This window comes from Emydura macquarii, unplaced genomic scaffold (assembly GCF_026122565.2).
Source record: "Emydura macquarii macquarii isolate MOO-44397 ecotype Brisbane River unplaced genomic scaffold, CSIRO-AGI_Emac_v2 contig_1390, whole genome shotgun sequence".
NCBI lineage: Eukaryota > Metazoa > Chordata > Testudines > Chelidae > Emydura > Emydura macquarii.
The window spans coordinates 23,265,162-23,483,299 of NW_027131527.1; the positions used below are offsets into that span (position 1 = coordinate 23,265,162).

The 218,138-nt window shown below is 41.2% G+C and overlaps 3 protein-coding genes across 4 annotated transcripts; 1 reads left to right on the forward strand and 2 right to left on the reverse strand.

Moving 5' to 3' along the window:
- Positions 1 to 4,516: 4,516 nt before the first annotated feature.
- On the reverse strand, positions 4,517 to 42,542 carry LOC137156163 (uncharacterized). Of its 2 annotated transcripts, XM_067552885.1 has the most exons (12): positions 42,438 to 42,542; positions 41,475 to 41,551; positions 23,093 to 23,168; positions 21,787 to 21,918; positions 20,695 to 20,818; positions 18,662 to 18,722; positions 18,511 to 18,557; positions 18,004 to 18,079; positions 16,641 to 16,742; positions 14,912 to 15,832; positions 13,947 to 14,057; positions 4,517 to 5,275 (listed from the first exon to the last, which is right to left on the reverse strand). In XM_067552885.1, the coding sequence occupies exons 2-12, from the start codon at positions 41,501 to 41,503 to the stop codon at positions 4,960 to 4,962; spliced, it is 1,995 nt and encodes a 664-aa protein (XP_067408986.1). In that variant the 5' UTR covers positions 41,504 to 41,551; positions 42,438 to 42,542; the 3' UTR covers positions 4,517 to 4,959. The 2 variants fall into 2 exon arrangements, with proteins under 2 accessions (XP_067408986.1, XP_067408987.1); XM_067552886.1 differs by lacking the exons at positions 41,475 to 41,551; positions 42,438 to 42,542 and adding an exon at positions 28,976 to 29,022.
- A 31-nt stretch (positions 42,543 to 42,573) lies between these two features.
- CC2D2B (coiled-coil and C2 domain containing 2B) lies at positions 42,574 to 154,774 on the forward strand. Its single transcript, XM_067552887.1, is given in 34 exon segments — positions 42,574 to 43,552; positions 48,151 to 51,138; positions 57,091 to 57,161; positions 57,430 to 57,510; positions 62,952 to 63,044; positions 66,216 to 66,396; positions 68,737 to 68,873; positions 69,009 to 69,134; positions 71,573 to 71,782; positions 72,667 to 72,764; positions 74,572 to 74,712; positions 76,336 to 76,471; positions 76,810 to 76,931; positions 77,459 to 77,636; positions 84,431 to 84,581; positions 94,769 to 94,916; positions 95,297 to 95,435; positions 98,028 to 98,231; positions 100,373 to 100,465; positions 101,876 to 101,970; positions 116,533 to 116,635; positions 123,526 to 123,635; positions 128,145 to 128,241; positions 131,334 to 131,432; positions 132,972 to 133,154; positions 133,329 to 133,380; positions 133,383 to 133,531; positions 133,844 to 133,933; positions 134,663 to 134,776; positions 135,713 to 135,847; positions 144,880 to 145,002; positions 145,915 to 145,973; positions 146,302 to 146,479; positions 153,474 to 154,774. Coding segments are annotated over 31 exon segments (3,966 nt in total). The 5' UTR covers positions 42,574 to 43,552; positions 48,151 to 51,138; positions 57,091 to 57,161; positions 57,430 to 57,477; the 3' UTR covers positions 153,663 to 154,774.
- Positions 154,775 to 157,942: 3,168 nt separating this feature from the next.
- CCNJ (cyclin J) lies at positions 157,943 to 168,175 on the reverse strand. Its single transcript, XM_067552888.1, has 6 exons — positions 167,918 to 168,175; positions 167,089 to 167,224; positions 164,819 to 165,029; positions 162,958 to 163,257; positions 162,713 to 162,872; positions 157,943 to 160,863 (listed from the first exon to the last, which is right to left on the reverse strand). The coding sequence occupies exons 2-6, from the start codon at positions 167,155 to 167,157 to the stop codon at positions 160,455 to 160,457; spliced, it is 1,149 nt and encodes a 382-aa protein (XP_067408989.1). The 5' UTR covers positions 167,158 to 167,224; positions 167,918 to 168,175; the 3' UTR covers positions 157,943 to 160,454.
- Between the last annotated feature and the right edge of the window lie 49,963 nt (positions 168,176 to 218,138).

The window sequence follows — 218,138 nt, forward strand, 5'->3', positions numbered from 1 at the left end:
CTTGCGGCCTGGGAATCAGGCACTCGGTCACTGATTTGCTGAGACCTTGAGGAAATTCACTTAATTTCTCACTGTGTAGCTGCAAAATTGATATAAATATTACATCTCTACCTCCCAGAGATGTTGCAAGACTTAATTAAATAATGTAAGTAAAGCAGTTTGAGACCCTTTGGTGGATGTTTCTATTTAATTTTAGAATATTAAATATAAAAATGATGTAGAAGCAGTTTATCACAAACTAATCAAAATATTTGTGTTTCTATCATCCAGAAAGTGCTAATAGGATGTTTTCAGCAAACTTCACCATGAGCGTAATGGTGACGAACTGAACACGTGAGGAAAAAGAGAACATTCAATATTTAAAAAAATGAACTGAGTCATGAATTAAGTCTAACAGCCTTTTTTTTGTTGTTTTCACCTAACATTCTTCCATACAGTAGCAATGCAGGCTATAGCTGTAATATGTTTTGAAGGAGATCCAGCAGGTTTAACATTACAAGGCTACAAAGAGATTTGTGGAAGACATTAGTTATTGTACACTACCAATGTTATTGTGCAATTATCAAAAATAAATATGCACATCTTGCCAGGTTTCCTTTGGAGAAATTTGGGTAGATTTTTAAAAACCCTTTAAACAAATTTAAATTTTATTTTTACTTAGAAACATCTTTCCAATTAAGGTGCAAAGGGGTCTTATAGTCAACAGATGATTGCCTTTGAGTAGGGAAAACCCACTTGGTGCAGACCCATCCCTCCTGTATCTGGTATAGAGGGAATGGCCAGGAAGACAGTCAGCACTATACAAGAGAAATCTTTAAGGGGCTCAAAAATACACGCAGCCCAGTTGAAGTTCAGGGCTGCAAAGATGTCCAAAATCAACCTTTGCTTCCCTTCCTTTCCTGTCTTGTTCTGGAGAATCTGGCCCATACTTAAATATCCAGGGAGAAAACCTGGCACCACTTGTCAATAGGAATTTTGCTATTGATTCAACAGGACCAATATTTCACCCCCACTTGTGTCCCTTTTGCATATATTTGCTGCATTTAAATTACTCATATTGTTTTGTCACAGCTTCAGCAATTTGTCAATGTTTGTAACAGCACTATGAATGACAACAAAATCAAGCCAGAAAAGTTTGAAGTCATACCTTTATGTGACATATGGTATCCCACCACCAAACTCCAGGATGTCTGCATCACCACATAGTTCCAGATTTCATACTCAGCACAGTGGGAAACCAGTGGTTTTTCCCAAGCTGATATGCAGGATACTACATATACTTCTAATAGTGTTGAGAATTCGCATGAAATAGGTCAGAACCATATAACATTTTCAAAAGTTATGGAGGAAATAGGAAAAAATCTGACATTTATTTTGACAGTTGCATTGATCTGCAGTATGAAGACAAGCGATATTTTAATTAATTTGATTTCATGTTCCACCATTTGGCTAACTTATAATACTATAGATACTAATGTGCAGTGATGATTCAGCTGCAGAAACATTTCAAGACAAGTCAAGAACTGTTTTAATGCATTGTGTGGGCTTACCCTTCCATACTTCTATTCTGAATAGAACATTTTTTAAAAAAGAAACTACATTCTGGAAAAAAAATACAAGCACAGAACATTTCAAAGCCAGTGTGTAGGAAATGCCTTATCTAGTAATTTTGTTTCAACCATAACTGCAAAATTAAAGCATGTTTTGTCATATTGAAAACATCTGGCTCTTGGAAGACTGTATCTAGAGTTGAGTGTTTGTCTCTAGATACCTTTGAATCTGGGAAGGGGGCTGTATTTCCCTATTCAAACTATGGTCTAATTTTGAATCTAAAGGCATACTTCAAAGCACTTCCTCCTTTATGTGCCAGTATTACGCTCTACTTTTTTATATATATAGCGAGTATCTAAACATTGCAAAAACAAAGCTAAGTTATTTATGTTTGCAATACTACCTCCTCTTTTCCCTCTCTCTGGAGGATATCAGCAAGTTCTTTAGAAGACTTGACTGTAAAAAATCCATAGCCTGAGCTGCACATTTCCCATATCCCAGATAAAAGGATGTGAATGCTGATGCCTAGACTAAGCCCTTGTTAAAATAATTTAATATAAAAGAGCACCCAAGTGAAGGAAAATTTGCTTCATTAATATTCATGGTCTCAAAGTTACTTCCATCTTTTGAGATCCTTGTTGATGTAATACTCATGAATAAGACTGTATTATTCTCATGATCACAGCTTTAATGGAGAAAGTTAACTGTTGTAAAAATGAGAAATTTCAGCTTTGTACAATAAGCAAAAATTGGCAAATTCAGAGATAATCTTGAGAGGGGAATATTATTGATTTATCACTCTCATTGAGGTAGAGTGCAGGAGAAAAGTGGACAACTGCTGTTGTGCTCTCTCAGGTTGTCTGTAAAGGAGCAGGGAAGAAGGGAAAAAAAGCAGAGGATCTTAGGAGAAAGAAGATATAAATCTTCACCCTCCGAACAGTGCTGTTTACTCATTAAGTCTTGGAATCTTGTGCATTTTCTTTACATCTCTCTGCCATTAGTGGTCTAGTGCCTGATTTTCAAAAGAGCTCAACACCCATAACTGGGTCCAGATTTTCAAAAGAAGCTCCCATTCAGAACTTAGATTCTGTGTTGTGCTTTTCCTGGGATATTATCCTTCAAGGCTAGAAATCTGGAAGAAGTCCAACCCATCTTGAAAGTGATCTTTTAGCAATACAGACACATACTTATGGAGGAACAGAGCTGTTCCAGATTTTTAGTGTTGGAGGACAATATCCCAACAATACCATAATTTAGAATCAGTTGGACTGACTGAAAAAAATCATTTGGTGTGACAGATGTGTGCAGAACATTTCCCAGATTTGACAGATAATCCAATTAGTTGTCTGTGTACAAGTGTTCAGAGTAGAGCTGGTTAGGAATTTTTGTAATGAATTTTTTTTTTGTCAAAGACTATTTGTCAAAATTGAAACTGTTTTGACAAATCTCCAGACTTGAAAAAGTATCGAAAAAAGTTGTTGAACAGAAAAATTGACATTTTCTCAATGACAAATTCCAATTCTGCAGTTTAAAATGACTTTTTGTTTAGAAATTTAAGCTAATTAGATTGAAAAAAGTTTAAAAAAATGCTTGACATTGAAACAAAATGTTTCAACATTAATAAAAAACAAAATTTTTTGATTGACCCTAACTGAAATTTTGTTAGGTTTCCAGTTCATGAAAATTTGAGATTTTGACTGTGTCCCTCAATTTGAGATTGGACAAATTTTCAACTCTCAAAAGTATTCAAATGATGGGAAAACCATTTCCTACCCCGCTCTAGTTAAAAAAATTGTCAAGCTATGCATAAATTTTCAAGCATAAACATAGGAGCATAAAGCCAGAAAATGTGCATCCGCAGCAGAATAATCAAATGTTCAACCATTTTCTTACAGTAGAAATTCCAAGATGTTTGAGTAGATTTTGTAGAGATTTGTTGTGCTTTTGAATTTATAAAAAATTTAGCCTTAAATTTTTGAAATTTTTATAATAAATTTCCAGGTCAATGAGACCTGTTAGCTGCTCAGCACTTTTGAAAATCTGAACACTTGTTTAGGTACCTCAATTTTGGTTTAGGAATCTAACTTTAAGCTTTATTTTTTTAAATGTTGGCCTGAAAGTGCTGGGCAAAAGCACTGGTGTTTGAGAACCTCCCCTTGCACTAAACTGCATGGTGTGTATATAAGCGCTTCTGCAGTGGGTTTACACCTATGCCACTTTTGAGGCACTTTCCCCCCTTAATACTGGCTTTTAACTGCAGAATTATAGGCATTGAATATTCACCAAAACTCTAAGGCTGGTGACAAGAGTTAGTCAGTCACTCCCTGCTGCATTACTCTCTGGAGAGCTGCCAGCATGTGGCAGCTGACCAGGTCCCCGCTGGCAGAAGCTAGTGGAAGATAATGATAAAATGCTCCTGGCACTGGACTACTAACACATGCATCATCTGTGCGAACAGGAAGGAATGTAGATTCAGCATGAGCCTCAGGCTACCCTAAGAGCAAGGTCAACAGGTTCCTATTACTGAAAATCCAATTAATTTGAAGTGCTCAGCAATCCATGAGAGAAAATTCTCACACCTAAAGTTCTCTGTTGTGGACAAGAGTCATCCTAAACCTGCTCCCTTGGATGGCAGTACAGAAAACTGAAGTTAGAATGCAGCAGTCCAACAGAGTAGACTGAATTCAACTGTGGAAGAAAGGGGAGGAAAAAGCTCAAACTTCTTTCATTGTGGCAGAATGAGCTCATCAGACACATAACACATAAGTCATGCCCAGATCATTGTATGTCTATGCATGAAAAATTCCTACTAAAATTAATAGATACATGATATTACTAAAAAAATAGGTATTTAAGATTATAATTAATTCAAATAATTGGTGAAAGGCTTCATTGTGACACTGAGACTCTTCCATTTTTTTTTGTTAGCAGTTAGCATTAAGAAATCCAAGGTACCACCAAACAATTGAATCAATTTGACATTACTTTCTGCTTTATTAATTTTCATAGTAGGTTTTCTATAATTTCAAATGCTAGTCTAGTTTATGTGCAGGTTTTTAGCTTTTATTACAAGTTTTGCATCCTGAAATTATTTGCATTTAAAGGAAGTTAAACAAAAACACAACCACTATCAGTCAGGTGTTTGCTTTAGGATATAGGCTTCCAATTTCACTAAAAACAAGGACTATTTTAATTTCACATGTATTGAGGATTTGTCTCCAAATATACTTAAACACACACTATTTCATAAATGTAAAGAATCACACATCAGTAGAAACTAGTCTTATAGTAGAGACAAGTTCTCTTAACATTGAAACTTGAATTTTCTAATTCGTAAAAAAGTTTGGTCCACATACAAAGTAAAATGGGTAAATACAGGTTTAATCAGAGCAAATGCTTTCTTTTTATTCAGTTCCAACTGTAGCGCTCTCTTGGAGGTAAATCATAATGTGTTCTCTCTTCCTCTTCTGGTCTGTAATCTAATGGCAAACCATAATTGTAATCAACTGTTACAATGGGTAATCTTTTGCCTTGCTCCATATCTCTTGAAAATTCACCTTGGAAAGGTTTTCTTTCATAATCACTTGAATCATCTTCCTGGTGTATGGATGAGGACAAATGCATTGTACGTGAAGAATATGGCGCAAATCTGTTTTTCCCCCCTCTGTTAAATTCATCTGAAGAACGTATTCTCCTATTATCTTCAGGACAGTTAGGCCGATTACTATAATAAAAACAAATATTAACTATACAATTCTTAGATATACGTTTCATTAATGATGATTGGCTGGCATTAAACTCTAAAATGGTGTACCTTCAAGGAGGAATTATAGGTAAGAAATTTACCCGTAATACACTGGAAATGGAAAGTCATCCAGTCCAAAATTCTTACCTTTTTATGCTTCATCTTAATTCTATGTTCCAACTTCATCATTACTCCCCTCAATAGCCTTCTTTTTTCTTAGAGACAAATTTACCTAGGTTTTGCTAATTTATTTGTATTTGTAATATTTACCTTCTTATAAATTAAGTTTACTACCTTTTCAGTAAGGTAGTTCTACCAGGAGTTCCCTATTTATTAGTAGTTTATTCGTGTCTGGATTATGTTTCTAGTTTTAAGCCCTTAAATAATGCGAAGAAATCATCAAATCAACTTTATCTTTCATCTGCAATAAATAACAATAGCATTATACTCCATGTTCCCTAAGGTACTAATATTGTTCCTATGATATGAGTTAGGATCTAACAAGTGCCTTATGTATAAGTGGTAAGGGTATATATACATTTTTTGTTTTGTATGCCATCTCTCTTCACATAATCAAGTTTTGTTTCCCTTCCTGCCTGCCTGCAGTTGCTCTGCATTGGACTTACGCTTTAATTCACTTTTCTACAATAACTCCAAATCTTTTCTTTTACCAACAGGCAGTTGATAAATAAGGAGTACATTTTTAACGATGAGAATAATTAACCATTAGGACAATTTACCAAGAATTGTGATGTAGTTTCCATTACTGAACTTTTAAATCAAGATAACAGGGTTACTTACCAGTAACTGTTGTTCTTCGAGATGTGTGTGCGCCCTGTGCACTGGTTCCCGGAACTTTTTTTGCCCTTAGCAAGCCCCGTAGGGCCGGCTCCGGCGCCCCTGGAGTGCTGCGCTCATGCCGCGGTATATCAGGCGCCACTGGCCGAGGGCCCTCAGTCCCTTCTTTCTGCCGACTCCGACAGCGGGGACGGAGGGTGGGTGTAGAATGGATATGAGCAACACATCTCGAAGAACAACAGTTACTGGTAAGTAACCCTGTTTTCTACTTTGAGTGATTGCTCACATCCATTCCAATATAGGTGATTAAATAGCCATACCTTGGAGGTGGGTAGGAGTCAGCATCGAGCTTCTCTCATGAGGACGGCCCTGCCGAAACCCATGTCCTCTCTCGCCTGCTGCACGATGGCATAGCGGGACGTAAAGGTGTGGACCAACAACCAGGTCACTGCCCTGCAGATGTCCTGCAGGGGCACTCTCTCCAGGAAGGCCGCCAAGGAGGCCTGGGCTCTGGTTGGGTGCGCTGACACAGGTCCTGGAAGCGGCACCCTTGCCTGCTCATAGCAGGTCCCAATGCAGGCAGTGATCCGGTCCGCTGCTGCCACGAACAGCTGCATTGACTTCCGGAATGGCCTCGTCCACTCGATGTAGTAGGCCAGGGCCTGTCTCACGTCCAGCGAGTGCCATCTCCGCTACTCCTCCGACCCGTGCAGTTTGGGAAACAACACAGGGAGGAAAATATTTTGGTTATAATGGAATTGAGACACCACCTTAGGCAGGAAGGCTGGGTGGGGTCTCAGTCGCACCTTGTCTTTATAAAAGACCGTGTAGGGGGCTCCAAGGTCAAAGCTCTCAACTCAGAGACCCTCCTAGCTGATGTAATGGCCACCAGGAAGGCTACCTTCCAGGAGGGGACAAGCAGCGGGCATATAGCCATGGGCTCGAATGGGGGTTCCGTCAGTCTGGTGAGGACCAAGCTCAAATCCCAGGGAGGCACTGGGTCACGGACCTGCGGATACAGCCTCTCCACCCCCTTGAGGAACCTGAGAGAGATAGGGTGCGAGAACAGGTCATAACGCCTTCGGAGTGGCATCGGCGTGGCGATGGACCGGTCCAGCAGCATGCTGAACCAATGCTGTCTCAGCCAGGCCTGGGCGACCAGAATGATGTCCACTTTGTCCCTCCTGATCTTCAATAGGACCTTGTGCAGCTGCAGAATGCGGGGAGAGGCATACATGAGGGTCCATGTCCAGTCTATAAGGAATGCGTCGGAAATGGAGCCTGGCTCGCAACCCCGGAGCGAGCAGAACCTCGGGCACTTCCTATTCCAGGACGACGCAAACAGGTCCAGTTGGGGAACATCCCACTTACGGAAAATGGAAGTCACCACCTCCGGGTGCAGTGACCAGTCGTGGCGGGGTAGAAACGACCTGCTGAGGCGGTCCGCCTCGTCGTTCCTGACCCCCGAGAAGTGAGAGGCAGATATGTGGAAGTCGTGCCTCACTGCAAGGTCCCAAAGTTGAATGGCCTCCTGGCAAAGGGCAGAGGAGTGCACCCCCTCCCCCCCCTGCTGTTCATATAGAACATGGCTGCCGTGATGACCTGCACCATCCTCCCCCTCAGGAATCTGAGGAACACCTTGCAGGCCAAACGGACTGCCCTGAGCTCCCGGACGTTGATATGGAGACACCTCTTCTGTGCTGACCAGAGCCCCTGGGTGCTGAGGTCGCTGCTGATGTGGGTCCCCCATCCCACATCCAAGACATCTGTGATCAGAGTTATTGAAAGTGCCAAGTCTCTGAAGGGAACACCCCTCTGTACCTCCCCTGGGTCCCTCCACCAATCCAGGGAGGTCAGTACCTGAGTGGGAACCATGACCACTCTGTTCAACGAGTGTCTGGCTTGGGCATTCACTGAGGCCAGCCACACCTGGAAAGGCCTGAGCTTGAGGCAAGCCAGCCTCACCACATACATGCATGCCGCCATATATCCCAACAGCTGAAGGCAGTGCCTGGCTGCCGTCGTGGGGGACCTGTAGAGATTGTTGATTACGGCGGCCATTGCCTCGAAGCTAGGCTGTGGTAGGAAGGCTCTGGCCTGGATGGTGTCCAGGGTGGCCCCGATAAAGTCTATGCACTGCACCGGGATGAGTATGGACTTCTGCTTGTTGATGAGCAGCCCCAGTCTGGTGCATGTCACGCAGGTGAGTGCCAGGCTGTTCCTCACGTGGGCCCCGGACCTGCCCCGGACCCGCCAGTCGTCCAGGTAGGGGAACATCTGAACCCCTCTGTGGTGGAGGTGTGCCACCACCACTGCCATACACTTTTTGAATACCCTGGGGGCCGACGAGAGGCCGAAGGGTAGGGCTGAGAACTGGTAATGGCAGCCAACTACCACAAACTGGAGGAACCTTCTGTGACCAGGGAGGATAGCAATATAAAAATAAGCGTCCTTTAGGTCGAGGGCAGCATACCAGTCCCCTGGATCTAGAGCAGGAATGATGGAGGCCAGAGAAACCATACGGAACTTGATGCGCCTGATGAATTTGTTCAGATGGCGAAGGTCCAAAGTGGGCCTCAGGCCCCCCTTTGCCTTGGGAATGAGAAAATAACGGGAGTAGAACCCCTTTCCCGAGGAGGAACCTCTTCCACCGCCCCTAGGAGGAGGAGAGAATTCACGTGTTGGATGAGGAGATGCTCGTGACAGGGGTCCCTGAAGAGGGACGGGATAAGGGGAGAGTCCGAGGGGAAGGCCGAGAGTTGCAGGGCATAGCCTCTGCGAACTACACCGAGGACCCAACGGTCTGAGGTAATGCTCTGCCACACGGTGTAGTATGGCCGTCTGTGAGCAAATGGGAGGGTCAGATCCAGGGGGATGGGGAAGGTGCCACCTTCGGGCGCACCATCAAAATTGTCGTTTGTTACTGTGCTCCCTGGGCGGCCCTTGTTGGGGACCCGCCGAGGGGCCTTGGCGGTCCCGGCAATTTGGTGGCCTGTATCTCTCCCGACCTCTCCTGGGTTGAGCGGGTCGGGGAGGTGGTCTAGGGGCAGGCTGGGACTGACGCTGGGGACGCGGCCGAGCCTGACGCCTCGAGGCCTGCAGCGTGTACAGCCCTAAGGACTTGAGCATAGCCTGAGAGTCTTTCAGGGCATGCAGCTAGTCGTCCGTCCGGTCCGAGAAGAGGCTGGCACCCTCGAATGGTCCTGGATCGACTGCTGGACCTCTTGCGACAGCCCTGACGCCTGCAGCCAGGAGCACCGTCGTATTACGATGCCCGACGCCATCGCCCTGCTAGCGGTGTCCGCCGCGTCACTGGCTGACTGTAGGGCAGCCCCCGCCACTGTAGCACCCTCCTCAATGACCATGGCAAAATCTGCTGCCTGGTCTTGAGGCAAACCCCGCACGAACCTCTGTAGGGAGGACCAGAGGTTCAGGTTGTACTTGCCGAGGAGTACCTGGTGATTAGCGATCCTCAGCTGCAGGGCCCCCTCGAGTAGACCTTGCAGCCGAAAAGGTCCAATTTTTTGTTTTCCTTATTTTTGGAGGTATTTGCCTGGGCCCCCTGCCTGTCCTGCTAGTTGGCGGCGTCCACCATGCGTGTCCCGGGAGCGGGGTGATTATAAAGGAACTCAAACCCCTCTGCAGGCATGTAATACATCTTCTCGGCACCCTTGGACGTAGGGACAACCGAGGCGGGGGTCTGCCAGAGGGCCTTGGCGAGTTTTAAGACCCTCTCGTGCACCGGAGGGCAACCATGGATGGCCCTGCCGACCCCGATACTCCAAAGAGGGGGTCCTCCTCAGAGAGCTCTTTGAGCTCAAGGTTCAGGTTGCTCACCACCCTCTTAAGTAGCTCTTGGTGAGCTTTAAAATCAGGCAGGGGTGCCCTCTGGTCCTTAGCAGACGCATCATCAGAGGAGGACGAGGAGGACTGTGGGAGGGGCCCCGTGGAGGGACCTTCCTGAGGGTCCGAATCCCCATCAGAGGGAATGGTCCCTGTCTGGCTGGCTCAGAAGGGGGGGTGCCGGCTGAGCCACCGGGGATCGAACCGACACCGTACCCTGGGCTGTCTGTGTTCCCCAGGGCCCCCAGTAGAGCCATTGCCATGGTCCCTGAGGCCACGCCGGGACTGGGACCGGTGCCAACTGGGAGGTGCCCCAATGAGTATGGGGCCCGGAGCCACTGAAATGGTGCCGCCTCAACTTGCGGTCCCGTCCGACCCTCACCGATGATCTACTCCGAGAAGATGAGGAGCGGTCGCAGCGATGTCCGTGGTGCCAGCGGGGGGGGGCGAGCGGCTGGAGGAGCTGGACGACCTCCTCCTAGGCGCTGAGGTCTTATAATGGTGCTTGCCCCTGGGAGACCTGCAGCGGTGCCGACCATGACGACTCCACACCGGCTCCAACTCCGAAGACACCGAATGGTGACGCGGTGCCGAAGGCTCCCTCGGTGCTGAGCCCCGCGCCAGGCTGCGGTCCAGAGATCGGATTGGTGCCGGTGTTTTCCTTCCCCGGATTGAGAACGGCAACGTCTGTGGTCATCATCGGACACCGGGATCCGCTCCGGGCTATGTGCCGGGGATCTGGACCGGTGCCAAGCCCATTTCGAGTCCTCAGGTGGGCTGTGGGTCCGGAACCAGGACCGGTGCCGGGCACGCCGGGTGTCAGTGGGAACTGGGATCTGTACTGTGCTGCGGGCCAGGGATCTAGACCGGTGCTGGGAGAGCTGGGTCCCTTTGGCCACTGGGATCCGCGCCAGGCTGCGCACCAGAAATCGGGATCAGCGTCACCGGGTCTGGTCGGCTGCCGGGCTGCGTGCTGGGGATCGGGACCTGCGGCGAGTGTGCCGGGTCACTTCAGCTGCCGGGATCTGTGCTGGGCTGCGTGCCGGGGACTGGAACCAGCGTCGAGCGCGCTCTGAATCGTCAGCCACCGGGATCTACGCTGAGCTGTGTGCCGGGGATCGAGACGGGTGCTGAGCTTCTCTAGCTGTTGGACTACGCGCAGGTGAGCGGGACCAGTGCCAGGTATGCCGGCTCCAGTTGAGCGCCTGTGTCCTCGCCGGGCTACGCGCCGAGGATTGGGACCGGTGCAGAGTGTGTCGAGTCTCGTCGGCTGCCCGGATCCGCACCGGACTTTGAGCTTGGCATCGGGACCTGTGCCGTGCGACTTAGCCTAGCGCTGGAGCCTCAAGACCGCCCTCGGTGCCACAGTGTCGAGGAGCTCGATGACTCAGTGTTGGAGCCCTGAGGGGAGCCCACACTCTCCACCCTCTGCGACCATCTGGGGGGAAACTTGGATTCCTGCCTCGACCACCCACCGGGGCAACCCGGCACGAGTTTACCCAGAGACACCATACCCGTCGCCCTCAGCTGGGGGGGGAAGGAGGCGTGGGCAGGCCCATCAGGGCATGTGCCGCGGTGAACGTCTCTGGCCCTTACAGGGGCACTCCCATACCCCCAAGAGTCGGGGGAGGCTCCCTGCAAGAAGATACTGGTGCCGGAGCAGCCTCCACGGCACGTGGCTGGGGCATCTCCTGGCTAACCCCTGGCTCTACCGGTGGCGCGGGGGAGCCCTTGTGAGCAGCCTCCTGCTGCTTCTTCTTTTTCAGTACCACGGACTGCTGTCGGTACGGTGCCGGCAGTGTGCACCGCACCGAGGATACACTCAGTGCCGCAGGGGATCGAGTCGGTTCAGAGTCCAGCCGGAGCGCGGACTCCATTAGCATGGCCTTCAAGCGGGCTTCCCTCTCTTTCTGAGTGCGGGCTCGAAGGCCTTGCAAATCCGGCACTTCTCCTTGCGGTGCTGCTCCCAGAGACAGCGGAGGCAGCGGTCGTGAGGATTGGTCACTGGGAAAGCCCTGCTGCAGGTGGCACAGGCCTTAAAACCAGTTGAGCCAACCTGAAGCCCCTAAGGGCTAACTATCTATTGTCCTAACTGTAATGACTAACTAATTAACTGCTATACTTAACACTATGTAAACTCGAACAACAACAACTAGAAACAGGGATTGCTACTTGCTGAAGAGCAAGGGGCAGACGTTCCAGCAACTGTCAATGGGCGGAAAGTAGTAACTGAGGGCCCTCAGGGCCGGCGGCGCCTGATATATCGCAACATGAGCACGGCACTCCAGGGGGTGCCGGAGCCAGCCCTACGGGGCTTGCTAAGAGCAAAAAAAGTTCCGGGAACCAGTGCACAGGGCGCACACTCATCTATATTGGAATGGATATGAACAATCACTCAAAGTAGAATCAATGTTTTTCTAAAGGATATGCCCTAGAAATTATTTTAGGGAAGTTCTATTGCCTGTACTATAAAGGTCAGACTGGATGATCACAATGGTCCCTTTTGGCTTTAGAATCTGTGAATTTAGCATATATACACCATATCTTGGCTCTTTGCTCCCAGAGTAAGTTATAGTATTTTGTATTTACCTCCTTTGTACTGCATTTGCCACCTGTTGACCCAATTACCTACATCAGAGGTTCTCAAACTGTTTCATAGAGTGGACTACATTTATATCTAGAGAAATTGCCTTCTGAAGCATCTCCCCTCACATTCCCACAGAACACCCCACCCCCATTCATGATTACATCATCCAAGATGTTCACATGGGAAAAAATGGCAAAAATAAATTTACCTTTTAAATGCTGTAATTTTTGTATCATTTAATCCAATGTTGCAGCTAGAAACAGAGGATGGTCAGCACTCCAAGGATCACATTTAGGAACCACTGATCTAACCAATCCAAATCTTTTTGAATCTGGTTTAATTGTTCCTCATAATTTGCTCAGTTTTCAGGCTCAGTATCACCTGCAAACTTTGAGAATTTGGTTTCTAATTCTGTAAAACGCTTAAGCAAATAAGTAATTCTATTAAATGATGTGTTCGAGGATTAGAACTGAGCAAATTATGATGGATAATGAAACCAGCTCCATAAGATTTGGATTGTTTAGGTCAGGGCAGACATGTCTTAATTGTGGTCCTTGGAATGCTGGTGTTCTCTGTTTGTTGCTAGCTAGTTTGCAGGTTTGGGACTTTGGTCTCAATACCATTCAAATCACATACACAAATGAAAAAGGGTCTTCTGTCAGATTCTAAACAACTTTCATGATCCAACTCCAAGAAAGGCAATTGAAAAACCCCTACTGATTTTTCTGGTATTTGGATTGTGCCCTCAAGTGCCAGTGATTTGAGCTGTGGGTTACATGACAGCAGGATGGAAGAAATTCAAAGAAGAATATATCCCAAGTTTTTATTCTGCTTTAAGAATGTGTTCACCATGTAGGGAGTGTTAAATAATTTCTAGTAAAAATATGATTGCATTAATGAGTGTCAGTGTTATGAAACATATAATTTGCTGTACAGTAAACTCAGGATTTTCTTTTTTTGCCAATGAATTTGATGCCTGTAATAAAAAAATAAAATAAAACCAGACATCTGGCATAAGACCACATATATATAAACTTTTGTTCCTTTAAGAGGGAATGATTTGTGAAAACTTTGGTACCTGGAATAAGGAATTCCCAGTGATAGCCACTAATGGAAGCAGCAATAACATGCTTGAAAATCCTGATTCTCAGACCCATGTGCAACTTTATTGTCTCTAGTATCTAAAATTCTGGTAATAAGCATTGTGTATTATAACAACTCAGCTATCATCAGATACACACATGCATGAACTTCATAATACATTTCCATTATAAATTGACTGTATTGCAGATAAGCAAGAACAGATATCTAGTTTGACAACCACACATCCAATTTAAATTTTTATGGTCATGGTGGTAGCAGGATAGTAATGTGTAGAGGGGCATGTAGATTGGTATGCAATATATGAACGCTGATATTTACCTGTAACTTCTACTGAAATCATCATTATCAGATCCGTAATCTCTGTGACGTGAAGGAGAAGAAGAAAAGTGAGGTTCTGGTAAATTTTCATGTGAGGAAAATGACTGACTTCTGAAAGAAACAAAAAATTACATATTAAAAGAAGACTAGTGTGTTCAATAATTCACTAATTCTAGTGAAAGTTCTTTTAGATTTAATAAAAAAGTAACCCAAACTAGTTAGCATGGGAGGAATGTCTTAGTTATATAAGAGAGAATACAATTATATTAGCTTAGCAGTATCAAAATTATAAAGTCTCAGAAGAATGATCTAATATCCCTACTTATTTAAATTGTCTAACAAAAGTGAAAGATATGAAATAAATCTTTAAAATTCTAGCACTCCCAAATACTTGAAAATAAATTTTACCGGGTAAATTTGTTGCAAATTTTATGTCAAAGGTTTTACTTTTGAATCAAACAGCTGTATTAACAAGGTGCATGTTTGTTTTAGAGAGTCTTCAAGGATTTACAGTTCTTAAATGAGAGGTTCACTAGCAAAATATTACTTATGAAATAAGCAGCTGAAATCCAACACTTCCTCACTGCTTTGCTGATCACCTAAACTGGGTTAAAGAGATTAACATAATAGCACATTATCTTCAATCCTGAGGACAGATTTTAAGATGCAAACCTCCTCACTATAAAATGAAGTGAGATGAAGCATTTTATCTCAAGTTGATTTTGAACAGTTACTGGGAATGTGCTTTAATGTAAAGTAATTCAGCCCTCTAATTTAGGAAAGTACAGAAATACTATGGAGACCATGGTTTACCACCTTAGGGCCTGATCCTGAAACCCTTACATGAGTAAAAGGGGGGGGAAATCCTAACTAATTGCTCATTATCCTAAAAATGTCAAATAATAATATGTTGAGAAACACTCTCTACTCACTAAATCTGCTGTAACAGCAAAACGATACTTCACCTGTCTGAACACCATTCACGTGGCAAGTCGTCATGGTCATGAAAGGATTGCAGCCTTTGTCCATGCCCCTTATTAACAAAATCAAAATCTTTCAACTGTGTCTGTTCCTGTAAGTCATCATAAGATTGATGGTCATGAAAAGATCTGCGCCTTTGTCCAGACCCCCTATTATCAAAATCTTTCAACTGCATTTCTCTTTGTAAATCATTGTGAGGCTGGTGGTCATGGAAAGGTCTCAGCCTCTGTCCACGGCCCCTATTGACAAAGTCAAAATCTCCCAACTGCATCTGTGGTTGTAAGTCATCATGTGTTTGGTAGTCATGAAAAGGTCTCAACCTTTGCCCAGGCCCCTTGTTGATGAAATCTAAATCCTTCAACTGCATCTGTGCCTGAAATTCATCATGGGATTGGTGGTCATGGAAAAGCCTTCGCCTTTGCCCACGGCCTCTGTTAACAAAATCAAAATCTTTCACCTGCATGTCATCCTGTAAGTCACTATGAGATCGGTGGTCAGGAAAGGATCTCTGCCGTTGTCCACGGCCTCTGTTAACATATTCAAAGTCTCTTGACTGCATGTCTCCCGGTAAGTCATCATGAAATTGGTGGCCATGAAAAGGTCTCAATCTTTGTCCAGGCCCCTTGTTACTGAAATCTAGATCCTTCAGTTGCATGTCTTCTTGATAGTCATCATAAAACTGGTGGTCAGGAAAAGGTCTTCGCCTTTGTCCAGGTCCCCTGTTATAGTCCCAATCTCTCATTTGCATTGGCGCTTCTAATTCATCCTGAGATTGGTGGTCATGAAATGGTCTTCGTCTTTGTCCAGGTCCCTTGTTAATGAAATCAAAATCTCTCAACTGTATCTGTCCTTGTAAATCACTGTGAGAGTGGTCATCATCATAAATCCTTAATCTTTTCCCAGGCCTGTGAAGAAAATTAGTGTTTTTAAACAGCATATTAGCATTTATTTTATAACTATTTCAAGTTAGCCATCCAAACAAAGTAGCATTTTTAAACTATTCAGGATTAGGAATGAAGGACACTATCACTCAAAAATATAAAGGAACTAAGGAATTAACAGTCTAAACTGTCTAACTTTAGTGTATATTATATACATTATATAAGTTTCACCAACAGAAGTTGACCCAATAAAAGATAATATCTCACCCACCTTGTCTCTCTAATTATAAAACATGCTCTACTGTCAAGACTATGACAATCATATCATTATAAATCAATATAACTTTTTTAAGAGACAGCAAACCCAAAATGGCCTTACAGAAAACTAACAAGAAAATTCACACACAAACTACTGTACAAGAATGTTATCGAGGAATAGGAGATACATGTACGTCTCCTCCAAAACCAAAGCATAAAATCTTTTACCACATAAAAATTGCCATGGTGAACCCAATGTACTTATCTCCTTGTAATGGAAGGCATAGCATTCCCTTGCTTCATCTTTTTATCACAACCTTAATTTTTGTAAATATACTTTATGTGACTAGCCTGTAATTATAAAACTCCTTTGGCAGGATTATTATGAGTTATGGTATTTCCAGTGCATTAAAACAACATTCTTACTCAGTTAAGCTGGACCACTATTAAATTACATAGACATACTGAATTACTAGAACTGAAAATAGAACACGATACCAGTTTAACTATTCCAATAGTTATCTTTCATGCTATATTTTTTGTTTTTAAAAAATGTCGTATTTTTGCCAATTACCCAGGAAAATCTTCATTTGAGAACCTATCTACAGGTCCTTCTATCACATTTGGTGCGGGTATAATATCTTCATCAGCATCCCATACATCCATTCCAAGATTACTAGAGGAAAAAAAACATTTAATATAAAATTTCCTTTATTAAAAATTCTGTTGAAAGAAAGTATGTAAATTTTTTTCCAGTTGTGGAAATAAACTGGCATTATGGGAGTGCTGGAAAGCCTATAGAATCATAGAAGTGTATGACTGGAAGAGACCTCAAGAGGTTATCTAGTCCAGTCCCCTGCACTCAAGGCAGGTCAATGTGTACATTTGGGTGAATTGCAGTTTATTTTTTTTCTTAGGAGATTGAGAGAAAAAAGCAAAGAAAATACCTTAAACTTCACTTACATACAATATGACTCTTTGGCAGTTGGGGCAAAGCCCCATGCTTATTTGCAAAGTTGTCCCTCAACTATTTCACCCTTTCCCATATGGAAATATACATGATAGCAAATGGTACAGAAAAGGTGAATCAAGTGTTCCTATTTACACTCTCATAATATAGTAACAAGGGACATTCAGTGCAACTGAAAGGCCAAAAAAACTAAATTCACCTCTCTCTCTCTCTCTCTCTCTCACACACACACACACACACACAAACACCCCTCCCCCCCCAGCTTACAACTTCATTGCTACAATGATATAGAAGCAAAAGATATATGGGTTAGAATGATACCCATGGTTACATTTTTTTAAAAAAACATTAAGGAATATAAATCATGCTTCAAGGCATAAGTCTGCAACTGACAGACGGGCTAGAAAGGATCTTCCCTTCTGGGCTTGATACTTTTCACAATTATCTGCTACGGGTCTGTTGCATCTTCCTCTGAAATATCTGGTGTGGGCCACTGTCAGAAACAAGGTAGCAAGCTAGATGGACCACAGGTCTGATGTGGAATGCCAATCCCTATTGCAGCATATCTGGAAAGGTTAACAGGTCCAGAGTCTGGCAGGCCAGGAGAGAATGAATTCCAGAATTAAGGGGCGCTCACTAATAATTTTTGTCAGCTGTTCCCTCCCATTTATAACTTTGATGAATGCAGAAGTATGACACAACAGAAGAATTTAATAAGAAAAATCAACTGGAAAAGAAAACCCTTTGCATAATGTATGTTTAGAAGACAAACCTAAGAGGAAAACTGCATTTCAGACTATTCATATCATAGGTCTTCAAAGAAAAGCACTGATGGTGTAAAGCGTAATAAGAGGGGTCAATATGGGCTTAACAAGACAAGAGGCAACATTTAATATATTCCAAACATTATAAATTCAAGGAACTGCACCTGACAACTTCAATTATGTAATTAAAAGCCTTTTCCTACCTTCTCATTGGTTGAGTTCTGAGATCTGTTAGATATACAAGACCATCCATACGATGACCTCTAGCATCACCAAAAGCTGAAGAAAATGTACAAAGCTTAATGTGCAGTTAAATATGCTTGGAACATAGCTGCATAAAATATGGTCAGTCAGGGCTCCATGTAAACCAGGGCATAGTGAACTTAAAATAAGACCTCTTGAATCCTGCAACACAATTACAGCAGACTGACATTTTTGCAGCAAACTATTTTCCAACTGTAACTAGTACAGTTGGTACTTATGACTGCACTAGTACACGGAAACCTTTAAAACTTATAATGGGACTGGAGGGAGGGAACTGTCCTCTTGATGTGGTTCAGATCTGATGGTGCTCAAATACTGTCAGGTATGGAAGCAGCAGCAGGATGAATTTACCTGTGAGAACCTGTGCAGGAGTTAAATATGAGGTAGCTGTCACAGAACTACTGTAGACACACAGTCTCATGTTTTGTTCAAATTCTATGAAATACCTTGAATTGCTGTCTCTGGATCCCAACCTTCAACATCAATAAGGTATCTGACAAAAAACATGGTTAAATTATTATACAGGTGTAGATTATGATTGATTTAAACATACTATTCTAATGAAAACAATTATCGGAATTTTCATGTAATACTTGCCTACATATAAGGTAGCCAGTTCTATTAATTCCATTAGTACAATGAACTCCAATGAGTTTATCTATTAAAAAGGAAAAAAGTGTGAAAAAAATGAAAATACCATACAATAACTAGTGCAAAGCAGAAAGAAACCATTTATTGTTTACACTAAAGCAGTTTCAGTTAACATGTTTGCTGTTACTATTTAGCCTGTAAAATAGAGACACAAGGGTGTATGTCCAGAATTCATGCTCTTCCTGCTGGCTTTCTAGCAGCAGTTAACTCAAAGCTTCCCATTTCCCAACCTCTGGGAACTAGACTAGTCCAGGCAGGGCACAAAAAAAGGAGGAAGAAAAGTGGTGATAAAAGCAGCATGACTAGATAACCATCAACCACACTGGGATAAGGAAACTGAATCAGGTAACTAGAACAAAATGTGACTGACTTTGGGGGCAAATTTAAACAGCCACCAAACCCATGTCCACAAAGAGTTCACTTACATATTCTCCTGAACCCTTCCTTACAAAAGCAAAAACACTGAAGCCAGCCTGGCGCTGACTGGTAAAGAAATACACTACTAGAGGGATCCAAGTACAAGAGTCTAAATTTGGTCCATTACTCTTGGAATGGCAGATGTCTGAAGCACTGTGGAGGCAATGCATTTAGCTTCTTGCAAGGGGAAACGAAGCACTTTATGCTACTTTGTAGTGCCATCACCAGTCGACTCAAGCGTGGCACTTATGAACTCTGGAGAAAACTGTCTCTCATGATCCAGTGGCAAGCTAGGAAGCTGGGGTTCTGACCAACATTCAGATCAAAAGGACACCTGAAGGAATGTCTTCGTCACATCCAAATCATTAGATTATGCAGGAAGGAAACTCCCTAAACTTGAGCTCATAAGCCAAAAACAGCAATGAAGGAGCTTGAACATTAACTATTGGGATGAGAAAGGTATTATGAGATGGTTCTTTCTTCTTTTCCAACACTTCAAATTTGGGCCCCAGTACCTGAGCTTTAGATCCATCTGCAAGACTGGCCATCCACAACAGAACCATAATACTTCTCATCTGAGGCAGAGCTGTGCAACTTTGGCAATGGAAATCTCTGTTTTCTGACACATACCATTACAGAGCTATCATAGGAAGAAACGAGGAGAAGATCAACAGAGCAGTCAGCTGAATGACTCTCAGCTGCCAGTAAAGATTTGTTCCAAAAGATGTTGAACTGAGTTGTGCAAGAGACTCCAATATTAAGGGAAAGGTAAAAAGAGATACACATGGAGGTTGTAGCAGGATGTGTGCAGAGTTCTTCCATGTACAGAGTTGTCATGCCAGCCTGGGAAGAACTGTGCAGCAGCTTGACATAAACACTGTATAATCTCCCAACTACCTCTATAACTGTATCATGCTCTTAAAGAGTTACCAGTTAGGACATGAGAGCAAAGGAGTATCCAGCTGTCATCAAAATATCTTGACAGGATGCCCTGTAAGCTACTAAACTGTATAACCAACTAGCTAAATTACATCTTCATGCTCTTGATCTATGTCCTTGGTGGAGAGCAGACAGGATGCTATCACGTCACATCCATTCAACAGGGAAATGCTACCTCATGGATCACAATGAAATTAAAAAAAAGAGCATGCTCAGAAAATCCTTGATTTTTGTCCAACTACAAAAATACAGAAAATGTTCTGAGAAGTCTTACTTATTATACACAGAACTATGCCAGTGGCTCCCAAGCTGTGGTGTGTGGACCAGCCTGCTGGTCACAGTTTTCAGCTGGTACATCACATTAAATACAGCTAAAGATATATCTCTATTAGGAAGGCTGTCCGCGTAATCAATGCTGCAGCTGACACGAGCATTTCGTAATGGCAAAAGGGACAGGAGATGGTCCCTGAGATTATGAAGTTACAAAACTGGATCACACTATGAAAAGGTCTGAGAACCTGACCTGTAGAACTGAACATCTATTGTGATTAATTAATAAGTCATACATTTAAGATTTAAATAACATTTTGGTCTTTTATAGCATTAAATATGCTGTTAATTACCATTTTCTGCATTTTCCCATAGGAACTTTCTGACCCATTTTTTGAATTGTAGAATAGTAGCATTATCAGGGACTTCAAGTCCAACAGTATAGAGTTTCTTATACTGAACACTTTTAGGTAAATCCTAGCAACAAGGAGAAAAAAATTTCAGCAAGCATTAGTCATTTAATCTTATACCAGCATGAAACTTATAAACAATATATAAAAAAAGCTTAGATGTAAGTCACAGGCTCAAACTATATCAGTAGTGATTGAAAATGATCATTACAGAGTTATATAAAAAAGCTGTACTCACAAAAACTGCCATAGCAAATAGTCCTCCTGTTGGGAAGAGTTGATCTCAAGCAAAGAGATCAAGGTTTGCAATGGAGACTGAACTACTCCTTTCAGTACCTCCTAGTCAGAGCAGATGCATACTGATGGAACTAACTAGGGAAGTTTATACTGCCATTCAGGTCCTCTTCATGAAAAGTATCAAGCTTCACCTCCTCCCCCTTACTTATTTTAACCTATTATAGTGTGTATGTATGTATATATTTTCAAGGATTTACTTTTAGTAACACATGCTCCTATTTACACTCTCACACAGTACATTAAGAGGATACTCCAAATTACAATGCAAAGAATTTAAAAAACAAAATTTAAATCGGTGTAGAGTTAACTTGTGGAATCCACTCACACAGTATAATAGTGAAAGAAATATTACATTTATAAAAAGGTTTAGATATCTATAAGAATAGCATCTGTCCTCAGGGTAGGAACCTGCGTGTTTATGCAATGCATAGCACAGTAGTCTATCAGTGATTCTGGGGGCTACAATACTATAAATAAATAAATACAATATGTACACTAGCTAGGATCAAATGCTAGAAAAGTTCCTGCATCAAGCCACAAGTGAATGCTAGCTGAGGTTAAGATGATATTTCCTGCAAGATATAATACTACGTACGTTTCTGCTGCAAAAAGGATACCAGATTAGATGGTTCACTTGTCTGTTCCAACATCACAATTTCTAGACTGGCATTAAACAACACAAGATAAAAAGTAGCAGTAACTGTGCATTTAATTCTTCTCTTGCTCCTTTACTATTACCTTAACTTCATAATATCGTGTGGTGTATGTTAAGTCAATAATTAATCCAAGCTCCACATTTAGGGCTTTCATTGCAGCAATCAGGTCTTTTGGTGTAAATTTCTGGGTTGGAGTAAGTCTCTGGTTAATTGCCTGTGATGAAAAAGGAAAATGAAGATTGTGTTTTACGAATTCCAATAAAAATAGAAACATCTGCCTGTTATAAAATGCATCAAGAACAAGAGAAAACAAAAGCATTCAACGTATTATATAGCAGAACCAGATCAATGTATTATGGGGATTCAAAAATTACATTGAGATGGAACTAATGACCCAAAATAAGTTAATGGCTTTATTGTATGATATTATGATAACAGATAACACTGATAAGGCAGGCTATCAGGTGGGAGCAGGCCCAGCGCAATAAACACTAATTTCATACTAAGAAAAAAGTCCTGCACAATGAAGAATGAATATAACAATTTAAAGTAATTCCTGGAACACAGACACATCTAACATTGACGTCAATAAGCAAATCAAAACCTTACCCACTTGCTCTGCAAAAATTCCCAGACAATCAGTCTTATTCTACATAAAAGCTAGGGAGCGCTGACAGAACGGCTTACTGGCTCACCTCTCTTCCCACAAATGTTGGGCATACTTATTTTTCCCTGCCTGTTTCCTTCTTTTCTCCTCTATCACTCATGTTATTGGATGCTACATAAATTTGTCATTTAGCATAAGATAAGAAGCATAAGATATACTTCTTTTGTCCATTTCTGTGAAATTTACAGGAACAGGATACAGACACACATTTACAATCACCGTTTCAAAAGTGGTCAGTGACTATTACCCTTTAATAGGTTACTGTCATGTATGTGAAATTATTTTCTGGTTTATGTCAAGTCGACAGTTATCCACATCACAAAAATCACCACCATGACACAACTAGGACTCTTGTTACAGAAGTCTCAGAAGGTGCAAGAACTGACTCACTCCAGAAGCACTACATTCTATAATTTAAAATGTTGCTGATTAGCTGGTGAGAAAGTCATGAGGTATAAAAGATAATAAGTAAACGTACTCAGTAACACCAAGTACCAGTCTACATCAAGAAAGGCAAACATCATCTTTAGCTTATAGAATACTGCATGGAAAGCTCATTGAAAAAGGACTGAATGTGCTAAATATTAATTCATTTTAATAGAAAAATAATTTAATTTTTCACTTCATATCTGTTTTGCAGCTTGCATGAATGTGAATGCTATTTTCCATAATTCTTCGCACTGCAATTAGGATAGACTGTCTGAAACAGATATATACATACCCCTTTTAAAGGCACTTTGAAAGCAATGAATCTCGTTCCTGGTATAGGCTGTCCAACTGGTGTCAAAGTCCGCCATCTTTTAAGAAAAAAAAATTTGTATATTTTTCTGAATGCTTAAATGATAAAATACTTTTCAAACTATACTGATTTGATACAAGACACCTGAAGTTTCATGTAAAATGGCTACTTCTGTAATAAAGTTCCTTCTTTTTGGAGTAAACTTTCCCCAACAAAAGCACAAAATGCTACTGATCTTTTTGGTCTCGAGATAAATTTAAAGCTACATTAAATGTCTTATAAACATCAGACTCTACTGCGTCCACATTAACCCAAACTGAAGGATGCAAATAGCATCCTGGTCTCCCTGATTGATCTTACAGCTGCTTGCTTGACATGTCAAGGGCCAGATTGCCAAAAAACTTCAGAACCAAGATGATATTTGGGCATCTAAGGCTATGGCTACACTAACTTTCGCCAGTTTAAAGTATGTTGCTCAGGGGTGTGAAAAAACAGCCCCATAGCAACATAAGTTACACTGACAGAAGCACTGGTGTGGACAGCACTATGACAGTGGGAAAGCATCTCCCGCTAACATAGTTACAGCCACTCATTGGGGTGGTTTAATTATGTTGACGTGAGAGCTCTCTCCAGTCAGCATAGAGAGGCTACATAAGAGATCTTACAGTAGTGGCACAGCTGCATCAGAATTGCAGTGCTGCTGTAAGCTCTCAGTGTAGTTACACTGTAAGTGAAGTGATCAGGTTTTCATCAGTGCTTAGCTAGCTACTTTAATAAAGTGCCTAAATAGTAACTGAGATCTTTTGAAAATCTGCCTTGATAAATAATCTGCTTTCTTATTGCACCAGAGAGACAGACATATTTCAATTTAAATAAATCCAAAATAAATACTATTAGCTAGCAGAACTATTAAAACATTTTGTTTCAATATTATACATTGGAACAATATTAATAAATTATTATTTTTGGGGGTTGGGGAATTCATAGATTTCAAGGTCTGAAGGGACCACTGTCATCATCTAGTCCACAGGTCTTCAATCTGTGAAGCGGAACATCTGGGGGCGTGGGGAGAGGCACAGCCAGGCCCGCCCTCACAGGCGGTGGGGATGAGGCACCACCCAGTTCCACTCTGCCCTGGACCCAGCTGTGCTCTCCATCCCACCATCCCTGGCTGCAGTACCCAGCCTCAGGCCCTGCCCCAGCCTCAGTGCCTAGCCCCCACCTCGGCCCACGGACTCAGCGGTGGCTCCCAGCTACCACGGTCCCTGGGGCAGCCTCGACCCCTGGCCCCAACCACAGCCCTCCCAACCATGGGCCTGCTTCCAGCCACAGCTAGGGGGCTTAGACAGGGGTAAGGGGAGATGCGGGGGTCTGAGGACCACTGATGTAGCTTAACATCCTATATAACAGACCACATAACTTCCCCCATTTAATTCCTAGTATATATATTTTAGAAAAAGATTCAATCATGACGTAAAAGTTGCCAATGATGAAGAATCCACCATGAGCCCTAGTAATGGGGAGGGGTGCCTAAGTTGCTGAAAGAACATTAAGTACAGTATTATTTAGGTGAGTCAGAATACAGAATTAGCATCTCTCAGAGCACAAAGATTCTTCCATTATTCAGCACAGCTACACAAATTATATGGAGACAGTTGGCTTTCCATAAATAACTCTGCAACCAGGTTTCCATTATAAGACCGATCTTCACCCTTCTTCTAATAAACCGCAAGAAAACTATTTTCTAATGATTGTTTTTGTGATCACTGTTAGTATAGAATGGCATTTGTCCTTACATTTCAAGTAATTAAATCAAATGGTCGTGAAGTTACAAGTGAAATATTACTCCTTTGCACATTATATAAAAAAACTTGTCTAGTATTTCCTCCCCCCACAAACTATCTTCAAAATGGAATGGTTACACTTAAAATTTTGTATATTGCTGTAATTTTGTATATTGCTATGTATTGCAGTTGTCCTGAGATGAGCTGTATTAGAAAGATGAATTTTGGGAGGGAAAGAGCCCATAGGTAAAAGATGTGTCTGTCAGTACCTTGGTAAAAATATTTTAATTTGGCTGAGTTATAAGCTTTTGAAGATCAACCATTGTGCATGCACAGTAGATTCAGAATCAGCTGTTGGCAAGTTACCAAAATGCTAACTGTCTACTGCATATGTTCCTGCGTCTAAGGGTTGGTCTACACTGGCAGCAGCAGTCGACAGGAGATACGCAAACTATGTAACATTGCTTCTGTATCTTGTCGACGTACTTACATTCATGTAGCGTGGCATCTTCATGCCGATGCCCTCCCATCGATGCAGCCTTACTCCTTTTGGGAAGGTGGACTAATTCAGTCAACTGGAGAGCGCTCTCTGATTGATTGAGCAGGTCTCTGCAGACACACTCGATCAGTGCTGCTTCATCAATGCCTGCCGCTGCAGCAGTGAAGACTTACCCTCAAGTGACCTATAAACTCAGCTGAATCCCCTGAACTCATCAAGGAGCAATTCTAAATGATTCTGCTAACATGGATGCTCATGACTTGTTAAAATTTACATAGGAAGTTTGGGGCAGGAAACAGAACTTATTTATCAAAGGTGGCAAATCTACTACACCACAGATCTCTGTATCTGATACTTATTATCTATACAATGGGGGCACTCAAGTTTACCTAGCTTTGTCAATTGTTTTGAAATCTACAGAGGAAAAGTCAGGTATAAGTGTAGGCAGAAAATGCTCTGGGGTGGACTTTGTCTGGGCCAGCAGAGAAAAGAAAAACCTTGGTTCTCTTTAAGGATTTCTGCACTGTGCCCCTGTGGGCTTGAGGACAGGAGATATAGGGGCTCTGTGGCTAATTGGCTGGGCAGCAGCATATAATGTAAGTTTACTGGCTCCCATCTACTCAAGAAAAGGTTTACAAACTCTTCCCAGTGGATACCACCCCCCCTTGGACAAGGAGAAGAAAAATTTACTGATTTACCTGGATTGCACTGTGGTGCCTAGGACATGGCCTGTAAGCCCAGATCTGTTGTGTGAAACTGGACAAGTCAGTTATTTTTCTCAAACAATCTGTAACATGGTACCCACCTTTGCAAAGAGCTTTGTGAGCTACAGATACAAATACACTATGTAACTGCAAAGCATTTTTATTAGACATTTTCATGTCTAGAGCAGAGGTTGAAGGCGGGTTCCAAAGAGGATGGAGCTAGGCTGTTCTCAGTGGTGGCAGATGACAGAAAAAGAAGCAATGGTCTCAAGTTGTAGTGGGAGAGGTCCAGGTTGGATATAGGAAAAACCTTTTCATTAGGAGGGTGGTGAAACACTGGAATGGGTTACCTGGGGAGGTGGTGGACTCTCCATCCTTAAAAATCTTTAAGGCCCATCTTGACAAAGCCCTAGCTGGGATGAGTTAGTTGGGGGTTGTTCCTGCTTTGAGCAGGGGGTTGGACTAGATGACCTTCTGAGATCCCTTCCAACCCTAATTTTCTATGATTCTATGTAAGTTGAGGGACTTAGCTGGGAGGCAAGTTTTATCTAGAGCACTATGCATGAGACCCAGAGGACAACCCCAGTTCTAACACTAATTTTCCATGTGATCTTGATCAGTGGAGGGCTTTTATCAATTAAGGAAACTTGCTAATTATACTGGTGCAAACTTCCCTCATCTAGACAACTCCATAATCTTTCTGAGCAATGTTTTACAATCTGTAAATGAGTATTGTAATATTTACCTACTTCCTAAGAGTGTTATGAAGCCCACTCGAATGTCTGTAAATGCTAAGAGTAAAGTATTAGAGATATACTGTCACTTTATTCTTATTATTTAACATTTATATTGCAGTAACACTTAGAGGCCAAAGAGGTTGGGGCTCCATTGTACTACTTAAAAACTTGGTCAGTTTCTGAAATATGATCAGTTTCAAAACAAGTTACCTTTCAATTACCAAACCTGTCCCTGCGTATCCCATTAATTTTTGATGGTTTTAATATGTTCCTATTTTTACAAATGTTTTCCTCCCCATTGCTATTCTAAAAACCCACACAAACAAAAGGAGAAACAAACTATCCAAAACATGCATTTGACAGCACTATCTCATCCCCCAAAATAAGTGGTTATTTGTAATTGCAGTTTAAGTTGGTATCCTCTTAAGTTTTGTAGTGGCAGAGCTGGGAATAGACTAAAGATCAGCCTTGCAACACTGTACTTGTTACATTAATTTATGTGGTCTCCAGGGTCTCACAGCCACTCTGGAAAATTCTGAAAGTGCTTGTAATGTTTGCTGGACTTTAAAAGTTTAAATTACACTAAAGTGCTCCCAATATTCAAAGTCAATAGAGATGGAGCAGAAAAAAGGCCAAACAAAGTCTACTGTTCATATACGTCCTTATATTCTAGACAACAGATCAAGCACCAAAACTTAAAAATATCCTACTTTTTTTGTATGTGAAAACGCTTTCAATGACCATAACTTTAAAAATGACTGAACCGATTTCCTTCAAACTTGGTTTGTTCCTTAGACCTCCGTAACAGCCACATCTTGGAGGAAACTGATTCAGTCACTGTTGAATTACATATGTGCAAAATCTCTGCTCAGAACATGCAGGAAAAATATTTATTTTACACTGCAGAACTAATAAATATCTGAATGAATTCTGCTGAAAATTTCCAAAACACTTCCTTCCAGGTAAAGATCAAGTACAGAGAATTTTTCAGTCCACAATTAATTGGTTTGAGAAAGTTATAAGCAACTTAGAGTAGGGGGTATAAAGAAAGTTGCATTTCAACCTTAACTATAGTCATTGATACCACTCTCACTACAGTAAAATGTTTGAAAAAAATATAGATTCTATCTAAAGTTCTAATAAATGAATAATAATAATGAATAATAAATGATGCACTAAAAAAGTTGAGATGTATCTGACTAGTATAATTTATTTTGGAAGAGGAAAAAAAAAAGACAGTGTGACACCCAAAATCAAATTATGCCAACTATATGGAAAAGTTGCTAGATCATAGAAGTCACAAGAATCTGGTTGTCATCATAAATTTGGAAACAACAAAAGATAATATCCTTTGCAGGAAGTCACAGGGATTTTTTTTTTAACTTTTGAGTATAGTAAACATTTCAGAGGTAAAGGACTAGTTTAAACAAAGAATATTTATAGAGAATTAAAAGGTGATTTGGGTAATTTCTTTTCACATTTTAATGTAACCAACCCTGATCTCAGCATTAGAAAAGTTGGATTTCATCTGCTATTTTCATTTTGTTTATAAACAAGAAAGAGCTGGCAAAAACTATTTATATAATGCAAATCAGAATGCTGAAAAAAGAGGGTATTTGTATGTTAAAAGGGTATATTGGTTAGTGGTACTGAAAAAACCAAAATATACTTTAAAATTGTTTGAAAACTGGAGAGTTTGTTGGTGGAATTGGTGGAGATGTACAACAGTATATATTTTGAACTGGACTAATTGCCTAACCTACACCAATTATTTTCATAGAAGTATTCTACTGCATGTTCATCTGTGCACTATTTAAAAATTTAACCTTCAGCCTCCTGCTGCACTGAATTTATCAGTTATTTACAGAGATATGTTTATTGACAACAGTAGATTTCATCTATATTTTTAATTAAGCAAGAGCAAATATTAGACTTTTGCATCACTAAATGGATCAGGCAGGAATTGCAGTCTGACTACAAGAGAAAATGTTATTTACACACAACTATATCAATAAATAAATTAAAAAAGGTAATTTACTGAGATTTTGGTCATAGATGTTCAAAAACTTGCTGATGGACTCCATTGTAGATGATAACATCCTGTTTACTGTTACCTCTGCACACATTTCTAAAGCACCCACCAAAGTAACAACCAAGAAGGGCTGAATATGAGTATTTCTGCATCCACCTATGTGAAAAAGGGGACAATGAGGGACATGCTTTACCCTATTCATGTTGAGATAGTATTATAGTGGCTAAATTAAAAACAAATAAATAACTCAGATCCCTGTCTACTGGAAATGGGGTGGTCATGGGAAGGAAAAATATGAAAACCCAAGACTAGGACTCCTAGGCACTACAGTAATATAAGTAATACTAATAAATAGAATGACACGGCAATTTCTATGAGACACCAATACTGACAGATAGTTCATATACACCAGTTTATTATAAGATTCAAAACAGCTTCAGCTTCCTCCAAGCCCACATTTGTCAAGTAATCCTTCTTTCAATTATTTTGGAAAACCAAACTACATTAAACAAGTTACACATTACATATGTAACTATTACTGGCACAACGATCAATAGGTGGCCTACCAAACTAAGAACCACCCATTCACTTTTCCATCATTAAAAAAATGTTGTGGCATAAGGAGTGGGCTCTAACCTGAAATGGGTTCAAGCCCACATTTTGTTTTTTTTTAAAGTTATTTATATAGATATACATAAGTACTTACACCTTGAACATTAGTGTGTGCGCGCCTGTGTGCATAATCCATTGAAAACCAGTTTCTTAGATAACCGCACATAAAACATGCCTTGTACATAGTCCAATTGCATTTACTATTTCTATAGCATTACTCCAAAAAGCTTATATAGCACATGACATGCAACGATTCCATACCAGAATAGACGCAGAGTGGTAACCTTTCTTTTGTGTGTGTGTGTGTGTGTGTGTGTGTGTGTGTGTGTGTGTGTGTGTGTAAAAATGTGTTTAGATTAAGAATAGTTATCTTGTAATTCAAATACAATACACGGTCCTTCTAATTACATATGTTCTCATAAGGGATTAAAATGCATTTTAAAAGCTTTAATTTTTCAGTTTCTGTGTAACAGGCCACACGTTTTCAAGGGTGGGAGGAAAAGATTAAAGTATCATTGCCAAACAGCCACTGTTTCCACTCTTCTTAGCCAACTTGAAAACTGTCACAAAATTCAACAGCCCAAGCAGAAAAATCTATTCAGCTGCTCTATTGCAGGATGACTGATAAAAATAAAAAGTTTGATAGTTTACTTTCACATTTTTTTTTAAATTACTTGCTCTGGACAAATGGAATTTTGCAGAATTTTTTAGTTTACAGTTAAATTCTTACTCAAAGCATTCTTTATTGAACCTACTCCTGGCACCTTCAAAGCTGTAAGAAGTTAATCTTCAAAACAAATTAATACTTTTTAGCACTGCACAGATGTGTTATAATATGGAAAAGTTTTACAAAACAGGCACAGAACAGGTGTGCGCCAATTCAATACATGTGCTGTGGAAAAGCTCAGTGTCTACATCTGAATCCAGATTTTCTAATTAAAAAACTGTAAAAGCTTTGCTGGCAAAGCAAATTTCATAGATTTCTGGGGATTTAAAATTGAAAAATGTTTATTTGGAGGGGTGAACAAGTCAATTAGTAGCACTGTAATCGGACCCCAGCATGGTACCAAAAATGTATTACACTAAAGACAGAGCTTCAAGTTCTTAAACCACCTGGGGACAGAGCATCTCCCAGACATCACAACATGTAACTTGATGACATGACAGCTACTTGAGTTCTTGGAGGCTTTCATTCAGTATCTCAACTGTTAGGATTGTTAAAATTTCTTAATAGAGCTCCATATATGCTGGGGCTTCTTACCCTATGATTTTCCAAGTTAAGGTTTAAATGAATCTTTGTCCTTGAAAGGAAAACTTACTGCTAGCATAGAATTCTTCCTGCTTAATACATAGAACAGGTTTAGTCTATACTGTTCTAAAAACATGTTGTCCACTAATCCTTAATTTACTCTCTCGTGAATGAAGCAATGGTGCGTGAGTAGGGGCATTTCTCAATGAAACCACTTAAATGATAAAATGAGGGTGAAGTTATTTTACAACATATGACTGACACTTCACAAGAAGTAGAACACACTAGCTGGCCTCAGGAGCTCATATTCTAAGTTAGAGGTAACATAAGAGTTACTACAACAGATGATGGGGAGAGGAAGAACAAGAATTCCAAAAAAGGGATGTTATGTAGGGCTCATTAGATCCAAGATTTTTCTCCTTATATTTGTTTTCATTATTTGGGAGAACAGGAACAAGAGTATATATAAGCAGAGGAAGGGCTAGTCCTAACAGGAAAAACTTCGTTTTGAGGCAGAAATTAAAGGAAAAGTTGGTTCACAGCTAGGAAGGTTGTTCCAGACACAGAAAGAAGCCCAAAAGAAGGCACAAGGGTAACAGGATACAGGGATAGGCCAAAGGTGGCATCAAGGAGAGGTATTTCCTGCAAAAGCTAATACTACCTTTACATTGCAGTAGCAGCCTTATAATTCGGCAGGTATGTGGAGGGGCAAGGATTCTGGCCTGCTCAATGCCATTTGCTTAGGATGGCTGCAGGGACCAGATTTGGACCTTAATGTAGAACACATTTTTTGACTGATATCATCACTTTAAAAAGAGTATATTCCAGATGTTCATGGCTTAGTAACCATCCCCCAAAGAACTGTGTGTAGTCTATTACTGAAGGAAAAAAATGCTCTAACTTCAAGTCATCGCTGCAAATCTTCTAACAGTGTAAATATTGTGGCACTGATAACTGATTGAACACCTGCATAGTAGTAAAACATGAAAGCAGGTAGCCATTGAGAGACTTGGGTAATACAAGTATGATTCCACATTCCATTTTACCTTAGATTAAAAAAAATCAAATATATAAGAATTAGTTAAGACTCAGTACAAATGAGGAAAAAAGGCCCACCAAAGTAAAATCTTCTGCCTTTTTTTCTGGTTTGAAAAGTAGATGAACAAAGAACCTATAATGGAAGAACAATGTATGGATAGATAACAACTGTTTAAGTTCCTTGGGTTTAAGCGAACATTTGCCCTTGTTGGCGTTAGCTTGACATTAAAGTTTATCCCCTTCACTTCTTTCCAGAGTGGTATTAAGAATGCAAAGTTGGTACTGATCATATTTAGATGGACAGTCAACTTGAAATCTAGTAAATTTAAAAGTTAGTTAAAAGTAGTTAAGTTATATCTCTGCTCCTCTTGTCAATTTTATGGTTGACAAATCATATTTCCTTATTTTTTAAAAAAGGGTTTTTTCCCTGCTTTTGTAGTTTAAAAAGATCCATACAGGATTAATGAATTTAATATGCAGGGATTAACACAACTGGATTACATGCATTTGATAGCACTATCTTTAAAGTGAAATTATTTTATAATTTCTCTTCTTTAACTTCTTTCAGTTATTGTGCTCTTACAGGTTATCTAATGAAGGGGTCTAAATTAGCTACTATCACTGAGGAAAGAGATCTTGGTGCCATCATGGACAGCTTTCGAAAACATCTGTTCAATATATGGCGGAAGTAAAAAAAAATGCAAAAAACTAATAGAATGTTAGGAACCATTAGGAAACGGATAGATAATAAAACAGAAAATATCATGTCACTATATAAATCCATGATGTGCCCACATCTTGAATACTGTGTGCAGTTCGTCACCCCATCTCAAAAAAGATGTATTAGAATTTGAAAAGGTGTGAAGAAGGGAAACAAAAATGATTGGAGCATGGAACAGTTTCCATACACAAGGAGAGGTTAAAAAGACTTGGACTGTTCAGCTTAGAAAAGAGAAAACTAACGGGGGATATGATAGAGGTAATTAAAATCATGATTGGTGTGCAGAAAGTGAATGGGGAAGTACTATTTTTGCCTTCACATAACGAAGAAACTATTAAATTAATAGGCAGCAGGTTTAAAACAAACAGCACTTTATACAATGCACAATACAATGGGGAGACTTGTTCCCATGGGATGTCATGAAGGCTAAAAGTACAACTGGGTTCAAAAAAGAATTCATGGAGGATCAATCCATCAATGGCTATTAGCCAAGATGGCCAAAGATGCAAACACATGCCTTGAGTATCCCTAAAACTTCTGACTGCCAGAAACAAGGACTGTATGATGGGACAGATTATTAGATATTGCCCTTTTATGTTCATTCCCTCTGAAGCATCTGGCACTGGTCACTGTTGGAAGATAGGATACTGAATTAGATGGACAATGGCAAATTTTCTACACCCGCTTCTCTCAATTAAGCGTTTGAAAAAATCTCCACCCCAGTTCCCAGAATCCTCCAAGGAAACCTCACCAAAACCAAGCAGTGTCTTAATATTCTGAAATTTCTAAAAAGTATAAAATACACAGAAGGAAGACAACCAACTTTCAGGTATTCTTTATCTGATGCAACAAAGATAACCTGTAAAGTCGGAGTTGTAATCTTTAAGAGCAGTGAGAAGAAGGAAAAGATAAAAGATCCATAGAGAACAAGAGGGGGGTTAGGAGAGAATAAAGTATAGGATAGTGCAGAGCTGTGAAGGGGGAAAAATTGAACTTGTTCTGGAATCCAGTGAAAGAACAGGGGATGGAGAAGGAGGAAATGAAGATATAGTTAGAGCAGGGCTCGACAAACCCTGGGTGCCAGGTCGCCTAGGAATTTAATTCTGGTGCCTAGTATTTTTCCCAGTGAAGGACTGGGTCCCGGGGGGAGCGGTTGCCATGCTCCGACCAGGGCGCCACTGCATCCATGTGGCGGGACCAGGAGGGGAGAGCAGCTGCTGCGCTCCGGCCAGGGCATCCTGCCACTGGGCCCACGTTGTTTGGCTCCTTAATTTTTGGGCTGGCTCCTAGCTACAAAGCAAATTTGTTGAGCCTTGGGTTAGAGCTATCAAAGAGGAAGGTTTTAATAGTAGAATTTTGGATAAACGTGGAGAGAGGTAAGAAGCAAGTTGTGGGAGGTCAGACAGAAGTTAGTTACAACAGTAGAGACATGAATAAATATTTTAATAACAGGGATGAAAGGGAAGTTGCCTCAGAGGAAGTCTGTCAGCCTAGATGTCGGGCAGGTGTTAGAAGTAAAAGAGACATCAAGATTTTAGACACTGGTTGACAGAAAAATGGTGGTGCTGTCAAACAACAATAGAAATAAACACTTGAATGAAAAAGTTAATTGTTGGAGAACCTGAGCTGGAAGAAGCTGATAATCTAAGAGGAGATATCAGAAAAATGTAGCAATGCTGACTGGAGAAATAATGAAAAGTTAGGGGCACAAAAGTGTATTTAGAAATCAGCAGCACAGAAGTAATAGCTGTATCTATGGGACTGACTGAGAGCGTGCAGAAAGAAGCTATGGAGACAGATGATAAGGAATCAAGGATAAAACCATATAGACTCAAAGTAACACTGAAGAATTCCCTAAGTATTACTCAGAAGGTAAGCAGAAGAATCAAAAGTGTTAAAGAAATTCAGCAGCAAGTGCAAAAGAAGGAGCAACTGACTATCAAGAGATAGTCCAAGTACAATTTATTAAACTACAGTATCACAGCACATGTAATTTTCCAACCTATGGAAGGAAGAGAATACATGCTCATCTGCTCCCAGAATCATAAATAGGTGTGTGTGTGAGGAGTACAAGCCAAATCTCACCTTTAAATTTACATCAGAATGGCTAAACAGTTTTGCTAGCCTCTTATGGCCTCACAGTCTAAATTCCAATTTCCTGGATTTTATAGTGTCCACAAGTTTATTGTTCTAACAGGAAAGCCTCTGAGATTATACACTTGTGCACACCTAAATCAGTAAGTGACATATTGTGCATACACAGTACTTTTTCAGTAATTATCTTTATTTCTCTAGTTTTTCAGACTTGCAGACATTCCATTTAACTACATACATAAAGATTTTATGTCTTAAAAAGAAAGCAATTTGCATAACTCAAATATTTAAATAAAAGTCAAAGTTTTTTCATGCATGGAAACATTGTCCCCATTCCCTCCCCAAAATGCACTACCACCTCAAAACACATGAAATTTTACCTGCTTTTCTAAACAAAAGGCAAGAGTCTCATTTCTGGGACAAGTACAAGCATAAAAACTTTAAGCTCAGACTAATTTATTCCTGAAAGTTATCTGGGCCTAAAAAAAGGAGCTTCAAATAAAAACAGCATCTTAACTATATTATTGCTATACTAGTACTCTAGCTAGTGGCTTTAGAAAAGGTATATGAAGAGTATTCTTAAGTCTCATTATGTGAAAACTTATCCCTCTTTCATCCTTTTAAAATTAACCTTTATACATTTAAAGAGTTTCAGAGAACTGACACAACAGATAGAAACCCTCTTGAAAACAAAGAAAGCTCCCATCACATTTAGTTACATGTATCCTGGTAATAAGTATAAAGGAACAAGGCTGACCCGAGGTCAATGGCTATGTTTAATAGTGGCTGTGGTCTCTTGTACCAGGATAGAGAAAATGAGGAAGAAACAGGAAACTTAGGGAAGCGCTTGTTTGAGAAACCATGTCTGAGTGATTGAGGACCAGTGACAGGCTCTAAATGGAAGTGTCTAATCTGATGTACGTGTGTGAGGGAGCAATTCCAGAAAGGGATGGATACAGAAAGATGAGTTTACCCTAAGTTAATAAGGTGTTTATGAATAAATTACAGACCCTGAAACATTTTCAGTTAGGCTCTGAGACAAATGTCTGACAGCAAGGAAATTTACTTAAAACAAACTATGTTACAAATGTTGTTTTGGATGGAAAACTCGCAGACCAGTCTTATAAAAACAAGTTAAATTTACTAAGAATGGCTTAGTGCTTTGATTTTTAACAGACTGCATGTCTTTACATTAAGAAACTAAATATCATTAAAATAGAACCACTAATTTAATACGCACTTCGAATAGTCATAAAATAGAGGTCAAACAGAGGTGCAAATATTAGCAGATACTGGTAGTTATGTCTGTTCAATGCAATGTTGGGAACACCAGAACAGCAAGTCATATTTTAACAATAAAGGGAGCAGTTGCTTTCACCTATGTGAACAGTCAATCTAAATGATAACATATAAAATATGTTGGGAAGGACTGCAGTGAATAAATTCAGTTTTTGGCTGCTACAGTAGATCCCACTGTGTATCAATTCTTGGAAAAAGCCTAATTGCATCTTTTCAAGAGATAAGTAAAATTATATTAGAACAGGTTGCAGATAAAGTATGCCATGAGTTACCTTCATTGTTCTCATTTTGTATATTTCACGCTCAATTTAGACAGACACATGCTTTGTTTACTTTTTATTTTCAAGCACCAAATCTACTTGCCCACCTTTAGAAAACTGGGCAAGTAGAATGTTAGGTGACTAATTTACATGAGTAAATGACAGAACTGTTGAATTGTACAACTGGATTTCTCAGTATCATAACCAACTTGAAAGGATAAAAGCCTTTTATCTTTGGCTTGGCAGTTCTCACGGGCATTATTAAGTAATAATGCATAGAAGAATTAATAGCGCAATGGGGTATGTCCAAGATTGTTTGTGACACAGCAGATACAATAGATTGATGTTCACTAGTCTGTGTGAAGTGAATTGGTAGTCTCCGTTTACTTCCTAGAGAACTCATGACTACACTAGCATGTTGGCCAGAGACACCATTAACTGAACAAGGGAGACTCAGCCATCCTCATGCACAGAAGTGGCACCCAACCAAAAAATTAAAGCACAATGGGAGTGAACTATGGGATGCCTGCTCTGCCTCTGCTCTAGCCCCTGCCTGTTCTGTTTTATACATAAATGGAACATTCCAGTTTCCAATACTATGTTTAATGGACAATAGATTTACTTCTTAAAATAAAAAAGCAAAATTTCATTTATATAGTACTTTCCAGAACATAATAGCTCAGAAAAGTCCATTGTTGAAGTACATCAGGATTCCAGATTCAGCAAAGAAATTAAAATATTGGGATTTGTGTGTTAGGAAAGGTTTTTGACTAACAGTGGAAAACTGGTAAAGACAGATGTAAATCCTTAAAAAGTTAACATGGAGGTGAAAAGTAACTTGAAAGGGGACTATCTGAAGCTAAACTTAACAATTCAGAGGTTTCTAAATGTACAGTTTTTTGTGAATATGCATGATTAGAGAGTGATTTTCAGAGTTTAGTACTTACCTTAAAAAAAATTCCAAACCAGATACTATACACATCAAATAACTAAACTGTATTGTATAGAAACAGAGAAAAACTGAAATACTGCAAATTAAGTTCATCTCTAGAATAGTATACTTGAGCTGTGTGTTGCAGCTAAAGATCTGACCCTAAGTGCTGTACAGAAATGTACAATTATCACGTAAATACAATTCTAACAGAGATCTCACATGACGTAGTTTGTCCTATTTTCCTCCCTGTGTTTTTAAAGTGTGATTCTGGTCTGAGATGAGGCTTTGTGGGGTTACATAAGAGGTTTTGGGCATTGTCTCACTGACTTCCAGAGCAAATTTTTTCAGCTTATCTGTAAAACAATGTTTTGTTTTAGACTGCTAGCCTTCTGAACAACTTTGGATTCAAACTCTGATCTTTCCATCTCATGCAGCCTCACAAATAAGTGTTCGGTAGGCCAAATTAGGCCCTCAGGTACACCTATCCAAACCCCATAGTCTAAATCAAAGGTTGTCATGTGCAATCCCATTGCCTTTATTAAGGTCAGAACTAAGCAAACAATTCTGCTTATGGTGCTCAAGAATGAGCATAATTTAGCTTATTCTCTCTTAAATGTATTAATTCTGTAAAAAGTAGTAAAAATACATTTTTATCATTTAAGGCAACATATGCAACCCTGAACACGAGTAGATAGAGCTGTTGAATAAAGAGTGCCACTTCTTCAGTCACTTTCAGAGCAGAACAGCACTTTAATGGAAATGGTATTCACTGTTTTTATTTTGCATTATATTGCATAAATAAGTATAACTGTCATGGTTAGTGCCATAGCAGCTCTGGAGTAGTTCAGGTAACTTGAACTCCCTCTACTGGTTGGTTCAGCAAAACACCACATACACACTTTACATAAGGTGATTTTAAAAATGTATCTGCAATAGTCAAAAAAAAAAAAATAAAGTTCACCACCAAATTTTAAATAATTAAGGTTGATCAAACATTGATATACTTGGCAATATTCTTTTAAACAGCCACCAATAAGAGAAGAATTGTATTCCCTAATAATAATAATAAAGATATGGTCTTCTAATTATGTCACTGCACTTCTAATATATCACTGAATTACTAAGCTTTATAAACAACTTTTTAGAATTTCTAATTGAAGCAATACTGTTTTATTTGTTGAAAGCAGGTACTGATGAATTAATAATTATAGAAAGATATCTTAATGTCTGCAAGCAATTTAGCCATTCAGGTTCAATGTAATTTCAGAAAAATCTAAAAATAAGGTCTTGTGGTGCCGCACCACGGTAGCACTTAATGAAAACACAGCCTGTGCTAGGTACTCCACCCTCCCTGAGAGGCAATAGGTATGTCGATAGAAGCCCTCCTATCAACATACAGCTATCTACACTGGGGTATACTGGGCTGCACTGGGATTGGTATAACTACATCGCTCAGCATTGTAGATCACTCAGTGGTGAAGAATTTCCACATCCCTGCATGATGTAGTTATACCAACAGAAGCTGGTAGTGTAGATCAAGCCCAAAACACTGCTGTCCTTCAATACAGTACTTTATTCAGTGACTCTGTATAAGAAATGAAATACAGTTAAGTTAGTTAGTTAAGTTAGTGTTGACAGAACACTCTAGAATCTGATCTTAGGGGGACAATGTCAACTTAAAAAACTTAAAAAATATATATATACCAAACTTCTATATAAATTTTTTTTAAAACCTATTATTACAATTAATATGTAATATTAAAAATGAAAATCAGAGGCAAAAACTGGGAGAAAAAGTGGTGCTCTTGAAAGCACTCTATGTACTGCAGGCTTAGTCTATATAGTTTTTGTGCTGGTGTAACTATTTCAGCTAAAAGATATGATTTTTTTAAACCAAAATGGTTATACAAGTACAACCCCATATTGTGAATATAGTTATAACAGTATAAAGGTGCTTTATACCCATTATAGCTTATTTCCCTTCCTGTCTGAGAATAAGCTGTACCAGTATAAGCCCCTTTATGCAGGTATAACTGGATCCACACTCTGGGGTTTGTATTGTCTAATTATAATAGTACAAAAAGTGATACAGCTTGTGTGTGTATAGATAGACAAGCAGTGTTTCCTCTATATGTAGTCTCTCCTCCATTTGCACAGAACCCTCTCACAGCAACAAGAGATGGGAACAAATAAAAATTGACAAGTGATATGGTGGTTGTGGTACCTAAAATAAAACTCTTTTGTGTGTTTTAAATTAGATTTCAAATTGATGGTGTTACTTTGAGTTGCATAGTTCCTAACCTGCTTGAATTTGTCCTGTTTTAAATTTTCTGGTCATAAACTGAGTAAAGAAACTGAATGCTGAATGTTTCAGAGCAACTTGTGCAGAAAGTTTTCAGCAATTTAGTTAACATATTTTATTTTCACACAAGCAATTTCTTACCAGAAAACAATAACCAGAAAAAATCATATTAAAAATGTTAAAAGTGTACCAGAAAGAAATAGAAATCATTATCATGTGGACGTAATAAAAAAGGAGACATTTTAAAACAATTAGATAAATCAGTTCCTCTTTCACTTATCTGCAGGAGAAACTATTAACAATGCCACTAAAATCTAAATGTACCAGGGAGCTGCATACCTTACTCTACTTTATATTATTGAATCTATCAACCATACCAAGAAAATAAGTACCTGAATTTTGATCTTGGCAGGTCAAAAGCCTTTTGGGCTTCTATTCAAATATACTTTTAATTTTAAGTAAACACACATATATTCTGTTAAAGGCTGTTTCACTAGAAATTATTTAAATGTTTACATAAGAAATTAAGATTAAAAATAAAGTTGTTAAATAATTTGTAATGTCTTCTTCGACAAAAAAACATGACAGTCTTTCAGTAACAGCCTTTAAAAACACAGCTGCATAGTTAGGAAAGGTACAAAATAAACTAAATTTAAAAATTAGTCTTAATTCCTCAATCTCCTAAATGTTAACAACTGATGACTCTCCTACAGGAGAAAGTTTATTTCTCTTCTTGGGAATGTACACAGGTGTTAGTTCCTAATTATACAGGCTGGAAATAGAAACTAGGATAATTTCTATAATTAAAAAAGGAATGCAGGTAGTCTACGTGTCAAGGTCAGAGCTACTTCACTTCCTTCAAATTCATAGGATGAAGGAAGGGGCAATTCAATACTGAACACGCTCTCAGTTCTGTAATAATAATAATGATTTAAGCCATGAAAAAAATGAACACCACACTAATTCTTTCAAGTTTCCTTCATTCCTGTTTGATAAACCTAAGACCCTTTAAATAAAAATAAGTAAAACTTTGAATCTAACTTCCTTTAAAATTTTGGATACAGCATGAAAGGAGGAGGAAGACAAATTAAGTTAAAACTATTAAACAGCTATTGATATTTTAGAAAATTTGAATTCGACCACAGCCTGCTACAACCAAATTCACCTAAAATTCTTTGAACTTATTTTAAAAAAAATTCTGTAATTATTTTTGTTGCCCTGGTTTGGTTTTATAATACGAACATAAGGGATCTTTTTAACAGGGAATGGAAATCAGGACCCCTATGTACTGTTTTAACTTTGTCATTCATTCAAAGACCTTGGTAAAGCTACTTAACCTTCCAGGTAAAATGGGGATAATACCAACCTTTCTAAAACACTCTGAGATCGTCTGATGAAAGGCATAAGCCTCACTGACTATTAACCCTTAAGTTTATGTGCGCTCAACTAAGTCTGTTGGTAAACTGCCAGTAGTACAAAGGCTACACCTGTTATTAAAAAAAAATGGAGATCACAGCATTGTCATTTTTAATATGAAGCACAGCCAATGGTCCCAGAATGCCGTATTGCCAGGTCACTAGAATGCAGGGAGAATGCTGCATGCTGGGACTTATTGTCTGAGACGTCACCAGTAAACATTCTGATAGTTCATTTGAAGAGTACAAGTAGGAAAAAAAAAAAAGTGCTTTTGCACTTGCATCTGTAAGAATGTCCCTTGTGCATGCATGCAAGCATCTACCCCCCCCACTCCTCCCCATATCTTGGTAGTACTATAAACATCTGAACATCTGAGAAGTTGAAAGGATGTATTACTGTCCCTCTCCTTTCCCCCAGTTGTGAGTACGCATTTGGGGAGGGGAAGAAGGCTAGGAAGAAGATCTATGTGTGGTTGATGAAGAAGCGTTTACAGACAGGCTGGGATATTATACTCACCTGGAGGATGGTGAGCTGCGTCCTCCCTGTCTTGGCGCAGATACCTACCTTAACTGGCTGTAGGTGGCTGAGACGCTGTAGTGAGAGAGTGCATGGGGCAGTCAAAGCACCCCTCCCTGCAGGTGGGGCGGGGCCCGCTCCTGCCTCTCTGAGTGAGGGATACTTACCCATCGGGGATAGTATTCTTCTTTACCATGCTGAAAGCGGGAGCAGGTAGAGCAGGAGGCAACGGTGAAAGTGGGCACTGCAGCAAAGGAGAGAGAACCGCGCAGTTAACACGGTGCCAATCTCTTTCTCCATTAAGATGGGCCATCTCACAGGGCTGACCCTAAGTGCAAGCACAGCAAGCAGCCACTTGCGGCCCCACACTTGATGCCATCAAGTTCTGCAGCTTGCAGGCTGGCCCATTTTCCTCTGCTGCAGTAGGCCAGAAGGGGAAGACGGAAGCTCACCCCGCCGCCCCCCATCTTCCCCGACAACTGAACCAGAGAGAAAAGGCAACTGATCTCTCCCTCAATTCGACTCCAGCAGCAGGGCTGAAGGGGTTAGAAAGATCTTACTAGCAGATCTTTCCTCCCTCTGTAGCAGGATCTGCCCGCCCCTTGCGCTCTCAGGGCCTGATTCCTGCTCTCAATGACGGAAAGGACGATTAGCCCCGTAGCGAGGGAATAAGATTCCCCTGCCCGGCGCTAACCTAGCTGGGCCCGATCCTGCCAGGTGCTGAGCACCCTCAGCTCTCGCTGAGCTAGCGGCTCCAGGACGGCCCCAAAGACAGCCCGGTGCCGCCGCCGCTCCAAAAACGACTCTTTCGGTTGGCGCGAGGCCGCAAGCCCCAAGACGGCGCCCACCATCCCCTCTGGCCCCGGGAGCCCCCGGCAGCCCCACCCCCGCGGCCGGCTCCCAGAGAAGGGAGAGGGCGAGGCGAGCTGCGCCCAGACTCCGGGGGCTGCCGGGTGTCGGCGAAGCAGAGGGGCTCCGGGATGGGGCCGGGGCTCGGAGGGAAGCGCGGGGACAGGCCAGGCCTGCGGTCAGGTCTCCTTGGCGAGAGAGGCAGGGCTGGGAGCGCAAAGAGGGTGCGGTCGGGTCCCGGCGAGGCAGGGTGGGGGGCTGCGGCTGCAGGCGGCCCGTACCCTGAACGGATTTTCCTTGAAGAGAAAAGCGAGAGAGACAGAGACGACACAGAACCTTCCCGAAAGGGTCCGCACTGCGCAGGCTCAGCAGTCGCAACCGGCCGCCCGCGAGTGTTTCACATTGCGCATGCTCATCAGTTGCTGAGTAGGTCATGGGGATATCTTAGTGCGCATGCTCATCAGTTGCGGAGTAGGTCATGGAGATATCTTAGTGCGCATGCTCAACAGCTTGTGACGCGGCCGGTTTGTCCTAGGTAGGGGTAGGCTCGTAACGAGCGCTAGCGAGGCACGGGGTTATCGATGCGCATGCCGAGAGCCAGGACTGTCGCGGGAGGGCGGGAAATGTATCAATGCGCAGCCTCAGTAGCGGCTCCGGCTGGCGTAACTAAGTTCGCAATTGAGCGCGTCCGCTCTGCGATACGGGCCAGTAAACTTTCGGGAGCGCTCGCGAACTAGCGCAGGCTCCCGCTTCGCCCCGCGGTCGGGATTCTCTCCGCTGGGGGTGAGGGCTTTAGGGGCTTTTTAGACATGGGCCTTACGTTCCATGTCTTCCCCAATAGGAGCTGTGGCCCATGATCCCTTCTTCCCCTCAGGGGCACTACTGTTCCCGGCATGCAGTGCGGCATCTGCATGTGCTAGGACGGCGCCCCTCGTCCGTCCGTCCGTCCGTGGCGGGGGAGGGCTAGTAGCGGAGCTCTGCTGCGCTAGAGTCCCCCTCCCGGCTCTCGAGACAGCAGCGCACAGGCTCTTACTAGTCCGCTGTGCGCCCCCGAGCCTAGGCTCGCGGTGCCAGGGCTGAAGGGCTGCGACTCCCGCGCTCTGAGGTGAGGCGGGGCACCGGACACGCCCCTAGCCGCAGCGTGCTGCGTGCGCGCGTCAGGAGGCCGCAGCCGCGAGTAGTTTCAGAAGCCACCTTGAACAAGTCTTCGACACTCAAGTGTGACGGTACCTGCCATTTGCTCGCAGCCTGGTGCTGACTGAGTGGCTGACCAGGCTCCCTCGCGGGTGCTGTTTGTTTCATAACATTGCAGTTACTCTTAGCTGAGATCAGGCGAAGTTACCAGTATGAGAAGAAAGTGAGCGGGTCGGTTTCCCAAAGAAGTTGGGGTGTGAAGGTGATGAGAAAGCTGCTTGGATTCTGGGAGACTTAATGTGCGGGGAGAAAAAATAATCTAAAATCTGCCTAGAGCACGACTCCTCTTAGCGGGCCTCTGCCTATCTGAAAAACGTAGTTCCGTCTGTCTCCTACCCCAATGCTCCTCTTCTCTCCTGCTTCCGTCCCCCTTTATCTCAACCCCTATCACATGCAGGCTCCTCTTCTGCTGCCTGCAAGCTGCTGCCTCTTATCTCTCAGGAACACCTGGAGGGTTGGGTCATCTTGTTGATGAGAGAGGAGAAGCAGGCGTGAGGTAGAGGCAGGGACAGGACAGTTTCGCTACAGGTGAAGGGTAGCTCAGAGAAAAAAGGCTGCATATGCTGCTACATATTCGTGGCTGGGACACCAGTACCTGTGGATGATGTTTGAAAACCCTGGACTGTTAACAGCTGTGGCCTGGATGAATCAAGGGTGTGTTGGCCACATATGATGAAGTCTTGTAAAGTGCCACTTTTGTTCAATTTTGATACGTTACCATTTTTGTGTTTTAACAATCTGCTTATTTTCATTGTACATGTTTTTGTTTGAGAATTCATCTCTTTTAACTTTAAGAATTGGTTTTTCATCCCATAAATATTAGATGTATCATGCATAGTCCTGTTCCTCTTTCTGAGGAGAAGGCCACAACTACACTTTTAATTATGTTCTTTGTGCCAGGGCTACTAATTAAGATGCAGGGGCTCTTCCAATGGTAAAAGAAAGTTTGCACAAAATTGTGAGTTGTTTATGGCCACTAAACTTTAGATTAGTAAAATTATTCTTGCAATAAGTATGATTTGGCAGGGGAAAATGATGCAGGATGCTTTTAGGACCATGACTATTTCTGTCCTTTGATTATTTATTTATGCAATGAACCAGTTTGTGTGCACAGTTGCTGTACTTGTACATGCGGATGAGGCAGACAATGTATATCTGTTATTCCTGGGGGAATGCGCTTGCGCAGATTTCATGGCCCCTGCAGATTTCTTTGCTTCCCTGCAGAAAAATGTCTTTGTGACAGGGAAGCAAAGGGCCCAGCAGCACGTGTGTGTCATTTTGGGCAATTGGAGCAGCTGGTGGAAACATAAATCACTGTGGGGTGGGGAGCTGGCTGGTGACTCCTAATCTGTGCCGTGCTCAGCTGCTAGTCCTGGCTGTTCTTGGGGTGAGGCAGGATAGGGCCTCCTCTTCCCCTGCAAGGAGGGGCTGGGTCAGACCCATCCCCAGAAACCTCCCCTGGCTGCAGGAAGCTCCACATCCCCCCCAGCTTCCTGCCCCCATTGCTCCTTAGCCGCAGAGTCATGGGTACTATACAGGGAGCTGCTCGCCTGTCTGCCCAGCCCTAGTGCATCTGGACCCCCCCCATACTGATACCCCCCTATCAAGCCTCACCCCCCTGTACCTAGAACCCCTGCACTCAAACCTCCACCTCACTGAGCCCTATCCTCTGCATCTGGAGCCCCCCTTGCACCCAGACCCTCCTGCTGAAACCCACCCCCGTGCACTCTGACCCCACCCGGCTGAGTCCTATTCCCTGCACCCAGACCCTTTGCTGAGCCCCACCCCGCCTGCATCTGGACCCCTGACCTCTTCACCTAGAGCATCCCCCGCTAAAGCTCCTGCACACAAATCCCCACTCCCCTTGCACCTGGACCATACCAACGAGTCCCCTGACCCCCATCCCACTGAGCCCTAGCCATCTGCACCCAGACTCCCACCCCACCAAGTGCCAGTCCTCAGCACCCAGACCCTCCCATCCCCCCCGAGACCCACCTGCCAAACCCCATCCCTCCACATCCAGACCCCCTTTGCTGAGCCCCAACCACCTTCACCTTGATCATCCTGCAGAATTCCATTTCTCCTGCACCCAGAACCCCCCAACGAACCCTTGTGCAACCAGATTCCCCTGCACCCGAACCCCCACCAAGCCAATCCCACCCAGATTGCCCCACACGTGGATCTCCCCATACTAAGCCCCTCCACACTTGGAACCTGCCAGGCTGAGCCTGCTTACCCTCCATCTAGATCGGGGCCATGGCTGGGTATGCACGTGAGACTTCGTTCCTCTTGCTTGCTATCTTGGTGCACCTGGTGTGGAGGGGCGGGGCCCTGATGTGTTTCTGTGGCAGATCCAGCCATTGCACTGTTCCAGAGTCAGGTGCAGCTTCACCGCTGAGTCTGTGTCCCAGGGGGTGCTGCAGTGTGATCTCCCACCTCCGTGCAGCCAGTGGCCTGTGCTCCCCACTACCATGCAGGAGCCTCCACATTTATTTATTGACAAATAAAATGTGCAGAATTTTAAAATATTGTGTGCAGAATTTTTATTTTATTTTGATGCAGAATTCCCTCAGCAGTAATCTGTCTTTGAAAATTATTAGCCTTCATTAGGCTAAAAATAAGCATTCCACAGGAGGCAGTTCACACCTCTTTTACACCTGCTCTCTCAGCATTACATTGCTTCAGATTCTGTTTATCTATGCAACCATAAGGACGTAAGTATTCTTTCTTTGTTTCCATTCAGCAGAATCAGAATGTGTGTTGAAGTGAGGGGTGTGTGTAGCTGCACCTAGCTAATGATATTTGACTCTTATTGTAGTAACACTTGTGGACTATACCTCTCTGGTTGAGAGAGGATAGAATCAACAATATAGTAATGGTAGTAATCCCTGGAATTTATTGCTTCCTGTTCATGTTGTCTGAGGAACTAAAAATATGTTGATTTCTGCTTCTCCTTGTCTCAGTTTTATTGGCTTTTGCATACCATGCCAATTTCCAAAATAGGGTTATATGTCTCAAACAGTGTATGTACAAGTGTTTGGTGTGAAAGATGAATAGTAAAAGCACCATGTTTTGTACAGAAGAAAGAACATAAGAATGGCCATACTACGTCAGATCAGTAGTCCATCTAGCCACTATCCTGTCTTCCAGCAGTGGCCAATGCTAGGTGTTTCAGAGGGAATGAACAGAACAGGCAATCATTAAGTGATCATCCTGTTATTCACTCCCAGCTTCTGGCAAAAACCAAAAGAACCAGAAAAAAAGAAAGTTGTAATAGGATAAAATAAATGGCAAAATGTACATCTGTTCAGATATTTTTCCATTCTTGGAATAGTGAATAATTTTGCTTCTGAAAAATCTATTTTTCCATAGTATACATTTCGATTGGCAATTTCTAGTTAATAGAAATTGTCATTCTCCCATAGTTTATCTCGTAGTCTAAGTGCAATTAATTAGAAATTAAAAGATGCAGTTCTAAGCTTATTTTGGTTGATTGTGTCCTTGGGGAGGAGAGAGGGTTTAATTAAAACAACAAGAAAGTGGAGTATTACCTAGGTAGGAAAAATAAAAAGGTTATCGAAAACCAACAATAGACTCTGGATGGGACATGTAAGATTTGTATTATATTCACTCAGAAATGAACTAGATAATTGTATTTAAATGATAAAATTCATTTTTATTCTGTTGAAAGAGAGGAACTGTTCAATACTATATAAAATAATAAAGCCATATATGAGCGTCATGTCTAGAACACTACATTAGTTATGACCATGTTAGGGGATCCAGTTATTACACAGCTCCATTTTGTAGTATAAATACGACTTAGCAAGCCATCATTTCAGATCTTGCAGGTGATTTCTTTTGATCTGTCGAAGACGAGAGCACAAGTATAAATTTATGTATAAAAACAGATAATGTGATGGGGGGAGAGGGTCCTAAAGTTTGGAATCCATTTGGTTTAGTGTAATTCTGGTATGTTCATTTGTTGTAATTTTCAGGTTAGTAACCTGATCATTTGGAAACCCATGTCATAGAGTTAGAGTTTAAGACCAGAAGAGACGACCAGATCATCTAATCTGAGCTCCTGTATAGCGATCTATAAACCAATTGTCTTAAAAATCCACACAGTGATGAAATACTGGATGTTCAGCCTCGTTGACTGGTGTGGAAATGTGGCCATCTGCACAACCACCACATTGTTATTCCATATTGTTTACTGTTGACTATTTGAACTCAGGTTCTAAACAGATTTTAGTGTTTGTTTATATATTGTAGTATGATAATATAATACACCTGTTAAATATCAAAATAGAAATACTCTAATGTTTTAATAAAATGCTTGCTATTAAATTATGTAACTGGAATTTAATCTGAATTTATTGTGATGGCTAGCATTAGAAAAACATGAACCACAATGTACTGTGATTGTGAAGTAGAGGTATAACTAACTTTAAAATACGTAAGAATTTGGTGCATCATGTCTCTCGATGAAATTCTTTAAAATTTTAGTCATTGGAAATATAGTCTCTCTGTTTTTCTAGCTCTGCATTTTTAAGAATTTAAAATATTTTTCTCTTTCGTCTTATTTCTTCATTCTTAAACTGTTTAAATTATATGATTAAATAGATTTTAAAAAGCTGTATGACCATTGCTTTTGTGAGCCCACTGAATTGAAGAGAAGTTAAATATTTTAATTTTGGGCAGTGTAACTTGTAATTATCTGATAGTTGATAGTATTAGTAGTATCAAACACTGAAATGACAGTGTTTTACAGTTTACTTGCTATCTTGTGTGTTTTAGTTCGGACGCTTCAGAATTAATGGACCCTGATCAAAAAGAAGAAGAAATGTCAACAGATAAAACAACTAAGGGAAGTTGTGTTAGTTGAAAAATAAAAGTTTTATGTTCCTTTCCAGACAAAATGCAGATGACTGGATTCAGCATTCTTAATTCATGCTGGCCTAAGATAAATACTGATGTTAATCATGATAATCGAGAATAGAAATCTACTTATAAAAAACCTTGAGGATCTGTGAATTTTCTGTTCTGCACAGAATTCTATAACTTTTTTGTGGGGGAAGGAGGGAATATGTACAAGATTTGCTGAGAATCAGTAACAACAGGAGTGGGAAGTCATTGAGTAACGAAAACTCTGTACTTTAGAGTTGAGATTCTTAGCTGCTAACAAACAAAGTCTGTGATGTAAAGAATCGTCAATGTCCTGAGGCTATCAAAAATAATTTAGTTAGAGGCAAGATCATCTTAACCAGTAACAAGCAATTCAGTCTGTGTTCACACAGCAGATTTTCTCCTTTTACAACCATGTTTGCGAGTCTGCTCTTATGTGGTACCTAACCATGTTTGTACAGAACATTCTGAGAAAATCTGGGCAATTTATTCCATTGTGTTTCATAAGGGGATATGGTGCCCTGAGGATGTGCATAAAAAGAGTCATCAGCATCATGTGGTCCCATGTGTCATGGGGTACCCTTTGCAAGAAAGAGTTGGGAGGAAGGAGGTTTGGCCAAACAAGTACAGTTAGGCGGTCATATCTATACTGCATGTGCGCGCACAACATGCAGTGCTGAACTGGCTGTTGGATGAGCCCCTGGCAAAGGTGAAATGCAGTTATTGATGTTAATAGACTTTCAACCATGTGATGTGTGAACCCAAATCATGTTTGAGCTAGCCATACCAATTTTACCAAAGTTACTAATCTAGTTAAAAATTCTTTTTTTTTCTTTGTCCTTTTTCTCTTATTCTGTTTGATATTTATTGCCCACTGTTGATTCTCTGTCCACTTCTCCCGAATAGATTCCTCTCACTTGTTGCCTCCTTGATTGTTGCCGCTCCTTGGTTATCTTGTTTCTTTCCTTACATTGATTGCTTTTCTTTCTTGCCCTGCTTTCTCTTCCTTCACCTATTTGCTTCTGTTAGGTATTCCCATTGGCTTTCTCTCCTCAGCAACTTATTCCCTTCTTTCTTCCCCATATTCTGCCTCTTTCTTCTCCTTTTTTTTTTATCAGGATCATAGCCTCATTATGCAGGTGAAGCACAAACAGAGAGAAAGACATAGCCCATCGCAAAGAACTTATAGCAAAATGCAACAAGTGGATGTAACATATGGAGGAAATAGGGAATGGAGGATAATACCTGATAACATTTGGTTTCATAGATTGGCTATGTGGACTACTGATGGTTTCAAGTGTATATCTAAAAATTGTAGGATATAAACAAAAATGATAAATGTCAGCAGTTCCTATTGGATACCTACCTGTTCTCTGCTCTGCTTCTCTGTTTCCTTCTCTCCTTCCATTGCTGTGCTGTCTGTGCCAGCAGCATATGGTACAAGAAGTGGTGGTAGCAGAAGACCTTTGAGTGTTACCATTTGAGTATCCAGCCCTTGAGGTAGCATAAAATGACTCTTTTTGTGGTATCCTGTGTGTAACTATTTAAGGCCACAGAATGGTAGAACCCAGATTAGAACTTGGATTCTTTACAGGTTTGTAAAAGTTAGCATTAAGAAAGGTAATGCAGACTCTGCAGGGTGTTTTATGGGCCTTCTGACTTCAATGCAATACATGCAATAAAGCACTTGGCTGCAGTAATTATTAAAAATAGTTATATGCTATCCTTTTCAGTTATAGAGGAGAGAAAGAGAAAAAATCCAAGGGGATTTCAGAAAAAAAAATCATAATTAAAATTTAATCCTAAATACTTTTAGTTGATAGAAATTTAGGGACCATGGGCATTGCACTTTTCACCTGATTAGAGAGTTTGCTGTAGTCATGTAAGACATTTTTGTTTTCCAGGGATGATGAATTTTTTTTGCAGCTCTCGTAACACCTTACCTGTGAGGAAGAGGAGAATTTGGGTTTCCTACATGTCAATATAAAACACCAATATTAGGCCTCTCTTTGGACCAGCCTTTGAGAGAATCTTAAACTAATGAAGTTCTAACATTCCATTCTCCATCGTCTTTATATGGCAGATCCAGACCATGAGAATATATTCTTCCTCCTGGAAGACAGATGGGAATGGGCAGGACCGAAGATTTTGTCACACACCTAACCAGAGGCTCACTTGTTAAATGTGATAAACTGAACACTTGCAAAACAATTAAAAAGCAAAAGTTAAAAAAAAAATCTGCAAATTGCACACATTTAAACAGTTTTAAATAAAATAATTATTGGGTCCTCAACAGAACAGGAAGGGTGAGATATTTGGATAGGCATACCAAGGGACATAGAAAAAAAATTAATAAAGAAGACATTACCATTCTTTCCATATCGAGTCTCTCCATGTGCCAGTTCAGACGTTAGGAATTTCCACAGCAGTGCCCATCTTCAGATGAGACATAGATTAGATACCAAGGAAAAAAATGTGAGATTGATAGACCATGTGCAGGAGCTGCATATCAAACGTGGCATCCAAAAGCTGCCACACTTATGGGAGAAACCAATATTGGGAGTCAAAACAAAAACCCATCACTACTACAAAAAAAGCCCCCCCCCCACTGTCAAAGCAATTATCTGATTTTGTGTCTTTCAAGGTGTGCTGTTATGCACTATGGCAGCATGACAAATTGGTGCCTTGACTTTTAGTGTTTTATTTTTTTATTATTGAGATATATTTTACTACAAAGACATGCATCCTATAGATAAAATAATAATGTAGATAATAATAATGTAAGTTTTAAGATTCTATTTTTTAATTGTCCAGAGAGAGGAAGCTCAAGAAACAATTCTGAAGAAGATCTCTCTCAGAAGGGAAAGTGCTAGAAAAAAGGTAAATTAGTTAATGCAACTTTTTAATGTTCTATACTGCACTATCTCTTTATTATAACAGTTGTTCGAAAATACTTCATCTTGTAGAATCCAAGTATTTTGATGCCTTGAGCCTTGTATATAATGGTACATATATGCTGTTGTTGTGACCACCAGCTGTTGAATAGTGGTACAGATATTTTTTAGTAATACTCTTACCTAATGAATAAGGGTACGATTCTGTCATGGAGGTCAGGGCTAGAGCAGCTGCCGGAGGTCAGGGTGACCAAATGTCCTGATTTTATAGGGACAATCCTGATATTTGGGGCTTTGCCTTATATAGGTGCCTATTACCCCCCACCCACTGTCCCAATTTTTCACACTTATCTGGTCACCCTACTGGAGGTCAGCCCTCATCAGCGCTCTGACTTTTTGGTCACTCAGAGGATATTTTTAGTAAAAGTCAGGGATGGGTCGCGGGTTTTCTATGAGTTTTTGTTTATTGCTTGTGACATTGTCCTCTGGTCATGTGTCGTACAGCTCAAACAGTGACTGAAACTTATGGATAACAAAATCTGTTTTCTACGTCAGTAGTAATAATATTGAGCACTTACAGGCCCTCTTCCAAAATCTGTTGAAGTTAATGGAAAGACTCCCATTGGCTTCAGTGGGCTTTGGATCAGGTCCATATATTACTTTTCATCAGTATCTCTCAAAGGACTTTCTATAGGCCCAGGTCAGCTTATTGTCATCAGCCAACCAGCATTCCATATACAAACAGCCACAATTAACATTTTCCACTGGTGGGGACTGACTGCACTTTCAAAAAATGACCCATTCCTAAAGAGAATGATTGAAGAATCTACAATAAAGCTTTCCAGGTTGTCAAAACCACAGACATGTTTGTAGAGGGCAATGCCAGATAGTCTTTATTTTACTTCAGAACTGCTACAATGGCTAGTTTATAGTCATGGCCAGTTCCAGTTCCATAATTTCCAATGTGGTGTATTTCCAAACTGGATCATCTGCTTGTGCTGGAGTCTTTAATGACCACAAGAAGGGTTCAAAAGTTGTCTTCCACTAAAACCTGTAGGCTGATTTATCAGCAGTGTATTCATCTTCCCAAGACAAAGGTAGAACAAGTTGTTGGGGGTTTTCTAAGTTTGTTTCAGCAGATAGTAGCCAGAATGGTGCTCTCAGAATTGCCCTCTTAAAATAAAATCCATTGATTTAGAGTGAAACAACTATTGTAAAACTGGTTCTCATCATTTTCACACACATACACACACACACTTTAATCAATATTTCTTTGATAGCATATAATAACTTCATGTGTCATAGATTATATCTGAAATATTTTAAGCAAATATTTTGAGTTGCCTCTTCTTACCCTGTATCTTATTTTTTCAAGGGCATTCTTCATTCTTATCCTTCAGTGAGTGCTTTCCTTTGCATTGGATCTAAACCTAGTTTTGAAGCACATCATTTATAATATTTCAGTCACAAATATAGTTTTCATATGCTATTTTCTGAGGCTTTTCTCCCTAATTAGCTGTATTGTCTTTCAAATGATCATGGTGATTGAGACCAACCCAAATTTTCTTCTAAATGTAGACTTAAGACTCTTCTATAACCAATACATTTAATTTTCTATTTTTGAATCTGGAATCTTTCTCTCTTAATTAAACTAATGTTTTCCTGAAATCTTTTGTGCTATTAGTTCTTTACAGACCTGGGTCTCCAGGTGCTCCAATTTTTAAGCAGAGGAGAGCCTCTGGGGTCTGGAGTTTAAAAGTGTGAAATGTGCTTCCTAAACCAGATTTTGCGCAGTTATGATGGTGTAAATCTGTGATAATTCAACTTTCTTCAGATGAGCTATTCAGGATTTATGACAGTGTAACTGAAACAGAACCAAGTCATTTTCTGTAAAAAGAGGTACAACTTGCATGCAACAGTCTGAAGAAAGGTAGTTTAATATTCAGCCTGTATTTGGATTTTCCACAAAGGAGGTATTTCATCTTGGATGGATTAAAGAGTTCTTTGTATATAGTTAGCTAGAGTGTTGCTAAATATATTGTTGGATTAAAGCAGGTTTAAATATTAATTGGTGGGACGTGGTGTTAAACCAATGAAGTTTAATCGGTAACTTGAGAACATTTGGAACAAGAACAAGTTGAAAACAGCCTGCAGAGGAATAGCTTTATTATCTCTTATTTATAGTACAGTGTGATACTGTCTAACATTCCTTCCTGCTTTTAACATTGGAAAAAAGAGGTTGATTTGAATATGGCATTCTTTTTTCAGCAGCTTATTTGTTATTAACCTTTTTTCCTTTCCTGTATTTCAGTGTTGTTTCTATAAATCTAGATGTTTAAAATATGACACATGAATGTACTTATTATTTTACTTATTTATAGTATGTCTAGCACTATGAAATCTGGAACCATTACAGATTACCACAGGCATCAGTTTAAAAATGCAAAATTAAAGAAGCAGCAGCAAAAATGATGCTTAATATAGAACTATTTGGAAAGGCTTAGTTCAAAAGATGGACTTTTCACCATTCTCTGCAATTGAAGTGAGGCTTTGACAAACCACCTGATGGAGCAAATTCTCTGGTCAGGAACTCTGCACTCAGAATTGTCCGGCCTCTAGTCCTCATGAGTGCACAGGTATGGACTGTCAACAAAACCAGCCCAGTTAAAATTAACCATCCTGCTGTTGAATGGGGAGACTCAGTCCCAAGGTAGTAAGGCGCAAAATATATAGGGTTTTATAGATTAAATACCTCACGTGAATTACATTGGGAAGCAGATAGAAAGGTAGTTTAGTATACAGAGCACAAATGCAATGTGTTAATTTGTTCCCACTGCACTAATAATAATATAGGGCACTTCGGCAGCATTTCTTATTGAGCGAAGGCATTTTACAGAGGTTGGTAAAATCTATCATCATGTTACATAAAAAGAAGAAAATATGCCGAGGTCCTTTCCTCTTAACGTCTGAGAGGACACTAATTTTAACCAAGCCAGAGGACTGCTGCATTTTGCCTTAGCCCACTTTACAGGCCCTCCAGACAACTAGACTTATGTCATCAAACTTTAGAGGGTGAGATGGAATGTGTTAGAATGTTGGAAAGATAGCTGGTACCTGTCTGGTTCAGGGCTTTAAATGTTAAAACCAAAACCTCGAATTTAATGTGCATGCCAATAAGGAGCCAATGGAGACAGTAAATTTTCTTGTATACCTTAAATTACTGCCCTTCTGCATCAGCTATAGACTGTGTCAGTTTTTTAGGTGAAGTTGCTCAATAGTTCATTGCAGTGCTCAACCTCATTGTTACAATGGCATGCATTACCTATTGAATGTACAAAAGAAAGGAGTGCTGGCTGGCAACATTTGTGGAGGCTGTAATATTGCTCTAGCAGCTGTTTTTAAAAAAAAAATATTTTAATTGTTTAAATACTTCATAAAAATTGAAAGAAATCTACTAATAGTAAAACATGTTTAAATATAGTTTGACTGATAAAAACTAATTGCAAGGCTAATCAGATTTAACTCCGGTATTTCTTGTGCTAAATTCTGCTCTATCAGTGGAATTACAGTATAATGGATTTTTAGCAGTGTAAGTAATAGCAGAATTTGGCCCAATATATTTTTAATTTACTGTATCCTTTAAGGTCAGAAACATTGTATTTGGGAAATAAATATTTAGTCTATTAGATTAGTGGTTTTCAGCCTTTTTTCATTTGCAGGTCCCTAACATTTTCAAATGGAGGCGCAGACGCCTTTGGAAATCTTAGACATTGTCTGCAGACCCCCAGGAGTCCGTGGACCACAGATTGAAAACCACTATTAGACAATTACCGATAGCAAGTACTATAAAATATTACGCAGGCAGTGTAAAATGCAAGTTTAGAAAATATTAAATGTGGGATCTGCAGTTTAATTTTAAAACTTACTTTAAATCTTTCCTCCTGTAATTTGTTTTGAATAGTTTACTGAAGACAGAGAAAGTGTTAGTAAACACCAAACAGAAGAATTTGTAAATCAGAATCTCCAGGAAGGTAGCTCAATAAAAATACTTTTTTGCTCTTGATATTGTTTGGGGAAGATGCATTTGTTGACTGAGTTGGAACGATATTATACTTTTATTGGTCCAGATGGATAGCTATACTCACATTGAATAGTACCATATTCAATGGGACTTCTTATGGTATAAGGTATCATTCACCATGAGTAAGGGTATAACAATTTGGCTATTTGTGAATACGTACTTTTCTATATTTTTCAGGGTTGTCTGAAGGTGACTGCAAAATGTTGAGTGAGATTTTTAACAAAATGTAGTTGAAATATGTTGCAAATGTTTTCATCATAGGAGATACAACCTCCCCTCCAGCACAGATTTAAGTTTAAATTGAAATTAAGGCAGGGCTACATTTTTAAAATTAATATAGCATTCATCTAGTGTATGCTACAAAATGGTTTCAATTATTTTTTTATTACTTATTTCTTTTGATAATTTGGCCTAGAGTTTGAGACAGAAGCTAATTAATTAAAACAATTATATTTTATATATTAACTCTCCTGTGTTCACATACACCTTTTTTTTTTTTTTTTTTTTTTTTTTAAAGTCACCTTTTAAAATGAAATTTTTCTTTCCAAAGTTGAATTTATTTAGAAAGTTTGATCCCAGTTTCTCTAATTATTTGAGGTTGGCAAAGATGAAAAATATGCTTTTCCCATAAAAATATTAACCACATTTTGTCTGACAAGTTTGTGTCAAAAAAGCTGAATTTCAAAACTTGACACTATGTAAATAATTGTCACTTCCCTCTGAGGAGTAGTGCCTTTGTTAGGTTTGAATAAATGTTAGTTTTCCTATAACAAAGTATTACCTATTTGAAAATGGTATGCTATGCATGTATGGTCCAAATTTTAAATCTAGAGGTATGTGCTGTGGGCCAGATTCTGAAGTTGATTAGTCCAGTATAAACCACGAGTTAACCATGGAAACGGATGGAGTTACTTCTGATTTACACTAATCTTAGACCAGAACTTGGCCACTTCAGAGAGAATACTTCACATTAGGAAAGTATTCATTTTGATAAAGGTAGGACAACATTTTGCCCCTCCATTTACCTCTTAATCTATTACCTTCCACCAACTACCAAGCACTTCAGTTATTGTCTTCTCCTCTAGATAATGTATTTGTGAATGTGTGATGATTGGAATTATGATAATAAGGAACTATATACTAAAGTCCTACTGAGAAGGCTGGTTTTCATGGAACCCAGACAGAGAAGGCATGGCCTTGTTCATAGCAGTCAGTGCAAATCCATGCACTGAGCATAGGAGCCAGGAAGCAGCTGCTGAGTTTAAATTATTTGAACCTGTCTTATTTGAATGCATGGGGGCTAGACTGTTTCAGGGAGGTTTGGATGAATGATGTTTGTTCAGTATATTCAGTATAAAACTGTAAAGTTAACAGACATCAAATTTTCAAATTTGGCTCAAGAGGCCACATATTTTGCTTTTGTTCCTGTAGTTATACCTCAAACCACTATGTGTATGCATGAATGTGGTAGCCAGAAGTAAGGGTTTTGCTTGTCAATATTCTTTTTATGTAACTCTAGAAACCAATTTGAAAATTTGATCCTGGACGTCTGTTTTTTTCATACACCCAAGATTAAAAAAAAAAAAAAAAAAATCAATCCTACAAATTATACTTGTTACAAAATTCTAGTTTTGTCTTGGTGGATCTCTTTACATCTAGAAATCACTTACAGCTGATGATCACTATTTTAATTTGTATTGATAGCTAATACCCTTCATAAGAAGATCATTCTATTTGCTATAAATAACTATAATAGTAAATGGGCTATGCACTGCAGAATATACTTTTTTTTAAAAAGTAACATTTAGTACCACAAGAGGTGTGTTAAAAATTTGTGCTATGCTGTCTTTACACTAGATGGAGAACAACAAAAGATTGTAATTGAAGCATTACGCGGTAGAGTGAGAGAGAAACTGAAAACATATAAGGTAACTTATTTTTCTTGAACTTGTAATTTATTGTTTAACATAAACATGTAACAAGATACGTTTTTTATGTGTGTGAGAAAAGTTGAAAGTTTAGTCAATTTAGAAGACTTTTCTGCAGTGCCACAATGTTTGGAGCACTTAGGAAAGTCAAGTACAAAATCTGTAAAAGCCGCAAGTGAATTAAGTTCTTGACTTTCTGGGTGCTTTTTAGAACATAGTTATGTCAGTTGTTTCTGTAGAAAATAAGTATCTATCCCTCCTGTTTTAGATTGTACAAGAAGAAAAGTCCACAGACAAAAACCTCTCTGATACTAAAATGTATCAGAAAAACCTTGAAGCAAGGTCTGAGGTAATACATTTTGCAAATGTTGCAGATAGTAAACAAAATAAGCTATAATCATTATATTCAGTTCAATGCAAAAAACAATGGGTGGGCAATAATTAGGAAGTGATAGTAGGTGTTGAGATTCAAAAAGGTAAGACTTGATAACTATTAAAACACAAATAGTCAATATCATATATCAAAATATACAATCAAACTAGTAAGTTCTCAGGTAGCATTTTTCTTACTTTGCCTGTCTGTAAATTTTGATTATTATTGATGGAAATATTTGTTGTCAGTTTGTATGTGTGACAATGTGTATGTGTGATACAGTGATATCAACATCTTTCAAGATTTACAGATGAAAAAATCTAATCCTTCCAAGCCTACTAATGGGTGAAAAACTGGCCCCATTGAAGTAAATTGCAAAACTCATAGAGCTCAGTAGGGCCAAAAAAAGGGTAAAAAGTGATGGACAGGATAGGAATCACGGGGGAACACGGTCTTGCGTTAAATATAGTACTGTTATATGGCTGCCAGATTTCTCCTAAATAATAGCTAGAATGAGTGTAGATGCTGTTTGTGTACACACACCTAGTCAAGTGTGTGAGTAGATTCAAGCAGCTTTAAAGCTCTGCTAACCTTGGCTGTCTAAGTCTATTTTAAATCTTTGATTCATTTTTTCTTTGTTCCCCTTCCTCTGCTTTTTTATCTCTTTAAAAAACCAAGGAAGTTAAATACAAAAAACTGTTAATGCAATTTTCTGTCTTAGAAATATGTAGCTAAAGCACATTGTTTTCACAATGACTATTCTTACCTTCATCTCCTTAGATATGCCCTTTCTCCACCAAAACCACACACTTGATATTTTTTTAACTTGCACATTTGAAAGTAAGGAAGTGGGTACACATATGGCTTACAACCTACTGCTTCCTAGTGTGTAGCATTGTGCAGAGAACTTAGATGTACTTTTGCCCACAAATAGCCTTCACTTGAACATCTTTGCTGTGCACTGCACAAGGACTTGCTGAATCAAAGTAATAGTGCAATATTAATGTTACTTTAATACACTTTTTTTCATTTCACTTCCTTATCTTTAAAACATTAAAAAGGAGGGAAATAAAAATTTTAAAAAGATACAAAATAGACTTGCAAAGAGAAAACCAGAAGAGCTCTTATGTTCCTTGGACGAACGGATGTACAGGTAACTATATGTGTATGCACCTGTCCATTATATTTTCCCTGGAACACTCCCACACTAGCATCAACTTCCTAGACATCACAATCAGCTTCAACAATGAAACCCTCCAGACAACCATATACAAGAAACCCACGGATCACCATACCTACTTTCACAGATCCAGTAACTACTCAACACACTAAGAAATCTGTTCTGTACAGCCAGGGGCACAGATACCACAGAATATGCTCTGAGGAGAAAGTCCAGGATATAAATCTTAACACACTTAAAATGGCCTTCACCAAACAAGGGCACTCCTCCAGAGAAGTAGATTGCAACATCAATAGGCCACTCAAATACCCCGAAAGAACCTGTTTCAATACAGAAATAAAACCCGCTCTGACCACTCACCCTTAGTTTTCACCTATGAACCCATATGGGGTATCATCAAATAACTACAAGCCATACTCAATTAAAGAAATCTTTCCCCCACTTCTGGCCTTCAAACAACCTCCCCCAACCTCTCCAAGCTCATCACCAGATGCCCCTACAGACCAGAACACCCCAACTCAAAAGTGGCACCAGACCCTGCCAGAACAACAATGCCTGCAGACATATTTCCACTTCTTCAATGATCAACACTCGCCACTGCACACCTTTCAAGGAGCATGGATTCTACACATGCCTATCACAACATGTGATAACCTTATCCAGTGCACTAAATGCCTAAATAACGACTGTGAGTGAAACCAGACAATCACTACGCTCTCGAATGAAGTCTCACAGGAAAATGATAAAAGACAAAAACATCCGATGTGGGTGAATACTTTTCACAAAGCAGTCACTCTATATCTGACCTATCAGTCCTCATCCTCAAAGGAAGCCTGCACAGCACGTTCAAAATACAAGCCTAGGAGCACAAATTAATTATTCTGCTAGACATTAAACATTGTGGATTGAATAGACACTAGATTTCTGGCTTATTACAACAAAGGTGTTAATGGGCCACTCTGCTTTGAATGGTTCCTTACAATATATGCTAACTGCTTAAACTAAACAATCTGTTCCACCTTGCATTTTGCTGTGACACTGGGAATACCTTTCCCAGACCTGATGAAGAGCTTTGTATGGCTTGAAAGACTATCTCTCACCAACAGAAGTTGGTCCAATAAAAGATATTCTCTCACCCACTTTGAAGTGATGTAGCGAAGGGTTGCAGACAAAACTTGATGAGCAAGCATCTCAAACAGGTGATTAAGAGAAAGCAGAAAGCCTACAAGGAATGGAAGATGGGATGGATCAGCAAGGAAGACTACCTCCTGGAGGTCAGAAAGTGTAGGGATAAAGTGAGAACTGCCAAAAGCCAAGCAGAGTGAAGGAATTAAAACCAATAGTAGAAGATTCTATAGCCATATAAATAAGAAAATGAGGAAAGAAGCGGGGCCACTTGAGGATGAGGTGGAGATTAAAGATAATCTAGGCATGGCCCAACACCTGAACAAATACCTTGCCTCGGTTTTTAATAAGGCTATCGAAAAGCTTAATATAGTAGCAGGGTGGCTAATGGGAACAAGGATATGGAGATAGAAATTACCACATCCGAGGTGGAAGTCAAACTCAAACATCTTAATGGGACTAAATCGACGGGCCCAGATAATCTCCATCCAAGAATATTAAATGAACTGGCACATGAAATTGCAAGCCCAATAGCAAGGATTTTTAATTAATCTGTAAACATGGGGGTCATACTCTATAACTGGGGAATTGTTAATATAGTACCTATTTTTAAGAAAGTCGGGGGAAAGTGACCTGGGAAACTGCAAGCCTGTTCGTTTGACCTCAGTTGTATGCAAGGTTAGGGAACACATTTTGAAAGAGAAAGTAGTTAAGGACATAAAAGTTAATGGTAATTGGGATAATATACAACAGGGTTTTACGAAAGGTAGATCATGCCAGACCAACCTGATCTCCTTCTTTGAGAAGATAATTGATTTTTTTAGACAAAGGAAATGCAGTAGATGTAATCTACCTGGATTTTCAGTAATATTTGATACAGTTCCACATGGGAAATTATTAGTTAAATTAGAGAAGATGGAAATTAATATGAGAATTGAAAGATGGATAAGGAACTGGTTAAATGGGAGATTACAATGGGTCATACTGAAAGGTGAATTGTCAGGCTGGAGGGAGGTTACTAGTGTAGTTCCTTAGGGATCGGTCTTGGGACCAATCTTATTTAACATTTTTATTATTGACCTTGGCACAAAAAGTAGGAATGCGTTAATAAAGTCTGAGGATGACACAAAGGTATTGCTAATACAGAGGAGGACTGGACTATCGTACAAGAAGATCAGGATGATCTTGTAAACTGGAATAATAAAAATGGGATGAAATTTAATAGTGCAAAGTGCAAGATCATGCATTTAGGGTATGTTTATACTGTTGCTGCTGTCAGATTGACCTATCTGGATCGATTGAGCGGTCAGTGAAGACCCGCTCAATCGATCCAGAAATTGACACTGTTAATCCACCCCCTCAAGTGGCGCAGTGCAGTGAAGACGGCATGCTGAAGGGAAGCACCGCAGTTGACGGGAGTTATGCAAGCTACTTTGTGTAGCTTGCGTAACTCCTGTCGACTGCCGCCGAATTGCCAGGTAAATGTAGACCACTTCTTAGGGACTAACAACGAGAATTTTTGCTATAAGCTGGGGGCGTATCAGTGACAGAGGAGGAAAAAGCTGGGTGTATTGGTTGATCACAGGATGATTATGAACCACCAATGTGATGCAGCTGTGAAAAAGGCTAAAGCAGTCCTAGGGTGCATCAGGTGTGGAATTTCCAGTAGAGAGGGAAGTGTTAGTACCATTATACAAGGCACTTGGTGAGACCTCGTGGAATACTGTGTGCAGTTCTGGTCTCCCATGTTTAAAAAGAGATTAATTCAAAGTGGAAAAGGTGCAGAGAAGGGCTATAGGATGATCCAAAGAATGGAAAATCTACCTTATGAGAGGACACTCAATGAGCTTGGCTTGTTTAGCCTAACCAGAAGAAGGCTATGGAGAGATATGATTGCTCTCTAAATACATCAGAGTGATAAATACCAGAGAGGGAGAAGAGTTATTTAAGTTAACCACCAATGTGGATACAAGAACAAATGGATATATACTGGCCATCAACAAGTTTAGGCTTGAAATTAGATGAAGGTTTCTAACCATCAGAGGAGTGAAGTTCTGGAACAGCCTTCCAAGGAGAGCAGTGGGAGCAAAAAGCCTAACTAGCTTCAAGACTGAGCTTGATAAGTTTATATGAGAGAGAGAGAGAGTGTGTGTGTGTGTGTATTCACATTTTTGACAAAATTCCAAAATTATAACAGAAATCAATTAGATTACCTGCATAGCAAGGTCTTTTCTCACAGGTAAAGGCTGCAGGATCTGGCCCTAATAATTTTACTACTTTTGAAAGAAAATGTGTTTAATTTAACAAAGATTACGGTCATTTCAAAATTACAACCTCAGTATTAGAGAGGTTCATAGACTTTAAAGTCAGAAGGGACCATCATGATCATCTCCTGTACATTGCAGTCCACAGAACCTCACCCACCCACTCCTGTAATAGACCCCTAATCTCTGGCTGAGTTACTGAAGTCCTCAAATCATGATTTAAAGACTTCAGGTTACAGAGAATTCACCATTTACAATAGTTTAAATTTACAAGTGACCCGTGCCCCATGCTGCAGAGGAAGGCAAAAAATCCCCAGAGTCTCTGCCAAGCTGACTCAGGAAAACGCCTTCCTGATCCCAAATGTGGCAACCAGTAAGACCCTGAGCAAGTGGGCAGGCCCCACCAGACAGACTCCTGGGCAGGAATTCTCTGTAGTAACTCCCCGTTTAGTGTCCCATCACCAGCCATTGCAGATATTTGCTGCTAGTAGTCCCTGATCAGCTACATGCCATTGTAGACAGTCTCATCATACTATCCCCTCCATAAACTTATCTAATTTTATCTAACTTATCTAATTTATCTTAATTTTCAAAGTTTTCATTTAAAAATAGTGGGAAAAGCAACCATTACTGATGTGAGCAGTATAAATTTGAATCAGTCATAATATTGAATAATATCATTGCAGATGGTGTTGAATGAGTAACGTTAATTGTGGCCATCTGTAATAGGTGTTACCAAATGTCAAAATAGAAATAGTTCTAGATTTCTAAAACATGCAAGATTTTTTACCTAGCAACATAATAATAATGATTGCTAAAGACTACTGTTCTTGCTTGGTTTTCCTTAGATAGAAAACTTATCAGATGAAGGTTTTACATTTTTTATCATGACTGGTGAAGAAGGCTCAAAATTAAAAGATTTGGACAAAACTACTGACCAGGTTTAGTATTTTTTCTTCATGAAAGTTAACTGAATTCCTTAAAGAATTTTTATCTAGTCCTCCTTATGTATTCTTAATTTAACTAATGCCACTCTCCTTCAAGCATTTATCAGCTATTGTAAAGCACCTATCACTATATTACATAGGCACAGTTTTCTCTTTCACCTGTTTGTAATGGTGTGCCTTCTTTCATGTCACCCATAAAACTTCCTCTCCTAGGAATCCCCCCTCAAAACTTGCTTCAGTTAGCTAGCTTTCAGTCATTGATATCTGTTAAGGTGCCCCTATTGCTAGCCTTGCTCCTGAGCATGAAAGGGTTATTTATATATATATATATATATAAAAAGTTAACTTCACAACTCAAATATTTGCTACCCATAATTTATGCCCATAAAATAAAAAACAGTTAAAATGCCTTTCCAAGAACTTTGTCCCCTCTTGTTTTGTTTTATTAATCCTCCTAAAACATTATTGATCATGGCTTTACTCTTTGACACTTGGTTATAAGTTTATCAAGGAAGTTTATCTTCCTTTTTGTATAAATTATAAGGCACATCACTGGTACTGTTAAATAATATGAAATGTGGATTGTATAAAGGATAAACAACTATGAATCTTAGGACTATAAATAAGTTGGAGATTTAAAGCGATATAGTAAACTTAGTAAAGCTAAACAAAATAATAAGAAGACAAATCCTTCAGTAGTCCACTTTTTGTACAGCTTGAGCTTTTTTGTGTGTGTAGACTTTAAAGTAGACTAAGGCCCCAATCCTGCAAAGAGTTTTTATATTGTCACAGCTCCCCCTGTTGGACCGTCACCAGACTGCTGCATTTGGGTCTCAAAACGCTGGATCTATGTGGTTCAAGCTTCCCTGGGTTTGAATAGAATCTAGCACTCTCTCTTTCTTTAACCTCTTTGTCAAGCTTATGGAAAGACACTTTGTTATCCCTTCATGGAAGTGGGACCTCATGGTCCAGCTGCCATAGGTCCCCAGGACCCATTGTCACTCTCCCAAGACACCAGTTGCATAAGCAGAGTTCCGACTTTGTGGGTACTGTGGTTTACCATTTACCTCTCCATGGGCGTGTGATAATTGAAGCACATAATACACAGGCTTTGCAAAGGTTTCAAACACAATCACTCTTTAATTTAGATAGCACAAAAAATGGAGGGATCTGGATAGAACAATACAAATCCTGTACAAATTTCTCTGCTTCAGTTTCCTTACCACTTTTTAGCATTCTTTGTGGTCAGGTCAGAATCTTTTAAGGAATCCAGGATCCATTCATTCTTCCTCTCTTCCTTCCCTCTTGTACATGGCTTCTCTTTTGGAACGTGGAGTCTCCTCTCATTTTTACAGCCTGCTTCTGATTTCTTTTCCCTCTCCAAAATGGCTGGTGAGAGACCATTTCTTTTATAACCTCCTTTGTTAACACACTGGTTAATCTTGTCAGATGTTCAGTCTCCCACCAGTGATCCATTACTTAGTCACCCTTCCTCCCACATCAAATTCAAACATGAAAAACTGGTTTGTCTTGGGTGATAACCAACTCTTTGTCCAAGGGGTTTTCATGTATCTAAAGGACCATAACAGTTTAATGACCCTCCATTGTTGGCCCTGTGTCACCAGCTCTTGGAATATCAGTCCAGCATGGAGGTTCAAAGACAACAGTGAAAGCAGATGAGCCCCATGTTCAAAATGGAGTTTGTAATCTGACACAAATATATATAGAAAGTTACCAATATCAAACAAAATTCATAAGCTATACATAGATTCCCCAAATCGTCACTCGTGGTTAACTTTAGACAAAAGAATAGCCCCCATTGAACTTAAATTCCTTAGACTGTGAGCTTCTTAGAACACAGAATGTGTTTTATGAATGTTTGGAAATACCCTAATTCACAGTAGGTGTTATCATAATTAAATAATAATTGTTGTTTGTTTTTCAGAATAAAATGGTCATACATTAGTTTAAATCTGTTTCCTTTCTGAAATATAAAAAATATCACACAAAATAGCAAAACGTATACACTTACAAGTGTTACAGGTGTGTCTACATGTTACTCTGGTTTCTCTAGGACATAGTTTCTCAACTGTGGTACGCGTACTAGGGGTACGTGAGAGACAGGCAGGGGGTATGCAGTGAGAAACCCAGTGAAGGGAAGCGGGCAGCAGCCACTGACTTCTGAGGAAGCCAGGCGGTAGTGGCCGGCTTCCCGCCCGGTCCCACCTCAGAGCTTGGAGGTAGATGGCAACCGCCCCAGTCCTGGGAAGCTGGGCGTCAGCCACTGGCTTTTTGGGAAGCTGGGCAGCAGCTGCCCGCCTCCCGCCTGGTCCCAGCTCACAGGTGGGAGCCTGGCGGCAGCCTCCTGCGTCCTGCAAGCTGGGCTTGCACCTGGGTGGCTGCCACCCACACCCCAGCGTGACCCTACCGTCGGGCCATAGTGATTGGCTGGCGCTGACCTTTGCTCCTCTATGGAAGAAGGGGAGGAGGAAAGAGAGGAGAAACAGCAGGGGATTTTGTGATCTGCCACAGCCACACAGCATTGCAGAACTCAGAACTCTCCTGCTTTATGAGAATTACAGTCGTCCAGCGGTAAAGCAGGAAAAGATTGTGTTTATCAGAGTGGAAAACTGAGTGTTGGGATACTTGTTAAAATTTTCAGAAATTAGGGGGTACTTGCTACTTAAAGAGTTGAGAAACACTGCTCTAGGATATGAAGAAGGCTCATTTTCTCCTATTTGGAGAGCCAGCTTGAACCAGCTTGCCTTTTAAAAACCAAAAAAAAACCAAAAAAACTTTCCATGCAAAATGTTTTGTTCTCTTGGAGACAAGAAAAAAAGAGAATTCTGGACAATGGATTACTCTATAACTTATGTCACTCGAAAGTTCAGGGATTTTCTGTCTCTTCTATCATGGAAAGTACAACTAGACTTGAAAACTTGGACTATTTCCTTATTTGCACTTAGATACTATAGTTGATATGCATTATAGAAATACCATAGATAGACATGGGCAACAAAACAAAATTTGCTTTTTCTGAGGATAACTATGCATTTATTTAGATCCATTTATTTAGCAATTAGTTTATGTTAATATGAATATTTATATCTATCACACCATTCTGTTAATTTGCATGTAAATGGAATTAATTTTCTTGATGAATAGCGGAAATTAATACATGACAGTCATCAAAATCTTGCTGTCTTGAATGATGAAAGTAGTCCTCTGCTTGACAGTGTGGAAGAAGTTTTATTGCCAGGTGTGCTTGAAGTGAAACCTGCTGAATGCAATGAACTGCACATTAACAAGCAATGGGAACATCTTTTTGTGCCAAGTAGTTCTCCAGGTATTGTGCCTTTCAAATAAATTTAGGAAAATTATTAAGTGTATGATGAATGGCATTAGTGTGCAGTTCTGCTGAAGGTGAATTATGTAAAGATAAAGAATAAAGTAAACTGTGAGAGCTAATGTTGTATCCAGTCTACAGATATAAATGTAGGCAGATCTGTATTTGTGCTTTAGTCTGGTAGCTCTGGGCTGTGAGCTAAGCTCAATTTTACAAAAAAGCAAAAGTTGCACGACAAAAATATATAATTCTTCTTTGAGTGCTTGCTCATGTTGATTCTAGGTAGATGTGTGCATGCTGCATGCACAGTCCACCGGAAAGTTTTCCCCTAGTGGTACCCATAGGGTCAGCTTTGGAGCACCCTGGAGTCACGCCTTCATAACGTCCTATATAGGGCTCTGCCAACCCTCCGCCTCTTCAGTTCTTTCTTACAATCTTACTTCTTCACAAGTTCTTCCCCTTTACCTTGCCTTTGTTTTGTTAAATACCTGTAAATAGTTGAAAGTAGTAATAGTTAGTGAAGTTATAGGATAGAGTACTCCCACTTATGGGGTACTCCTTCCCCTTTCCCCATCCCAAGGATGGGACATGCCTGGTTTCAAGTCTTGTGGGTCCTGCAAGAAGCCTATGCCCAGGGAGGACCTGTACTCTTCCTGCCTGAAGTACCTAGGAGAGTCACATCTGTGGGACCATTGTAGCATCTGCAGAAGCTTCTGTCCCAAGACCCAAAAGTAATTTTATTTATACAGGGCCAAACATATGCTGGGTGCTTTAAAGATCAATAAGAGTATAAAGAACCAGTCCCCAAAATGTTACAATATATACACTCCTAATCTAAATTAGTTACTAAGCTATCTATTAATCTAAACTCTATATATTTAATAATGAGAAAAATGTTTTTTTAACTTTGAGGGTTTTTTTTTAAGTGTTCCCCATCCCTGAAATTGGAAAATGTAGGGGGGAAATATTTGATTTAAAAAAAATGTTTTTATTGGAAGTATAGAGTACAGTAACCCATGCTTCCTATGAAGTGAGTTCCAAAACTTCCATTAACTCCAGAGGGAGAAGGCATACTGATAGGTCCAAGCTTGTGTAGAATCTAAGAATAATACAAAGCCAGAAAACAGAAGTTTCTTTTAATAAAGCATGTGATCTCAACCAGGGCTAGATAACTAATTCATCTTCACTTGCTAGGGGAGGACAGTGAGGTGTATGCCCTGTCATAAATAGGGTTATGGTCATCTCGCAGCTGATCTAACGAAGGAACTAGAGTACAGAGATAATCAGGAAATTTTATGTAACTGAATGAAAGCTCTAAGTGCTCCCACCTGGAACAGTTGTAACTCGTTTCTAGTTGTTTTGATTCCAGTTTCCAGCTTCAAGAGCTATTGGCTGCTACATTTTTGTATTTTTATGTTGTTCAATTTAGAAGACTGGCTGATAATTGGAATAAATTAAGTGTTCAAAACCAAATCCTCATATTTTAGCTCAGGTTTAGGTTGAAGGGGTACCATGATTCTGAAAGATCATTCTGTATATATGGGCCACCTCATCCTCCAAAAGCATCGAAGGAGGAGGAAAAAGCAGTAAATATATGTACAAGCCCTTTGTAGCTTGAGTGTGTTCCACGTAACGCAGTTCATCTGAGCCCTCCAGGAGATTTGGTGGAGTGAGGGCTGCAGCTTTGCTAAAGGCCTTGAGTCCTACTCCTGATACTGCTACTGATTCATGATGGACTTGATCCAAAGCCTATTGATGTCAATAGAAACAGTTCCATTGACTTCAGTGGACTTTGATTCAGAATCTTTGTGGCCTTGGGCTAGTCACTAATCCTGTCTGTGCCTCAGTTTCCTCATCTGTAAAATAAGAATAATATTTATTTTTCTATAGCTTTTATAGGCTCAGAAGAAATGTGCTATATAAATGCAAAGTATAGTAGTAGTATTAATTCACAGATGTTGAATTCACAGCATGGGCAACAGCAGCAGTACACTTCCTCACACTGCACTGCCAAATCTTCCTTAACCCTCACCTGGTGGAATCACTCTTTGATTTGAGAGGGTAGTTCAATCTCTGTAACAGCTAACTCCTTGGTAGCCTTCTATTCCAGATTGGATTGGGAACAGTCTAAAGTTATCAGAAGTATTTATATGACTTATGTTCTTGTGTTAGAAATTGTTAGCAGCAAGAACAATATTTTCGATCACTCTTTTGCTTTATGTTTGCAAGTCTAAAGATTAGACAAGTAGAAATATCCTTGTTTTCTAAAAATTTTAGTTTAATGTTTCATTTGCTGATGTTTTAGCTGAAAATTTACGTGCAATAATTGTTGTTCTCAAGTGGTTCACAGCTGTAAACTACCAAAAGGCATGATGCCACGCATCCTAGAAGATGAAGGATTGTATATTCCAAGAAAACCAGAAATTTGTAGGAGAAGTTATAACAAAATGGAAAATCGCCTTCTGAAACAAGAAGGGGTAAATGTATTGTTCTATTAGAAGTTAAAAAATGTTATAAATAAAAATGTAAAATAAAATCAGAAAATGAAATGTATAGAACTTTTTAACATTTCGTATATACATATATTGAGCTTCTGAAATATTTCTAACAAGGGAAAAAGCTGGTTTGAAGAAAGTGGGGAAATAATTTCATTACCTTCTCCAATCAAACAATCACGAAACTTCAGAAAAATTTTTCCTGTTAAGACTGGTCCAGGATTAAAGACAATATACAAGAAGGTCAGCTATTATTCCTTTTTACAGCTATAGTTATTCAGGTAACCCTAAATAGACAATGCTACAAAAATCACCAGCTTGTATTTTTCACTGTAGAATATTTCCTTAGGCAATATTCAAAGTACCTTTTGTGCAGTGTCAGTCTCAAGAATGGGTCATGAAGGGATGATAATGCTGTTTAGATGGAAACATTTGGTATTGCACAGACTGTTTTATCACTTAATGGAAAAAAAAACTGTGTACTGAGGATTCTACAGTATTGTCACCCCTTTTGACCCGAGCAGGTAGCCAAAATTCTGGTTGTACCAGGCTGTTTCCACTAAGAGGAGAAATTAATGATGGAGTGAGGTATTTCTAAGATGCAATCATATTTATTTACCAAATATGTACATAAAGATCTGTTTCCTTGAACACAAATGGAATCGAACAGCAGGGCTTGTTTCTTTGTTCACACTTCAAAGACTCTTTCCGGCTAGCACATAGCCCAAAAGTCTTTCTCAGCTTTTTCTCAAAGTCATGCTACCATTGCTTCTGTGGCTATGTCTTTAGCTTTCAGCTGCCTTCTCTCTCAGTTTCTCTGGTGTTGCTGCTGCTTCTCTCATACACACATATAGAGTTCCACCAGTTAATGCCCTGAAGTCCTTGCAGTTGCCAGCTGCTAGGCAAACCTTTTGACCTTTTGTGTTCCCGCCGATTGGGGGCCCTTGACCCCCTTGTGCACACCCCTGCTCTTGGGCCACATGATTCAATTTTTACTCAAACCTTGTCATATACCTATAATTTGGGCAGTACTCCTATTGTTTCAGCTATGTGATCTTATATAGGAGCTCAATTGCTTTTTACACTTAACCTGAATGGAAGGTGGCTGTTACACTGACCAGTTTCAGTGAGGTTTAATGCAACCCATAATAGTATATAGTTTAAAGTCTGAAATTAATGTACTTCAGTATCTTCCATTTTTCTTGAATATTCATAAATTCAATTCTTTTAATTTAATCCCAGCATACAAGACCTGACATACTATTTAAGGCACACATTTGGCCTCTTTGAGCCTGTGGTATTCCCACCCAGCACCAGATAAAGTCTAAATACACTTTATTAGGTTAGATTTACCCTTTTCCTTGGATATGGCTTTTTGGTAACACAAATAATAACAGAATATAAACCTTGGTTTAAGCTTTCTCCCCAAGTCTGACTATTTCTAGAGTTCCTTGCAGGACCTCCCTGTCTCTTCCCCTCATTCCTTCTGACCACTTCATATCTTGCCACAGTGAGTCAGAAATACTTATTTACTGTTTTAAGCATGGTTCTGATAGTTACTAATAGAAGAGTTCTGTCTCACTCTTTGAGACTGTACATCTTGCTATCTGTTATTCTCTGAGTGGTGGGTGGAGCAGGTTATTGGGTAGAGCAGCTGTTCAGGGAAATCTCTGAACATCTTAGAGTGGGGGCTGGGTGTGGTCTCTTCACCATATCAAAAAGGATGGCATGGAAGGTCATGCTGGGTATGACTCAGGGGAGTGGGCTACTGACTACAATTATGCAGATCCAGTGGTCCTAATATGCCACTTACTTACTGCAAGGGGAGGTGTGGGAGTTATGGCATTGGCCACTATAGGAAGACAGGATACTGGACTAGATGGACCACTGGTTTGAGCCACTATGGCTGTTTTTATGGTTGCTATTCCAACTCATAAACTAGACTAGTAGCTATAGAGTTGCTGCAATGTAGCCCCACCTGCTCATTTAAGGGAGATTTGAATTTTGCCCCATAACCTCTGTGTACTTCACTTGCATAAAGCCCAATTGTTTGGGCTTTTTGTAGGTTAAGTGAATATGGAACTTCCTGCCTCCTGGGCTGAGGCACTACCTATAAATATATTCAGAGCTGGTAAATCATCTGACTTGGATAGCACAGTTGGTAGAGTATGGGGTGCTTAATTTCAGGGTAATTAGCTTTAGCCTTATGTTATGGATACAGGGCATAGAACTAGGTTTTATTTCTGGGTCTGTCACTGACTTACTATATGATCTTGAACAAGTCACTTAACTTTCCTCTGGCTCCATCTTTTAAAAAAATGGGTCCATGATACTTACCTATTTTTATAAAGTGCTTTGATACTTGAGTGATAATGTCATATTAATGCAAACTCTATTACATCAGTACATGATTATCTCCTTTCACATTTATTGTCTATATGAGGGGGAATCTGTATTATTTGTCTAAGACTGGTTTTAGTCAGAAAGTACTGTAGTTTAAGATTACTACCATTTTGTTCAGTACTACAGGCTGAAAACACAATGTATTTTGAGAATAGAGTTTTGGATTTGGAAAGAAGAAAACTTACAAGATACAGTTACTGTTAAGTAACACTGCCTTTCAAAGTGCTATTTATAAAGATACATGAAATAAAGGCATATTATTATTATTTTTAAAACAGGCAATGCAACCTGAATTGGAAAGCTGCATCATAACTAAATCAGGGGGTCAAAGAGAACTTTGTCAACTAGATCTCAATATATCAAGTTTATTGTTCAGCCACCATCCTCTTTTTAGTCGAGAACATGTGTTGGTTGCTAGGTTGCTCCAACTTAATGAATCCTTTCAGAACAGACAACAGCAAAATATAACTCTCATGCTATCTGAAAAAGTAAGAAAATGCTTCATTTTATTTAATGTGAGCAATTTCCAAATTAAAAGATGTGGGGTTGGAGAGGGGAGGGAAGTGTGTGTGTATATATGTACATATGAATTGTAAGTAGAGCTGTCAGTGAAGGCTATAAGTTAAGTTTGCCTAAAACTTTATATTATAAGATCCTGTTTTCAGTTCCTTGTAACTTTGCCAAATTTAAACTGTTTGAGCTAAAATATTCCATGTTGGGTATCTGCCTCAGGTTATTTATTTATTTATTTATTTATGGTGGAGGTGAGTGTTGAGAATTTCACAAAAATGGATCAGCCATTTCTGAGAACAAGGCTAGTGAAAAATATTTTTTCTAGTACTAAAATATTCTTATAACTGTTTCAATGAGAAACTAGCACTTCAAATTTTGGAGCAGGTGGACGTCACCTGGTCATCCTAGACTGCCTTTCACAGTCCCTTTGAAAATCTACCTAAATATAGCCAAATGTATAAGCCTGTGTAAATCACTGTGCTCATTAAAGTTTTGTTAGAGGCTGGCAGCTAAATTCTCAGAAGGTAATATCTGCACTGAATGTACTCCAGCCCAGGGATACAATGGCTGACGGATATTTTCCTGCAATTGCTTTTCCCAGCCACTGGGGACCACTGATGTCAGAGCCTGAGAGCTGGGAGACTGTTTTTTTATGTTCTCAGGCCTGGTCTACACTAGAGAGATTTGTCAAGAAAAGTCAGCTTTTGTCAACAAAACAGTGCTGGTGATTATGTTTGGTATTTGGCCAGCATTGTAAGTTAATTTTTTTATTTGTTTTGCTGAATGCAGTAGGAACTTACACAAATCTGCTGAAAAGATTTAAACTTTTTCAAAACAATGTATGGGATTTTTATTACAGCTTAAAGCGTTAATAAATGCTACAAAAATAGCAGAAAGTAGTATGGAAGTAAACCAGCTGAGCAGGAAAACTTTAGATGACTACCAGTGGCAAATAAGGTATTGTAATTATTGAAAAGAACCAAGCATATTACAACTACAATATGCAACTGTCAGTTCTGAGTTTTCTTTTGACAACTTATATCTCTATTCAATCTACTCCATAGAATTCCTTAATAAACACCCATTTTATAATACATAACTATTGTAATACTGCACTATTTTCTAAACACACAACTACTACATTTTTATGAGAACTGTACATAAGCTTCTGGATTTGTTTTTATTATTGGTGGTAAAAGGCTGCTGAAGAAGATTTGTGGAGTTATTTAGAATTGGTTTAATTTTAAATTAAAAAAAAATCTTCATACAGTTCTTGACCTTCACTTGACACACCCATATTTCCAATATTTTCCATTTTTCCCAATCCCAGCATCTATCATGCCTAATTTAAATTCTTTTCCCTTAGAGAAACAGAAATAAAAATACAAAATTGTGACTTTTCTGCAGTAGCTGATGGACAGTAGCAGTTACAGTAGTGAAAGTCTCATAGGATAGTATATTTTAATTTTTTTTATTATTTGGTGATAACAGCATGCTCAGTACTGTACAAACATAGAGAAATACACAGTCCTTACTCCAAGAAGCTTACATTTTAGACAAACAATATATTTTAAACATATACTATAAAGCACCAGATGGATTGTCTTTGAAACAATGTTGTTCTGTAGAACAGTCTCTTTCAAGTAACTGGAAAGTGTTCACTTACTGCAAGCAGGAAAGTTGTATGATATGCAAAATATAATATAAAGATTTTGTTAAGGTGAATGTGGAAAGTGGGTGTAACAGAGTTGTTTGATGTATTTTAGATGTGTTTAGATACAACATGCCACAGAAATATTATTTATATATCAGGTACTCCATTTCCTTATGCAAGTAATCCTATTGAAGTCTGTAGAACTGATCACGGTACCTGTGATCCTTCTCTGGTCTCTCTGAGTGCATCCACACAAATGCCAGGTCTTGTACCTTCACTTCTCTTGGTGGAATCCCACAATTCGCCTACTCTTACACTGTAGTTTAGCCCTTGGCCTGGTGTATGTGTACACTGCAATTAGACACCTGTGACTGGCCTGTGCCAGCTGATTCAGGCTCACAGGACTCAGGCTGCATAGCTGTTTAATTGCAGTGTTGAAGTTTGAGCTCGGGCTATAGGCTGAGCTCTAGAACTCTCCCACTTTACAGGGACCTAGAGCCTGCGCTCCAGGCTAAGTAACAACAAGACTCCAGAGGAGTCCCTATTGTTTGCATCTAATAATACAGGAATTTAGTTTCTTTTTAGATATTTTAATCTACAGTTTGTGTATTGAAAAGGGAATTACATGCCCACCAAATCATGACAAGCAATCCTCATCTCAGTAATTATGTCTTACTGACAGAATTTTAAGGAACAAATGTAGAAAATAAGATGTGGTTTCTCTTTTTACTCCCATATAAATTAGTCACCATGCCAGACCTTAGTTTCAGATTTGTAGAGTGAATCTTTTTGTATATCAGAAAACCTGCTTATTATACTTGCACACTTTTCTTCCCTTCTTCACTTAAAGCAGTCAGAGGAACAAATTCACATAGCTGTGTGCTATATCTGAAAAATATCTGCTAGTGTATGTGCAAAGAATTGATGGAAAATGAATATGCAGAGTTTAATAAACTAGGTTTGTGCCTGTGGAATAAAATATTTTAAATATAAATGTATTATTTAAAACTCGTAGTTTGGCAGTATGATTATAGACCCAGATAAAATCATTACTGTCTGATTTTATGATCAGAAAATTAGATTATCTTTTGTTGTATACCTTTACTGCAGAGATACCAAGAAATTGTATGACCTAGAACAGCAAAAAGATATTTCTTTAATACATAGTATGTTAAAAGTCTGGAAACAAATAAAATCTGTACGTAGACAGCAAGAATATACAAATACGTCTGTAAAGCTACAGTTTCAAAAGTAAGTTGATATATCCTGTCAGAGTGTCTTTGAAATGTCTTTAACTCTGTGTAAAGGAATTATATTCAAATGGCTATTTAAAGATACCATACATCTGTAGCTCTTATTACAGACAGTATATTTTGTATACTGTAAGAACTACAAATAATTAAAAAAAATATATATACATATAAGTATTAACATTAGTGGTAATGAAAAAAAGGAAAATTTTAGACTAGATATTACATATAAAAAATTTTAACTAGAAGAACAGTTGGATAGTGGAATAAGCTATTCAGTCAGCTGAGACTCTGCCTGTCTGCTTTCTGGGTGCTGGTCTGATTTATTCCAGACATAAGAAGTGGACCCCCTCCCAGCCAAAATGCAAAATTAGGAATTGTAAATTCTCAGTACAACTTTTCAAAGGTATTTTATAAAAATGTAATTGGATGCAGTGTCTCAAACACCTTCATAGCGCACACAGGGGCTATATACACCATTCCAGGGCTTAGGCTGGAATAGCTATTGCTAGGGACTGTTGCAGGGGTCTATGTTGGAGTGCATTGACTTTCCTGTGTTGGTTTGAGATTAGGCTAGTTCTCATGCTGTCATTCAAACAGCACAGAGGCTTCCAAATGCATTAGGTATGATGTTTTGTTCTGAGCCAAATCTGGCATGTTAAAGGGTAGGATGCCTATGAGGGACAGGTATCAGTTGATGCTGCCATTTTGTATTAGGTCATTGGGGAGAGCAGTGTCTTTTCCATCCTGCTTTCATTGAGTCAAAGTTGAAAATGATTCTCGTAGTGAAGTTGGTAGGCATTTGGAGTGGATGACCTATCTTCTTAGAGAGTGTTGGGTGACTGTTTGAGGTAGTGGGACGTGTTTAGTTAGAAAACAGATCTCTTAGGTTTGAGGGGTGGATTCTTTTAAGGTGGGAATTGCCCACACAGTCTGATTGCACTGGCATTGTGTTGGGTGGATGGCCCTTCACTCTAGATGCTCTTTTCTAGTGCATTTAATACTGTATTTACTGTGTTCTGACATTTCTTTAATTGAAATGGACTTTCCATTAAAAAATGTAGAAAACTGCAGTCAGTCAAAACTGCATATGTTCCATAACTAGGTTTTTATGGAATACAGTTTTGGAAAAGGAAATTTATTTGGTGAGTGTAATGTACTGATCGTGTTCTTCTTAGATCCATACTTTCTTAGCTCTCTTATAATTTAGGGTTGCAGTTAGTTGAGGTACTGTCTGAAATTTAGATTGATTAATCTCTGTCAATTCTTACAAATTTCCTATTGTAAATGTTGTAATTTTGTAATTATTTTATTGTAATGAAAATTGATTTTAAGAAGTTCAAATCCAGATATTGAGCATCAGTATCTTAAAAAGAAAGTAGCACAACTAAACAAAAACCATGGGTTTTGCACTTGATTTATACCTTCCGCCCCCAAACAAATAATGATTGTTTTTTAATTTATAATCTTGTTCATGTCTTCCACAAGCTTCAAAATCTGGTGTATTATGAGGTAACACTCTGAAGTATTTGTTCTACGTTGGAAGATTATACTGTGTGTTCTAACAACTATCACTACATTTTTCTAATTATAATGTTTAAATGTTTTCTGTCCATGTTTCAAGAAGGCTGACAAAGAAAAATTATGAGGATGTATATAAAACAGGATTAGCACAAGATGCAGAAGAAGAGAGAGGGCTGGAGAGAGAAGACAATATCGATCACCCTGACAATACTTCAGTCACCTGGGAAAAACAGAAGGTACTTAAATTATGAGACAGATTTTAAAATAATAAATACTGTGTGCCTGACCCTTCTCACTTGGGAGCTCATGGGAGTTTTGTCACTGAGTTTTATGAATACATTACACTGCTCCTTGTTTTGCTAGATAAAGCAATTGCTTTAGAATTGTGGAAATCAAGATGATGCTGGAAATGTCCCAGATCCAGTGAAAATTTAGGCTGGGATTTTCAAAGGGGCCTATGGGAATTAGCCTTATTTTATAGATATCTTATGATAACCAATTTGAATGCAGGAAATTAATGCTTGTGCTAAAAAGATATATTATATACAGTGAAAATACTGATGCTGATTTGTAGGAATGTTTGGATTCAGCTCCTCCATTGGCAAGTTCAGCACAACTTGCAGAGAAAAAGGAGCCTTTTTTCATACCACATCTCACTTTGACTGCAGAAATAACAGCAATGCCTAAGTGTCCCATGTAAGTTGTAATTATTAAATTGCAGCATATTTATTTCTCTGCTAAGGATAGAATAACGAGGATATATTTTGTTTTAATTTCTCATATCCTTAGAAATTAGTGTATAATAATTTGAAAGTAAATAGCTTCAAAATAATCTACTCAAATTAAAAAATTAGACAAATGGGTTTGGTTGTTTTTTAAAAAAGTAAAACTTATATTAAAATAAAATGTTACGATCCTTCAAGGACTTACACACATGCTTAATCTTATGCATTGTGAAGTCAATAGGACTGCTCGCAGTGTGTAACGTTGAGCACATACATAAGTCTTTCAGAAATGTAGGCTAAATATCTCTTTAATATGTACTCAGAATTAATCTTTGATAGCAAAAGTGCATGATTTGTATTCCCTTGAAATGAACCAATATGCTAAACTTTTGTGGTTTTGTGATGCTGCAGTAACTGTTGCAATTAGTCACCAGTTTGTTACACTGAGTTTGATTACCTAGAATTAATTAAATCTGTATTCTATTTGGTAATTTATAGGCATGAACAAAAGAGAAGAGCCAAAGTTCAGAGGCAACAGTATTTTATTAAAATATTTTACAATGAAAAACAAGTCTCTTGCACTTCAGTAGCTCCCCTACAACTGGATTTTAGAGTAATGTTTCAGCAAATTTTTAGTATTCAGTTATTAAATTGGCCTGAATCTCTTCGATTAGAGGTATGGTAATGTAATTTACCTTTGTACTTCATTTCTGTGCCATGTTTGAGGTCTGATCCCCAACGCTCATTAAAGTCCGTGGGAAGACTCCTATTGATGGGTAGCTATATGTCAGTTAGCCTAAATAATGGCAAAGCTGATAACTGGTTTCAGTCACTAAAGAATTAAAGGATGGGAATATAATTAATGCCAGTCATCATGGTTTTATGGAAAATAGGTCCTGTCAAACAAACCTAATCTTCTTCTTCAAGTGCTTGCTTATGTTGATTTCATGCTAGGTGTGTGTGCACCCACATGTACGGCTACAGGAAAAATTTTTCCTTAGCAGTATCTGTAGGGCTGGCTCTGGTGCCCTCTGGAGCTCCACCTTCATGTGCTGGTATATGAGGCACTGCCAGCCCTGTGCCCTTAGTTCCTTGTTCCTGCCCGTGACGGGTATTGGAATGCTCTACTTCTCTTGAGTTTGCAAGCACTTCATAGTTCTCGTGGTTGTTGTATTATAGTTTTATTATAGCTTTTTTATTATTATTCTGTATATTATAAGAAATTAGGTATAACATTCCTGGTAGGGACATCGCCATGGGATGGGGCATGCTCTATTCCCCGGGCTTTAAACCCTGTTCTACCTGCCAAAAGCCCTTTCCACTCAACTTACCCCCATGATGATTGGCTGAAGTGCTTAGGGGAAACACACAGACAAGACAAGTTTAGGATCTGCAAGGGCTTCAGAATGAGAACCAAAAAGGACAGGGACATGCATCTAAAAGCCTGTTAATGGAGGCGGCACTGAGACTGGCCTCAAAATCACCCCTGCGCCAACTTGATGCCTAATACATAAGCGTCAGTGTGGAGCGCACCACTGGCACTGGAACCTTCTCAGCGCTGGTTGGCTTTGCCTGCACCAAAGAAGCAGGAGAAAAAGTAGTGCTTAGAAAGGGGCCAGTCGCTGGCCACAAAGGCAGTCCCTGGAGGGACATTATTGATCCCGGTCGCCCAGTTATCAGTCGTTGTTCTCCTGTTGCCAGTGGTGTGGCACCGGACACAGGAATCCTGGCACTGTTCCCCGGTCCCCGTCGCCACATTATTTGCTATGCTATTGGCATTCCCCACCAGAGTAGCACCACTCCTGTGCAAACCAGCACCAACCTCGCTGCCCATGGCTCCATTCTCCGGGTCCGCACAGCAGCCAAGTGGAGGCACCGACCATTCTGCCGTGGCCCCTGAGTGAAGAACAATGATCCTTAGGGAGGGGAACCTAGTATTCATCCTCATTGGCACTGAATATCAGGAGCGCAGTTGGTAGGTGCAGGCCCTACAATAGCAGGTTGGCCCTAAGGTCACTGACCGGTCTAGTGGCCATATGCGGGGAATTCCCATAGCCCCAGGACCCTACTCATCAGTTTTCAGAGAGGCGGTCCACAGCACAGGTGGCCCCAGCAGAGGGCCAGGACTCGGCCTTTGACCCTGCACCAAGCCACAAGATCAAGCAACAGCAACAGCCCTCTCACAGGAGGAGGAAATGCCACCCCCTCCCCTGGCACTACAGTCATCCTCATCTCCTGATGAGGCGGTAGCTGGCACAGTCCCCTCAATCCCATTGGATGACTTTTGGGTCCACCAGGAACTTCTCAAAAGGCTGGCCTCCAGTTTGGGCTCGGAGGCTGAGGAGTTCGAAGAGCTCACGGGCAACCTCTTTCATGTACTGGCAAGGCCCATCAAAGAGGGCCAGAAAGAAATATTATGTCCTGGCCAAGGGATTTGAATACCTCTTCTCTCACCCTCCTTGGTGGTAGCGGCCCCTAATGGACAGGATAGGCAAGGTTAGACAAGCTCAAATCCAAAGAATAAGGACTCAGAGAAACTGGACTTGTTTGAAAGAAAAGTTTATTCCACAACCAGCCTTCAATTCAGGATCTCCAACCAGCAACCATTGTTAGGGAGATATCATTGTAACATCTGGGACTCCCTATCAAAATTTAAGGAACTGTTGCCGCACAAGTCCGGTCAGGAGTTTACCTACATCTTAGAAGAGGGCAAGGTCATAGCCCTGCAGAAGGCACTAGATGCAGCAGATTCAGCGGCAAGGTTGATGGCCCCTGCAGTGTCCATGCACAGATGTTCATGGCTGCAATCTTCAGGTCTGTCCCAGGAGGTGCAGCAGTCCTTCCAGGACCTTCCTTTTGAGGGCAACACCCTCTTCTCTGAACAGACTGACGTGAAGCTCCATGGCCTTAAAGATTCTAGGGCCACACTGCGCTCACTAGACCTTTATACATCACAGACCTCTAGGAGACAATTCTGACCTCCACCACAGCAGCATAGATTTCCAGGACCGCTATGGCTCCTATAGGAGAGAGACAGAGGCTTTCAGCGTCATTGTCTTGCTCCAACCTCCTCCGCAGCCCAGCCAGGCCCTTCGTGCCACCCAAGTGGGCAGTGACAGCCATTTTGAGGATGCACCCGAGAATGGTGCCCCAACCCCACTGCAGGATCCACCCCATCGTGTGACCTTTGAACCACGTGTCACCTTTCCTTCCTGCTTGGACCCAGATCACTTTGGACCATATGGTCCTCAATACCATAGTGTTTGACTACACTTGCAGTTTTCCTCGCTCACCCCCCGCCTCCCTTCCCTGTCCTCCTTCAAAGACCCTTCTCACAAGTAATTTCTCGTTTAGGAGGTTCATATCCTCCTGTGGGAGGGGGCTGTAGAGGTGGCCCCTCAGGATATGAAAGGAAATGTGTTTTACTCCCGGTATTTCCTTATTCCCAAAGCAAAGGGGGGGCCTCAGACATATCCGAGATCTGTGCCACCTCAACAAGTATCTCCAGAGGTTGAAGTTCTGCATGTTCTCCCTAGCCCCCATCATCTCTTCCTTGGATCCAGGGGACTGATATGCTGCCCTTGACTTAAAAGATGCATATTTCCTTATCTCAGTTTTTCCTGTCCACAGGAGATTCCTCCGGTTCATGGTGAACCAGTGCCATTATCAATTCATGGCTGTGCTCTTTGGACTTTCATCCTCCCCAAGGGTTTTCACAAAGTGCGGGATGATAGGAGCCGCTTATGAGAGGTCAAGGGGTTCAGATCTACCTTTACCTAGATAACTGGCTCGTCAAGGGCATGTTGCAAATGCAAGTCCAGTGCAGACTTGATCTAGTAATGGCCACCTGGCAACACCTAGGCCTGCTCATAAACGAGCAGAAGTCAACCTTATCCCCAGTCCAGCGGATAGAGTTTATAGGGACAGTCCTTGACTCCACACAAGTTAGGGCCTTCCTCCTGGAATCTCAGTTACAAGCCATATTAGAACTTATCAGGTACATTCGAGCCTACCCTTTCATGACTGCACAGACTTGTCTCAGACAGTTGGAGTATATGACAGCCTACATTTATGTGGTGCATCATACATGTCTAAGTCTCAGGCCTACAATCATGGCTGATCTCCGTATACGTCCCGAGCAGCCTGGACAGCGTACTCATAATTCCGCCACACGTCCTGTTATCCCTGAGCTGTTGGATGAACCCACACTACATGATGGAAAGCATACCCTTTGATGGGCTGTCCCCCTCATTGACACTGGTTTCTGATGCCTCAGACTTGGGATGGGGAGCACACATCAACAATCTCAGGACACACAGGATTTGGTCACCGGAAGACCGTGACCTCCACATAAATGTCAGAGAACTCAAGGCTATACACTGCCTGCCAACTGTTCCTTCCCTACATAGTGGGCAGGGTGGTCCAGATTCTAACGAACAACATCTCTGTGATGTTCTAAATCAACAAGCAAGGTAGAGCTCGTTTGTCAGCCCTGTGTCAGGAGGCTCCCCGCTTGTGGAACTTCGCCGTACAGAACAACTTTCATATCGTGACTTCTTGTCTCCCGGGCACCAAGAACACACTGGCAGATCTGCCCAGCAGGTCCTTCTTGTCTTGCCATGAGTGGTCACTCCACCCAAAGATTGCCAATATGATCTTCTGGAAGTGGGGAACTCCCAAGTGGACCTCTTCACATCCAGGTGAAACAAGAAGTGCCAACAGTTCTGCTCCATCTGCAGTTTCGATAAGGACTCTCTGTCTGACACCTTCCTTCTCCCGTGGACTGGAGCACTCATGTATGTCTTCCTGCCAATACCTCTGCTCCACAAGGTCCTGTTAAAGATCAAACACAACAAGGCAAATGTGATCCTAATAGCTCCTGTGTGGTCATGACAACACTGGTTCAGCATGCTACTGGAACTATTGACTTCACCCCCGCTGGAACTGCCACAATGGCCCAACTTCCTGTCCCAGAACCATGATTGTCTTCTGCACCCAGGTGTAGTGTCCTTACACCTGACGGCATGGCGGCTCAGTGGCTGAATTCTGACGAGCGGGCCTGCTCATCTCAGCTCCAGCATGTTCTAATGAGCAGCAGAAAGCCCTTCACCAGAGCAATTTATCTGGCCAAATGGAAGAGATTTTCCTGTTGGGCTCTGAGCCAGAAAATCTCACTTTACTTGGCTCCTATCCAGTCTATATTAGATTGTTTGTTGCACCTTAAACACCAAGGGCTAGCCCTCACATCGTCAAAGGTTCACCTGGTGGCAATTTTGGCCTTTCACCCACCAGTCCAAGGTAGATCAGTCTTTTCCCACGATATTATGATCAGATTCATTAAAGGCCTGGAGAGGCTTTATCCTCAAGTTAAGGATCCTATACTGACATGGGACCTAAACCTAGTTCTGTCAAGACTCACAAGTCTCCCCCCCCTCCCCCTTAGCTACCTGCTCCCTACTGCTCCTGTCCTGGAAGGTGGCCTTCCTAGTGGCAATTTCCTCAGCTCAAAGGGTCTCTCAGATCAGACCGCTCACTTTGGAACCACAATTCACGGTGTTTTACAAGGACAAGGTCAACTGTGACCTCACCCAGCTTTCTTACTGAAGATGGCGTCACAGTTTCACAATAACCAGGACATAATCCTTCCAGTGTTCTTCCTTAAACTGCACAGATCTAACGAGGAATGTAGATGGCATACCCTTGATGTTAGATGAGCCTGTGCCTTCTGTATTGAAAGGACTAAACCCTTCCACAAGACCACACAGCTTTTTTTTGCAGTGGCAGAAAGGATGAAAGGTCTGCTGGTTTCCTCCCAAAGGATCTCCTCTTGGTTAACTTCCTATATCAAGTTCTGTTACAAGCAGGCAAAGATGCCTCCGCCTGTTATCATTACTGCCCATTCTACCAGGGCGCAAGCTTCACTGGCAGCTTTCCTGGCACAGGTACCAATCCAAGACATCTGTAGAGCTGCTGCCTGGTCCTTGGACCATACCTTCATGTCCCATTACGCCATCATCCAGCAGTCCCGGGATGACACCAGCTTCAATAGGGCCATGCCTCAGACAGCACATCCATGAACTCTGGAACCACCTCCAAGGTATTGCTTGTCAGTCACCTAGCATGGAATTGACATGAACAAGCACTCGAAGAAAAGACAGTTACTGACCTTTTGTAACTTGTTCTTTGAGATATGTTGCTCATATCCATTCCATGACCTGCCCTCCATCCCCACTGTCGGAGTTGACGGCAAGAAGAACTTGAGAGGGTGCAGGGCTGGTGGCACTTCATACACCAGCACATGAGTGCAGGGCTCCAGAGGGTGCCAAAGCCGGCCCTACGGATACTGCTAAGGCAAAATGTTTCTGGTAGCTATGTACGGAGGCGCGCACACACCTACAATGGAATGGACATGAGCAACACATCTCGAAGAACAACAGTTACAAAAGGTCAGTAACTGGTTTTTTTTTAAAATGAGATTGCAACTTTGTCTGATAAAAGTAGCTGTGAAGAAGTATAATGCTTTGCAAAAGTCTAAGAACATTAAACTATATCAGTAAGGCCCATGTTAAATGGAAACAGAACTGGGTAACTAACAGATTTTTAAAAGGGCCAATACGAGGCTTGGTGTTATAAATAGATTAGTGAGTAAGAGGAATGAGATGATTTTATCTCTGTACACCATATTGGTGAGACTTATACTAGAATATTGCATTCAGTTCTGGAGTCTACATTTTTTAAAAGAAGTTGAAAAATTGGAGAGGGTTCAGGAAAGATCCACAAAAGTGATTTGAGGGCTGGGGAAAAAAAAGCTTTATAGTGAGATTCTTAAGGGCTCAATGTCTAAGTGCCTTCATGTGGAGAAAACACTGCATACTAAAGAGCTCTAATCTAAGCAGAGAAAGCCATAACAAGAACCAACAGCTGAAAGCTGAAGCCAGATGGAAATACAGATACAAAAACACTGGACCAAATTTTTTTAAATAGTTGTCCAAGTTACAAATACAAAATATGTGTACGTATATACAAACAGGCTATTGTTTGACAGGAACAATGGCCCAGTAGTTAAGGTGTTTGGGATTTGTGAGATCCAGGTTCAGTTCGCTCTGTTGCTATAGACTTACTGTGTGACCTTAGGTATGAGACAATTAATCTCTCTGTGCCTTTAGTTCTTACAGATGGGCATAATAGTACTTCACTATCTCACAGGATGTTAAGAGAACATCTATATTAAAAATTGTGAGATGCTTAAATACTGTAGAAATGGGGTCCAGATAAGTAATTAAGAAAGATGTTGCAAACAGATCCACTTTTTCATTACCAGTACATATTTTGTCTTTCTAAAATTATATTTATCCTCTATTTTGGGGTTTCTTCCCCCCTCCCTCCCTGCTTCTTTCAGAACCTCTTTACTGGAACTTGTTCTTTTTTGGCACATCTTTTTAACTGAAGCACAAATTGTTTTATTTTTAGATTTATGAATCAGCTAAAAGGACAAACTTATTGGCCAAAATATATTTACCTATTCCTGACAATACTATACTGCAAAGCAAAGGTGTATTGGAACAGGCAGAGTTTAGCTGTGACCAGCAAGTTAAACCCACAAATGGAGAAGTGGGAAGCAGTAAGTTATTTATATGTTTAACAAGATTTGAGGCTGGCTCAGTGGTCTGTTGGCAGCATAGTGCACTGCCAGACAAAGGTCTTAAGTACAAATTCTTTGAATGATGATTGAAGAAGAGTTGATAGTCTCCTCAAGGAGCAGTGTTTGGCCTCTTTACTCATGATATCTTAGACCAAACCCATGGTAGTATTTAGTATTTCTCAGAGCTATGTTAGAGTGAAAGTACTTTGCATTACTTTAACCCTGGGACCTACCTTTGAAATGTCCTTCCCCATAGCTCAGTCTGCAATAGGAAAGACACTTGGTGGTTCTTCCTCATTTGTTCTGGCAGGTAAGATGATGACCATTCACCATCTAGGATCTTCCTGCAGTTCAGAGCTTCCTTCTCTGCTTCTCCAGTTTGATTACTGCCTCACTGAGGGAAACACATAAGAAGTTTGACTTCTTTGAATAGTGTCTCTATGGGTGCTCCACTTCAGGTGCACATGCGCCTCTCGAGTTCTTGATCGGAGATTTTCCTTTAGCAGTGTCTGTTCAGCCTGCACATACATTTTATGAATCCTCGTGCCATGCAATGAGGCCAGATAGGGCTGCCTGGAGAACCATTCTCAGTTCCTTCTTAACAATCTCAGCTGAGATGATGCCTTAGCATGTCCACCTTGAGAATGCCTCATCTATCTCTTGTACAGTTTTCTATGGTTGTTGTGATTAAGTTAGTGTAGTTAGTTGTTAGTAGATTGTTTATAGTTAGTTAGTTAGATATAAGTAGTGAGATGATTGATTTGTTTACTTTCCCTCCTCTTGGGGAGTCTTATTCTCCTGGTAGAGCATGCCTGGCTCACGTCTCCTGTTGAGAGGCTGTACCTGTTAGTGACACCCATTCCAAGTGTGTCTGTTTAAGGGAGTCCCACATCTCCCAGAACTGCAATTTCTGCTTGATCCTCATATTGAGGGCAAGGAAGAATAGTGTGATTAAGCTGAGACTGTTGATGATGGAGTGCTCCCTTTGACCTGCTTCTGAGTCAGGTCTTGACAGATCAAGTTCCCCTTCAGCTTCAGTGCAGGTTTCCCCTAACCATGTTTACACTGCAGCACTAATTCGAATTAGCTTAATTCAACTTTCAGAAACCGATTTATAGAAATCGCAGCAGACTGTCCACACTATGACGTTTGTGCTGGTTTCTTGCGTCCCCACTGGCCAGCCTTAATTCGAATTACAAAGCAGTGCAATGTGGGTAGCTCTCCCACAGTGCTATCCCACGGTGCAACTAGCCACAATGGCTGTTGGGATGAGTGTCTTCGTTCCATGATGCAACGCTGCTTCCCCTACCCTGTCCCCCCCAAACAAACAGGAAAAGGATTTTCGTGCCGTTTTTTTACTCCTCCTGATCACCATTGCTGCAGAGACATGGAGCCAGCTGAACTCTGCACTGTAATTGTGAGCATGACAAATACATTGCAGCTTATCCTGGAGTACTTTAGAACTAGAGCAGGAATGCGAAGAAGATTGATCTATGCCTCCGTGATTGCCCTGCTACAAGACATCCAGCAGAACAATTCCAGATTGCTGCAGGCTGTAATATGTCATCTACAGTCCGTGGACTGCAGGTTCTGGTGCAGGGAAACAAGCACAGACTGCTGGGACCTTATCATTATGCAGCTGTGGGATGATGATCAGTGGCTGCAAAACTTTCGTATGTGGAAGGAAACTTTCCTCGAACTGTACTCGGAGCTGGCACCATCCTTGAAGCACATGAACACTCACTTGAGACAAGCTATGACGATGGAGAAGAGAGTCGCCATCACTCTCTGGAAGCTGGCAACTCTTGACTTTACCGCTCAGTTGGGAATCAATTTGGAGTTGGTAAATCTACAGTGGGAGCTGCCGTGATTCAAGTGTTCAGTGCCATCAATAGACTTCTGCTACGAAGAGTAGTAACTTTGGGAAATGTGCAGGACATAGTGGAGGGGTTTGCCACAATGGGCTTCCCAAACTGTGGGGGGCCATTGACGGGACGCACATCCCCATCTTAGTGCCAGCATACCTGGCGACCGAGTACATAAACCGCAAGGAGTACTTTTCCATGGTCCTGCAGGGGCTTGTGGATCACAGGGGTCGTTTCACAGACATCAATGTGGGGTGGTGTGGGAAGGTGCATGACGCTCGTGTATTTCGTAACTCGGGTCTGTTCTCTAAGATGCAGGTGGGCACTTTCTTCCCTGACCAAAAAATTCACATCGGGGGTGTGGAAATGCCCATAGTGATACTGGGGGATCCTGCTTACCCATTGTTCCCTTGGCTAATGAAGCCGTACATCGGTCACCTTGACAGTGACAAGAAGTGTTTTAGTAAGGGGTTAGGCAGTTGCAGAATGCTTGTAGAATGTGCCTTTGGTCGTTTAAAGGGTAGATGGAGGAGTCTTCTGAGTAGGCTGGACATGAGTGAGAAGAACGTCCCTTCTGTGATATCTGCTAGCTGTGTTCTTCACAATGTGTGTGAAGCCAAGGGGGAAAGGTTCCCCCAGGGTTGGGCTGTGGAGGCAGAAAGACTGGCTGCCAATTATGAGCAGCCACATGCCAGCACAACGCTGAAAGCTAACCATGGAGCGCTTTGCATTGGGGAGGCTTTGAAAACCAGGTTCTGCAATGAGATGCAGGAGTGATTTATGTTCCTGTATGTTGTTTGCCTTTCAGGCTCCCCCCACCTCTCTCTGTATATTGTTTGCCTTTTATTATTCCCTCCACCAACCCCCACCCCGGTATGTTGTTTGCCTTTAATAATCATCCCACCCCGCAACCCCATTCAATATCTGTGCCCGAGAATTCCCTCCTGAACTAGATATGCTTTAATAAAGAAACTTTGTGGAATGATGGAAACCTTTATTTTTTAACATTCGAGTCATGGGGGAAGTGGGGCGGGGGGGAGGGGAGGGTTCATTCACTGTCTCCAGGGGTAGGATGGTAGCTTGCTGGCCAGCACTCAGAGTGGCTGCCACAGCTTTCTGCTCGCCTCCACCGGGGTGGAGGTAAGCACGTAATGCATCCTGGACAATCTCCTCCGAGACCCATTGGGGGCTAGGGAGGGGGAAGGCAGCATTGCCATTGGTTGAGGAGCATTATTGAGGGGCTGCAGCGGGACTGTCCACGAAACGTCATAGAATGTCTGCCTGGTCCTGCATGAGTTGCAGCATCTCCTTTGTGGTGCTGCGATCATTGTCCTGCATTTGTCCCATGTTATGGGACAAGGTCAGCCACCTCGCTCTTTGCTCTGTCTCTGCGGCTGCTGAGGCATTCATGAGGTCCGCAAACATGTCATCTCTGCTTCCCCCCCCCCCCGCTCTCTAATCTGAGACAGTCTGTCAGTAGCACTTCTTAGGGTTGGTCCACTGTCAAGATATGTGTAGAATGAAAGATAAATAACCAGGGAGCCCCAGTTAGCATATTAAGAAACTGATACAAATGTTTTGATTTCAGTAATGAGCCCATGATAAAATGTATCCACATGTAGCATGGGGAGTTAACACTAAAAAAAAAAAAAAAAAAAAAAAAAAAAAAACCCACTAATTTCCATAATGAGCTGATGATACAATGTAGCAAATGATTTCCTATCTCTGCTTGCATTTAAAACACATTCACCGCCAGGGTAGGAGGGTGGTGAAATCTCAGACTGTTTTTCAAACCTTACAGACACAAACTCCGAAGGGCTTGCTGTGGTGGGGTAATCGCTGCTTGCATTTAAAACCCATTTACCGTGTGGTGAGTGGGGGGGATGCTGGCTGCCTTGCTTGCAGAGAAGAATCCTACAGTGGAGTGAGGGACGTGGCAGCCCTCCCCTGAAAACTTTTTTCAAGCAAGGGAGGGGTAACAGATTACATACATTAAATTTTCAATGTGATATCAACAGATAATAAATGTAGCATTTTTCAACATAAAAAAACTGAGCCCTGGGTAAGCATCCATGGCAGTGAATGAAACACGAGATCCCCCTCACCACCACCCCCCAAACAATGTGCAAGGACAGAAATGCTGATAAGAAGGAAAACTCACTAGATGTGCCTTCCATGGGATCATTTGTGCTGTCCTATGTGCTGGTGGACTGCTCGGAGGTCAGGAATAACTCCTGACTTTGTGGGAGAACGGACACCCCGCTCTCCTGCACCCTACTATCCACAGCTCCCTCTTCCTCGTCCATGGAGTCTTCCTCCTTGATCATGGACTGTGAGCTATTGGAGGTATCAATGGTGCAGGAAGGCACCATGGTGGGATCGCCACTGAAAATTGCATGCACCTCATCATAGAACCTGTATGTTTTGGGAGAGGAGCCAGAGCGGCTGTTAGCCTCCCTGGCTTTCTGATATGACTGGCGCAGCTCCTTGATTTTAACTCGGCACTGCTGAGCGTCCCTATGGTGTCCCTGGTCCAGCATGCCCTGTGATATCTTCCCATAAATGTCCAGATTTCTTTTGCTGGATCTGAGCTGAGCAAGAACTGACTCCTCTCCCCACAGCCCGATGAGGTCTAAGACCTCTGGTCGACTCCATGCTGGAGCACATTTGGGCTTTGCAGTAGCCATTATGAGAACAATGGAAAAGCTCTCTCCACGCTGGCAGCAAGCACAGGAAATAAAGATTCAAATCTTCCCGGGGCTGCTTGAGTGGAGGGGACTTTAAAATGGGGCATTCTGGGATAGCTTCTGGAGGTCAATTAATTCGAATTAAGTCCTATTGTGTCCACACTAACACTAATTCGAATTAACAAATTCGAATTAGGCGCTATGCCACTTGCAGAGGTGGTCTTATTAATTCGATTTTACAGGCACCTTAATTTGAATTAACAGTAGCCAGTGTAGACGTGGGAGTTATTAATTCGAATTAAGGGACTTTAAATCGACCTAAGCTGCCAGTGTAGACCAGCCCTAAGACAGGGAAGGCTATGGAAACTTCAGAGAAAGCTTTGAGGAAAAGGTGATCAGACTCTCATAAGGAGCTAGCTCCTAAAAGGTCCCTATCTCCTGCTAGATCCGCAGTCTCAGAAACCTTGACCTTTTGGCTCAATACCATAGAGGCAAAAGACAACGACTCCTGTACTGGTGGGGCTGGAAAGTTCTGGAGCTCTAAAGAGAAATACATCTCTGAAAGGGTCCTGCATGGGCGCCAGGTGTGTAAGGCCCGGGAAAGCTTACCATTCCCTAATAGCCAGGCGTAGCTCCATCCCCTCCTGCTGCATCCTGCTCACATGGTTCTGGCAGCGGAGGCCCTCTCTGCTGAAGCGGGTGGGCAGGAGCTGGAGTGCAGGCAGCTGGCAGTGGGGGCCAGCTGGTCAGCGAGGGAGCAGGGTGGGCTAGGGCACGGCGCAGGCTGGTGTGGCGGTGCTGTGCCCTGGGGCCAGCTGGGCCGTGTTGGCACTGTGGGGGCCCAGGGCTGGGTCTGGGGCTGGGCTGTGTCAGCGCTGCGGGGGCCGGGGCCTGCCAGGCTGTGTCAGCGCCACGGGGACCTGGGGTCAAGGCCAGCCAGGCTGTGTTGGCGCTGCAGGAGCCCCGGGGCCGGCCAGGCTGTGTCGGCGCTGTGGGGGCCGGGGCTCAGGCATGTGGCTGGGGGTGCTTTAGACCTTTTTGGATGGAAGTCCTATTTGTTCACAACCTTGCAATTTCAGATTGTGAACTTACAGCAATTAAGGCCAAATATAAATTTATAAACAATAATAGATTTATGGCCTTTATTGAATATCTGCCACAGGAACATAGGGAACAATTCTAGTTCATCATCTTGGAGGGCCAGTTTTTGGCTGGAGTCTCTCTTTAAGCGTCCTTGGATGCCATGGACACCACTGCCAGGTCCATCTCCACAATGGTAGTTATGTGCAAGGTGTCATGCCACCAACTCTCAGGGTTTCCAGGAGAGTTCCAGAACACTGTTGAGGAACTCCCCTTTGATAACTGAAAGCTATTCTCGGGGACTACAGATGAGTCCATGCATACAGTAAAGGACTGCAGGGCCGCTATTTCCATTTCTCTGTGCGTGCGTGTGTGCGTGCGTGCGCGCCTACGAATAAGAGGTCACAAATGATTCAGAAAATGTTTTCTGCTCAGCTCACTGGATTTCATAGCTCCACCAAACCTCCCAGGAAAAGAGAGACATTCTGTAGAAAAAAGGCTACTCACCCTCCTTCCGTTAATACCTAGTCATTTTGATGGGTTGATTGACAATTTGAATCCTTGTACATCTCTTGTTATACAGCCTTAACCATTTGCTGACTTCCCCCCTTTTGAAGACCGCCTTTTCCATTTCCATTTCCAGCATGCTTGGAGGTGGATCACAACAGATAAGTGCATGACAGAGTTTATAACATCAAGCTATGCCATCCATTTTACATCCCTCTCTCCCTTCCACCCACTTCCCTGTCCCTCTTCAGGGACCCCCCTCTCATGAGCTTTTACTGAAAGAAGAAGTGGACCCTCTCCTTCAATTAGGAGGAATAGAACCAGTCCCACCTCCTCAAAAGGGGAAAGGGTGTAACTCAAAGTATTTCCTTGTGCCAAAGGAGGATGGAGACCAATCTTGGATCTAAAATTACTAAACAAATATGTAACTCTGGCAACTATAATTCCTTCACTAGAAGAAGGAAATTTGTTTCTGGCCCTTGACTTACAAGATGCCCATTTCCATATAGTGTCACACGCATCACACAGGAAATACCTGTTTTATTATAGACCAGGATCATTTTTAATACTGAGTTCTTCCCGTCAGTCTTTCTTTGGCCCCATGGGTGTTTTCAAAGGTGCTGGCAATAGTGGTTGCTTACCTCTGACAAGACGCAATTCTAGTCTTCATGTACCTCAATGACTAACTACTCAAAGCCAATCCTACAAGGCAGTGCTGTCTTCCAACCAGATGGCCTTTGCTCTTTTCCAGGAATTGGATCTCCAGAAAAATTGTAAATAAAATCCACATTAACCCATGTACAGAGAATACTGCTCAGAGGGGTATACTTGTGTTTGTTGGCAGCCAGAGCCTACCTTCTCATGAACAGATTCACAACTTCGTGAGGTCTGGTCAAGACAATGCAGGAGAGTCCTCGAACTACAATAAGGAATTGTCTGCAAGTCCTGGGACACATGGCAGCTTGTACCTTTGGGACTGATCATGCAAGGCTATGCCTCTGTTGCTTCCAGGGCTGGCTCAGAATGACCTATTCATCAGCCAGAGACATTTTGAACAGGCAGATCACAGTTCCTCTCCAGGTGAGGAACTCGCTAGCCTGGCGGAAAAATCAACTCAACGTCAGTGCACTCATTCATTCCTTTCATTTGCCCAGGTCCAACATTAACTGTGACAACAGGTACATCACTGTTGGGAAGGGGAGCTCACTTCAATGCCCTCATGACTCAGGGTAGATGGACACCTTAGGAAACCAAGTCTGCACATCAACATTGTTGGAACTCAGGGCAGTCAGGAATAACTGTCTTCATTTCCTACCCCTCATTGGGGCAAATAAATCAGGGCCTTGACAGACGATATGACTTGCGTGTTCTGTATCAACAAACAGGGAAGATCTCCCTCCCTGTGCCCCAAAGCTATGAAATTGTAGAACTGTTGCGTAGCCCATCAGATCCAAATTTCACCCATCTACTTCCCAGGTGTACAGAATACCACAGCCAATATTCTCCCAGGACTACAAATGGGAGCTAGACTCTCAAATTCTCCACAGTATATTCCAAAAGAGGGGACTTCCAGAGGTGGATCTCTTTGCCACCTCCAGGAACAAAAAGTGTAATCTATTCTGCTCAAGAGATCAGGGCCACCACTCTTGGGGAGACACTGATCTCTTGTCTTGGATGAAGGGTCTGTTCCATGAGTTTCCTCCAACACTGCTAACACTAAAGGTGATGAACAAGGTCGGACAGCACCAAACCAGAGTTATCCTTCTAGTACTGACCTGGATGAGACAGGCTTGGTACCCTTACCTGCTTCAGCTATGTGTCCAACTGCCATTCAAGCTTCTGACCATTCCTCATTTCCTCTCCCAGGATGTGGGTTGTTTGCTTCACCCCAATTTAGGTGTTCTCTGTGTCAGGGCATGGTTTGTGGTTCCTGAATGGTTTGTGTAGTTAGAATTCTTCTGTTGTGCAGAAATGCAAGAGATGTTATTGAACATGGAGTCAACCCAAATTACCTGAAAAAAAGGAAGGGATTCTTCCATTGGTGTTGCCGTCTCTGTCTTGTGCCTGAATCTGTGTCGCTTTCAGTTATTCTGGATTACCTGTTGGATCTAAAGAAATTGGAGTTATCAGTTAGCTTGATTAAGATCCACTTCGATGGAATATCAGCCTTTCATCCTCTAGTAGATGGGGTCTCCATATTTGCTTACCCTATGTCATCTAGGTTCATTAAGGGTTTGGGGAATCTGCCCTCAGTTTAGGGACCCCACTCCGATTTGGGACTCAAATCTCATATTTAAATACCTCATGAGACCTCCATTTGAACCAATGGCAACCTGCTCTCTGCTCCATTTATCTCTGAAGACGGCCTTTTTAGTAGCTATCATGTTGGCCCCTTGGGGAGATTGGGGTCTTGATGGCAGATCCTTTGTGGTGTTCTTCAAGGACAAAGTCTATTTATGCCCACACCCTAAATTCTTTCCTAAGGTGCTATCAGAGTTTCATCTTAACCAGTCCATTCTCCTACTAGTGTTTTTTCCAAAAGTGTGTAATTCTCTACAGGGGACCTGTTTTCATACCTTTGATGTTAGAAGGATGTTGGCTTTCTATTTTGATAGAACCAAACATTTTTCAAAGATACCTACACTGTACATTTCCATCCCAGATAGCTCCAAGGGAACCACGATTTCTAAGAGATTGTCAAAGTAGATCTGAGTGTATTGTCACTTTTTATGATGCAAGTGAGGGATCATCTGCTAGGATAGGTTGTAGATCCTTAATGATGTATTGGAGAGATTTTAGCTGGGAGCTGTAGGTAATGGCCAGTGGTGGTCTGTTGTTTTCTTTGTTGGGTCTGTCCTGTAGTAGGTAACTTCTGGGTACCCATCTGGCTCTGTCAATGTGTTTCTTCACCTCTCCAGGTGGGTATTGTAGTTTTAAGAATGTTTTATGGAGAACCTGATTAAGGATCTACAACCTATCCTAGCAGATGATCCCTCACTTGCTCAAGCTGTGTGAGGCAGACCTATCCTTGCTTACAGACAGCTCCCCAACCTGAAGCAAATACTCACCAGCAACCGTACACCATACAACAAGAACACTAACCCAGGAACCTATCCCTGCAACAAACCCCGTTGCCAACTCTGCCCACACATCGACTCTAGTGACACCATCACAGGTCCTAACCACATCAGCCACACCATAAGGAGCTCGTTCACCTGCACATCTACTAATGTAATATATGCTATCATGTGCCAGCAGTGCCCCTCTGCCATGTACATTGGCCAAACCGGACTGTCACTACGCAAAAGAATAAATGGACACAAATTAGACATAAAAAATGGTAACATCCATAAACCAGTAGGAGAGCACTTCAATCTCCCAGGACACTCTGTAGCTGACTTGAAATTTGCCATACTTCTACAAAAAAACTTCAAAAACAGACTTCAGCGAGAAACTGCAGAGCTAGAACTCATATGCAAATTTGACATAATCAAACTGGGTCTGAATAGGAACTTGGAATGGTTTTCTCATTACAAGAAGTAATTGTCACTGTTCACACATTCTCACCTTCTAATCAATGGTTGTGAATAGGCCTCATCTACTCTAACTGAATGGACTTTGTTTACACCTACCCTCCCCATTGTTGTTCCTTACCCTTGGATGTATATATATACCTCCTATCTGATTTCTATTTCATGCATCTGACGAAGTGGGTTGCAGCCCACGAAAGCTTATGCCTGCAGAAATTTGTTAGTCTTTAAAGTGCTACAGGACTCTTGTTGTTTTTTCTTATGTCCTAAAGAAGTCTTGGGATGAAGGTGTGAAGGACTAGTCACTGGGGTATGGAAGATTTATAAATTAAGATAGGTAGGCCTTTAACAACAAATGGCAGGGTTAAAGGATAGGTGCGCTTGGGTTAATTTTTCTGAAGAGCTCAGCTTTCAAAAGCTTGGGAAAAGCTGAACTGGATGGAACTTTACATTTAATGATTCTGGTTTATTTTCTTCTAACAATTTTTAATTCACAGATGTACCTTTTTTTCTGGATGAAAATGAAACTGAAGAGGTGTGTCTTTTGACATCAGGAAAACTAATGTATTCCTTATCCTGGGCAGTCAATGAGGGAGGAATTCCATTAGCCCCTGTATCTCAGACAATAATCTCTGCTTGTTATAGGTAATAATAAATCTTTTATTTCTATAAGATTGTCAGAGGTTTCACTAAATAGATTGTCAGAGGTTTCACTAAAAGCATCACTCATGTTTAATACAGTGGGAAAAGTTACTCTATGTTATCATTTGCTTTTTGGCAAGGTGTTCTGTGTAATGCTAACTTATTGTAGACCACAGTTAACCTATTTTCTGCAGATTTCTTGGATGCTTCTATCTTTTTTTTGACGTAGAATAAGACTGAAGCTGATTGTCTGTGAGAATTGGAAATGTTTGCTAAACTATTGTGTATATTGTATATAGGGGCAAATGTATGACAAAATAAGTGAAAGTCTTGTGTTCCTTTAAGAAAATTCTGCAATTAATGCTGAAGAGTTTTATTTTTAGTGTACCAAGAAACATAAATGCAGAAATAGCTACTGGAATCCTATGGTTCACTGACACACAGAAACTTACTGAATGGGCCAAAGAAATCAAGATTGATCCTAACGACCCTGCGTATGCAGATTTGATGGAGTTCATTATGGTAATGTTTAGCAGTTATCAATATTAGCCATTTGGTCTGCTTCTAGAAGAAACTATGTATTGAGTCTAACATGATCGGAGTTAGGGAATTTCTAGATACTGACTACTAAAGCATTTTTCACAGGAGATCTTTGGCTCCAGGGTTATAAATAATAGGGGACAAAACTGTGAGACTACTTCTATTCAAGAGTTCTGAAGATGCCAAAAGAAGTGGGAGCAAAGCTGAGTAATTTATGTATTTACTTGGAACAACAAGATGAAATTATTGATCACTAATTCTAAGTGAGCCTATTTTTATTTCTGATTCTACTTGAATCAGATAGTTACCCCCCTCCTTCTCTTCCTCTCATATCCTTTTCCCTTTCCCTAGCCCTTGTCGCTTGCTTGAACTCTTTCTGGTCCTTCTTCCTTCTGGTGTCATATCACTCTGTGAATCTTGGCACATTGTTTACATGAACTTTAGCAGACTTAGACCAATCTATGGATTCTATGAAAATAAATGATGGCAAAGCTCGAGAAAGCCACAGATCAAATCAATAAAACAATCTGCAGTCGTCTTGTATCACAAATTTTATTCTTTGTTTCTGTTTTGAGTCTTGTCATTTCAATACATCATTTAGAGATAGGAAGCACAAAATTTCTGGGAGTGATCGGAGGTGAGGAAAACACACTGAAGGGGAGCCTCATCGGGTTTTCCCTATTTCATCCACTCTGTGGATCTCTGGGATCCAGAAGGAAATTAACTTTATGCATGGAGACAGGAGCCACCGTACTGGAGACACACAGCTGTTGGTTAGGTGATCCTACAGCTGCTCAGTAGTAGCTGCAGAGGTTAACCAGGTGGTGGTCAAATGTGGTGCATAGGTAATAGTTGAAAATTATTGGGGCTCTGGCCTTATTGTAAAGTCCGTGTAACGACCTCTTATCAATGTCTTGACTACACTATGCAATTTGGGGAATTTTTCAAAAGCGAGAATAGGTTTCACTGCCACAAAATCAAGTTCAATTTTAATTTTAAAGCGTTTGAAAGGCTAAGGGTTGTCTCCCTTGATCCCTTTGTAGATTCTGAATAGACTGCTTCAAGGTGGTCGTTTTAAACTCCATTTCCCTATGTAATATTCTACAACATATACTTTAAGCAAAGCAGTCAGGGCAAACAGAAAAAAAAATATTTACTATCTTACACTAATAATGGGCTACATACAAAGAAAAAATAAGAATTGGACTAGAAGGTTGAAAGAATAACTACAAAAAAACTTACTAAGCATACCAGTACTAAGCATATTCAAGAATAAGTCTGAAATGATGTTGATATAAATAACTATGAATGAGCCTGATCCAAAGCCCACTGAAGTCAACAGTAGTCTTTCCAATTACTTTACTGGCTTTGGATCAGGTCCTACGTCCTTAACTATAATTCCAGGCAAGATTTCTCTTACCTGTAAAGTTGCTCTTGAGAAATTAGAGGTGTATAACCTTTTAGGCCATGGTTACACTACAGCTTAAGTCAATATAAATAGTGTGTCTCAGGTGTATGAATTAGCCACCCCTCGAGCGACATAACTTATGCCGACTTAAGCGCTGGTGTGGACATAGCTGCTGCTGTTCATTGCGAGTGGCTTAATTAAGTGATGGGAGAGATCTCTTCCGTGGTGTTAGTGTGGCTACACAGATAACTTATAGTGACGCAGCTGCAAGCTGTCTAATGTAGGCAAAGCCTCAGTGGCTACAGAAATCAAAACCACACTCTGATCTATTATTCCTTTTGTGGGAGGGACAGCTGAGTCTTACAACTAAATACTTGACCCCTTTAATCTACTCACCACACATGCCTAGGGCTGTGATTCCACTCCAAACCAAACTTTTACTCAGGTAAACTTAATTGACATTTTATTCCCACAGGAAAATATATGGAATCTGCTTCCTACTAATTTCCTTGCTAGTGGCGTATGACCAGTGTAACATTCCATGGCATCTACCCATTAAACTTGCTCACCAAAGTGATGATAAAGCTTATTGAATTGATTTTCTTAATTTACAAAGGCAATAAGCTAAACTTTACTCTGTTATACCCCTGTAACTCCACTGGAATAAATAGGTTTTCACAGGTGAAAGAGAGAGCAGAATTTGGTGAAAGGATTTTGAGAAACCTCTTCATTAGAATTTATAGGCCAATGGATTCAGGAGTTAGTACAAGCTAGTCAGTCATTTAATTTCTGTGTCATAGAAAAATACCAGATGGATTTTTAAAGAAAAAGAACAAATAAAAAATAGCATACAAACTCAACTGTCTCTTTCTCCTGAAAATTAATACCAATAGAAAAATGTGGGCATTTGTTCACATCATAAAACCACCGCACAATCTGATGTCATTGGCAATCTACACTGAAGAGAAGCCCTAAACAATAGTGGTGATGTTGCAGGTCAAAATTGAGATATGCTGTTAGAAATATGTGGATGTTTGCTTAGTACCTGTTGGTTCTTTACTTTGCTCAAGCGAGTGCAGTTTCACTTTATAAAAACATAGCAAAATGTATGTCATAACCCAAAAATTTTTTAAATATTCCGATCTTGCTTTTACTTTCTCTAACAGTATGCAAGATCCAAGTTACAAACTGTGTCAAAATATTTTCGTCTTGAACATCTGCAAGAAGAATTTAACTTTGTTACTGAAGAAGAGATTAAAAAGTGTAAACGTTTCCAGCTGTTGCAGCTTAGGAACTCAGAGCAGTTAGATTTCTTCCATTTTTGGCAAATACCACTGTATGATAGAGAGATACCAGATGCAGTCATTCAGGTATTTAATGTTTCCACTATGATCCTTGTTTCATGTTATATATGACAGTCCAAATGTAATATTATTCTTTGATTTTTCACAGTATTTGAATTCAACTTTTCTATTCCTATTTGATTTCTATATGCAGCAAGGACATATAATGCCTAGGAGCCAGATTCTCATGTCCTTATTCATGTTGAACAGCACCAAATTCTCCATCATTGTGGAGTTCAATGATATAAAGTAGTCAGAGTGAGTAGAATCATAGAATATTAGAATTGGAAGGGACCTCAGGAGGTCATCTAGTCCAACCCCCTGCTCAAAGCAGGACTAACCTCAGCTAAATCAAAAGTAAGAGTAAGGATATTAGAAAGTGACCCTGAAAATTTAACACAATAAATTGGACAACATTGCTTTTAGTCTCTAGGAAATAATTGCTGTTAGTGACTTTTACCCAAGCACAGATTCTTCCAGTGCTACTAAGAAAAAATGAGGGCAAACATGGACACTTCTTGGTGGCTTGTATTAACTATTTCTGAATGCCCCTTGATGATATTTTTTTAAATAAAAATATTCAGGAGTGTCTTTTGTTTGGCCTTTTGCTCCCCCTACCTCTTGATACCAAATGAGTTCTAGGCTGTGTTGGTAATTCTCCTTTAATGAAGATAATGTTTTAAAAGTTATGGCACAGAGTTGAACGAAATAGTTACTGGACATCCAGGCATAATGTACAGCTTATCAGGGGGTACAGAATTTGGTTGAGAGTCAGGGAGTACAATGAGAGGATAGTCTGTGGTATCCTGGATGTGGGGGGTGATAGTTTTGGCAGTTAAGAATACAAGGGATCGGTAATTATGGAACATCACTTATTGCAGGGGCTACGTGGGATGTCTTATCCTGTGGTCCTGTCTTTGATCAGCAGTATTCTCTCTAGAATGCATATGTAAGTATGCATAACATAGACAGAATACAACACGTAGTAAAGACAGTGGCCACAGAATGGGAACTTTGGAATAGCATTGCCAGTGCTCCCACAAGTATGGTTAATATTAGGAAGTGGTAGCATTGATTGTTTGCTGATGATATTCAGCTGTTTGTATCTTTTTACATCTTTAACAGCTTCTCCCTGTTGACCCTCTCTGTGTGCTCTCATAAAGTAAACTTGTGGCTTCATCTCCACTTTCTTCAGCTAAATATCTCAGGCAGAAATACAGCTAAAGAAAAATCCTGCAGCACCACTCCCATCTTCTCTGTCTTCCTTCTTGACTCAGACATTCCATTTGCCTTCTTTTCTGTTCTTCTGCCATCACCCCTGACTCTAAACTCTTCTCCTTCTCCTAGGATGTCAGTTCTATTTAGCACCAACTCCACAACATGGCCTACATGTGCCCCCGTCACTATTTCAGCTTCACCTTGGCTGAAATCATCCTCCATGCTTTCATCTTCTCTCATCTTGATTGGCTATGGCCTCCCCAAGTTCCAGCTCTCCAAACTGCAAAATACTTTGGCTTATTTTCTCTCACATACAAAGAATCATGTTTTCTCTCAAACTTCTCCTCTGGCTCCGTAGTTCATTGCAGTATTTATTTCAGAAATGCTCTACTTATTTTTAAAACCCTCCATAAATTGTCTCTAACTACCACCAGCTTTTTCTTTTTCTTTTTCTTTTCACCTCACAACTGGTGACTCAAGCAGTTTCTCTTTCCCCACTTCTCTTCTTTTGCCCTCTGGTCAGTTTGCATCAGTTTTTCTTGGTGTTGTCACATAGTCTCACAACTTTTAGTTCCAACATTTTTTTCCCTGTAGTTCCTGTTTTCATAAAACAGCTTTGCTGTATCTCTACACCTCTTTGACTCTCCTTTTGTTTTCCGATCATGTATGGAAAAACATGTATTTTTTCCTCGTGCCTATATATTTTAATTTTCCCTTCCCTCTATTGTTGTTTTTTATTATAACTTTGTATATATTTAACTTTGTGAACTGTTTAGGGATACACTTTGAGAGAATCCAGCAAAGATGTCATATTCTGGAACTTCTGTTCATTTCTTCATAATTTTTAAAAAGTGGAACATAAAATATGTTATTTAAATGCCTCTCTTCATTTTCTCTAAAACGTCTTGTAAATTACCTAAATTAGGAAAATTACTTAATTCTGTATTCAGGAATATGAAAACCAATTAGCGAAGGATATATCAATAACAGATGTGGATCCTATTACTGCACAAAGGATTAGTTCTGCCAACTTTATAAGGAAGGTATGACAAATATTGACATGACTGTATTGGCTATGAGTAAAATGACAAACTTTTTCTTTTCAGAATCTGTAATATGAATTTAATGTTCATGACAGTGTTAGATTGAAATATATTAGAAAATGCATAGTAGTAGAATGTTCAGCAGCAGTACAAACTTCATCACCAATGAGCCTAAAATATTTTCTGAAGAGATTACTTCTGGAGCTGAGTCTCTACACTCGTACAGTCTTTGGCCTCTAGATTTCAAACAAAGGAGTCATTTGTGATGGTGTTTTTGGTGAGGTGGACCCCTGTCCTCAATTGGACTGAGTCCACCAATTAATTTTATATAAAATACTGAACAGCTATCAGATGGTGATGACTTCTGGTTACCTACCAGCCAGCAGTGGAAATCACCTGGTGACCAGAGGTGAAGGACAACATGTTCCATTACCAATGTCCATCACTGCTTTGTATGCATTAGCAGCAGAGTAACAATGACCAGAGCCCAAACCAAGGGCTCACTCTGGTAAGGCGCTGAATACCTCCTGTGTGTTGAGTCCTCCTAACTCTTACTGAATTAATAGCACCTCAGCATCTTGGAGATACTTGGACTCTTAAGTACTTCAAAAGTAGAATTTAAGAGATCGGTATTTTAGTAAATTACTCTTGCTGCCATACACAAAGTCCAGTAGTGGTCAGGAAATGTAAGTGATGGAGGCAGGATACACAACAGAAGATGGAGGGAGCTTTGAATAGATTCTTCTCAACTGGTCGTAATGGGAGTTTGTTTCACAACACTTTTGACTAAGAAGAAATTTTCCTCTGTTGCCCCAATGGGACTTCATTAGTGTCCAGCCAAACTACTCAACCTGAGTGTGGGGAGACGTTTTCTGCCCCTTAAAATCATCATGTACATTAGTTCTGTGGCTGAGATTTTGTGCTGCAGATCTAAGAGGTACAGCACAAATCTCTAAACACAGGTCGGAGGAGGAAAGTGGCTTTGTAGATTTCAGTCTGCTGCAGGGGCCACAATGATCCCCAGCATAACCAAGGCAGCCTAAGCAAACTGTCTAAGTAATGGTGGCCTCCTCAGGCTGGTATATGGTTTGCAGCATAAGGAGGAACAGCAGCAGAGGTATCGGCAATGTCTACACTACCTCATTTCCCCTTCCATCCCATCTGTGACCCATCTGTGGAAGCTTGCAGTAGTGGATTTGCAAGGCAGTGTAAGCTGCTTTGTAAGAATTCTGAACTGGGGGAATCCATTCCTGCCCAGATCCAGGGCACTGTGGCATGAAAGTGCCATATTGGAGAATCCCTGCTTATGTATTTAAAAATGTGAACTTTCATTTTAGAGATGTTCTCTTTCACTTAAAACTGAAATATGGTTTGTTTGTTTTTTTTGGTTTTTTGTTTTTTTTTTTGCAGATGAGAACATTAATTTTAAAGCGACTTGTCAAAATTAAGTACAAATTTAATTTAATGGATATTGTGAGCGATTATGAAGAAATTATATCAATGAGGTATAATTAAAAACTAAACTTTGAATGAATGAATTTATCAAAAGATTATGAATTTATGCAAATTAATTGCTTTATTAATGTAATATTTTACTTGGCACTTTTTGTAATACTGTACATTTTCAAATTGGTATATGGGAATTTAGCCATATGACTCTCACTGAGTTCAATAGATGTGATTTGGCTAAAAGGCAGTAGAACATTTTAGTCGGTAGTCCTTTTTAAAAGTGATTGCTTAACATGTTGCAGTATGAAATTTTGGATTTTTTTTAATCCATCAGAAGGAGAATAGGAATTAAAATACAGACACTGTTTTGATTGATAATTTTTTTTAATGTATGGTTCTATTATGAACATGTTCTAGCTTTAAGATATTGCATAAATCTGCTAATCTTTCTTCTGGGCAGGGGTAACCTGTTCATGTCTTGCTTGGAGAATATCAGGTTATCAAGTTTTATTTTTGGTCTATATATTCTTAGTGGTATATATACTCAGGCGTTACTACTGTGTTAGGAATGCAGAATTGGTTCTCAAATGGAACCTAGCTTCAAAAAGTTTGCTTCCTTTGGAAAAACCAGCAATCCATAACATATGAGAGGATTCACATCTTTACCTTCTAAATTACATTTACCTGAAAAGTGTCAAAAAAAATAATATACAAATTGTAAATATTAGAAGTGGAAATCAATTTAAGAAACAAAACAAACCTTGGTGAGATTAAATGAATTATTCTCTTTGCAGTTCCTTATTTGATTCATGAATCTATCAAGCAGCATTTTAGAAGTGGGTCAGAATTATCAGCATTGAAAACTATTTTGATTCTGATCTCTTCCCTCAGTGTAAGACATATGAATTGCTGTTCTCTTCCTGCAAATACCGGAGGCAGTTCAGACTTGCCCTCAAGACCCTGGGACTTGGCCTACCTCTTCCACTCCTATGTTAGATTCTCTGCCTGTGCAAACAGTAGCTGTTCAGTGCCCCCACATTATCCATTGCAATCTTAGCATTGAAAACAGATTTTGGGGCAACAGTGGGTGAAGCAAGCTCCCCCCCCTTCTCATTTCCTTCACTCCTTTAGGACACTGAAATTTTTTAGGCTTTATTCTCCAAATGAGACCACCCACTGAACTCTTCTCAGTTTCTCACTCCTTGCATAATGGCAGTGTGAGCCAAACAAGGAAAACCAGAGATGCTCTATCTGTTATGAGACCCTTGAGGAATAATGGAAGCAGAACTCTGCTATGATTGCTCACAGCCAGCAGTTCTTGCTCTGCCAAGGGAAAGAGCTCAGAGTTTGCATCATTTGTTGGGGCCTTTGCTTCCCACCACACCTGGGGATGATGGGAAGGGGAGGCCAGTACTCTTCAGCTCCAAGGGGTCAGCAAACTGGATCATATTCATCAATCAAGGACTGTTAATGAGAAAGACCAAAATTCCCCCAAACCCAGTCCAACTCTGCGGGGGAAAGCTCCAGGATCCTATTCTAGGTTCTAAAGTGATCCTAGGACACAAAACTCAAGTAGTTTTGCTTGAAGTAATGCAGAAGTAATGCAGATTCTTTTATATGAGAGGAAGATCACCTAAACTGTATCAGGGCAACCCAGGCAATAGAGACAATGAACAGATGAGTGGACTGGCTAAGCTGACAGTGGATAGAATTTGGAACACTTTCCTGAACTAGGAAGTGTTTAAGTGATATCAAGTGAGGTGTACCTAACTGTATTAAGATTAAACCAAAGTCAAGCTTTTAGATCCAGGAAGCAGATCAAAGGTCACTGAGAACACACTTGGCTCACAGATATCAGAACCTGCTTTATACTTTCCTTTCTCTTCTGGCACGAGGGAAAGTAATTCAGAAGATAATGGAGGATTATTCTCATAACCAAAGGCCATGGTATTTCATCTTAATGGCGATATTCCAGAACTCTCCACTTCATTTTCCCAGTCAGCATAATCTCCTATCACAGAGCCTACTCTTGCATCCTAATCCAGACTACCTGAGCATGACAGTTTGGGTGTTGAGCAACAAGTCTTAAATAAGATGGGGATCCTCCTCCAAAGTTAATCTCCTACAATTATTTTACTACCTTAACTTATGCAAGGTTTTGGACAAAATTCTTATACTGCTTTCAATCTAGAAAGGTTAACCCAAGGAAACCAGATGGTGCAGCTCTTCTGGATTTCTTACCGAATGACCTAGGGATAGGCCTGACATCCACTGTGACATCTCAGATTTTTCAATATTAAGCAGTGTCATAATCAGGTGTATCCAAATCTCTGGTAGATCATCCAATAGTATCAAGGTTCCTTAACACAGCATTTCTATACAAACCAACTCTTACACCTATCTTCCTTATCTATGCTGATCTTCTAGCGTTAGAAGCTTTGATAAGCCATTCATTTTCACTGATAAGCTCTAACTCTGGAAAACATCATCTTAATTCAATGTCTTCCACCCTAAACATCAGAACCTGAAAGTTTCCAAATCTCTGTAGTTAGTTGTATTGTGTTCTGTAACACTGAAACATACTTAGCCTTGATTACAAAAGGGATCAGAACCCACTCAACACTTTCCACGGTAGCATCTTGGGTAAAAAGGGCATCAGGTACTTTAAAGGAAATCTGTAAAGCTGTCACCTGGTCATCGATAAACACTTCTATTAAGCACTACAAGCTTTACCTTCATTCTGTTGCAGAAACCTCCTTTGGCAGGAAAATGTTCCAAACAGTGGTCCCAAAATGGATCAATATTCCTGATTTTAGGGAAGGGTGAAAATTCTTTTGTCCTACATATCTGACTATAGGGGTTTTGTATTGGACACTTCAGTGTAGTTTCTAAATGTTTCCCACGTGAATTAAATTTGCTTGGTAAGGTCTATTAGGGACTTTGTGGAGTCTTCTGGAGAGAGGACAGTCGTAGAAAGGAACTCTTCAGGTAACAAATTTTCTATTTTTCTTAAATCATGTATAATAAAGGAAGACGTTTATATATAAAACTGATTAAAACATTTTCAACTCTGTCTAGTCAATTGAGGAATGCAGTATTTAAGCTCGGTGAACGTAAAAGACATTTAAAGCCACAAAGAAAAGAGAGAAAAAAAGTTCCAGCACAGACGGTCTCTGATGGAGATGTTAAACTTCTTATCAGAGTTTTGAGAGCTTATAACATTCCTTCCAGAAATCCAGCAGTTACTAGGTAGGAAATCATAGAAACAGAAGTTAGGGATGGTAAAGACCTATTAGGTAATTTGGTACATCTTCTATGTAGTCCAGGATTGTTCTCTAATTAATCTTTTCTAGGGTTTTGTCTAGTTTGGTTTCAGGCATCCCCACACATACAGCTTCTACCATTTCCCTTGAAAGAATATTCCCATAGTTTTATAAATTTCACTGAAATGAGGAAATAATGTAACTGACCAAAAGCGCAGATTATAGGACTGTGTTAGTTATTCTAACTCCAATGAAATCTGTATGATATCTGTAAGAAAGAGTATGCTGTTGATAGTTTTATGAAAAGCTGAGTAGTTTTCATTTAATATAAAGCAGGATAGATAAAAGGAGGAGTCTTATTAGCCAACAACAAATTTTTTTACAAAATCAATTATATTAGGAAGGGAGGCCGTATGAAAATGGCTGCACTGGTCAGGTGGTTGAAAAATCTTGTGCTTCAACATTATGCTTCATAAAGGACCTGGATATCATCTGATAACTGCACAAATTGTCATTTGTTTAATGCTGCTTGTATTGACATGGAATTGTTTCAGCTAACCAGAGTGCAGAGCTACTGTATAGTTATTGATGCATAAGTATACAGATTTTTCCCCATAAATGCAGTTCTCTGCACTCTGATCAGGAACATAGGAATTGACATAGTGGTCAGACCATATGTTTTGGAGGATGACATAAAGCCACCTTTGGATCAGCAATAACTTGCCCAGAAAAGGTTCTACAGGTTTGGGTCAAAATACTGTGCCATTTCCATGGCAATCTTCCAAGTCCTGCTCCCAAACCATGTATGGATGTCCAATCCTACAGAGGAATTTATGCGAGGAAGAATTCCACACAAGCAGCACTCTCTGTTTTTGCACTCCCAGATAGGGATCTGGTAGAGTGCTGTATCTTCCACTCACAAATTGGAAAGTATGATATGACTTATTTTAACTGATTGGTGTTTGATATGTTCAGCTCTTTTCTGGATAATGCTTAACTGGGATTGAACTAATCGTCTGCATCAAATTATGAGCTGTCAGATATAGCACAGAAAGGAAAAAGAAGTCAGTTAGCCGGGACATCATACTGTATCTGACAGAAATGTTCTTAATTAGAGACTATAATTTGTTAGCCAATTTTACTTACCAAGTAAAATAAATGCGTTGAGTTGTTCATAATTGAACTTTTGACACATATGCACTCTCTACTAGTAATAGTTTATTTAATATTTTGCCTCTAAAATGAAGATCAGTTTGTAAATCTTATAGAATGTAGTATTTTTTCATGACTGATTGAGTGACTGCATTAGCTATATCTTACGAGTATAGACTATGTTGTCTTCACCCACTTAGTATTTTCCTTTACTGCTTTATGTAATTACTCATTTAAGTTTTAGAAAAATTCTTTTAGCAAGATTGGAAAATTAAGTGAAGTTTTCTCTGAAAAGAATAGTGTTTGCAAGTTGGAACTAAAATTAAAAATATCACTTAAGTTTTATAATACAGCAAACAAAAATAGTTGCTATCCAAAGCGCCCTGCATGGATACAAAATTTGTATAGTTACTGAAAATGAGAAACATTTTCATTAAGGCTAATATACTGCTTGGGCATAAAGTAGGAAATGAAAGTATTTACAGGAAAATACATTCAAAGTGATACATTACATCTCATTGGTATAGTTCGACAAACATGCTATCATTTAAAAAGTTGTTTAAAAATATTAGTACTTTATTCAGCTAAAGTAAGAAGCTCATGAATTGCACTGTAGACTCAATTCATGAGGACATTTACTCTTTATTCTACTTTATGGCTAAGCAAAGCTAACATTCCATTTGATAGCATTTCTGTTTACCTGTATTTCTAAGGCAGAAATAAGAATGGTGGATGGAATGGGGGGAGGACGGGGGGGAACACAAAGCCCCTGGCCTGGGGAGAGAATGATGGACAATGGTATAGGAGTAAGAGGGGATATTGGGGCCTACCATGTGACTGAGAGAGGAATGGGAGGACACACTGAGCCCCTGGCATGGGGGCGGGGGGCGGGGGAGAACAGGGACCCCTTGTATAGGGACCTGGGTGACACAGAAACCTTGGCATGTGGGGGAAGGGGGCACACTGAGCCCCTGGCATGTGGTAGATGAGGGACTGGGGGGGCACAATGAGCCTACGGCATATAGCTGTGGGGGGATATATAGAGACCCTGGTATGAAGGAGAAGAGTGTTGGAGGCAGGTTACATGGAATTCCTGAAATAGAAAGCGATGAGAAGGTGGCCCAGAGGGAGTATGTCGGGGGCATGGGGGAAATGGAGAAATGAAAGGAGCCCCTGGTGTGTGCAATGTGCTTGGCCTACAGAAGTAACAAAGTGTGCAATCCTTTCATTTATTTGGAGTTCATCTGCATAATGAAAAACTAATTCAGTGTATAAACATGTAGGAAGGGTTTGTGAGAGTACAGATGTCTAGCATAATGGTTGCCAAATCCAATCAAATTACTGTGCAGTTCTGAGCTTTGGTTTATTCTGAAACAAAGAAAAAGTAAATGCCTTGAGGGAATATGCATGTAAGAATGAGTGCATCATTCCAAACTTGCTATGCAATAATTAGCATTACAAAACAACATGCTGTAACTTTCAAGCAATTGAACTTTGTTTCCAATAATGCAAATCATATTTAGCAACAATAATTAACTTAGGGATGGATTTATTATTTCATCCATTGCATATTACAATACCCCAAACATAATGAAGAAACTCACTATGATTCTGAGATTAGTTTGGAAATAAAACAAAACTACAACATGAAAGAGAATCAGCAATAGCTTAACATACCCCAACATAATTTATGAAAATTTCAGTCAAGGAGAAGTGAGAGTCCATCTAGGAGCTAAAGTGTGAAGATTGTGTCTCTGATAGAGAAAGCCTCAACAGCTGATCATAAATAGAGGATCAAAAGATGCCAAGTGGTGGGGAGACACATTCCGATTGAGCCTTTGGGCTGAACTTTATTTTGCCTAAAAACTGCCTGGAGTTTAACATGTTATCAAAGGATTTTATAATTATTAGAAATGAATTATCATAATCATAGGCATAATTATGCTTCTGTGGAAGCGGAGCTGGGCTGGAGAGGCAGACCAGCAGGGGTGCCATTTAGGAAGGGAGGAGGGGGCACCTGCCTGCCTCCCTCCCTCCCTCCCTCCCAGTTTCATACTACATTATAATTTTATGAACAGAGGTAGTGCTAGGATGTGATTGCAGAAGCTATAGCCACCGCAAAATTTTCCTTAGCTTCCCCATAGCCACCATTCCTAGAGTTGGGCGCCCAGCCAGCAGCCACTGCTCTCCAACTGCCCAGCTTGCGCTGCTGCTTCTGCCATCGCAGTCTCCTCTTCTTTGGGAAGCTGATCCATAGCTGGCGTGGCACTTGGGGAGCTTGCCCGATGCTAGAGGTGGCCTCCTGAATGGGTCTCTGCTGAGCTGGGGTGGGGGACAGGGAGCCAGGGCCTATCTGTGCTGGTGCCTCTGGCTCAGGAGTGGGAGCTGCAGCTGCTTCTGTTCTGAACAAGCATTCAGGCTCCTGAGTGCTTGGCTTAATGAGACAACATGCTGACACACTCAGGCACACACAGTCTCACACACCCCCTCCCTTAACACTCTCTCTCATACACGAAGTCTCGCTCACGCAGTCCCCTCAACACTGTGTCTCACACACACGGTCTCCCTCACACACCCCCCAAAACACATTCTATTTTCGAGTGATTGCTCATATGCATTCCAATATAGGTGTGTGTGCACCCCGTGCACAGATTCCCGGAATTTTTTCCCTAGCAAGCCCTGCAGGGCCAGCTTAGGCGCCCCCTGGAGTGCCGCACTCATGTTGCGGTATAAAGGGCGCTGCTGGCCCCGCGGGTCCCCAGTTCCTTCTTTCCACCTGTGACGGTTGCTGGAACTACTGCCTCCTGCTGTCTGCAAGTAGCATTCGTACCCTAGCTGTTGTTGACTCTTCTTTGAAGTTCTAGTGTTAAGTAGTTGTTAATAGTTGTTAAGTAGTTTAGAGTAAGTACCCCTAAAGGGGTTTTTCCAGAGCCATGCCTGGCTCTACAGGCTTTAAAAGCTGCGACCTCTGTGCTAAAGCCTTTCCCGTCAGTGATCCTCATGACTGCTGCCTCCGATGTCTCTTCTGTGCTGCTCTCCCAGGCAAGTGCCGGATCTGTAAGGCCTTCAATCTCCGGACGCAAAAAGAGAGAGACGCCAGGCTGAAGGCCATCTTGATGGAGTCCGTGCTCCAGCCAGCGTCTGAACCATCGCGATCCCCGACGGCACCGAGTGTGTCGTCGGTGCAGAGCGCCCCTCCGGCACCGGCACTGAGGCCGAAGGTGCCTATGAAAAAGACATGGCCTGAGGCCGCACCTATGGACTCCTCCCTGCTACCGGGACAGCAGGGAGCGATCAAGGAGATGCCCAAGCCACGTGCCGTGATTACTCCGGCACCAGCGTCTCCACGCAGGGAGCCTCCCCCGACTCCTGGGGGTGGGGAAGCGCCCCTGCAAGGGCCGTCGACGCCGGAGGCATTTAGTGTGGCACGTGCCCTCATGGCTATGCCCAAGCCTCCATCCCCCCCTCTGCTCAGGGACCTGCGTCTTGGGGCAAACCCGCGCTGGGTGGCCCCGGTGGGTGGAGACGTCTGCAATCCAAGTCTCCCCCCAGACGGTCATGGAGGGTGGAGAGCGTTGGCTCCCCTCCGAGCTCCGACTCTAGGTTGTTGAGTGCCTCGGCACCGCAGCACCATGGGCGGTTGTGAGGTTTGCACTGGGGTCGTCAGAGATCCAGCTCTAACCCTGGCAGGGACCGCAGTTCAGGCTCACAGACTCCGGTGTGGAGCCCGCCGCGGCACTGTTCCAGATCCCTGTCCTGCAGCCGCAGCCGATCCAGGGACAGCAGTCCACTCTCGCTGGTCCGAGCACCACCACCGGCACCGACGGCATTGACGGCATCGACGATCAGGGTACCAACCTCCATACTGGTCCCAGATTTTTCGGCACCGCCATGCTTCATGGTCCCGCTACCCGTGTCGGCACCGACAGTCTTGGCACTGACAGTCTTGGCACCGACAGCCGTGCGGTCCAGATCTGCTCCATGCAGCCATCACCGACGCCGCTCCCGCTCTCGTCACAAGACATCTCGGCGCCGGGGCAGGTCCTTGATCTCTTCTTCTTCTTCGGCCTCGTCCTCCCGCCGGCACCAAAGGTGTCGGTGCCGGTCGATGTCCTCGTCGCGTAGCCGCTCTCCATACCGGGGTGGCAAGCAATGCTCTGGTGGCTCAGGTGGCCGGCATGCTGCAGCGCACCAACCACAACCCATACCGATACCAGGATGGGGCCAAGGGCCATGGCAATGGCTTTATTGGGGGCCATGGAGCGCACAAGTGGTTCAAGGCTCTGCGTCGCTGCATTCCTCGGCGGCCCCGCCGGCACCCCTGTTAGCCAAGCCAACCCAGGGGCATGATACGGAGGGAGACTCAGACCCTGAGGAGGGACCCTCTACAGGGCCCATCCCTCAATCCTCCTCCTCGTCTCCAGATGATGTTGTGGCCAGGGATCACAGGGCTCCCCTGTTCGACTTCCGGGCCCATTAGGACCTTCTAAAAAGGGCCGCTGAGAACTTGGGCATGGAATTTAAAATCATGTCTGAGGAAAAGGACCCCCTCTTTGGGCCATCAGGGTCGGCGGGCCCTTCAAGAGCGACCCTCCCTGTACACGATAGGGTCATGAAAATTGCCAGAAACCTCTGGCAAATCCCATCCTCAGTACCTCCTACGTCGAAGGGGGTAGAAAGGAAGTACTATGTGCCTAAGGAGCCCTTTGAGTTCCTCTACAACCACCTGACGCCCGGCTCTCTAGTGGTTGACGCAGCCAATCAGAGAGACCACCAGGGGAACCAAGGGAATACTCCCAAAGATAGGAATGGGAGGAAACTAGACCTCTTTGGGAGGAAAATCTACTCTGCTGCAGCCTTGCAGTTTAGAGTAGCAAATCACCAGGCTTTATTGGGGAAGTACAATCTCAACCTCTGGTCATCGCTATGGAGATTTGCATCGGCGTTACCACCTGACCAAGCAGCAGATTTTGCCACGGTGACCCAGGAGGGAGAGGCTGTGGCGAACGTGGCCCTGCAATCCGCCAGTGACGCGGCGGACACAGCTAGCAGGGCCATGGCTTCGGCTGTCATCATGCGCCGTTGCTCCTGGCTCCAAGTGTCAGGCCTGTCACAAGAGGTCCAGCAGGCCATACAGGGCCTCCCTTTTGACGGCACTGGGCTATTCTCTGAAAAAACAGATGAGAAACTCCATGCCCTAAAAGACTCTTGGGCCACCCTGAAGTCCCTAGGGCTGTATACCCCCCAGGCCTCGAGATGTCAGTCCCGGCCTCAAGTCCAGAGGCAACCGCCCCTTCCGCCAAGACTGGCTCCCCGACCCGCCCAACCAAGGAGAGGTCGGAATCGCTACCGGGGGCCAAACAGAGGAGGCCGGCAAGGGTCCTCTGCTGGGGCCCAGCAAGGGCCTCCCAAAGGGGGTAATTCCAATAAACGTTTTTGATAGAGTGCACGAGGGTGGCACTCTTCCTTTTCCCCTGGATCTTAACCGACCGTTTGCGGAAATGCTCCGACCTTTCTATGCAGAGTGGGAAGCCATTACTATGGACCATTGGGTCCTGGAGGTGGTTTTCAAGGGCTATGCCCTTCAACTTACGGCCTTTCCCCCCGACTCCCCCCCCAGGATATTCCCCCTTTGGGGACCCTGCCCATGAACAGCTCCTCGTACAGAAGGTTGATTCCCTCCTAGAGCTTGGGCCGGTGGAAGAAGTCCCTGTGACGGAGAGGGGGAGGGGATTCTATTCAAGATATTTCCTGATTCCCAAGGCCAAGGGGGGGGCTTAGACCCAACTTAGACCTACGCCGTCTGAACAAATATATCAGACGCATCAGGTTCCGCATGATCTCCCTCGCCTCCATCATTCTTGTGTTAGATCCAGGGGACTGGTACGCTGCCCTCGATCTAAAAGATGCGTACTTTCATATCTCTATATTACCTGCCCATAGGAGGTTCCTAAGGTTCGTGGTAGCGGGGCGCCACTACCAGTTTGGGGCCCTGCCCTTTGGTCTTTTCTCAGCACCCAGGGTCTTTACAAAATGCATGGCGGTGGTGGCAGCCCACCTGCGCTGCAGAGGGGTACAAATTTTCCCCTACCTGGACAACTGGCTGATCCGGGGCAAGTCCAGGGCCCACGTAAGGAACAGCCTGCGGCTTACTTGCGCAACATGCACTAGACTGAGGCTGCTCATCAACGAGCAGAAATCCACACTTACTCTGGTGCAGCATATAGATTTTATTGGGGCCACACTGGACGCTATACAAGCCTTAGCCTTCCTCCCACAGCCTCGGTTCGAGGCAATAGCGACCATTATATCCGATCTCCACAGGTCCCCCACGACTACGGCCAGACACTGTCTGCACTGTTGGGACACATAGCAGCTTCTACGTATGTGGTGAGGCTGGCTCACCTTAGGCTTAGGCCTCTCCAGGCGTGATTGGCCTCAGTATATGTACCAAACAGGCATTCACTGACTAGAGCGGTCATGGTTCCCCCACAGGTGCTGTCGTCCCTCAATTGGTGGAGGGGCCCGAGGGAAGTGATGAAGGGAGTCCCGTTCAGAGACCTGGCCTCATCAGTGACTCTCATCACAGATGCGTCCCATGTGGGATGGGGAGCCCACATCAGCCACAACCTGGGCACCCAAGAGATATGGTCACCCGAGGAGAGAGCTCTGCACATCAACATACATGAGCTCAGAGCAGTCCGGTTGGCCTGCAAGGCCTTCCTCAAATTCCTGAGGGGCAGGGTGGTTCACGTCCTCACAAACAATACGGCGGCCCTGTTTTATGTGAACAGGCATGGGGGGAGTGTGCTCCTCGGCTCTCTGTCAGGAGGCTATCCGACTATGGGACTTTGCAGTAAGGCACGATTTTCATTTATCGGCCTCTCACCTCCCTGGGGTCAGGAACGACGAGGTGGACCGCCTCAGCAGGTCGTTCTCACCCCGCCACGACTGGTCACTGCACCAAGAGATAGCGACTTCAATTTTCCAAGAGTGGGGTGTTCCCCAACTACACCTGTTCGAGTCGACCTGCAACAGGAAATGCCCGAGGTTCTGCTCACTTCGGGGTCGCGAGCCGGGCTCCCTGTCTGACGCATTCCTTATAGACTGGAGTGGGGGCCTGATGTATGCATTTCCCCCCATCCTGCTCTTGCCCCAAGTCCTTCTCAAAATCAAGAGGGACAGAGCGGACATCATCCTAATTGCTCCAGCATGGCCGAGGCAGCATTGGTACAGCATGTTGCTCGACCTCTCCATCACCGTGCCGATTCCGCTACCCAGGCGTTACGACTTGCTATCCCAGGACCAAGGGCGCCTGCTGCACCCGAACCTGGACTCCCTCCACCTGAAGGCATGGAGACTCTCTGGCTGACGGAGGGAGAAAGAGCCTGCTCCTTACAGGTCCAAAAGGTGCTGCAGGGTAGCAGAAAACCTTCCACACAGGTTACGTACAGGGCCAAGTGGAGGTGTTTTTCCTGCTGGGTGGAGTCTAAGGGTATACTGCCAAGTTTCTCGCCTATACAGGCGATCTTGGAATACCTGCTGCACCTTAAGCTTCAGGGCCTAGTTCTGGTTTCCCTGAAGGTGCACCTGGCGGCCATCTCAGCCTTCCACCAGCCGATGGAGGGGCAGCCCCTGTTTTCCCACACCATGTCAGTTAGGTTTCTCAGGGGGGTGGAGAGGACCTTCCCTGAGGTCCGGGACCCGGTACCGCCCTGGGATCTCAACCTGGTCCTTACCATGTTGATGAGACACCCCTTCAAGCCCATGGCCACATGCTCCCTACTCCTCCTGTCTTGGAAGGTAGCCTTCCTGGTGGCCATTACATCAGCTAGGAGGGTCTCTGAGATAAGATCTTTGATCTCGGAGCCCCTCAACACGGTTTTCTATAAGGATAAGGTTCGGCTGAGGCCCCACCCGGCCTTCCTGCCTAAGGTGGTATCTCAGTTCCACTGTAATCAAGATATCTTCCTCCCTGTGTTTTTCCCTAAACCACACGGTTTGGAGGAGGAACGGAGGTGGCATTCACTGGATGTCAGACGAGCCTTGGCCTACTACATCGAGCGCACCAGGCCCTTCCGGAAGTCGTCACAACTATTTGTGGCAGTGGCTGACCGGATGAAAGGCTCACCGGTCTCCACCCAGCAAATCTCCAACTGGATTACCGCCTGCATCAGAAGCAGTTTCAAGCAGGCAGTGGTGCCCCTTCCGGGCGCTGTGAAGGTGCACTCAGCCAGAACCCAGGCTTCATCCGCAGCCTTCCTGGAACGAGTGCCCCTGCAGGACATCTGCAGAGCAGCGACCTGGTTGTCGGTCCACACCTTCACGTTGCACTACGCCATCGTGGAGCAGGCAAGAGAAGACACGGGTTTCGGCAGAGCCGTGCTGACAAGAGCAGGTCACGACAACTCCTACCCACCTCTAAGGTATGGCTAATTAATCACCTATATTAGAATGCATATGAGCAATCACTTGAAGATAGAAAACAAGGTTTACTTACCACTAACTGTTGTTCTTCAAGATGTGTTGCTCATATCCATTCCAAACCCACCGCCCGTCCCCACTGTCGGAGTAGGCAGAAAGAAGAGACTGGGGACCCGCGGGGCCAGCAGCACCCTTTATACCGCGACATGAGCGCGGCACTCCAGGGGTGCCTAAGCTGGCCCTGCGGGGCTTGCTAGGGAAAAAAGTTCCGGGAATCTGTGCACGGGGCGCACCCACACCTATATTGGAATGGATATGAGCAACACATCTCTAAGAACAGAGGTTACTGGTAAGTAACCTTGTTTTCTCTGTCTCACACACTTGTATTATTTTTACTGTTGTTATTTCTCAGTACTTCCTGTTGAAATTTGCAATGCACATATATTCTCTGTAATTTTATTCTTTCAAAATTCGTCAAGGATTACAGTACTGTTATTTTCATTTTTTGACTGGTCTGTGCATTTCATAATTTTATTTCTCTCCTATGCTTACATTTCATTCTTTGAGTAGTGAGTTCTAAAATGCCTAACTTATTCTGGCTGGAGTAATTATCCTTATTGCTTTTACCACCATATTGTGCTTTGCCATTCATTATTTAAAGTGATACCATCAAATAATAATATCCTTCTAGAATGTAAATTTAGCTCATTTTCACCTTAGCAGTGCCACTTTTTAAAAAAATTAGCTAAACACATAACTTTAGACACTGTTCAGATGAAGGTGGCTTATTTTCAAATTTTATTTTAATTATATCTGTAAAATAACTTAAAATTTGTATGAAAATAAATGCGGTTCCAAGTTTGATACTAATAATGATTGAGTCAAATGTTAGGGAGTCATATACGTGATTATGATCAGTAAACATAAATGCCAAAATAATTAGAAAAATACATTCCTCTTCTTAATAAAAAAGAAAAACAATTAATCACGTATGTTAAAATTAAGTAAATGCATTTTTAATGGAGTGAAAAAAATTAACTACAATAGAGTACATAATGACAGTAACACAGAGTGTGTTTGTTAGTGAAAGTAAGCATATTTTAAGCAGATTTTATTTATTTTTATTTATCTCTTCTAAAGATAGTGTACAAAGTATCAAACTTGTGTTTCTGATCTCTGTGGTAAAGTTCCAAAACTGATACCTCCAGGCTTGGTATTGGGAATATCTTGCTGTATTATTTCCTGAGTGTTCTAAATTTACATATAACTTAAAATATTACTTTAATTGGTGTTTGTATATATTTTTCGTTCTTTATCTAGAAGTTAGATACAGTTCTCCTGTCAGCTAATTTCTAAATTATCTGCAAAAAAATTAGTTTTCAGGTACTTAAATAGGTTGGAGTCACGGTTAAAGTTGCCATCTCCCCTTTACTAAAATACGAAGCACCTCTGCAGACCAGGCACACCAGTTCAGTGGCAGTGCCTGGAGGCATAATGTGTCAAAAATGAAATTACATCAGTGTGATTTTGACTGGGACAATGGAATGACTGCATGATCAGGCCCATAGTATTCGACATTTCTTCATTTTAGCGATTTATGTTTTGATCTGTATTACTGATTTTCTTACATGTTCTTTATAAGAATGTATAGCAACTTTAAACAGTAAACTAATTATCTGTAGAATCTGTAAATAATGAACTAATACAAGCAATTGCAGTGTAGATTAAAAAAGAAAAGCTGCTTGAAATGTATATGTCTTTCCTGTTTTATATCTAAAGACCAGCAGGTATTCATTCACCAGCATATGCAATTAATCGGATGTCCCGGAGTAGACATCTACTATCAGGAAAGTCATCATACACATCTGATCCTCTAAGTGAGGTAAATAACTTACATTACTCAAACAACCAAAAAAACCCCAAACCCACAGAGTGAATCATTTTGTATTGTTTAAAAGGCATAACAATGGCTTCAGACAGTATTTTGACTGAGCAAAAGGGCAAAATTTTACATTCTTTACTGTAACTGCATCTGCTGTGTAGATACTTATTAAATGGTCCCTGAACAATATATTGATTTGGACAAAATTCCCCCTGACATTTAAGAATTTGTTCTTATTCTTAAAAAAGACCAACCTTTTGTTCTGTCACAGCCAGTTTTTGCTTCAGCAACTCTGGTATTTTAAGGGATTTCAGCTTCATTATTATAATTAAATATGTATTTTTATGGTAACTTCTCAAAATGTCTTTTCTGATTTTGGACAGCAGAGGGTTCCAACCTTTTTAGTCTGAGAACTGAACATTATTTCAAAAAGGTCAAGGGCCACAATCAAAGATTTTGGGCTCTCCGTTCTGTTCTGCTCAGTCTAAAGGGAGCAGAAACCACCTGTAGGTTCCAGGCTAAGGATTTCCCCAACATGGTGTTAGTCATAGATGGCTTCTTTGCCTCCTTTCCCACAGCCCCTCTTACAGGGGCATGTCAGAGTTAGGAAGGGGTATGTTGGGGTTGGGAAAAAGAGTGATCAGAGTGCACTGTGGTCTGGCTATTGTTTGGGACGGCTTTTGGGTACCATAACCACCTGACGAATGTTAGATCAGTCTCCAGGCTGTTCTAATCTATGCAGAAACAAAGCGAAGAATTAGAGAATGATAACTGGTTGTTGGTGTGATGCTGGCTGAATTAGGGGGACCATTTATGGTATTATTTAACAATAATATTTCAAAATTACAATAATTCATATGAGATATGCCATGTCCAGTACCATTAGAAAGGTTATAATTTGCTAAGTACGATAATATTGTTTATGTGCATGTGTCATATTTGTACTGGAAGTTATGGATATGCTTAATGTACCTATATTTCAATTTGGGCTGTGTTTCTGGGTGACACCCCAGATAGGATGGCAGCAGCAATAAGCTGCTTATTGGCCCATTAAGGAAATTCACAGGTACAATGGGCCTGGAGAGAGAAGCTGGAGCTACACCTGATGAGTCACCAAGACTTACTCATGTGACCCAGAGGGACTGTACAAGCCTGCAAACTCCACAATTCTACTGAAAACCTGATGTATATGGACTTTTAAATCATTTGTATGTATGTGATTGCTTTAATCATTTAACATTTCTCTTAGAGTTTGTTTCTCTCCTTTTATAATAAACCTTTAGTTTTAGTTACTAAAGGATTGGCTGGCAGCATGGTATTTTGGGTAAGATCCAGACTTATTGATCTGGTACTGTGGCTTACCCTTTGGGGTCAGGAAAACCTTTTTGATAAAGAGCATAGAGTTTTAAAAAACTTATCTCTTTATGGACCTAGTGGATGATTGGGAGCCAGAAACTGAAATGCAATACAGGGGATTGTGTATATTTTTGTTTTAGCTTCTTAATAACCAGTGTGGTGAATCAAAAGCATCTTTTGTGGCTGGTTGGGAAGTCTAACTTCAGTGTCACCCACCAGTGTTGGGAGAATCTGCTCTCCTTTTGCAGCCTGCCTGACGTTGGCATTTTCAAGTGTTCTACCCTAGACATGGACGGGACACAGTGGCATAGTCATGTTAGGATCCACAGAATCAGATCATTTGGGTTTTGAATCAGAACCTCACACTATTCCAAATTTTAAACTTTGATACTGAGAGTGTTAAAGGTTAAAGTTAGTCATGATGAATGAGCAGCAATCAGATGAGGCTATGAACACAAAAGAGCTTAAACAATTATGTAAGGAGAGAAAAGTAACCCTTAAAGGGGATGTCTCAGAGCAGAAAATGAGAGATTTGCTCATAGAGAATGACCAGAGAACAGGATCTCCACCTGACTCTCTCACAGAGGTAGCTACTGCAGAAGATCTTTGACTGCAAGCCCTGAAAGATAGCCAGCATCTTTGGCATTAGAAGGAAATGGCAGCTCTTCGACTGCAGGAAAAGCAAAGGATAGCTGAGAGGGAAAAAGAAGCTGAAGAAAGGCAGATGGCTGCTTAGGAAAGGACTCATCAAAGACTGATGGAAGTGGCCAGAATCCAGCTCCAGATCCTGGAAGGTAAAAAGGGTCTGCTACCATCTGAAAGTTCTTTGCGTCTCACCATCAAAAATTTGGAAAGGCTCTGTCCCATTAACAGCGACGATGAGGATATGGAGGAATTTTTGTGTACTTTTGAAAAACTGTGATATTCATCAGATTCCTGATGAGAAAAGAATTCCTGTTCTCCACACCAGACTGACTGGAAGGACCAGGTAGGTATTTAATGAAATGGAGTTAGATGATGCGTTAGATTATGTAAAGTTTAAAGAAGCTCTATTGCAAAGGTTTAAAATTACTCCTGAGTCTTATAGGCTAAATTGTAGAAATGTTAAGCTGTCTGATAATGTTACCTATGATGAAACTGCTCATAAACTGCTTGTGTATCTGAAAAAGTGGATTGAGGGGGCGAAGGCTAGAGTTATTGATTTATTTGCTAAGGAACAGCGCCTGGAAATAGCACCCCATCATATCAGGGAAGCTGTGCTTTATAAAAACCCTAGTCCCATTTTTGGAGGTGGCACAAATTGCTGATGCTTTCATAGAGAATAGGAATGATGAAAGGCATAGGCCTCAGGGGAAAAGCAATACTCTATTCATCATAGGTTAAGAGGGAGGATGGGTTCAGGAATAAGACTAGCCCCAACTTGGCTAGGAAGTGTTATACAAACCCAGAATTTAAAACCCAGGGGGAAAATATAAAATCAGAATTTAAAACCCCAGGGGGAAAACCTGCTACATGCTGGACTTGTTGGCCATATAAAGCCAAATTGTCCAAACTGTAGGGACAGGAATGCTCCAAGGCCAGCGACCTCCCCAGCCCACAATCAATTCGAATGCTGTCACTTTAAGTACAGAGGCTGGCCAAATAAATGTTGACCCCACCACCTTGTGTCCGGAAACAAACATAGCAGATGTTAATTCTACCACTTTAGTAATCCCTGGGGGGGTGATGAGGGTTGCCTCATTAACTATGTGAGGGCAGAAACATGGAGGGGCAATGAGGAGTTAATAAAGAATGGCAGGGTCAATGGGATTGTGTGTACTGGATGGAGGGATTCTGCCTTAGTTTAAAAGGAATTAGTCCAGAAGGAGGATTATTTGCCAGATCAGAGTGTGGACTTGGTGGCACTTTCTGAGTATAGGGTAAAGGTGCCTTTACATGGTGGTTGGAGTTCAAAAGCTTCTTCCGGCAGATGTTTTAATAGGGAATGATATTGTAGTTATTAATAGTAGTGTCAATGTCATCACCAGATTGCAAGGAAAATATGGTCCTTGATGATACCCTATCTGGTGATGATAAGAGAATCTGTGAACAGACAGAGGACTCCCCTTGGATGATGCCAGCTGAAATTGGGTTGGATGTGCCTGAAATGGCTCTGAATTTAAGTGAAATTCAGAAGGATTCTTTTAGGGCTCAACAAGAGGATGTTTCTTTGGAGAGGACCTGAATGGATGCCCAAAACCTAGCCCCAGCAGAAGGAACAGGAAGGTTTTTCATGCATGAAAGCTTGTTATACAGAGAACCCTCTACAGAGAAAAAGCAGCCTCATAATAGAAACTTCAAGCAGCTTGTGGTACCTGAGGGATATAGAAGTGAGTTATTAAAGTTGGCTCATTATGGTTCCTTTGCAGGACATCTGGGCATAAAAAAAACTTGTGACAGGCTGAAGCAAAACTTCAGTTGGCCTTACATGTATGATACGGTGAGGGATTATTGCAGAAGCTGTGATTTGTGTCAAAAGTGCAAGAGTTTGGAGGGTCCCAAAAAGTACCCTTACAGACTTTGCCCATTATTGGCGAGGCGTTTGCCAGAGTGTCTGTGGATATTGTGGGGCCACTCCCTAAACCTTCCAGAAATGGAAAGAAGTATATTCTGAAGTTAATGAATTTTGCCACTAGGTATCCTGAGGCTGTAGCTTTATCTAATGTTGAGGCTGAGACAGTGGCCACAGCTCTCTTTACTATTTTTAGCAGAGTGGGTTTTCCCAAGGAAATCTTGTCAGACCGTGATGCCAATTTTATGTCAGTTGTATTTAAGCAGCTATGGGAAATGTGTGGAATAAGTCATCTAAAAGCTGCTCCTTACCATCCAGAAACCAGTGGTTTGGGAGAAAAATTTAATAGAACATTGAAGGCTATGCTGAAGATGTATGTAAACAGACGCCAGAATAACTGGGATGTCTTGTTGCCTTATTTGCTGTATGCATACAGGAGTGTACCCCAAAAATCTACAAGGTTTGCTCCTTTTGAGCTGCTTTATGGGAGGAAGGTCGGGGACCCCTGGATCTGATTCGTGATTCCTGGGAGGGTAATGTAGAGGTGAGAGAACAGCCAGTGGTGGAGTATGTGTCACAGTTTAAAAAGAGCTTGCAAGGCATGATGAGTCTGGTTCAGCAGAACCTTAAGAGAAGTCAGGGAGTTCAGAAGGCTTGATATGATGGGCATACTGAGGAAAGGGCATTTGAAATTGGAAATATGGTGCTCATGCTAGATCCTATGAAAAAGAACAAGATGCAAAATATATGGAATAGACCTTATGAGGTAGTGGAGAGAACTAATGAAGTCACATACAATGTAAAGAGACGCCATGGCAGGGGGGATGTGCAAATGGTGCCTATTAATAGACTGAAGGCCTACCAGGAGAGGAAGGTAGTTGTAAACATGATTTGCTATTCTGAGGAAGAGAGTTGGTCTATGCCTTTGGTTGATATGATTACAGAGAGTGAAGAGGAATTGCAGCTAGAGGCTATTGAGGTGGGGGGAGGGGTACCACAGGCAGACATTCTCCAGCCAATCAGGACTGATTGACATACTACTGCACTCCATCTAAACCTTCGGTCCTTGCCCATCTGCCATACAGAGCCAAAGAAAAGATGCAGAAGCAGATTCAGGAGGAGGTAAAAAGCATATTAGCCATGCAAGTAATTACTAGGTGTAAAAGTCCATGGGCATCCCCTTATGTTATGATACCCAAAAAGGACAAAACCATGGGGTTTTTTGTGGATTATAGGAAGCTGAATGCTATCACGCAACCTAATCCTTACCCCACGTCCAGAATAGAAGATCTGCCAGACACATGGGGGGGGGGACGACAAAGTTCATAAATACACTGGATTTAACTCCAGTCTTGTAGAACCTAATTCTAATAACCTGTAAGTGTTAATATATCATAAATGTTGAAATCATATCTTAATATAAATTCTAGAAATAACGGTCGCCTTTCATGAAGGTATCGTTATATGTACTGAGCAACTGTTATCTAAAAATAAATAGCACTTGACCAGAGGTATCATTTATCAGTCAGTAATGTACTGAGTAAATAAGCTAGTTAATTTCCATGTGTTCTTCAGCAGGGAGCTGAACTGGGTTTTAATGACTAAAATCTTCCTAGTTGTTACTTGCCTTACAGGTAACCACAGTCTCCCTTTTTGCTGCCCTCCTAGCCTCTGTCTGCTATATAGCTAGGCTTCACAGAGCTCAATTTTAATTTTTTTTTTTTTGGTTATTTTGACAGATAATGTTGATATTTATTTTAAGTATTTTTTCTATTTTTATTGATTTAAATTTTCACACCTCTGCAAAATTATGGGTTTTAATTATTTTTTTTAAAAATTTCACTGTTTAAATTTTAACAACTGTGTGAAAGTATGAGGGGCAGAGGTCAGACAATAATTATTTAATGACAGTAGACACTGTCAAAATATTAAGGTTTTATAATTGTTAAAACCCACATTGTTAGCATCGTGTCAAAATATACAAAGTAAGTATCCTTAAACCAAACTCTAATAAGTTCTCAAGCAGCATTTTGTTCACTTTGCCTACCTGTAAATTTTAATTATTATTGATAGAAATGTTTTTCATTGGTTTGTGTATGTGTGGTGAAATCAACATTTACCGACATTTATCAATAAAAATCTGATCCTTCCAAACTCATATATAGCATTGGTGTCAAGACATATATGATATGAAATCAACAAGATGAAATTCAACAAAGACAAGTGCTATGTACTACACTTAGGAAGAAAAAATCAAATGTACAACTACAACATGGGGAATAACTGGCTAACTGGTGGTATTGCTGAAAAGAATCTGGGGGTTACAGTGGATCACAGATTGAATGTGAGCCAACAATGTAATGCAGTTGTGAAAAAGGCTAATATCACTCTGGGGTGTATTAACAGGAGTATTGTATGTAAGACAAGGGAGGTAATTGTCTGCTCTCATCAGCCCTGATGAGGCCTCAGCTGGAGTGCTGTGTCCAATTCTGGGTGCCACACTTCATGAAAGATTGCATGAATTGGAGAGAGTCCAGAGAGCAACAAAAATGAGAAAAGGTTTAGAAAACCTGACCTATGAGGAAAGTTTAAAAAAATGGGCCATGCTTAGTCTTGAGAAAAGAAGACTGAGGGGGGATCTGATAACTGTCTGCAAATATGGTAAGAGCTGTTATAAAGGTAGGTCAAGAAGTTATTGGCTTAATCTGCAGCAAGGGAGATTTAGGTTAGATATTAGGGAAAATTTAAAAGAGTAGTTAAGTCTGAAAGAGGCTGCCAAGGAGGTTGTGGAGGTTTTTAAGAACAGGTTAGACAAACATCAGTAATAGATAGTCTAGGTTTACTTGGTCCTGCTTCAGCACAGTGGGCTGGACTTGATGACATCTTGAGGTCCCTACATTTTTATGGTTCTATGAGATGATGTGGAAATAAAATAAAACAGTATAATTAAAGTCTAATAAAGTGTGTAATTTTTGTGTTTTAGGTGACTGTGCATCCATTTGTAGAAGTTTCTTTCCAGCACACAGTTTATCGAACTAGCACTGCAGATGGATCTCATCCATGCTGGAATGAAGAACTTCAAGTGGATTTTATGTAAGTTGGTCACATCCTTCTCCATGAAAAATGTACAAGAAAATAAAAGTATTTGAGCTCTTCAGTGAGAGTCAAAGTTTCCCATGGTTAGGTGTTTATATTTTGTTTAAAAAGTATTTTAAAGTTTTTCATCTGGCCTTCTGAACTCATTTGCTTTTCTGTATCTTTGTATAAGAGTTAGAGACAAAGTAGGAGGATTGGATGGTTGAGGGCAGTGGTTTTCAACTGTTTTCATTTGTGGACCCCTACAAAATTTAAAATAGAGATGCAGATCCCTTTAGAAATCTTAGACATAGTCTGCAGACCTTCTTGGGGTCTGCGGACTACAGGTTGAAAATCACTTGTTTAGGATAATGGTGTTCAATCTTTTCCATACCATGACCCAGTATTTCAACAGAAAAACATTTCAGGACTACCCTCCCATTTAGTCATAAAGAAAAGGAGGTGGCCTGCAACGCTCTTGGACATACTTATGATCCTGAGGCTAAGAACTGATGGTTTAGGACATTATAAATAGGATATATTGTTCTTCTTTGACTGCTTGCTCATGTCCGTTCCATGTTAGGTGTGTGTGCACCACATGCACCAGTGCCGGTGATTTTTTCCCATAGGGTCGCTCTGCAGTGGTGTGCGTATGCACCAGTATAAAAGGCGCCATTGGCTCCCACTCTCAGTTCCTTCTTACCACCTGTGACGGTGCTGGAACGTCCCTTGCCTCAGAAGCATTACTACCAATGGTTTCCCCTTTAGCATTAGTGTATATAACTGTGTTAGATAAGTTAGTTAGTTAGAGTTTGTAGTTTTAGTGATAGTTTTAGTTTTATTCCTGTGAGGGACGTAGCCCCAGGAACGGGATATGCCCCATTCCCTGGGCCTCAAACCATGTGCTTTTGTAAGAAGCCCATGCCCATGAATTATCCCCACCAGAGCTATCTAAAGTGCCTGGGTGAGACACACATCCGGGATAAGTGCAGGATCTGTAGGAACTTCAGATCGCACACTAAGAAAGACCAGGACAGCAGACTGAGAGTGCTCCTGATGTAGTCAGTTCTCAGACTGGCCTCTGTGCCGGTCCATTCAGACTCAGTGCTCAGCACATCAGTATTGACTCAAAGTGCCCTTCTGTTATTGAGTTCGTCCTGCACTGGTCACCATCCCCAGTGCTGAAGAAAAGGCATAAGAAGTTGCGCATTGGAAGAGGGCACTCCTCGGCCCCAGAGAAGGACAGAAAGGGAGTGGGGGATGAGCCAAGACCTGCACCAGGCTGCTCATCTTCATCAGAACTTGGCTTGGCTACAGCCTCACCCCTTGGAACTCCCAGTCCTATCCGCGACCTGCCTCTGACTCCTGGAAGTGGTAGGGGTACCTGGCACCTCGTGGTCCGTCCATGCCCGAGGTTTTTCAAGCAGCTAAGGACCTGCTCTCTCTCCCTGTGCTGCCCACTGTTTGGGAAGAGAGACCTCCACACTGGGATCCTGTGCCGGTGCAGCCAGATGTGGGTCTGTCCAAGGGCAAGCCCCCGATGGAACCCCCGCAGCAATCCCCAATGCTGTGATGTTGCTCCCCAACCCCATGTCGGTCACTGACAAACTTGACAGTGGTTGCCAGGACCCTGTCACTGGTCCCTGGAGAACTGCCACAGACAGCCGGTGCCCAGTACCAATCGTCAGACTCCTGGTATCAATCCCTGGAGCCACAACGCCAGTCCCCAGAGTCTTGGTACCAATCCCCAGAGCCACGTCATCAGTCTCCAGAGTGCCACTACTGATCGCCAGATTACCATCACTGGTGTCCGGATGCTCGGCACCAATCTGCAGAGTCCCAGTACCACTCCCCGGAACTGATATGCCATACCTCCCGGTACAGTCGAGTGGTGCAGACGAGGTTGGCACCACTATGGTTACCAGAAGAGGACCCTTCAGACGTGGAAGGGAGGAGATTGCCTTGCGTAGGGGCCAAGTGAACCCAGCCATGTGTTCAGGTTTCCCCATGGAAACCTACCAGGCTTATGGCCACCAGAGCAGTGACCCAGACCATGGCAGTTATGGAAACCATGGGGGTTCCCATCTGCCTTAGGGTCACAGATCCAGCAATCACTCTCTGGAGAATCTGAGAGAAGATTGGTGACAGTATTGCACCCGCCCCCGGACCTGGAAGAGGAGCAGAACCAAGCTGTGGAGGCTACAGTGGTAGTCCTAGAAGAGACTACTGCTGGAGAGGAAGAGTCATTTACTCCACCCTTACCTGCCTCATCATCATCATTGCCTGATGAGGCGGTAGTGGGACCCTCCACCACAGACACACAAGATGATTTCAGAGCACACCAAGAGCTGCTCAAGAGAGTAGCCACAAATTTAGGCTTGGAGACAGAGGAGCTGAAGGACCCCATAAATGCGCTGTTTGATATCTTGGCAGCAGCATCCCTTTCTAGGGCTTCCAATCCATGAGGAGGTTGTGAAACTTGTCAAGGCCTTATGGCAAACCCCTTCCTCTCTGCCCCCTACATCCAAGCGCACCAAGAAAAAATTTTATATGCTTGCTAAAGGGTTCCAATATTTGTACTCTCAGCCATCTCTGGGATCATTGGTGGTGTCGGCCGCCAACGAAAGGGACAGGCAGGGACAGTCAAGCTCAACCCCCAAAAATAAGGACGCAAAGAAGCTTGACCTTTTTGGCAGAAAGATTTATGTGACTGCTACCCTGCAGCTGCGCATATCGAACCAGCAAGCTTTGCTGGGGTGATATAACTATAATATAAGGCACTCAATGGCCAAATTCGCTGACTCCCTGCCTTAAAAGTCCAGACAGGAATTTGTGATTGTATTGGAGGAGGGTAAGTCAGTAGCCCGAGCCTCTCTCCGGGCAGTCTCCGATGCGGCCAACTCGGCGGCCAGGACAGTGGCGTTGGTTATCTAATGAGAAGGGCCTCGTGACTCCAATCATCCTGCCTGTCCACTGAGGTTCAGTAGTCTATCCAGGACGTCCCCTTTGACAGTGCAGCCCAGTTTTCTGATCAAATGGATGCCAGGCTGCATGGTTTGAAGGACTCTGGGGCCACGCTTTGCTCCTTAGGCCTATATACTCCATTGGCCTCCAGGAAGCACTTCAGGCTGAGCAACTGGGCAGGTTAAGAACACACTGGCAGATCATCTCAGCAGCAACCACAGGATTTGCAGGTCAGGCCACGAGTGAGCCACAATGTAGTCCTCTGTTCACATCTTCACGTCCCACTATGCCATCCCTCCACACGCCTGGGGCAATGCTGGCTTTTGCAGAATAGTGTTGCAATCAGCACATCCATGATCTCCTAGCCCACCTCCAGAGGTGGCATTGCTTGTGAGTCATCTAACATGGAATGAACATGAGCAAGCACTTGAAGAAGAAAAGATGGTGAGTAAGCTTTCGTAACTTTTGTTCTTCGAGATGTGTTGCTCATGTACATTCCATGACCCACTCTCCTTCCCCTGTGTTGGAGTTCTGGCAAGAGGGAACTGAGAGGGAGGGGGGCTGGTGGCGTCCCTTATACCGGCACATACACATGCCACTGCAAAGGGAGCTAAAGCTGGCCCTCCAGATACCACTGAGGGAAAAGATCTTCGACACTGGTGCATGTGGCACACACACATCTAACATGGAATGGACATGAGCAAAACACCTTGAAGAACAACAGTTATGAAAGGTTAGCAACTATCTTTTTATTTTCATGTCTAGGCTGTGTTTTGAAACCAGCTAAGTCAGTAGTGACTAAAAGTTATAACAATCCAATGGCCATTTAGTCTATTTGAACCGAGTTGAAATAATGGCTCTCAAACTTCCCCGTTCTCCTCCCAATGTAGGGCATATGTCATGGGTAGGGTATGCGATGGAGTGGACCCAATATTAGGAATGTTGCTGGAATGCATTGCACTGTAGTTGCTCTGTTTTGTGTCAATGTAACAACCATAAAGACTGCTACAAACAATTAGAGCAACCCTGGGAGCTGAGGACCAGAATTAGGGAGGTGTGCAAAGGCGGTTTAAAGACACCCGTTTCCCATTTGGAAGAACTGAGAATCTGCCTCTGAATCTTCCATTCATTTATGTGAGCATTCATTCAGTTGGTGCTCTGAAATATGTGAAATTGTGGAGCGTTTACTAAACATAGTTTAGTAAATATGAGACAAAAGTCAGTGGAAATACAGCAGTTTATACCAAACTGAGGATCTGGCACAATTTATGTGACTAAACACCTATTGACACAGTAATTAGAGAAAAAAAATGTTGGGTTAAATTCATCTCTAGTGAGCAGCTCCTTCAAGGTCAGCGGAGTTAAACTAGTATGAAATTTGCTCTTTGTTTTTTAGTGGTGAATATACCGATTTAGTTTTCCTTCTTTAAAAATGTTAATGGTTCTGTAATATTTAGAGTAAATTACTGCCAACATTGATTATCTTGGTTTTTTTTAAAAATGATAAAGCTCTCTGATATACAATATCTGATTAAAACTAAAAGATTCTGTTCTTAATTGCAGATCACCAGGACATGATTATAGCTTTTCAGGACTGTCTAAAATAAAAGACAATATATATATCAACATTTTTGATGAAGTTAGGGTGGAAAAACATGAGGTAAATGGTATAAATCATGACTGATTTTTTATTAAATTTTTGTGAAGTTTTAAAACTATAACCATGTACATATCTCAACTCCTTTCCTTAATGAAAGAAGCTATATATACTATTGTTTTTGCAGTTCTGAATACATTTAGTTTTTACTTTAATTAAAAGCATACTAGAAATGTCAGAGCCAACCACTATTGCCATTTCAGCTAAATCCTGTGAGGCATTTGTAAAGGCTCATGGAATCTTGTTAATAGACTTTAAGGACAAGAAGGGTCCGTTATAACATCATCTAAACTATAGCTGGATGGGGAAAATGTTTTTATTTTCTGAAAAGAAAAAAAGTGAGGTTTTGGTGAAGAGTTGAAAACTGAACATTTTGATTCAGAAATGCCATTGTGATGCCTCATGGGATTTGTAGTTCGGGTGCCTCAGTCCTCCATTCTCCTCTGAGCGCTGGCCTTGCTGCCCAGACTGGCCTTGCTGCCCAGACTACATCTCCCACAACTCATTGTGGGCCCCTTTGTTGAACTATCACAGTGCATCATAGGAGACTCCAACTGTGATGGATTATGGGAGATGTAGTCTGGAGAACTCAACCCATAGAGGAGAATGGAGACATGAGACAATTGAACTACAACTTCTATGAGGTATTGTATCGATATTTCTAAATTAAAATTTTTCTCTTTCAGCAGAAATTTTTATGTTTCTGAGTGTTCAGTTACTCAAGAAAAAGTCAAAATTTCCATGGAAAACAGACACTTGTGTGGAAAATTTTGTTTAGTTGATGATAGTTTTTGATGAAAATATTTTGACTAGCCTTACCCTAGGCTGGCCTCCTGCATACCAAAAGCCATAACTTCTGTTTGAACTATAGTGTATATTTTAGAGAGACTTAAGATTTTGTTTTAGACCTCAAGTGAAGGGGAATCCAACACATCCCTTGGTAAATCGTTCCAATGGCTAATTACTTTCACTATTACATTTTTTTCACCATATTTCCAGATGGAATTTCTCTGGCTTCAATTTCCAGCCATTGGCTCTTGTTATACTTCTGTCTCCTAGGTTAAAGACCCCACTAGTATCAGATATCCTCTCTGTTCAGGTACTTATAGGCTGTGATCAACTCATGACACGGGTAAATGGGTAAATGGAGTTTACCACGTCTCATTTGGGTAATATGGAGTGTAGTTTGTTAGTTTATCCACTTATATTTTTACATTACACCAATGAATAATGTCTTAACTTTCTCTTTAATAAGCTAAATAAATTGAGCTTCTTAAGTTTCTCACTAGAAGTCAGGTTTTCCTGAGTTTGTATTATTCTTGTGGCTCTTTTCTGAATCTTCTCCAATTCTCCTACATTACAAAATTATTTTTATGCGGCACATACATTTTTCATCAACAGTGTAATGGTTATCATGGATTGTTTTATTAAGACAAGACACATGCCGAAATTTCTGATGTAATGACTACTTAAACTTTTTCTCTAATAGAAGTGAATATGTCTTACACATTATGGCACATTTCTTGTGGAGATTTTCTGTAGAACTTCCTGCTCTTGCAAAATTTTCTCTTTATTGTTGCCTTTGAAAGCAATAAAATTTGGGTGGATTCCTGAGTCACGCAGCATAGTTTAGAAAATAGGACCTCTGATATAAATAATTGGTTTATATATTCTTGATAATAAGATATATCTGGTTTTTGTTAGCAGTTAGCAATAATTTTTTTTTGTCATAGTGAAATTATTTTAGCCATTTCCTGTATCGTGACCCAGTGCTCCAGATTTTATTATCATAGTCAGTTTTGTCATCCAGAATGGAATTGCTAATAAGAAAACATTTAACTGTCAGATGTACTATATATAAGAACAAATCAGTCACACTGCTAGCTTTCTGATTGCTTTCTTGTTACCTCAAACACTGGCCATATTCCTGTAAATAGTTGTGTTAATGTGGCCCCCTGTATTGGTGTGCATACCACTGATTTCAGTAGCACAGAGGCACTAGAATATTTGCGTGCAAGCTTAAGGCCTCAGTGACCTATAGATTTGTAAAACTGTAATAATTTAAGAAAATTATACCCACTTCTTCTGTGTCACATACAAGAAACTAGCTGACTAAATCATCTACTTATCTGTTTAATATATTTATCTTATGAAATGAAGTGCTGGAGGGAGAGTGTTGAATGCTGGGAGGAAGAGTATAAAGACACTGGAAATGAAGCAGAGAATTAGTGTCCCACAAACTGAGCATCATTTTTATCTCTCTCCTTTCCCTTCACCATATTTCTAGGCTGTGTCAAAATCCTAGCACTTCTTCTCTTATAACATTTCCAAGATCTGATCTTTTCTTTCTGTCTGCTCAGCTGAAACTCTTGTCAAAGCCCTCATAATTTTCAGTCTTGATGACTGCAACCACCTCCTCTACACCCACATCATTATTCCCCAGTCTATTCAAACAGCAGTTGACACAGGGGAATCCTTCCCCTATTGCACTGCCTATTCCCCTGCTTTCTTTATAGGGATTGGGAAAGGAACACTCTAGGCATGGAAGGAGGTGGAGTTGGGCATACCACAAAGCACTCTGCCTGATCTCCATCCTCATTCTCCATAGACTGCTACTGCCAGCATAATTTAGAGCAGTCCTTAGGCTGCTCTAAAGTATGCCAGTAGCCATTTCGGTGCAGCATTGAGGGAGTGGAGCTTTCTTCCCTGTTCTGCTCAGCTGTTCTGAGTTTAAACTGGGCATAGCTGTGGATTGAGCCCATGAGTCTTCTAGCTTCACTGCTAATGGGAAAGTTTAAAAAAGCCTCTGGATTTTATTGTGAAAGCATTTCACTTTGTGAAAATATGGATGTATCTGTTGATCAGATTCAGTTTTTTATGAGCAGCTTACTGATTCTATGAACACCTTGTTGAGTCTGTTCAGCTTGGTATTGATTGCCTTTTGTTGCCACAGCCACAACTGAAAACATATATATAAAAATAAAGATATATATATGTATATATACTGGTAAGCTTTCAAAGGTTATAGAATCAGTGTCTGCCAACATACACACACACATTTAACTACAGCTAATCTGTACTATGAATTTCAATAGGATACTTGTCTTGTGGGTTGCAGTGGTCACTCCTATATAAGAAAGAACTGGTTTGGATCAGTTACTTTTCCTTTCTCCGCTCTTCTGGAACAATCAAAGGTAATTATCATAAAAACATTTTTAAAAAGTCTGTAGTATCAACTCAAACCCCTTAGAGCTTTTCTTTTTAGTAAAAGAAAGATTTTAAAATGTTTACATTGTCGATAGTGGTTATCCTCATACATTAGAAAGAATAAATTTTTATTATTATGTAACTCCTGTGGGTTTTACCATTTGTTTGTGAGCATGACTAATCTTTCCCTGCATAGTCCAGGGGGGATCAAAATTATAATCCAATTTACAATAGCAATTCTAAGACAAAAACATCTCCCAAAATCTTCTAATGGGAGCACTGGTGAAAGGCTACCTGTTCAGAAACTAGCTTTTTCACAGGGTGAGAGGGAGCAAAAGGCTGAGGGGAAACTGCACTGAAGTTTGCGAGAGACACGCAGGAAGTTCTAAGGAGAATGGAGGATTCAGCCAGAGCACTCAGCTCATCTTATTCAAGCTGTAGACTCTTTTGGTGACCCAAGGAAAATAAGGACTGTTTGAAAATGCCAGGCTAGTGACTTAGAGAGGAAAGACAGAGTAACTACATGACCCTACCTATTTTAGAAGCACCTGACTTCCTGCCCATCAGCTGGGAAAGATATAAACTGTGGATAGATCTGGAAAGCTTCCTGCTGTTGTTTAGAGTACACTACACAACTCTCATCCAGAGACTCAGTAATGTTGGGATTCCCTCAGAGACTTTTTCACTTGGCTTATCCAGAACACCTTGTTCATTTCTGGGAGAACACTTCATCCAATTCTGTGGGATCCAAAAAACCCAAACTCCAGCTTGTCACTCAAGTTACTTTATTAGGCATGTAACAGCTCTTTGCCCATGCTGGCCAGGTCCAGACACGGGGTTTAGCTACAGGGTGATACAACAATTCCAATTCAAGTCATGCACCACACAGTTTATACCCATCTATACTTCTTGCATGTAAAGACCAATTGCTTTGCAGATAGTGTAAGGCAAGCTTATTAGTTCAGGTTGTTACTACTTACTTTGTTTATTATAAAGGTACCCACAATAATTAGTCTAGTTAGTTTCTGATTCCCTTATTTATTCACGATAGTTAGCTGTTTCAGCAGTTACTTGTTCGGGTTTGTTCAGCAGCTACCTGATCAGGCATATCATGTCTTAACTTGGAGCTGCTCAGAACAGCTAAGCCAGTCCTACACATGGTTCCTAGGAGATCTTCACCCTTTTGCTGTTTTTTTTACCCTTCCTTCTATCCTTACCTGTGTGCCTTACCTGTTGAAACAGGTTCTACTGCTTGTGAGCAGCCCAATGTTTTGTAAGCTTAAGACTGAGATTTTTGTAATTAAATAGTCAGTAGTCCTAACTAATAAAATTTAAGGGTTTGTGCCCTTACCCAGAAGCTAGTGAGTGGAATCCCTGTGAAGTGAGCGTAAAAATTACATTTATTTCCTTTTATTGCACATGATATCATTTGGATCACTATGGCCTTTATATTGTGATATAACATCTCTTGTACTGTAGTTTGTTTGTTTGTTTTACCTAATAAAATCATCTAGATATGTTCACAGATCTGTGGTACATTTCAAGTAAATACGCCACCAGTTTTGCTTGGATACACTTGGAGTAAAACCTATGTGTCTCCTAAAGAAGAGCACTGTGGACAGAATTTAAAAGAATATACCTTTTTAACCGTCTTTGCGACGATTGAACCTCAGCTATCTTCTGCTGAAAATGATTCAGAATCAGATAAGGTTGGCATTTATACTTGTCTAATTAATATGCATCATCAAAATGAAAACTTGCAGAGTAGGGGAATTTATTTCTTAATGCAAATGGTAATTCTTTTTGGCTATTTTATATGTTATAGTCAATCTTGGACATTAGAAATATTAATGTTGTAACTGTAATTATGATTATGATTCTAGTTTGCAGATCATGAAAATGAAACACTTTTGCAAAGAGCATGCGTTTTTAAAAAAGTTGCAAGGCAAAATTTCCCAAAAGAAGAATAATAACCTCTGTTTTTAACAATGAAGGAAGAAATATTTTAGTAACAAAATATATTAGGGCACTAAATCCACCACAGCTGCTACTAGATATGTATCTTGATGATCCTAATGCAACTTTTGTAAGTCTGAGTTTATTTTCTATCATTCAGTAAGAACATTCAGAACGGCTGAAATTAGTCTTTGACGTTCCTGAATAACTATTATAATTTATATTTTTTTCTCTATTGCTGCTATAGAAGCTCATATTATTACATTAGTAATTTTTGAAGAAACTCAGATTAACTGTAGTTTTATATTTTTGAATAATGAAAATTTAGATTAACTGTAGTTTTATATTTTATATTCTTGAATAATCAAAAATTGAGATCTAGTCAGTAGGTATTTATGACGTGTGCCTTGGTGTTTACATATATTGCTATTTCATTTTATAGGATCTTATTTCTCGATTTGTGTCTTTAATTCCTTGTATATCAGATACATTGGATGAAAATGCTGATATTGATGTTTGGGTGACATCAGAGGTAATAATCACATATTAAATAATAGATGCATGTGACTTACTAGGGTATTGAAGTAATCAATTCCAACTACATTACAATTCTGCATGAAAAATATTTTTGTTTACAGAGCAAAAAGCCAAATTTTGACAGCTTGCCAACCATAGACTCAGACCCTGTCTACACATACCTCTGGGATTCGGCGGCAATCAACGCGAGTTACGCAAGCTACGCACAAAACTTGCGTAACTCCCGTTGACTTCTCTGCTCTTCTTCTGCACACCCTCTTCACTGCACTGCACTGCTACACCACTTGTGAAGGTGGTCTTAGTACGTCGATTTCTGGATCGACTGAGCAGGTCTTCACTGACCACTCAATCGATCCAGAGAAGTCGATGTTGCCGCTGTCAGTGTAGCCGTAGCCTAAGGCTTATGTCATCCTCTATCACAGTCAAATCCATAAAAAGGGAATGAGTTCTCAGGAAACTTTACAAGCTGAATCATATGGATTTCCTGAGAAATCCTCACTCAGTGAGTAGGTTGGGAGTAGGGGAGTTTTCAGAGGAGGCAAGGCAAGGCTGTCTCCAAAATTTCCAGATTCCAGGTATGTCTGTGTTATGTCTCAGTGTCCCTTTTTCACCAATACAACAGCTTTCTGAAGAGCTGTGCTATCATTGGCAACCCCTTTGGCTTCCAAACTGTACAGCGTAGAATTTGTAGTAAATAGCTTATTCTTTACCATTTTGCATTTAGCATTGCATCAATTTGGCTGTTGGAAATAAAGAAGAGCATGCAGTGCTTCTGTGTAACTATCTTCTATATTTTGGGAAAAAAGCATGGGTGCTGTTGGGAACATCTATGTTAGAAGTAAGTGCCATAATTTTTAAAATGTGTAAATCTTCATTGGTTTCATCCCCCACAACAGCATAAACAATGTAATGTGCTAAAGAGAATAAAATATGCAGTCAGTATCAGATCAAGAAAAATATATTGGAAACATCAGAATTGCCATGCCGTATCAGACCAATGGTGCCTGTAGTCCTGCATCCTGTCTTCCACGGTGGCCAGTACCACTTGCTAAGAGGAAGGTGCAAGAAACTCCATTGTGAACTGCTATGGAATAGTTTGCTTTCAGGGACACTTCTTTCTAGCTCCCCATTAGTTAGAGGTTGGTTTACAGTGTGCATGATTTCATCGTCGGAGTAAATATTTAATCCTTTGAGAATCCTACTAGGCTCTTGGCCTCAATGACACCGGTGACAATGAGTTCCATAGATTAATTACATGTTAGGTAAAAGTATTTATTTCATCAGTTTTAAATTTGTCACCTTTCATTTTCACTGAATGTCCCCTTATTCTTGTGATGAGAAAAGTTAAATTGTAGCCCACCCATTACATTCTGTATTACATTTGTTATTTTACATATCTCTAATATGTCCTCTTATTCATCTCCTCTTTAAACGGCCCCATTTTTTCAGTCTCTTCTAATCCAGTCATTGCATTCATATTTGAAATCAAAGTGATTATCTGTGTGAGTAAGGGCTTGCAAGATTAGGCCCTATTTTTGCAAGATAGAGAAATGTTAATGAGGCAGCATTGGGTAAACTTGCCCTTGCTGCACCTGTTCTTTCAATAAACAGAAGACTACAATCTGTTGGGATGTCAATTTGGCACCTTTCACAAAAGAAAAATAAACTATTTGTAAAAGGCTGAGGGAAAGGAAATATTGGAAGCTCGTTTTACTTTTTTATTGGAATTGTGTATGTTTATATATAATTGATGACCTCTACTTTTTGTTGGTAGGGGAAAGTGGCATATGTATTAACTCATGAAAATGAAGAATATTTCCTTTGGAATCCTTTGAATGGACAGTGTTATAAGCAGTTTGATGCATTTTGTCCCTTACAGAGTGTTGACTGCTTAATCAATTGGGAAAATGTAAGTATGTAAAACTAAATCAAAAGAGACAAGGAATAGTGCCATGTTAGTTATAGATAAAGTATTAATAGATATTTTAAGGGATCAAATAAAATAATGTAGAATTTACAAAAAATAGGATTCAGGATATTTACATCATTTTAGAGACAGAAAAACTTTGCTGCTTTCCTAGCTAACTAGAATTCAGAATGTTACTACTGTATAGAAATTAATAAGGTTCTACTCAGGTCTTTAGATGTTGTCTAGTATTTTAGTATAATTGAATCTGTGAGATCCCCAAAATTTTGTTATGATTCTGCATTATATGGTTTCATCTGCACCACCATCCACAACAGTGGTGATTAGGATATTTTAATTGTGTATTATCTCTTTATATTTTCAATAATTAAATAAAGAGGAAGAAATATTATTGCCATGATAAATCATGGGATAAGGACAACTTCACATACTGTGAGTAGGGGGTTTATAAAGCAGTGTGCAGACTACTACATGAAAGAGTATTGTTTAAGAGCCTTATTTTTATTTTATTTTGGAGTGTGCTAAACACCTCAGATCTGTACTTCAGATTCTTAAAGTATGAGCCTGATCCTGCAGTATTCTTAATGCCCTCAAGTCTTGACTTCAGCAAGAGGCAAGAGCACTTAGCAGCTCAAGAAGTACCCATTTCAGGAATGGGTTCATCAGTAGTAAGTTAAATGTCTGAGCCCTGGTCTACACTTACTAGGAAATTCAGCGGCAGTCGATGGGAGTTATGCAAACTATGCAGAATAATTGCGTAACTTCCGTCGACTGCTATGCTTCCCTTCTGCACGCCATCTTCACTGCACTGTGCCGACGGGAACCGTGTTCCTGTCAACTCAGTGCTACACCGCTTGAGGGGGTGGATTACCAGCGTCAACTTCCTGATCGATTGAGCGGGTCTACACTGACCGCTCAGTCAATCCAGATAAGTCGATCTGATGGTGGCAACTTTGCTGCTGTCAGTATGGACATACCCTGAGAGGCTGAGAGCAGCATTTAACTAAGTGACTATACAGTGACACTGACTATTTATACAAAGTAGACCAAGTAAAATAATAAAGAAAATATTTTCCCTTATTTTTGTCACTTTAATGATCTTCTGTGTTACTTGTAAGTGTAGAATGTAGAAAACGTTTAGAAAGGGGTATGATCTTTTTATTCAGATTGGCAGTGTCTCTTTAACCCACTTAACAGTCCATGTGTGACTGAACAAACAGAATGAAAACTGCTTGTCCATATATTATGTGGTACACATTGTACAGGTGTATGTGTACCTTCTGTACTTAGTTACATTAGGCAAAGTTCTCTTCCCCCTGAATTAAGCCCCCGTAACTGGGATTTGTGTTGGAAACAAGCTAAGATGGGAGGGAATTGAAATTCATCCCTCCAACTCACAGGCAGGCCATGGGGGAGATTACAACCTTAGTGCACTATCTATTGCAGAATATGGCTGGAATAGCACTACTGTCACTCTACATCTCCTCCTTGGGGGATTTGGATCAGTGGATCAGCATAAGTACAGGTTCTGTGGTTACTCTGTTGATATGCCTCCAATAACTTCCTCTGGATTGGCCCATTTAGAGCTGACATGAGGCCCTACACGTGCTGTCACATTTATTGGGCAGACTGCATCTCTGACCCCTCCTGGTCTCTTTGAGGACACCTCTAGGTCTAAGGTCTCAAGCTGTCACCTGTCTCTTGGGGTGGAATCACACAATTTTTCCACTCTGAGTAGGCCTTGGGTTGCAGTATCGACATGTATCAACAGTGATTTACCTCAGCAATCTGATTTATATCCAGATCCTGCAACTTTGTTCCCTCTGGGGCAATGACAGTGGTAATCCATGACCAAATAGCCTCTTTAAAGCAAACTATTATTTATTTAAAACAAAAGCATTTCAGTGAAAACATGTTTTTAAAAACAATTAAACAGACTACACATATCTAGCTTTTCTCTAAGGCTTACCATTCCCTGGATCTGGAAAGGCTCTGCTGCTTAGACTCCCTCCACAGAGTCAGTCTCTCTGTCAGCCTGTCTGCCTAGACAGCTTCTGACAAATGATTTCCCCTTATCTCCCTCAGAAAGACCTTTTAACTCTTTGGTCATCTTTTAGTCTTCTGGCAAACAAGGTTTTCAGCTCATTGAAGACAGAATCTCTGAAGATAACATCTCACCCGCTTGTTTTCCAAGCATGTGCTTGGAGCTCTTTATCTGGAATTATTGTCTTTTCAGTTTGCTCTTCACATAGTCCCCTAGTAAGTCAGAGTAATACATTCAGACAGGAAATTCTAATAACCTTCCATAGTTATATAGCATGTTTACCCCACTTACCAGGTCACTTTCACAATAGTCATACCATTATTACTTTTCATTATTTAGATTAATACATAGCTTCTCCATGACTGTCTCACCTGCACGATCATTCTGCCTTCCCACTCACCGTACTCATCCTGCCATATGTGTTGTGTATGGAGGATCTTGAATGGGTCTACCAGACCTGGGTGAATTTTACCCATTCTGTAATAATATCAAGATTGTGGACTCCAGAATTCTAGTCTCCTGTGGTGAAAAGGACATAGATTATTGAATATAGATTATTGCTGTTTGCAGTGCTGTAGATGCCAGTCTTCTCTCTGTTTCTTAACATTCTCTTCCTTATAGTGAACACACTTTCCTTCTGAACTCCCGCAGTCTCAGTCCACTTTCTATCTGCCAAAAAAGTGCATTTTGCAGCAAATTTGCTTGTACTTGTGTAATACTTTATTTTAGATCACTTTCACACAGAGGCAATAATGTACACCACTTCTCTGAGTAGTGTCCCCTATGCATGCTCCACTTCAGGTGTGCCTAAACCCCATGCACCGTTGGTCAGATATTTTTGGTAATATTGCCTGTTTGACCACTGCATGCACCCTACACATTCTCATGCCCTGCACTGAGGATATATAGGACTGTGTGGGCAAACTGCCCTCAGTTCCTTCTCAGCCTGAGAAAGAACATTAGCATGCCCTCTTGCTATTCAAAACTGGCTCTTAGTTTAATTATCCTTTTCTTTATTTTACTTAATTTATATTTAGTTCATTTTACAGAAGGGTTTTTTACAATCCTGTCCCCCTTGAGGGGCTTTTTACTTTTGCAGTTCCCATCATTCTGGTGTATACCAGGGTCTCCAGGCTTCAAACGGTGCCTCTCTTGCCAGGAAGCTATTCTGGTCAGTAACAGGCATTCCTGGTGTATCCACTGCTTGGGGGAGACACATATCCCTCAAAAGTCTTCCATCTGCTCAGCATTCAAATGCAGGGCTAGAAAGAATCAAGAAATAAAATGTATTTGTTTCAGATGAGTTGGAGTTTCCCTTACTAATGGTATCCAAATGTATACTGGTTTCAAGAAAAACACAGTCATAGAAATTGAACTTTTTCCCAGTAACGTTTGTCTCTCCTATCCCTTTTGAAGTGGTAGGGCTCCCCTTCGGGACAGGGAGAAGTTCTCTGACTCATATATCTCAGTGCAGGATCCCCCTACTCATCACCCAAGGGACTTCCCTCTTGACACTTTTGGGGGGAGAGAGACATTACATCTAAGATGAGCCTGTGCCCCCACAAACTGGTTTGAGCACCAGTGGATGCCACCTCCAATGCTTTATGTCCTTCAGCGGCCATACTGGGATTCTTGAGCTGCATATTGACAAGAATTCTCTCAAGCCCCTAGTCTTTCTCATGGGGACCACAGAAGAAGACATTCTCCTATACCATCTATTCCTCCTCCACTACCTCAAGTGCAGGAAACTTTTGATGAGCAGGAGGACAGGGCAGATGAGGACGCTACTCCACAGACAAATATTTTTCATCTTCTCTAGATGAGACAGTTATACCTCCCACACATTCTCTAGCTGATGATTTCAGACACTTCCAGGACTTAATGAAACACATTGCAGACTCTTTACAGATCTCTGTAAAGGAAGTCAGAAAGTCACCACATAAGCTCCTGGATATTCTTCAATGGACACCCTCTGCTTGAGTTGCCCAGCCAATCCCACCAAGACCATCCGGCAAACCCTGTTAATGATGCCACCAACATACAAATATGCAGATTAAAAAATATTATGTCCCAGCTAAGGATTCTGAATTTTTATTTCCGCATCCTGCACTCAACTCCCTGATTGTGGAGGTAATGAATGAATGTGACAGGCAATGCCACACAGAATTGACTCCTTACAATGAGGATCAAAAATGTCTTGATCTATTCAGCTATGAGTCCTACTCATCTGCAACACTTCATTTTAGGATCAGACTCTACCAGGCTCTCACTGCAAAATATATGTCTTTGTTCCACAGATTAGGACTACAGCTGAGCATCAAGAAATCCATTTTGCGACTGGTGCAAAGTATAGCGTTCATAGGGGCCTCCCTAGATGCAGTATCAGTCAGAGCTTTTTACCTTCTCATGGACAAGTTCATGACATTAACAAACCTTATATCAAAAGTTCAAATCAGTCTACAGACATCAACAAAAAATTGCCTTCAGTTACTCAGACTCATAGTAGCTTGTACCTTTGTGACTCAACATGCCATGTTATGCCTTCATTGCTTCTAGTTAGTGCTGGCTCAGAACAGAACAAACAGCCTGAAAAAGCTGGTGTTAGTGTCCCTCATCAAGTACAAGACTCTCAATTGGTGGAAAGGCCCCGGCAATGTCTGCATAGATGTTCCATTCATCCAACCTTCCCCTTCCGTCAGCATAACGACAGATGCATTTCTGATGGCTGCATTTAGGGATCCACACCGTTCAGGGCAAATGATCTGCCCAAGTGACACAGTTACTCTTCAGCCTCCTAGAGCTGAGGGCAGTCACGGGTGCCAGTATCCATTTCCTGCCTTTAAACAGGAACAGATCCATAAAAATCATGACAGACAATGTAGCCTGCATGTTTTATATCAAGGGGGTGTGCGTGCGTGCATGCGTGCGCCCTTCTCTTTGTCCAAAGCGATAAATTTACAAAGTTGGTGCATAACCAACTGCATCCTACTCTTGGTAGTTTAAACTCCTAGGAATACAAAATGCTATAAGTGATGATTTCAGCAGGCAGTTCTCCCAGAATCACAAATGGGAGTTGGACTTTCAGACTCTCAAGCACATTATTCTGACTTGTGGCATTCTAGAAGTGGATCTCTTTGCCAATGTTGCCAGCAGGAATTACAAACAATTTTGCTTGTGTGGGGGGGGGGGAGGGTATTAATAGGCCCTCCCTCAGTGGGGGAGATGCTTTACTTGTTCTGTGGACAAGGGGCCTTTTGTGTGCACTTCCTCCAATGCCTCTGATTTTGAAGGTGATAAACAAGATCAAGCAAGACAAAGCCAAAATCATATTAATAGTTCCAATATTCCACACAGGGCTGATTTGCCTAACCTGATTTGCCTTGCCGTTTATCTGACGATGAGCCTTCCATCCGTTCCCAGCTTCTCTCTCAAGATGCTGGGTTGACTCTCCATCCTAACCTGGGAATTCTTAGCCTCAAGGCTTGGTTACTTAATGATTCATAGGAATACAGACCTCCTGTTTAGCAGAGGTACAGCAGGTACGTTTAAATAATAAGAAAAAAGTCTACACAAAATACTTGCAAAAATTGAAAAGGTTTCCACACTGGTATAATCAATTCCAGGCCACAGGGCAGAACAGTCAATGGTCCCCACCACCCAGAAAGGGATGGCTGAAGTTTACAACCAGTGGTGGCGGGTGAAGCTTCCCTTCAGGAAAACTAGCTCTCCTGCCCATGGCCCCGACCACACTCCATCTCCACTTCACCCCCAGCCCCATCCCCTCCCCTGCTCAGCCTGCTCATCTCTGCATCCCTCCCCTACTCCCTGCTTGGTCCTCTTCCTCTCTTCCACACATCCCACTTCACCCTGGTGGTGAGCAAGGGCAAGGGGGCTGAGCAGGGATGGGGAGAGGAGGGATGCAGTGAGCAGCAGCAGGGGGATGAGCTGGGGAGGAAAAGAGGGACACGGGGTCTGAGCTGGGAGGAGGAATATGGTGGCGGGGAAGCCAAATGGGGAAGGGGGTGTGTGAAAAAGAGAAGGGGGTCTGAGTGAGGGGGAGGAGGGACACAGCAAGCAGTGGGGCCAAGATGCGGCAGTGAGCAGGGGAGGAGGTGGGGCCTGGGGCGGGGTGGGAGTGGAGTGGACGGGATCACAGGTGGAAGATGGGGGACAGGGAGCTAGCCTTCCTGAAGGGAAGCTTCTCCCACCACCTATGGCCTGGGCCCTTTTAAAATCGCTGGGCCCTTGGGCAATTGCCCCCTTTGCCTTCCTCGTTGGTGGGCCTCGATGTATTCAGTGATATCTTTCATCTATTTGTTCTTCACTCTCTGCTGTCCTTGACTGTCTACTGGAATTAAAAAAGTCAGGATTATATATGAGTTCCCACAGGGGTCCACCTGCTAGCTATAATAGCTTTTCTTTCCCTGGTTGAGGGATTTTCAGGGTTTGCTAATCCCACCACTGTGAGGTTCATTAAGGGATTAAGAAATCTTTTTCTTCACAGTAGAGAATCCTGTATGGGATTTAAACTTTGTACTCAGATGTCTTATGAAAACCCTTTCAAAGTAATGGCCATGTGTTCCCTCCTTCAGCTATCTATGAAAACAACCTTCTTGATGGCCATCACTTCTGCTAGAAGAGTTGAGGAACTGGAAGCTTTAATGGCAAACCCTCCCTTTACAGTAGTTTTCAAGAACAGTCTCATGTCCACTTCCAAAATTTTTACCGAAGTTATCATCTGAATTTCATATCAATTAGGTCATTTATTTCCCAATTTTCTTCCCAAAACCTCACCAGACCAGGGAAGATGCTGCCTTCCATATCCTAGATGTCAGGAGGGAGCTAGCCTTTTATTTGGACAGAACCAGATCATTCAGAAAATCTCCAAGACTGTTTGTGTCAATTGCTGATCAGTCCAAAGGATCAACAATCTCCATCCAGACACTCTCTAGGTCAGGGGTGGGCAAACTACAGCCTGCAAGCTGCATATGGCTCATCCGAGCTTTTAATCAGGCCCTCCAACTCAACCAGTGGTTGCAGCATGGCGGTGACCACTCTCTCTCCCAGTTCCACCCTTTACCCCCACCGCTCTCCCACCATGTGGGCCCAGTGGCACCCTGGCTGGAGTGCGGTAGCCGCTCACCCCTCCCTGCCTCACCCCTTCCCCCCTGCCCTTCTCCCACCACATGGGCTCAGTGGTGCCCTGACTGGAGTCGCTCCTGGCCCCAAGCAGTGCTGCATGGCGGCCCTCCCCCCACACAGCCTCACCTCTTCCCCCCCCTGTCCCTCTGTATGGCCCGTCATACAATTTCTATACGCAGATGAGGCCCTTAGGCCAAAAAGTTTGCCCATCCCTACTCTAGCTGGATTTTTTAATGTATTATTTCTTGCTATGAATCTGCTGATTTACAACCTCCGCCTATGGTACTGGCCCACTCCATGAGGTTACTTTCTACTTTTAGGGCATTACTCAAAAATGAGAACATTTTTAAGATTTGTAAAGCTGCAACTTAGTCTTCAGTACATATATTCTCTAAGAACTATGTGGTAGTTTCATTCTTCTAGATCAGATGCTGCTCTTGGGAATGCAGTTTTGTCTTTAATATTGGACTCAGCTCTGACGCTCCCTTTTGATTCATTAAAGATATCAGGTCTATTCCTTAGCTTGCTGCATGTGCATCTGGTGATGATTAATGCCTTTCTTCCTCCAGTGGAGAGTTGCTCAGTCTTTACCCATCCTCTAATCATGAAGTTTCTGAAAGGTCTCACCAGAACTTTCCTTCTGGTATTGAAACCAACACCTACTTGGGACCTTAATCTGGTACTGTCAACACTCATGAATCCCTCATGTGAACCTTTGGCCTTCTTTTCTTTCTCCATTTATCTATAAAAGTGGCTTTCCTGAAGGCAGTTACCTCCACCAGAAAAGTAGGTGAGTTTGGGGGACTTATGATGGATCTTCCCTACAGTTTCTTTAAGAGTATGGTGTCTTTGAAACTACACCCCAATTTCATCCCAAAGGTTCCCTCCAAATTCCACTTGAATTACACTCACCTGTTTTTTAACTCAAAATTATTTCCCCACAGAAACTCTCTAAATGGATCTCAGGTTGCATCTTGCATTGCTATGACTCCTCCGCCTTCGACTTGTTCCCCTACCGGAGAGCTGTAGAATGGCAACATGGGTTTCTGTGCATACTTTTACTAGACATTACACCCTAATACAGACACATTCTTTGGTACAGTGGTCCTGCAATTTGTGTTGCAGCATGGTACCTTGCACCCTCCTCCATGATGAATACTGCTTGGGAATCACCACAGTGGAATACCTATAGGAACCACTACTCAAATAAGAAAGGAAGGTTACTTATTTTACAGTAACTGGAGTTTTTTGAGATGTGAGGTCTCTGTGGGTATTCCATCACTCTCCCTTCTTCCCCTCTGTTTTGGATCCTTTCCTAAGGTGATTCGTAGTAGAGAAGGAGTTGGAGAGATGGTTGATCCACCTCTTATGCCCTTGGTTTGGAGCATGAGGAGGCTCAGGATGCAATTGCAGAACAACAGACACTGCTAGTGAAAAATCTTCTGGTCTCCGGCTCATGGAGTGCATATGCACCCACACATAGTGGAATACCAATAGGGACCACACCTCTCAAAGAACTACAGTTACTGTAAGATAAGTAATCTACCTTTTCCCTTTGACTTCTTTGGGAGTTCCCCATATGGATGACTTGCCTATGTTTTTATTAGTAAAATGTTAGCCAAAACGACAGGTATTTAAGCCTGATCCTCTTCAGTTGGCAGTACAAGTGCAATTGCTTCCCTCCATCACCCTATATAATGGCATTTCTCTGACTGATCATATACTTGTATTGGTATTAAGGAAAACATTTCAAAATACATTTAACATCTTTTAATTTAAAACAACTTTTGTAGATTGATTGCCACATTTTATGCTAATGTTTTAATAGGTCTGGTTCAATACACAACAAAACAGTTCACCAATGTGTGTGAGTTTTGACATTTCAAAGGAAGGTTTATGGAGACAATTTCTACCGTACAATTTTCAACACATAAAATCACAAACTGTACAGGTAACTCCTGCCATTTTCAAAGTTTATCTCGCTCATATAAATTATAGTAATAAATTTAAATTGAAATTACATTTATAATTATAGTAAATAAAGTTAATAAATTGCTGTAACAAGCTGGTAGTAATTGCTTGAATACCCCACGACTATAAGCAGTTGTAAATCCTGCTGGGAAAAGGTTAAGTGGGTTGGCTATGCTAATTTAGAGGCAGGTGACTAGTTACTTCATCTGGATATAATGGATTTGTGAGTGACTTTTGAGGAAAGGATCTAGGATTCTAGAGTGTGTGTTAAGAAGTCCTGAAGGAGCAGCCAAGCCTGCAGAAAAGGTTTGAGCTGAACCTTGTCACCTTACTGTTATAAAAGCTAAATAAAGTGGTTTGGGAAAGGCGCCTGCTTAAGTTGCCAACTCTGTTTTCACTAAGATAGTAAAAGTTAGTGGGCAGATAACTGATTACTACTGAGGACCACACAGTGTGTATTAGGGGTTGTGGGAAGTCTGTGTGTGCGTGCCAGGGTGTCATAAAGCTCATCTTTGCACTGCCTTGATTATGGGGTTGTTATGTGTAAGAACAATCTTCAGGCATAAATTATAGCAACCTGAGAATTGGTCTAATAGACATGGCTGTTAACAGCCCCAGTGGGGCCAAAAGCATAGCTCGGGATTGGAGCAGTGTGCGCGTATCCTTACCAAGGCCCCTTCCCTCCACCCGTGCCCCCTGTGGCAGCAGCAGGGAGGTTGGGTAGTATAGGAGCCTCTGGGAGACTGGGATGATCCTTGGGGGGCCAACTGTGCTAACTCTATGCACGTTTTACTGACAGTGTGATGCAAAGTAGCTGCACTTCATTTGAGGTACTGGCCAAATGTCTTGTTATGTCTTAGATGTATATTTGATAGGATGTTCTCTCTTTCAGCCAAAAGAAATACTCTACTCCCCTACTAATGGAAGCATGGTGGAAGAACTACAGAACAGGTAGGGATCTTTTTGAATACTAAAAGCATGTAGCCATAATGAAAGTTGGAGGTGCTCAGCTTCTTGGGAAATTAGGTCAACAGTCTCTACCACAACTTCTTAGGTCAACTTCTCTACCACAAATTTATCTTTTCAGAATGGCCTGCTGGAAGAACTGCCTGAAGTAAATATTAATTCTCTGCATACTAGCCATGTTTAGGTAAAATAAGCGTTAAAGTTTTAGGGCTAGATCATAAAAAAAAAAAGCTTTAAACTTTCATGGGGAATTTTGTTAAATTTAAGTAATGAAACATGATTATTTATAAACATTTTGTAATTTTCATCACAGAATCGAAAAGATCTTAAAAAATAAAATGATGGAATGGCGATTTCAGCAACCAACTCGGTGGCATCGACAGTGTACTGCTCTTCTACGACAAATTCTTCCTAAACTAGAATTAAGAAATAGGAACTTTGTTACAGACAAAGAAGAAAGTGAATTGGAAAGTTTACTGGAACATTATTGGGTTAGTATTTACATTATAAACAATTTCATTTTATAATTTAAATTATGGACAATATTAAGAAAAATGAATTTACGTCTATAAAGGTAAAAAATGTGAGTATGTATAGTATAAGGAAGGTAATGTGTATAAATAGCTGCAGCACTGAGTGCAGAAGCTCACTCATGATCAAACATCTTTTAATACTGGTTTATTTTAAAAGCAGTCAGATTATGAGTAAGGAAATAAAAATGACTAGCTCTATAAAAAAGAAACAAAAGTAACTTTAAAATGCTCAAAATAAGAACCACAGACTCAGATTTCTCCATTTATAATGTTAACGTAGAATATATAAAAAAGCTTTTTCCAGAATGCAACTTCTAATAGATCTCACATTTGGAGATTATTTTCTGATATTTCTTTTCATAATTTCACCCTTCTGGATACATGTGTTAGAACAACAAAGACTATTTATTTCCCTTCTTACTGTTTACGTCTTTCAGATATGTTAAGGTGGTTTTTTAGGTTCCCACTCCTTAGTCATCATTTAGATGGATTGTACTAATTAGGCTTCTTCAAGTGATGATCCCTATGTGTATTTCACATGTGTGTGAGCATGTGCACCATGCGCCTAAGTCCAGAAGTGTTTCTTAGCAGTGTCCGTTGACCCACATAAGCGTAGTGTCTCCTCTCATGCTCCCAGATGAGGGTATAAGAGGTAGTGCAGATCGACGCCTCTCCAGTTCCCTTACCACCGCATGGCCTGAGTCAGAACACCTGTTCCTTCACACTCTTAGTTTGCTAAGACCGTGACTTACTTTGTACATAGTTTGTAAATAGTTTGTCTCAGTGATAGTTAGATAAGTTAAGTTTTAGTGTAATAAGTGTAGTAATTCTCTTCCCTGGTTGGGAACCACATGCCCAAGATTCCAGGCTTCAAAAACTGTTTCCTGCCCGTGGTCCTTTTCTGTGAGCGACAAGCACCAGCGATGCCTCTACTGCCTGGGCAAAGGCACACATTGCAGCGCACTGCACCATCTGTAAGTTCTTCCTGCCCAGGAGTAGGGAAACCTGCAAGTTCTGCCTTCACAAATATCTGATGGAGGAGGTAATGAGGCCTTGAGCACATTCAGATCCCAGCCCGGAGACCCCCCGGTACAGTGGCCACCACCGGCAGTGAGCACCTGTCCGAGCACTGTGCATGCTTCGGTACTGGTGGTGCCGAAGGCTAAGGACAAGTTCTGATACAAGAACAAAAAACACTCTCACAGGCATAAGAACAGGACCCCGCAGCGGGTTGCTCTCAAGCACAGCATTTTCTCCTCAAGCTAAGCCAGGTCAAGTGAGATATTGCACATGGATCCAGCCAAATCGGCACCCAAGATTCCCTGTATGGCATGGGCCCAAGCCAGGCACAAACGGGATCCGACAGTACCAGTGGTCCTCTCAGCACCAAACATCCAGAACGTTCACCAGCGCGCACACACCACCAGTTGCTCCACTGGTCCGCATGCGCCTGCCAGATCGACCAGCCTCACAGACACTGCTAGGCCTCTCCAGCATCTCCATTGGTGCTCCATGGACCCCTTGCCTCTTGGAGAAGTTCTTGGCAGTGAAGAAGTTAATCTTCCTATATCCACAGTCTCCCCTTCCCTCCAGCCCTCCACTCACCCGTGACAACCCTACCCCTGAGGATGAACCTACAGAAGAGGTCTGGTACTGTTTTCCCTGTTGCCTGCTGCATCTGATGGGACCCCTCTTTTTGGTCACACTGGGGATACTGGAATCCCTACCACAGATGCCACGCATTCTACCAGTCATCCTCTGTACACTCACTGGCACCGTCACTTTATGAAGAAGAGAAGGACATTGAACCGGTACTTCAGGCTCCACCCGTCTTGACTGGAGCATCCTCATCGCTGGATGAGGTGATCATTCCCCTCCCACTCGGTACTGGACAATCACTGACAATACGAGGACCCGTTGCAGAGAGTAGTGGTGAACCTGGGAATCCCATTGGAGGAGGTTCAGGACCCAAAACATTGACTCCTGAACATCAACCCCAAGGACCATCCAAGGTGGCCCTCCCACCTGGAACCAGTGAGGGCGGTGTGGCACACACTGCCCTCATGTGCCCCCATATCTGAGCGGGTGGAGAGAAGATACTTTGTGCTAGATAAGAGGGTGGATTTCCTATTCACCCACCCACACCTCATCTCCCTGGTTATCCAAATGGCTGTGGAATGGGCAAGGCAGCAACCACAGAAGTCCACTCCTCTGGACAAGACGGCTAAGAGACTGGACCTGCTGGGCAGCAAAGTCTATTCTTCCACAGGACTACAATTCCATGTTGCCAACTGCCAGGCTTTGCTAGCCAAGTATGACTTTAACAACTACAATAGGTTAGCAGAGTTCACGGACAAGCTCCTGTTGGAACACCAGGAACAATTCCAGGTGCTGATAAACGAGGGGAGGATGGTCGCTAAGTTGGGCCTCTAGGCAGCAGTGGATGCAGCCAACACATCCTCTCAGTCTTTGGATACCAGAGAAGTTATGAGAAGGGACTTGTGGTACAATCTTCCGGCTTCCCTATGGAGGTCCAAAATACAATCGAGGACCTCTCTTTTGGTGAGAACAAACTGTTTAACGATAAGACGGACAAATCCCTCCATTCTTTTAAGGATTCCAGATTGACGCTTTGGTCTTTTGGCATATGTACTCTGGCCCCTAAATGCAGACAGCTGAAACAATCCTTCCACCCACACCCACACACTCCCTACCCAGACAACTATCAGCACCAGCAGGAGCACCCATGTCGATGGCAGTGATCTCAGCGGCCTAGCTTCCCAATGGAGACCATATAGACTATAGGGTCATTGTTCCCAGGTCCATGCTGTCTTCCCTTATATGGTGGTCCAATCTTTCCAAGATAATGATCAGCAGCCCCTTTGCTCCTCCTTGGCCTTTCACCTGCAAAGAACAAAACCAATCTGATGTTCCCAAGACTATTTGTTGCTATAGCAGAAAGAATCTGGGGACACGCCATCTCCCTTTAGAGAATCTCCAAATGTATCTCTGGCTGCATTCTACTCTGTTGTCACCTATTGAACCTTCTCTCTCCTCAGGGTAAGAGCTCATTCCACAAGAGCACAAGCAACCACTATGACATCATTTCAGGAAGTGCCCCTCCCTTGATATCTGTGAAGTGGCGACATAGGCCTATGTTCACACATTTGCAAGATATTATGCCCTGGTGCAAGACTCTTCTCTTGACGCCTCCTTTACAATGGTGGTTCTCTGCTCACCTCTACCATCTACATCCTTGCACCCTGCTCCTACTTAAGTCCTGCTTGTCAGTCACCCACAGTGGAATACAATAGGGACCATCATTCAGAAGAGAAGAAGAGTAACTTACTGACCTGTAACTGGAAGTTGTTCAAGATGTGTGGTTCTTATCTGTATTCCTCTACCTGCTCTCCTTCCCTTCTGCTTTAATCTTCTCTGATTCATGGTAGAGAAAGAACTGGAGAGATGGTCAATCTGCCCTACCTTTTATCCTCTCAGTCAGAGGCACGAGGTGAGCCAGGGTGCATGTGCGGACCAACTGACACTACTTTCAAGTTCTCTGGCTCCGGGTGCATGCGTAAACCCACAGTGGAATACAGATAGGGACTACACATCTCAAAGAACCTCCAGTTACACATCAATAACTTCCTCTTTTCTCTCCCATTTGTAACCCACAGAGGACCAAAGGGGAAAGGTCAGTCTGTCCCAGCTCCAGTGGTACCAAAACCCACTTTCTTTGAGGGAAAAACTCTGTGGGAGGCTATTTGGCTCAATTCAACATTATAGCTCAAATGAGTGGGTGGAAAGATGGACAGAAAGGGGGGTTACTAGCAGCCAACAAGGGTAGCTCAGTTCTGATGCTTCTGTAGAACTTATCCCCAGAAAAGAGACTGAGTTATCTGTACCTGGTACAAGCTCTCAACATGGTTTGGAGCTTGAATCTGAGCTGGCCAGGGCACAACTATGAGGTAGAAGGAGAGGAAAGGAGGAAACCCCACCTGAACTGTCAGAGGACTTGTGGAGACTTTGTGTTCCTGGCATATTGGATACCACCAAGATATTCGAGGATAGACTGTCAATGGACCAATTAATAGATACTGAACTGAACTTGGACTTGCACTCTGAATTTTGACTAGTCACTCAGGTCAAAAAGGGGCAACAGGCTCATAGTCATCAGGTAATTGACTAATATGCTCAGGTCTTTCTTCTCCTCTATTGTTTCCAGCTGAAGACCTCTTCCCCAGAGCTTACAGCAGAAATCCTTGTTCTCAACTGCACCACCTTGCACTTTGTACTATTAAATTTCATCCCATTTTTATTACCACAGTCCTCAAGGTCATCCATTTCCTCCTGTATAAAATTCCAGTCCTCCTCTGTAATGATGATGCCTCTCAACTTTGTGTCATCAGCAAATTTCACTAACACACCCTGACTTTTTGTGCCAATGTCATAATGAAAATATTAAATAAAATGAGTCCCAAGACCAATCCTTGAGGAACTTCACTAGTAACCTCCCTCCAATCTGCTAGTTTTCCTTTCAGCACAATCTGTTCTTTGAGTGTCTGCACATGTCTATTCCACTTTAGGTCTGTATGCACCAGTGCCAGAGACCTTTCTCCCATAGTGTATCTATAAAGGCAGCACATGTGCCTTCCACAAACTTGTGCTGCTTGCCAAGACCATAAAGGAGCAGAGCTGCCCCAGCCCCCCACAGTTCCTTCTCACCATCCTTCATTGGTGGTCAGAGCAAATGTTAACTCCTCACACCTTCCCTTTGCTTTAAAGACCTTTCTAAAGTTTTATTTTGTAAATAGCTAGTTTAAAAGTTGTCTAGTTAATAGTTAGTTAGCAGACTCTGCACTCTAACTCTCAGTCAGCATCTAACTGCCTGGATGGCTCAGCGGTTTAATCATCAGGAGTCTGCCTCTTCTGCTGCGATGCAAAATGTTCTTTTGAATAGCAGGAAATTGTCTACCAGGTATGCATGCCTTATGAAATGGAAATGGTTCTCTATTTGGTCCCATCAGGAAATACTTCTCCTTTCTGGGCTCCTATCCAGTTTATCCTAGACTACTTGCTCACCTAAAAGAGAGAGGCTTGTCAATTAGCTCACTGAGGCTACACCTAGCTGCTGTCTCAGAGTTTCATGCTGTTACCTCATCTTAGGAGGATTACAGAGCTCGGGGAGCTCATGGCTGACCCTCTGTACACTATATTTACAAGGACAAAGAGGCTTTGCATCCTTACCCCAAATTTCTTACCAAAGTGGTTTCAGATTTTCATTTGAATCAGACTATTTATTTACCAATTTTCTTTCCGATACCCCACTCTCACAAGGATAAAGAGACACTATAAGTACCTTGGATATTCAAAGAGCATTACCTTTTATATGTGGATAGAACTAAGGAGTTTTGGTTATCTATGTACTTGTTTGTTTTAAGTGCTGACTAACTGAAAGGGGAAACCACTTACCTCTCAAAGGATCTCTTCTTGGATTTCTGCCTCTATTTGTTTATGCTATGCTATTGCTAACGTACCTGTTCCTCACAGACTATTAACTCTCTCTACAACGACTCATGCATCTTCAGCAGCTTTTCTGGGTCATCTTCGTGTTACTGACATCTGCAGGACTGCTACTTGGTCTTTGATCCATAAGTTCACCTCTTACTGCGCTGTTTTCCTGACCTCCAAAGATGATGCTAAGTTTGGGAGATAAGCATTACAGTCCTTTGTTTAGATAGGTTCTGATATCCTCCTCCATCAGAAACTGCTTGTTAGTCACCTAAAGTGGAATGGACATGTATAAACACTTGAAGAAAAAATGGTTATATACAAGTTCTGTAACTGTTCTTAAAGATTTTTACATCTCTCCATTCCACAAGCTGCCCTCCTTCCCCTCCACATCAGATTCACTGCTTATACTACCTACCTGTGTGAAGGACCTGAGGAGGGTAAGGACAGCACCACCTCTTTATGCTCTTGGCAAATAGCATGAATGTGTGGGGGAGTACATGCACTGTCCCGACGGGTACTGCTATGGTGAAAAGTTCTCCAGCTTCGGTGCACTGGCACTAACTCACCTAAAGTGGAATGGACATTTGCAACACCTCTCTAAGAACAATAGTTACAGAAAACTATGTAATCATTTTTTTGTCATTTCCCTGTTAGTAAGTTCTTTGGCCATCTTACAGTGCGTGTATTAACTCCCATCTTCTCTATCTTAACTAATAATTTCCCAGGTGGTATACTATATCAAATGTTTTATTGACATCCAGATAGATTAGATCTGTTGCATTTCCCTTGTCTCAAAAAGCAGTTATCTTCTACTGTATTTCCCTTGCCTACAGCTAATACATGCCTGAAACAGATAATAAGACGTATGTAGATAAATTCTGTACTTGGCTTGTACAATTAATTGCTGATTGATATTAATTGCTTACTTTTCATGTATACTGACAAAACTTTTAACTTGGATGTTCTGAATGAAATCCTGGCCACATTGAAGTCAATGGCAAATCTCCCATGGGCTTCAGTGGAGCCAAGATTTCATTCTCTCAGCTTATCACGGCAAATAAGTACAAAGAAAGAACCATTTTTATTTTTCTAAAAGTTTCTTAATGCAGTGCACTGCATTTTTACAGTATGTTGTTTTGTAATATGATACAAGAATACACAATGTAATCTTTATGTTGAATCAGTAGCTCAAAGCTAAAATACATTTCTGATAAATGGGAGGTTGGTTACTTAATAACAAGACAACTTGATGGCACTCATAAGAGAATTATCAAATGCTTCATTTCAAGTTCAGACAAATGCATATACCATATAGAGTTTTTGATATGTGAACATGTTTTTAACCATAAAGCTATTATGAATAAAAGTGTAGCATTTAGTTTTTCATAAAATAATATTTTCAAACTGTACTTATAGTTGCAATCCTATGTTTTTCCAGGTGACAGGATACCCTATCCAGATGCCATACATAGATTTACCATCAATAAGCGAGGCTGTGTATCAAACTGGCATTCATTCTTCAGAAATCCCCAACACAGAATTTGCTCTTGCTGTGTATATTCATCCATACCCAAACAACATTTTATCTGTATGGATCTACTTAGTTTCTTTAGTCCGTCATCAGTAAAGTGTTGATTTCAATTAGAATTAAATTAAGTTATTACTTGTTACCTCTCTTGGTTTAAGATGGTCAGTTAGGCATGAGAACTGGGATATGAGAAGCTAGTTTTATATCACAAGAGGTAAGCCAGTATTATTTATTGTACATTATTAGAATCTTATTGTTAATGTACAGATATTGTAGCTTTAAAAAATCCTAATTAGATCCATTGATCTATTATAAATGGGCCTTATCACTTTTGTGAATTTCCCAATGATCTGAGACCAGCATTAAACAACTACTATAAATCATTAGAATGTATAATACTTAGTGTCCAGAAAAGTTGCTTAAATGATTTCTTGGGGAGTAGAGAGGAAAGCCTTTGAGGAAAGGTCTTAATGGGTTGTTTTATGAAAGTATTAGAACTTAGTGTCTTGCTGCCTCAACAGGGTGAATTTCAAATATTCTAATAACACGTAATCGATGCCATTAGCTACATAGGGTGCTAGAGAATATTGTGGAACACACATTAATGTTTGACTGGTAAAGAGATAGAAGCTCACAATGGTGAATGTGAAAGTTGTGTAATAAAATTCAAGTCTGCAACTTTAATTTCTAGAAGGGTTCCTAAGTCTTAAGGCATTGTCCTAATCCTTTGAAATCATTGGGAACAGGAACAGATCCTTAATGTCACTGCTAACGAAGTTTGCTTTGTGTGTTATGGTTTATATTCCTTTAATTTTCAGTTGTAAGGTTTTTTGGAATGATTAATTGCAAATATTTGTGTCAAGCAGTGTTATGAAAATCCTTACTTTCCTTTAGCAGAATGTTTACATTGTTTAATTTTAAAAAATTGTATGAGTTTAACTTTAGAATACAACATTTAACTGTAAACAATATGATTGCATTCAATATACTACTTCATTACAGGGAGACACTAAAAAGCATAAAGCAAAGCTGTCAAATATATAAATATTTTTATTATAAACTTTAAAAAACCATTAAGGTTTATTAATGTTATTTGATATAGAATATTAAAATATAAAATAAAATAATGCATACTACATTAATATTCATTATGAATATTAAAATATTTATCAACACATTAGAAAATGCCATTATTGATGCCACTTAAGACAATGTGGAAATAAAATAGTACACTGATAACTGGGTTTTGAAGTTTGGTTATTGTCAGATTAGGCCCTTGCTTACTTTGCATCCTCTGTGTATTCAGGGTCATATCTATGCCTGGCAAAGCTAATACATCACTGGAAGAGCTAGATTATTTTCCAGCTTGTACATAATCAACAGAATTGTTGACTAGGTTCCATTTGCAAATTGTTGGTGATGTGTCAGCCAGCAAGAATCCAGTTTAACTTTTAAGCTTCCAGGCCGAATTTGCAGCCCTGGCAGCTAGGAAAACAACCTTTTCACTTACAAAAAGCAAATTGATATGGACTTTTGGAGGTCATTGGAGACAATAAATGTGAAACTCCACTTTATACTTTTACACGCACTGATGAAATTTCAGAGTTGAACTGCACTTTAAAGGGGAAGGCTGAAACTTTGGATGATATAAGTCAAACTGCAGTGTTATCTTGCAGCCAATAGTCTCTGAGGTCCTAAATAATCATAAGTCTTCATGAAACTCTGTGTCCTTGGGACCCAGATGCAGTTCCTAGTCCCTAACTATTTCAATATCAGTTGAGAAGCATGTCCAAAAAATTCCAAGAAATAGGTGTAATTCATATTTAGTAATGGTATTTGAAGGACAATGGGTTCAGGCACATACATCATTTGTCCATTGTTTTAATTTCCCATCCTTTGTGTGGTATTTTATGTTCCTGTGCAGTGAAACCATTTATGTACCTCTAAATCCACATCACATTGTACATTCTAGCTCTATCATAAAACTAACATAATATTGTGATAATGGATACCTTATAAATGCAAGTAATCAGATAATAATGATTTTAATTTTAAGGTTCTTTTATGATTATTATGCAAGAACTACACTTCATTCACCGCTTTATTTTTCTATATACATATAATACAATATTTCAGTTTTCAGAACTTATTATCTAGCTGCTTTTCATTGCAAATGTTTCTCTGACAGTTGAAGAACTTAGAAAAGAGCTGAGATCTAGTTTAATGAAGAAGATGGAGTAGAAGGTTTGAGCTTTATGTGCCAGACATATTGGATTCCATATCAGGAATTTTGATTTTATAGGATAAACTACAGCACGTTAACTAAATAAGTTTGAAGTTTGGGCAAAAAGTTCGGTGCCTAATGAACCAGTTGAATTTTCTGTGTACAATCACATTCTTAAAGAAAAAGTTTTGCTGGCATTCAGCAGAATCTAGGATAAAGACTGAGATACCTGTGGATTTTTAAAAGATCACATGAATACCAAACTAATATCTAAATGACTGGATGGCAAGCATAGAGAAGCTGGGCTAAAATGATAAAAGCTGCAAAATTCAAAATAAACACTGCTTTTTTTGGTTGTAGTTTTCTTTGGTTTATTGGAATTGGCAGAGAAACACAAGGAAGGGTAGTACCTGAAACTACCTTCAACTCTCTTGCAACTGACTTCATTAAGTTGACATTGCAAAAATACATGTTTGCTTTTAAAAAGGCAGTCACTTAAGGACAAAAAGAAATGTATGAAAAAAAAGCCAAATTTGTAGTATATCATAAACAGCACATTGTATGACGGTATAGGAATTGAAGTTGAACACTCAAGTGTGATTCTTTGGGTCAGAAGAGAAGTAGCATCCCGTATGGTGCTGTAGTGACCCTGGCGGCTGCTGTTTGTTTCAGTTATGTTAATTATTCCTGGCCCTCTGTCAGCAAGGTTCTATTTTATTGTAGCTGGAAGCATAAATCCTTTTAAATTTACACAGGTGAAGAATAGATTGATTCAGGGATCAAAAGCCAAGAATCTTTCCAGTTTGAAAGTTTGTCAGTAATTGGTTTCCAACTGTATTTATACTAACCATTTAAAGGTCTTCTCTTGCAAGCATTTATGCCTGAGTGTAACTTTAATCAGATGAGTAATCCTGTTGAACTCAGAATATTCACGAGTAAAGATACAGCTGTACGTAGGTATCAACAGGAAAGGACATTGAAGTAGAATGAAATGTGGCCTGTACTGGATGATTTGGGACACAAATTCTACTAGACTGACTTAATATTTGGAGACCAGTGACTAATGTGGCCTTATTTTAAATAGGTCCATATATGTACCCATTCTTGATGTTAGAATGAGATTTTCTGTAATAGCAATTATAAGAAATTTCAAACATGGGAAAATATTTCAGCCTCTGTGCATCACTTGTTCTTCTGGTGCCTGCACCACAGGTGAGCTCTGGCAGCAAGACTAACTACAGTTAAGAATTCCAAATCCTGGATTGCATAGGGTTCTGTTCACAGGTTATGCTGATCCTTTTCCCATCCAACTCTGAATTTTGCAATCCAGTACTAGTGCAGGCAGAATGGGTTACCATTAAGACCCCCTCATTTAAAAAAAAATCCTACTATTGCTAGTAAACTATTTCAGAACCACTGTCATGCTGGCTGGACTGGCGGCTGGGGGGGGGGGGGGGCGCGGCAGGGGGCAGAAGGGCATTTATTATGTTATTTAACACCAATATGTCAAAATCATAGTAATTCATGTGAGATGTGCCATGCCAGGTACTGCAGTAAAGGGGGTTGTGTATATTTTTATTTTGGGTTTTTTGATAACCAGTGTGGGTAATCAGAAGCACTGTTTGTGGGTGGTTGGGAAGTCTGACTTCAGTGTCACCCACCAGTGTTGGGAGAATCTGCTCTCCTTTTGCAGCCTGCCCTGACCTTGGCATTATCCGGTGGCTACCCTAGGCACAGAAAGGTCACAACCACATTTTGTATTTCTTTCTCAGATGCAGCTGTAGACTGGATACAATACTGAAGTGTACAATATTCTGTCTTATGCTGTGGATGCATTTCTTTTAAAACCCTCCCTGCACAATTTCCTTTGTGTTGTTGCTATAAATTAACTCAGGAATACACTGACTCATGCCACGGGAGAGGTGGAGAGAACCCTCAAGTTGAAAAGCTGAGGTAATATTGAAGTTACACATCTATCAAGTCAGGCATTTAAATTTTTTTTTTTTTTAAAAAAACCCTCACACATATGAGACAGATTTACTCAAAAAACTAGTTTTATTTTTTTAAAAATCCAAGTGCATAGCACTCATCCAGATTCCATTGTCGTGGATGTTTTGTATTTATGAACATTTTTAATTATGCTATAAAATACACATGCTGGTTCTCTCGGTAAGAACTTGAAATAGTGTATTTAATAGACATCAGAGAAGCCCTTTTTAAATAACAGCGAAATTATTCACAGTGCACGCTCTTTTCTCTATTTTCATTGATACTGTAAAGTCAGACAAACTAAATAATAAATTATAAAAAGCATGTAGTGGATCCTTTTACAATTAAGCCTAATGTCTTAAAATACCCTAATAGATGTAGACTTTACAGTATTAACTAACTGAATAATCACCCCTATAATTCCAGTGTTAATTAGCTAATTTTATATGTAAAATACTTGAGATAGATTTACTAATATTTCAAAAGAATCTATACTGCTCCATCACAATTAAAGATGACAGTTTAGCCAATACATGCATTTTGAAGACAAAATGCTACAGGCATCTGCTGTTATTTCAAGTCATGGTCCATCAGAAAACTGTACATTCATATAAATGAGGTAGTTAGAGCACTGAGAACTTGGACACAGCATTACAATAAACTGAAATCTGAAGGTGGAAGACAGTTTCCCTTTTGGATCTATTCCCCATCTCTCCAAAACTTAAATGAAAAACAACTCAGGCATTTCAGGAGGTAGAAAACTTGCATGCCCCACCCTGCCGAAAAAGAAAGAATTTTGGGGGAAGGGATGAAGGGAAAAAGAAAGGAGGCACTTTGAGAAGGTAAAATAGTTGATATTGTGCTCACCTGGAAGTTAATTCTCTAGCATAAAGTAGAGGGGCTCAATTCCCCCTTCCACATTTTCCAACCCTCCACTCACCCCCTCCTCCCCATGAAAAAGGACAATTTGAAGCATGATGTGTGTAAAATAATTAGAGGATTTCTTCTCCTTCAAAATAAAGTATGGGTTCTTGCAACATGTGGTTCAGCTCCAGGAAGAGTTATCAGAACAAGCAGAAGCATCTTCTTCAACTATTGAATATTTTGGGATGGCCCCCTCTCCCATGTTAAACTCTTCTCCATTAATATTGATTTCATACACCACTTCTTCCCCACCCCCAATATTTCTTGTAACATACAGTATGAGTGGACTTCCATAGATCATATAGTCATAAAACATCCAGCCTCATGTCTACCATTTAAGCCATGGTTTTAAGTGCTGCCATTAGAAATTAAACAAAAAACAAACATACATTTAAGTCAGTAAGGCTCTCTCCATCAACCTTCTCCCATATCAGATCAGGGGAGAATCACTACCTGATTTTGTAGACAAGGAACTTCTCCATTAATATACTATCCTCAACACCATCTTCATCCTCTGGGACTGGAGGAGTGAAACTTCCTACTCTTAGGCCCTCTGATTTGTGGATGATACTGCAGCTCAGACAGCTCTGAATAAGCACCCTGCCTGTGATCTAGCAATACACTTTTACTCCAGCAGTGGGAATGCTGATGTTGCTCTTCAATCTGGATCTTCTGTAAAGTAGAAGAACAAGCTGCCCCATTATTACCTGAGAACTTATTTCCCCCCACCCTGCACCAAGCTGGACTATGAAATACTGGATTTCTGTTAAGCATTTAACTGCCTTATCTGTTCAGAGAACTTACAGACTGAAAAACTAGAGGACATTTTGATATTGGCTGTGTTAATAAAATATAAAGAATCACAACCACCCTTACATGAGTTCCAGTACAATATTAGTTCAGCGCAAACTTAAAAAAAATACTACTACTCTGTAATAATTTGATAACACAGTGTTGGGTGACGGAGTAGTTTGGACTACAGATATACTTTATACACTTACAAATCCCTTTGGTACTCTGCACTATAGATGCCCTGAAAGAAAGACCACCCTGGATTATGCCCAGTTAAGTGTACACACAAGCAGCACAGAGTTATTCTAAATAGATAATTCCCTGAGTTAGTGAGAAAGTGTTATTCTAAACATCTGAAGCAAAAGGGGTGAAAAAAAGGGTAGTGTAACATCTGTCCTGTGAGGCACAAGATGTAACTGACTTTTTTGGATTGTTTTTAACTCAAGTGCCTTAAACTGGACATACACTTGACATTATAAGAGCATGAGCAAAAAATGAAGAGTAACTGATTTAGTCAATGGAAGTCAATGGCCCCATTGTTTCTGGGGAAGCACATTGGTCAGTGGATTCTTAAGTTTTGTATTTACTGAAAGTAAACCTTATTCAGTACTGTATGGAAGTATTGCATAAATATGGCCTCTTCAAAGTAATACTGTATATCTCCTTCATTAAAAGATATGCCTCTAACCAGTCCACAGTCATTTTTGTTTTGACCTGAATTTCAAAGGTGGATGTTGAGTATCAGAAGTATTAGCACATAACTGCCATGTATACATAATCCTTTTAGAAGGGAAACTACATGCTCGTTCTTTGCAGATTCTGTACTTGAGCTAATATATTTCAGCACTTGGTTGCCATTCAAGTTATTTTCCTTCTGGAAAGGAGTACTACTTTCATTTAAATTGTTGTCCTCAAATTTATTTGAGGTTTGACAAAACCTAGGGTATCTAAATTTATATTCATCACCTCTCAAAGCATGGAGTAATACAAGGATACCGTCCATTGATCTGATAACTCCGGTTATAGGAGACACTTATACATGGCTTCACTTCTATTGGAACTGCTAGTGACACACTAGCGCCAGTCTGTATGTGACCTCGAGCCTGAACGCTGGACTGTAAGCCAGTAGGGCAAGTCTGTAACGGGTAAGAGGATGTGTGACTAGCTGACACCATCTGCTGACAGTTTTGCTGTTGTGATGTTTGATGGTGATACTGTAGTGGAGCTTGATGCACCTGGAGATACTGTGGCACATGTTGAACATGAGCCTGCTGTGGAGTTGGCGTTTGGGTGGGAAACACACTGTGTTGTGCAGGTTGGGCATGTTGCCCTTTTTGCTTGTTTGCTTCTTTTACATCATTATCATGTGCACTAGAATACAAATAGAAAATAAGACCAGTTTAGCCCACGTTATGTATAGTTTTAAGAGCATCCTAACTAAAGCTATAACAGTCTTCAAATATCTAAAACTGTTTAATGAAGCGGTTCACTTAAGAAGCAATTAATGTTCTTTAAAGAGGCATACTATAAAGTTTAAATGATTTTAAAAGGTTAGGGGCAAGAACTTTTAAAAAGGCTACAATGTTAAATCTTAAATGCAAATGCTTCTATTAATTAAAGCAATTGGATATAAAGATGTCAGTGCAGTAACATTTGCTAGTACATTCCAGTGACATGTTAGTGTACGAAAATCAGAAAGTGACAATTTTGGTGGCTAATCTGCTCCTAGCAATGAATGATTGTATTGTGACCATCTCAACTTCTGAGTCACTGATGCTACTGATCACAAGGGATGACTGACTTGGTCACCTCACCTTGCTGGGGTGACCCTGCAGTAGCTCTTCTCCCTCCTCTCAGGCCTTCCAAGGACATGCTGAGTACTTTCTTTCCTGCCCCAACGGCATTCATGTGTTGTGCCACAAGGTTTGATACTGTAACTCCTCCTGGTTACCATGTACAGTATGCAAAGCCATTAAGGGAGATAGTTATGGGCTAGAGTGCAACCTGCATCGAGGGGACACAGTTCCTCATCCAGTCTGGATTTAGATGCTTCTGATCTTTATGTGCTAACCAGAGTTTGGACCTGGACAGGAGCAAATGGCAACAGGAGGGAAGTGATCCTGGTGGCCTAGGGATTCATCTAGAGCAGTGTTTCTCAATTTCTTTCCCCCCACGGAACCCTTGTGCGCACATGCCATACCGTCCGCCGAAAAGTCAAGGAAATCTTCCTCTTTTCGGCGGCGCGGTGTTTGCTTGATTTGGCGGTGTGCTCTCAGGGCCGTTTTCGGCAGCCCCATCAGCTGTTCGGCGGCGCACCAACAGCTGATCGGCAGCACCAGATTTTTTTTAACATTCGGCGGCGCAGTACAGCTGAGCAGAAGGGTTCCGCGGAACACCATTTGAGAATCACTGATCTAGAGGAATGGAATTGATGAATTGGGGATGTATGTACCTTCACCCTTTTCCACAATGGTTCAGTCCTGTGGTCCTATTGGCTCCGTTGGCACATCTGATATGTAGATAAAACTGGCTTGCAGTTTTTCGATTTTTAGATAAGGAGAAGGCAAGCTTCCTCCTCTTAGTTGTGGGCCTCTCCATAACTATGCACACCTTTGTAACATGCTCCACTGGGAGCATCCTCTACTCAGAAAGTTCTGCATTTCAGAGACTGAGGTAGAATTCCCTTGTGCTCAGAATAGTTCACTGGATACCTATTACATTCACTTTTCTAAACCTCTGTGCAGATTGGGAGCCAGTTATTTAAGGAATCTGCTTCCACATGTTCATTTGGAACAGCTGAGATTTACTACAGCACCCCAAGGGCACTCTCAGTTGAAAACCTTCTCCCCTCCCCATCATACTCCAATCTCTGGAACTTGCTACCTCACTGCCTGCTGCAGCCCAAGTTTGATGACATTCAGATCATGCTGGATATCTTTTTTTTCTGTCGTGCTTTGGTCTGAGTATTGTGTTTGCTGAGAGGAGAGGGAATGAAGGAGTTAGATCAGGTGAGGATTTTTGAAAAGCGGAGAGGGACTTTAGGTTGCTTTAATAAATATTGTATAGAATCTGGGTTATTTTGATACAGATGCTACACAAACCCATTACTAAATAAACTGCTGTTTTTTTAAAATACTGTTTTTAGTGTAAGTGTCCTTTAAGTATACCGTACTGTTATGGAGATAAAGCCTTTACAAATGAAAAGCCAACAAAAGCTTACATTAGTAGTCGTTCAATACACGGAACCAGGAAGTCCCAGGAATATGCGGTAAGATGATGCAGTCGAGTTGGCCATGTTGGAGAGAGACGTAAGATAATCCTTGAAGAAGCCACACATGCAGTAGCCACTAATGAAGGGGCATAATTTAAAAATGCATGATCTGGAGAGACAAAAATTGTGTAGGTGAGTTAGACACAAATATTATTTAAGAAATAAAATTCAATTAACTTAACCATGCAACACACCTTGCAGAGATACTTCCAGAAAGTAATCAGCATATTTTGCCATGTATAACTTGGTCTTCTCTAAGGAAACCATTGGCCAGCCATCGTGGAGATCTGTCTCATGGACGGCAATTGAAAGATAATATTCGATGAAGTGAGCAGCAGTCGGGAGGCACAAGTTCCACTGAAATGTTTCTAGCAACAACAGCTCCATATGTAGCAGGTTCTGTTTTGTTAATACCAGATTCATGTTAGTCATACAACCCAAGCTGTTCAGTTGTTCGAGCTTAGGGACACTGTCTTCCTTTTCTTCAAATTTACCTTGCAACGGGGTAAAAGGAAGAAAAATATAATTAGAAACATGAGTACAAGATACACCAAACTGAATTTGCTGTTATCTTTAACATTAGGGTATTTTGTAATATAAACACTTGCCACACAATGGTTTTTCCAAATAGACTCTTGCATACAAAGTTCAATGGGAAAGTTCTGCTGAGGCAAGAAGGGGCTAAAGGGTTACTTCAGCAGATAGCTGCTGTGCAACCTATAGGTGATTAGGCAGTGCCATACTTTCTGTTGTCTGTGAGAGAGGCTATGAAGAGACAAGAGCCAGGTGCAGAGAGAGAATACAGCCAGGCTACACCATACCATCATCAGTAATTCTTAAATGACTTCTTGTCGTTCAGTAAGTTATCCTAAAACCCACCCCAGTTATCGCTGAAATACCATCAAGACCTGCACTTTTTTTTTTTTTTTTTTTAAAGGCAAGCGTCAGCCTTTAGTTTTTAGCTTTTTATAAAAAGTCTTTCCTTGTTCAAAGTGCAGGAGGAAGAATCAACTTGGTATAGAGGCTTCAATGTACATTTCCAGTGTGTAATGGGTATGTTTAAGTTCAATAACCGATTTAAGCAGAAATTGAGCCCTTCTGTCTAAATCAAATGAGTTTCAGTAATGTGTATCTGAAAGTGTATATTGTTATTTATGTAGACTTCCACAACAGTCCCTCCTTTTAAAAGTTGTCTGTACTTAGATTGTAAGTTCCTGAGGGCAGGGACCATCTTTTTGTTCTGTGTTTGTACAGCACCTAGCACAGTGGGGTCTTGCTCCACATTAGAACATCTAGGTTCTGTGGTAATACAAATAATAATAATAGCAGCTCCGCTCTATCCTTTGTCTTTTCATACCGGTATGTTTTAGCCCAAAGTGAAGTTATACATCTAAAAGTCCAGGAATAATGGATACAAGTGCCACATTTTTATGGAACTTACCACTATTTTGCTACTTTGGTTTCACCATACTTTGCTCCTTTCTTAACTTCAACTTCCACAGAAAGAGTGTATGTTCCATTTTTGGTAAATGAGGACTCTTCAGTAGCCTTTGGGGGACTTAGTCCACTGAATTCATTCACTTGATTCTCCCAGTTGTGGAAGGTACTCATTTATTGTAACCATTTTGTTCATACTCTAGTTCTCACAAGATTATATAAATCCAAAAGTAATATTCAAGATGTCTTTTTAGCATCCACAACAGATGAGACTTTTCTCTTTTTTCCATGTATAATTTGGCAACTTGGAGATAGCAGGTGACTGTCTGCCTTTTAAGAGAGAGCGCTCATTTACTTGTAATTCCTTCTTAAATTTTATTTTAAAAAAAACCAAAAACTTCAGTCAGTTTATTTGTGATTTAAACACTGTGATTGCAGTCTTCAGTGTCCTTCCCCAAATACCAATAAAAGTCTTCAGAGAGGCCCACATATTGGACCAAATTCAGCTGTGCTGATCTTTTATACATAATTTGCTTTCTAAATCTGCTTGATCACCTCAAAATGATCCTTTAGTTGAAACAAGAGCTAAATCAGTTAAATCTAGTGCATAATACTTACTTGCTAAAAGTAAACAGGAAAGAGCAACCACATGTAGCTGCTGAATGGATATATCATAGCGGTCCATGAAGAGGTCTAGTAGATAGACAGCAAGATGTCGTGCAGCAGGACAGAGTCTGAAACGATTGCTCACAATGGCAATCAGGTCTGCAAAATATCTTCTCAGATTTAACTGGGGAGACTGGCCTTTGTAGGAGGGTAGCTTCAGCTCCTATATAGAGAGCAACATATAGTTGTAGTGCAATCATCATTTTTATGCAAAGACATATGACAAAAATACATATGAAAATTGACTGGGTTAATTAATACAGGAATTTTCAAAGCACTTTTTAGGAGACACAGTCAGCTATGTCTTTACACACAGTGGAACTGTTATCTTGCTGGGGTACCTATTTATTATCTTATGACACCTATGCGAGGAGTATCTAGATGCTGCAGAACAATTATCTAAAATAGAACACTCTTATCAAGCTCACTTGGCCCAAAACGAGGGAAAAAACAAGCCAAACTATGTTCAGTCAAGTCTAATGACTGACAAAGGGAAAATCCTTGTGACATGATCTGACTATAAAAAAACTCTGAAGGGCAGAATGTTCCAAGGGCGGGGGCCTTAACTGCTAGCATGATGTTCTGCTCTCTGGAAAGCAGAATTCCAGGCAGCAACCAAAACAACACATCTGATCTCCACTATCACAAATGAACAGAGAGAAAGAGGTAGGTTCTGGAGCCCAGATTTAGTATGGTTTTGGATTATAATGTTTATTTTAATAAAACTTCACAGCGGGGGACCTGTTCTATCACACCAGCTGAGATAACTGGAAAGTTTCTAAACGTAAGGTAAATTTTAAAGTTTTAAAAACATATAAAAAATAACCACCCCTTAAAACAGTTTCATACTGTAATATAAATAGTCAGAAGTTATTTTCCTTTGTAATTAGAATCTATTGTACTAGTTGGGGTTTTTTTCGTACATAAGCAATGCACATTACTGAGCCTAAGTGAAAAGACCATGAAGAAAGTTAATACTATCACCAAAACTACTTAGCCATATTTTAACTAGGTTAAATCATTGTTAACCTGTTTACAACTGTTTGGGGGTAAGGTGAGCCTTATCATTATCAAGAAGCAATATCCCCAAACACTGATATGAGTCAACTCACAGCTAAGAGCAGTTTCAAAACAAATTGCCCTAACATTTGCTATTGTTATTGCACCCACTTGTTGAGATATTATGCAGAAGAGTGCTCTATATTTTTACATAGTTTAAACTTGGCTCTATTAATACTTCCCAAAAAAAAGACCAAATGCACCATGACTCCCTGCAACTTTAAAGGGTTGAGATAGAGGAAACCTGGTCAGTTGGGTAAATAGTCAGGATTCAGTACAGATAGTCAGGACAGACATTACATATCACAACAGTTCAGCTGTACAGGTCTTCTGGAGCCAAATCATCTTCCATGCAGTTTTCAATTAACCTGACTTTAAACTGGCATGTTTACCTTCCTTTAGATAGCAGGAGCTAATAATGGCTGTTATAAATAGATTTCCAACATTTAACACTGACATAGTAATTACCCACAAGGGGTTACTATATTTTTTATTTTGCAGTCTGCCTCTAGGGAAGGTTACCAGAAAATTAGGGTCCAGCATTCTTAACAAGGTGGGGAACTTTCTACCAGAAACTGTAGCAGTGGCCTCCCCTCGAATAGCCTTTTAACAACTCCACCGCCTCCTCCCTCTCCCTTGTCTGAGAGGAGCAACCAGCTCCATTATCACGTTAATCAATGACTTTATGTACTTAGAGAGGGCTGAAACCCAGTGCAAGCAAGTGCTGCAGTCCAAGTGTCAATTTACTTCATCTGACTTGAATGACAGTGGGAACCCTTCCTCCTGAGGAGCCAAAAGCATCTTGCAAAATCCAGTTAATTACTCCATCCTCCCAACACCCCTAGGAGGATCTCAGCCTATTTTGCAGATGGAGAGGCTAGTTTTAAGAATTCAATACACGTGGATTTAAAATGCCCAGACACAGGCAGCTCCCCCGTGGCGAAATCCTCTAAGAGTCTAGTTATAAAGGCTTGAGACAAAAGGAACAGTAAGTCGCCTTGCCCTTTGACTTGTCCGGGGAACAACTGCCCCCTCACCCCTTTCTAGGGAACTAGTTAGTCTGAGACCATCTTCTTTCGCCTGCCACTCGGGGAGAGAAGAGCTGAGCGCAGCCCGAAGGGCTCCCTCTGCGGCAAAGTCACAGACGACCCTGGCCACGGTACCTTGTAGCGAAGCGCTTGGTGGATGTCGGCGGCCAGCTGTCCTTTCCACCACTGCCCCTCCAGCTCCATGGGACGGGACGGGACGGGACGGCAGAGAATCGGAGCCGCACGCAGCGAAAGGCAACACAACCGAAGCCTGCGCAAAAGAGGAGGAAGCGGCGCTCCCTCAGTTCAGCTGCAGCGGCCAGTTTAATGCTCGCCCTCCCCACCTTAGCCCCTCTTCATTTGCACCCAATTAAAAGCAGTCAGTGATCCCTCTCCCCCGTGCACACTCGGATCTCTGTCCCTTCCCCCAGGGGAGGCACAGGCAGCCCGCTCCCTCCCCTCCCCACAGCTGAAAATCATGCACGTTACAAGGCTGGGCGGGGGGAGCGGAGTGCAGAAGAGACCCATGGGGGAGGTGTTCAGGAGCAGCATGCATCGCCCCCCGCCCGGCGGCCCTCCCTAGCTCGGGGGCTGCGCTCCAGCCTCGCCGGGAGAACACTCCGGAGCGGAGCCCTGGGGCTGGCCCTCTCTATCAAGGGCGGCCCTAGGAGCACAGACTCCCCCACGCGGGTGCACCGCTCCGGGGCAGCCTCATCTCCCGGCACTGCTGCCCCAGAGAAAACCCCGCCCGCGCCCGGGAGAGCGGAGGGGAAGGCAGCGGAGCAATCTGCTGGTGCAGCAGGGAGCGCCCTGCCGCGCAGAGCAGCCGGGGTCCCCGCAGCAGCCTCCCTACACCACGCCACAACAAAGGGCTTTGGGCGTGCGGTGCAACCTCCGCCGGCTGGGCTGCTCCGTCCGGGCAGTAACTTCCCCGCAACTCCCACCCAGCGCCGCCTCCACTTACCCCGAGCTACAGCGCGGCTCACAGCCCCGGGGGCAGGCGAGCCGCAGGCATCTCCCCGGGCATTTGCCCGCAGGGCAGCGTCCCTGGAGCTCAACTCCGCCACCGGGCTGAGGAGCAGCAGGAGCAGCAGCTCCCCTCACCCATTGTTAAAGGGCTAAGTGTGTGTGTGTGTGTGTGTGTGTGTATACACAAAGCCAGGGAGCGAGCAGGCACATGCCGCTGCGCCTCTGCCAATCTACTTTCGTTTTACAACGTGGTCTGGCCCAAGAGCTCCAATCACGGCCCAGCGTTCATGGGCGCACAAGCTCTCCCCTCTAGTGCCACATGCAAGGAGCCTTTGGACCCACTGAGCTGCCGTAGCCGGGTAGCCGCCCAGCCCCGATCAAGACTCGGGGGAGGACAGGACGCAGGAGGGAGGTGGTGGGTGGGCACGCGGAGGGACGGGCTATGGGACTCCGCACGCAGAGCAGAGGGGTCTCTTCTCTCTCTTCACATTTCCAGCTGCTAGCAGGGCTGGTAGGGTGTGTGTGTGTCCTAGCCGCCTCGTGCTATATGGAAGTAATGTATGTGTAACACACCCACACCCAGGTGCGGGTACATAAAATCAGAGGGGGTTGCACAGGAGGGAAAGAGCTCTCCGAGTATGTGGTTTTCTTTCTTTGCATGAGAGAAATCTGCAAGCAGATGGCATGGTGCGGGTCTTTGCGTGTAGCGCGGTGCAAAAAGAGAAGGTGGGATCGGGTTGCAGAGAACCTTGCACTTTAAACTGGAGGAATGCTGACTTAGCTGGGAAATGCATGCTGTGTTTCAGCTTCAGAACTTCCTCCAAAACCCATTTTTGTTTGAATTGTGCCTATATTTGTTTTAACATTTCACCTGACAACCTAATGATCCAGCCATTTCATCCCTACATTGACTTGTAAGGCTTAATTAATGTGCATACAAACAAAATGACTTGTGTGCCAAAAAATGAATAAAGAGACTTCGATGTGTCACACACAGCTGTGTATATAGATATAACAATTACTTGGGTAAAGTAGATTTAAAGGTAGGGGGTGATGCAAACCATGCAAGTGAGGATAGATGCTAATCATTATGCATTATGAATCTTTGTATCAGAAAAACCAAAGAAGATACAGAAGATCATATGCAGTTCATTTTCCAGGACGGCTCTCACATAAGAGCCACTGGGGCAGATTAGGAGACATTTTGGGGGTCAGAGTAAGGACTGGCTATGCTTTTGCTATACTGAAATCACTTATCTTTTTTCCAGAGGGGTAGCCGTGTTTGTCTCGTCGTTTTTACTTATCTTTGTCTTTTTCATCACACCTGGGTGGTGTAGCCCCTTGGCTTTCCTGGTGTCTGCTCAAAGTAGAGGTTTGGATGAGAGTGAATGGCTGAGACTTACTCCAGACAAGGCAGAGATAATGGTGGTGGCTCAGGGAAGTCTCTGGATGTGGTGTGCCTCCCTTTTGCTAAAGAGTCTCATGATCCAGGGATTCTTTTAGATCTTTGTTGATTCTGAATTCTCAGTAAGCAGAGGTGTTCCAAGAATGCTTTCTTCTATAAATTGAGGGCTTTTTCTTTGTATATGACCCTTACCAGGGTCTTCCATGATTTTTCAGTCTTTAACTTGGACTGCTATATTGCACTTTCTTTTTGCCTATTTACTTCCTTTAGTGTTTATTTTGGATAGCACTAGAACAAGGGAGAGCGCAATAAAATTAAAAGTCAACAAATTTCTCACATGATTTTATTGCAAGTCTCTCAATATTTGGTGTTGACTTAAGGCCCCGGCTCCTGCAGCCCCATGTTTATGTGAGAATCGCACTTTCATTTAAAAAAAAAAAAAAAGCTTTTAGCCTTCATGACTATAGAGAAAAGATGGAAAACCAGAAACCTAAAGGCTCATCAACAAGAAAGCAAATAAAAATATCAAAAATGTATTTTTAAAAATCTCAATTTTGAAGACAATCTTGTGATTTGTTAGTGGATAGGTACTTGAATGTTTGGCAGTAGTGAAATGAAAGACATTTTCATAGAACATCTAATTCACACATGGAACTCATTGCCACAAGATATTATGCTTAGTGGGTTACTAAAAGATTAGACATTGGGTAAAACCTTCTAAAGGACCCTCATGATTCAGGGCATAAGAACAACCACTAATCACTTGGGATTTGGAAGGAACTCTCCCCTATGGATATGTATTGCATAATTGTCTGTTGTGGGGTTCCTTGCACCTTCCTCTAAAACATATGGTATTGGCCTCTTTTGGAAACAAATATTGGGCTTGATGGACCATTAATCTAATTTGGTATGATATTTTAGATATGGGAGACAGTGCTATATCTGTTTACATTCAGAAGTTTTTCACTGCAATCATAAGGGCTAGAAACGGATTTTATAAAATGGAAATTTGTGTTTTGCATAATCTGAATCTATCATGCAGGCTAAGGAAAGACATAAATCAACCGATACTTTGTCTTTCCTGCCTTAATATGTTCTGGTCAATCAACTGTTTTTACTTTTTATTTTTACAAATTTTTTGAAGAAAACATTCTCCCAGTTCTGTTGTTCTATATAAAAGATGTTAGTAACTTTTAAAAAGTTTTTCCACATAAATTTAGATATTTTTATTATACAAATATTGCAGAAAAGTGGTTTGTTTTTTTTTTATAGGGAAAGTTCAAATCAGAGAAGCAATTCAGGGGAGCTTGTTTATTTTGAGTCATAGCCATCCTCAATCATAAAATTATTGTTTATTTAGTTTTTCCAAGTCTTCATTCAATTATAGTATCACTGGAAGATAATGACCAGGATTCAAATTAACCATGGATGGATGGAATATTCATTCCTATAGTGAGTATTGCACTGAATGAGGTCCTGCTGCTTCTTTATAATATTAGTGGTTAAAGTTTTTGATACAATATAATTCATCTTAAAACTAGAAGCTTTTGCAAATTCTTCAGTTTCCAATGTTAATTCTTACAGACACAGGTTAGATAACATTAATAAACATTGTCCATATGCAAAACCAATTTATAGTGAGAATTTATGTAGCAGCAAAATGCATAGTACTGCAAAACCATGTTGCAGAATGTAGAAGCACACTGCATTTAGAAGCAGACAGGACTTTCTTATTACAAAACTCTAGAAACTTTTCACCACTTTTTGTCTACTTCTATTTGTCTTTGGGCCAGGAATGGTTATTTATTCTGTGTTTGCAGAGGGGCTAGTAAAACAGGTCTTCAGTCCTGAGTGAGGCCTTAGTGCAAATAATACATACCTTAATGATAATTAATAATGAATCCTCTGGAGTACTGAGCACCCCCAACTTCCACTGAAGTCCAAACTTCACAGTTTTGAATCCAGAATGACCAGTGTTGAATGCAAGAGTCTGAGCTTGCTAGGAGCTGAGCATCTGAAGTGCTTTTGACCAGTGCTGAGCACCTTCTTCTCTGAATGCCTTCACTGGGTAATGAGGTTGATTATCTCTCATAAGGCATTCAGCACTTGCAGGATTGGACCTCTTGCTACCAGACTTTTTGCCAGAATATTCTTTAACCTTCATATAAACTCACCAAATTCTGCCAACAAGAAAATTCTCTCAAGCAGACAGTGGTTCACTCTGACATGGACAGTCTTGATATTAGTAAATCTCATGCTCTAATGAGTTCCAGACTGGGGCCTAATCACCCTCTCCTGTGGAAAAGTTTCATTATTCCCTCCTATATATGTATAGCAACCTAATAGAAGGAGAAGGGCCCACTGAGACTCAGGATTCATGACACCTTCAGATGGCCATAGCCATTTTGTTTGAGAAACAACAGCAGAGACGCCATATTGGAGTCCCGTCTTCATGGGTTTGTTCCTGCCCTTTTACCTTTTTGGCAGGAAGAGCAGGTCAAATCTGTCTAGTAACCAAAGGATATATAAGGTCAACAGCAGAGCACCCTGGTGCTGTCCTTCTGAGTGGCAGCCAAGAGTACACGTCCATCTACTGTTCCTGTTTGCCGAGAAGGAAGAAAGAAGAGGAGAGATCCCTATTTACCTAGCTGTGTCCACCCTGTTCCATCCCTCCGGCCATTTTCCCTTCCATGGTTCCTGTCTCCATCGTGGTTGATCCTGTTGCCATCTGTCACTAGCCTGTGTGTATCCTGACGAAGAATAATCACGTATAGATATTTTTCAGATAAAAGGCATTCTTTAACCCAAAGGTGGGTAGGACTGGTCCTCATTGTTAATAAGGCTAGCCCCACAATTTACCAAATACAGGTAAAAGGGAAGAGAGGTAAATTGCTTAAATGGTTCCATTCTACTCAATTAAAGTCTTGGAAGGGGAAGTAATCGTTATATTATGAGACTTACCTGTTCAATGTTCATTATAATTCATTATAATTATTATAGGTGCAATGGACATCACTCGCCTCATATTTTGTGGTTACTTGATTATATATTGTGATGCTTTAACTATCCTTGAAGGGGAACAGATCTCCTGTAAGACAAAATGACCAACGGTAATAAAGCTTTTAAAGACCAGGGTTTTTATGTCCCTTCCTCCCAAGAATTTGGGTAGCATAACTATGTATGCATTTGAGAAAGGAGAACACTGTTACCTTATTTGGAAAGAAGAGAAAGGTAGTGAGTCCCATATCAGGTCAGTCCCCATTGAGGATGACATTCCTCGGGAAGATAAACATAAGGGCATGTGTAAATGGGAAATATCAGATAATGTAGTCACAAACTGTTCTAACCCACAAAAAGCAATGGGGGCCTCTAGGTGCTCATGTTGTGAATGTGAAGGTATACACCCCAGCCCAAGAATTTTCAGCATCGCTTCAATGCTGTGCTGTAAATGTAAAAGCCTTCTGTTCTGTCAAGAATGCGCAGAACATTCCATGTGCCAAGGAGACAACGAGCAGAAGTTTCAGTATTGCCTGCTCTGGTATTGTAAATACACCAATAACATGGAGGGATACGGGAACATGGCATTCCAGAGGAATGCACAGGGCATTCCAGATCATGCAGGTCACTTATGCCACCTCCACAAGTAACTTTGGTGAGAGGCTTAGTAATAAAGACTAATGGGAAGCATACAGTAATAATCCATCTGGAATATGAACTCAAAAGGGTAATTTTACAGCGGCCCATTAATGCGGGAGAGATTGAAGAGAAGTGCCACCCCATAGTGAAGCCTGTCCTGAGGGGATGGAAAGTGTGGCTTCAGAAACTTATGCCCATAGGAGATGTACCCAGAAGGTCAAGGAGGGATGTCATAGCTAAGGTAGTAGGAGGGGTGGGCACTGGGTTAGGCATCCGGAATGCCTTGGATGCTGAAAGTTTGGCTACAAGAATCTCCAATGTGGGGGTGGGGGGTGATGTATCTAAACTAACTCAGTCACTGACATCATCTCTGGGGGAAATGGGTATGTTAGAGTACAAATTAATGTAGGTGCTCCCCTTGTGGCTGAGGTACCAAGAGTGAAATGAGGACATCATCATTAGAGGCTTGGGAAGACTGCAAAATGAGGTATCCTGGGCTATTGCCTGCGCACCGACCCAAGCCTGGTTAATGTCAGTCACAGGAGGCTTTGTGAGGGATGTTCTGTGAGGTAACATACCTTTCGAGATCTTCAGTTTACTACAAGACCATCTAAATCCGTTTGAACTGGAACATCATAAATGGTGGAAGATGGTAGATGTGAGGGTAACCCCTAATAATTCAACGGTGATAATATATATATATTAACTATCAAACATGCAAGTATGGAAAATGTTTACCCAGTAATATCCTTAGGCATAAATGCCCCAAAGTCAGTATTGGTGGTCATGGATGTACCCAGGTGGGTAGATATCAAGGGAGATGACATGGACATTCAGGAGTGTGTCTGGGAAAAAACATTTGCAGCAATTCGGTGTAAAAAGGAGTTCATGTGTGTCTTAATCAAAATGAGGGTAAATGCCACTATACTTTAAAATCTGAGGGAGATAAACATTCAGTAGTTGTGGTGGTGGAACGTGTATTTGCATAAGGAGTTAGATGCCCTAAGTTTGTTGTAAATTAGTTTTATACTGACTTAATAATGAGGTTGATAATGTGTGCATTTGTAATGTATATAGTTTGATAGGATACGATATATACTTTGAATCGAAAGATCCCACTGTCAAAGAGATGAATGTGAAATATCACCTGGTAGAAGAGATCAAGCTTGTACAGCTGGAGGTAAACATAAAGGCAATTCATAGCCTGATGAAACACCCGGACTTGCATTCCAAATTGGAGGAATTGCAAGAACAGGGTAAATCCCTAATGATTACCGTCCACCACAATAATGATGAAATTCATGCTGTACTAAATAGGGTAAAGAAGGACTTGGTATACGCACATTGGTGGGAAAATCTCTTTGCCAATCCATTTGTGTCTAAAAGGGCATGGCACCTTTTGATTCATCCTCTTACAGTTATTTTAATACTGGTAGTTATTTTGTATATTATGTGGGGAATAACTGTATGTTGGATCAAAAAGCAGTTGAAGGGATTGAAATAAATTAATCCGATGCCATTTTTAAAAGGGGTTTTAAATATTGGAGTCCCTTCTTCACAGGTTTGTTCCTGCCCTTTTACCTTTTTGACGGGAAGGGCAGGTCAAATCTGCTTAGCAACCAAAGGATATATAAGGTCAACAGCAAAGCACCCTGGTGCTGTCCATCTGAGTGGCAGCCAAGAATGCACGTCCAGCTATTGTTCCTGTTCACTGAGAAGGAAGAAAGAAGAGGTGAGATCCCTACCTAGCTGTGTCCACCCTGTTCCATCCCTGCAGCCATTTTCCCTTCCATGGTTCCTGTCTCCATCGTGGTTGATTCTGTTGCCATCTGTCGTTAGCCTGCGTCTGAAGAATAATAGTAAAGTTACCATCCAGGGACTATTTTTGACTAAGGGAGGGTTAATTACTGGGATTTGTTCTATTTTTACTTGGTCCTGAGTTTATCATTTGTTTTATGGGACTATAAATAAAGAGTTATTTGTGTCCTATTAGTTGGAGCATTATTTATTATCCACCCTGGTGATTAGATACGGGTAGGGGGCGAATTCATATTGACTGAGTGAGGGGTCCTTGTTTTAGATTTCATTTGGTAACACTACCCACACATGGAGAAGTTGTTCCTTGGTGCACCCTCTGGGCATGGTCTCCCCGAGAAGCCCAGTTGACTATTCTACCCTGATTGCACATTCCAAATCTCATGTTGAGGAGCTAATGATAGTCTGACCATAATAAAGACACTGGCAATTTGCACAGCTTTTAGTTTGCCTTCCGAGGCAAGTATGTTGCATAGGGGAACTGTTACCTCCAGCTAGCCATGCTTCCACATGAACCTGTGGTGGTCCAACTGCCTGGTGTTCATCCAGGGTGAGAGAGGTTATGGAGAGTTCCACAGGTTTAGGAAGAGAGAGAAGCAGTGTTACCAACTCTCGCAATTTTATTATGATTCTTTCAATATTGTCCCAGCTGTCAGTGTCAGGAAATTGCATGAGAATCTCAGCTTTCATTTAAAAACAGTAACTTTCTAACTCATGGTTTAAGAGAAAACCTTGAAAACATGATGTGAGTGCACCATAAAAGCCCAGAAACCAACAGGCAAAGAAAAAGACCCAAAATTTCATTATTGGCTTAAAAATCATGAGTTTTTTAAAACAATCTCATGATTTTGGGGGGCCTGATTCATGTACACTTGGGGCTGGCAATACTGAAGAAGCATCACTCCCAGCCCACATCTTCACATATTATCTTCCCATCCTGGGATAAGGGGATAGGAGCATCTAACCCTTGGGTTGCAAAAGGGCATAAGATTGGATAAAGAGATTCAGCTCTTAGAACTACTTTACTTGTCAGTTATTGTACACAGTGAAATATATAAATACCAGACAGAAAGTTTGTAATAGTAATTTACAAACGAATTGTCAAGAGTCTACAGACCTGCAAGCTGAATGAATTGAATTCTGTCATGTCTAAAAGATTTTTATGTAACAGGTATTTATGTTTCTGATCTATCAGTAGACACTCTGAACCTGTTTGATACTTAGGCTATCTTTTCCTAAACATTTTTTTCACCAGCAATTTGTTCTCAGTATTTACCACTTGCTACAGAAATCATCTACCAAAAACAATACTTAGCACTTTATAGTACTTTACATCTTCAAATAGCTGGTCAAAATTTAATTAGTTACTGGGAATGCAAAATCTAGAATGACACATGGCTTAAAGCCATGAATAAGTGATGTGGACACAACTTATTTTAAGAGGAACATATTATAATTCATTTTTCTACATGCTCAGACATAATTTATTGTTTAAAAATGAAACTTTTTTTTTTTTTTTTTTTTTTTTTACGTATCCAGTGTGATGACTCCTTAGCTGTAAAGGTCTGATCTTGCAAACACTTATACACATGAGTAACTTTACTCAGGTGAGTGGTTGCATTGACTTTAGTAAATGTAACCACATGCATAAGTGTTTGCAGAAAGGGGTCCTAAGAGAGTTTCTAGTACAAACCTGTTTTTTTTATTGTCACCTCTAAGTTTCTGTGGAAAATCCCAAACCTCTTTTCTGCCTGAAATGTTTCATGCATAATCTCTGCACAGATAAGTATATTCCAGGGAATTTTTAGAATAGTTGGATTAAACATTTTAGATTTATAGGACTTCGAAAAAGCAGTGTTTTTCAGTTCTCTGAGAACTTTTTATCCAGTTTCTACACATTATGATGGGTAAATATCTCCAAAAAATATTTTTTCTTCTTTTTTAAAGGCTGAACTATTTGCATCAGCCTCATTCTTTAAAATAGTGAAATAACTTGTTATCTCTAAAGAAAGAAATAGTTTAAATAACAAGGAATAGCCTTTGAGTTCCAAAGGCTAATCAGACTGTTAAAAAGTCCAGTAAACCGGATCCTAATGGGAACATTTTCCTTGACAATGTTTTTACAACCTGCAAGAAATGTGGTGCATACTTTAAGCAGAGCAAATTAAAGAGCACCCCAGTGCTAAAAACATGCTGCAGTGGACCCAAATAGAGAAGTGACACTCTCACTCTTACATACAGGGAGAAATTACTGTCATTAGCATCACATGTTCAAGCATTGGAGGAAGTGACAATGTCTATCTTGGATGTTCATAAACACCAGGTGGATCATTCTGTTGCTGAACAGTTAGTGAAAAAAATAAAAGAAAAAAAGAATAGTGTATGGCTTAAGTGGCAGATGCACTTCTTCTTACTCCTTTGATGCCATGGGAAACTAAGACTAGGTTTGTAGACAGAAGGGACATTTGAGAGTTAATTCATTGATATGATTATTTATGTTATAAGTGGTGGGGGGGTGGAATATTGACTCTCAAAAGTATCTGCCTGGATGCGCATGATATAGCCAGCCTATGTACTACAGGCTTCTTGTCATTGATACTGTTGCAAGGCGCTGTGGCCTTCCTTGGAGCCTGGGCCCAAGAAAGGGTCGTGACGCCTCTGCTGGGCAGATCAGGACCCTGCAGGCCAAATAGCCTGGGAGCAGAGGGGCGGAGCCAGGACAGGAAGGGGAAGTACAAAAGGCCGGCATAGCCGCTCAATCAGGGGAAAACTGCTAGTAGAGAAGGATGTACCTTCCTTGAGGCTGCAGTCTGGGCCTGACCTAGGCTCTGTGGAACAAACACCCCACTGACTGGCTCCTCCAAGGTCTGCCTGGGCTGCTGGGCCCTAGTAGCTGGGAAGAGCTACCTGAGACAGCTGACTGGGAGAAACCCCCTGAGGCCGGCCCTGACCTAGAGGAACTGTCTGTTGCTGGGGACCCCATGGAGCTGCCTGAGCCTGGGGTGCCAAAAAGACTCCCTGGGGCTGGGAGGAGCTGCCATCTGCTGATGACCCCAAGGAGTTCCTGGACCTGCTGTCACTGATGATGAGGGAGTGGGACTCCTGCTAGCTGTCTACCCCAGTGACTCGGAGAAAGACCCTTGGCTCCAGGTTCCCAGGTTCAGGATGGGAGGAAGTAGCCCACGGATAGCCGAATATAGTTTGGCTGAGTCTGTGGCTGAACCAGTCAGCGTGTTGTGGCTGGAGCCCTGCTGACTCAGTGGCAAAGCACTTTGGCACTGATAGGGCCCTGGTCTGGGATGCAGTGGAGTCGGGTGGGCCTGCATCCCCCTCTGTCCTTCCCTAGGCATCCCGGGAGTGCTTGGCTCCTCTGAACCTGCCTGCCAGAGGATACCAACCGTACCAGCCCTGCTTGCCTGAGGACCGGGGGCTACAGACTGCTTTGCCTACTCCACCCTGCTTGAGGGCTGGGGGCTATAGACCGCTTTGCTGTGCCTGCCCTGCTTGAGTGCTGGGGGCTACAGACTATGTGGATAACCTGCCCTGCTTGGGGGCTGGGGCTAAAGACTCATAACCTGCTAGGTTTTTCCCTTTAAAGTAATGCGCTGTGGTCTTCCTCGGAGCCTGGGCCCGAGGAAGGGTCGCGACACCCCTACTGGGCCGTGTCGCCAGCCTACAGTTATCCTCCTTTCCCCATTCCTTCACATCCACTTTGTTGCCTCTTGTCTGAAAGTAGGCCCTGATCCTGCAAAACATGTATACCTGAGTAGTCTTATTGATTTAAGATGTGCATACAGGTTTTCAGGATAAAGACCTGTGTACTTAACAGTATGCAATGTGAGTAGTCCCACTGAAGTCAAGGGAGTACTGGTCATTGAGTAAAGGACTAATCTCAGATATTTACAAGGTCCTGCTGATAATGAATATGAAAGGAAAAATATGAATAAGTGGGAAAGGTATGGAGAAGAGATGATACAAGAAGAAGAGTAGATCCAAATCTGAAATAGGGGGCTACTTTCCTACCTACATAGTAATAAAACAAATATACATATTTCAAAGTAATATTCTGCTATATTATATCAGGTTAATCAAAACTATAAGATCATCAGTAATTTATACCAGAGAGATTACAGGGAGCTTTCTTATTTGAAGGATATGCTCATGTAATTATTAGAGAATATTGGATTACAATATATACAAACATTTGAGTAATATCTTCTTGAAGCCTTCTGAATGATCCACTTGACTGACTTTTGGGTTTGCCTGTAGTGGTTAGATTAATATAATTATTTGTATGTCTTTTAATACCACATTTTATAAAAGCCATGCCCAGTATGGCTATATAGCACACTACTTTTTATATTAGTGCAAAGTTTACCAACTCTGGGTTTGTATGGATATGGACGTTACTCTATTGTGGTTCAGCAATCTGACCCAGTGCATGTAAACCAGAGTAAAATCAAACTCAGTAAAAGCTCAGAATAAAAAGTGGCATATTAATGTTACATTTAATGGTAGCAGCTAGGTTTATGTTAACAATTAACTTGAAATAGACACTTTGGGTTACTTACATATGTAAAATATGTTTAAAAACAAAACTGGGACATTTCATAAGAGAATAAATAACAGATCTAATGTACACAGTAGGTATGAGGGGGAAAGAAGACAAATATTTTGAAATGTAGGGCCTGATCTTGTGCACAGCTGTGAACCACTTATGCATAATTGTGCCTCTCAAAGGGGGAGACTAGAAGGTGGGGCTATGAAAACTGTTACTTGTGCACTGTGGGGAGGGGAGGGAGCTCTGGGAAGCGCAGTCCCTTTTGGAGTTCCCCTGGGGATGGTACAACTCAATGCTGTCTCCAGTAGAGTTTGTAATTTGTGAAATCTGCCCCTAAAATCTTCGTATCTGTTTGTGGAATCATCCAAATGGACAATGCTGAAGTCTCTAGGATTTATGACACTATAATTCACAGGATTATAGTCTTAACACAGTTTCAAACATGCTGAGTGTTCTGATCAGCCCTTCTGGACACTTGATTTTTATATTTCTAGATTTGAATCTTGGGTATTTACTCTTTCTTTCTGTTTGTTTGGTTGAATTACTGCTTTTCCCAGTTTTGCCTTTTGTGTCCTGTAGAAAAAAAGACTTAAATTTTCATTTATTTTTTTTAAAAGTTTGCAGAATATTGCAGAATGTAGTAAATATTTCAGTCTTTTGAGATCCACCATTTTTCCACATCAGTGACTTTCTCCTATTTCTAAAGTAAAGGGATGTTTCTGTTGTGGGTTTGTTTTTTGTTTTAAATAACAGATACAGTGACTATAGATTTCAACAGTTCTTAAAGCTCAATACACTGCATTTATATAATTGTTGGACTGTGTGTAGTTGATGCATCTTTAAAGTTTGGAGCATTGTAGACTGGCAAAGTTAAAAAGGCTTGTCAGGTGAATCAGTTGCAGCTTTATTTGCATTATTTATTATTATTATTTGCCATACAGTTAATGTAATGATGGAAAATTGGAATAGTTAAGTGTATGCTGATATTTTGGAACACATTCTGACTTCAGTTACACCCACCACATTTCAATGAGGTGGAAGTAGGGGAGGTTAACAGGACGTTGTGGCAGAGGGGGCAACAGGGAAGCTGCCTCCTTCTAGTGTCACTTCACATCTTTCACCCTTGCCAGGCCCCCTCCAGCTTGCTCTCCCAACTCCTTGCCCCATCACCCTAATTCTCTTGGATCCATCTGCCATGTGCTTCTGTGAAATGCAGCGGATAGACTTCTGTTTCACTCCACAGCTGCCCCTTCTGCAAGGGACAGGAGTGGAAAACCTGCATGATAAATAGTGCCTTGTTCTGGTGAGAAACATCACCTATGGAGCTGCAGAAAACTTGATAGCTATGGATTTTGCATTAAATAGCAGAGCACAAAGCAACCAAACCATAATTTCAAGAATTCAAGATTCTAACAACATTTTGGATCAATTCTTCCCTGAGATACGCATGTGTATATCTGAGGAATCTGACCCTCTCAGCTTAGTGCATGAGTATATCTTTCTCAAACTATATGGACAAAAATATCTTCCATCCCAGCTTTCTAATGGGGATTATCCTGTTGCATTACTCCGTATGTAATTACCTAGTTGCACCGCATCTAGCTGAGACATGTGTTTAACAGACATGAGTCAGTGCTCAATATTTTCACTTAATCTCACTCAGTTCAGTAACTCATTCTGTATGCTTTATTACTACAGTATATAAATGAATATTCCTTGGATGTCATTAAAAGCATTATGATGATGGGTGAGTGATGCATTTGAAACAAAACCAAGACTCGAACAGGAAAATGAGAGCCAAACAGGCACTTGGCTTCAGAGCCCACAATCAGAAGTACTCCCGGAGACTGTATGGAATGTATCTGTATGAAACTGTTAACCCTATTTCAAGGGTAGTCAATAGGCAGATGGTGGGCCAAATCAGGACTGCCAGGTGCTTTTGAATAGACTGAATCTTTTTATTTATTATCATTATTGTTGTTGCTGTGGTATTTAAAAAAAAAAAAAAAAAAAAAAAAAAAAAAAAATTCTGGAGTCTAGACCTCGGCTATCCCTTGAACAAGAAATTTGGACCTTGACAAAAAATAGACTACCCCTGCCCTATTCTGTATTGTAACCTCCATTTGTATTAGGCTTTCCATTTGGTAGTGTGTACTGAACTTTGCCCAAGGCAGGGCTATTGAATTGCATTTCAGATAGTTGCCCTTCCCAGGAAAAGTGTTTGACACCTCACTGAAGGACTATCACTGAGGAGCCATCACAGAGCAATCTGGGGCCATCAACTTTGATTTTTCCCTCAGGAGCTGGCCCTGGCCCAGGGAAAAATGGAATGTCTACAGTGGGTGCCTGCAAGGCTGATGGATCTTCAGCTGGACACATGGAAAAGGAGATAGAGATTGTATTTAAGAAGGGGTGCTGATCTGAGGAGTGGGCGTACTATTACCACATGTAAACCGGACATGCAAGAGAGGGGGAGGACAGGAGGGTCTTGCCCAGCCTGAAACTCTGACAAGCTATGCACTCCTGAAAGGGGTGAGCTCAGATGAAGGGAGGTGCATCTCCAGGCTGTTGGCTGTTTTCAAAGATCTGTAACGCTAGACTGCTTTAAAAGTGGTTGTGGTTTAAGAAATTTCCTGGCTAAGCCTGTGTGCCTTGCTTTCCTGCCATGTTATCCCTGAAGGGGTTAAACTAGAAGCTTAGGTTGCCCACATCCTATGGGGAGCTCTGAGGGAGTCTGAGGCACTGGTTTCAGAGTCTAGGGCAACTGGGCTTGTGGCACCCCATGTCCCAAAGAAGGATGTCAATCCAGAGGTCTAAGCTTGGGGGTGTGCCCTATAGACCCAGAGCTAGAAACTGTGACTAGACTCTACTTAGAGCCAGTTGAATGGTAAGCACGTGGGACCCAGTGATTAGGTCCATTTGCAGTAGACTAGTGGCTGGGCAGAGTGCTACCAGGCCAGCTGTAAACTAGACATCCCAAGTGGTATGTGGCACAGTTGTAGACTTTAGGAATCTTGCAGCCTGGGAGTAAAAACATCCCACGGTGTTGGTCTCAATGGTTTTAGGAAAGGGGCGACCTTGGGCTGTGGCAATCCTGAAGTATGAATAGCACAGTGGCTCCATTGTGACCTTCAGAAAGCCCATTTCAGGTTTGTGAAAATTCTGTGAGGCATGAGGGCTGCAATACAGATCACTATCTGGTCCTGAGCTTGAGAATAATTCCAGGCAGGTGTAACACCTTTTAAGAGCCAAATAATTAACATAGAATATAAGCAGTCTATGATTATTCTTTATTAGTTAAGAGCCATTTGTGTGTGTGAGACCTTGTAGAAGATATAAATATATAGACCGTTCCAGTTACTTGTGTCCATCCATTAGATCCAGATACAAATACTTCTTTAAAAAAATCTGTGTCTTCATCCTGTGCATAATGTTGGGCTGGAGGAGTCTGATGAAGGTTAGTGTTGGTCTTGCTAAAGAACTTAATCTTTAGGAGGGATTTTAATGAAAAGAAACAGGAGGCTTAGTGAAGAGGCAGCTGTTAAATTGCCACCTACTTACCATGCCAGGTTTCAGGGGCACTACTTAGTTCCTAGTACATACAGAGTTAACTCCAGTTTTTAGTTTTCTTGACTGTTTAACAATTGCTATGGGAACAAACTATAAGAAGCATCTTCTGTGGTGTTTACAAAATTAGATCCAATTCACTTAACACTATGCATGATGCTACATAGAAAACATCTAATTGTTATGTATTTAACATAACCCTCCCCCTGGTAAGGGTAAGCCTCCCCCTGTGAAGGGTAGTATCTTTTAAATCTATGGAGAAAACAGAAATTTTATTTCATACTGGATTGGCGCTGGACCGGGTTAAAAACGGCCCCGCTACTAGTTTCGACGCCCCGGCTAGTAGTGTTAAATTGATTAGGGGTATTATTCATAGAGCCGGACCGATGCTATCTCCTTATGCTATAGATAGAGTAAAAGATGGAATAGCTGGTTTTATGGATGATTTTAATCTCCGAGTTGGAGAGAAGAGTGTTGTTCGGGAGGAACAAAAGGATTTTAGTGAGAGCCAAGTTTTAGATTTTAATCTTTTACCGATGGCTTTTACGAATGTTTTATATAGTGACCTTAAGATAATCGATTCTAAATCTAGCTTTTATGACAAATATTTAGATTCTTTTGATGATCCATATTTAATAGAATTTAATCATCTTAATAATAATAATACCAATTTTAATAATTTACAACATGATTCTATGGAAAATAGAAGAAATATTTTAGGAGATAATTTTAATACAAATGTTATGAATACAGCTAGTTTTAAAGAGTAGTTCATTTAAAGAGGGAATATTTTATTTAGAATATCCCGTAGATTGTTTTAATTGCCCTATATGTTCACAAATTTTAGCTAGTTTCGGTAAATGGGCGAAGCATATAAATAATGTACATAAAAGCACTTCAATAAGAGTTATTTGCAAAAAATGTGGTAAATATTCGCAGTTCCATAACGTAGCTTGCCACTACCCCAAGTGCAGGCCCAAGGAGGTGGATAACTCAGAGAAGAAGTATGCCTGCACGGTCTGTGGGTCTGCCTTCTACACTCGCTCGGGGCGGAGTCAACACATCAGACATAGGCAACCTGCGGTAAGGAATGAAGAAAGAAAGGAAGCTAGAGTGGTTGGGAAAACAAGTCGCTCTCGGGTATGGACAGAAGAGGAAATTGAATTATTGATTCAGCTTGAAATAAAATATGCAGGGATTAGAAATATTAAGTGTATAGAAAGTGAATTAAAAACAAAAACAAATAAGCAAATATCAGATAAGAGGAGGGACCTGGCCAAGAATAAGGTTAAAAAGGATGAAGATTCTATGGTTTTATGGGAAGAGGGCGGGATGGGAGATATTTTAGAAGATATTCCTCCACGTGAGAAAATTAAACCTTTAAAAGATAAAATTTTAATTGATAGGTTTTTAACAGGAGTTAGGTGTAATGGGGCTCGTATTTTAGAGAAATTGGATTTTATTGAACAGCAATTAAATGCTTCTGCCACTGTAGCAGAAGGTTGGGGATTATTTGAGGAATTATGTAAATTGTTGATGAACTCTCCTCATGAAGATGTAGAGAATTTGGAAAATAATAAAGAAAATAATATACAGAATGATAATGGGAAACAAGGAAGAAAAGTGGGTAAGCCTCCTGATAAATATAATAGAAATAGAAAATATGCTGGGAGAAAAGCTAAATTTAGATTCTATCAAACCCTCTTTGAAAAAGATAAGAAAAGGTTGGCTAGGATCATTATGGGAGAACCTGATAAAGCGACATGTAAGATAGGTTTCAATCTCCTTAACTGCTATTATAAAGACATTTTGGGTAGAGAAGGACATGGGAATACCAGAGGATGGCCAAAAGTAAAAGAAGTGGTAGACAATGAAATTTTAAATTGGCCTTTATCAATTGATGAAATTAGAGAAGCCTTAAGAGAGATTGATAATAGTAGTGCTCCTGGATCAGATGGAATTAAGGTTAAGGATTTATGGGATATTTATAATTTAGACAGTAGGATTTTAGTAAGGATTTTTAATATTTGGTTTTTAAATAGACAGATTCCAGAGTGTTTTAAAGGCAATCGTACAATCCTAATTCCTAAAGTCAAGGATCCACAAGAGTTGAAGAAAATATCATCTTGGAGGCCATTGACTATTGGTTCGATTTGGATTAGGTTGTATACAAAAATTTTAGCTAAAAGATTATCAAGTGCTGTTAAATTATGCCCCAGACAAAAAGGTTTTATCGCAGCCTCTGGCTGTGAGGAAAATATATCGATTTTAGAAAAGTTAATTAAAGGGGCCAAGAAAAATAAAGACGAAATAGCTGTTTTTATTGATCTCGCTAAGGCATTTGATTCGGTTGGCCATGGTCACATTTTAAAGGGGTTAAAGAGATTTGGGATATCAGAGAGTTTTATTGATATTGTAAAGGATTTGTATACAGATTGCTGCACTGAAATTAGTGTTGGTGAGGATAAGACAGAACCTATTTTAATTAAGAGTGGAGTTAAGCAAGGTGATCCGCTCTCCCCTATTTTATTTAATATAGCCATGGACCCTCTTTTATATAAATTGGAAAATGAAGGAGATGGTTTTATAGTGCAGGGTAGAAAGATAACTTCATTGGCCTTTGCCGACGATATTGCTATATTAAGTAGGTCCTATAAGGGGATGGTTAAGAATTTAAAAATTCTTAATCAGTTTTGTAAAAATTCAAGTTTAAAAGTAAATGTTAAAAAGACAAAGGGCTTTCATATTTTCCCAAGCATAGGAACATATGTTATCAACCCAAAAGATAAATGGGGATTAGGTGATGAATTAATTGATTATATTCAACCTGGTGAGTCTGAAAGATATCTAGGTGCAAGAATAGATCCATGGGTGGGAGTGGCTAATAATTCCCCTAAGGAAAAATTAATTGATTGGTGTGAAAGTTTATGTAAGGCTCCGTTAAAACCTGCGCAGAAATTGATAATTTTAAAAGTTTACATTTTAACGAGAGTTTTTTATGAATTACTTTTAATCGAGCCGCCACTTTATATGTTAAATGAATTAGATGTTTTAGTTAGGAACACTCTTAAAAAGATTTTACATCTTCCCCAGTGTACAACTGATGGGCTATTCTATGCTAGAACTAGAGATGGGGGTTTAGCAGTTACAAAATTTAGTACCCAAATTCCAAACATGTTAATTCGTAAATGGAGGAGACATATTGTCTCCAAAGATGATTGGATAGATTTCTCGTTTTTATATGCTGGGGAAAATTTAGTGGAGAAAATTTTAATATATAGTGCTAAAACGGCTAATCCTAAAACGTGGAGAGATGAAGAGTTTTTAAAATGGAGTAATTTAAGATGTCAGGGAATTGGTATTAAATATTTTAAAAATGATTGTATTAGTAATTCGTTTTTAAAATATCCTTGCTTGGCCAGGTCCTCCTCTCTGATTGCGGCATTGCAAACGAGAGCGAATGTTTTTCCCACCAGGGAAGCTCTAGCAAGAGGACAGAAGATGGAGGAAGGGTTATGTAGATGGTGTGGTTAGGTCAAAGAGACAATTCCTCATATCTCTGGTCAGTGCATAAAAATGAAAGAAGCAAAAATTAAAAGACATAATAGAATAGTTAAAGCACTAATTGATAAAGTAGGAAATAAAGGATGTAAAATTTGGATTGAACCTTACCTTCATAATAAAGAAGGGAAGTTGAGAAAACCCGACCTCATTATTGAAAAGGAAGGAGTGGTAGCCGTTGTGGATGTCACAGTTAGATGGGAAGACAACGCTGACAGTGTGGAGGCAGCCCACATTGAGAAGGAGACATACTACTCTGAGTTGGAGGAGGAGGTGCTGCAGCTCACTGGTGGGAAGATTATCCACTTCTTTGGATTTGTGGTTGGGGCGAGAGGTAAATGGAGTGAAAGAAATGATGAAATTTTTAAAATTTTAGGTATTGATAAATTTAAAAGTTTTAAAGAAAGTGTGTGCAGACTTGCTATGTATGCTACGACGGATATGTTGGCTCTTTTTAGCGATAAACAGTGAACCCGAACATTCATTTCGTGTATCCTGTGGATTTTAGATATATTTTAGATATAGATATATTTATTCTCCATATTTTAAATTTTATCAATGGGCTTTAGTTTTCATACTATTGACCTGTTGACTATGTTTAACTGTCCTTTCATGTAATTTAATTTAATTTTAAAATTAATTGAATAATAAATATTACTTATAGGTTAGATCTTGATTTTTAGATTATCTTAGCTACTGAATACTAGATTGGACGGCGGACTGGCCGCATAGTAACCAGGAAAGGGCAGGTATTTACGCCTGTACAAATAAATCAGTTTGAAATAAGGTAGCAATATAGAAGCTAAACCCAATAACGCAAATGAAACACTCACACATTACAGTAATATTTTACACTTGTTCAAGGTTATCTTTAGCAGGAAAGTGAAACAAGACTTTATATCTCACTGTCACCCCTGATCTGAGTCCTCAGAGACCTGGGAAATGCTAGCTAACATTTTTTTGTTGAAGGGGTCCAAAATTTGAAAACAGATGGCAAATATAATGTTTGTAGTTGAGTCACCACTTTAAATATGTGGTTTGGTTAGAACAGAGAATAGTTTGCAAGAAATAATTTATTTGATGAATGTTGCCTATTTTTTTTTCATATTTTTACAATATTTTCTAATTCATTTGAAATTTGTGGATACTTTCAAATTGATAACTCTTGGTCTGCCAATTGTTCACATCTCACACTGTTAGTGATTTACAAAAGTCGTGCAGTATTGTTTTGGTTTCCTGTATGGATGACTTTTCTAAATAACCGGCACACATTAAATTGCAAACTAAGAATTTTATAATCACATATGCAACTCAAAATTTGCTTTTAAGACCCTTAATATAATATAATTAAAATTGGACCTGATCCAGCAAAACATTTATGTATGAGATTAACTTTAAGCATGTTCCTAGTCCCATTGACTTCAAATTATCCCCATCACTTGAGTAAGAGTTAAATTAAACAGTTTCTGCAAATATTCATGCTACTATAGTGAAATTAAGTTCTCAGATGCAGAGCATGAATACAGAAGTCACAAATACAGTTTAATCAAATTTTACTTTTGAATTTGAAAAATATACAGACTTCCCACCTTGCTTTCTCCCTCTGTGCCTCCACATTATTTTATCCACTCTAATTGTGCTTGAGCTATTTTTTTCAATTACAGGAATACTCACAAAAATATATTTTAAAAAATTCCAGATTTTTTATTCATATAATTTAAAGGGACAATGTCAACTTTACAATCCCAGTTCAGTTTAAAATTATCCTGTTTGTTTGAAACCTACCTTCTTTACAAGTAAGACCTAGTGTGAAAGAGATTAGAGGCAGTGCTTAATTTTAATGAATACTAATTATTACAACATTGGCCTATTTTTTTCAAAATAGGCAAAGCTGTTATTTCAAAATGAGGCTGTAGGTATGAAGAGAACAACTTTTAGGGCCTAGTCCTGATCCTGGTCTTAAAAGAGAATATTAGGTATGCATTGGGCCTTTAGCAAAGCTTCCTACAACTAGGCTATGAAGTATATTTACACTTCCAAACAGAATATAATAGTTTAATGTAGGTCAAAATTTTGGCTGGCCAGGACTCTGTCGGGCTACAGACCATACAGAGTAACCCTCACTAATCTGCACTTCACAAATCTACATGCTGTTCAATCTGCACATAATTATTGGTGGTTTTCTCCCCAGCTCTCAGCAAACACTTAGTGAGTGAATGCTGTAGTGAGGTCTACTGTTATTGAGAATCTGTGCTTTTTTTTTTGTATGCTGTCTGTTACTACACATTTACTAGTATGTTGCAAATTGTTAGAAGTAGTTAAAATGAAACTATCATTGTCCAAATACATTAACAAAATGCATGGCCAGATGCATTTCCTTTGCCTATTTTATTGTATTACTTCACTTAGGAGCAAATCCTGCCCTCACTGTGGGCGTGCAGGTCCTCCTGACAGCAGGAACAGTGCAGTTCTGCTACCCAAAGAGTGGTGGGGCAAGATTTGGCAGCCATGCAGGGAGGTGACCCAGATCCACAGCAGCTCCCTGGGTGACAGTGTGCAAGGGATGTTGGGTGGCAGAGCAGGGAGGGACTGAGGGTAAGGGCCAGAGGATTGTGTGAATCTTCCAGTCCCACCACCCTACTCAGGGAATGTGGTGACTACTCCAGCAATTCTGCTGGAGTAGCTCTGTGGATTGATTCTGCTTCAGCTCCATTGTTTTAGGAGAGAACTTAGCATTAATTTAGTTGAGGAATCACCACAGAGGAACATTACCATAAAGAGAGCCCCAGCTTCGCTCACAACATGAAACTCTCACCCCACAGAATCCCCTTGTCTTCCAGATAGGCTTCTGCAGGGGCAGGGCTCTTCCCTTCTGCCATAATTGTTTTTGTTCCTTACAGCCATGCAGACAGAGGACATAATTCAGCCTATAATATTATATGGTTATTGTGACCCATCCATGCCTAGGGCAGCCACCTGAAAATGCCAAGGTCAGGGCAGGCTGCAATAGGAGAGCAGATTCTCCCAGCACTGGTGGGTGACACTGAAGTCAGACTTCCCAACCAGCCACAAACAGTGCTGCTGATTCCCCACACTGGTTGTCAAGAAGCCAAAATAAAAATATACACAGCCCCCTTACTGCAGTTCAGTTTCTGGCTCTCAATCAGCCATTAGGTCCAGTAAAGAGATCAGTTATTTAAAACTCTATGCTCTTTACCAAAAAGGTTTCTCCTGACCCCAAAGGATCAGTCACAGTACCAGATCACTATAAGTTTAGATTTTACTCAAAATACCTCGCTGCCAGCCAATCCTTTAATAAATAAAACTAAAGATTTATTATAAAAAGAAAGAAACAAACTATAAGAGGAGTATTAAAGGATTAAATCCATCAGATACATACAATTGATTTGAAAGTCCATATATATCAGGTTTCTAGAAGAATTGTGGAGTTTGCAGGCTTGTATAGTTCCTCTAGTGTACATCCAGTACCTGGATAGGTCTCAGTCCTTTGTTTCACAGCTTCAGGTCAGTTGTAGATGAGTTGATCCAGAGATAGGCTGGAGATTGAAGATAACTGAAGACTGCTGACTGAAGACACAATGGATGTGGTGCAACTGCCTTTTATGCCCTTTGGCCTTTGCCATGCTGCTTGTGGAAATTTACAGTAATAAGATGGAGTCCAGGGTCACATGAGTGACTGGTGACTCATCAGGTATATCCCTGTCTTCTCCCCCTGGGCCCATTGTACCTGTGAATTCCCTTAATGGGCCATTAAGTAGGCTAGTGCTGCAGCCATCCTGTCTGAGGTGTCACCCAGACACAGCACAATTTGAAATATAGATATATCAAACATCCATAACTTCCATTACACATATAACACATGAACATAAACATCATAATCTTACTTAGCACATTATAGCCTTTCTAACAGTGCCTGACATGGCATATCTCACATGAACTACTATGGTTCTGGTGTATTGATGTTAAATAACATAATAAATGCTCCTCCCCCCTCCCCCAATCCAGCCAGTATGATAGTTATGTTAAAGCCTTTCATCTCAAAGGATCCCAAACTACACCTACAGAACACCGTTAAAATGTAGCTACTTCTGGTATGGAGGAGGCTGCTGACCATTGCTCAGTATGGCATGAGTGATGAGGAGGCAGGGGAAGGACACAGTGGCAGAGTCCTGCTCTTATAAAAAGTATCAGGGTAACTTTAGTGTCCACACATGGCCTTGGTTATTCTGATCCCATGTGAAAGACCTATATATAGTAAACAACATGAACCTCTGGTTAACATTCTTTGAAGGGATTGAGCCTATGGCTCCAGGGAGTTCAGATATTTCAAATCTGCTGGTGTGATAGATAGTAAAAGTAGCCATTCATGCATATGTCTGTAAAAATGGAGGGATCTGAAGGAGGTAGCAATAGACGCAAATTCAGAGAAAATGGAAGTTGGATATTCAAATGAATTTGGACCCAGAAGTCTTGTCATATTTAGGATCGTAGGATTGTAGTAATTAGATATGGGAAAAGACCCATCAGATTAGAGTCCAGAACCTTTAAAACAGGTACATAATTAGATCTTGCTGCAAGAACTGATATATTTACTAAGCAGTACTGCAGATAAATATATTCATGGCAAGGACCAGTAAATTAAATGAAAAAGTACATGGTACTTAGATTTAAATTAATTTATTTTACTAGACAGATCAGAATAATGAGATGTATTTGTGAAGGGAACCAGCTCTGCTATTTTGAATAATGCAGGAACCAATTTAGATAAAATTGTTAGATATGTATTAGTATAAATCAAGTCAACATAACTAATAATTTGCAGCCTACTACATTTTTATCACCACTGTTTTCCTGCTGCACCTCTTAGTTCTGTAAAGAAACCAGCTTTGATCCAAACTTCTGAATGAGAGTAAAGGATCAATCTGACCACTGAACTCAAACTATTCTGCAAACCTTACTCATCCAAGCACTTCCATTGAAATCAATGGGAAAACATGTGAGTAATGAGTACTTTGTAAGTAGGAGTTGCAGGATACAACAGACAAAACAACTTCAATTTTCACAGTCAAAGGAAAATAAAGAAAATAGTTATTACATTAAAACAAATTAGAACAAGCTTGTTCTTAATTAAATCTTGAACTGAAAAATGGACTGATTGAATTCTGAGGTAATGTAGGGGAGAATCAGTGAATGAATCCACTGCTATTTCACCCTCTGGGGATCTAAGCTCAAAGTAGGTCACAATGAAAATGATTTTGATGGCCTTTATCTAGACTCCAGTGGGCATTTATCCACATTGCAAAGCCAAAATACCAAACCATGGGCAATTACACTGCTGCACTTAGAAGAGATGAATAGTAGAACAGCAGAATGCAGCGGAGCAGGATGGAGGTACATTAGAGAGCTGTCCAGGACAGGGGTCTCAATTTTTTTCATAGTGTGGACCATGTCCTAATAGGATTATTGTCTCAGTGACCTCTACTCTTCATATGGAATCATACGTCAGCCCCAAGGCAACTACAGCCTATGTAAAATTTAGTGTATATTTAGCTTCTTTTAATGCATTTTAACAGGAGGGAAGAAGGAGGAGAGCCATCAACATGTGACTAGCCAAGACTCCATGGATCCCAATCTGGTATAGAAAAATGTGAGTAGTGTGCATCGCTACAGCCAGTATTTTCAGCCTTCTCTTATCTAAAAATTAGATAAATAGAAGAGCAATGAATTGAGTTCTATATTGGTAGAGAAGAAACACTGGTATACTAAATACCATCAGCAGCTAAAAGAGCTGAACAATACAGCTGATGGTTATGGGGTTTGTCCCTTTCTACTATTCTTAGGCTCTTTCTAAAGGAGAGAATAAATATCATAATTCTGAATTACATCTAAATTATGGCGGTGAACACACTAGTAGCCTGATAGACAAAAAATATTAGTTTGAGCCACATTCCGCAATATGTGGGTTATCTGTCAAGTAGATTAAAAAGATAAGTCAAAAGCAGGAGTGTGTGAGACTTAGTCATGTCTGTCACAGACCCACCCTTGAAAAAGTTGCCTAACTTCAACCCACTTCCAACAGGCTGGAAAACTGCCATGTTGTTGGATAAAGTTAACACAGAATTCAAAGGCTATATTAACGTATCAGTGCCAAGTTTTAAAAGTGTCATAAACATATCATCATCAAAATTTAATTTAGTACTACCAGTAACCCACTTTTTAAAAATCAAATCCTAATTACTGTAATGACAAAGTCTGGCTTCAATGAAGTGAACCAGAATTTAGATGTCAATTGGAGGTGAAAGTTTGATTCTCTTGCTAGAACAGAATCTGTATAACATTCAGTGAAAAATTTATTAATCTTACTGCCAAATACCTCATAAACAGCATCAGTTTAGTATCAATCCAGTTCTCAGTGGACAAAGCATCTAAATCCCAGTGAATAGGTCTCTATATCACAAAATTCACCACCATTTGTCCCTAATTGGTACATTTGATGGCAGTCTCGGAAACTGAATGATAATAAAACTGACCTACCAAAGGTCTTCCCTTTGATCAGGACTGAGGGTGGATGGTGGGGCACTGATGGGAAATGTGCACTGCTGCTATACATGCTGCAACCATTTATCAGATAAATGGAGGACTTCAGTCTCTGGGACTTCAGTCTGGCTCCTTTCACCAGGCACCTATACATTCTCATATATATATATATATATATATATAAAAAAGAAACAGCATAAGCTATGTTGTTCATGTTTGCATTGCTTAAACCTGGCCCGAAAAGGAAGCTGTAAAAATTGGGCTTACCCTCACCAAGAAAGCCTCTCTCCTCCTGCCCTGGTGCATGATATAGGGTCTGTCCCTTAATAAATGAGCTGTCCCTTAATAAAGATTCAGGATTTGGCTCAATCTGTTTCATTATTTTCTGTCTAAGCATTTTGCTATTTTCCACACATTTAAAAGATGACATTGGGATATTCTTAGTAGAAATCTCAGAGCTTTAAACTAATCTCACCATTGTGTGTGTGACATTTTCAATAAATACACTTTTAAAAAAAATCTAGACAGAAAAGTCTCCAGACGGACTCTCAGTTATCAGAACCACACAAACCAAGAGATAAATCTCTACTAAGCAGCTGTATAGAATGATAGAAGCAAAATCAGCTAGCTTTTTTTCAAAAAGCAAGACATTACAGCTGTTTGGTACTAATAAATGCCTGATTGTTCTGCCTGCAGAATTCCCACAGAAGTCTGTGGGAGTTTTGAGCATGTCATTTTGAATAACACACTGAGCTACAGGGTATTGTAGGTCACTTTGTTTTGTATTAATTTCTCTAGCACATGCATTAATCATCTGTTGTCTTGATACTCTTGTCAGCCAGTAGTGAAACTGTATTTCATGCTCTACATACCCCTTAGTATTTGGAAACTAGCACCATCATATTGCATGGGGGTACTTAGTATAATTTCTCAAGCTTGTTTTTGAAGGCAAGTTTATCATGGATTTTCTTCAAAGCAAATTAAAGCAAGACAAGACTGCACATCCATTACTGATGTTATAATATCTAAGAACTGTCAGCACACTTAGAACACTTCATCTTTTACACTTTAAAGAACAAGATCTTGATAGAATATTAACCCCAATTTGCAGATAGGGAAACTGAGGCAAAAAGGTTAGGAGACTTAGAGTTGGTATCAGAACAAGGATTAGAATTTAGGAACTCCTGGTTTCCAGTCCTATGAATACCTTTTTCTTACTACCCCAGATCTAAGGACCCAGTTCTGCTCCCACCTTTGACTTCAGTGAAAGCAGCATTGGGGCCTCAGTGTGTAGTCTATCATGCTTCTGAAGTGCACAAGACAGAGAAGCAGGTTACTGAGTGGTTCTAAAGCCTGGGGTGTGAGGCTGTTGAGCAGAAAACAGATGTATTTTTTGTTGTTGTTACAATCAACACTGCCAATCAACGAAAGAGAGATCAACCAAAAAATGTGTGATACTATTGCATTTATCATTTTACAGAGATCAATATGTAGAGATCTTAGATAAGAAACTTGCCTGGAAGATGCAGCGCTCATTAGAAATCACTACTGGGCTTACTAGCAGAATCAGGCGTTATGCTGGGCCATGTAGTGAAAGTTATAGCAAGTTAAGTAGGGTGACTTGGAAAAGGTCTAATCAATAAACATTGATATTGTCAAGTTGTTTATCCAGATGACAAAGCTACCATAACTGGCTTGAATTTTTTTACCTTGTGCCAGAAAATAAAAACATAAATGTTGTGGAGGAAAGAAACCTTTTTTATTTATTTTTTAATATTCTTGGAAATATATAAAAAATCTTGGACTAGAATGCTTGGCGGGGTGAGGAGGTGTCGAGATTAAGTGACAGAGCTAGGTTTGGTGGTAGCTGCTAGATGACTGGTTGCAAAACCATGCTCTGAAGTGTCCCTAGCTTCTGTTTGCCAGAAGCTAGGAATGGGAGACAGGGGATGGATTACTTGATGATTACCTCTTCTGTTCATTCCCTCTGAAGAACCTGGCATTGACCACTGTTGGAAGACCGGATACTGGGCCAGATGACCCACTGGTCTGACCCAGTCTGACCGTTCTTATGTTGAAACCTGGCTTAGGTCAGTAATGACCAGTGGCAATAATTAATTGATGCTTGTTCAGTGGCCTATGGTAAGTAAGTTGGGGGTCTCTATGTAGTTCCTGCAGGACATGTGTGCACATCACATAATCCATCCTTATAACTGGCATTAATTGAGCAGTTCTAGCAGAGAAGCCAAAGACTGACTAGATTTGGAGACTGAAATTTCTTACCTCTAGAGGGACCACCAGGATCAGAGATGAGGCTGGGATAGGGAAACGTGCACAGTTACAGCCTCTTCATCTGCTCTGTGAGTAGGTAGGGGACATCGGTCTTCAGGGCTCACAAGATCACTAACTTCACTTAAAACCAATCATGTTTTGAGATAAAATACTAAAGTGAGGGGGAAATTGTAGGCAGAATCCTGAATAGAGTTGTGTACACATACACTAGGCAAACCCTGTTCCCTCTGCTCAACTCAAGTAAATGGGCTGTGCACAGGAGTGAGTCAGAAATCCTTCCCCCAGGGTGCTTTTTGGGAGTTGCTGCAGTAGCCCCCTTTGCTCCTGTGACCCATCATGAAAGGGAGGTGGCTGGTGGAGTCATATAGTTGCAGATCAAACAGTCATACCCTCATCATTCTCTGGCTGCCTCCCACGTGAAATTCCTCTACCCCCACCCTGTGTCAAGGCAGAAGAAGTCCTTGGGGAATGTGTTGTGAGGCTTGCAGGACATTTACACCCCTTTTGTGGTTCCTGCATCTATGTTCCTGCACTGAGCAGTGGAACTGCAGTTGCTCTGTTGCCTTTAGGATCTTCCAGTGCCAGAATTGGAAAAGAGGATTTAGCTCTTTCACTGGAGAAATAAGTGACTTGCTTCACATTCAACATAAATCAAGGCCTGTGCAGTCTCCTTTATTTCTTATCTCCAAACTAGTCTGAACTTGTTCTGCCACACCACCACACTTCTGCTCAAAGTAGTCTGCATAATTTCCTCCTACTCCTAGCCAAATGTATCATCTTTAAGTTTCTGATTTTTTTTAAATACTCTGTAAATCTATGCTTGAGTTATTTAGCTTTTTGTTACAATTTTCAAGTAAATATTAACAAAAAATAAACAAACAGAGTGAAATGCTGTGGCTACATTTTCAGCTTCCTCTCTGATCCCAAATATTCCAGTGGAAAAAATGCAAAGCTAGAATTGTTCAGCTGGGTAAAGTGATACATACAACAGCATCCCTATAAAATATAATGTATTCATTTAGATAGTCCCACACATGTCTTATTTAAGTTGACTAACGTAGTCCCTCCTCCTCAGGTCTTAGAGCCTCCCTACCACTGCAGCTTCATGCTCTCAGAGGTGGCCTACTGAAAGAGTGTAGCAGAGGGATGATCTTCTGGTTAAGGCACTGGGCTGGTACTCAGGTGATCTGCGTGCAGGTACTGGCTCTGCCACAGGACAAGTTCTTTATTCTTTCTGTTCCCCATCTGTACAGATGGGGACAATAATACTTCCTTTCTATCTTGTCGGCTTAGACTTTATGGTTTTGGGGAGAAGGACTGTCTCTTATTATGCATATGTACTGAGCCAAGCACAATTTAGGCCAGGATTTTTTTAGGGCTCATTGGTGGGATCCATTCTACTTACAGTGCCCCCACTGCAATTTCTGCGGGGAAGGGACGACTGTCTGGCGTATTTTTAAACTTCTCCTACTCTGTGGATGGGTAAAGAGGGATGATGCTCAAACTAAATGTGTGCAGGAACAGTTCAGTGCAGTAGACAAGGCTGCTGGCTGTTAGGAGTCTGGCATCACCTGGTGATTCGCAGTTGGGGGTGGGTTTAGAAGCCCAGCAACCTCAAATTGTGTAATCCAAAATTTGGATTACAGGGTTTCTACATAGTCCAAATCCCTTTGTTCTTTTCAGGAACATCACACAAGATGTCGACCGGAGGTTGATTAGAATGCTTATCTGATGTCCAAACGTGAGGAGTTCTGTGTACATTTGTATTCTCATTGACTGCTGTTCTATGAACCATCAAAAAGATGGGATATGCTGGTCCTAGTCCCTTTGGTACTATTCAACAAAGGTAGCTAGTTGAGTCTCAAGAGTCTGATTGAACCATTCACCATCCCATCATATTGTGCTGAGTGGTGCAAGTTGTGTGGGTCTTTAGAATCTCACAAAGCTACTGAAACACTTTGGAGACACTTTCTCCCTTGATCTGTGTGTAAGTCACCTGGGACCCCAAATCTGGTGAAGAATTCATTCACCTCTGCTATTGTCACAGCTTCTAGGTTCCTTGTTGGGCACACTTCAGGCTAATGTAGTCCATAGCTATCAACATATCCTGATTGTCAAATTCCATCTCAGGCAGAAGCCCAAGCACATCAAAAGCAATGTGCTCCATTGGTGCCGCCATGAGATATTGCTCCCTGTCTTAGAGGGACCCTTCTTTGCAATGCAAGCATTATGTTTCCTGTATCAATTTTCTTCATCCTCTCTGCACTTCACCCAATAGAAATTCTCTTTTAGGTTGCCTGAGACTTTTGCAACCCAGGTTATTCTAATGGGATGCTACATTCCAAGGTGACTGCACTTGCCAAATGATTTTCCAATCACACACTATTCTGTTATCAACATTCTCTTTTGGGGAAGCTTTCAGCTGCTCTGGAGTCCATTCCTGCAAACCTCCATCTACTGTTTCAAATGCTAAACCAAAGACATTTCCTCTTCTCCAAATTATGGGAAGAGAGGAGACAGCTATCTCTTCCTGAGTGCACTTGTTTATCTGAGCAACCAAGTCCTTGGTCTGCTGCTAAAAGCAGTGTTTACAATTAGCCTCCCAAGAAGGCCAACTGGACAAGGCATTACCATGCTTGTGCCCAGGCCTGTTTGTGACTGTGAAATCATAGCACTGGTGTTTTTTCCAAACCTCTAGCAAGCTGTCCCTCAGGTTTCCTGAAGCTAAAGAGACACTGAAGGGAACTCTGAAAATGCTAAATTACACTCTGAGAAGTGAAATGGTTTCCCTTTCTCGCAAAGCCTATGCACTGTTAATGTGCACATGCTTGGTAATAACATGAAAGGACTCCATGCTTGTAAAACTAATCTGGCTCTTTATTAAGACAATAGAGATGGCACAACTGTAGCTAGCATTGTAGCCATGTGCATATAGTACAGACTGAGTTCCTGTTCCCTCCTCCAGAGTCTTCCCTCCTGCAACTTGTGTTTCTCCCTCCAAGTTCCATGCAGGTCGCTACATCTTTAATTTTAACCTTTTTTATTTTGTGCAAGCATTTGCTGACTTCCTGGGCCAGATATTACTAGTACATAGCTCACCCTAGGGACATGGTCTTTACTTCCATCCCATTGTGTCTTGTTAGGCCTCACAGTCCTTTAAGTGTACTGGTCTTCAAACCAGTTTCAGACTGGTTTTATTGCTGTTGGTGGAGGCATTACTGCCTTCTTTTTAATGGGTGGTGTCCTTTTCTGTATTGCTCGTGTTCCTCCTTTCTTCTGACTCTCCTACATCAGGCCAGCTGATGACTGAGGCTCTTTCTGAGTCCGTCTAGTTCCGGCTTTGGATCCATCTGTCAGGGTGTGCTATCTGTCCACTGCTACTCTGCAATGTCTTTGGTTTCATCTCCACTGCTGTCTTGAGCTACCTCATAGCTGTAGATACCTCCATATAACTCATGTCCCATGGCAGCTTGGACTATTGCCTTTTGCTTTGGGTTGTTATCTGATGGCTGGATCCAGACCTGCCAGCTATGCATAGTGGCCCTAGGTCCTTGACTCTTTTGTAGTAGCAGGCTGCCTGCTTAGTTTGGCATTCTCTTAACTGTTTTTATGTATTGACCTTTGTTCCTTTGCTGGGGTGCAGCAGACTATCCCTCATGGGAAGCAAAGTCTTGGTTCTGTGATCCATCATTCTCTGTGCTGGGCAACTATCTCATCCCTGGGAGGTTATGGTGATGGTCTAACATTGCTAGTTGGGATCTTTGCCTGTCTGTTTGGTCTCTGCCATCAGTCTCTTGGCTGTCTTTATTGCTAACTCCTCTTTTCTGTTGCTTTGTGGGTACATAAGGGAAGATGTCTTGTGCTCAAATTCCCATCCTACTCTGAATCATTTTAATTCTGCTGCAGTATATCGTGGCCCATTATCTGAACATAGAATATTAGGGAAATGAAGCTTGAGTGCCTGATCAGGTTTTCCTGAGTGTCATCCAGAGTCCACCTCTCCAAAATTGGAGTAGTAATCTACTGTGACCATGTAGTTCCTATCATTAAAAATTAACTGGTCTGTTCCATCCTTTTTTCAGGTTCAGGATGGGATTTCATGAGACTGCGGGGTCTCCTTCTGTTGTTGATCACTGTATTCTTTGCACACTTCACACTCTCAAGTGGGCATCCAGGGATACACTCCCTGGCTCATTTGAGGCCTGCCTCTATCTCTGTAAAGCATCTCTCCATCTTTTGATGTCAGCTCAAATTTGCTGGTATTACTGCTTGGTCCCTTTAAACAAATCCCATTTTATATACAAAGCTCATCACTCACCTAGTTGTGGGGTATAACCTCCTGGGGCACTTGATCGTCCCTGTCTGGCCAGCCCTGGAATATGAACTGTTTTACTGCCTGCAGCACTAAAGAGGATGCAGTGCTTGGGTGGATTGCCTAGAACCTCCCATCAGAGATGTGAAAGTATTGTTATATGCTTATAGTTCATCTCCTGCTTCCACAGAGCCATAGATGTTATGCTCTGGAAGGTACCTCTTGCTCTGTGCGACAGCCACCAGTAGCAAATTCCCTGGGCAGTACCTTATTTTCACCTCACAGTGATGCAGTCCCAATAACATTCATTGTAGTTGTTGGGCTCTGTAGTGGCTTCTTCATGATGATTTCTTATGGCTTGTGCTCAGGCTGCATTTCCACCTTGTGCCCAAAGGTGTACCAAGGGAATTGTTCCATTCCGAAGAGCACTGCCAGTGACTCCTTTTCTATCAGAGCATATCTCCTTTCTGTGTCGGTCAGGGCTCTAACCAGGGATGCTGGGACTGCTGTCTTTGCATCAGTGCTGCTCCTAGGATGCCTTCTGAGGCATCACACTGTAGTTCTAGCTGTGCCACAGGGTTGCAGTACTTTAGGATGGGTGCCTAACTTGCAATTTTCTTTTTTCTTTCAAATACCTGTTCTTGGGTCTCTGACCATTCCCATTCTGCATCATGGTGTGTTAATTGTCTCAAGGTTTCACAGGATTCTGATATGTTTGTGCAGAATCTGGAAAGACAGTTGGCCATCCCTATTAATCACTGAATTCCCATCACATCATTTGGCCTGGGCATTTCCTTTATGGCTCTGAGTTTCTCAGAGTCCCTCAGAAGTCAACAGATGTACTATGTAGGCGACCTCAGTTTTCCTCAGCCACCACTTGTCTACATTCAGCCTAATATTCCTGCTTAGAAGTTGTCACAGCTTGGTGTCATGATCCTGGATTGTCTCTCCTTGACATATTCACCTCCAGTAAAAATGTCATCAGCTACACTCTTGATGCCTGGGAAGTCCAGTGCCTGGTTCAGTTTATATTGGAATATTCCGGGACCGAGCTGATGTCCACAGACATTCATATCCAATGTTGCCTGCCAAAAGGTGTGGCAAAGGTTGTCATGTGGTTGGATGGCATCTAACTCAATATGCCAGAACCCATTCTTGACATTACAAACTGTGAATGCTTTTGCCCTGGATAGATGGAGTAGTACGTCTTCAATACTTGGTATTAATAGGTAATGACTTCTTTTCACTGCTCTGGTAAGTGGTTTTGGGTCAATGCATATCTTGAATTTAGCTGAAGGTTTTCTCACCACTACTAAGCTGTTGATCCATTTTGTGCTTTTTTCAACGGGTGTAATGATGCCTCCTCTTTGCCGGCTTTCCAGTTTCTCCTTCAGTGGCTCCACCAGGGCTCACAGTCTGTGTACGGGGTCTGTTTCTCACTTCAGGTTGCCCACAAGGTGTCCATCTCCTTGAAATATGTCCTTATCTTGTTAGAATGCTGAACAGAACCTGTGGTGACTGTTCTGCTTCCTCTCACATTAAGGATGTTCTGGAGTTGTACTGTGATCATATCCATGGCTTGCATTGCCCTGCTGCCCAGCAGTTGATGGTACTCCTGTGTGTCAGCTACTATAAACTCCAAGTGATAATGTCTCTTGTTTCGTGGGTTTCTTATTGGCAGCCTGCATTGAGCCCACTGTCCTCTGAGTGGTTTTATTGGACATCACAAGCACTTGATCACATTTCTCCAGTCATTGATCTAATAGTATAGTTTCAGATATGACAGCTTGAATGGCTGACATCCCTTTTCTGCAATGCATATATATATTGAAAGTCTCTGGATGTCCTAAAGTCACACTGCAGATGCCTTCCTTGGTCACTGCATGTAGTGCTGCTTCCCCCCGCTCTTCCCCCCGCTCTCCCCCCCCTCCACCGGGTAGCTGTGGCATTGGGACAAATCTTGCACCATTGCCCATAGGCTGGCCATTTTTCTTTTTGCCTTTCATGTTGCTTTCCACAGGGCCATGATGCCTGTATTCTCAGTCTGTCTGTCTCTTTCCTGATTCCTGAGTTCTTTCTGCCTGGGTACTTGTTCTTTATTTTTCACTAGTGGCTATTGTTTCAATTCTTTCTGGACAGTTCAGTGGCCCTCGCTATTTAGAGGCATTTCTCTTGGGTTAGATTTGTTTCTCCCAACAGTCTGTTGTGTAAGCTGGAATCACGTGTCACAAATGATCTTGTATCTGTCTTAAGGAATTTTTAATGTCTCCAAATTTATATGTGGATGCCAGTGTTCTCAGCTTTGTAACATAAATATCTATTCCCTCTTCTGTTTCTTGGTTTTGGGTAAAAAAAACCAGTGTCTTTCTACAGTCTTACTCTATCTGGGGTCACAGTACTGATAAGAGGTTTTATCAGCTGTTCCAGTGTTTCCGGCATTATTTCTTGCATCTGTGTCTCTTTCACTTCATGTCCTTTCCCCCGCCCAGAGAGATATTAAAAAAGCTTTACCTTCATTTTCTCATCTTTATCCCCCAGGGCCAGCTGTGAATACAGGCTCAACTTTTGTTTTCATATTTGTGCAAGGGTTTTTTTAATCCAGCATTCCAGGTGGTCAGAGACCTGCTATGCTGTCTGTTTGCTCAGTTTCTATGTGCTGCTTCCTTTTGCCTATTAATCACACCCTTCCTTGATTCGGTTCTCATTAGACTGATCTGCCCTCATGTTTCATGAACAACAGGCTTGTTAATTACATGACAAGACTTCATGATTGTAAACTAAATTTTATTAATAGAACTATTTACTGAGATGCTGAAACTGCTGCTGGCATTCTAGCCATTTGCTTACAGACTGCGTTCCTGAGTGTGCCTCCTACAAATTTTTCCCTGCTGCATCCGCAGCCTGCACTCTTCCCTCCAAGAACCATGCAGGTTGCTACACAATGGATTTGCGGTATTGGCAAATCCACAAATAAAACTTCTACATATGGACCAGAGTTCTAGAAAACTCTGCATGTCTGTGAGTGTCTAGAAAGTTGGCCAGTTCTGCACAATCTCCATTTTCTTTTTATCAGTGGAAACTCCCCTTTTATTGATTATGTGTCTGGGTAAATTACCTATTTTTTTAAAAGGATGTTTCTTTGGGTTCAGTTAGAGATTGGCAACCTTAAGTTTATCACAGATCATAATGCATACTAAAACCTTGGAACAGGAAATCATCTGGGTATAGGAAACAGCCTGAGAGAGGCATGCCTTGCAATACCCTCTTCGTTAGTGTCTCAAATATGGCAAGTGCATCGTACTGACTGAAAGTTAGCACTTTAAATTGCCACAGGCCTTGTCCTGATGTGAAAGCAGTCTTTTCATTGTCCTTTGGACCCCTTGCCATTACCCACTTTTAAGATCCCATGGAGAAAACCAGACTGAACCTGCTACAGCATCCAGGATATTATCTAATTGTGGTAGTGGATAATAATCCTTTAAAGTGGCTTTATTTAATTTTCTGTAGTCCACACAGAACCAGGTGCTGCCACCTTTTTTCTTAACCAGAGCTATGGGTGAGATCTAAGGACTGAATGATGGCTCAATTATGCCGTCTTCATACAGGCGATTGAGGAAGTATAATGGTGAGGTGTTATTTAATGGGCTGGGCTTAATCTTTTGCTGGACCAGTGCAGTTGTTGGATTGAGAAAACAACCCCTGATTCCTAACCTGAAAGTTTCTTAGACGGCTCTGCTGTCCCTCATTTCAGTGTATAGCACTGTGCTGGTACAAGTCCAACAGAAACTCCGGTAGTACATTTCACTCCTTTCCCCCTTGTTTTCTTCTATACCAGCGTTTAATAGATCTATTCATTCACACTTTGCAACTGTCTTTCGTTTTTTTAAGACTTGCTGCTTGTCAGAAACATTCAGCAACTGAATAGGAATCCTTTCTGGTTTCAGATTCACAAGATCTTTGGTAGCTAAAATTCCCCTCACATCCTGGGTGTCTCAAAGCAGGTCTCAACAACATTGCGTTTATCCTTTTGCTGGAAAACTACCACAGCAGGTAACTGTTGTTAGGATTTCTTCCCTGGATACAGGAAAACTTGTCCACTGCAAACGAATTGCCTACAAATCATTTGCTTCAACTGGACTATATCTTTAAAGGGAATTTCCACAGTTTGAATTTGTAGGACAACTTTTCTGCCACTTATTACACAGTTATTAGCCATAATGAAATCCAGACTGATTATTAGCTGGTCCACTATCTCAGCTACCCAAACGTCTTATTTGAATTCCAGAGGTCCAATTTTCAAAACCAGTTTTCCCCATTTTTGAACAAGTGCACATTCCCTAGTCCTGTCTCCATTGGAGATTAATTTTGGATTTCCTATATTCTCTAGCTTTCTTAGCATATCTAGTCAAACACTATTTTTTATAGCCAGTGTCTACTATTTCCCTGAAGAAAAGCCCTGAATAGACTATGCGTGTGGTTAATTCTAATATAACACTTTTATCAGTTCTCAGAGTGCTTCACAAAGGAGGTATCATCATTCCCATTTTACAGATGAGGCAATCAAGGCATCAGAGGTGAAGGGACTTGCCCAAGGTCACCCAGTAGGTCAATGGTAGAGCCAGGAATAGAGCCCATGTCTTTGGAGTCCCCACTCAGTGGTGCACTGTCTTCTCAGCTACACTGCTTCTTGGGCTTAGGGAGGCAGGCCTGCAGCCTACAGGCATTTACTTCTTCCATTCAGGCTAAATAAGTGAAGGTGCCTATCACACCCAACAGCTTCAATGAGGTGCTGTGATTGCCCAGCCCCCAGCATAACAATACAGGATGTATATCTCAACTGTATAAACCACTGATGGTTTTTAAATGATCTGTTGTGTTGTCAGAGAAGACCAAAATCTCCATTACAATACATGGGTTTTGGTACCTGCACTGCAGAACAGCACAGCAGCACATGCAAACCTTTGCTCCTGTGAGTGAGGAATAGGATTCCTCACTTTCATGGTTCATAGAACTGGGCTCTTAAGAAGCTACACTGTATACACAGACAAAGAATTGTGTTTTATTGCCACTTCCAAAGAATAATATCCCAGCTTTTTACAGATGTTTTGAATTTTATTAGCTAGAACGTCTAGTTTTATAATATCACTACTGTGGTAATCCTTCAGACAACATGGAACAGACATCTGTTTTATTCACTTTCTGCAATTCCTGTAAATCATTCAGGAATGCTGGGAGGCTCCACGATGTCATGAGGGTGAGAGCAGCAGTATCAACAACTGAAATACAGATTAAAATTTTGGTGTTGAGGAATTTCTAGTACAGAGAATGTTAGATTAACACACACCAACTCCTTACGTGAGTGAAAAACATCAAGGACACTCATGTGAGAAGACACAGTCAGAAAAAGACCATTTAAATGTTTCTCTTAAGGTAAAGCTCTTCAAACTGCCAAACTAGTGATTGATTTTAACTTTCTAGTTCTCAGAACTGTAAACCACCAAACTAGGGATCTAAGTCATACTTGCTTTACTTGGACCTTCCACCTCCAGCAGTTCTGGCAAACCTGTTTTGGATGCACAGAAGTCTCTAGAAGAGGTAGAAACAACGAGAGTCCTGTAGCACTTTGGCAATTCCTAATCTGACTGACTTCTCACTAGTGATTATTGCCTTTTCTCCTTACTTCATGCTTGACTTGACTTCCCTGCTTGATGAGTATTTGCTGTGGTCAGAGTACAAGGTGCTCCTGCAAACATCCCTCCCTCTCCTAAGATAAGATCTCTTACTGCAGCAAAGAAGACCTCCATTGTTACCTCCCTGCCCAAGGTCAGACCTGTGTCGATAACTCATGCTGCTTCTTCTGATAAGGCCAGCCATAACCTTTTGGATGAGTTCGGTGATGAGCCAGTTGTCACCTAGGAGGGTTTCTTTGCCAGATCCTTACTTTCTTTTCCCTCCTCTTACACCCCACTATTGACTGCAACATTGATATGTCTGTGACTGAGTTTGCCTTTTCTGTGCAAGCATATCACTAAATTGTACAGAATTAACTCACTACCCTCAGCCATTAATTTGGGGAGCTCCTACTGTGAGCAGTGGCAGGAAAAGCTGAAAACTCTATAAACCTTCACCAATCAGATAATGTTCTCCTTAGGAACATGTGGTTGGCCCCAGATATTAAGTTTGCCATTCCTGCTAAACACCACAAGCTTCCTGCTGATAAAGCAAAACTATGGCCTCTAGCTATCAAAGTAGATCCTGCTGTAGCCTCCTGTTGCAATAAAACTCCCCCTAGAAGACATCACCTTTTGGAGGCATCCCTTAGAGAACAAAGTACTGCAAATGGGGATCTGAAAAGATGCTGTGGCCTCTTTAAAAGGGAGGCAGCATGATCCAGGGGGCTGGAAGTAATGAGAGTTAGGTTCTGGTCTTGGCTTTGTTACTGACTCACTATGATATCTTGGGTAAATCATGTAAGACATGGCAATTTAAAATTTGGGACTTGAAGCTATATTTAAGCATCTAAATAGACTTGGGAATGGTAATGATACTTTACTCTCCTTAATCCTTGGAGATCTAGGAATGGAAAGTGTATTGGATATTAAGATTTTGCTATTTGTTTCACTGTGCAACTGGTGGAAAATCTTTGGAGATGTGTTGCTGGGCTTTCCCTTTCCCCTACATCATCTGGAGCCTGTCTTTATGGGGCTACCTACATGGTGGCATGCAAAGGATGGTGTGAGCAGGGCAGGGTGAGTTGGTGGGAGGGGGAAGGAGTGAGTTCAAGAATCAGTCACTGCATAGTAACTCTGCTCATCCACAGCAGGGGTACCTGTGTGACATGGAGAGCTGAACTACCCTTGATGGAGTAACTCCACAGCCGCTCTGGGGATTGTGTGGACCATTCCTGTCTCTTCACTTTTATCCCACTTTGTATCTGCTTAGTGCCCTGCCCAGCTATTCAGGCTGGGCATTACAGTAGCAGCTTGGCCCTTTATGCACTTTGTAGCTTAGTTCAGTAGTTAGGAACACCATCTTCTGCCAAGATAATCTCTAGGTCATCCCATACACTGCTGACACTGTGACCTAAAGAGTTCTGTCTAGGCAATTATATGGCCCCCGTCATCTTCATAGTTGAGTGCCTCCCAACCATTCTCCCTGCACTACTAAACTGAGGCACACTGAGACTAAGTGGCTTGCCCAATGTCACAAAGGAAACCTGTGGCAGAGCTAGACTCAATCACAGCCTTAACCACAAGACCATCCCTCTTCCAGTAATATAGGTGTGACCTGTTCATGCTTTGGGTAGCCACCTGAAAATGAAAAGGGCGGGGCAGGCTGTAAAAGGAGAGCAGATTCTCCCAGCACTGGTGGGTGACATTGAAGTCAGACTTCCCAACCAGCCACAAACTGCACTTCTGAATCCCCACACTGGTTGTCAAGAAGCCAAAACAAAAATATACACAGCCCCCTTTACTGCAGTTCAGTCTCCGGCTCCCAATCGGCCACTAGGTCCAGTAAAGAGACCAGTTATTTAAAACAGCCAATCCTTTAGTAACGAAAACTAAAGATTCATTATAAAAGAAAGAAGCAAACTATAAAAGAAATGTTAAAGGATTAAAGCAATCAGATACATACAAATGATTTGAAAGTCCATATATATCAGGTTTCTAGAAGAATTGTGGAGTTTGCAGGCTTGTATAGTTCCTCTGGTATACATTCAGTACCTGGATGGGTCTCAGTCCTTTGTTTCACAGCTTCAGGTCAGTTGTAGATGAGTTGATCCAGAGGTAGGCTGGAGACTGAAGACAACTTAACTGGTGATTGAAGACATAATGGATGTGGTGCAGCTGCCTTTTTATGTCCTTTAGCCTTTGCCATGCTGCTTGTGGAAATTTTACAGAAATAAAATGGAGTCCAGGATCACATGAGTGGTCAGGTATATCCCTGGCTTCTCCCCCTGGGCCCATTGTACCTGTGAATTCCCTTAATGGGCCATTAAGCAGGCTGGTGCTGCAGCCATCCTGTCTGAGGTGTCACCCAGAAACACAGTACAATATGAAATACAGATAAAATACAGATATCCATACCTTCCATTACACCCATAACACATGAACATAAACATTATCCTCTTACTTAGCACATTATAGCCTTTCTAACTGTTCCTGACATGGCGTATCTCACATGAATTATTATGATTCTGACGTATTGATGTTAAAAAATATAATAAATGCCCGCCCTCCCCCTCCCCAGTCCAGCCACTGTGACAATAGGTAGCCTACAGAACTGTTTGGATACTGTACTGGATCACTGGTGAACTCTTCATTAGATTTAGATGTCTGGCTTTCCTAAGTCTGACTCTGTGAACCAAATTCGTCGCTGTAACTCCACTGACTTAAATGAGATGATTTTTTTCTTTTTGAGGAAATGCCATTGCTCTGTTAATAGTTAATTGAAAGCCCTCTGATGGGGTAGGAGTGCACAAGCCACATGTAATAAGAAATCAATGTCCAAGTGAGTTAAAAGAAAGAGGATTAACAACCTGGACTTCACACATGACCAACATTCTGCTGTATTCCTGAAGAAATCCAAGTCCAAAAGGAGCTTGCAATAGGGGTGGAAGAGTTGCTCGAAACAGACGAGAACACTCGGCCGTGCACCAGACCTAAAAATCTTATGGTTTCAGACTTTGGATAAATCTTTCAAAATAACCTGAGTGACGTAGGTTCCTAAGGTCCTATGCCCCATTGAAAAATCAGTGGAACTCAGGGTCCTAAATGACCAAGTCACTTCGGAAAATAAGTCTTAAACTCTTATGTCATTTTGATGCTTTTGAAAATTTTACCCTCAATTTCGATTTAGGTTTCACGTAGGCCCATCAGTATCTTGTTTTATTTGTATTGTGGTAGCACCCAGGAGCCAAAGTCATGCAGCAGGACCCTGTTGTGGTAGGAGCTGTAAAAACAAGAGAACAAAAAGGCCATCTCTACCCCAAAGAGCTTACAATCTATGTAATCTTCCCTTCCTGTTGCCATTACTTAAAGCACAATCTCTGATTCTAATTATATTTTAGTTGATTAAATATGCAGAGGCAATATTCGCATGGGAAAGGGAGAGCAACTCTCCAGCCTCCAGACTTGTGTTTGTCCCTCTTCCTAGCCAAAGCTGAAATAAGTCAAAGCAAATATATCTTCCATAGAGGAAGCTACATTTGTTTGATGCTTCCTGATGGCCCCGCAACTGTATTGTTCCCAGTGTTCTTGAGCCTGTTTGTTTTACCAAGTGCTGCCTGCACGCTCCTCATAGAATCATAGAAGTGGAGGGCTGGAACGTATCTCAAAAGGTCATCTAGTCCATCCCCCTGCTCTGAGGTGGGACCATGTATACCTAGACCATCCCTGACAGGTGTTTGTCTAACTTGTTCTTAAAAACCTTCAGTGATGAGGATTCCACAGCCTCCTTTGGAAGCCTATTCCAGAGCTTAACTATCCTTATAGTTACAAAGTTCCTACTATCTAACCTAAATCTCCCTTGCTGCATGTTAAGCCCATTCTTGTCCTACCTTCAGTGGACATGGAGGACATCTGATCACCATCCTGTTTATAACAGCCCTTTACATAGCTGAAAACTGTTATCAGGTCCCTCCTCAGTCTTTTTTCTCAAGGATAAACATGCTCAATTCTTTCAACTTTTCCTCATAGGTCAAGTTTTCTAAACCTTTTATCATTTTTGTTGCTGTCCTCTGGACTCTCTCCAATTTGTGCATGTCTTTCTTAAAGTGGGGCACCCAAAACTGGACATGGTACTCCAGCTGAGGCCTCACCACTGCCAAGTAGAATGGAACAATTATTTCTCGAGTCTGACATACAACAATCCTGTTAATATACTCCAGAATTATACTAGCTTTTTTCACAACTGCATCACATTTGACTCATATTCAATTTGTGATACACTAGTGTAATCCCCAGATCTTTTTCAGCAGTACTCCCACCTAGCCGGTTATTCCCCATTCTGTAGTTGTGCATCTGATTTTTTTTTCTTCCTAAGTTTAGTACTTTGCACTTGTCTTTATTGAATTTCATCTTGTTGATTCAGACCAATTTTCCAATTTGTTAAGGTTATTTTGAAATCTAATCCTGCCTTCCAAAATACTAGCAACCCCACCAAGGTTGGTGTCATCTGAAAAATTTATGAACATACTCTCCATTCCATTGCCCAAGTCATTAATGAAAATATGCTGGACCCAAGATAGACCCCTGCAGGATTCCACTACATATGTGCAGTTGGTTTGACAGCAAACTATTGATAACTATTCTTTGAGTGAGGTCTTTCAACCAGTTGTGCACCCACCTTGCAGTAATTTAATCTAGACCACAAATTCCTAGTTTACTAATGAGAATGTCATGAGGGACTATGTGAAAAGCATTAAAATCAAGACATAGCCATGTCTACAGCTTCACCCCATCCACTCAACCGTAACCCTGTCAAAGAAGGAAATTAGAAGTTTGTCATGGTTTGCTCTTGACACATTCATGCTGGCTATTGCTTATAACTGCATTATCCTCTAGGTGCTTACAAATTGACTAATAATTTGTCCAGGATATTTCAAGGTATCGATGTTAGGCTGACTGTGGTCCAGAATTCCCTGGATCTTCCTTGTTCTTTTTTAAAAGATAGGTACTAGATGTGCCCTTTCTCCATTTCTCTGGGACCTCACCCATTCTCCATGAGTTCTCAAAGATAATTACTAAAGGTTCTGAGATGCTTCAGCTAGTTCCTTAAGTACCTCAGGCTGCATTTAATCAGACTCTGCTGACTTGAATACATCTAAATATTCTTTCCCTTGTTTGGTTTATGTTCCTTCACCCTTGTTATTAATTCTGTAGAGTAGCAGGTCATTATTAACCTTTTAAGTGAAGACTGAAACAAAATAAGCATTAAACACTTCAGCCTTCTTGATATCATCCATTAGCTGTCCTTCCCTGCTAACTAGAGGACTTAAGCCTTCCTTCATCTTTTTCTTGCTCCTAATATATTTATAGGACATCTTTTTATTGCCTTTTATGTTTCTTGCTAGGTATAACTTATTTTGTGCCTTAGCCTTTCTTTGTCCCTGCATACTTGTGCTATTCTTTTGTACTCATCCTTAGCAATTTGTCCATGTTTCCACTTTTTGTAGGATTCCTTTTTGATTTTCAGGTCACCAGAGAGCTTCTATTGGAGCCATATTGTCCTCTTCTTATTCTTCCTATCTGTCTTTTGCATTGGGATAGCTTGCTGTTGCACCTTTAGTATTGTTGCCCCTTTTGACCTGAGCAGTTAAGCAAAGTTTGGAGCCCTGGGGGTGTTCTAAGTAGAAATTGATGATAGTCACGTATTTTTGATGCAATTTTGTTTAGTTACAAAGAATGTACAAAGTGCTGTGTCTCTGAATGTGAATGCAGAAGGAACAAAGGAGCAGTTTGTTAGCTTTTTCCAGGTTCATACTGTGCTTACAAGATCCTGTTTGGCTTTTCTTGCCTCTTTTCCTTTGCCTCCCTTTCTCCCTGTTTTTGTCTGTGTGTTCTCTCTCACACACCCACCCACACCTACCCAAAACAATACTCAGCCTAAAAATTCCTGGGCTGGTTCCTACACACCTTTTGTCTTAGGTAAGTTCTATGTTTACCATAACAAGGCTTCACTCATCCAGATCATAACAATATTATCTGTCTGAAAAACTGCCAGCTCTCCTGAACTCCTTTTTCCCTTAGATCAGGTCCCCTGGGAAGAAAATCTATCAGTTCTCTGAGTTTGATAAAGTCTGCCTTTTGAAATTCATTTGAAACTCTTATTCTGCTGCTGTCAATCCTTCCTTTCCTTGGAATCACAAAATCATCATTTCATGATCACTTTCACCCACATTGTTGTTACCCCTCAGATTCATAACCTCCCTGCTAGTCATAATTGAGTCTAAAACGGCTGTCAGAAACAAGATAGAAAAACACAGAGAGAGACTGGTGGAGAGGGTACAGAAGAAAAGAAAAATGAAATAAAACACAGAAAATCAAGATCCAGAATAAAAAAAAAGATAATTGAGAAGATGGAAAAAAAGAACCCTGAGAAATATACATACAGGAACAAAAGGGAAAAAATGAAACAAAGAGCAAAAGCGATGCAGGGAGCATTAAATAGAGGAAAGGGAGATGTGGGAAAGAAGCAAAAGTGCAAGAGGAATGTTTGAAATGGGGAGTAGCAAAGGAAAGGCCTGACCCTGACCTCCTTAGTGAGCCAATTTACCGACTTTCCTTCATTGGAGTAAGGTCCTGACCCTGACCCCTTTCTGGAGGGAAAATTTATGAACATCACTTAGGATCAAGCCCTTCTATTGTGGAGTGCAAATGGGAGACAGAAACGTGATCAATCTTTTGGGAAAATGCTTATTAAATTAGCATTATTAGCAGGGAAGTGTGTGTAATGTATACACACAAAGAACTGCATTAAAAGAACATTAAGTTTGCAAAGTCAAGCACTCAAAAGTTAGGAAATGCCAGAATTAAGGTTGCCTCTGCAGCCTTAATTCAGTCCTTTTTGTGCATGTGTATTATGATACAGTTTTAACCACGTGATCACATACTATTTTTTTCCATAGGTCTCCTGCATTATTCAGTGCACGGGATAGACGATGCTCACTTAATGAGCAGGCTATTCAATATCTGGTTTTCTCCTTATTGTTCAGTGTGTGGCCCCAGGCCTTATTTATGGCACAATATTTAGACCCTGTTCTGAAGACAGAATTATTCATTTCCTTATCACCTTTTCTATAACACTCATCACTATAGTGTCTGAGCACTTCACAAAAATTAATACATTTATCTTCACCACACCCCTTTGACGGGATGGGTTGGTATTATCCCCATTTCACAGATGGGGAACTGAGGCATAGAGAGGTTAAGGTCAAGTTTCCACTAATTTTGGGTGTCCAATTTGGGATGCCTATGATCTGACTTTTCAGAGTACTTGGCATTATATAACACTTCATCTATTCAAGCACAGCTTCCACTGACTTCAGTTGCATCTGTGAGTGCTCAGCACTTCTTCAGATCAGATCCGACAGTCTCAAGTTGAGCACAAAGAAAATGAGGAGCTCACAATTAGTGACCACTTGTGAAACTCTGTGGCAGAGGCAAGGATAGGATTCAGGGCATGATACCATGAGACCATCCCTTCTCTTCCTGCAATCCTCTACCTCCATTACACATCTCCTAACTTCCGCAACAAATGAGTCAGGCATCCTACAGACAACAGCTTCTTTCACTTTACAGCCCTGATTATACTCAGATTGGGCCCTATCCTGTGCACTGAATGAGGCAGGGGTCATGTGGAAAGTGTAGTCTGTGATCATGTAATTTAAGACTGTATCATAATGCATGCTCCAGTGGGCTGAATTAAGGATGTACTGACATTATCCCAAGATCCTCATGCAATTTCTGTCTCACGCCCTTCCTGGCTCCTTATCCCAATGTCTTTGCCCAGCCTGTCCCTGTTCTACTCCAGCACCTAGTCAGATCTGTCTCCCCTTCCCTCTGGCCCTGTTTCCCCCTCCTCCTCTGGTTCTTAGTCCCAGTCTCCTAAGCCAGTCAAGCCCAATCACCCCTCAACTCCTCACCTAATCTTAATGTTTCCCCATCCAGGCAACTGGCTCACAGTACCCACTGCCCATACTTTCCCTCACCAACTCTCAGTTCCAGTCTCCCAGTCCCAGCTCCCAGTCTTAAGTCTGCTTGCCCAACCAGTCCCAGCCTCTCCTCCCTTCCTCACCTCCACGTCCCAGTCTCACTCTCTTTGCCCTGCAATGTCAGTTCCTCTCCCCCACCTCCAGTCCCAATCTACTTCTTTCCCTTCCCCTGGTCTGTCTTTTATGCCCTCTTCATTTGAATCAGACAAGAGCTTCCATGCTGGCTGGGTGCCAGCAGTGGGCATCTTTGACAGCCCAGGAGAGACAGGCTCCCAGCTCTCAGTTCCAGTGTCCTGCCCCCACCTGCTCCTCTGGGAGCAACTGGGAGTAGCCATTACAGAGAGAATCTAATTTCACCATCGCCCTGGGCTAGAGCTTGCTCAGTTAAGTTGCTCTGTGGGGATGGCTCATGTGAAGTTCAGTCACATATAGGAGCTGTGAGGGGATAGAGCAAGCTTACTGAGGGTGGAACTGAATCATCACAGATTTTAGCTATTAAATTCTAGCAAGTGTCTACTGAGTTTATGTGAACTACAATTTTTCAAAGGCTTATCACTTTGCAAAATTTAGGCAGATTTTCAAAAGGCATACATCCCTGACATAAAGAGCACCCCCCCTGTCAAATTTCAGGTCCCAGTTCCAAAGCACGGGCTGCTAAAGATTTTTAAAGAAAAGGTCATTACTTTTTTTAAATGAGAAGAACATATATCTTTTGCGGTGTCTCATTCTTGGAAATGGCTAAACAATTTTGGCAGAAAATAAAAAACCAAACAAGCCACCTAACTCAGCCCCCCCAAGAATGGAAAATTTCAGCCCAGTTAAAGTTATAAACAACTGAAAACAGGGTATTATAATGGGAAGTGTTGGGCAACCTTAAAAATAGGTGGTGCTACCAGTTCTGCCACCTCTAATATATATGATAGAATTTATTAAAACTTTGTAGTGTCGCATAGAATGGCAACTTGATGGGATAGTTTCTAGCCCTCTAAATTGTTTTCCATGTACTATGGGTGAAATCTTGCCCCATTAAAGTCAATAGCTTGACTCCATTAAAGTAAATGGGAGTTTTGGTTTCATCCTATATGTTTTATTTTTCCTGCTTTATTGCCTAAGATTCAGATTCTCCCAGCTTTAGTCAGGGACACTTTTATAAACAAAGTTCAAGATCTTTTGAGATTCTCTCACCCAGGTGTAGAGTCGGGGGGGAGGGTGGGCGGAGGGAAAGTACCCATTTAAAAGGGAGGGGGAAAGGAGGTTCTCTGAAGGAGAGCTACAACTACTTTGCTGCCATTTGGCTAAATCCAGAAGTATTGTGTTAAAACTGCAGTTAACACTGCTTCTGACTTTCTGTAAGTTTTAACATGTCTGATTATTCTATCAATACACTACACAAGAGTATTTACTATTAGAACTTGTATGCCACATTTATATACCTCCATATGTAGTGCCATTAGTCCACAAGGAAATTGGTGTTTTTCACTATATAGTATAGTATAGTGTCTACGTGGTAGGAAATACTATGCAGTAGTTAAGGTTGTTAAATAGTTTCAGTTATATCCCCTTGCTTTCATTTAGTCAGAACTTTCTAAAAGAATTCTCCTTTTGGACTTAATTTCCATACTTGATCTTTTCTCAAAGATAATTGCTATAAGAAAGATTGGGGGAAAGCCATCCAGCCATTACTGAGTTCTATATGGCTGAAAACCATACACATTTCACACAGTAATAAATTGTCACACCTTGTACCACTTGGCACGATCCTGAGCAAAGGGTTATGTGTAAGCTTCACCACCCCACCATTAGCCTTGTGAGACAATGTGCCTGAGAGACTTTCTGAGGCATGATTCTATCCCTGCTTCCCCCTTGCTCTGAGGAGGTGATGCTCATAGTGGCAGCTGGGCTATATCAGTGGCAATTTATGACACCATTCAAAGATGGCTCAGCTATGTTGGCCAACATATGAGATGAGGGGAGGTGGGAGTGCCAAGGGTTCCACCCATTCATTGCTGAGGTGTACATCTATGACTATGTTGAAAAATAAAATGGTTGGAAAATGCTAAAGTTATTAACAACTGAAAAATCACTTCTGCGCATACCCAGGAGTTACCTGCTAAGATGCTTTCTTCCTTTTGAAGAAACTTAGCACCTTTGATACATTATCACCCACCATGACAGGCACATGGGCTGCTGCTTTCAGGGCATGTCTGGGAAATTTGACATGGAAGATATTACGTGTCCCATTGAAAACCACAGCATGATGCTGCAAAAAGACACTACCTTCCCATCAGGAACAGAACAGAAACAGGGCCATGAAAAAATTGCTGAGTCTAGGATTCATAGCTCCTCCACAATTTGCATTCTGCAATATTCTGCACTATATTGAGAATTCAGATATTTCTAAATTCACTTCTACAGAGAAATAAGTAAGGCTACCTTTGAAAATATTAACTTTGTATCTTTGTCAGTTGTCAGGATATAGCCATGACAATGTTAGCAAATGTCTTAATGCTGTGTTCAACCCAGCCTTGTAGAAAATTGTCTTCAGACAAAACACAGCTGTCATAAATGGGTGAACTCATTTTTCCCTCTACTGCATTCACCTCAATAAAGTGTGAGCTTCAAAAACTAGTTGAGATCATATAATTGTATTGCTAACATTACTAAGCATTGATAAATTATCCTTTCTTCCCACTTTTTCTAATAAAAAACATAAAGAATCTGTATAGAAAATACTTCAAGAAAATTTAGGCCTTTATTGAGCAAAGCACTCTGGTAGCACAAAGGGGATGGAAAGCAGTCAGATTTCCCTAGCTGGGGATTCCCTTGGCATTGGGGAGTCATCTGTTGTGTAGAGCTGCTGAAATACAAGCTTCTGGTGTAGGGTAATTGTCAGGCATGTTCAGAGGCAAGAGTGAAAGTGGCTGGAGTGCTGCATTAAATCTAGTGATCCCCAGCTGCTAGACTGTCTCTTGAGGGCTGCAGAACTACCCCAGAATCAGAGATCTGCAACCAGTTTTCTTGTAGCTTCCCGACTCAGTAGCTCATGTTGGATGCAATTGAAAATCGGGCATTATAAATCTGATCTCTTGAATGAGATAATCTGATGAATGCTGGAATACAAAGGAACAGCTGGAATGTGTCTCATATTTAGTTACCCCTGTGTGCCACTATTTTCTCTTACAGTAAGATAGTTTTTTTTTTTGGAGACAAAGTGGGTGAGGTAATATCTTTTGTTGGACCAACAGAGAGACAAGCTTTCAAGTTTACACAGAGCTCTTCAGGGCAGGGAAATGCACTCTGTGTAAGCTTGAAAGCTTATCAACAGAAGTTGGTCCAGTAAATGACATTACCTCTCGCATCTTGTCTCTCTGATATCCTGGGATCAACTTGGCTACAATAACACTGCATATTTACTTTGGGGCATACGTTATAGCATACATTCCACCTATTAACATCAGTTGAGCCCTGCCATTAAAGCAAGGGGTTTCTCTTGTACTTTTATTTGATTTTTGTGCATATCACTACATACAAACCATTATTTTTATTGTAATTTATTAATTCAGAGCACCTCAGGAGAAGCATCTGATATTCTCTGAGGTCCAGTTTGTATCCAATTTCCAGATTAGTTTACTGAGTAACAACAGGCAGGTCAAGTGACTTCCCCAAGGTTACACCATAAATGACTCAGATGGGATTAGAACCCCATATAGTCCTCACTCCTAATCCTTTGCTCTATTAGAGGCTGCTGGTTCCTTCTACATACATAACAAGTTCATGTATGTAAAATCAAAACAAAAAATCAAATCCAACTTGACTCTTGCATAGCTGTTCCACAAGAAGGGGTGTTGTGAAATGGCAATAGGAAAGCTGATTTGTAGCTGAAGACAAAAACAATTAGTTTTGCGAAAATGTGGAGTCTTCATATTAATGACAATGTGGTGGCTCACTGGGGTGTCAATTCTTATATTTCCTTAGTATTATGTACATCTTTGGCATCCCCCAAATGCATGCGCTGTTGTGTGAGAAGCTTGTTATTTTTGGAACTATTTGTTTTTTTTCATGAATTTATTCTTTCAACAGAATTGGCTGGCTGACTATATATAGATGAATATTAATAAGGTGGCTGTCATCTGACAATTAATTCTTTATGTAAAAATCTCTTTGATATAAATCCAGCAGTGCTGTCTGTAATCGTTACTAAGTAGTAGTTTTTACTGATCTCTTTTATGTGATTGGGTCTTTCATCTTTAAGAGAAAAATCAGCTGCAGAGTTTTTAGTTATACAAAGAAATTCCCGTTCCCTCTTGCTCCATATCTTTCAGACTGAAAACTATGCTCAATATTACTGAGTACATACAGCGTATAATACCAGTTGATATTTGTTATAGGATTATTTTTCCCCACACAAATTTACTTCACTACAAAACAGCAAACAAGCCAATATCCTATTCAACTAAGTTTTTTTTAAACAGGCAGTGATACATGCATGTCTGGAATACTGCATAGGAAGCCTCCTAGGGCACAGAAGTAAAATAATAGCCTACATATCTCAGATTAATTAAAGAACTTGGAAAACAAAAATATCATTATTCAGTCTGTTTTCAAATAATATTAACACAGAGTAACTGATCTGCTGTCATTAGGCAGTGAATTCTAAAGCCTAGGGGCACAATTAACAGGCAACCTGGCACCTGATATCTCAGTTGTATCTTATGAAATAACTAGTAGGGGGACAATGAGCCTCATCGAGGGATTGGTAATGGGATATAGAGGTTTTCCCCCTCTAGATTCCTAG

Bases quoted from the DNA above. Each gene is read 5' to 3' on its own strand.
- CCNJ (XM_067552888.1), bottom strand. From the start codon at position 167,157: ATGGAGCTGGAGGGGCAGTGGTGGAAAGGACAGCTGGCCGCCGACATC. The intron at 165,030-167,088 runs GTACCGTGGCCA...CTCTCTATATAG, and splicing joins ACCAAGCGCTTCGCTACAAG to GAGCTGAAGCTACCCTCCTA. The intron at 160,864-162,712 runs GTAAGCTTTTGT...TTTGTATTCTAG, and splicing joins TGTATTGAACGACTACTAAT to TGCACATGATAATGATGTAA.
- LOC137156163 (XM_067552885.1), bottom strand. From the start codon at position 41,503: ATGGTAAAGAAGAATACTATCCCCGATGG. The intron at 23,169-41,474 runs GTAAGTATCCCT...TTTTCTTAAAAG, and splicing joins AAGAATACTATCCCCGATGG to ATGGCGGACTTTGACACCAG. The intron at 21,919-23,092 runs GTATGTATATAT...TTTTCATCACAG, and splicing joins TCAAAGTGCCTTTAAAAGGG to GCAATTAACCAGAGACTTAC.